Source organism: Cyrtonyx montezumae, unplaced genomic scaffold, assembly GCF_038088225.1.
Source record: "Cyrtonyx montezumae isolate F1298 unplaced genomic scaffold, pur_monq_1.0 scaffold_8, whole genome shotgun sequence".
Classification (NCBI taxonomy): domain Eukaryota; kingdom Metazoa; phylum Chordata; class Aves; order Galliformes; family Odontophoridae; genus Cyrtonyx; species Cyrtonyx montezumae.
Window position 1 is genome coordinate 39,523,116 of NW_027072089.1, and position 252,267 is coordinate 39,775,382.

Consider the following 252,267-nt stretch of genomic DNA (forward strand, 5'->3'; position numbering starts at 1 on the left):
GATGACTGAAAACCTCTTAATCCTTGTGCTAAAGAGGAAGGATGCACAAACACTGCTTACTTTAGTTTGTGTACTATGGAAGATTATCACAATACTACCAGCAAAGGGTCATGCAGAGTGGGGCAGACACCAAAATTAAAAGGCAGGATCATGATACCATGCTGTAACACAGGAAACTCCACTTATTTACACACACTGCAGAGAATTTTTTGTAGAGATTTCACCATTTTTGTCTCTTTCTTTGACACAGCTAAGGTGAGAGCAGTTCAAAATGTGGTTCTTGGAGCTCTTACTCAAGCAATGGACTAGAAATCTTCTTCATACTGTTTTGGTGCTAAAACTGTACAACTTGGAAAAGCAGAGTAATTAAACAGTGTATTCATGAAGATGTCAGTGGTTACTACCACAACAAGTATCTCAAAGTGGTGTTGTGGCTCTTTGTAATCATCCAGTCCAGCTCATTTCAAAAGCTTAAATGGAAGGTTCTGAAAAAGAAAACCTCTGTGATTTTTTCCTTTGTCCTCAGAGCAGCAGTGAAGGCAGACCTGCTCCCTTCTGCTCCTGCAGGTGTGAGTGGCAGGGGCCTCAGCTGTCACACGTGCCAACGAGTGCTGTGCACCCTATAAAACGCAAATTCATTGCTGCACTACAGCAGGCACTTGAGAGAAGAAACAAGCATACAAAGGGCTTTTTCACATGTGCACCTCTGCTCTTTTGTACTGGAGTTGTGCCACAAGTGACTCTGAGCCTGCACAAGTTGATGTTCTCATGGCAGTAGCCAGCTCCAGGAACATACAGGCTGGCTAAAGCTCCTCCCTAATTGCTCAGCCTTGATGCTCTTGTGAAGCTGTAATTTTTCCAGCTTCCAGACACCAGCATTTTCAAGGCTAGACAAGAGATAAATGTCTCAGGCAGAAAACAAAGACGCTCTTGAGGGAGAAACACTTCAAAGCCATCAAAGTCAAGGCCTTTGCTGCATCATATAAATATCAGAAAGCATGGGGAAAAACAATTCATCTTTTCTTTTTCGGAGACCATGTTGGTGAGCCTCACTGAGCTTCAGTGTTAAGCTAAATGCCACCTCTCTGGAAAGGATTTGTCCCACATGAGGGGGGAAATGAAAGAATCCCCTTCAAAAGTCAGATGGTGAGCTGGTAAGAAGATGCTTCCTCTCAAACCCTTGGGAAACACCCTGAAGCATTAGTCCTAGTTATAGCCCTTGGCACAAGCCAGTACAGTGGGATGGAGAAGGAAGGGGAAGCAGCCACATGGGGCTGGTTGCTGTCCCCCAGGGATGAGGAGACTGCTCCTGCCCATCTGTGTCCCACCGGTCATGGTGACCAGAACAAAATGCAGGATGTGTGCATTGACCATGGCCTGGAGAAGGGCACAGTGCAGCACTGCTGCTCAGAGATGCTGGAAAATAAACAACTAATAGATTAAGAGCATGAAGGAGGAGAGGGTACATACAGTCATGGCAAAAGGATACTTTTTAGCCATAAACAAGTTAGCAGCAGGGTTGTATGCCATATGACTGTATGCCCAAGAATGTTTTAAATATGCCTTATACATGAATTCACAGGTTACCCATGAAAACTCAGGGAAATGCTTCAAAATATATCCAAAGATATCTTTATTCCTTCATGATCTCATTCTCCACCACTCCTTAGCTCCCCTGTAGGAAGACAGAGCAAACCAGGGGACCAAGTTTTGCCCCCGGGTCTTATGGTATCTAGGACTGTGCAGTGGAAAGAGATGATGGCTGAAAAACTGTGCAGCTTGCCAGATCCTTTGGCTCACATCGCACTAGGATTATTGTCTGTACATGCAGTGAAAAGAGCTGTTCAAAATCCCAAGCCTCACATCATGCCAAAAATCTGTGCATGTCAGGTTTTTTGTTTGTTGTGAAGAATGTGGCACTACTCTTCCATTCCTACTATTCCATTCTATGGGATCTTATCTGCAATAGATAAACCCCAGCACTTTGCTTTATTGCGTACTTATTTTTTCTTGAACTCTACTTTACTATTTAATTTCTGATTTGCTAGCAGAAAAAGCCAGGAAACAGCAGTCGTTGTGTCATGGCTTTATGACTTTTGTTACTGGTATTCCACATCATAACATCATGTGAAGCAGTGGGAGTTAAAGAGTTAATGCTCCAGTTCTGTGGAGTGCCAAATTTCTGGGTACCTGGTTCTCAGAAGAGAACTTTGCCCCAGAGGACTTTGTGTTCCCATTTTCCACTCAGAGGGAAAGATAAAATTGCACACAAGTCCAGAGCTTCTTCCTCTTTTGCTCATCTGCAGTGTGTGCTCCCTAAAAAAGCTGAAACTTTCTATATTCTACCAACCAATGCAGTGTTATAGTGGCACTGATCCATGCTTCCAAGTTCTATTTTTCAGAGCAGTGGTAATCAGCAGATCAGCCCAGTTCTCTCCTGCGAGGACTGGATTTGTATTGATTCATTTTCTGCAAGTGTTACTATGCTACAAGTAAACAAGAAATAACAACCAACATATATAAACGATGTTAATTTCAACTCAAAGTTTGATGCCTGGAAATATGCATGCTTATTAATATAAAGAAAACTTACATCTTCAGTAGATCCATGCGTTGATTTCCAAACCAGAAGGTCCTTGCCCTGGTTTGCCCTTGTTTAGTTGGCATGGAGGCATTCAAAGCAGGGCTGGATGTGGCTCTGGGCAGCCTACTCTAGTGGTTGGTGACCCTGCCCCTGACAGGGGGGTTTAAACTTAATGATCTTTGGGGTCCTTTTCAGCCCTGGCCATTCTATGCTTAAAGGTATACCTGTTCTTGTAGCTGCAAGAGACTTGCAGACAAAGAAACAAAATTTGTAAGTATTGAGAGATTACTTCTTGTGTGATATATTGTATCACCCCTACCCAGCTACAGGTCCTCAGACCTTGTGCGGCTTCAGGCAGAAAATATAAAAGAAATGGGATTGGTGGGAGCTAGGTATCCCCAACATTCACAGTGTGACTTCACCTCTGAACAGTGCTGGTAAAAGCAAGCGCTTCCAGAACAGCAATGTTACAGCTTCACAGTGGAGAGGTATCATGCTTTCAGTTTTGGATTTTAAAGAATACTTGAGACCTCATTTAGAACTGCACTGTGTGAAGAAGTCTTCTATTCAAACACCTGTCCATTTCACCAAAAGTACTTCGTACACCTGCATTTTCTCTTACAATATGACCGGAAACAGAATACGGTTACTGTAAGGTAGAGTCCTTCTAAAGTGATGCTGTTCTCCAACATTGCTCTTGTTCATAATTTCCAAATGGAATTTGCATAACAATCTTTCTTTTCAAACTGCTGGTTCAAGAAACCAGGCCGCAACCTTTCCATTGAAGCTTTGTTCTGCAAGTATGCTGAAAGGGTAATTTAGTTGTCAGCTTTGGGCTGCATGAGCATAATCAGCTTTATGCAGCCAGAGATGCGTCCAAATGTCTCTGTGAGGAATCAGATGGGGGGAGTGCTGGTTTCCCCACAGTTTCAGCTACGGCATCACTGTATGGCAGTGAAATGCATCCACAGGCTGTAAAGAATGAATATTTTCATTATGCTGTGCCCTGTGGTCAAATGAGGCCAAGGGGTGAGCACATATGGCTGATTGCCGCTGTCTATTGAGATCTTAAAATTAAATTGGCCTGAAGCTCTCCATTAGTTATGCCATCTGACCATATATATATTTAATTTTCATTAATATTTCCTTGGCATTTTCCTCTTCATCCCACAGCGGCTGTGTGTGGTGGGGTTCTGACATCTCCCACAGCGGCTGCTCGCTCCAAAGATGCAAAGCCAAGGCGGGAGGGTTTGGTGGTTGCCACGCAGTAGAACCAGGTCCCTCACACCACGGGGATCTCACAAACGAGTCAGTGTCATCAAGTGCCATGAAAGCAGAGACAGCACCTTGCTGGAGCTGCGTGATTGCCCTGGGAGGTTGGTGCGAGGGCACGTACAGCACAACTCTTGCCTGCCCGGGGGGAAGTCCACTCGCGCACCTTCCCTTACAGTGGAAACGAGAGCAACCCAACCCATCCAAATGGGGCAGGAGAGCTGCTGTGACTCATGCTGTACACTCTGAAGTGCCGCTTCTTGTTCAGCATTGCAAGAACAGACACACAGCGCACACGTGCCAGCGATCACACAGAGCCAGGCGTGCAGCGCTGGATAAAGCGAGCCAGGGAAAGGCTGCTGCAGGGTAACTGCGCTCCTACGCCATCACCAGGCAATGAACGCCCACATCAGCACTACAAAGTCAACACAGCAAACCAAAGCCGAGCCCTCTTCCCTTTAAAACAACTTGGTTACTTCTGCAGCTCGCGACTCCTAGAAACAGCCTCTGAATGTTAAACACGGACACCTAGGCAACAGCAGCTGACAAAGATGCTCACTGAAATCCTAGCCTTCCCTTTCCCTCTATTTTTTTTAATTATTTTATTTAATGCATTGGCTTGATTTATGCCAACTGAGTTCTACATTCAGAGGTGAGAGAATAACTTTCACATTTGATCAATAAGACTTATATCTCATAACCCTTCCAACTGAAATGAATTGACGTTATTCTCAATACCATGGGTGGATAGAGAGAACACTGAGGACTGTCAGGATTGTGTACATGTTTTGGAACCACTGTGCTGTGCCTGCCACTCTTCCCATTTCACTCTTTTTATGCTGAAGGGTGGATCCCCAGCTGAAAAGAAGAGTTTGATTTTTCAGCCTCCAGCCTTGCAGGCCCAAGGCAGCCATTTTCCTGGGCTGACCCAACACAGCCAAAGGCGTGGAGGAGGTACAGGCAGAACACTGAGCAATGCAGGCCTTACATCTCCAGGCTGGGAACCACATATATGTTTTTTAGGACAATGATGCACCAAGAGGGCTCCGAGCCAAGCCACAGAGCGATAAGAAAGCTGCTCAGAACACACTCACAAGGCACCACTCTCCTTGCAGACCAGGCAGGTCTGGGATGCTAGAGGCAGGGGAGCAGGAGCAATAGCAGGAGGCCTTCCCAGCTGGCAATTAGCATAACGAGCAGCAGGTTTAGCACATCTGCCATCTGCCTGCTGCTAAGTGTCTTGTTAAAAAAGTCAATCATGAGGAAACCAATTTGCTGGTGGTAAACTGTGTTGTATGAAAACAGTATACCACACTCAATAAGGTCACATACCAATGGCAGAATGCACCATAGCCTCCTCTAGTTCCTTCCAAGGCACATAACAGCAGCTACTTTTCCACATAGAAAAATCTTCTTCTTTAAGACTTTAGCAGTAATTATCTCAAAGCCTGCACAATGGACCTGCAGAACCCCTTCAGCTTCCCTTCCCTTCAACATTAGCTCCATCCCTCAAAATTGGTTGGAAAAGATGTGAGATTTGTCATCCTTCCCTCACTGAATCCATTTCTGTGATATGCTCAACCTCATATTCCTGCGATGTTCTCTTACAGAACACCAAAGGCTTCACCTCACATGAAGGACGGCTTATAAGGCAACTGCTGAGCAACGACCCCTGAGGTGTGCTTTAGAAGAGCACCCATCAACCCCTGTGCTGCAGAATGAAACTCCCAGATGCTCTTAAGAGACTTCCAAATGCTTTCAGTCACCTAACAAGGGAACACCTTCTCAGATCTGAAGACAACTATTCTTATTCTTTTCTTATTCTACTCTGGTTCCATTCTACTCTTATTCTCTTATTCATTCATTTTAGCAAACAAAACCAATTTATTCCTTCCCATATTAGTCTATTTTGTCACTGGCTGGGTGGATGGGGGGAGGGCGGTGGAAGTAGTCTTCCCTGATTTCAGCAAGGCATTTGATACTGTTCCCCATGACATCCTTATAACAAAGCTAAGGATGTGTGGGATAGATGAGTGGACAGTGAAGTGGGTTGAGAACGGGTTGGCTGCCAGAGCGCAGAGGGTTGTCATTGGCAGTGCAGAGTCCGGTTGGAGGCCTGTAACCAGCAGTGTCCCCCAGAGGTCCATGCTGGGTCCAGTCCTGTTCAACATCTTCATCAATGACCTTGATGAGGGGATAGTGGCCACCCTCAGCAAGTTTGCCGATGATACGAAGCTGGGAGGATTGGCTGACATGCCAGGAGGCTGTGCTGCCATTCAGCAAGACCTGGACAAGCTGGAGAGCTGGGCAGTCAGAAACCGGATGAAATTTAACAAAAGCAAGTGTAGAGTCTTGCACCTAGGGAGGAATAATTGCATGCACCAGTACAGGCTGGGGGATGAGCTGCTGGAGAGGAGCTCTACAGAGAGGGACCTGGATGTCCTGGTGGACGACAGGTTGACCATGAGCCAGCAGTGTGCTCTCGTGGCCATGAATGCCAATGGCATTCTAGGGTGAATTAAAAAGAGTGTGGCCAGCAGGTGAAGGGAGGTGATCCTCCCCTACTCTGCCCTGGGGAGACTTCACCTAGAGTACTGTGTCCAGTTCTGGGCTCCCCAGTATCAAAAAGACAGGGATCTCTTGGAAAGAGTCCAGCGCAGGGCCACGAAGATGGTGAAGGGCCTGGAGGATCTCCCCTATGAAGAAAGGCTAAGTGAACTGGGTCTCTTTAGCCTTGGGAAAAGAAGACAGAGGGGACCTGATCCAGGTTTATAAATATCTGAGGTGTGGGGGACAAAGTGGCGAGGCCAGACTCTTTTCAGCAGTGTGTGGAGACAGGACAAGGGGGAACGGACAGAAACTGCAGCACAGGAGATTCTGCACAAATGTGCACAAGAACTTCTTTATGGTGAGGGTGATGGAGCAGTGGCACAGCTGCACAGGGGGGTTGTGGAATCTCCTTCTCTGGAGATATTCAAGACCCGCCTGGACGCCTACCTGTGCGACCTGGTGTAGGGAACCTGCTTTGGCAGGGGGGCTGGACTCAGTAGTCTCTTGAGGTCCTTTCCAACCCCTATGATTCTCTGAGTCTATATTTTCCTCAGGGGGGAACAGAAGGTAGAGTAACCAAGAGGCAACAGGAAAACAGCCCGTGCCAATAAATCAGTTTCCAGCGGCTCTTCTGTTCCCCACAGGCCATAGGCTGACTGTGGGCTAGGAAGAAATACAGCAAACTGAGATTAAGCATGGATAAAACAGAGTTTTCTTCATGAGCCAACAATACGTCATCATATATTAAAAAACCCAAGAATATGAATCTGGACTGGGATCGTTGAGGCAAAGTTCAGTGCATCTGGCGAACAGTTCACAATGTAAAATGATCACCTTTATTGAAGAACACCACGGTGTAGACAGGGGAATTAGGGCAAATAAACCTTGCTGATTTATAGGTTACCACAGCGGGCAGCTTGGAAGGAGGAGACTGGGTTTTATCTGCTTCTCAGATACCGGGATATTTCACTCCATGAGAAGCATTACAGGATATTTTTGATGCACTGATATTGCTTTCATTCGAAGCGAGCCCACCCTGGTGTAATTAACTAGGCAGTTAGCAAGGGCTGCTTGCAGCACCACAGGGGACCTGTAGAAAACACCTGTCCTTGGGCTCCAGGGGCTTTCAAAACCAAAACAAGCTACAGACACGATGCTCTGCACATTACTTTTAAAAATCTTTTTAATGAAGAAATAATTCCATTCCAAAATATAGACACACAATTAAATAGTTTAATCACTTCAAAATATAACATGTCCCCAGTAGGTTCCAACACACACACACACAAAACGATACTTAACAGCAATACAAAAAACCCATACAATAGCAGTTCTGTTACAATACCAATGAATATTGTGACATCTTTAGTGTCTCTGGATCTGTCTCAAGTGGTGTCAAGTACAGTAGTTTTAAAAACGTCTTGCAGTTAGTAGCCTCAAGATGTAACTCTTCGTATGTTTGGTTTTGGTTCAAAGGTAAAAATGCCCTCTGCCTTCAGGACACAGTGGAGTGCTTGTTGTTCACAGCTCCGTCTGCTGAATTGAACCAACACGATTACAGCAACCCGAGGTTGCAATATTTACAAAGTCTATCTACAGTAATTGCCGAGAACCAATAAAGATGGGAGAAGATGACCGAAAGAAAAGGCAGACACACATGATAAATTATGATGCAACAATTTGGCTCATGCATATAAGAAAATACATATTATATCACAACAAAGGCCACACACCTTTTTATGCAGTTTAGTTAACGTTACTACTTACAGACAACCCATTCACCACCTTCGCTTTGGACATTCGAGGACCCTATACATCTTCACATCCCTGTCTCCTGAATCCAAACCACTGGTTCCCTCCAGTGACGGTAAAACCACCCAGAGTTTCGACTGCTGTGGTGGGCCATTGGGAGCTAAGAAAAGGCCCTTTGCTGAGGACCTCTTCTGTAACTCTGTTTACTTTAATGACCACAAACCACAATCAAAATAATATTCAACAAGCAGACAAAGACCAGCTGGGTGAATATGTAGCCAGCTTGACAGTTGGGAAATGCTTAAAACAGATGTTTGGAGAACCGAGTGAGGGGTGCTTCATCTCGGAGCTCCAGGGTGGCAGGGACCTAGAGCTCTGCTGGGGACGGCCCCGCTGACACCAGGCTGACAGAAAGGCGCGTGATCCGCCAGCTTCCCTCATTGCTCCTGGTCCCAAAGCCCTTGCGATGGATTTATTCTATCGTGTCTATTTTAAGCATAGTGATAATGATCACACAGACATGAAGATGATGGGAGGGAGCTACTACTCTGGGTACAGTTAAACATGACATGGGTTGAATTAGTCAGCCATTGCACGTAGCTGTGTTCTAACCTGTCTAGTCTATCTCTGTTCAGGAAATGTTCAACCGGAATCCTGAGCTGACAGTAACATCTACAGTTTCACTGGAGTAGCTCTAAACATGGAGTGCTAGGCACTATTGGAGGCTCACCCATTCCTGAGAGGAGGCTGGAGGAGGGGCATCAGGATACAGGGCCGGCCCTGCCAGGCCAGCACAGATCCCAGGGAAAGGATCAGTGGCTGCAGAAGTGACAAGTTTACATGATGGTATCTGGATGACTCAGAATCCATTTGGATGTCAGAGACCAAGCCCAGATACGCAAGGAGATGTGGATAAGAGATCTGCATAAGCAATAATGCGATATGAAAGTGAAAAATGGCAGCAGCTCTTTCATACAGATACTCATCCCCTAACACATTGTGCCCAGGGAAACAGCCATATGTCTAGAGAGTGCATGCAAGCATCACGTGAACTTACAGGGTTGAGCTACGCAGCAATCTCACGTAAATACGGCAGCACACATCCACGTAACCACGAAGGAGAGGACAGACAAACCGTGTTCACCTGCTCCACGTCGATAACCTATCACTTGCTGTAGGCAAACTGTGCTGGTGTGAAATACCTGTATGAAACGTTACTGTTACCAGGGCTGCTAGGCAGCATCACTTTGGAAGCAGCAGTGTTGTATCAGGGCAGTAAGATTACATCTGCCCAGAGGTCGTCCCAAGATAACGCACTGTGCTTCTCCACTGGGCCGTGCACTCAACGTGCTGCCTTGTGCTGACACTGCTTCTGGCCCAGCTGTCCCCAGGCTGGCTCCAGGGACATGGCTGGTTCTCCGCGTGGCCTGTGACCTGCCATACAGGTGTAAGCTTCATTTCCAAGCAATATGCTGTGTGGGGGATATTCCAGCTATTTTGTGTCCATCCCTGCTCAGAACTGTCCCTGGGTTTGCAGGAACAGCCAGGCAAACACTTCTTAGCTAGCAGTCTCCCTTCCTAATCCCAAACAGCCAGGTAAATCCCCTTTCTCCTGAAATTCCTTTACTCATGAGTTACAAACATGGACAGAACTCCAGCTTTGTAACTGTATGCCCGTCGAGAAAACCCACCGCTTCTCTTGTGCTTTTCACTGACAGCTATAATTCTCCATCCAGCTCTGAAAGAGTCTCACTACACATTTCCAAGAGTGCATGCAGAACATCTGGTGGCTGGCTAAGGCAATACACATTCGGAACTCAAAAGAGAACAGTTGCAAGCGCACTTTAAGCCTGTACATTTAAAGCTGAAGGCCTCAAAAATAACGTCATGGAGTGGGTGAGTCGGAGGGGCAGAGGAATGGAAAGAGACGATTTGTTGAACACATGCTTACTAAAGCTAAAACATCAATGAAACAATACCGTGGAAGATTATACATAACATCAGTCAGTTCAGGGATCTTATGGCACCTGTGGTTTATAAACAGCTTTAGCAACGAGTATTTCAAAACATAGTTCACAGTTTTAAGAAGATCTGTGCTGATTTAAAAACTAGATTCTATATCATTTGAATGTCACCTTTTGTATATGATATCTATTTGGAAAAAAAATATTTACACTACCTTCTATGGCTGATTTGTTAGACTATTTTGAAAGAAACATTCCTAAGTTACGCATTAGCCCTAAAGTAAGATTTTTTTAAATTGTTATTATTAATTATATTATCATTGTTATTTTAGTACACTTTGTGTAAGTCTTAATTTAAAGACTTGCAAGCAAATCACAAATATAGTCTGGTACTTGGATTTTTGGGCTACTAGATATATACACTCAGGAGTATAATCGCTCGGTGTTAACGCATAATCGCAGCTTTTTATTTCTTCCTTGGAAAAAAAAAAAGTACAGTGTATAGTAAACCAATCTACTAAAATCTCAAAGTATTCAGAAATCAAATCTCTATCTATAAACAGTATTGTCATTGTAAACTGAACAGGTTCAATATCATGTGCAAAGGGTTTGTGTGAGTTATTAATACTGCCATCCTTTGTAACAGCAGTACGCACTTCAGTCAGTATTCTTCACTGGTAATGAGCCATGTTACAGAAGATGTAGCTAATACAAGTTAGCTTTAAATGAAAGTCTTTTGTCAAAACACACATCTACGAACTACAACTCTTAGAACAAAAGTACTGTGCTACAGTCCTCAGAACTTAGTTATGTGAGTTTTTTGTCAAGAGACGCTGCACCTCTTGGTTCCACTCTTCTGTGAAGTTTGCAGCTAAGCTTTCCTCATCGTCCGTCCGAAAGCAGCTCTCCTCATCGTCAGTTCTTACATAGCTCTCGTTGTCTGTCTGGCTGCAGCTTGCCTGGTGAGAAACATTGAGGGAAACCTTTTAAGAAAGAGCCAGTGGAAGAGACACTGCATGTGTGTACACACCCACACAAGCACACCTACATGCGGAGCGAGAGCAGGCAGCTGGAGAGAGAAAGGGAGGAGCTGGCCAACTCTTGTGGCTACGCCCGAAACAATCAAAAAGAAAAAGTAATTCTGCCCAGGTGAGTCATAGAATTGGCCACAGAGTCATTAAGATTGGGAAAGACCACCAAGATCTCTCAGTCCATCCATCAGCCCACCGTGCCCACTAACTGTCCCTCAATGCCACATCTCCACAGTTCTTGAACACCTCCAAGGACAGTGACTGCTCCACCCCCCTGGGCAGCCTGTGCCACTGCCTCACCGCCACTGGGAGAAGAATTCTTCCTAATACCCAACCTGAACTTCCAATGGGACAACTTAAATCCATTCCCTCTCGTCCTATCACTGTTAAGTGGGAGAATAGCAAAGAATTAAATGAAATCTCACAAACCAAGAAAGGTCAGGTAGTTTAGCTTACTCCTTCTTCCTGGCACCATTTGATTGTATTAATTATTCACCTGGTGGTGGTCAGCCCTTAAATGGGGTTTGGGAGAGGTGGAGCCAGGCTCCACCCCTTCTAATCACACAGGTATATCACTTTCACCTGTGCCCCTGTGGCTGACTCAGTGCTCACCTCAGGTGACCAATCAGTGGTTCAGGCCGTGATTCAACAGTTCCCATACAATAGTGCCGACAAGAAGCTAGTTCTTTTTCTAATTTTCTGGATAAATTACTTTTTGAGTAGGGAGATGGATATTCTACATTATTTCATGAGTTCTCTCTGTTTCATGTCCAGCACTGGGATAGAGAGGTTTCCATAAAAGAAAAAATGAGCACTGATGAACATCACAACTATAAATTTATGGTGGTATTTTGGAATTATTCCAGAATTAATTCCAATTTGTCGTGTTATAAAACTGTTTCTCAGTCTTTTTAATGGCTAAATCCACAAGTTCTGCTCTGCTACATATCATTCAGAGATTTTCAAAAACATCCCTGTCACTTGTGTCATTTTAAAACGAAATTTAAAAAAAAACCCTAAAGCTGCTTCTTCACAGTTAACCTGGTCACAGTTCTTTTTTACACCTACATGCCAAGAAGAGGAGGATTTAAGAAGAAAAAATAAAGAGGAAAAACAAAATATAGCTTACAAAGTAGCACACAGTTTTAGAAATGCTGTGCTGCCAGCCTCCTGTTATTTTCAAGTGGGATGACTCACATAATGCTGCTTTTTATGCACTTCTTCAGTAAGAAAAAAACACCGAAACAACAAAAAGAGACACTGAATCAAATGGTTTTGCTAGTGGATTATGCCTTATTGAAGTGATTAGTTCATCCAGGGTTTGCAATCTGCATCTCCATCACTGCATCAGTGACTTAGGAACAGGGTTGAAGTAACTGGGCTTGCTCATCCTTGGGCAGAGAAGCAAAGGAGGATTGATTAGCATCTGTCTGGAGGGTAGTTACATGATTACAAAGCCAAAAGCTGCTTGATAGTGACTGAGTATACAAAAAAGGCAAACCACATTTTTGGTGGTTCAGCTTGGAGTTTGGGGTAAAACAAATCATGAGGGGGGAGATGCTATGCTGGAACAGGATGTCCTGAGAGGTGGTGACATCTACATCCAGGGAGGTCTTCAAGTTTCTGATAGACAAAGACACACCTGACAAGATCTCATGCTGGAGATGGGCCTCCAGAGGGCCCAACCAAACTGAACACCTACACCTCTATAAGCTCCTGAGCTTCTGGCTTGATGCCCATGCTAGGAATGAGCCCTAGTGCATTAGCCTTAAATCACAGAACTATAGAATGATTTGAGTTGGAAGAGACCTTAAAGATCACCTAGTTTCAAATCCCCTGCCGTGGGCAGTGTTGCCAACCACTAGACGCAATCAGTCAGCTCTGACTGGCAGTGTTTGGTACGCTACAGCTTAAAACAGGCCAGGGCATGGCTGGGAAATGTGAGTTCAGGCAGTGGGCACAGCAAATGTGAAAAATAGACATTCATTAATTGTGGGCCAGTAACCTAGCTTGTTCCCTGCCATACAGGTCCTGAATTTCATCCCTCTTGAACAGCAAATGTTGTGGCGATAGGACAAGGGGAAATGGCCACAAGCTGAAGCATAGGAAGTTCCACACAAATGTATGTGGGAACTTCTTCACAGTGCAGTGACGGAGCAGTGGCACAGCTGCACAGAGAGGTGGTGGAGTCTCCTTCTCTGGAGACATTCAAGACCCACCTGGACACCTACCTGTGCAACCTGGGCTAGGGAGCTGCTTTGGCAGGGGGTTGGACTCCATGATCTCTAGAGGTCCCTTCCAACCCCTTCAGTACTGTGATTCTGTGATTGTATGATAAATGTCCAGATCTACATTGCAAAGGACTGAAAATGGCCTGTGAAATGCAGGCTAGCTCGCCAAGACCTGGTGTTCAGCAGTATTTATAATAACTGCAAGTAAACATGAGAACAGAGTTAAAAAAAAAAAGGTAAAATATGAGAAAAATTTAATAGTGCTACTCACAAAGATTTCTGTCCTGGAAAAACAGTGAAGTTGAATAAACAATTATTTGTTAGTGATGTCTTCTTAACAAAACGTTGAGGCAATTTGGGGGTTTTCACATTTGAGTAATTTCTGCCTGTTCCTATACAAACCATTCAGTCACCTCTACAATGGAAAACCCCCAGCCACCCAAACACCAAAATAATCTGTTTGATAAGGTTATGAATGAGTGAAAGGTTTTACGAGTGGAAATGGAACTAAGTCTTCAGCTTTAACTACATTTTTGTCAACAGAGAAATGCCATCAATGTCATCATAGTAAAACAAATTGACAACAAAACCTCTAAGACCCTTCCCTTTACTCTCCTTCACGGGGATGCTACATATCTGTTTGTACCAACTTTAGACATCTCCTTTCCTGTTATAATGATGCACACAAATGAATAAGATGATACCAACAAAAATGATGTTCTTTCATTAAGAAAGCATTAGAAAATCTAGGGAATTGCAGGTCTTGAGGGAGCACGTCCACTGCTGAAGTTGACAACTCTTAATCGAAAGTGACAACGTTGTAAGCACTTTCAGAGGTGGAGGCTTTCTGCTCCCATTGGCCATCCTTGGTGAAAAGTGCAACTCCATCCAGGAAGGTAAAGGCAAAATAATGTTGAAGCTGCATTTTGAGATTTGCCTAGTGCTGGCTGAGGATAAGCTAAAATTCATTCTGTTACTCTTTAAGAACAAACCAAGTGCTATTCAAGTGCATTTAACATACAAAATAAACTCAAAACATGATTACATTATATTTTATGTATTACTTGAGCCACTTGATCTCTTGGGATCTTGTTATACCAGATGCTTTTTCAAAATCAATTCTGGAGAACTGAACATTAGCATTTTTAAAAAAGTCAATGCATACAGAATACAAAAAGCCTTAATCAAGTGCCATCAACATAGCTTGTCCATGACTGATAAATAAGGAAATGAACAGAAGCTCGTGGCTGGCCATCAGCAGCAACGTCACTGATATGATGCTATAATACATTGATGTGCTCCCAGTTGGCTTTCTGTCTCATACATATAGGCAATACACTACTGCTGTATTTGTATGATTACTGATTGAACAATATTATCTTCGTCTTGATGCAATTTGTGAACTTCAAGCAAGAACCCAACATAAACAGCACAGGCATTTTAGATATCTTGTCTGGTATGAACAATTATCTTCCCAAGACTGTGAAATACTGGTACTGAATAAAATGTACACAGTAGAAAAGTCAGTTATTCATAATTGCAATTAAACCCAGCTACATATAACATTTCCACTACACATATAGTTTATATGTACATTAGTTTTGAAAGATCTATTTTCCTTTTCAAGCAACATGATCTGCAGCTGGCAAGTGCAACAAAATAATAGAAGAAAACTTGCTTTTCTGTCTGTCTATGTTCTGGAAACCCAGCTTATGTTTTTAACAAGACTTCTGAGAAAATGAATGTAACATGAGGGGCAATGTTAGGAGAAAATTTTGTGAACATTTATTTGGTGTTTATGGTACTCTGGGTATTGCTGTTTGCTTTTCACATCCATTTATTTTGCTTTAGCTGTTAGAGAAACTGAGACAGATGCTTTGGAAATACTTAACAGCTCTGAACACTCAAGACTGGCAGCTGCTTTACCAAGGCCCACACTTTCATGTTCAAATCATAATACCACCAGAACTTGTAAAACTCTTGAATTAGGGTCAAACTTTGTTATCTAAGAAAGGAGAGTTTCAGTCTTTCCTGAAATTACGGCACTTCCAGCATAAAACACAGCACCCGAAATCTAGCAAGTGGTTTTGCTGGTCTCAACATCTCCTTGCTCCCACCACTGACTTTATAGAGGACCTCTCACTGCAGAGGTCTGCACTTTCCCTCAGAAGTCAGAAAAGCAGAGACCACAGCTTCAGACGAGGCAAGAAATAAGCCTGTGGCCTCCTGTTTCCCAGGGAAATGTTCAGAATATCAGGCTACTTTGTAAAAACAGTCTTAGTCTGTGTTTCTGAGTGAAAACACAACTGCTGAATTTGGCATTAAACACAGTGAGGCTGACGTGTGAAGAACATGACCTGAAAATGGGCCAGCAGGAACTCATAAACTATCCTGCTTTATCTCTGAATTGCCAGGCTCAAGCTAGTGGATGGGTACCTTGCACTTTTGCATCGGGGCACTTTAAACCTCCACAACACATCTGAAGACACCTCTACAATTAAGCAGCTGGTGGATTGCTTTCTTTGATGTTTGCCTATCTGCTGTCTCCCACGCTACAGCACATGTTCTGGTCTCACCAGAAATTATTTATTTCAGTTATACTAGGAAGACTCAACCATTGCAAGAATTAAACTCAGGTTCCCTGAAATGTAATCTGATTTCTTATCTTCTGTATATACTTCCTCTACGCTGGCTAATATACTTGTCATCATTCCCAGAGATGAAAACTCTGCATTCTAACTCTTGTGGCCAACAAACAAAAAGGATGAAAAAGGTGGTGGTGTAACACGAGTCCTCGGTTCCACGACCATATTTCAAATGGATTATTAGAAATGATTTGGTGACATTCCTACACATTCTAGTACACGTTAAAAGAAGGAAGAAACAGTATCACCACACACACTTGGCAGCACAAGGTGCTTTGCAACTGAAATACATGGTGTGAGGATTCATTCCAAACATTCTTCTAAATTACAATGATACTTACTTGAGAGGAGAGAGAGAAGGATATTGCACTCAACTTTGCAAACTGACCTGCAGATAACAAAGGATAGAAAACAAGAACATGACAAATTAAGCCAGTGAGCAGCCAGGTAGTGTATTATTTTGAAGAAAGCCATGCACAAGCCTAGAAATAAAGACTGTAATTGTGGACCCAGAAAACAAACCCAATGAAAAGTGCCTTACACAACACATTAGGCAAAAGACTGTAACAAGAACACAACTGCTAACAGATGTGGGAGCATCAGTGCTGTTAGCACTTACACTTGTGCATTATATGTGATTTTTCTGGTACAAACAGTTGTTACTTACAACATGCTTCAGAAAAAGAGAGAAAGAATCCTCCTTTGAGGTTCCCTGCCCCAGATTCCCTTGTGCAACCTAAGTGTTCTGCTCACTTTACTAATTTAGAATTTGCTTGAAAATCTTGCTTGAAGACAAGGTGACACAAAATAACAAGAGTGGGTTTTGACCAACCGTTTTCCATGCTAGGCTACATCTACACATTTTTCTAAATGTGCTGCTTTTACAAAAGTGAGATATTTAATAATGTAAGAATGGTTACCACATTGTTACTGAGGTTACCATTCTGTAACCTTAGTAGGAGTTCTCCCTCGCAGATTACTTCAACTGACAATTGCATTATGACAGCTACTGCCACCAGTTATTTTTTTGCTATCCAGATGAATTCAGTGCACTTGTGAGTAGAAATAGTAAAATACCCTGTAATGAATTCCAATGGTTGGACGCATAAGGAGAATAGTTCACCTGGCCACTGTTCAGTAGGATACCCTAAACCAGTCATTTTCCTTCTTTCATCTTTTCAAGTGGAAAGCAAGCCATGGCTTCATCTTCAGGAAGTATCAGTGACAACAGTGGAAAAAGGAATAGTGTAACAAAACGCCACAAATTAACTGCAAAGCACAGAGAGCAAGCCAAAGCAAAAATGTATGTCCCAGGAGCAATACGTGGTACTATCCAACCACCTCCCAATCATCCTAGTGGCTCCTACTAACTTAATGCATAATTTTGCTTGTTTAAACATGTCCCCTAATCAAAAGGGCATCAGACATTGTAGGAAGGACTTCTCATGCACACTACATCCTTTGGGTCTGTAGTTAGCAACAAAAAATAGTTTCTACTTATAAGTTAGGGCTATCAAATAATTGCCTGATAGGAGCTGACAACATGATAGACAGTGAGGTACATTACAAAATTTCTTTTGGAAAAATTCTTAAATTGACTTGTCTAGAATAAGGATTTTCTATTGCCTCACTGAACACATTTCTGTTCACGCTGGTGTAGCCTTGTCTCACCCGTGCTTAAGAGGAGTTTTATTCTGATGTCATCAAGGAGATCTCCTCCCCTTCTGTGAATGTTGTTGGAAGACAGTAGAAAAGCTATTTTTGACTGAAGCAAGAGTAACATTCAGGTCTGTTTAGCAGCACTTGCAGCTTCTACTACACAAGGCATACCCTTATTTTGCATCACACTTGCATACTCAGTTTTGTTCATGTACAAAATCTCGTTGTAACTTGTGTGTCATGTAACAGTTACTGTATAATGTACTTCCATAGTGAAATCACAGTTCAGTCAAATTGGCCTATCAACCCTTCCAGAAAAATAATTTTTACCAGCAATAATAACATCTATTATTTGGAGCTTGATAGCTGTCACTGCTCACGTACTTCTTCTTAGCAACTGACAGTTGCTTTCTCTTACATCAGCAGTGGCAGCTCATCTTGTTCAGAAGTTTAAAGACTGTCATTTCCTAGCTTGGATTAAAAAAAAAAAAGTGACAAAAAAAACCCCCATGTCATCCACTCCTGCCTAAGTATATATATCCCATAACAATACTCCTGCTGCTGCTGTCATCATGTCCTTAGTGACCTTTGTAATTAAATGAGTTTTGACAGGTTACCACCAGCCTGTAGCAGACTGAGGTAAACAAGCCCCCAAAAGACACCCATCAACCTCAAAATTACCTGCAATTTTGATATGAGGCAATGAACTTTTTAAGACTAATTAATCCTAGCAGCTTTGCAGAAGAGGTAACTACAAGAACTGCCATTTTTTATTAGATCAAGAGCCTGTCAGTCCCAGAATCTTGTCTCTAAAGTGACCATCAGTGGACACCACAGAAAAACAAACCAGCAAATCTCCAGCCTGGAAAGTGCTTTTGAATCTGATTTCTGTACAGTTAGTCTCTCAGTATCAGCTAAATCATTTATTTTATTTTTGCACATTTATATATTTGGTCTCTGTTACAGTCTACAGTGGTGAGATCCAAATTTTAATCTGGATTTTTGTTTTAATTTTGATCACCGTGTGGGAAAATACTTATTCTTGCTTGCTATAAACCTGTTCCCTATTAACTGAATTGGGTATGCTCTACTATAAGTTCATAAGTTCATAAGGTTGGAAAGGACCTATAAGATCATCTAGTCCAACCATCCTCCTATCACTATCTCTACCCAACTACTAAATTAAGTCCTTTAGCACCTCATCTAAACGCTTCTTGAACAGCGCTAGGGACGGTGCCTCAACATAAACATTACAACTATCATTATTACAAGATGTGAGTTTTATATTAGTATGATCCAAGTCAGAATAACTTAAAAAATGGTGATAGTTTATTACAGCAGGCAGAAGTGGAGATCACTGCACGGGCAGGACAGGATATCTGCAGAATTCCAAGCCCCTTTGTCAAATTAGCTTTTCTTGGATTCTCAAACAAATACCCTTAGAAGACTTCCTCAGGGGGCATTTAATGACAAATCCCCAGGCTCCACTATACTTAGATATATAGATGCTTGTTGAATACTTGGTTCTCTAAAATATAATACATTCCAGACCCTCTCCTCCCTTCCAGACTCTGAAAATGACAATGACAATGACACACAGACTGCACTTAAGTTTCAGTTCACAGTGGAGAAACCATTATTAATGTTTTCCATTACTGGAGGAAAACAAAATCTAAATATAACAAGAGCCAGCCACTGTGGTATGGAGCACGGAGGTCTAAATGACGTAGCAGGAACTGGTAGAGAACAAGCTCAGAGGCAATTCTGGCCCACCTGAGGGCCTTGGTAAGGATAAGGGCTACTGTCGTGGTACTTCTGAGCATGCACAAAAGCTAGATGCACACATGCCTACAGAAAAGAAGAGCAGCAGTTTTCAGAATTTTGGAGTGTTGGGAAAGGCTGTGAGACCCGAGTCTGCTCAGCCTAGAGTACAGAAGACAGAAGGAATCTGATCAATGTTTATAATATCTGAAGTGTGGAAGGGAACTGGATGAGGACAGACTCTTTTCAGTGGTGTGCAGTGATATAACAAGGAGCAGAGGTCAAAAACTGGAATACAGGAAGTTCCACGCAAGTATGGGGAAGAACTTCTTTATAGTGAGGGTAACAGAGCACAGGAACAGGCTGCCCAGAGCGTTTGTGGAGTCTCCCTTGGAGATATTTGAGATCTGTCTGGATGCCTACGTGTGACCTATTGTAGGGAACCAGCATTAGCAGGGAGTTGGACACGATGATCTCCTGAGGTCCCTTCCAAGTCCTGTAGTTCTGTGATTCTGTGAATGTGGCTGATAGAGTAACTGAGATCACATCTTAGGGCCCAGGACAGGATAAGAAGGGCTCTGGGCAGCTCTGGCATGTAATTATTTCCAGTTTATGGAGACATACAGTCAGCTCCTTTTCCCACCTGGTATGCATCATCCTGCAGCTTCTGCTTCAGGTACTCCTCCATCTTCAGTTCATTCTCCAGCTGGCGGACAGAATCATTCTCATAATTTTCATCATCTGCTCTGACAAAAGGATCTCCGTCTTCTGTAACCCTAAAGACAATTATTCATAAACAGGCTCCTGAGATGAATGACATTCAGAATGAATTCAACCTCCATCTACAGCAGAGCTTGAGGACAGCAGGATACCTTTGCTCCAGCCACATGCACCACCAGATAACAATGTCCTGGAGGTAGAAAACATGGCTATTATTTGCCCTCTCCAGTGGTCTTGTATTGATGAAGTAGAACAAAGGGTATAATATAATCTGCTGAAGGTATTTTGGGTGTATGGAAATGTGTAACTGAAGTCCTCAATAACTGCTTTGATAGTAACACAAAGAGTAGGAGGTTGAACTAAAATATGCCGATTGGTAAGATTCTGGTTCTAAAAACAAATTAGCTTGTTGATAAATCAACTTGGTAAATAAAAAAGCATTCTATCTTTTCCAGAAAAACAAAAAAAATTCTTTTTTCACTGTGCTCTAGTAGTCTCTCAGGTCTGGATAAGAAGGGATTGGGACTGCAGAGCAAATTAAGGGGCACTGCTGTCCCACAGTCCACACTGCTCAAGTATCCTAGAGTTGATATGAGATAACTCACACCTGAAGGTATCCTATGCTCTGGTCTTTCAAGTATACTTACTTGAAAGCAGTAGCTTACTACTGTCTATTCATAAAGCTGTCCTCATTTGGATTTAGCCTTTTTTTGGTTATTCAAATAGTTGAGAGGGTGAGAAAATATTTCAAGCTGCGTAATGTCTTCAGCAGAAAAAGAGGTTACAGGGGTGAACTGAGCAGGTACGCACATGTCACTGCGCATGGATCCAGTGGCAGCAGCACTGTGGATGTACCCGGGCTTCCGGGCATGGATCTGCGCAAGGAAAGCCTTCTCAGATGTTGGGGATGGAACAAGGTCATCAAAATGAGTCCGTCCAAATTCAGAATCCACGTTGCTTTCTGTTTCACTGCCCACTTCTGTGAAGCCAAAGTTGACAGATGTTTCCATTTAACTTTCACAAGACTAAGCGTACCAGTTTATCTCTCTAAACCTTTCTCTGTCTTTCATCTTAGGGTGGTCATCTCATTGTACTGAATACAGGAGAGTACAGTAGAATACTATTCTACATGTCTCTGTAGATCTAATGGTCTTCTTCTTGTGGTGGGACAGAATAGTGAAGCTTTTGCATATTTGGTTTAATAGGCAGGATGTTTTTATGAGTATACTACATACTGCATTTTACAAAAGTTCCTACATATTCTACATTGGATGAAATTTCTAAAGACTGAAATCCCTCTTCTGTCCCACCCCAGCTATCTCTTCAAATGGAAACTTGCCATCAATTCACAGCCACTGACAAACTTTTCTCTCAGGCACAAAAATTCCATGAAAAGGCCATTTTCTTAAGAAACCAGGGGAAAACTTCTCAAGGAATTTTTGTTGCATTCAGCTGCATTTTTACAACCACGGCTTTCAAAACCCCTGAATTCTGAAGCTGTTATTTAGGACACCTTCTATAAGCATTAAAAGCTTTCCTTGTTAGTCCACATGTTCCTACCTCTCATTTTTCCTAGACATACATGAAGTATCAGTTTATTGACTATCCAACCTCTTCAGCCTCACTCACCAGAATTTAGTTCTTTCACCAAAGAAGACATCGTGTTGGTGATTGAATCTGCTGCCACCAGCAAATCATTTCTTAAGTTTCGTCTTGCACCTGAAGCAAGAGACAGACAAAACAGTGTTAATATTCTTCACAAGACATATGTTTTCCTATTCAAAGCAGTTTTAACCCTGCTGAAAGCTGCCATTGTGATGATTCAGGGTATCAAAGACCTTATGAGGGACACGTGCAGAAGAGTGCTCTGCAGAATGGCCTCATTTACTTATGCTGTATGCAAGAGCAGAAGCCTGCCCTCATGCTTCATTTAATCACAATGCCAGATATGTGGAGATTATTCACTGCCATCAAGCTTGCATTTGTGCACTGACACCAGCAGACCAGGCCTGGAAGATTAAATCCAGCGTGAACTCATTTAAAATGTCTGTGGGGGAGGAGGAAAGAAATGAAGTGTTTTCTATAAGTTCCCACAGTTCTGTTTAATGACACCATTATTGCTAGGTATTTGCCAGATAATTATGGCAAATGTTGAAGAAACACACTTGACCTCATCAAGACTGATATGGATTTTCCTTCTCTGCTTCCTCTCAGCCTTTGCTACAACTGAAGGATCTTTTTTTGGTGTATTTCATAATTTACTTTTTTTTTTTTTTAATAAAAGAAGCACTGTTGCCTCTCTTAACAGCCCCAGGCTGCTTTTAAACTCTTTTTAATAATGAATCTAGAAGTGCTTCCCTGCTGGACCTGGCAATATTCCCTTAATCATCAATCATGAAGGACTCTCGTGAGCTGCATGAAAAACTCCTTCCCTAGGAGCAGGCTGTTGGTAACGCATGCTTCACTCCCCCAGATCCCAAACATAGCTCCTATTGTGGCTGAATAATCAGTATATCCCACAGAATCTCTAATCTTCTGGACTCATTTATTCACAGAAACTTGCAGGATTCAATTGCTGTAGATTCTTCAGAATGGGGTGAATGTAAAACAATACATGTTAAAAACTCCAAACCCCAAGGTTTTCTCTTTCTCTCTCTCTCTCTCTTTTTCTCTTTTTAAATATACTGCTGTTAGCAGATGATTCCTGGAGTGTGAATCAAAGTAGTTAATCTCTCTCTTACACACAGGAACAATCACACAGCCACACCCTCTCTAAAGTTGTCTTGGATTTGTGTCTTTAAACTATGGCAAACTCTACAGAGAAAAAAAAAAGCAAGAGAAATGGTGCTTTTAACCATGGCTTGTCTGTGTTACGTATATGGAGACAGGTCTGTGCTGGTGCAGTGCAGAACAGAGTGCAGTATGTCAAGATGTGACAGAACAGCTGGTTTTGGGTTCTGTGGTTTTGACCTCCCCGCCCAGGGAATGTGGTAAATGACATCAAGCTAGATATTCATCACATGCTGCAGTTTTTAAATGTGATCACTTACCTTTTTATACTGCTTTCTTTCTTGAATAAAACACATTTATATACTTAAAAAGCATTTGCCTGGGGCAAATTAGTATTATTTATGGATACATTATTGTTGCCAATAGCTTATTTTTCATAGTCTTAGCTCTGGAAGAAATTTTTTAAGAACATCACATGAGTTAGTGGTCCACATTTTTGCCTCTATCAATTTTTTTCACAGCACAAGAAAGAAAAATACATCTTGACTGTTTCTTTTCTCACAGAAAATGAGGTATTCATCAGCCTGGTGTGTTGGGATTAGGAATTACACCTAAGCAAAACACATTCAATATATGAATTTATTAGGACTTTAGTAGGAAGTTCTTCATTGCATTATTCAATCCTTGGTGTAAGATACAGAGAGATAGTGCCCAGGGAAGTAAGGGTAGGGCTGCATGAAGGCTGCACTGGGTTCTTAGGAACAAACATACATTCACTCTAGCAGGGGAACTCCAGAGTTCCTCTTACATTTAAACAGGGCAAAAAATTGTTCAAATAAAATAACTGCAGTGAGGTAAATGTTTTAGAAGAAAGATTAGAAAAAGAAGGAATTATTTCTTTGTTCAGGTTACATGGACTATTTTCTTTCTTCAACGTTTCAACATAATCACTTAACCTGTGGCCTTAGAAATTCAAAACAGTTTAAAATTTATTGCAATTTGACGAGACAGTAGAAAGAGGAATGAGAAATATGGTGTAGCCTACGGCAGTTCTATGAAAAAGCAGAGGAAGAGCTCACCAAGACTTCCTGGCTTTGTCCCTGTTTAGTCTAGTCAGACCTTCTTAGAGGCACGAAGTAAAAGGGCAAGGGACAACAACCACAGGTTTCATCAAGGGACACTCAGATGTAACAACAAAATATTTACGTAAGAGACAAGGTCAAACATTGGAGCAGAGGCTGTGGAAGATGCATGATGGGAGCCATCCAGAGTTCAGCTGGTGAAAAGTCCTGAACAACTGCATCTTGCTTTGAAGCTGGCTTTCTTGGGGTAGGATGTGATGGTCTACAGAGCTCTTCCTACCTGAACTAATTCTATGGTTGCAACAAATATCCTTTAGGAGTCTTCGTGTAAAAAACCCACACTTACAATGTCCTGTTGAGATCAATAACAACTCTCCTTATTCTGGTTAACAGAATTCATTAAATAGCACAGCTGTCCAGTTTCTGCTTACCTGCCTGCCTGGAAAGCAAGGTGTGACAACTGACAAAGTTGATATCTGACAGTGAAACACAGTTGTGGATTCACAGAATCATAGTATTATTCATTAAGGTTGGAAAAGACCTCTAAGATCACCCAGTCCAACCACCAGCCATCCCCACCATGCCCGCTAATCACGTCACTCAGTGCTACATCTCCATGTTTCCTGAACACCTCCAGGGACAGTGACTCTACCAGCTCCCTGGGCAGCTTGTTCCAGTGCCTCACCACTCTTTCAGAGCAGAGACTTTTCCTAATATCCAACCTGAAATTCCACTGAGACAACTTAAATCTATTCCCTCTCGTCTTATCGCTGTTACTTGGGAGAGGAGGCTGACCCCCCCCTTGCCACAACCTCCCTTCATGGAGTTGCAGAGAGCGATAAGGTCTCCCCTGAGCCTCCTATTCTCCAGACTGAACAACCCCAGCTCCCTCAGCTGCTCCCCATGAGACTTATGTCCCAGACCCCTCACAGCTTTGCTGCCCTTCTCTGGACATGCTCCTGGGTCTTGATGTCTTTCTTGCAAGTGAGGGGCCCAAACAGAACACAGCACTTGAGGTGCGACCTCACCAGCACTGAGTATAGAGGGTAAAAACACTTGTTTTGTTTTGTTTCATTGCATGCAACTTACAAGTTCATGTTCAGTTAGTCATAAACCACACGGAACAACTATTTTTAAACCGTTTCCAAGTACCTCAGACAAATTCCTAACAAGACTTACTTTGTGCAAAGGCTTCCTGCACGTCTCCTCCCACCCCAGTCAGAGAGTCCTGAGGGGTGTGGGTGGGTGTGGAGCAGGCAGAGGCAGACCTGATGGGCATCGGGATGGGTCGGCTGATGGTGTGGCTGGGCGAGGAGCGGGGTGAGCCTGCCCCTTGGGTCTGCAAAACAACCAAGCAGATCAGTGGGTCCCTGTGAGAGCCCTCATCCTCAGCTCAAAGGCATCACGCTGTTTGTAGCTGGGTTGTGTAATGCTAAAAAGAAATGCACTGGAGTCAGTTGTTCGTTTGCAAACGGCAATGCTCCAGTGTAGAAATATAATAAGTAGGAAAATATGAGCGAAGATCTGACTTCCTCGAAGCATGGGGAAATGTCAGGCAGCTAAATTAAATATATAAATATATCCAAGTCAATAAACACCAAAGCATAAGCCTGCTTTCTGCTCTCTCTCATGCACGGGTGGTAGAACATAACTGATTCGGACTGTGAGATGGGGAGTGGTGGTGCACTGAGGCAGCTCCCCGGCTCTCATCGCCACATGAGCTGCTCACAGCCAGGCCCTCCACCTCCTCACAGAGTCCCACAGGGCCCAGGCAGCCTCTTGGACACATGGAGGCTGACAAGCTCAGTAAATAATACAGCCTCAGGCCTTTTATTCAGGTCTAGAGAACTATTTTAAGCCGCTCCTAAATCATACACCGTTAAATTGTTTGCTCTGCAGGACATACTCGGGCAGTCCCAAAACACTGTGGGGATGGGGCCATTTTAAATCCTGCTCCGGATTCAGCTTCTAGAAGCTAACATGTTTTCACACCAGCCATATAAAATGTCATGCTGTTAGCACTTTGTGGTTAGTATCACTTTGTTTGAAATTCAAGCAGACTTTCTGAAGTAATTTTTACCAGGGTGAGTGATACCAAGAGACACAGTGCCCTTTTCCCTGACTGCCTCTGAGCCCCTGGGAATGCACGTCCACATAAGAAAAAATGAATGCTCAAGCCCACGCTGAGCTGCACGCATCCTTAATGACTGAAATCCTGGGGGATGGAGGTGGCTGGAGAACTTCTACACAGCAACTATAACATGTGCCCCTGTTCTTTTGCAGAGAAAAGTAACATACGGGCTGTCTCTCCCTCACTCTGTGTTCATTTTGAGAATTTAGAAGGATCTTAACTCTTCCCATGCCACTTCTTTTGGCTCCTGCAGTGGCTGCCACAGTGGCCCAGATAAGGTTTGGCAAATACATACTAAAAAAAGACAGCGGCAGCCCATAATGGAAAGAAGACAGCATTGCCCTTGAGATTTTTATAAATTCCTACCCCTAACTATAAATAATGTATCAGAATACTAAGCCATTTGTTCATTTCTATCACTCCTTTCTAAGAGACATTTTCATCAGAGAGGCATCAAGGTTTATGAGGAATAAGCACATTACTGATGGAAGAATAAATGATTTAATATATAAAATTTCTCTAATGACCAGTTTTAGAACATTTAAATGATAGATGAAAGGGAAATCAAATATATAAAGGCCAGATGCTCTCCTGTTCCTGGAGACATCTGCCTCCTCATCAGCAGCAATACTGATCTCTGGTCCACCAGGGGCTGAGCAAAAAGCACCCTCGAGATGCTCCAAGGTTCTTGGAGGTCACACCCCCTGCACGTCAGGCAGGACACCTGGGAGCTACTACATCTTTCATGCCTCAACTCCTCTATCAAACAGATCTGCTGAAGAATTTCTTGTTCCCAGTTCCATCCCCTGCTTGCCCTTTTTCCTCAGCTCCCCTTTGCCTTCAGTCATACTTCTGGGAAACACTAACAGTGGGAACTTTCAGAGAATATGAGAAAAGAGGGATTAAATTTGTTTCCTGTAACCAAGTCACATTTAAGGAATGAACTTCATAATAGGCATTTTATTTACTAAAAATAACAGATGCCTGCCAGTACTTCTTCACTGGAATTTTCCCACAAGAGAAATGTACAAGCTGCACACCAATGCTTAGCGTTGCATTTGCTTTACAGCTCTGTCTGAGACCTTGTGTTTATGATAAACAGTGCTTTCTTATCTTAAGCTTTCAGTTTCTAAACAAAGTGTTTGTGAAGTATAAAGGAATGAAGCTCTTGGATCTCACTGTCCAGCTAAAAACTTTTTAATTTTTATATTATTTGGGCAACATCAGACAGAAACAATGAAAATGATGTTGAAATAGGTGGATCTTAGGGAATACCTGATGTAAGAGAAGCAAACACTTATTTTACTTAGATTCAGTTCAGCCCGAGTTCGTGGGACAGGTGTGTTCTTAGGACTGAATTCCTCCTTAGTGGCTATCAAGTGAAATGCGGTTTTCGTGGGGTGGAGCTCCTGAAACCTGCAGAGACCATCAGTAGTGACTTCTTGCTAATTTGAGTATAGAAATCTAGCACCTAATTGCTCCCAAAGTAACCAGCCCCACTGGCTGAGGACTAGAGCATGCTAAAAAAGAAGCTAGGGCAGTAACCACCAAAATGGAGACGAATTCAGGTTTTATGCCATAATTGGCTGCAGTTGTCAGTGCTCTGGTGCCTTTTGGGAAAACCTGTCTTTTATTTAATTCACCACTTCCAGTTAACATATTAAGGATTTGAAGTTAACCCTTTCTAGAGAGGAGAAGGTTTCCCATCGTTAAGCACGACTCATGCTTAAAGGCTCAGAGTGAAAGCAGGAGCTTCGGTGCACTGCTCCCTCTGCCGGGGCTGAGCAGGGATCACAGACGTGAAAGTGTGTCCCGCAGCCTCATCAGGTGATGAAGCTACATGGACATGAAGAACTCATTATCCTTTCCCAAGGAAGGGCAGCAGAGAAACAGAAAGCTCATAAGCCTTAGATTATTTGCCAGATGGCTCATTCCAATTGAATTCATCCAGAAATTAATTTAATCTTGTTTCTCTCAACAGATCATGAAATGGCACAGCGTAATGAGGATCACTGCACGGAAACTCAGAGTAATTCCTGAGCATCATTGTGATAAAAATGATATCCTCATATCCACCTCATATTCAGCATGGATATTACTCTGTGAAGAAAAATTCATATTCTGTAATAGCCCAAAAATGAGCTTTCACTTATACTGTCCAGTGAACATTTTATATGATAGAGAAACTCTTTTCATGTTGGGAGCTTCTCTTTTGCAAATGGAAGATCCTTTTAACACTGCTACACAGAACAACACTGATGGCTCTTACACAGAGGTGCTATTTCATAGAATGGCTTGGGATGGAGGGGTCTTTAATGATCATCTAGGACTCCTGAAGACCAACAGGACTGTTGCTATCGTTGCAGGCTTTAAAAGATGTATACATATTGCCTCAACTTTCCTGGATTTCAAATTAATTGTTCTAATTTAAACTCAGTTACGTTTTTCTCACAGTTCCAAAGTTCTCATTACATTTTCAAAACATTTTCTATGGTGGAAGCATTCTTTAATTCATATGCTAGGTTGGTTTCACTACATATGTTCTGTTTTTTTTTTTAATATATAATAAATGTCCTTATTTAGAAGAGTGAGAAAAAGATCAAGACTTCCTGTAGTCATGACTCACATTCTAAGGGGTTTGATTATGAAAATGCTCCAACATACTTGAAAATAATGTGTGAAAGAAGTGCAAGATATTAATTTTGGTCAAAAGAATATGCACACATTTCAAGCAGAATATGCACACATTTCAAGCAAAGGAAGGAAAAAAAATAATAGGAACACAATCACATTTAGGAGTTAGTGAGGTCTCCAATAAGTAGGCAACTTACTGCCTGTTTCAGTTCTTCTTCCTAAAGAAAAAGAGGATCAGCACATTAGATAAACCAGGATGTAAGTGAGGAATAGAAGAAAAAACTCTGGACTATAGATTTCAGCTAAAACTACAATGGCTCAGAATGTGTCCAGGTGATGGTCCTACCTCTGAGCAGTCTGAAACACCAAAATAGTGTAAAGTGTGCAGAAAGCTACTGCAGTCTCCTGCCCTATGTCCTCTTTGTTCAGGCAGTGCAATGACAGCAGGCTGACCCGATTGCTAGCTGTAGTTGTGCAACATTTCATGGTTGGAGGGAAAAGTATCTTGTCTACTCCTAGCTTGCAAAAAATCTGCTATGTGCTTGGTTGGCCCCACTGCTCAAGTGCCACCAAGTTCTGCACTGTGGCCCCAGAAGACCAACATCATTTGATGCAAATACATGCTGCTTAATGGATTTCCTTGAAATTCCCTCTGCTTTTATCAGAGCCACATTTGACCCAAGTGGCACTGAATTTCCATGTGCTCATTAAATCTGGCATAGCAAAAAACAAAACACTCTCACACCATTCCGAATTCTTCCTTTCAACATGAATTTCTGGCATTGTTTGTCCTGAGGCATAGCAGGAAAAATGGAGCGAGGCTCAAAGAAAGATGTATTTTCAGCCTTATCCTTGCCTCTCTTAAAAGTGCATGTGTTTTGATAGCTCAGCTTTTAAGTGAGATCCTTTCTTGAGGTATGTTTCATCTTGATAAAACAGGCTTGTTTTTTACCTCTGTGAAAATGATCAAGTGTTACTGGGGAAGCTGTTTCAGAGACTGACAGACTGACGTGCAGAGATGCTGTCAAATCCTTCTGCAAATGAGTAAACAGGTCTGCATAGCCTCATGCTACAATATAATTCAAATGACTGTAGTATTTGCCTGTCTCTACTGTTCCATCCGTTTAGCAGCAGATGACAACGATGATGTGTTACTGCAGGAACACCATCATGTGATCATCATTTAAAAGCCCTGAATTTGAAGACAAAAGCAAAAAACAAACAAACAAACAAAAAAAAAAAACAGAAAGAGAAGGTCACAGAGCCAAGTTTTATCGTGCAAATCACCAGTTCTGCAGAATCATCTTCTCTCTGTCAAAGGAAAGGGCTCTGCCCTTCCTCCTTGGAATACCAAGCACAGTTCCTTACCTTCAGCAGTTTCATGAGTCCTTCTAACTGAACCATAAGCTCTCTTCGGCTCTCCTGGAGAGCAGACATCCTCTGTTCCAGCTCGTCCTTCCGCTGTCTGAGAAACAAGCAGATACAATCAGACCTTAGCCCTCAGCAGCTCTTAACTGCATCCAGTGCCCAGAAAGCAGTGCTATGTGTAGGCTGTGGAGTTCCCTCATACTGAGAAAATTTATGAGACTTAGTACAGTGATTAGGAAAAAGACAGTGACACAGATCCTTCTCCAAAGAGCAAATGGGGCTCAAGATTGTACATTCTCCTTTGTGGGAATGCCTGGCAGTGATTTTGCTTTCCTATCTGTGAATCTCTCTAGTCAATAACCTTGTCAACTGTCAGGAGAAATTAAAGCCATACCCTGAAGAACAGGAAGTTAGAGCAGGGGCACTGCACAGGGCACAATATGAAAGAAGCTAAGAGAGTTGAGAAATTCAGCCAGAAAACCATAGCTTTTGTTCCTAACTTTTCAGAAAGCAGGCACAAGACTATCACACAGTGGAGCCATAATTGCTTGAAAATAGCTCCTTGGGCTCTAAGTCCAGTGCTGGTCCTGTGGCATTCTGAATACCAGGCCACCCCATGTGTGGCAGCCAGCCTGTGCCCCACACCCAGCAACAGCTTTGATCCTGTACAGTTCTAATGCACCACAGAGACGTACAGCACCATGTGTTCCATCAACATTATGTGAGAGGTCCCCACATGAATACAGCATGGAATTGCTGCCTGCTGGAAGCCATGATGTAATTAAAACTGTTACTGCTGAAAGATGTATATCTTGGGTATATCTTATAAATTACTACGTTGCAAATAGAATAAAAACACTATGCCATTATCCTTGAACTAGCTGTAAAACACGACTTTATCCTAAGGCCTCACCTAAAGTACTGTGCGCAGATCTGGGCTTCACAGCACAAAAAGTGTTAAGTGTTCAGAGAACAACAAAGCTGCTAACAGACTTGTAAAGCATGTCCTGTGATGAGAGACTGAGGACAATGGGTTGCACAGTCTGAAGAAGGGGAGCCCTAGAGGTGACCTCATTGCTCTGTGCAGCTCCCTGAGGAGAGGAAGCAGAGAGGTGCTGGGCTCTGCTCTTTGGGAATTGATGGCAAGATGGGAACAGCACAGAGCTGCACCAGGAGAGGGTCACACTGGGAAACGTTTATTTACCACTAGTGTGGCTGAACACTGGAATAGGCTTCCTAGAGAGGTGGTTGATGCCCTGTGCTTGTCAGTGTTCTGGACATATTTGGAAAATGCCTTTGTTAATATACCTTAGCTTTTGGTTTGCCCTGAAGCGGACAAGTAGATGATCTCTGTGACTCCTTTCCAACTGTACTAGTCTAGTCTAGTTTAAATCTATTCTACTCTATTAAGGAAGACAAGAATCAACAACACTAAATATGTTCCCTATAATTAAGGGAACACGAAATTCTGATTTTGAGCCTTCTATTCAAGTTGTATGAGCAGATACTGATATAAATATAATTGACTTCTATAGGTTAGCACCTGTGCTATCTCTCACCTGTAAGTTAAGGTCAGATAATAACACTGCCAAGTTGCATTTACTCTTCTGGAGGACTAATTGTCTTTGTTGGACTTTCTTTTCCAAGAACATCATGGTTGGAAATGCTATGAATTGTACAAAAGCAACTGAGTTTATGAAGCTGCCAATAAAGATCAAATATCCATGTAATCCAAAGTGGCACATCATAGCACATACCTGGGTTATCTTTTTTAGATTTATTTATTTATTTAATCTATGTAGAGAGAGGACCTAAGCAGTGTACAATGTACAGGCCATTCCTCTGACAGTAAGTACTGATGCAGGCCCTCAGACCTGTGGGGTAGCAGAAGTAAACCAGTCCTGCTGTTTTTCACATGAGCAGCCTTGTGACACTTTTAAGTGCATACAAATTTGAGGTTTTGCCAAAATTCCCCAGTAAATCAAAAGCCAGTCATTTACCTTTCAATTGCTGAACATTTTGGAAGGTAGGTAGAGCAGTACAGATGCAGAGATTTAGTTACTTGCTGCCTCTGACACTGCACGTTGAATCAGAAGAGATACTGTAGTGAAGGAACTCAGCACTACTGCCAAGGGACATCCCACGTCAGGAAATTTAAATAAGGCTATTATGGCTTTATTAAGTGTAGCAAAATTGAAAAGATGTAAAATTAAGAAGTCAATCTGCTAACACTGCACAATTGTTTGATTTTTATTGAAAGATAATTAATTTTATTTATATATTTATATTTATATATCAACTACATAGAAAACTGATCTCCTAAAACTGCTTAAAATAGATGTCAAGCTTGATGCACAGAAGGAGCTACATCATTAGTATGTTTTGTGCAGTGTATGCGTTTTCATCGTGCTCGGTTTTATGTCTTAAACTCTCACAGAACATCATTTGCCTGTGGATATCTAGGAGTAATTACATGCTAAAATCACTCAGAAATCAAGAAGCTGTTTGTTTTCAGATTGGAAAGGAAATGTAAGTATTGGTGAAACAGAAAAATATTTTTGTGTGGAAAACACAGTAATAAAACCATACAGTATTTGTAAAGAGAGAATTTAGCACAATTTTCTACAGTAATTTCTTGCAGTTACAAATTAGGCTACAAAAATATTTCTAGTGCAAGGAGGAAACAGTTACATGGCCAAAAATCTTCTTTAGTCTTCCCACGAGAGAACTGCTGTTTGGGCAAGAGGACTAAAATTTAATCTAGCATTGTTTCACCAGAAAGAAATGATTTACACTCTATTCTCTAAATGGATTAAGTGTTTAGAATACGTCTTACTGGATTCCCAGCCTGGCTCTCATTACATGAACTTCGGGACATACAGGGAGCCTGCAGATCTGCACCCATTGCTCTTCTTCAATGTGATATATATGGCAATTAGCATACTCATGTAGAATATCCTAATTAACATGCAGACACATCCATATCAATGTTTTTAGCTTAGTGGGATAACGCAAGAAATGATTCTCTAGGTCCTCAGCTGCAGCAGATGTTGTTATTCCTCTCTCCTCACGTGGCACTGAGCAAACCTCTGCAGCCTGGTTATGCACAATGAAGAGAACTGACCTCTCCTTCGAGTTCAAAGCATGAAGAATTTTCCAAAAATAAATGTCTAATTCTGGCTGTATTTTCATGTAACTCTATATTTACTTTAGCATAGATGGAAGTATTCGTAGAAGCATTTGTTCTGACAGAACAACATTTTTTCCCCATATGATTAATGACACTTGGACAAAGCTTTGGGGACCTATTCCAAATGACCTAAGGGCCTAACTCTGCAAACACTAATGCACAGGCTTAATTTAATGTAGATGAGTAATATGTGAGATTCTTCATGCATGCTGCTTAAAGCATAAGCTTAATTACTTTTAGGACTACAACCCGCACTGAAATGGGAGAAAAAAATGCAGTGCTATATTTACATTAAAAAGGCCCCAAAAGTTTATTGTACTTCTTCCCTTACTGCTACAAGCCTGTCAGAGGAGATGCTGGAGGTTTTACTGCTGTGCAGTTACCTGAGGAGCCGCAGCTCTGCCAGGAGGGTGGGATTTTGTTGTGCCTTCTCTGGTGTAGGCTGAGATGCTTGCTCGTGCTCAAGTCGCAGCCTCTGGATCTCCTGCAGGATTTCTCTTGGGAAGGGGAACAAGCAGAAGACTACAAGTCAGTCATTCTCTGCAAAACCAGCTCACTACACATCACTAAGGGAGAAGGAAGTGTAATTGTACACAGTTTTTGACCAACATGGATTTAGTGACTGAGCTCCAACCAACAGGAGAAGCCTGAGATATTTCTTAAAAAAAATTTTAGGACCTTGTCATAAAAGGGAAGCATTTCTTCAAGATCCCCAAAGCCAGAAGTAGACATGAAATAACAATATGCTTAATTAAACTGCTCCTTTCTATTTCTTCCCCAGGAATATTTCTAGTGCCACTTGGATTTAACAAAGAATAAAATAATATCTGGCCCATCTTGAGTACATACACACATTGTCAAGTAAGCACAGATCTGAGAATGGTCACTGATTCATGGAGAAGCACTTTAACAGGACTTGTAATGGCTGGCATGCCATCCCTGGAAGGCTGCCAGAGTGAGAACACAAAGCTTCACAGCAGAAGGTTGAAACCTTTGTGATTTTTTTTCTCTCCTGCACAATGTTTTGGGTACCAGACGGTCAGGAGGCGGACTCCAACTATGAAAGACAAATCAAGACTGGAGCTGGTGGCTCGTTACACCATGACAGAAGGCCATGCAGGGTTTGCAATAGGAAACCATCTGGTTTGGGTTGTCCTGTTTTACAGTCCAGCAGTAAAAGCAGAGCTCTGCTGTCATACATCTCATGACGCTGGGCAGTCAGATACTTAGGACCAGACTCTCTGCTGACAGCACATGGGTGACACTCCTGTTGAAGGTAGCTAGCCCGTTTCCCCTGGGCACTATCCCTCAGTCTCATCTATATCTGAACCAAGTGTCTCATTTCATCAGTGCCCTCACCTGCTGCTAACCTTTCTGCAGACCTTTCTAAGGCAGATAGTGTTCAGGGGAGCTTTAATCATCTTCTTCACAAATAGAAGCAGGGGAGCATATCGTTACCAGGATAACTACTCCTTTTATCATTTCATGTTATAGCTCTACAGAGGATCCAACTCAAAATTAATTTGGTTTTGAAATGGGACAGGCTTTTTTTTTTTTTTTTAAACTCTTAACAAACAGCAGCTGTGAAAAATAAATATCAATGATTGTATCATGTCATGTAACAGCACATTCATTAAAGAACAGGGTGGCTGGTGATCTTAAAGCCTTTGTCATGTTCTGTGGACCTTCTTGTCTCTTGTGCTTTTTGCTGGGGTGTGTGTTTAAGAACAAAGCTCAGAAGTGGCTGTAGAAAATAACACACAGCACACAGGGCTGAACAAAAGCAGGTACTCTGTGGGTGCTTACCGGTTTTTATTTTCGAGCTCTGCAATCAGCTGCCTCTGCTGCTTGTTTGCATCGATGGTGAAGGAGATGTCTGCTGCCCCTCTCTGCTGTGCCTGCTGCTGCTGTAAAAGAGAGGGCTGCTGAGCAAGGCATGGCCAGCAGGCACCCAACTGAGCTCAACACAAAGACCTGCTCAAAGAACACACAGTACCATGCCTGTCTACATAATAGAGACCATCCATGCTTTGGTTCATGGCTTTTCAGCACAGCTGCACTGGTAGCAAGCAGCACAGTTGCTACAGTAATGGAGTGTTTACCATCCTGTCTTTCCACCCTTCCTTTGGGAGCTTTCTTATCCCCACCCATCTAAGGGCTAAGGGAATGGCCCTGCAGCAAGCAGCTGCTCAAGTATGGACACTACAGACAAGAGGAAGGCACTAACAGAAAAAGCAAAAAGAGGATATGCTTCCACTTCAGCCATGCTTCCTTCCCTTGAAAGTTGGGCTTTTGCCTCAATTTGAAGGCTTTTGTGTCCAGGTTTCAGTCTGGCTGCACTGCCTACTCGGCCAAGTTTTCCCAAATGCTCTATGACACTCCTGAAAGTTCACTCTCCAAATCTTCAGATCTAAAGAGCCCTTTTTTCCCAATAAAATGAAATGAGAATTGAATTACTTCTTACTAACCGAGGTATTACTCACTTAAGTTTTATTAGACTATGTTCTTTTCTCATATTTTTCAGCAATTGCCAACTACTGGTTTGTTCACACATCAGTATCTCAGTATTGCATCAGTGACAGCCAAGGGCAAGAATTCACACAGACATCTAAAGTTTTCTAACTGTCAAAGACATCCATTTATGTCTAATGTCAGTGTGAAAGAATCAGACAGTGCAAGTTCCTCTGCTGAGCTGGTGCTGTGATCTGAGCATTTCTCACTGCCTGAGCCCTGTGAGGCCTGGACCAGCTTTGTGTGATGCCACACACCTCTTCATGCAGAAATGGGCCCTCAGAAAGGATGAAGACTTACCCCACTGGTCAGTGGGCTCTGTGCTACTTTTTTCTGCTGTGGGTACATTTTCCCATTGACACTGCAACCATAAGGAAGGACAGTGCATAAAGAACTGAGACAGGCTGGTGGGTGCTTGATACTGAGGGAGCCAGGGTCTTTGTCCTGAGTGCCCAGTGCTATAAATAATTTGGTTCCTTAAAAAGCAGAATGGCCACCAGCTTTATACATTCCTACCCTGCTCCTAACTTGGTTCTACTCTTGTGCTCTGCTGAAAGATTTTTGTATATGGAAACCTTCATTTTTTCTTTTGTTTGCCTCTTCAAAGAGCACAGAGAAACGGGCACCTGGCTGGCAAAGAGAAATAAATTAATTTTACTGCGATCATCTCTATTTAAAAGCTACTTAGGTACTGTTTCCTAAGATCTCCATTCTATCGAGGGACATGTTACATACACCTGATTTCTACCAGTTCCTCCTCAGGAAAATCACAAAACCATAACAGGAGTTATGTTGAATTACTGTCCTTCAATAATAGTCACCTGCAGGCTAACCAATAGCTGAGTGCTGCGTGTCATGCCATGGAAAGGAACTGCTGTGGGATGGGCTTGCAGACCACAACAGCCCTTGAACCCACTTCTCGAGAGAGAAACTGTACTGACAGACTGCTGCATGGGGCAGCCTCACACTGAGAGCACTGCCTGGCTTCACCCTTTCAATTGACCCCACTGTGTAAATCTCAGTGTGAAAGTACTCCTCCTGACATCCTGGACCAGCTGACTTTCATTTAACTATCATTTACGTTTCCTTGTTCTACCAAATGTGCTGAGATGGAAAAAATGTAACTAGGCTGACCTTATTTATGCCATTTAAGATTTTATATACTTCGATTAGGCTCCTGCTTCCCTCTCTAACAGAGTTAGTGAGGTTTCAGCCTGTCATCACCTTCTGTCTCAAGATACATAGAGCAGAATAATCACTGCTCTGAAATGAAAATGAGAGCTGGGGCTAATGCAGTGGGTCATTGTGGTCATCCTGCTGGAGATCACTCTTTACAATCCTCAGCACTTAGGGCCCTGGAGGTAGTGATATTTGAACTAAAGAGTAAAATGGATTCTTCACTTGTTTTTCCAATGCAGTAAATCGTTAACCTTTACCCAAAGCTTGTCCAGACAATATTTTCCAGTTTTGCCTGAGTTTAAGATGACAGATTCCTTTTGCTGTAATTATTTAAGTACCACTACATTACTATATAGATTATATGCATTAAAATGTGGGTTCTTTGACTTCAATAAAAGTGTTACTCATAAAATATAACAACATCTGATGAGAAGTATTGTGAAATGTAACCCATGAACCATGGAGATTGTCAGATGTAATTTCCCTGATCTTGCCAAGCCCCTGAGACATGACAGAAGGAAAGCACCTCCTTAAATTAAAACACTTACTGATGAAGAAGTTTCTGCTGCCAGCCTTGCTGCATACCTGGCGATCAGCTTGTGCTCTTCATCTAGGCGACTTGCACTGTCGAGCACACTGCTCGGGGTGGGAAAGGAGGGAGGGGAGACACGTTAGCACACAGTATGCATGGCAGCTGCTTTGCCACTTTGCCCACTCACACACCCTTGCCACAGAACTTAGAAACGAAACATCACCAATGTGTTTAAAACAGCAGATATTAATTGAGCAAAGGAGAGAGGCGGGAAAGTAAATTCCCAGGGATAGCTTTGCAGGGCACTTACCAAGGTCTCACAGACCACAGCTTTAGAACCACTGATCTAGGAACTCATAATGAGGCTTTCTCTTTTATTCTTTTTTTCTTGATATTTTAGGAAAAAGATTTCAGAGAATCACATAATGGTGCCCCACTGATTCCAGCCTTGGACTGGCTTTAACGTGGACCCAACTCGTGCTGCCAGGATGCAGGAGTTCAGGAGCACCAACTATGAGGACAGTCTGCTTTGTTCACATATGGAACTGCCATAACAATTGCTAAATGTAAAAACTTGCAGCAAATATGCTGAATTCCTTTAGAATGTTGCACTTTATTATGATTTGTTTTCTAACAATATCAAAAGCAAACACTCCTTACAGGTTAATTCTTTTCCAGCTGTCCTTATTTCAAATAGAGGTAATTACTAAGTTAGAAGAACACGAGAAACATAATACAGTAAAAATGTTTACTTCTTTTAAATATTTAGAAGTTTGCAGAGAACACTGAAACTAATAAAAAGAAAAAAAACCCAACAAACTAACAAAGAAAGTATGAGGAGGTCTTTGCTGCTCTTGGATAAGCCTACAGAATCCTATATTGCATTATGCCCATTACGTAGAGGAGAAAAAAAATGAAGATGAAGCTGCTAAGAGAAGGTGAGAAACATGTTTTCCTGTGTGGAATGTGACAATCCTGCAGATGATCCCAGACAGAGGCAAGCCTGTCCTCTCTTCTGATGCCTTGGAAACTGCGTGGTTTTGGCTGAAGGGAGACAGGCACATGCCTCTCTACCCATGTGCCAATTAGGGCACACAGCTTGTTGCTGGAGAGTGAGTTTCATATCTCAAAGGAGTGCACGAAACAAGGGCATGGGCATCCTATCCTGTTATTTTATTAGAAATTATACCTTGAACCTGAAAAGCCTGTCAGATGAAAATAGCACTGAGAGGTATTTCTGAACAAGAGGTTCTGCTTCTGAAGAATCAGCAGATATAAAACAAAACCGAAATATTACTCCAAAAATTCTCGGTGAGTTCATATCCCCAGGTACCTCAGATATATACAGATGTGCATCTTTTGGTTGACTTGATTAAGTCCACTGGGATCTAGAAGTTACGTTGGAAAGATGAGTAGCTGTTGATATTCATTGATCATTAAACTAAAGCTGGGAGTCATTTGGATTTGCTATGACTTGCTGAGGTAAGGGAAAAGAGATAAATATCTTTCTCTCATTCTGACCATAACCTGTGAAGCCACGAAGTTTAGAAGTTTAGAAAAACACTAAACAAGAGTGTCTGTTCAACCTAAGCTTGTGCTTTTTCAGTTTTGGTTATTCAGCATATTCTGTTGCATATATAGCTTAACTCCGTTCTTACTCACATTCTTGCAGGATGACAACATACCACAGTTGCTTTCTGAAAAGACTCAAGCCAAAGGTGTTTTCTGAACTTTCCAATTCCACAAATAGCTTTTCATACATACTCGTGCCTACTGTGCCAATATGTCATCCAGAGAAAGAAAAGGAGAAGCAACTCTTATAGACACAAACAATCATGTAAACCAGGTAATAAGGATTAATTTCATGGCAATAAAATTCATTTTTAATTTTTCCTTAATGACTAAAACATAACATTCTAACAGATGGCTGTGAAAACAGCAAGTGTTGAGCATCAATTCTCTTTTTTACAGCAGTGTGCAACTATATTATCCATCCTGGGAAAATAATAGATTATGGTTCCACTTGCTGGCACAACAAAATCTGGAGCATAGCTCTGGGATGTGAGCCCACCCCTGAAACAATGACTTTAACTGAAAGAATCAAGGCTCTGATGCTTTTTGATTTTTACTTGCTATTTATGTCTTTGATATACAGTTATTTGTAGGCAGATGTCATAAAACTGACGCAGCAGTGCATCAGATTTGGCCTATGAATCCCAGAAATCAGTGGCCTCAACAATTCAATTTGTAAATTAAATTTCAACATCTGAGATATATTTAATTCTGAAATATACCTATTTTATGTGATCATTAAGCACAGAGGTCTACACAGCAGCATTAGCTTCAGTTGTTAAGACTTTTATTCTTAGATTTCTGATTTGCCATAATTCACTTCTGCTTTTACTTCAGCAACTTTATGGAATATGATACACTGAAAACACAAAAGCTTGAAAATATTATGAATATGTGTATATAATGCGGGATCCTCAACAGAGTGTTACAGGCATCCTTTCAAAGGAAATTCATCATGTTAAAACAGCCTGATGATGAGTCTTATCTAACAGAAATTAAACAGTTGTTTTAACACCGCTTCCTCATTTGTGACCACTTCTCTAAAGACTTGATGATTATCAGCAGTAATTGATCTGACCAATATCCAATACTATTCCCTTTACAACAGAACATTTTGTTTAGACTTTTGCTCTTCTGTATAACACTTTACAGGTTGAGATCCTTGAGAAAGGATCTCAAAACTCCAGGCACAGAGAAGAAGAGAGATGACAAAATAAATGTTAGGTTTCTAAGTATTAGAGCAGTGTTCTAATTGGAACACGCCAATGCGCTCTGATGCTTCTTTACCTGTAACACTAAAAGGTCTAAAGGCATTTAAAGCTGAGATGCATCACCTGAGCTCTCTGCTATTGTTACTTCACAATTTACTTTAGAATCACCTAGATTTTACCACAGAAATGTCAGTATCACTAAGGTGTGCAGATCTAACCATAGAAATTAATTCCACTCGAGGGAGCCCCGCGTCTATACAATTTCCTCTGTCATCAGAGGGTCTCTGATTCTTTTCCTTCTTTCATGGGAGGAGTCAAGGCAGAAACCCAGCTCCAGTATTCTGAAGCTCATGAAGCTGAGCTGCCCCAGGGATATGCTTTACTTTCTTCCCAGCTAGCTCAAAGTGAACCCAGCAGTCCTAGCTAGTTAGTTCTTTTGCATACTTCTGTAATAAACATCTTCTAAAATAACATGGAATAACATGGCTCTTTTATAGTACAGAAATATGATTCACCACACTACTACACAGCATAACATAAAATCCATAAGCCAGCTTTCTATGGAACAAAAATACCCTCCTCCTCAAAACGTATCTTACTCTGCAACTAAAAAGAAAGACTGGAATATGTGAAATTGATATGCAAAACTAGGTAGGAACTCTAACTTATGAAAACAAAGAGGAGAAGCTAAAAGCTTTTCTTTCAGAATCAGACACTAAAAATGAGCACAAATATCATCTATTGGTTTCACACTCTAAAACACACTTTAAGAATAAAACAAGTAAAGAATCTAAGGCTAAGGGGTGCTATTTTTACCCATACAGCTACTATAAATAATGAATTAGTCTTTCTCTTGCTTCTTAATTTGCCCTGGAGAACTGGATTCTAAAAAAACCTGAAGTAGCTTATTAGCCTGTGAGAGATAGAAAGGAAACATGTACTTCTTGTTCTAGTATCAAGTAACTGCAGATGGAAGACAAAGATAAGCACTAAAAAACAGTTCAAAGATCAAATATAGCAGTTTTATAACAGTTAGCAGTGGTCCTACATTTCTGAGAGTAAAGCAAAATAGAAGGGATATGAATACTAGCCACACTTAGACAAAATATTAACTGGACTACACTGGATCATTAGCCTGAGTCATCTAAAAAGCTAACCTGTTCTGAAACACTACTTCATAGCTGTCAGGATACTTTTATGTACTGTGTTCACAAAGCATATTTGTATTTTTCTTCAAAATGGAGGTTCACTGCCAGTCATTCCTCTTTTCCTTGACAGATGTCAGTAGGACCTGAAAGCATGCTACGGCACACAGGGGTTTCCATACACAGTATGTTGTGGGGAGACCCAAAGGTTAAGCTGGCCAGTTGCAGAGCTACCTGATTACAGTTAGCTGTATGCTTTACTCAAGTGACCACCATTTGAGCTGCAGCATCAATGAGCTTGAACTCAACACCATCCTAACACAGCTGCGTGGGTTTTAAGCTAGCTGCATCTGGCCATGCTGGGACTGGGACAGGAGGAATTCCCATCTTGCTGAAGATGCTGCCCTGGATGATGCAGAGAACTCACCTACCACTCCCAGTAACAACATTTTGTTTGTTCTTCCCATCTCAACCAAAAATGTAACCATTCAGTTTATTATCAGTCTCACTGCAGCTAAGCAGAAATTGACAATGCAGCATGACTGAGACTGCTGTTCCTCTAGGTTATGTTTCTGTCAAAACCTAATTAGTATCTCATATAAATGACTGAGATTGTTTCTAGTTGAGGATGCTGTGACCACAGTGATTTAAAGTTGGCAATCAGATGCTACGTACTATACTTTGCATCAGTTATTCAAGTAATTAAGGCCATTATCAGTCACTGCCCATTTATCCCTTAAAACCATGACATGTGAAGGATGCTATGGCATATAAATTTTATGTGCATATTTGAATACAAATGTACTGTGACTTGGTGAGGTGGGTCCACAAGCTTGAAGGAACAGGTTGGAGTACAGTGGATAAAATTCAGAGGATGAAGATGGTAAAGATGAGGCTGGGCACTCACAAAGGGACCTCATCATGCCACAGGTATGGCATCAGTAGCACATCACCAAAAATGACACAAAACCACATCCAGTCTATGTTAGCCTCTTGAATCACCTTATTGAGTAAGTCACTCATGGCTGGCAGGGCAAAATTTTCTCCTTCCTCTGTCAAACTAGACCTAATGGTAATGTCCACATCTTCTCTTTAATCATATTTGGCCAAAGACTGCTCTAAACACATGCCCCAGCAGCTTGTTTTCATGGCCTCTCTGTAAATATTGTTAAATAGCTTTGCTTTCTGGAAGTGCTGCTCTGGGAATTAAATCCCCTTTCAAAATGTTTTTGTTTTGAGGTAGTGGTTTTCATTTTCTTCTCTAAAAATCAGTTTGCCTTTTCTTTTCTCCCCACTGTCAAATTCTGGTGGGATGCAGAGCAGATCCAGAACAACAAAGCAGGTTCTTGGCTCCACTGGGCATCTACATGGCAAGCTACCACCATTTTCAACTGGAGCTATACACAGAAGTGAATTTTCTGAGCTTGCAGAGAACCACTGCATTCACCTGCCCTGAAGAAGCTGCTTATTGTCTTCTCTACCTTTGAGGGTATACAGGGAGTTTCTAACCTGGGAAATCCTCTGCAGTAGCAGTAGGACCAGCTGTGAGGCCACGAGCCAACAACATTAGGACAGCCCATGGCTTTAGAAGTAGCATGAAGCACAGAGCTCCATACTCCCTCCCTCAGAAATAATGAACTACATTCACAGCACCCATTTAAAAACTTTTCACATCTGAATCTGAATGAAATATAATGAATGAATGAAATACAAGATACATATAAACAAAGGAGAAATCAGGTAGATATAAAAACAATGCCTGGCATAAATAAAAAATGACATCAACTCCCTCCTTCACCAGGCTAATAAGCAACTTCTTATTATTAGCATTATTTAGGTACTACTATCATTTTTACTATCAAGGTAAGCTGAAGCTATAAATTATGCATAATCTTAACAATTATTGCCTTGAAAATGCAAAATCAAAGTCATCTTTACCACTGACAAGTCCCGCACTGGCCAGTGCATGGCATCTCAAACCCATTTGTAAAGTCACTCTTTAATCTTAACTCTCTTTAAAGTACTTATCTGCAATGCCTCACTATTTAGTGCTGCTAGAGATAAAACAGCAATTGCCAGGATCCACCAGCTTTGGGAGGACACACCCCACAAGCACACGCGTTCCCTTTAGGATAGTGCTCATGAAAAGCTGCTTCATGGGTAGCCATGAGGAGAGCACGTGGCCGACCAGCTTCCCTTTCCTGGATCCCCCAAAAGTGCCAAACCTGCACTAACCGTGCGGGGTTGCTCTGCAGCATGTTGACATACAACCCAATGAGCACATGTTCATCGGCCAGCCTGTCTGCAACATCGAGGCTGTACTGTAACCTGGAACGGGGACAGGGAGAGAGGGTGCAGTCCAGACAGACAGAGGGAAATAAACAGAGAAAGCAGGAGCAAGTGAGATTGCGAAATGAGAATGTAGGAATGAATAAATAAGAGCTATTAGACAAAAAAAAAAGTGTGCAGAAATTATTTTGTTATTGTTGTAATTTACATATTAAGCATTTAACAGCTTAGGATGGCAGAACCCAACTCAAATACACAGCCAGCCATGGAAAACAGTGAGATGCCAGATCAGGCCAGGGGCTGTGACTATGCAGAACCATTTATTTTACAATACAGCAGACTGCAAGGTCAGCTCTATTTGTTTCAGTATATTCTGTAGAGCTTAAATACATCAAATATCTCTCTGTTCCACAGATTATTCACATACTGAAATCACAAGCTGGATTTGCTTGGAAGTGTCTGATCAAGACCTCGCACCCAGGTGTACATAAATACATTTAAGCATGCCCTATAGAGCTCACAGGGTTAATTGGTTACTGGAATCTTCTCAGGAAAGATATTTACTGAATATATTAATAACAGGGGGAAGTAAGGAGAAGTTTTTGTTTTAGCTGTGTTAGTGCAAGCTATGAACATACTCTCTCTTTAACTTACCCTTTGCCTTTCAAGAAAGCTGGAGCAGCCCTAGCCAGCAGTTTGCTCTGCTCTACTTCAGTGTTCTTGGAGGGAGAGCTAGTTAATAAGACAGGAAAACTAAGAAGAGGGTAATCACTGAAGCCTGACGTTTATTACAGAATAGTTTGGAGAAATTCATTCAAGAAGCCCATACTGAATAAAAAAACAAACACAGAGCTTTAAAGAAATGTTAGAAAACTTCAGAAATGTGAAGTTGGGAATTAGTTTTCCCTCCCGTTCTCCAAAAGCCAACTATAAAGCCTCCACTACAGAAGAGAAACAAAACGTACTTCTCTCACAGATGGACAGCTGAAGGTTAGTGAAGTTTGCAGGTATAGTCTGACGTAAACTTTACCTGAAATGCAGCCTCCAAGCTGGGAAAACTTCCCTGTAGAAGCTAAATTGTCTTTCTCCATGCCTGTCATGAGGCAGTTTCAATAATCTATGGGAATCTGTTCATTAATTTATAGTAATGGGATACACCAATTTTGTTTTCAAAAGTAATTTTTTTCTGTTGATTAAAAAACATAGTCCATCAAACTTCAATTGTCCAATTGCATAATGCCACTTTTTTTCTTAATTACTTTATTTAATGGATCCCAGTAACTGCATCTTTTCCAGTACAAAAATATCCATGTTAATAACTTCTTAAGATAACACTGGGCTAAAAGTAGAGAAATTTCAATGTTAGCTTTTTTTTCTTGCTGCAGCATTTCTGGTTATAAACGGATAAACAGAAATACATTTTATTTTCTTGCTTTTGAAATTTCTTTTGGGGTTTAGCTACTGATACTGTAAATATCTTTGATCAGAAGACCTGTGTGTTAACATGCGTGCACTTGTGCTTCCAGGTGTGTTTGTGTGTAGGCAGATTACTTTGCATAAATGTGATGCACGATGAATTCGAGCAGATGTGGCTCTGATGGACTGAAGAGCAAAACTTTAATATTAGGACAAATAAAGAATCCTCTAAGATAAAATGCATGCCATTCTCCCACTGCTATGGGAGATCAAGGCTGTCCACGTTTTGAAAAAGATGGCACTAAAAGGTGTCCCAAGAATCCAAGACCTAATGTTTTATACTAAAGCTGAAAGAGAGCTCAGTGAAATGCAATGTAACACAGAAAACAAACCAACAAAAAACAACAGAACAACTTGCTTCTAGTTTCTATGTCCATCAGCATGCTGTTTATGTGTGCTGTCCTTCTACAGAAGCAACGTGCATGCAGGAAAGCATGCTCCTTTTTGTCTAGAAGGATACATTTTCCAGTGTTTCATTCCCAGTGACAGAAGGAAAATGCTTTAAGGAAATAGAGAATGTGTCCTTCCAGCCAAAAAATGCAAAATTTGTTCCTAATTAAAGATAAATTTGTTGCCATAATTGGAAACTGAAGACTACAGGAATGATTTCAAGCTTTGCTTTCTAACAGTGCAGTGTGATGTCCCCTCTATCATGCATTAACTCTCCTATGCACCAGAAGCGACATACTTAGGGTGGAGTGGCCAGTGAACAAACTTGACAATTGGTTCCACCTCTCTTCCCCTCTTTTTAGCTAAACATATTAGCATCGAGCCTCTTCTTAGGAGCTACATTTTCCAAGCTTTTTTGATACTTTGGCATCTCCATTGGACCCTGTCATGCTCAGTAGCACATTTGTTCCAGTACTGTGCCCTACGTGGGGTGCAGCCTCCAGATGCTGCCTCCTCTAGGTAATGAGCTTTCATAGATTTCTACATGCTGCCCTAGTCAGACGCACTCTAAGAATCATACTGCTGACTCCAATTAGTTTGTGGTTCACTGCAACTGCTAGATCCTCTGTTAAAATATTTCTCTCCATTCAACCACGCTCCATTTTTCATTTGATTATTTGCTTCCTTGCTATAGCACTTACAATTACTGAATTTCCTCTAGCTCGTTTCAAATCATTTGGACATCAATTACCACCACTGCAATTGAGCTCCTTTTTTTAATTTAGAAATTGCTCTCCAAGCATTCCTCCCCGTAACTGCTTCCACCTTTGTACCATCTATAAATTGCATACACTCACTCTACTGCTCCAACTAGGTCATTACAAGAAATAGTGCATAGTGTCTGACTAAGGATAGACTTTAAGAATCCCAGCTGATATGTCCTCCTAGAATGATAGCAAACTTTTGAAAATTTAATTACTGCTTTTCAACCACTTGTGCACTGAATTTATACTAATTTCCCTAGGCTCTTATTCCCTTTGGATACTTTTGTGTCATATGGGGACTATGTCATAAGTCTTTTTAAGGTCAAGATGTATCATATCTGCTTTTTTTTTACCAGCTAGACTGGTTATCTTGTCGAAGAAATACATCAGTTTGGTTTGACATAATTTGTTCTTGACAAATCCATGCTGGCTATCTCTCATCACTTCATTACCCTCCAGGAGCTCACTAATTCTTTCAAAATTTCAGTATTGTTGGAGACCAAGGATAGGCTCTCACTTGTATAACCTCTTTGATTTTTGTCCATTTCCACCTTCAGTTTCCTTCTTTGGAACAGAAAACATTTGTCCTTCCTGGTCTTCCACAGCCTCCTACATCCTCCATAATTTCTCCTAAGTACATCTAATAATACAAAGATAGTTTTAGACAAAGTGAGTTTGTCTGGATCCAACAAACTGGACGATATTTTTCTCAGATATGTTCCTGTTACAATGAGCTGCTGAAGAATGTTTTCCTATCCAAACTAAGAGACATGATCTCCACCTCTGGACAGATATTTACAGAGATGTACATCTAACAAGATTTGTGAAAAAGTTATACTGTCTTTAGAGCCTACCTGACTACTGAAACAACTGGACATTAAGTCTGCCCTTAGCAGTTAGAACAGTGGCCAAGAAATCCAAGGGAGGATTCTCAGATTTTTCTGAAAAAAAAAAACCCAAACAAAAAAACCATGCAAAGGCAACTGACAGTATGAATTTACTACACTCCTCAGACATAAGAATGTGAACAACAAAGCAACCAGTATACTTTGCTCCAGATAGATTGTCCAGAAATCTCTCAGTGCTCTATGTCCAGGCTGAATAACCAATTTTTCTATAAGGTTTTATCTGGAATTAAAAAAAGGCACCATTTACACTGACTCAGAATTAAATAACACTCAATTTCTTGTTGGTTATGGGCATTTGATATCACAGTGTATTCTCTCTGTCCACCACGGAATTATTGACTAATTTCAACTTTACTAGAACGTACTGCATCACACTCCATTTATTCCAGTTGATTATACCCTTAGAAGAACAAAATATATGATCTGTGAGGGGACACAAAAAATGCAAGAAAAGCCATTCTGTTTCATCTTATCCCACCTCAAACTCTGTAATACAGTAGTTTAAAGGAGGCTGAAAGAGATTGTATCCATTATTATGGTAGTGATAGACTATAGCTGGGGAACAAAAGAATCCAAATAGAGAAGACACTGTTAATTCAGCTAGGGATAGAGTTATTCTTCTTGACTAGACAGAAGTTTCTACAATGCTCAGTCTACCTGTTTTGGTTTAACACACCCAGCTCATGGGGTTTCTAAGGGCAACGCCTACTCTGCAGCAATGTTCTGCTGCCCTCTAGTTAATCAGAGACCACAGAAATAAGAGTGAGGTTAAAAAAAAATAGTTACAGTAAAAACAAATCAGCTCTTGCAATGCTAATCACTTACTAGCTGTCATCACAACAAATGTCTGATTTGGTATTTGGGAGATTAGTGATTTTTTGTTCCTTTTTTACTAAGATAAGTGCTTTAAGTTTCTTTAGCTGTACAGAGAGGGGTAAAGGACTCAGCTGAGCACACTGTAAGGTTTATATCAATTTGCACACTGTACATATCTAAAAGAAAGGCAATTGTTATTCCAAACTTCTCATTAACACTCACTTAATGGACATGATGAATCAAACTAAGCAAACAGACTGTGATTCTGAGGTGGACTGAAGAAACTAAGAAGCATCTCAAAGAAAGCCTAAATATGACTTCCTTGGAGCTTTGGAATAATTGTGCATCCACCCAAAACTGCAAAAACCACGTTTTGTCTCCTTTCAGCTGTTCCCACAATTTACGATTGTATTTACCAGTTCCCAAAGATCTCTTAAATAAGATTCTTCTTCTTCCCAGTTCTTTTCCCTTGTCCACCCAAGATTTCAGAAACGAAGAGTGTTCTATCACATTTATGCTACCACACTCATTTCCAGCAGCAGAGTGATTGGTGTGGTACATTCAGCATTTCCTGCTACAGGGAAAAGCTGGCTGTGAATGGCAATGCTCTTATGTGAACACAGCTATCTGAAACAAATACCACGGGAATGCTGAGTGACTTTGTGCCCATTCTCTTTTGCATGAACTGACTAATTGCATAAAAACTTTGTTTGAAGCTATCTGAAATGGCTAAACTAGACCACAACACACATTAAAGTAACCATAAGTTGTCTGCAGTGAAAACAGCCAGCAGATTTACCCTTGATTATGTTCAGCTAGAAATTCTACCCCGAGTTTGTGCAATTTTTATTATAACATGAATCACTGAGCATTTAATATGAAATCAGCGGAACTGCAAACAGGGCTGTCAAAGTCTGTTTCTCTGATGTATGAGAGGATGAGCTTCCACTAATGAGGCCTGATTCTCCCAGGGCAATAATAACAGTAAAACCTACAAGAATGAACGAAGATACTGTTATTAGTCTAATACAGATTGAAGAAGTTGGCATTTAGGAAAAAAGTAACTTGGTCTCAGTACTTTCTCACTGAATTATAGCTAATACCATGCTCTAATCAAAGAAGAAAAAAAGAAAGGTTGTTACACTCCACATTAAAAAAAAATGGGAAATTGTTCTTATCCAGTTGGATACTTCTACGTAACATGAAGTTGGCTCTTCCTGCAGGTCACTGCAATGAGAGAGAATGCTGGGAGAAGAGCACAGCAGCCAGAGGCACTGGTCCACCTCTGAAGCTTCCTGAGTAAATGGCAGGTTCTCACTAACTGCAGGAGGATGTACACCTGCCTTTCTGTGGCCATTTTGAAAAGCAAAGCAAAGTGGTTCAGTGAGGGTTATTGGCAAGCAGACTGCCAACTCCCAGCAGAAAGAGCTGTGGACAAGGGAGGACAGGCTGACTGTGGGACTTGGAATCACTTCCAGACTCCTGTGCGAGCCTCCTTCATGCCTCTGTCAGGAATACACCTGGGAAGTCATGCACTGAAGATGCAAACACAGAGGTGCATTTTTTGGCTTTCAAAAACAACGTGTTCAACTCCCTCCAGATGCATAATATTAATCCCATGTGAAAAGGTGAAATGAAAGATTAGTGCTCTGCGAAAGCAAGGAAAGTTGGCAAAGCCCACAATCAGCAGGAAGCCTAATCAAAAGAATAATTAGAGGCACAAGAAATCCTCTAGCCCGCCACAGCCCTTCCTTAAAGACTATCTTTAGTAATTTAGCAGAACTGCTAATGATTTAGTGCACGAGGTACAGAACTACAGCAGTTAGTAGGTTAGTGCTCTCATACTGACCGTGAATTGTTGTGAAGCTGATTTACATACAGCTTTATAAGAGAATGCTCATCAGCCACAGGACTGGCTACATTTATACCCCCAAGTAACCTGAATGATTCAAACAACGAAACCTTGTTAATACTCCAAAAAGTAAGCACAGAGAGTAACGTGTACACAGTGAATTCTTTAAAATAAATGCAATTTAGAATCACTCAGAAAAAACACTGACTTGAAAGTTTCTAGGTGTTTGTTATTTTTTTTCTAAATAAATAGATGCAATTGAACCGTATAAGAGTTAAAAATAAAAAGCTGTGAAGCTCTTATAATGCAGTTAGGGCAATGAAACAAAGGTTACAATAGCACTTATTATACAGAACTGTTTTCTATATCAGGGCATTGTTAGCTCCAAACAAAGCCAGAACCAAACATTGCATCGTGGAAACTTTTGTGGACTAAGGATGTCATACTGTGTGCTTGGTCTGAGTACCTATGATGGCAGGTTTTGTCAGGGGATTCTCCGCCCATCAGTTCTTCCTCCAGGAGGAAAATAATTCTAATGGCCCAGAGATTACCTACATTTAATCCTGACAGTTGGGCAGTCAGTTGAATTACTAAAGAAGATGAAAGTAAAATTATCAAGAATTTTTCACGCATAAAAAAAATAAAAGTTGCACAGTAACTGTGCTGTAATTATTCCTGCAGGTTGCTGACATACATGGCAAAGCGTACCTCTTTCGAAAGGGACTTCAAGCATAAAGAGAAGCAATAGCTGTACTCTTTTTAAAGAGCATTGCTTTTAATGACTTGTCTTGCAGAGGCCACAGATAGAATATTCTGCCTTGTCCCAGCACAGAAAATCCCATATATTCCTACTGCAGAAACAAATTTGCATTTGCAGTCTCACTGTACAGGCAGCACACATAGGGGCTGCTTTGGGGCTGGCTTTCAAAAAGCATTTCAGATGTACCCAGCAGTCACTTGCACTAAGATAACAACAAGATTTTACAGTTTATAGTTCCCAGTACCAAAGTTCATAAATCAAAGCAGTAACCAAACATCTTTACCTTGACATTTCAGTGTTGTACACTGAAGATCTCCTTTCTGTGTTAAAAAAAGGTATCCATTTATATTCAGAGGTTGTGTTTGCTTATTATGGAACACTGAAGCACTGACAAATACAGCAAGGACCAAGCAATAAAATGCACCTGAGGAAGACATGTCACTCACCTTCCCCAGCATAACAAGACATTATTTTTCTGCCACTTTTTAACCTATGTACATTGGTAGGCTTACATAGAGATTAGGTGAAACAGTCAGCAAATGCCACACACGTATTTTGGACATATGAGCCAAAATACTGGGCCAAAACGTACATACTCAGCTGCAAGCACCTTTTCTTTGGGAATAACGTTTCTGATCACTCTTCTCTGTATTGTTTGCTGAAGACTCACCATATTCCAAGACAGCCCTTTATCTCTTGTAACCTTTAACAAAAATCTGAATGGCTTAACAGAACGAAGGACACCTTGCTGTCTTGTGAGAATGAACAGATTTTCCCTTTGTTCATCTCAAATCTTGCAGTATGATGCAGGCATACCCAGTAGGTAATGTTATGCCCCATTTTCTGTATACTCACAGTGCAGCAACATCCACAAAATGGCAACACAGGCCCATTATCAGCCTCTGTCAGTGGGTGACTGAGCTGCATTTGAGCACATTTAGTAGAATGCAAGGTTCCAAATAAGAACCAGAGCTCTGCACTCCTCTGGGAGGACTTTGGAGTGCCCCTTCTTCATCTCTCCACATGGATATCTGGGTATCAGCCCAAAATAACCAAGGCATTTTTCTGCTCCCATCTGCTAATTTTATTTTGCCTTTTTTAGGAGGGAAATTAGAAGTGGAAAACTCTACCACCTTCATATAGTGATTTAACATGCATTAAAGTAACAACTCACCTTCTGTTTGCAAAGGGACTTCCTGAGGGAACAGAGTGGGAGAAGAGTGTGTCGTTCATGCTGGTTACAGGTCGGGGGGGCCTAAAAGAAGGTAAAATATCCAGTTGCATTGATTTGGTACAAAAAAAAAATAATCAGCAGCAGTATTTACAAATAATTTTCTCGTGTAAGTTAACGTTACAGCTGGCAATTTGTTTTAACTAATAGTTCAAAATTAAAGATGCTGTGTTTTTAACCAAAAATTGATAGAAGCATACTGTCTCTTGGGTCTAGCAGGAAATAATAGTTTTATGTGTTTTGAGGTAAGTATTAAGCAACTCTCCAGATTTTGTTCCTGCTTTGGCAAATTCGTTCTTTCCAGAGCTTGTAGTTTGTGGTGCAGTCAGCGCATTCAGCTAGCCAGGCTGCCCACATTTAGCAGGTTAGCTGTGGCAGCATGGAGCTCTACATGAGGCAGTTGCCAGTAAATTACACAGCTTTTCTCAGATTTAGCCACAGCACTGTGCTCCATGCTACCGTATCCCCACGGTGACCACAGCATACCCATACCCCTCAGTGTCCCATAAAATACTTGTAGTACAAAACTGCCTTAAGTGCAAAGCTTTTCAACTGGTATATTAAATCCCTAAATCAAAATTTAAAATAAGGTTCTAGTTTAAAAGGACCTATTAATAATGATAGTTTTACTATTACATTTTTAAGTTCCCACTCTTAGAAAAATGAAATGAGAAGGAATATTTCCTCTGCTTTCTTTTATTGTCTCCTCTTAAAAACATTTTGTGCATAACCTTTTTTTTTTTTTGTGCCCATCAAAGCAAATTTTCCCCTTCTTAATGGACTTCTTATGCAATATTAGGCAAAAAATAAAGATGCTTTGGAAAAAACCAGAAAATTTGATACTAAAATCAGTTTTCAGGTATAAGCAGAGCCTGAAGTCATATACAGTCCAGGCTGTAAAGTTGGTCAAGATTCAAGTTGGTCATGATTCCCTTTAAGCTCTGTGGAAGATCTGTCTTGCTTTCTGAGTTTTGCAAAAGGGCAAATCAAAATAAAGTAGCCATCTGCAAAAAATTCACTGTGCTCTAATTGCACAAGGTCATCCAAACTCTTTGCAAGAAACAAAGAAAATCAGTTCTGCATTGTGGACTATTAATATAAAGTTTCATTCTTATTTTGTTACTGCTTTAAAACAGGCATAGTCATCTTCGTTGGTGAGTACAAACAGATTTCTCAGCATGAAACTACTACATCAATTTTGAAAAAATTTAAAACTGGGAATAAAAAAATGTAGGATTTTGTATACTCATGGGACAATATGCTTTTTAGCCCATGTCTTCAGACACACAGGCAAAATTGCAGATCTGGTCAGTCAGAAATCTATGTTAGAAACAATTTTGTGACTAATGTACTTATCTCTGGATGAAGGAATGTTATGCATGATTTTCTGTAAACAGCTTCATCAGAGCTAGGAAGAGCTTGGGTGAGGCCATGATGGATGACTCCATGATAATGGAAAGGCCATTTCTCAGAGATGGATGAGTTTGAGATACAGAGATCTGAAAACAAGCTTTGAGAGAATACTTGGAAACTAATGGGTAAGCAACTGGTGATTCATCGGTTGTGAATTGTAATTGTTCAGGAGCAACTACTGATTAGCTGCTTTCTCAGTTTTCACAAAGCAACCACTGTCCAGCAAATACATTCAAACTGCAACTGGGCAGAGGCCAGTCTTCGTGAAAGATGGGTCTAGCCCAGGGCTGCTCAGTCCTAGAAGAAAGGAGGACAGGCTGGCATCTAATGTTCCCCTAGAGAGGAGGCAGGAGGGGTTTGGCAGAGCTTGAGCTCCACTCTTCCTGGCACTTCATTCATTCCTGCTAACTGTGTGGAAGCGGGCACGCTGCATCCATGAAATTCAGCAGACCTTGACATATATGCTTCAGGTTCATGTCTTTTCTAAGTTTTGTCTTGAAGTCAGGGTGGAAGGGAAGCTTTCCAACTCCTAGAAAAGTTCTTTCCTTTTAATATGTCTTTGCATTCAAAACAATGATTGATTTGGTTGTGCACTCCAATAAAAAGTTAGTAATGATGTTATATATAATGTTTATAATAATAAAAAGTTGGTAATGATGAGGTCATGGAATTTTCTCAAGCTACTTTCCTCCAACAAGTGTACTAAATAAAAAAATACTCACCATGTATCTCTTTTGCAGCCAAAATGAAATGGAAAAGAGAAAATCAATTAAATTGTCAGATTAAAAATACATGACCAAAGTATAGACTGGACAACCTTCATTCCTATGAACCCAGTTCTGTAAAAACCAAGAGAGCCTTTATGCATAAAAGGTCACTGGTGCTGCTTGTATATGCAGTTACCATTGTGTACAGATGTCTCTAAACTCCAAGGCTTTGCTAAACTTTTGCAATCAGCTTTTGTTTGTCAATTCTTCTATCAAGAAAACTATGACTAAAATAAATCTGAGCTTTCCCAAGTCAAGTTTCCACAAGGTTGATACCCATTGTCACATTCCTCAGGCTCAGCTTAAATATCAAGTGGATGTTCCAACATACCTACAAAGACTTACAGAAGTGAGTGATGTGGTAAAACAAGAACAGTATCCTTTCTGGTAAAACAAAGGAAAAGTCTTAGCTATTGACTATAAATGCAAATCTTTCAGAGGTTATTTCCAAGCTTCTGAAAGTGAGTGAGTAGGTTTTTGATAAAAGTGAACCAACAATACTCAGTCAGCTCTCTCACAGAGGCAGAAAACACTTAAAACAACACTACCTAAAAATGCTGTGTAATAGTGCATGCTGTACTAAAACACATGCCCACAGTAAAAAAAAAACCACAAATTAAATAACTGGAATTTTACAAAATGCTCCTTGCTGGTCTAAACTATCCCTACTGATGTCAAAAACAACACTCCCACTGGTTTAGATGCAAATGATGTTAGGCCACTACAGAATGTATTTGAAAATCCCTCAGACCAAGCCACTTGTCTTTGCAACTTATGGTACCTTTTTTGTTGTCAGTCTCAGCTATAGAAAAGCAAAATGTCCCCTTAGTAATTCCTCTATCAGATTTACCACACATTGAAAACTATTCTAAATGAGCCTTAGATATATTACTTAATTGAAAATGTTGTGTGGCTCCAGTATAAGAGAAAAATCCTGCCACCTTTCTGCCTGCTACCACTCCCAAGTGAAAGAACAACAAAAAACAAAGGCAGTATAGTAACGTAGCTATCTGTCTTCATTTAAGGAAGAAACTACTGAAAAAAGGATAGTGTTTTGTTGCCAGAATTCGTCCATTAAATGCACGTATAACAACCTTTTTGCCTGGATTCTTGCCCAGAGCTGTTTCTCTCAACTTCCATTACGTTTAAAAATAAAAATCACATTGGCAAGAAGTTATTCTCAGTGAGGTACCATGGCATATTTCTCCCCTCAGTTAATTTATGTGAATTATGCTGTAGATCATGCTACCTCCACAACTTACAGGTTTTTCACTCACATCCCATTATAGCCAATATAGCTATATTGCCTTCAATCTAAGGATAAAGAGAAGTCCTATCATAAAACAAAATAGATGGCGGCTCATTCTCACATCCAATCACTCTAAATTATGCCCATATAGCTGGGAAGAAGGGAAGGTGTTAATTTCACAGCAAAGACTTGGAACAGATTCTACTCAATTACGGTACCTTCTCCTTCCCTTACCTAACTGCACTCAGCCCACTCACAGCAGCCCAGTTTTTACTAGCTGCCATCTTCCAACATGTCCTGAGGCACTCAGAGGCCCTCAGCCACCAGGGAACAGAGGCTTCTGTTTTGGTTCCAAGCTTCCTGGCTTTCTAAATCTCCCCTGCAACATGAATGGCCCAATTCTGCCCTGTGATATTACCACTGCCTCAACCAGCATGGCTAGGCTTTTACACCATGCAGGGCAGAGAGATAGCTCAGCAAATCCATCTCTGGCTGATGTGCTCTAAAGAACTCCTTCATAAGGAGCTGTGCTAAGTGACAGCTGAGCCTAACAGCAACTTGGCACTGCTTATCTGCCAAGGCACCTCAAATCTGAAGAGCAGAGTATGCTTTTAGGCCTTGGAAAACTTTTATAACCACATGAGGAAGGATACAAAAATGTAAAGATAATAGGCCCTTTCCGAGTGACTTGTCAATTAAAGACACAACTTATGCAGACTCATACAGCTGGTCTTCGAGGTCAGCTGAAATTGCATCTCCACTGAAGTCAGTGAGAACTCTGACACTGAATTCAACAAAACTGGTCAGTCCTTACTTTTCTCTAGTGCCTTGTGTCACTACATTTGATACACTGAAGTTAGGTGTCTATAAACTAATGTTATGAGCATGAACACATCCCAAAGTGATGAAAGTGTTTGAAACTGCATCTTCTCTACATCTGAGAACAGGGATGTACCATCATTGTGTCCCATACTTATTATGTATACATATTTCACCAACCGTCTAGTGAAGACACACCAGAAGCACATTTTTGTACTAGTTATTTCTATCAGCAAATTTGCACTTGTGATGCATTGAACTTGGTAGCGATACTGCTGCCTCCTGCTCTGTTCACAGCTATAGCATCTAGACTAGGTGTAAGCAAGTCCCACAGCAAAGCTTACTTTCTCTACAGCACACAGATACTTACACAATATGAGCCAGGTTTAGAGGTTTTTCAGGCTGGTCAGGGAACATTGGGTGCAAAGGTTCACGGCTGGAAGCACAGCTTAAAGACTTGCTAAGTGCATTAGTTAGCTTCTTAGCAGGTGATTTCTGGGAGGAACAAGGAAGGTAGAGGTAATGTGGACAAGTAAGGTGCAAACTGTTTCTACTATAGGATGCACAAAAAAACAAGAAGCTCTACTGCTTACATCAATATGACTGACATTCCCCTGTCCCATCCTGCCCCACTCTGGTAAGCCAAAGACCATTAAGATTGGAGAAAAGATTGCTCTTACCTTCAGCTGCCTTTAGAGGAGGCTCTGGGGGGCTATATCTATACAGCCAGGTGCAATTGCCGTGGGTCCCTTCAGTGCTGCACTCAGGTTAACACTGAAGGTAGGGCAGTACAAAGGGAGGTTTCCCAGGCTGAAACTGGCCATACCTCACCAGTTGGCAATGTGAGCTGAACCCACTTGTTTGTGCCTGTCTGTATTGTTTACTGTACAAGACATCATCCATTTTATAACTGAGGGCTGGGTATAGAGTTGCTACATTCTTTCTCCTTTTCCCTCCTCAGGTCAGCACCCTGTTGCTAAAAGCTCTTCTTCAGCTCCCTGTTATACTGGGGAATGAACCAGGATTTGGGAAATTTCACACAGATGCGTCCAGAACTGTACCAACATAGCAACAGCATGTGAGAAGAAGCTGACATACTGTCATTACCACCAAAAGACTGAGGCCCTGCACAGAAAGCATGAGTTTCAGCCTCAAATCCCACCAGTCTTCTTCCAAAAGCACTTGGCTAAAAAAATCAACATTCTCTGCTGAACAGCTTTGTCAGAGCACTCCTTGCAGTTGAAGCCTTTTCTAAGCGTGGGCTTGGAGACTGAGGACCACTTTTAGGCTTTGTGAGAGATTCTTGGGGAATCCAATTCACCTCTCTGTGACTCAGCCTCTCTGCGGGTTAAAACAGAGCTGATGATCCTTACACCTTCTCCTCCCCCACAAAAAACAGCACTGCAAGATGAAATTTAAATATGCTTTTAGAAGTTAGCAAGAGTGGTATTGTATATGCGCACATGCATCCCACATGGAGTTATTACTGTAATCATGGTAATAATGAAATATTTCTATTACACAATTCCAACCTAAATATGTAAAGTTCAGGCTTTATTTCTCATATTATAAATGCAATTTTACTCTGAATTCAGATCCATTGAACTCCACCATGTATATGAACACCTTTAACCTGCATGTGGAGCTTGATATAGATGCGTTATGGATAAAGCTAACCTATTTTGAATGAATGCTAATGAATGCTTTAGAAAGGCTACTTTATACTTGAAGGAAAATGTTTCTGACAATGAGGCATTTGAAACTATCAGGTATAGTTACATTTTGTCTTCTGTTGAACAGAAATCTTATATGTTAAAATGATTTCTTGCCTATAACTACAGTTCTCTTGCTACAGCCAAAAATGGTTTTATAGCACAGATTGCTATAAGAGGAGCCAGAGCTAGGTAGCTGGCACTCCCTTATTCAGAGACTAAGCTGAAGTCATTGTGTCAATGCAAAAAGCAGCAATTAAGACCCACAAAAACATTCACAGACCCGGATCTGCTCTGAGGCAGTGCAGGACCATGTGACTGGCATACAGAACAAATCAAATCAGACTTAACCCTTGCTTGCTTCATCAACAGTAAGACAGCTGTTTTATAGACGTTAAATTTCACAGTTTTGTTAAGAAGCACACAAAATGCATACTGTATGTATGCGAGTTGTTGCTTCACTTATCATTTTCTTCTATAACAATTACACTTTTGTCATATTTGAGATCAGTCAGGATTTGTCTGCAGGTCTCTGGCTGAGCACCCTGAAGAAACGGTAGGCTCAGGGACCAAGAGCTGTCTCCAGCCTTTCGGGGAGTGCAGCCCCCACATCTGATGCCATTCTGAGAATCATCCCAAACACTAGACATCTTCTGCAGCCACCTGAACGAAAATACTGACGAGCCAGCATTACGCCACTTCACCTGCATGGAGCCAGCAGTACCCAACAGGGACAGCTGGGGACAGTCCCATGGGAGCAGGAGGACTTACTGTGTGGCCGGTGCCCTGCTCCGGGCCCCTGGCACTGCAGGCCTGCAGCATGGCTGTCTCACACCCGGGCCCTGAATCCACGCTCCACAAAGTCTGTTCCCACCTCCGTTCTCTCCTACCAGCTTGCTGAGATGCAACTTCCCCGACAGGCTGCTGATCTCAACTGGCAGCCCCTGCCGGGAGCCCCCACCCCAGGGCAACGCGCCCGCGGCCAGGCACGAGCCGCCCCTTACCCATGACGTGTACTCTTTCATTTGGTGCTGGTTGCTGTGGGAACCGCTGGCATGGCCTCTCCAGAAGCAGTCCTGACAGAGCTGGTAATTGTGGCACTGCTGGCAGCGGTAGCGGAACCCCATCATGCTCTCGCTGTGGCAGTAGGAACACTCGACGGGATGGAAGACTGTGGGAGAGAGACGTCAAGCTTTAGCCCCAAGCAGAGGAACCCAAGGAAAAGCTGATGTGAAAAGCGCCAAATAGAAGGGTGAATTTTTCTTTTTAGGAATCTGCGACATCAGGTGCTGTTTGCAGTTCTCACCCATGGAGCTCTACGTACAAAAGCTCATGTGCCCCTCCATGAATCTGGCCTGAGCCATGGACAACAGTGGCCACACTGAGCCCTAAGCCCCCAACCTCTACAAGACACATACCTGTGCCTCTGCTCACAGCAGCAAGAAATATGTTCAAACTGTATCTAAGAGAATATAGCAGGAACACACAAGTGAGAAGTTTTTTTCTTCACTAAAATTCTGCAGCAGGAAGGGTTTGTGCTCAAGGCTGGGAAACTGCAAAGCCAGTGAGGGACAGGGATGGATGAGGAGAGCAGGAGGAAGCTGATGGATGACAAGACCTGGAGGAAAGCGGGGTAGACAGCTGGCTCTGTAGCCAATGAGGATTTAAGACTGTCACCTCATCCAGCTCCATGCCTTTAAGTGAAAAGGTGATTTAGTACAAGATGTACAAGGTTATCTGCCTCCTGTTATCACCAAAATGGCTGGACACCTCAACTTCCTCCAGACTCATTTACTTGTAAGAAATACACTATAAATATTTTCATTCCTCCAAAAGTGTGAGCACATATGATCTGTCCTGCTTTCTGAGCCTTGCTTCTTTACCCCTGTGCTGTCTCAAAGCTTCAGTTATGCTAGAGGCAAACCTTCTGAGAAGCAGGAACACACAGATATTCAACAAGACCCTTACACAGCAACCTCAGAGGCAAAACACTGGGCTGGAAAATTATTTACAAAAAATCTATTTATAGTGCAAAATTAGTATTTTAATGTGGGTTTATTTTAGTATAAACTTATTTTTCCTTTAGATTTCCCTCTTTCTACATTTAACAGTACTGGAATAATGTCTGTCAGCATGATTATTACCTCCTGATGACCATGAGCAAGAATGCCTCTTAGTTCTAAGAACAAATATACCTAAACAAGACAGGAATTACTTGTATTATCTTTCTTTGGTCTATTTAATATTGGCAGCACTGGTCATCCTCAACAGCAGTGGCAGGCTGGACTGGAGCTCAGAAACTCTTTCAGAAGTACCTGAGGTACTGTATAGAGTTTGTGGGTTATAATGCAGTGTCCACACTCTGAAATGAAACATGCAGACTTTCCAGTTTTGCACTTTCAGTATGGCAGCACTGTCTGCGTCCTAGAGAAATCATATATGAAGGGTTTGGTTGGAGGACTCCACATCTGTGAGCGTGGACTTTTGCCAATGTGCTCAAGGAGTTGTAAATCTGAAAGACATTTCTGTCCAGAGATAAGCAACGTGTTAAATGCAATAACCAAAGTAGCTAAACTTCACGGTCCTTTCCTGTCTTCATGTCTCTCATCTACTCATTTTGGGGAAGGACAATCCTTAAGGAAAAAGAGACACCTCACAGTTAAATGTTCATCTTCCACACAAGGATCAATCTGGAACGTCCTTACTCCTCTTCATAGTATATTGCCTGGCAGTGTAAGCTTAGGAGATACTTCCTAAGGACATCTTAGTTGGTACTTTGCACTGCACCGGCCTTCTCTTGCCAAGAATATCACACAAACAGAAACTGCCAAGCTGTTCATCCACTACTGCCATATGTCACAGCTAATAAAAGCTGCGGCCTTCAACTATGTGAATGGATCAAATCCTATCACTCTGCTTATCCAGAGAACAGGAGGAGTGCGAATGATCACGATAATATCCAGAGCACAGCAAAACTTAATCACAAAATCACAGGACTGCAGGGGTTGGAAGGAATGTCTGGAGATCACCTAGTCCAAACTCCTTGCTAAACTGGGTTCCCTAGAGTAGAGTAGCTGTGTTTCTGTCTGAAGGACCAACAGGATTGTTCAAATATTTTACCTGCAACTGTAAAAATAGCACATGGAATCCATGAACACCATACAGTAGCTCCCATAAAATCACCCATAGAGTGAGAAAATTTTCACACAGAAGTTTACCCTTGTAATGTATTTTTTTTTTGGCAACAGCTCTTACTTACCATTTTCAACATTTGCCAGCCGATGGAGAAGTGGTAACCACACCAGACACTGTGGCGGGGGATCAGACATGAGAGTATCCAAGAAAGTGTTTAAAGTGACTTTTTTCTGCTCAAATAAGAAAACAAACATGCACAAAGAATCAGTAATCAGATATATCAACATGATTTCATCTTGTACTTAGAGAAACACTTGGGAATAAGCTTCAGACACTCTACTTGTAGCCTTGGTTTACTGGAAAGAACAACTGATACTAGGAAACACAGACTATTCTTGGGAGTCAGAATTTGTATTACTAATGACTTTCATGAGGCTGAGTTGGCGATTCCTAGTTTCCACTCACTATAAGAGTCTTCTAAAGTCACTATCTGAAGATCCTATGCAAATAAAGTTCACGTTTACATTCTCTTATGTTTTGAGTACCCTCTAACAAGTATGAGTGAATGTAGGCTATCAATGTGCATAGCTAACAGTCAGCAAAGGATGGCTGATAGTCCAACAAAGAAGAAAACAACAATGACAAGCAAGTATAATCTCAGAAAACAATGTAAGGTATGGGCAGATCATCACAACAGATTGCACCATGGCCTTTGGGTCGTGGTGACTGGCTGTGGGAGGGCTCTGACTATGGGACCTTGAAAATACTAACTCTCTATACCTATAAGCACTACACTGCTCTATCTTTCAAAGAGATGTCAACTCTAAAATATCCTTGCTGATTTAAAAATCTAATAACAGGCCTTAAGTTTCTTAGGTGTCTGGAGCTTCAGATATCTCTGCCATAAGTCTTTCCTCTTTTGTACATAGTACAATGGCTACAGAAAGTGTACATAAGTACACTGGTTGGTCCAAGAGAGGGAGTCCTTGAAAAATCAGAAACTGAGCCTTCCTGTAAAGTAAGATTAGGATAAAAAAAAAACCAAACACTAAGTCCTCTTGAGAACATGTGCAGGTATAATTTATAGACATATATATTTAAGTGGCATCCCCACATCCAAAAGGATTGCTAAGTTTTCATATTTGATTGCATAAGTACTGCCTCAATTTGCTGAAGAAGGGTGGTTACCTTCATCAGAAAGGAAAACAGCAGCTATGCAGCGACATATATTATCTTCATGTGTAGTGGAGTGCTTTTAAGGAGTTGAAATTTCCAGATGGAACGCCTCAGCTGCATTTATATAAAATTGCTGCCAGATGTAAAGAAAATCAATATTTGTCTTATACACTAAGTGATCAATGGAAAACTTTGTACTCTGGAGCAATCTCAATATAACAAAATATTGGGGAATACATAAAGGTTTCTATCCCTAGGATAAAAGAAAATACTTCTGGCCATTTGTGAAAATGGTCTTGATTCTTTAAAGAGCATAAGTAACTGGAATACAAGATTTAAATCTTAATAAAATACTGCCTTTTCCTGCCGTACTTGTAGTATGGAGTCCAAACACACATACTAGTAAGGGTAATAATAGCTCTGCCAGTCCCCCTAGTCAGCTTGTGTCAATGCACTATCAGAATAGCTACCAACTGCTTTGCTGTATGGATGACCTTCCCAGAGTGGATAACCAAATCTGGGAAAAGATGGGTCCTTCATCTCTGAGCTGTAGGGCTCAGCAGAACCAGTCTCTTCTCTGCTCTCTCTGTAAGGTAAGCTGGCAGTGCTCCCACAAGTGATCTAAGCAAGCAAATAGATGGGGGGACAAGAACGGCTCTTCCACAACGGATCAAGCTTCTGCATGCAACTATAATTTAAAACAGAGGCAACTAAAGCAACTTAGCTTCACCAACAGCTTTGAGGCCTGAAGGAGCCATAGGGAGGAGTGAATTTTCCCTGGATGGTCACTGGTTTTAGGGATTAGAGAGAGCAGCATCCCTTGAAAGGGCACCAGCAGAACAATTTCCAAACATTTTAAAAGACATGCTCCCTTCTGAAGTTTTTATCAGCTGCTGGAAAAATAGAAACAGAAAGTTGTTTTCTAAATATACATCACATGCAGATGGAGTCTGGCTTTGTGGAATAACACTTAGCCAAGTGATAAGAAAATGAAATTCTGCCTATTTTTTTAGTATGGGATAAAAAGAGAAATTTAAAGTACAGCTTTTAGCATCATGGCACTTTTTAATATGAATACAATATAGTATCACATTAATCCTACCCATGGGGGGGAAAGTGGTGGCTATAAAACTCCTTTTTGAGCCACAGATCCATATTCTGAGACATTAAATTACTTGCTCAACCTGGTATTTCCATAAGTCTCATAAATTTGCTGATGAGGAAATGCTGTTTCTATTTTGATCAGCAGCGGTTCAAAGACAGCGGAATGCACATGGTTTAATCAAATGGATGAGTGCAATGGGGAAGAAACAAACATTTCTGCGACAGGTAAATTCCTTTCAAATGCAAACTGGAATGGATCTGGCACCACAAGCAGATGATCATTCCCAGAATCTGCTTATTATGGGGCTGAGCTGCTTCTGGGAGACCGAAGTGAGAGCAAATGGAAGTGGCTAACTGAGCACCCCAGGCCCCTGCCTTATCACTCTGGAGGCCTGGGGACAGTGCCTGGAAGTAAACAGGCATAAAATGCATTGAAGTGCTACAGAAAAAAGACGACTCGGGCTAATGTGTGAGAAGTCTCTCTTCTACAGCAGAATACGTGTATAATACGCCTGAATGTTCGGTCCTAGGGAAGGCAAGATCTAGGCTAAGATGCCAATGTGTGTTTCTATGGATAACCAAAGTACCAATTATTTTTTACACAGAAATGCTCACAGACAGCCATCCTACCATCAGCGTATCTTAGAAGTTGTGGATAAAAAGAAAACATTCATAATGCTTGGAAACTGCCATCTCAGTTTTTTTAGACAATAAGGAGATGATCGAGGACTGAATTTTTTTGCAGTGTTGTATATACTGCAATGATATCAAACTGTTTGGAAGGCACTTACAAACTGCTTTCAAATAACAGCCAAATTTATTATTATAATTTTTACCAGAAGCAGTAATCTTGAAGCCAGTCTCTGCTGAATGCTGAGCCTTAATTTCTTAACTACCACACAATGTTCCAGTAGCTGAAGCTTGAAGTTGGCCACTAGTTTCTGCATTGGTTGGCTCATGAAAAAAGTATAGTGTAGGAGGGTCATTTCTGCAATAACTTTAGAATTTTTTTTTTCAAATTAATAGTTTAACCTAATCATATTTTTTAGTGAAACGATCAGGTTTGCTCAGGAAAGTGATATTTTTAAACATACAACTAAAAAAAAAAAGAAATACAGCAAAACCATATTAGAATATCAGGATGAACGTGTTAATACACCGATCTCCTTGGTTGTACAACCTAGTGGGCACTGAATCAAACTCCCACACTTGAAACTTTAAAACAGTACTACAGAAATCACATGGATCACATGGTACAAATACACACAGACATCCATTGCTTGAAAATAAACGGTAATTTATTTTCAATAAAGCCAATTAACGGTAATTTATTTCAATAAAGCCAATTAACTCCAATAGAAGAAATATCTGAAGTTCAGGAATGCTTAGAAGGACAGAATGCTGAACTTAACCCAAGGAACACTATGTGTAACATGAGAAAGTGAAAGAATGATCTTCGGTGTGACAAAGACTGTGGTTACCATTTATCACAGTGTCATAGGGACACATTGCTTAGAGTCATATTTCAAAACTCATGCCCATTCCTAGTGATTGAAGTGACTGAATGAGAACTGCAGAGTGAACCTAAGTGAATTACTGGACTACATTTACAAGAAGACTTGGCTGCTAAGAGATGCAAACCAGCAGCTTCGTAAATCCACTGTGTACTGACATCACTCAGACCTAACTCAGTGGCTTTAAGTGGAGACTGTGAACAAAACCATTTAACACCTGTTTGGAGGCTCTATCTTTCTCAAGGTAGCTTAACATATCTGGTCTACTCTTATTTGGATGCAGTGTCAATGAAAGCACCATTTCTGATGACTGCTTGGATAGAAAATGAGGCCTGAACGATGTTGTAAGGAAAAAGAATTTTTGATCTTCATAGTATCATGTTCAGTGTTCAAAGCTTGAATGCTCTGTTGCCATACAAGAGCACTTTTTTAGTGTTTTAACACAAAACTACCAAAAGTCACTTTACTATGCAAATTCTTCACCACAATGTGAAGAGCTGTTTTAAATCTCCCACTGTGAAACAAGACTATTTTCACATAGTAGCAAGCATTATCATTTAAAATCATTTGGGAGATGATTCAATAAACGAATTTCAACAACGCCTTTCAGTTGACTGGAGAGCCTACTGATTAGTGATGAAACCGAAGGAAAATAAAAAATGAGACTGTTTTGCATGAAAATGACACTATACCCGCTCCATTTGTTCAATAGTATTCAGTTACATTTTGGTAATGGATGAAACGAGAAGGAAAACAACATTTTATTTCTAACATTTTCCCAGTTTCAGCATCTTCCCTTACTTTACATTTACAGCAATAGCCCGTGTGCTGCATAGGAACTGCCAGAGGATCTCCCCCTTCACTGTACTGGAGAAGTGGACACTCAGCCCCGACAATGGCAAATTTCTAAGTGTTTGATGTTAGATGCTGCCAAAGTGGTCTATTCAGTGCACCTACACAGCCTGGTGAGTTGTGGCAAATCTTGTACTCTCTTCAGGGTAACCTCATTGTTTTCCTGATGCTATCTCACTGATGGTATCCATATGGGACTAGGGATTTTCCAGTGCCTACTGATTTTCATTTTCAATAGATGTTGAAAATGAATTTTTCTACTCATAAACATTTTGTGTGTGTATGCCATCACTTGAAAAACAAGTAGATTGGTTTTTTTATGAGCTTGTATGATGAAGTTAAAGTTTCATACATGTTGCAGCTACAACTAACTGCAGTAGGAGACAGCATGTCTTGGGGTATTTACATTACTTAAGGAGCTTGCATTTAACTTCAGTGATTGGATTAGGAATTTAGTATCCACAGGGTCTCTAATTTAGAAACTAAGCTAGGAGCCTGCTCTCAATTACTTTTTGGCAAAGCTGCTCCCTCCTCAGTGACTCTGTAGGGAACCTATGGAGACTAGATTCCCACCACTACATGCAGCTAACCTACATGCCAGAAATTAACAAAGAGAATCTCCATCCAGCCACGCATTCCATGTGTGAACATGCACAATTGTGTAAGAAAGGAGAACAGCCTCAGCCTGCTCTGAGGTGTGACTGAAAGCCTGTGTCTAGGACACTCATTCTCCATTACCTGTTGTGAGAAACAAGATTTTGCTGATTGCTCAGTATAACCAAATGAAGGCCCTTCAAAAACAGCTGTGGGCAGCTTGAGAACCTCTCGCAGAAACATGTCGTATTTGCCATAAACCATCACTCCACTGGAGTCTGAAATCATTGAGAATATATCTGAGGGGGAAAAAAGACAAGAAAAGGACACAGCAATTTCAGTTTGAGCTTCAAATTTGCTCTTAATTCAGTATTATCTGATCTAAGCCAGAAGTGCTAAACAACATGTTCTGCTTATGAAAAAAGCCACTATTACTGCATTTTTAATTATAACCCTACACAGTAGAATACAAAGAGAATGATTTACATATAAAAAAGGAGCTGATTTTAATATGAAAATATTCCTGCTTTTTTTTCATTGTGTGTGGTCATTTTCTAACTGAATTCTGATGCATGACACGAGGCAGCAATATAATCAGATAAGAAGGATCTAATTTGACAAGATACGCAACATCAGCTTTTTGCCTACTGCCAGCTTACCCTGTCAAATTTAAATCTTCACAACAAGCTCATTATGTTAATTATCATTGTTTTGGACACACAGAACATGGAAGCTCTTTCAAATACATTACTTTATATTCTTCTCTTTGCCTAGCTTTTTTGTTCATTTATAAAAATATTACATAGCTTTATTGCTCCAGAGATGCAGGTTTCTCTTTTCTCAGTCACTACTTCTCCTCTTAGGACACTAAGCCTAGCACAGAATCACAGACCAAGGAATATCTATCATTTTTTAGGCTGTGATGTCAGCTGCTTCATTTCTAGGAAGCTGGAATGAAGATCCTGGTAACAGAACCCTGAGACTGCAAATGGAAAAATTAACATTGCTCCTCAGTCTTCCACTGGCTGTACTCTGCTCCTTATTCTTAAAGCGGCCCAGAAATCAGTCACTCTGTATTTGAATCTCTACATAACAATTGTATATTAAAAAATGGCACCAAATCCGGAAGACTAAATTTACATTTGGGATTTCTACTTGCCTGCTCTAATCAACAACAATTTGTAAATATCATTTTTCTTTGCCTGCGGTAGAAGGCTTGGAGGAAATGTTTGAAAAACATTGTTCTGGACCTGAGCTACAGACATCACAGCACTGAACATGAAGTCTTTCCTTGCTGCTGCATGTAAACTATGTCTCAGCTGATTGGGAACTGCGAATATGTCCTGTGAAATGAGAATCCATTCTGCAAAACAGATGGAATTGATATGTGCCCTATGGGAGGAAGTATAAATAGTGAGTAAATATACTGTGCTTCTAAGTGTGAAATGAGAGAGTTTAAAAATAAATAAATAAGTAAAAGGACAAAGAAATTGCTAAATGACGCTTCATGATGAACATTTGAGGCACTTGACTATACTCTGCGTTTAATCATCCCAAAGAAAAAAAAAACACAAATTTTCACATATCAGAGCCTGAATATATGCAACATAGTCTCAAGAGTGTGAAATGTGACGTGACATTCAGCCAAACTTTTAGTGGGATTTTTGTGCAGGTGCATACAGTGCAAATCCCAAACCCAGCAATGAAACTATAACCTATCCTAATTCCTCCTTCTCCCTGCCTGCATTGTCATATCGCCAAATACGATGATTAACAGGTGAAAAATACCACCCAAAAGACTTACATCTTAATTTGTCCATGATCTTTCCTCCACAAAGAGTTGCCAAGGCCATTTTGACTGCAAAAACAGAAATTTTACCATGTCCTTCCCTGTTCAAAAATAGAAAGTAGACATATTTCATAATGTGGATCTCCTTACATTTCAAATGTTTACCACTGACACAACATACTGTAATACATGCTATAAGGACACTCACACAAAAAGACCTTTGAAGTTTTGCAGAAGCAAACATCAGCACATTGCTCTGTAAAGACCTCAAAAAGTGATGTGCTATGTATGCAACTCATTATTAAGCTGTTTATCTCATTATGCATTAAGGTAACGATAATTACTGCTGTTTATGCAATAGTAGTACTGATGGCCTCCCTCTTATACTTGTTTTACGACACTAAAGCTACATGCTTTACAGCTACATTCATTTTTATGACTGATTTTATAAAGTCAATCAGTTTCCTAAGCTTGGCCAGATAATCATCTTTATAGTTAAGCAAATTAGACTTAGTTCTAGCTCAATGTAACACATCATTCTAAATATTAATTCTGAATACTCCTTACCCATTTAAAATTCTGCTTTTTGTCAGAAAATCAACAAGAGATGCAGGCAAAAAGAAATAAATTTACTACTTCAGTATTTAAGAAGGAAATCTTTACAGTGTTCTTCAGTGCTGGCTTTGGTGCACACAGCCTTTTTCATTACACTGTGTTTTCTTTGCGTGTCTTCTTGAGATTAAAATCCCAGTACAGGACTTTCAGAATCTGTTTCAGTTTTCTGCATTTCCACCCTTCACTTGTTAGACTCCAGTTTGTGCCAACAAATTGTGGCTGTGGATGAGAATTTGATCATTTTGCACTCCTTTTTTGCATGATACCCTTTATACCTTTGGGATTTTTTCTTCCTGTCGTGTTTTATCATGAGGTTTCTACCTGCCTTTGAAAGAGCTGTTATGCTAAAGAAAAATAAATGCTAAGTGGAAGCAATAGCGTTATTAAGAAGCAATGGAAAAATCTAAACAAAAAATGAAGCCCATGTGGAACTGCTTCAGATTTAGATATTTTTCCCAGTAGATATAGTTATGTTTACTAACAGGATTATACTCTTGAGTGGCAGACATATCAGCTTGCCTTCAGCACTCTATCCCAGAGCCACTGGCGTTTCCCACACTCAAATGGTATGAAACAGAGGAACAGAAAAGAATAAGATTTCATTTATCTCCTCAATCTCTGGCTTAGAGTTGATTACTTCTGACACTGTGTTTTGTATCAGTCATTTGTATTCATAAAAGCATCACTAGACCCAGTATAAATTCAATTAACCCTCCAAATATATACATGTGTGTGCGTGTGTGTGCATACATATACACACACGCATGCATAAATAAATATGACTGATGAACAGAGAGGATAATGGGGCCTAAGACTTTCCAGTATCACTCAGATACAGAAGTGCCCTAAGCTATTGCTAAGCACTCCAGATGCCCTTGACTGGCAGCAGTGCAGTGTTTGTGGCATAAAAGCCAAAGCTGGAGCAGCAGCTCACAGCAGCATGAAGCCCTCCTCCGAACAGAGCTTTAAGCTGGATAATGCTGGAAGATATAAATTTTGCTAGTGGAAACAGGAGAGGGCATAAAACGTTCTGGTTTTATAAAGCACCCCTCTTTGAAAAGTGCCTCTTCAGTTCCTTGCAGAAAAGTGCTGGAAGCATTAACAATGGCCAAAGCAACCCCTGAAGCTGACGTGCACTGAGCAGCACCATGGGAGAGAAAGGAATGATGGCCAGGGCACTACAATTATCTCCTGCTGCTGGGGGGGAAAGGCAAAAAATAATACATGGTTTTAGGTACGGAGCAGAGCAGAAGGTTTCTTCATTCAGTGTATGACTGCAGGGAAAGAAGGCTTCTCTCCAGAGCAAGGAAGTCCTCTAAAATCCAGATCAACTTTCCATCAACTCCTAGCAGCAAAACTTCTGTACTTGTGGACTTCCTATCACCCACCTCAATTAGGGCAATGGATGCGTTACTGTTGGGGGCTGTCATTACAAATCCCTAGGTCTCTTCCAGCCTTGGTGATTCTATGATTTTCACAAATGTGTTTCAGGGAAAAAATTATTGGAACCAAGCAACATTCTTTCATTTAGGAAAGGAAAATTTGTAACGACCAAATCTCTGACACACTCTTTTTTTGCAGGACATCCTTCATGAAATCCAGCCTGACTGGATCACTTTCAACGATTGGCAAAGATGGGCAAGAGGGCAATTTAACACTTCACAGCCCCAAATGGATGGCCAAGCAGGAAGTTGATATATCCAAACAGAAACGGAACGTTTTTACATGGCAAACTAAATATGGCTCTAATATACATTTGATTAAAAACAGGCATGGATATTTCCTCTCAACTCTGCATTAGTCTACCCTCTGCAATTAGATTTAGTTTATTCATCGCCCAGAGCTCTCAGCTCTGTTTGTGAGACAAACACGTCAAGGGATAGAAAAATCTGTGATGTTCTTGTCAGTTAAACTTTACAGGAAGAACAGTTGTATTGCAATACTGAGCAGGTGCTGAAGATGACCTAGAACAGATTAGCTTACAGTCTGCTTAATAAGAGTCTTTTTAGGAGCTGCTTTATTGAATGAGGCTGACATTCCACCTAGCTGGCTGTCTGGACTTTGACATGTCTTGGGATGATTTTTTCAGAGAGGTTTGAACTTGTCATGTTGTATAGCATCTGTGCACCAGTGAATGAGGTATGCTATTATTTCATAAAACCAGCTAATCACCTGAGCCCTTGAAGCAAAACTATTGCCCAATTTCCACGTGACACTGAATTGCAAACCAGGAATGGTTTTGTCCATATTTTTTAAAGTCTGCCCTTCACCATTTCTTCCCTATCATGGACTTCTACTACATGACAGTGATTTTCATATGCTACGGGCAAATTAAATTAAGCAGAATGACATTTCTGCCTGTGAATTTTGATTTTGTTGACTTGCAGTTTTTTGAGGTTGCACTTTGGTTTTGGCTGAGCGTGAAAGAGCACTACTGGAAGTGTAATGTGAAATCTCACACACTGTAACTCCTTCCCACTTTTTCCTACCTTCAAGATCACCCAGCAGGGGGACATAATTATCTCCAAATTTGTCAAAAAATATGGGATTCACAGAATTGGGATGAGAGCTCAGCTGGCATTGTACCATGATAACTCCGAGTTGTACTGGCCAGGTTCTAGCTCCCTAGAAGGCAACCACATTTACTGCAGACCTAGAGGAATGCCCCCTGCACAAGGGCAAAGAATCCTGCCAGATTTTAAGTGGGCTATAAATAAAAGAAGGAGCGCTGTATAAAGCTTGGATGATCTTCAACTCGTTGCTAACAGGTTGCCAGCAAAGTACATGTGGGGCAGTAAATATTGACCAGAGCTGAATAAATTATAGAGGTATATTGGATTTAAAATCACATATTGACTTGTCCCTTGTGGTCCCTTCTTATACACTAAATGATGGTACTCCAATTCTCCACTCCTCTCGTTTGCATTTCAAATAGGTCATGGGCATCTGAGCTTCTCTTTCTCTTCTGAAATTGCTTATAGAACAGCAGGAGCAGTCCTTGCTCTGCATAGCCACAGACACCAAAACACTCTGCTACTGATTCTCATTGATACTGAAGAGCTATGATGTTTTCTGGGCCTTAGAAAGCTCAGTTCTGGGTGTTGCTTTTTTAAATGGTTTGGGTTTGTTGTGAACACCAAATCAAATGTGATCTTATTCATTAATAAACACATCTCTCACGTTCTGGAAGTTTGGATGGCATTTTGGAAAGGCCAACCACTTCCCGAAAACATGGCTAAAAATCAGAGGAGTGAATTCAGGTCAAAGACAACAGGACTATTTTAGGAGTGACTATTTTGATAGCAGCATGACTCATGCACCTAATAAAATCCTTTTTTTCCATCGAAGAAAACTCCAAGCAATTTAGTTTAACTGTCCAGTTTCTTCTTAAGAGGGGAAGGAGGTGCAGAAAAAGAACTCATTCAGCCACACAGCTCCACGCCTTTCTCCTTATATGCAATGTATGGACACGTCAGTGACGTTAAGAACCCAGACAGCTCTTACACCACTCCTCTACTGAGCAGGAGCTATTCCCATCAGAATCAGGGAAATGTGCACCACAAGTGGTTGCTAAGCAAGCACCCGAAACAAATCATCAGTCACCAGAGTCATATTAAAGGATTTGACACCAGTTTTAAGAATCAGACATTTGACTTTCATGCCTATATTTGTGATAGCTGGGCAAACACCCATCATATTAAAGAGACATCTAGCTGACACATCCCCGTGAAACCTGAACTTAGGTATCACAGACTGAACTTCACGGTTAGGTGAACCACAACATATGATGTTTGGTGCATTTAACACAGGGTGATGTGCAGCCAGTCCTCACCTCAGGGCCCAAGGCAGAGTGCATTTTCCTCAGGGTGCTCTGGCTGTCTCTGCCCTAGGAAGTGCACTCTGCCTGAAGAGACACTTACATCCTCCTCAGGTCCTTTGGGAGCCCAAACCAGGTCACCACACACAGCATGTGGGAAGCTGTGCTCAGGGGAAGCTGAACTCTGCCCCTCACATGCCCTTGTTTCTGTACATGGGAATAAAACCCTATCCTCCATTTTGCTATGAGTGGCCTTGACATCCAGCTGACACCTTCCCCCTGACCATGTCAAGCTACAAAACAAGCACGTTATCACAGCTCCTGCTCCCATGGTCCTGGAGTTGCTGCTTGTCAGCCAGGGAGCAGTCTGCATGTAGCACGCACTGATGTGTGCGCCCAACCATTTTCCTTGTCCTTCAGAGCTCTTGTCACAGCCACAATGGCATACATTAAAATGCTTGTTCCCTGTTTTAGTGCCACTGAGAGGGGAAAAATATTCCTGAAGGCTACAGTTCCTCAACTGATTGACTTCTTGTTTTTCCCTCGGAGGGACCAGAGGGGAGGCTGGGTGCAGCCTTGTCATGTGGAACAAGTACTTTTTCTCCCCGTTGCCATGGCGACCGAGCTGCCTGGCTGGGCTGCCTCCAAAAGGTGCACAAACCCCAGCCCCAGTAGCCAGCACCGGGGCCACGGATTGAGAGGACAGAAAGAAGGAGGGGAGAGGGGCAGCACCCTGATTTCAGGCCATCATGGCTGATGTTTGCAGCTGGCAAGCTGCCATAAAGAGCTAATTTGCAGGCTGCACTGCTGTTCTGCAGTAATATGGGGCTGACGATTTTGAATACAGCAATGCAGGCTTGATGACTACACATTTAGTAACTGTAATACACATACAAGGTACACTCTTTCTGGCAAGCAGCTCGCTCTATCTTGAACTTGTCCTTTTTGCAATATGAGTCCCTTGCAGTAATAAACAACACAAATTTCAGTTTCACCTCCTGGTCTTTACTCTATTTCTGTCACGGGGATGAGCCAGAAAAAAAAATGCTTACAGCTGCAAGAACTTGCAGTAAATTGAGCTCTTTCCAAATAATGAGCTATTAACCCCTGTCACTGCCACAGAGGCATTGCAGTGGTGTCAGCCACTGGTACGTCAATAAATAACAACGTGAATTAGAAGTGGATATAAATTCATTTCTGTAGATAATTCCTCTTTCATGTACACTAGAACAAATCTGAGAAACAGGATGAAAACACACTTGTGCTGAATTTGGCTCAGCAGCAAGGAGAGGTCCTAAATTTTAGGTTCTTTCCCTTGCGAGCACTATTCACACACTCATTATTTGGGTCAGAAAATAGCTTGTGGGATTGTTTTCCAGAGATATTTTCAGAGCAAGTAAAACTCTTTCACCAGCCAAGGAAGCCCGTGGGGGTATGAAAGCAGACTTACGGATCAAAGGCTGCTAGCAAGAAGTTGAGCAGTAAGCTGATGGACTGCTCCACATTGATCTGGTGGGTTGTTGGCATCCGTTTGTTGAGCTGGTAGAAAATGGTGGAAATCACAGCCTCGAGGCGAGCCACATTCAGTTCGATGCTGGGATCCAGGTTGTTGAGGGCATTTTCCCGCAAGGCTTCTATCACGTTCCAAATGTCCACCAGGTGCACTAAGGGACAGCACACAGACAGTCAGGGGCATGCATTCCTGAATGATCATGCAGGATGTGCTTTAGGAAACATGAAACGAATGCATGCATTTTCCATCACTGAGAATTCAACTTTGTAGAGGGAAGAGCAAATAAAAATCAAATCCATTAATAAACAAACTGTACACTGATATCATTATTTGCAACGAGTACAACTTCAGCTCAGGAAATCACGCCTCACTGTATGAAGTGTTCAAGTCAAAATCTGTATTTCACCAAAACCACTGGAAGGTAAACACACGCTAATAGTTTTTCTGAACTGTGTCTCTATGGATACCCATTCAGAAATTACTCTTAGATATTAATTTGCATAGCATACGGGCTTTTTGGAAGAACCTATGAATACTAAGTGCTTAACACACACTGTCACTCTGAAAAATTCTTTTCAGCAATTTGTACTGAAAGCAAAATATTTCACAGAAACAGAATTGTAATAGAGTGAGAGGCAGACAAACTACATATAAATAAAGAGCACGTAATGAGTGATCCTGAAGTCCTATCTTGGTCTACTAAATATATATTTCAAATGATTTGTTAAATCTTTCCCTTTGATAGATAGAGTTCCTGGTCTAAGCTGAATTTCACAGGGGCTGGTTTTGCCTGCAGGAACAGCTTAAAGTCCTCATATTGTATCTAAACAGAGATCTTGTTTGCATAGCAGTGTTACTGTGACTATGACCAGCTTGCTGAAAACTGGCAATTCCTGAAGTGGTGGACCATGCCAAAAATTAAAAAAAAAATACCAAACCAACCCACAGTCATTCAAAAATTGGATTTAGTTCAAACGTGACCAAAAAAATTATCTTTTTCTTTAATCTTAAGTATTACCTTATTTCCTAAAAATTTAAATATGAAATAAATCATGAGGTTCAGGGTGCAAGTTCTTTCTTTTTATCAGAGAAACTACCACACAGTTCTCATTACTTAGCACAGCGACATGTCTACATATTGAGAGCTACCTGTATCTGGGTGGAGGTGCAGTTTATTGCAGATAGAAAAATGAATTATAATCCTCATCGCTATATTTTTAGTTGCTTGCTTTGCAAGCAGTGTCTCAGACTGCGATGTGCCATGATGGTCTGGTGGCAGAGAAATGTAAGCTGACATGAGTTAAGATAAATGAAACAACACTGACTGTCTGTTTTCTTAGTCTAGACTTTTCCCAGTGATTGGGTGTCTTTACTTCTGCATCAGGGGGAAAAAAAAATAAATCTCTATTACCCTGCTACTGCATATGTAAGCTGCAAGGCCCAGGGAGGAACACAAAGCATACAGGCAAGTGGCAACAGCAGCAGCAACTACTCAAGCATTATACAAGGCACTTTTCCACTTCTTGCTGCTCCTTAGCAAATAATTGGGAAAAAAAGTTAAAGATGTAGTTCCATTGTTACACTAACTGCTTATTTGGCCTTTATACTAAAAGGAAGCTTCTACAGCTGACCTTGTCTGCTTGACCTTGTCAGGAGACCTGCCTTCAGAGAGTCATCCTGAATGAAGGCAGGGAGGTGAACACACAGCCTCTCTGAACTCATTCCTTCTATCTTTCAGGAAGAGCACGTTCCCCAAAACAAAACCAGTGTAAGACTTAAATGAACCTTTTAATGCAGCCGTTCCCATTCAAGCAGTTTTCACTGTAGAGCTGCCACTGAGGTAACCACCGTAAACAGGAGATAAACAATCCCAAAGAAGATAGGCTGCACATAACAACTGCCCCTGGCTGGGAAGCTTCTCTACATGGCTCTGACGATATATTAACCAGAGGACAGAAGACTCCACCAGAAAGCAGGCCACTGTCTGGTCCAGGAGAGAAGTTAATGGATTTCCCACTCTGGGTCACCAGTATAAGGCAATGAAGGACAGAACAATACGCTGGACAATGCAGCAAGAGGCCTATGTGCACTTACCCTGTGATCTTATTACGAGAGGAAGAGCAGGCAGAAAGCATAAGGTTGAGTGTGAAGCTTACACCAGAATCCAGCTGCTGTATGCCATGAGATCGGCATCCAGTAACTGAGACAAAAGAGATGAAGTTTGTGTGCACACTTAAAACCTGGGCTGCAGCTACACTGCCAAGTGGCAGCATGAGCAATGACAAGGCATAATAAGCGGGAGAAAAGGAGAAATACCTATGCAGATGGATAACCTTGACTTGAGGCTACACTAGCAAGAGAGAAAACCCAGAAAAAGCATTAATAGGGTTACCAACTGAACAGCACTGCTGACCAAGGCAGAAATTACTAGAGCAACCCAGTCATAAATACAGAATAAGGATGTAAAATCAGCAATGCTGTGGCCAGTGGGAAAGGGACTAACAGGGAAAGACTGTTCATCTGAGAGTGGATGAACATGGTTAAGTGAAAAAAAAAAATCATGGCATTGGAACAAGGGAATATAAAGGGCAACAAGTCATGTCACTGGAGCTGCTTGTGGTAACCCTCAAGCAACCCTGCACCTGACAGGGTTGCTTGACAAACCTGTGCAGACAAATGAACACAGCAGCAAGCATGGTCCTGGTCATGTACATATCTGATTCCCTTCTGCCCCTGCAGCATTTCTTCTTTTCCCATTGATACTACATTTCTTATAACACAGTCACATCCAGAGTTAATTTTGATGATGGTTTTCAGAAGGGAAACATCCAGAGGCTAGCAGAGGTGAGACTAATAATATCATCACGCTAACACATTTGAGAGAAAAATATTGTTTTTAGCATTACCTCTATCCAGAAAGCCTCACAGGCTGCCCTGATGTTCATTGGTATGCCACAAAGGTAGGGCACACATCTAAGAAAATGATTTAGTGGAAACTGCATAGCAGCAACTGTCCCCCACCCACCAGGAAGTATTAGTCTCACAGAACTGCTGTGCATTTGATACTATAAATTATTTTTTTTTTTTTTCCAGAAACGCCTTGGTTCCACTTGAAGCCAAATAATCAACAATCCTACTGCACCATTTTATTTTTCATTTTACTCATGAATTTTATTTATTTATTTATTTTTACAGAGGCTAGAAAGCAACACTTCCTGTAGGAGGAAATGAAGGATGGATAAAATACAAACTTTTTAACATCTGCCAATTTTGAAAACATCTCTTTAAATGTCTAGCTCAAAATCACAAGCAGTTTATTAAATTGCTGTCAAGAGGACTGTTCCAGCTTCTACTCAAGTTAGTTCTTATGGGCAAAAATTTGGATCTCACCCACCTAAGCTTAATCCCTCCAAAACTGGTAAACCGAAAGGCATCCAAAATCAGCTACTGGAGGCGGATGAGGTGAATGATGCTTTGAAGGTGCTTTTCTATTTCTTTACTGACTACAAAGCACACGACAACAACTGTACCTTAGATGTGACCTCAGGGCTGGCAAGGTTAACTGAGATGAATCCCACACCTTGTTCTTTAAATAGTAAGGAAAGATGTCTGTTTTGTTCTGGCCACTATGTGATGTAGAATAATTAGGTTTTATAGAAAATACAAGCAAAAAATAATTTAATTGATTTAATTTAACTGATGCATAGGAAGCTCTGCACAAATGTGTGTGGGAAGTTCTTCACAGTGCAGTGACGGAGCAGTGGCACAGCTGCACAGAGAGGTGGTGGAGTCTCCTTCTCTGGGGACGTTCCAGACCCACGTGGACGCCTACCTGTGCAACCTGGGCTAGGGAGCTGCTTTGGCAGGGGGTTGGACTCGATGATCTCCAGAGGTCCCTTCCAACCCCTACAACTCTGTGATTCTGTAATCTGTATAACTAGCTATCAGAGCTTATCATAGCCACTGCCTCTGCATCTCCTGACCTAGCACTGACTGCATCTGAGTGGTACTGATCACTCAGATTCCTATTAAAAAAAAATAAATCTAATCTAATGCCCAACTACAATGGGAAAAAGCAGAGGAAAACAATTCTGTAATATCAGAAACTTATGTCAGTTTCAAACTGCAGCTAATATGGTATCTGTAGCATCACACCCTTTTTAATGCAAAAACAGAATGTTAACCCTTCAAACTTCTCACAAGCCTACTCCCCTCCCATTTCATTTTTCATCCTCTCCACCACTCCGCTATGCCCACGTATTTATTTGCCCATTCCTGAGATTTTCTTAATCTCACTGAAGAAGGCATTTCTCCTTTGTAAAACATGTAGTGCAATAAAACCTCGATCTGATTTCTAAGTAGGAAGTTTTCTGTATAACCAGCTTACAAATACTAGAAAACATTTTCTCTCCAAAAATCTGCCCTAATTCCTTCAACTGAATCAAACTCTGCAGGTTTATCTCAGTTTTCTCATGGCTATTCTGGCAGCTCTTGCTGCTTTGCCCACTTATATGCCACAAAAGGGGATTACCCCTCAACATGAGAAAAATGCCATTTCTCAGACAGATCTATGCTACAGAAATCTGGTGATTGTTTTTACAGTGTCACCATACTATCACTACATATTAGGAGCAAAAACTGCACATCTAATATCTGTGTAGTGTTAAGGTGACTCAAAGTTACACAGCCCAGCCAAATGCCAACTGCAAACTGCTGTGGTGGGTTCACTAGATGGGCAGCTGAACTCTCACTGCCTCTCTTCAAAGGAACAGAAGAAAATACAAAGAAAAAGTGCTGAAGGGCTGAGATAAGGACAGGGAGATTGTTCAACTATTACCATTATGAGCAAAACAGAGTCAGCACTTGGAGATTAATGCAATTTGTTGTCTATTGCTAACAGACTTCAGCAATGAGAACTAAAAGCAAACTAAAAGTGCCTTCCCCTCATTTACCCTCTTCTGCTTTCTTATCCTGAGCAGTGCAGGGAACAGGGAATGGGAGCTGCACTCAGTCTCTGCTACTCCTTCTTGGCCTCTCTCTTCCCCTGCCTCAGTGTGGGGTCCTTCTCATGGGATGCTGTCCTTCCCAAATGAATCCTGTTAGGCTTCCCACATGCTGCAGCCCTCTACCCAAAAAGCTTTTTGATGCTTCTGAAGATTTACATTCTGCCATTCCTCCTTCATCTGTGTTCAGATGACCCTTTCCTATTGCTTTTTACTAATTTGCTACAATGAAAAACAGGAATTAGAAGTCACAGTGCAGAATTCCACCATTCTACATCTCTGTCAGGAGGTTGATTTATGAAGAAGGTATACTCGATACATTTGGAGAGAAGTTTGGACAAAATTATTCTGCTTACCTCAAATTTATATGACAGTTTTACCAATTTTATTCTTCCCTTTCCTCCCAAGAGTTCTTTAGCTTCTTCATTAGAAAGAAATCAATGCAATTTTTATTTTAATGGTTACTTTCAGACAGCACTTTTCTGTTTGGTATGTTATAGTACAGGCAAAGTGTGAGAGAAGAGATCAACTATTCTTTTTTTCTCAACTTAAAGCAAAGAAATTAAAATTTATTTATAAGGTGAATAATGAAGTCTTCCTCCCATCATGCAGTTTATTTATAGTTACTATGAGATATAGAAGCTGCGAGATAATCTTGGATATATCATTAATCTCAAAGGAGGCAGATTACTTCAAACATTAATTGCTAAGAAATGCTGTTGCCTGAAGCAAGCACAAAAAAGGAAAGTGTAATGGAAGTTATCTTCTAAGCAGAAGAAACAACAACAACAAAAAAAATAAAAACAAAAAATAAAAAAACAGAATAAAACAGTTTGTGTACTTGAGCTTTCTCAAGATAAAACCGATTTACTTACACAAAAATTTCTTCTACTGTATTTTTTGTACTCCACCTGAACCATGAACTCTACAATGTTATCTTTCCATTTATTATTAAATGAATATGGAAGGGAAGACTGTGTCTAATCAAACAAGGGAAGCAACTAAATTATGGCTTTAATAATCAATTCAAATTTACTTAACGCACTGTAAGCTTAACTACATATAAGGTAAATGTTCCCAATTGATAGTTACCACAGAATTCCACCCTGATAGCATGAAGTTTCCCAGTGAATACAAGAAAAACTTTTAAAGAAGTTAATTTAAACTACTTCAAAATCGAAGGATACATTCCGTTACAATTTTAGTTCAGCAAAGCTCTTACAGATGTGCCTGAGTTGAAACATAACAGCCCTGTAATTTGAAATCGATGGCACTTGAATGTATGTCAGGTATTTAATGTGGATTTCTTAAGAAGTGGAAGACCTATGCTTCCTTGTCTAACAATTTCCCAAATATTATAAAATATATTAGATGATTCTTCACTTTTGGATTACAATCTGTGAACCCATCACCAATGAGGGTGCTGGAACCATCTGTCATCACCACTGTTGTGAAGCCCTGGGAAGTCAGTCACTCTTTCTGCTCCTCTCCTCTTTCCTGCTGCCAGGAGGGTAACGGAGCACTGAGCAAGGTGTGTTTTCCCACTAAAAAACACCTGTTTGTGGCCAAGCTGCCCCCACATAGGGATTTGATTTAGTAGTAGTTGGGTAGGGATAGTGATAGGAGGATGGTTGGACTAGATGATCTTGTAGGTCCTTTCCAACCTTATGAACCTATGAACCTATGAACATCAAGCAGCTGCAGCCTTAACAGTTTGTCCTACCACTATGCAGACCAAAGTGCCAGCTATGATGGCTTGCAGTGTTTTACATTTTCTGGTGCCAAATTACACGAAAAAGAAAATGTAACAGGGTGTTATGTCTGTTTGGCTAAAAATGAGGTACTCTTTGGCTGGGTATGTCTGGTGACAGATGCCACCATACATAGCCTGGCGTGCCCAGGCTATGCTTGCTGCCCAAATATCTGAACCTGCTCCTGGAAATGTCCTTTATGCTTCTCCTCTATGGCTCTCATCTACCTCTGCTGCCAGACAAGAGTTTATCCAGCACAGTGATTTCTAGCACAGCTGGGCACCCACTGGGCAGCTAATCCAAAAGGCATGGTGTGCCCTGGGCTAGTTCTGAATGCTCTGCAAGCTACTAACAGCTCTTGGGCTGATCACCACTACTTTTCAAGAAGTCAAGAGTGGTGGACATCTATGTTGGTTGCACACATATGAGTTTTTTTATAAAAAAAACCCCAACAAACAGAACACAAATACACATAACACAAATTATAATTGCATCTTCCTACTACTTTGCGTGATATCTAGGTTTTGTAGATGTGACTGCCAAGTAAATACTTCGAGCTCAAAGAAGTAATTAACAAAACATTCAGAATACTTACTGCCACACTTTTCTGAACCCTGAATGCTTTAATTTTTTAGAAAAATGTGTGTACTATCCCCATAGAATAGCACACTGAGGTACTGATAATCTAGAGGAACCAGAGACAACATTTCTGCCTTTCTTTGTGGAAAGCAAATTCTAATAAAAGACCGTCCATTTCAAATTCAAATTGGCAAGAGATGTGAAGGGGAACAAGAAAAGCTTCCATAAGTACAGTGGCAGCAAGACAGGTTTAGGAAAATGCCGCTCCACTGCCGAATGGATTGTGGGACCCAGTGACAAGAAGCATAGGGAAGGCTGAGGTACTTGAAGCCTTCCTACCTATTCTGACAAGTTTAGTCTTCAGGAAGATGCAGGTACCTGCGACAAGCATGACAGTCATGAAAAGGAAGACAGTTTTGGTTGAGGTGTTCTGGGTCTGATTAGAGGACAATTAAACAGACTGGACATACACAAGTCCATCGTATCATAGATGGGATGCACCCACAAGTGCTGAGGGAGCCAGGTGATGTCACAGCAAGGCCGCTCAATTATCTGATAGCTTGTGGCAACAGGGCAAGGTTCTCGAGAGCTGCAAGAAAGTTGGTGTTACTCTCCTTCAGAACAAGCGAAAGGATGCAGCAAACTAAATCTTCACCTCAGTCCACAGGAAGGGGATAGAGCAAATCCTCCTGAGTCATTTTCAAGCACACTAAGGACAAGAAAATGACTGGGAGCAGTCAGCATGGAGTTATGAAGGGGAAATCACCCTCAATCAACCTGTTTGCTTTGCACAATGAAATGACTATTTCACTAGACGAGGTAGAGCAACGGATGTTCTTTATTAAGACTTAAGCAAGGCTATTGACACAATTTCCTATAATCTCCTAACTGAAAAAAAAAGTAACTACAGACTAGACAAGTGGAAAGTGAGTTAGACTGAAAACTGTCTGAACTGCCAGGCTGAAAATCTTGTTATCAGTGGCACCAAGTCCAACTGGAGGTCCAGCTGGAGGACAGTCACTAATGGCATACCCTGAGGCATAATACTGGGGCCAAGGCTGTTGAACACCTTAATTAATGACCTGGATGATAGGACAGAATGCATGCTCAGGCAATATTCCTGAACTGTTGCCAAAGCTGGCTGCTGAATATCTGGAAATCTGTAGGGCACAATGCTTAGAGCTGAGGTACTGAATTTCAGGGGAAAAGTTTTAAAAGTTCTCCCGTCCAAATCCCAGGTTTGCATTCTTGTACCCTCACCTACTGTTCTGCTCAGAGTGAAAAGTGAGTTATTTTAAAGTCTTTTGAGATTCTGATCACTCAGCATATTAAACAAACGTAGCCTGTCGGATGTGTCTGTCAACTTGGCCAAGCACTATGAGTGAGGAAGAACTGCTAGGATAACAATATGCTGAAATGTGGTCTTTTTATCTTTAATATGGCAATGGACAAAGCTACTGATGTGTAAGATTATGTGGAGACCTCCAGTAAAATTATTATTGTCTGCATTAATTACATTTACAATAAAAAGCTTATTCTCCCTCTGCTGTCTCTTCCTGCCTATTTTGTCTCACCTGTACTGACTGAAGGGCTCTGTGTGGGTGCCTGAGGAGGCCACCCAGCAAGCTCCCCAGCAAGCACATTGTGCTGGGCTGGGGAAATGGCTGTCACTGCTTTTCAATCAGCTGCTGAAATCAGCTGGGAAAGGGGTTCTTTTTTTTTTTTTTTAAACACACCTGGAAATCATTCATTCAAAATGCTGAATAGTATGGCATACATAAATTAGAAAATGAAAAAGCCCTAACTCTAAGTTCCTTAACATTTTTATGACAAACAGGAGAGAACGCTCAGTTAAAACACTGCTCTATTACTAGAAGTCATGTAGCCTGAATCGACAGATTATATATCATTTACATGTTTTAAATTCTCGAGCACATCCGTAAGTCAAAGACCACATAGCAGACCTGTTGATACCTGTATTCCATATCCAGAAACTTTGTAAATTCTGCCCGAAACAGACAGTGGTATCCCTACATTACACATCTCCCTTATGATATCCCACCCTAACGCTATTCCAATAAGAAATGCCTCGTTTGAGGCACTGTGCAATCAAGCCTCAAAGTAACTAAATATTTCCTTCAAATGGGGATATGAGGTAACAAAACTTGGTCAGTTTGTAACAGATGATACACGACCGTTTCCTCATTTCTCTTCAAATAACACCAATTTGCATTATATCTGAGTTTGTATTTCATTAGTAAAACTACAGCTCAAAATTTTAATTAGATATATTTTTCTGTCGCAGTATATTACAGAATTATATTAGGAAATTGTTTCTGCACTCCCCAAAGGAGGCAAAACAAGCTCCATGCACGGGGTGATACTGCATCTGCAGCTGACTTTCAAAATACCATTTCTGTTATACCTAGCTGGTGACAGAAAATGAATTATGGAAACTTCCCAAAAGGCATTTCCAGGAAAAGGAAGAAGGCATGGTCCAGCATTTCTATTTATGAGATTAAACTAGAAGTTCAGAAAAGACTGACTGTCTGAGAATAAAGCTATAATTTTACAGCCTGGCACAACTCAGCTTCTGTGCAATAATCCAAGGCAACAAGGCTTTCAGAAAATAGGCAGAACACAGTGCACAAGCCTTCTGTTCATCACAGCCTTGACCACAGGATGGCACTACTGGGTGCATTTTAGTGAATGCAGCACACATCGGCCATTAAATTTTAACTCTGTATTGGCACAATGTCAACCAAACTTCACAAATCAAAGGTTGTATATTCCCACTGCTGTCTCCAGAAAGCTGTCTTGTCCATGAATTTAGCTGAATATGTGCTTGGAGATCTGACAATGTGAACAATCCTATAAAGGCTATCACATTTGATAGGCAAATAAAACCAAACCTCAGAGGTGGAAAGGGCAGAATAATCTTCATGTTGTGTGTCCTTTTTATGGTGATAAAATCTCCTCTGGAAATACGTTTCTTCAAGTGCCAATTCCAACTAATACCACATCTTTCTCTCCTAAAAACTCGACTTTTTTCTTCCTTTTCTTTGCTCCCAGCTGCCCCCTACCCCTCAGAGCCCCTCTGTACCACAAGAGATGAACTCCTGGCTCTAGCCGTGTTACCTGCAAAAAGCAAGTGTAAAGAGAATGCAAGTGCTGAAAAACGGAGTTACTTACACTTCCCACTAACCTTGAAGTAACATGCGTTACCAGCTCTAATGATCCAAAGTGTTAGCCCTGATCTCACAGTAACTGCTGCTGTCCTTAAAATCCCTGACACTGGAAGCTTGTGATGGCAAGAGGACGCACGGTTTAACAGGTCTTTCTTTATAACACTTTCTTCCCTCATGGCCATAGAAAAAAGATGAGTTTGTTGTCAACCTTAAATGTTCACAAAGGTCAGTGAAAAAGAATGAGCACTTATTATACATTAAAGACTGCTTGAAAACAAAGCTCTTCCTCAGCCCATCTTCTATATTTCAGAGTTTGACTCATGGGTATTTTTTGTTCTTAATTTTTTATAAATCACTTAGGATTGGCAAAATTGTAAACAACAACACAAGGTACTTATGAACGAGGAACTGCACATCTCCCTGAATATGAAAGTAGTACCTTTACATATAGGCATATTGGTAAGCTGATCCTTTTTATATTAATTTAAATAATTTCTTATGTAACATGACTGAATTTGGCCCAGAAATCAATTAAAAATAGCTAAACGAAGATTTAAATTGAACTTAATGCTTGAATAAACTTGCTGATAACGGATTTGTATTTTTCACCCCCCAGAACAGAAGTAATACACGGAAAAGAAATGACATATGTTTCTCTCTTCTGTTCTCAAAAGTTTGGCCCAATTCACAGAGTTGTGGGAGCCCTTAATTTATTTGGACAAAATTCCAGTATCAACCTCAGTTGCTGAAAGCAGAAGCCTTGATATGAAGTTGGATGTTCTCACAGCACACTGGACTTAGGTGAAAAAAACATCTTTGGGTGATATCAGAGGGACAGTTCAAACTCTAATCTGATCTAATCCTTTCCTGAGATGGGTAATGAAGGTATACTGCCACAGGTTCAAACTCTCACATTTGAACACCTATTACATTTGAAACCAAGAGGACTTATTTGCCTAAAAAGTCTTTTGCGACCTGAGTTATAATCAGCTCTGAGATGGATCCTGGTATCCTTTTATTTATATTGAACCCATTTGAAGAGACAAAGTCTAATTCCCTTAAACTATACAGAACATTTGACTAAATCCTGTCTTTGTGTTCACATAATCTTTGGAGGTTTGCTGTCCTGACGTTATTCATATTGCAACCAATGCCTTCTCCAAGAGCCAGTGTCCCTGTCTCTAGCTGAATCATCCAGCAACCAGAACTCCAGAACCAGCAGGCAATCACAGTGGTTCATATTTCAGTGATTTGTGGTATCATGCACTAAACCACCACATTTCTTAAGGAGAGAGGCCCAAGGATTAGGCCAGGAAAAGAGAAAAGCTCCAGTTGATATAAACACTCCTCAACAATCAGCAACAATGAGAAAGGAAACAAAAATGCAGAATGTAAAATGACAGATAAATAGGGTTTAGATGAAGTACCACACATCTATATCTCTTCTCCTCTGTGTGACAGAAACTCTAATGATATTGTCAGAGCCCCTAGATGGAGTAAGAGTCTCGATGTACATGGCCATTTAGCTGTCATCCTTTACACACACAATCCTTAAAGATATCCTACAAATCCAAGACAAAGAGTTTCAAGGTAAAATGGGCATGAATGAAACTTGGAAAACTAAACCTGGGGAAGATCAGGACCTTTACAAGAGATGTACTATGAAACTAGCATTTACTTCATTTATTGGAAACTGAGTTCAACCTCTTCACACAACATATACTAAGAGGCTGATTCACTCTTTTCCTTGTGCCACAGTAATGTCACTGAATTCAACAGACTTTTAATTCACTTTCTGTCAGGAAGAGACATGTCTGCAAGAACCAAAGGCTAAGTATCCCCAGAATGTCTACTGGAATTAGCCATACTTCACCCAGTGACAGGTCTGAGACCGCTGGCAGCTCCACTGCTACAAGTCTGTTGCAGCCAACAACAATATCACAGGTATAGCTCCACTTGAATTTGGCCTGGCAATGGCTTAATTCAGCACAAGCAAAACTGTCTCTGCAAAGCTATTGTACATCACAAACAAGTCAATGATGGGAAGCTGAATGTTCATTGTGTAGCATCCTGTAATCGTAGCGAGAGCAGCACACATTGAGGATATTACATTGAGCAGTATCTTCACACTTACAAAAGTGGGAATTTATTTTTATGGCCAGCATCTTCTGTTCTCACCATTTGTCCTGGCACACTGTATAGGTGCTGTATGAAATCTTCCACTAAAACTTACAGAAAATGATAATAGGTTCAGCTGGCATGTAAAAATAGGCAACAGTTAAACTCGGGCTTTACTTTGAATATTCTGGGCATTATGAGGTTGACCTATATCACTAGAGGTACACAAACTGTCTTTTGGTGAAACTCTGGAAACAAATGAACACGCTTATAGAAGGAAAAAAATACTTTTGGGAATTTCAGAAGCAGTGAACTACAGTAAAAAATAATATCAAGCCCTACATTCTGATTTTCCTTCTTTAGACTATTTGCTCTCTTTACCTTCAAAAAACCCATAGTTACTGAGAACTTTTGCCACACACAGCCAGCATGCCTGATGGCTCCACAGCAGTTTTATTTGTAAACATTATTGGAGGCAGAGGCTGAAAGGGAATGAAGCAGGGAATGGGGAAGGGCAGGAGAAAGACCAGACTGTCTAGGGAAGACTGCAAGAAGACAAGTGGTTAGGCAGGAATATGGTTTGGATTGTTTCACTACAGTGGAGGAAAGCTGCATAGTGCTTGGCTGTTATTCAGAGCTATGTGACAGCATCAAAACTAAAACACATCAACAAACAAACCAAGCAATCAACCACCAGCCCTCAACCAAAATCCCAACTCAGCACATGCTCTAGAAAAGGACACTCTGAATGCAATGCCATAGTATATGGATAGGCAAAATGTTGCAGCTTATCTTCCAGTTTTCTGCATGGGTTTCAAAACTGTTCTCTGCTCTAAGGTATGGAGTTCATGTATGACTCCTCAGGAACTTCTGCTCTGAATTCAGGTTTTGAAATGATGGGCTGCAGCTCCCTAGGAACAAAGTACTGCAATCACCCAACTTACTGATATCTGCTCCAAGGAAAACTTCTATTTTTTTTAATTTTTTTCCCCTTTCTTGGAGAAATATGATGTCAAATGGTAAAAACTGAGAGAATAACCTACATGTGACAGACATGAAGTCACACTGCTTAATGCACTCCTGCACCTTATGGGGGAGCTCACACGACTCTGGGAGAAACCAGCACAATACCCACATGGGTAGGACAGGCTCAAGTGTAAGAAGTGTAAGTGTAAAAATACAGCTACAGTTTGAAGGAAAAACACAAGCAGGCAAAAGAAGTAAAAGTGCTCATGAGCAGCAGAAGCAGCTCCAAGACAATGTGCTCATTCTATTCTCACCGAGATACCCATTTGTTTTCACAAGTTTGCATGTCTGTGTATTTTGCAATTTTTAGAATATCTAGAACAGTACTAAGTTGATTACTGTTTATTTTCTTCTGTTGTAAGTATTCCTTAGGAGGACCAATGTGCTTCTGGGTACACTTGATGCACTTTCTGGTTTTGGACAACTAAACCAAAGCATGCCGGGTCAAAAGCGACTAATGCCTGACACCAGAAACAGATGTTCAGGGACATCAGCTGGTGAACTGAACAGACTGTCCAGTCTGAAACCTGTATCAGAAAAACCATCAGAGATTGTGCAGTGAGTGACAGCTTCAGCAGAGTTCAGGAAGTCAGTCAGAAAAGATTTTCAGCTGCGATCCATTTCCAAGGCTGTCTGCATAGAACTGGGGCTGAGTCACTGGTGTCGTGGAGGGCAGCCTGCAGGTGTACTGGGGACATGGCCTATCTATGTGCCTGCCAGCTTCTGACTCAGATGGATGCCAATCCAGACATCTTCCTCTGCAAGGGAAGGAGTAATATTAGCTGACAATTTTCTGCCATGCAGCTCTTAATGGGAACTACTTGGAATCATGGGTGTGGCTGAAAAATCAATCTGTAAGCACGCCAAGACCTGGGAGTTTAAGATATACGGCCTTGTTTGGATCACTCTTTTTGACAATGAAATGAATTCCAGTGGTCCACTGACAGTTCTTATGTTAATCCCGTATGAGATGGAATTGTGATGGCAGCCTTTAAAAGCAAATAATCAGAGATCTGAGACACTGCAATCCCTCACGTAATAACAGTCCACTTTGTGCCAACCATGAAGGAAGGCTGAACTGCAATCAGTCCTATGAATGCATCAAATATACAGTTTATATGTCAGGTATTAGGATCTGTCAAGCATATTAACAAAATTTTACACTTAAAAGGAGAAGAAAATCTGAAACCATTTTCAAGATATTGTGCTGCGAGTGAACACTTATAGCCTAAAATCCTTATGAAGGATTTGTCTGCAGGGAATATGCTAAATCAAGCCCTTTTGAACTTTTGATTAAATAATTGATGCATAATGCAGGATGTATAATATATGCATCTTTTTCCCATAGTTGCCTGGAAACCCATATGGAATGGTACTAGCAGTTCCAAGAGCGTTTACTCTCCAAGTTGCTAGTAAAGACAAAAGAGCAAGGAAGTTTTCAAAATCATTAGCTCATCTTCCATTCCATTATTCAAATACTGCAGGATACCAGAATTAGTAGCTTACACGATGCTCTTATAATGCAATAATGTAATATAGAGTGCTGTTTGTTCTTCATTTTTTTTTAAAGCTCTATCTTTTGGAATTGCATGAATGCCTGTAAGTCTCAGTTTCCTTAAAAAAGAAAACAAAGAAAACTCAAGCCTCTAAATGAACTTAATAATACTAATAAGCAGATTGTAGAACATCCAAGAGGGTCAACAACAGCAAAAATAAGTTATAGGATTTATAAGCAAATCTCCTAGAAAACAGCTACTGGGGGTTTAGAAGAATATGAGGGTGCCATGATAAAAATTTGAAGAGGCAGATTGTTTTCCCCAGAAATAATGTTTCAAATTGCAGCCAAGCAGACCTTTTACACTTCTCAAGTAGGCAACATTACTTGTCATTCAGCTTGATTGCTCTGTGACCCAGCCAGAAACCATCTTGTGCTTTATCGCTTCCAGCATGGAATGAAAAACATGATAAAAACCTACAATGGGAACAGAACACTAACCACAGAACCCTACAGTGATGGGGGATTAAGTTATTTAACCTAACCAACTCTACAATTATGATAATTTGGAGGCTCCACTTATAATGGTCATCCAAAGAAAAAAAAAACGAATGAGGAGCAAGAACAAAACTGCACAGGCCATACAGTCCTCGAGAACTATAAGGCAGGATATTGCCACAACGAGAATCCTAATGGGATTCTTGCACTCTATCAAGCATTTCTTGCAAACTCAGTTTCACATTAGAGAAAATAAAGTCAAAGAAAGAACAGCTTTCTATTATGGTGGCGAGATTCTATGATTCTATGTATCATTGAAGTAAAGAGAAGTGATTTTCCGAATTGATTAAAATATAAAGGTGAAAGATTTGATGATGTTTATCAACAGGTCAGACCTGAACACTTCTGAGAAAACACCCTCTTGTTTTGTTCCCCCAAAGAGAACATTTTTGATATGTGAGACCAGAGCATATTTTCTCATGCAGAACAGAAATTTGAAGCTGTATCTACTAATGTCCTCCTAGACCACTGGGGTAGAACAAAGGTCACAGCATCATTTCCACTGTGGAATCAAGACTTGAATATCCTCATACCCTTTTTTTTTACCACAAGTACCAGATACTGTAACTCTTCATTTTGTGGTGAATGGCAAGTCAAATGGGGAAGGCTTAAACAAATACTTCTAAGTGTTAGACCAGTACAGGAAAATAAACAAAGAAACAACAACAGCACATCCCAGTAATTTTTCTTTGGTTTAATAAAACCCTTTTCTTAAAAGTGACTGCCATCCTACAAGGGCTAGTAGCTCATGAAGGCCAGCTACATCATTTTGTATCTGAACTGCCAGATTCTAAGGCAAGCCAGTTTCAGCAGCATTACAGAAGGTATAAGAGCACAGAAGGTAAAAAGCTTTAAGAAAAGTACCTAAAAATAGTGTGTTTACAATAACTGTCATTCATTTTCAGTGGGAAATTATTATATTTCAAGAGGGTGAGAAATGATTCTAACTTAAAACAAATGTAAAAAGGCAGATCAGATCAGAGAAGCACCCGGGAGCATGCACTGGAATTAAGCTGACGTGCCTCCATGCCCGGCTGTGACTGCTTAAGCCCAGAGGAGGTAGGAGGAAGAGCAGGGTGGAGGTGACTGCCCTGGACATTCACAAGGTCTCCATCACAGCCATGGCAGCTGCACTCCCCGTGTGGAAACAGCTGTATTATGACTCGGATAAGACAAACCAAACCAAAATCACTCACGCAGAAGAATATTGAAGGCAGAAACAAAGACGCCAAAACCCTAAGGTGCTGGGATTAAACTGCGAGAGAAAAAAAAGCTTCCTTTTTGTCTGAATTAATTAAGCGCCTTATTACAATCATTGGCATGGCTTCAGGTTCAAGCTTTCAACTGCCAATGATTTATTCTGATCTAGGGAAATCAACAAAACTTGCTTTTTGCAGCCAGAGCCATAGAATAACCTCACAACACATTCAGACAAGTTCACTGAGGACAGCAGCAGTTTTCCAGCTGTACAGTTCTGTACAAGTGAGTGATGTGTAATTGTATAATGGTTTTGATTACGATATGTTGCTATGTTCTACTCCTGCTGCCACCATAGCCCAGAGGGAATTTGCATGTTAACATGACATTTCATTTCAGATTGTTTCTCTGTATAAACAATTGGGTTTTAATAAACCAAGAGAACAAGGATGACTGGGGATTATGGTGAATCATAATTTTTGGTGTTTCCTGAATACTGGTGAATGTTAAAAGATAAATGCAACTGGACACTCATGTCTTCTTTTAGGAAGGCATTATTACTCTTGTGCGTCTGAATGCTATGGATAAACAGCTCTAAGTAAGCACTGCCAAGAGGGCACCTTCCTTATGTGGTGAGAATGTACACTGGATGTTTCAAAACCTGCTTCAACACACAGAAACTCAAGTGAAGTACAGTATCCTAATGCTCCACTTTGAGAAACATCAGTTTGTGGGGTTTTCGAGTTCTGTGACGCTACAGATCTCACAGTGCTCACCTGTAGCTTTCCCATCTCCTCCCTTGACAGAGGGCCTCCTTCGAAGCACACTAGAAAACGTGGGTGATAAAGTTAGCCAGCTGCATTTTGTACACTTCATATAGTTCAGACACACAGTACTTTTGATCAGGTTTCTGCACCCGCTTCCTGTGTGTTTTTATTATCCCAAATAATGACATTTAACCTCAGATGACTAGAGTGCTGCTACTCCTGAGACTATATCCAACATGAAGATCCATGAGAGCAGCCACAGTCAGCTGACACGCTCCTGCATTTCCTTCCTAAGATCTGAAGACGGTGCAGCTTCCAGGAGGGTATTCTCTGGGGTCTGTCTTTCCAAGACTCTTGTAATTCATTTGAAATTATTCATGCCCCCATCTCAATTTCTTCAGATTTTCAATTTCTTTTTTTTTTTCTTTTCTTTTTTACAGCAGAGATATCTACATCCTGTGCAGCTCTTTATGATTAAGAGAAGACTACTGATATTGCAAGGACACGTGCAAACTAATAAGCAAGTAGCATATAATCATCTCTTTCTATACTGAACATACCCTCAGAGGTATGTACATTATCTAGAATTTGTCTTTTCATTACTTCTATGCTTAGAAATTGTCACCAGAAACAGGGAAGCACAAAATGAATTTACATTCATGCTGCAGTCTCAAAGCTTCCCAGCTTTTAGAATGCAAACGTGCAGAATTTTGTGGGTCTCTTATTTTGGGATGTTATATGTTTGCATCTCACATTTAGGTTCACTAGCAGGTTCAGAGGTGTGCCCCAATAGTCTGTAAATGTTGCTGTTATTTATTGATAAAACATAGGAAAAGGAGAATACTTAAATCTGAAGGAAGCTCTCCTTACAAGATAGTGCTGCATTTTTTTTCATATTTATGCACATATTTTCTTACTTCTTATGGAGAATTTGTTGCTTTTCTGAAGAATGAAGCTGGACTGGATTCAATTCTGTTCTGTTTGACAAATAACGGCAATGACTGATATTGATTTTTTCTCACACTGCTGATTTTATTTCAAGTGGCTGTTGGTTTAAGTGATCAGAGAGACTTTTATGGAAGAAATACTTTTCACACGCACAGTTTTTCTGAAGTTTTATAGAATATGTGCATTTTTGAAGGATGTTTTTAAAGTACCTTTTAAAGGTACCTTCCTCTTGAGAATTTGAAATAATTCAGCGGTACAATTAATTTGATCAATAACTGTTACATTCAGAGCATAACATGCATAGTGGTATCCTGTAAACTGTGGTAAACTACCACCTTCCCTACAGCTTTGGGCCAGATCACTTCACTAGCTTAAGGAGAAATACTGCAGAGAACACCCCTTAGATTGCCAATGCATCTTAATGTGTAACACAGTACTTACATCACCAGTGAAACCCACCCTAATGATGAAGGTTTCAGCAAAATACTCTTTCATAGTGAGAAAAGACTTCATGATAGGTGGCAAAAAGATGACCCTCTGTGTCTGCAGAAACAAGCATTGCACTGTTTGTGATAAGCACAGCCACCTGATATCCTAGGACTGTCACACACTGTTCTATGCTAATGTGCACCTCAGGGTAAAAAAGCTGGTATTAATAAAACCTCTGCTCTGCTTTTCTTGGAAGAGCCACTTCTGGCACTCAGAACAGCTCTCTGCTTCCATCCTCATACATCTCCAGCCTGCAGCCAAGAACAGCTCCCTGCAATTTATTGAATTAGTTCTTTAAAAGAACCCCTCACATACACTTTTTGCCGAGCAATTTTTTTCCCCAGTAAGTATCGTGCTGCAGTGACTGAGTGAGAAGAAGGCAGGGCAGGAGAGCACAGCTGAAAGAAGATGAAGATGGCACGGGTGACAGGAGGTGATATGCACAGGAGTAAGCTGGGACTGCCTTAGAGCTTTCTCCTTATATTCTCTCATATGAAAGAACTCAGATGCAACAGAAAGTTTTCTCCCTGTGCCACTTTATTTTTTTTTTGTTTCCAGTCTTGAACTTAATGTTGAGTAGAGCGCAATGATAATTTCTGTAGGAAACAAAAAAGAGTCAAACATGAGCCAGAAGTCAGACCAGTGCTTGGTTCAGTGGCTCTACGTTTAGAAGCTCTGCATTGGACAGCCACTGCACAGTGAATGAATGACTTCTTACCAATGAGAGTAAGCCATGTGGGAAAGCAGCAGTCAGACAGAAACAAGAAGAAAACTGCGCTTTATGGTGAAAATAAGTATGCAATTCAGCCGGCCCCAGAGCAGCAGAAATTATTCCTTCAGTTGCACAGAACATAATTCTTACGACCAAATTTTTGTTTAAAATATTTAAGATATTTTTTTTTCTTTCCCCAGAGAGGGCTGATATAGTATAACTCTTGATGTAAGGCCATTAAACCACTTCTGGGTTATCAACGACAGCCAGAAGGCAAGTACTGCTCATGAAGGACTCAGCTCAAACTGATCAACTAAAGGGCATGTGCATTCTCTACACAAAGAACAAAAAGAATACTTCCACACAAGTAGTTCAAGCTTAGTAAAAGGAATAAAGTTGAGATTAACAACCAACATTTTTAGCCAGCCAGCCACTCCCTGGACAAGGCCATCTCATTCTTACGCTTTTTCATTTGCTTCACATACAGTTATCAAAGCGATTAGCACTACACCTTTACTGTGAGTGTCAACTTAATTAGGTATTTCTGTCACTTCAGATTACTGAACTGTTACCATGCAAACAAAGTGGAAATTTCATCCTTTTAAAGACAAAATCTAAAAAAAAAAAAAAAATAAATTAAAAATTAACAATTGAACACAGCATAATAGTGTCTTTCAACACATTTCCTTCTGACTGGGAGAAAACAGCTGCTGGGTAGGTACTAAGCCCCTCCTAAGTTTTGTGTCTGGTGGTCTGCTTGCAGTGTGGTATTTATCTGTCAACTCATACTTCAGCTAAATACAAATTAAAAATATGAGAAAAATGCTACAGAAGTGATTGAAAGACCAACTCTGTAGCTAATAATCTAATAAATACTCTCCAAAATCTCTTCTGTCACAGCTTGGTCCCTGTAGAACGTACGGACAGCATAAACAAAACACAGATAGGTACAACCTAAAAACCAGGAACTCACTCCCAAGGGGTTAGTCCCCATCTACAGAGAATTTCTTCATGCATTTACCACTGTGCATTGCACAAGCACAGCCGGGCTGTCATTCTAGTTTAGTGACAAAGACTAAAAAACCTGTTCTCTCTTCATTATTCCTCCTCCTCCTATTTCTGCTAATGGGAGCTTCCACAGCTAAGACGGCTTTTATCCAACTTAGTGTGGAAAGATCTAGTAAAACACATAAACCAAAACTCATCATTCTACATATTTGAACAGTATTTTAGATGGAGAATAAATGATACAATCCGTAACAGATTTTATATGCATTAAACTCCATTAAAGTTTATAGCTTTTCTCATGAATGCGCTAATAGAAATTGAAACTTATAAAGGAAGAGAGACCAGAACTCAGCAGAAACGCTAAAAAGATCACTGATCAAGCAGGTAACTTCTCAGGAATGAAGTTAGGAAGGTGGAAGAAATACAAGCAGAGATTAAAAGGAGGTTCATCTGCTTGAAGAGGTCTCTCCAGCTGGCCTTCTGGAGAAACCAGGGCTGATTAACACTGCACGTACTTTGCTGCACCCCAAACAGACAAGGAATAGAATCACCTTTACTCCATCACAGCTGTTATAGCGCTTAACTTACACGACTGCTGAAACACCCAAATATTATTTAAAAGAAAACTGGAGAACGTAGTTAGGATTCAAGTTAACTAAAGCTGCAGCCTGCATGAAGACCCATGCTTCTGTGACTGAACCACGGGCACGTGTGAGACAAGCTCCTTATACAAACAGTCCAGTATTTGAGATCTGCCCAGGTGCTCTGATTGGTGTCTTTTTCCATGCCAGATGCAACAACCCCTTTTGGGACAGTACAGTGCAATGGCAATCTAATACCAATAGTATAGTAAAGAAGTCTTAACATACTTACAGTTGCATTTCTTCTGAACAAATCTAAGTTTACATGCTGTTCGGTAGGTGGACAAACGAATGCGATCCAGATCTTGAGCCCCTAGTGGAAAAGAATAACAGCAACATTTGTATGGAGTATGACCTACGTGTATCTTTGGCAACAGGGAAACCAGAAAACAGAAGTTGACTCTGATTAATTATTTTCAAGGCTAACTCATTTGCAGGGAGGGTAGTGAGTGATGGGAAAGAAGAGGTAGGAGCTACAGTGTTAAAACATTCTTGTGAAGGGAGGCAAGAAGTAGTCAGCCCACTGTGTCTGTCACTTTGAAGAACAATCTGGTCAAGCTGCAGGCTAAATGAGAGTGGCCAGGCTCCAACAGGATGAAAACCTTCGTCTAATTTTAATATTTAACAAATAAGTTTGGCTGCCATGCCAGATCAGAATTAGGTATTGCCAGTAAACCAAATTAGAAACAATACCATGCCTGATAGCAAACTGCAGAAGGGAACAAAAATACTGCAAGGAGCATGAGGCATTTTCCAATTCGTAGAGCTGTGCTCCCTGCAATGGAGATCTCAAAGAATCAGCTCTCTGGCTCACACATAGCACGGTCCTGTCTGCTACAGCTTAAAGATCTGGCAAGATTTCCAGAGTAGCTGTCCAGGGGACACAGGTAGAAGCTGACTGGTAGCTATTCCATGCACAAGAACAGCATAAAGGGACCAGGATGGGGGCAGAATGTGACACAGTGCCTTTAAGCATCCTGCTGATGTGTATCACTCACAACATTTTCAAAGAATCTCAGAAAGTAGATGAGTAGGTTGTTAATTAAATGTTTCTCCTTCTTGGCTGGTATGTCTAACCCAAGAAGTACTGTTGCATAGCTACAATATGGTCTATTAAATACAAGGCTGTTTATTAATTGCACCACACATTTCAAGGAGATGTTCAATTGAATCTTTTTATTTCTTTTTCACCATGTTTGCCACTACAATAAAAGAGTAAAAACTGTCCTGTTCAGCTGAGCAGTCTCCTAGGCAGGAAAGGTACCAACTTACAGAAAACAAAGCTTCAAAACAGAGCTTCTTCAGGACTGTCCACACAAGATATACTTAGGCTATAAGAAAAATGGAGTAAGACATCACAGAATCTTAGAATGGCTTGGTTTGGAAGGGACCCCAAGGGTCAGCGAGTTCTAACCCCCCGTGCCACAGGCAGGGCCACCAACCAGATCTGGTACTAGACCAAGTTGCCCAGGGCCCCATCCAACGTGGTCCCAAACACATCCAGGGATGAAGCATCCACAGCCTCTCTTGGCAGCCTGTTCCAACACCTCACCACTCTCTGTGAAGAGCTTTCCCCTGACACACAATCTATCTAAACCTTCCCTCCTTGAGCTTAAAACCATTCCCCCTTGTCCTATCACTGTCTGCCCTTCTACAAAGCTGATTTACCTCCTGTTTATAACCCCCTTTTAAATACTGGAAGGCTGCAGTGTGGTATTCTCACAGCCTTCTCCAGGCTGAACAAGCCCAGCTCTCTCAGCCTGTCTCCACAGTGGTGCTCCAGCCCCCTGATCATCTTCATGGCCCTCCTCTGGATCCTCCCCCACAGCTCCACATCTTTCCTGTATTGGATCTGGATGCAGTACTCCAGATGTGGCCACATGAGGGCAAAGCAGAAGGGACAATCACCTCCCTGTCCCTACTGGACACCCCTCTTCTGATTAAGCCCGGGATAGCATTGGCAATTCGAGCTGCAAGAGCACACTGCTGGCTTACATTCAGTTTTTCATCTACCAGGACCCCCAGGTCCTTCTACACAAGGCTACTCTAAAGGAGTTTCTCTCCCAGTTTGTATCCATATTTAGGATTACTCTGATCCAAGTGCAAAACCTTTGCTATGTTGAACCTCATTATGTTCACATGGGCCCACCTTTCAAGTTCACTGAGGTCCCTCTGGATGTCATCCCTTCCTTCTAATGTGTCGGTCCCACCACTCAGCTTGGTGTCATCAGCAAACTCGCTGAGGGGTGCACTCAAGTCTGTCATCAATGAAGATGCTGAAGAGCACCGGTCCCAAGACAGACCCCTGGGGACACTACATATCACTGGCCTCCACCTGGACGTAGTGCCATTCAACAAAAAACTCTATCTATGGCCTTCCAACCAATTCCTTACCTACCAAGTAGTCCTCCCCCTCAAAGCCATCTCTCTCCAATGTAGAGATAAGCTCTATTTAGAGATGGCACTATTCTGTTTTTATGTTAACGCTTTCTTTAGGATTCACCTTGACATTATTTAGACTGGCCTCTCAGCTTCACTGCTGTGCCTCCAGCTATATCGGCACCATCCACCCAAACTATTTTAAACAATATAGCATCTTTTCAAAGCAAAGTGAGACTCTGCCTCATTGTACATCCTAGGTTGCAGTACTAACAATTAAACAATTTTGTAGGCAGTAACATTGCTTTTTTTCTACTATTTGTACACAATTACTTCAGGACTGCATATTTTTGTTGATAAATCTCTGGAACGTACTGTCTAATTCTGACACAATTCATATTTTACCATAGTCTGAAACCTATTTGTCAAACATCTTCTGAAAATATTGTTTCTTTTACATGAAGAGTGCTTAAAAATAAGCAGAAAGATGTGTGGCAAATGGACTGAATTTGTAACTTGCCTACCAGTATTGCCAATAGCTTCTCATTCTCTTTGACTACTGGCACTGTTTCATCACCTTTTTTAAATGTTCTCCTCTATGTAACACTGTTGACTGTTTGAAAAAAACAAAGAGTAAGCTCCTCCTTCTTAAGAACAAGTTTCCTACTTAAAACGGCATGAATAAGAGAATTTTGTTGCTGTTCTGTGTAGTCTTGAACACAGCCCACTGCAATTTTAATCACAGACTTGCCGATATTACCACTAGAAACTAAAACACTATTAGCATCCTCTACATCATGTATTTTCTTCTAAAATTGTGGAGTTTAACTTCTTACCAGAAACACATTCTTTTTCTTTTTTTTTTTTTTTTTTTGTTTACAATTTTAGGAGTCTAGGTGCAAGATCAAGGGGATGTAAGGCACGCTAAGTGCTTATTTACTGTTAAACAGGGACTTTGAGGGCTTGTACGCAGATAAGAAACTTAAATGCAATGACAGCGGGACCACCTCCTGCTGTACTGAAGCACACCCTTCATATTAAGGCAGGAATTGAAGGTACTCTCCACATGCAAAATTGAGCATTTTCTGAATGCAGACATTTCTTTGCCTATGACATATTCAGTTTATCACTAAAAATTAGAGTTACCCCCTCCATCTTTTGATCAAGTTGAAACCTGATTCTCCAGAAGTGCACGAAAAGGAGGAAGAGAGGCAGGTTGTAACAATATGAGGCAACACACATCATTGCCTTTAATCACTATAGTATCACCAAAGAAAGGTAGGGGTCAAAATTCAATAATAAAAGAAGAGCTTATCCCCCTTACCAAGGAACAGAGAACACAGGAAACTCCTAAAAGAGCTTTTCCTAAGGCCCTTATATTAGGTTAGAGAGGGGTGGACCCAGGGCCCACCCCTTCCAGTTCCACAGGTGAACTGCTTCCACCTGTGCTCCCAGGGCTGGCTACATCCTTTCACCAGGTGCTCAATCACTGGTTCAGGCCACAACCTAATGGTTCCTATAACAGACAAATGGGAAAAGGGAAGAATACCTGACACAACAAGTAGGCACAAATTAATATGTCAACATGCTAAAATGTGAGAGAAAAAAACAGTAGTCATCTGTGTACAATACGGGAAAATAATCTCTCCCTGTTCTCCCAGTGCTCACTGTATACTTTCAGAATATTGCCTTAATTCCCCCAAAACAGCAAAGTAGCCTTCAACATCATGGAAATAAACCATAAATTCTCACTGCAAATTTGTAAAGAACGATCTTCTGGTTTAGGAGTTCATGACCACATCAAACTGACTCAAGGTAATGAAAGTTTTGCCACTGACTTGAGCTGATACAAAGCTCAAGTCTCCCACATAGGCTGGAGCACCCCCCCTATGGGGTCAGGATGAGAGAACTGGGGCTATTCAGCCTGGAGAATGCTCCTGGGAGACCCTGTAGCAGCTTTCCAGTACATGAAGGGGGCCTAAAGGAAAGCTGCGGAGGAACTTTTTATAAGAGCGTGTAGCGACAGGATGAAAGGAAATGGCTACAAAATTGAAGAGGGTAGATTTAGGAAGAAATTCTTTAGCAAGGGTGTTGAGACTCTGGAACAGGTTGCCCAGGGAGGCTGTGGATGCCTCCTCCCAGGAAGTGTTCAAGATCAGGCTGCATGGGGCTTTGAGCATACCTGGCCTAAGTGGGAGGTGTCCTTGCCCGCAGCAGGGAGCAAAAAAGTACAGGGTTACAAAAAACACAGGCATTGCTACAGGCTTGGGGCAGAGTAGCTGAAAAGCTGCAGGGAGGAAAAGGATATGGGGGTGTCAGTTGATAGCTGGCTGAACATGAGCCACCAAGAAGGTCAATGGCATTCTGTCTCCTATCAGAAACAGGGAAGGCAGCAGGAGCAGGGAGGTGATTGTCCCTTTGTACCTGGCACTGGTGAAGCCACACCTCACTCAATTGTACTGTGCTCAGTTCTGGGCCTCCTACTACAATAAAGACACTGATGCCATAGAGTGTGTACAAAGGAGGACAACAAAGCTGGCGAAAGGTACGGAGCACAGGTCTCTCAGTGAGTAGCTGAGGGGAATGGGATTGTTCAATCTGGAGGAGGCTCAGGGAAAAGACATGAAAGGAGATTAAAAAATGACCTGAAAGGAGATTAGGGTGAGGTGGGGGTCAGCTTCTTCTCACATGTAACTATAACAGAATTAATGGCTTCAAGTTGTGTCAGGGGAGGTCCAGGTTAGATATTAGGAAAAGAAAGAAATGCAAGGTATTGGAACAGGCTACCTAGGGAGCTGGTGGAGTCACTATCCCTGGAAGAGTTCAGAAAAAGGGTGGATGTTGCACTGAGTGATGTGGTGTAGAGCGGTCACAGCCATAGGCTGATGGTTGGACTAGAAGATCTGATTGGTCTTTCCAACCTTAATGATTTTATAATGCTATGAACAAAGCTGGTGGACAGAGTGGAATGGGCCAACACTGTTCTCTACAGGCTAGCTGAATGAGAAGTCCTTATTTAGCAGAGCTCAGGCTTGCAAACACACACCATTCAGGGCCTCTGAGCTCATCCCTGGAGAACAGTACTGACCACATTTGATTCACCAGAATAGCCCTGGCAGTCCAGTGTGCGCAGTTGCTCTGGTCCCATTAAACCTTTTTTCTTTAAGGCCTTACCTTTAAATTCAGAGAACTAAAGTCTTGATATGCAAGGCAGAACAGGGCAACCAGCTCCTAGTGAGGATCTGAGGACAAACAAACAGGCGCTGGGGGTAAAACAGAGACTCAACTCTTGACTGTTGGTGAAGGACAAGGATTTTCCCCATTAGTGGTAGGCAGCAGGAGGGAAAACTATGGGAAGCAGCCCGCTCCTCAGTGGGGCAGCTGTAAGGACATGGAAGAGAAACATCATAGAAGAGGCAAAAACCACCTCGTCCCTAATACTAAAAAAGCTGTGGGACGTGCAAGATGATTATGGCCATGATCCAGGAGAGCAGCTGGTTGCTACAGTGCTGGGCCAGTGGTCTGGAACTGGAGGGCAGGGAAGCTCAGCAGCTGAGTCCCTCACTAGGGAACACCTAACTCACGAAGTGAACAGAAAAGGGCCAGCTGTCTGCAGCCTCTGGAGGCAGCTCATGTCGAGCATGAAGGTGATTACCATCAAAAACAATGTAAACTACCAAGGGCAGTGGACCACTGCTGAGGAAAGTATCTGAGGGAACTAGCAGTGGTGGACAGGTTCTATAGCCACTTGGACAACAAATAGGACACCAAAGGACACCAAAGATCCAGATGCTGTACAATGCACACAATCCGTGTGGTGGGCTGGTATGCCACACACGAGTTGTATGCCTAACAGTTTGGTGACAACTGCCTGCTCAGATAGACATCAAGGTATCAACCACACAAAGACTGTCCTTCCAGCTTCATGAATTCAAAGAGAATCTCCCTTCCTCACCCTATGGGCCTGCATCTTGGCTGGAAAAAGACTGTCCCAAGAGGTTCAGTGACTCTAATTGAGTAACGAGCATTTCTTCCTACTTATCCCTACATACTATGGAAGGAGATAAGGTCCCACAGTAGTCTCCACAGTGCATGGAGGGAACTGGCTGGGAAAGACAGCATGGATTGCTCTTCCCTCAGGAAAAGGCAAACACATTTGTGGGACTGCTTTCACCAGAGGACCCAGGCAAACTTGGTGGGTAATGTGTGAGGTTGGCACAACCCAGTGCGTAGCCTAAAGAGATTTAACCTTGGGGGGAAATAACCCATGATTTGAATTGTAAACATCATAATTATGCCCAAGTTGTATATCATTGTTGTATGCTATCCTTCTGTTTCAAAGTACTGCAGCAGAAATCACCCGAAACAACAGATGAGCCTTGTAAGGATCTGGGCATGTGCAGTAGTGATCCAATCTAAGCTAGTTTCAGCACACAACACAACATACCGCCTACCCTGTCCTGAGTGACCACCATAACAGATGGTGCTCAAGACATGGTACAAATTAACTCAACAGATTTCTACAAACATTTGAATGGGTATTTTATGGACAACGGATGGGAATGGCTTTTAGACTAAAGAAATTATATCTGCAGCAATGCTAAAGGACTGGGAGAATGGTGGATAGTATAAGACCTGAGTATGATGCAAGAGATATGGAATAAGGGGTACATATTATACTGGGTCTGGTTGGGATGGAGTTAGCTTTCACAGCAGCCTGCATAAAGCTGTATTTTTGATTTATGGCTAAAACAGTGTCAACAATACATCAGTGTTTTTTACTTATTGCTGAGCAGTGCATCAAAGTGCTCTTACTTTTCCACCGTGCCCCCACAGTGAGTAGGCTTGGGGTAAGCAAGAGCTGGGAGGGGATATGGTCAGGACAGCTGACCTGTAATGACCAGAGGCATAGTCTGTATCCTACAGCATCATGCTCAGCAGTAAAAACTATGGGTAGAAGAAGGGGATGAGGAATTCTGTCTTCCAAGGTGGGCACTGCTTAGAGACTGGCTACTAGTCTGCTTTTGGAGACATTTCCCCCTCTACCCCCCTTCGCTGCAACCTGTGTATTTCAGCATATTTGTCTCAAGAAGTCATTAATTTAAACAATATAATATAGTGTAGAAAAATAAAAAGCCAGTGTAGGAAATTAGTTTCTCCTGATATTTGGTCAAATCAACCCATTTTCCTGTAGTTTTGTTCTCACAGTATTAAACTGTCTGTGAAACAAAGGTATCAATTACTTGAGATGGAAAGCTTACATAAATTTTACTGACACTGCATTGTAAGTGGCTTGGTCTAATGCACTGAAATTTCTAGGAAGTACTTACGCATTTCTGCAAACAGCTGCCTTCTTTCTGCCATGGTATTTCCTCTTTTCCCGCAATCTTCAATCATTCTGGAAGACAAAATCATGTGAAAACACTAAGTATTACTCCCAGACAGAATATTCATATTTAAGTATCCATAATTGATCCCGGAGAACCTCTGTGGATGACTGGTGCTCCACGTGTATTCAGTGCCTTTTGCCAGCCTCTCTGTGGCATGGTCTGGGAGAAAGCTGGTCCCAAAATTGCCCTCCATTCCCTAGACTCTGCTTTCAAGCATTTGTTTTCCCCCTCTCTATCTCCCAAAGGCAATGTTCAGTTTTTCCGCTTGATGTAACTAACTGACTTACATAACACAAGCTCTGAAATTCAGTTTAGGTTTTCTCAAATAAGGAATCTTCAGTTTAAATTATATAAGGGAGAAGAAATCATAAAAGATTCAGAAATTAGTTTATAGCTTAGAAAATGCTCTTCTAGCCAGTTCTGGGTGGAAGAGACAGAAAAAAATCACGCCACAACAAAATCCTTGCTCCACAATGTAACACCTCTATTTACTCAAGCAAATACACTCCAAATATTCATTCAAACTCAAGACAGTATGGTTCTGATTAAACGAGTTCCAGAAAAAGGCTCAGAAGTAAGAATATTTTGTCCCCCAGCCTTCAGAATATTAGTAAGAACACTGCTGCTGGACAGAGAATAGAGAAAAACTATGGATTCCTTCACAGCTGGCATTCAAACTGTAAAAGACTAAAGCTTTCAGAATAAAGACAAACATCTTTAGAATCACTTAAAAAATGGAAACTGTGTCAGTTTCACCTCTTCCAATGGATAGCTACTCTAGCACACCAAGCCTGGTTCATGCTTCTGACCTGCATTTTAATCTACATCCTTATTTCAACTAGTCTGTGTCAAATAACACTGGGCCACGTGGGATGAAAAGGAGATATTCTGTAGAGGAACAGAATCCAAAATAATCTGCTGTCTTCGATAGCAAACCCACACATGTATTTAATAGGAAGGATGAAAGTATTTATTGCTGAAGTCTACTATCTGCCTACTAAATGACTCAGGACGGAAGACTAGTTTCCTTTTATTTCTCAGAGAAAGGAAGGCAATCACATAGGATATTTCTGATTATTTTTTTTTCCCCATAATGCACTCTTCACATGTAGTGCTGGTACATTATAGCTGCCTTTTCCCAATAGCCTATTCAATTCTCAGAATATTGATAAAGGTTCTGCTCAAGTGCTGTATATGGTGGACATTTTGTGATGTGAGCAGCGGTCTCATTATGAAGAGGACAAAGGGCATGGCTGTACCATGTTTACAGGTATACTGAAGCTCACTCACGCTCTAATTTGGCTAGGAGTGATACAGATCTGTGTACCATGGCATTAAGCTGGAGCTAAGATATCCTGCCATTCTCTAGAGATAAGAGCCTTCAATATGGTGCTTTGCTGAAGTGGCCACACAGCTTCTGATCTGGAGCTAGTTTGTGTCTTGCAGGCTGGGAGGTGTCAAGGAAGGCTCACAACAATCTGCAAAATGAGATAAGCCTTAAGATACCCATCCTACATTCTAAGTAGCAATACTGTTTGTTCCTGAGCCAGCTTTTAATCTTTTCCCATAAAAGGTGAAAAATCATGTAATCCCACTAATCCCACACCTTTCTCCTTTTAATTGAACTTATAGTAGTGAACACTTTTGCCATGGGAAATCACTAGATCTCCTAACGCAGGTGAGTTAATAAAGCCGTTTTATAAAGTAACATTTTTTTTTATCAGGAAGAACAGTTGAGCGAACACTAAAAAGCAAATACTTTAGCTTAACACTTCTTATTTGTGGAGTGGTTCACAGAGCATCATATCTTTCTTTGATTTGTAGCATATTCAGAGATGTCCTACAGTGTACACACTGTTCATATTAACTGACCAAGACTGAGTCATTTTCATTTTGGTACAACAATTTTATTGTCGTCTTTCAGTTTCCTGATACAATTTATCCTTATAAACAACAGAGATTCTTCTCCATTGATTAATTTGGCATTTCTTTCCAGAAATGTTCAATACTATCCATCAAATAATCACTGGATTCACAAACATTCAAACCACTGACTTGCTTCAATGTTTACTGAAAAGAAAAAGGGTACAACTTTATTTGCACTTCCCTTATAACGCCCTGTGGATAAAAATGTTTAGTTACAGCTTTTAAATACTGACACAGCAATCACTGAGCAAGGGTTACCTGTGACTGTATCCACCACGTGAAAGCATTTTCCCAATCAAAACCAATGAAAAGATGCATTTTTCAAATCATGCTAATTCTACAGCAAGATCTCCTGTTCCTTCAGGGAGCCCCTTGCTAAAGTATCCTTGCACAGTGGGGTAAAAATCATCAACTAGTCTTCTCTTTTGTGCAGTTCATCCTTTTCTTTGTTTCACTCTTTATAGGAAGGGCTCTGTGGACCTGGTCATCATTTTTCAGAACGTCTCGTACCTACTGAAACACCTATTCACAGCTGTGAAAACACGAGTGTGCAGAAGCTTGAGTTACACGTATATAAATACAAGTAACTGTAAGACTCACTGCAATATTTTTTTGCAGATCTCAGGATAGCCTTCATCCAAAACACTCCTAAAATCCTCTGCAGCTGCACATATATCATTAAGCTAACAAGAACATTAGCAGTGACAGCATTATCAGAAGTATCTCCTGTCCCTCCCTTGCATCATTTTCTGATAGAATCAAACACAGATGATGGTGATCAATACTGTTATTTTTGGGTTCCCTCCAATAGGAATTCCAGAATGTGCCCAAGCCAAGGCTCAACTAACGACACTGGTGGTAGGTGTTGTGCATCTCCTCTTTACCCTGCTCACCCCTGTTCCAGCTCAGATATGCAGCTCAGCTATTTATCTCAGGTTACAGAAACTTGTGTTTTGGGATGTTCTCAGCTCAGTCCTTGGAGTTGGCCATGAGCATAACTGAGTTTAGCCATGTTCCAATATTTCTTGTCCGGCTTAAAACAAATGTCAATTAGAAAAAAGAAGTACCTTACGTTCTACAGCGTGAAGGAGCAAATCACCAAGTGAAGTTTAACATACCTTACAAAACAGAATACATTACCAGAGACATTTTTTTTTTTAAATATTAAATCTTGTACACTCTTCTCTCAGTAGAAGAGATATATTTGTCTTCCCTTGGTCCCTTCCACTATCTTTTTCCCTTTTCTCTCAGGGAAAAAGCTCCACTGCACACAGGGAGAACACCTACTGTGCATCTAATTAAAATTCTTGTCATGGACTAATTAGTAAGGTACTGATTAGCAAGGTATTAAGGCTTCAATGCATTACAGGCATTCTAGAGCAGAAATCATTAAACATAAGGTTTCCAGTCACCGAAAAGGATACCATGAATGTTTCACTGGTGCTTTGAGCTAAATACTTCTATACTGTCAGTAGAGTTGGAGGGAAAACAATCAATAAACAAATGGCTTAGCCCAGTTTGAGTTGTTCCAGTGACAGTTTCATCTTCACGCCTGTCATGCACCAAAAGCTTAGCTGGTCCATGGTTTAGTGTATTTTCTTTGCTTATAAAAGCTGAGAGAAAACATCGTATATACGTAAGGTGAGAACTTCTTGCCTTATTTTCCTTTCCTTTGCGCTGCTTTGATTTATGAGTAATATAACAACCTCTGTCTCATGAAAGTGTTTTCCTGGCTTTAGTATTTCTAGGATAAATGGCTTCTTATTAAATTCTGTTCGAAGTCATCAATTTGCATATTACCAGCTTCTTGAGCCCAGCAAAAGCAACGCCTGCTACCACTACACCATTTGCTCCAAAAATCAAAGGGAGGTAATTGCCTGTTTACCTGGAAAAGGAGCTGTCTTCTTGAGAGTTCCATAAATTCAGGAGGAAATTGTAAGAAATTCCTAACGTGACACGCGCGTACGTGCACAGTTTGATGACTCTGAGAAAAGCCACCCCCATTAACACTGTGACAAATCCCTGTGCTGTTTAGCTGTGACAGATGAAGTGCCACAGGGAGTCAGGAAGTGTGCCAGTGAGGAAAACCATACACTGAAATTGATTAATTGTGGCATGGAAAACTTATAAACTCCAACGTGATGGCTGTGACGCAGCTGTGCGCTTTTACACCCTTGACACGAGAGGCTCCGAGTCCAGATCAGTGACATTTCTGCCCGCCTTGCAGACTGGATAAAAGTTGCTCTTTCCATTGCAGCAGGCACAGAAGAAAAAGAAAACATTTCTGTCTGCCTGAGTCTTGTCCACTCATGCTCACTGCAGTTCTGAAGCGCTTGGGAATACACTGGGATGTAACTTCTAGTTGGAAGTTTTGCTCCAGAAGGTTGGAAAAACTGACAGTGAGTATAATGAGATCGCTTCAGAAAAGAATAACTTCACCCGGTAGAGATTATCAACAGGGCTCAAGCATCCTTTATCTGAGCAGCCTATATTTCCCTGGTGTGGAAATCTTCAATCCCTGATCTCAAAAACGACTTAATCTAACATGAAGCATCAAAATACTCCAATCGAAAAAATTGCTAAGGTATTTTTGGGAGTTGTAGGCATTAGGATGCACAGAGAATTGCAGGTTTCTCCATGGCTTTTCTTCATGCTGCTGGCAAATCAGATGCTATTTCACAGAATCACAGAATTGTAGGGGTTGGAAGGGATCATTGAGTCCAACCTTCCTGCTCCTACACTGCTGGTCAAAATTTAAAGCCACAGCATACACAATAGTAATGCTTTTTAGTAGCACAGACTTCTTGTCTGCTACTGCTTGGGACAGTTTTATCGAAGTGCTGTTGCTCCTTTTCAGGCATTTTCATCTCCAGAAATTCCAATTTATGGAAGTGAAAGAGCCTGCTAGGGTCCAGCTTATAGTGATCTGATGAGGAACTGAAAAAACTCCAGACAATAGCTGGGTTTGAAGCACTATTCACTCTGGGTTCGTAGCAACCTGAAAGAGCAGATTTTAAACCTATAGCTCTTTTCTCCTGTCCCATCTTCTCCAGATTTAGTCCAGGAAGCTGGGGGTTGCCCATTTAACTAGAGCAGAGTAATGGCTGCATATTTCAAGGAGAATTTGGACCAGAGGACAGAGGGTTAAAAGGGACAGTGGGTGCCAGCTAAAAGTGTATTTACAGTCACAAACCTCAGCAATTTTAATGACTGAAATCATCAAAGGCCATTTCAGAGTCCTCTGTCCCTTAATGGATTTACTGGTGCCTGATGAATGTCTTGTTCTACATCTTTTAATGAAGCAGGTCTGTAATAGGACTCTCAGAATTTTACATTTCAGGATTAATCTTTGGCACTATAATAAAATTGTTCAATGCTCGTTCCTGAGGCTAGGTATAATTGCACTGCACTTTCAGTGCTTGTTTGTATTTTAGCTAGATGAGATTTTTTCAGCGAAGGAGACAAAATGAAAGCTGTTGCTAAGCTTACATCCAACGTGAGCCTCTGCAATTCTCCATCTACTTATTTTTTGTCATACTGTTGCAATTTTAATACTGTGTAAAAAAAAATCTATTTGTTCCTTCAGCAAAATGTGCTGCTCATTTTTAAGAAAGAATTTTCCACCAAATTTTTCATCAGTTCCCCCTTCAGGAGCTCCACAGTCTTAGAAGGAAACTGTAAAAAATGCCTAATAAGGCACCCACTGCAACCCATTTTTGTTATGCACAGTATCCAGGGAAGTCTGAGTGTTACACAGACCTTATTTGCAAGGTCTGAAAAGCAAACTCTGACAAATTTTGACAGTATAAAGAGAAAGGGACAATATGGAGGTAGAAAACTCTTACCACTCCAGACAGGAAAGAGTTAAGAAGGGCAGTACTCAAAACTGTCACGCACAAGTTGCTCAGATATATTTTTCCAGCCATGTGCTTTCAGAGTCAGCCTCCTTGGGACTTTAGAGACTACTCTGTTGGCTGAAACACTGACGAAAAACCAACTTCCAGTGCTTCAAATACCTTTTCACTCTCTGAGAGTATAAAATGATCCAACAGAATCATTTTGTTCAGCTCTGAAATCATTTTTTTTTCCAGTGCTTCACTGACATAACTTCTGATGAACACTTCTGATAAAGAGCAACAATTGATTTCAGCTAAATGGCGCAGATTTAAATACAGCTCTTCAATTCTATTCAAACACTGACTTCAAATTATATTTAGTCCAAGTTCATTTAATATTTTAAAACAAATTAAGCAGATATTGATTTTCTTTATATTTCACAATGTTTCAGAGCCTTTGTACAGCTGAGAGGTTGTTAAGAATAACTTCTGCTAACAGTCACTTCTTTTTTTATTACACTAAAAACACATTTCAGAAAAAGAACAAAGCCTCAAAACTCAAGAAACAAAAACTGACAACATGCAATGCCAAATCTGCTTGTTTGATGTGTTAATCTGTTAGTGAAGCTTTGCCATGCCTTCCTCAGGGACCTGGATTTCACCCAAAATGTAGTTTTTCATTCTACATTTGGGCTTTTAAAACTATTTTTCTGAAAAACAGGATCGATATTGTATTGATTACCTCTAAACACTCAAGTTTGCAATTCTACTTCTTTCATTCGGTTAGACAAAGAATAGCTTGTAGGGAAAACCATAATGAAACTCAGGGGATAAAAAGCTATAAGAACTTTTATCACAGGAAGTATGTAATTGATACTCCAATACTTTGGTATGATGCTCTTCTCACAGTTTCTTTCATTCACCATTGTAGTGGCACAAAGGAGGCCACAGGATGTCAGATATAATTAAACTCCTTCTTAGTCAAAGAGTTCTTTTCAGTTCTTCTTGTGCTAGCGTAATTAAAACCAAATTCATTTGAGTAAGCTGTCAGTGACTGTGTTGGGAAGCATTTCCTGGCATCTGCCAATTTTAATAAGACAAGTTGTCAGATTTTGTAAACAGGGATTTGATGATTATTTGCTGTAGGACAGTAGGTAGAATTATAAAACCATCTAAATAAACCAAATATTACCTATGGGTGAAGATACATTTCTAGGCAATTGAAGTTATTGAACTCCTTTGCGTGCACTGTGAAAATCTTTCACTGAATGTTTTGTCGAGTAGTCAAAGAAATTAGTTAACAGGGAAGCTGCTGGCTTTTGTCACCTTATCTGATCAATAGTTTCAGCATCCAAACTATTAATTGAATAGCCATTGATTTAGAGAAGATGAAACAACCTTAGTAGCTAAGATGAGTTTTCCGTTATTCAACTGAGATGCAAGAATTTAAGCTTTTTCATCTTTATGCATGAAGTAGGCCCCTCCAGACTTCTTCTACTTTTTATTTTTCCTAAATATTGTAACAAATACATTCATGAAGACGTATTCTCAATTCTATCTCAACAACATAGCTAAGAAAAAAGATTCCCATGGAAATCCAAGTTCCTAAGAAGATCTAATTCAGAGAAGCATGGAAAACAAATTACAAATGAAAGACTGATGAAGCACTCAGGAAAGTCTTCACATATACTCTTTCACAGTGGTAGCTGTTAATTTGTCTTAAGTTCAGTAATAGCAGGCGCTAGAAGAGGAGACTGGAAGTAGGATGGCAATTACTGAATTTATGAGTGTATTTGGAAAAAGTATCTTCTAAGAAAAATAAAAAAAAAATCTGATTACTGCATCTTTATGACTCATGCAGAGAAAAAACAGATTTTTAATGCAAGTATATTATTCTGTGAGCTGATCTGACTGATATCAGAAGAAGGCATTTTGGCAATCAGCTACTGTCAGAGAATAAGGAAATGGGAGATTTTCTCATTTTTACAAGAACATATCCCTTCTGTGAGTGGCCTGATGACTTGGTTAGAAGTGGTATAACCTTACCATTTTGGTAGCTCAAGACTCTTTTAAAGCAGACATCAACTTGTTGCTTCTAATTCTATTTTCAAATACCAGATCATATTTAAGAACACAAGTCTAAGTCTTATTATAAGTCTGTGGTGGGAATACCAGTGCCATATGAATTGTTTAAATTATTTCATTTGGCAGCATTAGCCACAACAGTTCAGTTCTCGAGATACTCAGCTAAAATACTAACTACAGAAAGTCAGTGACTGAAATCAGTGTCTGTACATTCTTGTTCTGTACCTGCCTGCATACCCGTGAATAATCACATAACCAGTACAGAGAGACAGTCGTTATATCCAAAAGAAACATAACGGGTAGCCTGGCAGTACCATGTGATAAGAGCATAATAGCAGAAAAAAAAAGAAAAAACAAGCATCAAGACATCTAAATTTGTAAAAAAAAGTAAATCATCAGAAATCACAGCCAGATACAAACATTTCTGTTGTCTCCTAGCAGCGAACACAAAGGAAAGGCAAACTCAGGCTCCAGTTCAACAAAAGCTGTCTTTATCATGTCCTTATTCAGCAAACCCTTCATACACACATTAAAATTAAGGATACGCTTGAACTTCATTGTGGTGACTAAGTATTAGGAGAAAAGGAATGGACTGCTGAAATGGACTCAAAGATTTTTCTATTTTGTCCTTAATAAACATCTAACAGAAAAAGATGTCTTTGGAAATGGCACTTTAAGGAGTCAGAATACCTTTCAATACATGACTATCCTTAGTCACATACAGAGAAGGATTTAACAAAAAAAAACCAAAACTCCACACACCACCTAGAAGTTTACAGAGTACTGAGGTCACTTAGAAAGCACATGGAATTAAAGAGAAGAGGATAAAACCCACAGGAATCTATCCTTCTTTCATCCTCTCTATTATCTGGGTGTATGTTGAGAGGCTATTCAGGACACTAATAAAAGTGAACTGTGGTAAGGACCTACATTTTATGTCAGTTTATACATCGCTGATTACTCCTCAAGTATCCCACCACAGAAGGCTAGCATAAGCTTTTCTGTTACAAAACTGCCTTTGACGCAAATATATTCTGTCTTTGCCTCCCAGCAAATTTAGGCCTCCTGTTGCTGAACTACTTTCATGCAGAATTACCGGATCCTTTCTCTTTAGGCTGGATAACTCATTTCAGTGATTAATAAGGTGCAGCTATTTATTCAAAGCAGAAATTTCTGCAAAACTAACCATTTAATAAGTAATAAATTTATTTAATATTATGGCAATCTCCATCCTCACAAATATTAGACACAAGGCGATGAGGGACCATAATAACTTACATAAAAAAGAAAGACAATAAAAACCTCTTATTTCAATGGGTTAAGGACAACAGGAAATCTAAACAAACACGAACTGAAAAATGGCTAGTCTGATATGCGCTACTAGCTAGTTTATTTTCTCAAATAAAAAACCTAGTACACCAAATTTTTTTTAACCTAATTAAAATCTGACGTTATTTTATTAGGGAATATCACCATTACAATAGCGTACAGAAGAAAATGAAATACAATATAATTATGTAGCAAATAGTCTTAGACATTAAGCCAGAACACAAATCTAATGTTTGAAATATGGGTTGCAAAGCTAATAGCTGGTGATGCCTGTAAATGGATAAGCAGAAATATCTTCCTTTGTATGATTCACTGATCTTGCTCTTACTTAGATACACCCAGTAACACTGTTTGGGCCATGCTAAACTTGAGTTACTGCTGTATATGCAAAATATGCTTGAAGAGGAACATTTTTAACAAAAGAATATTAATTATATTGTGAAGGAGTATTTAGGTTACACACATCCCTCCAATGCAGAGTAAGCTTTTCAGCTGGTAGAAATACACTTGTGAGCAGACGTTTATCTGGAGAAATTTCAGTGTCCTGATTTTACCTCTCAGATGGCAAGAAGAGAATGTGAAGAAAGCAAAGGGGAGAACAGCAGTGCAGAAGAAGGTAACAGCTCATTAGGCTGGCAGCTACATTTGTGGGGATTCCTTGTGTGTTTTGAAATCCCCCAACAGCTGTTAAAGAGACTTTTGTTCATGTAAACCTAGTAGATAGTTTCTTAAGGAGCACTAATGTAAGGGCAGTCAAAACAAAACACACTCCAATGCAAGCATAGCAATGGATACACAAAATGCACTGGCCTTTGTGAAAAACTTACTTCAGCAACACTAACAACAGGTTACAAGAGGTGTCAAAATTGCCAAGACACTGTCACATGGCAGTTTAGATCTGTACATGCTTCTGTCATGCTCCACAAAAGATTGAACTTCCTTGGACTAATATCTCAGTATATCTTCCAAGATCTAATTTTCCTTCTCTTCCTGCTCAGGTCTATTACCCTTTACATTTAGTACAAAAATAAATTTATATTTAAACGCACACCTAAAGCTACGAAGGAAAATAAATGCTTTACATACTGTATAAATATCTAAGGAGGGGGAGGCAAAGGGACGAGGCTGCACTCTTCTGTGCAGTGTGTGGTTATAGGACGAGGGGAAATGGCCACAAACTGAAGCATAGGAAGTTCTGCACAAATGTGTGTGGGAACTTTTTCCCAGTGCAGTGACGGAGCAGTGGCACAGCTGCACAGAGAGGTGGTGGAGTCTCCTTCTCTGGGGACGTTCCAGACCCACCTGGACGCCTACCTGTGCAACCTGGGCTAGGGAGCTGCTTTGGCAGGGGGTTGGACTCCATGATCTCTAGAGGTCCCTTCCAACCCCTACAGTTCTGTGATTACACTGCGTACATCTCCCATTGCCAGGAAGAACTAGCGGCCTGAAGTCAACATTTTCACTGGTGCCTGCAGAAAATCTAAGAGGTCATGGAAGCACTTTTGCAAGACAGGCATGCACACAGACCATGCTGGAGTGCACAGCTGGAGCAGTGGCCAAACAACGTGGCTGTGTCCCACCAGAGTTGGGGCTGATCTCTGTGCCGTGAGACTGTGGAAATCTGACAGACATCATCTTCTTCCTTCTCCCATGCTGTTGTCAGCTCTGAAGGTTTTGATCAAGCTGGCTGTGACAGACAGTAGCTATGCAGTAATCCAAGACAATCAATCAGTAAGGTTTTGGGGGTACCTGGCAAAATTAAATCAGTATGACTGCAAGTTACTCAACGGCTACACAGGACTTCCCTGTACCTGTCCTTAGGTCACAGTCACATTCAGAAGCAGGACTTAAAGCCCCAGCAACACTCTATAGCTGAATTGGCTCAAAGAACACCCAGTGGTGCAGTCTCAGGCACTGAGCTTCTAGCTACAAAAGTGTGATTTGCAAGATCCAGCACTCTTATGCAAGTATATTGCAGACTGGTGACCAAGAACAGGTGGCCATCATGTATCAGGTAGGCTCACAAACAATGAAGGAAGTTGAAGAGATGGTCAACACATAAAGAAGACAGCCTGTAGCAGTGAAGACGGTGCTAGGGTCTCCTGCAATTTGCAAGGGATGATGTATTTTGGAGAGAGATATACCAGTACTAAATGTTAGTAGATAAGATAATTTTTTATGTTAAATACTTTGGTTCTGAATAGGTGTAACACTACAGAAATACTATCGGTAACAGGTACTCACCATTTGTAACTGTATCCTCAGAGAGACCTGCTGGGGTATTTTGCCCACCACCAGGGATCCACAGATTACGCCCCAAGAGCATGAGCACTGCATGAACCCTCTGGAAAAGAGATTATCTACCTAGGCTTCAATGTTAACCAAAAAATATACTGGGATCAACTGTGACAAGCAAGAAGTACACTTGTCTGCACAGTTAGTACCAGCAAGTAGCTACAGAGCCCTTCCACTCCTTGAAGCACTGCTCATGATCTCCACTGAGCCAGCAGACAGCTCCTAGGTGCAATGCTCCAACCACACACCAAACAGCAACTTGTTTACTTCACAGAACAGAAATGAAGAGAGCTCCATGCTAGTCAGAAGTCTCCCATTGCCGTCTTGACAAAACCACGTACCAAGACAGCCAGCCGAAAGATGGAGCAGATACACTGATACAGAGGTATCTGACTTGAAGTAGCTTAAGCGGATTTAAACTAAGCTGCTTAATGATACTTGAAAACAAGAACAAGTGCACTTCGAGTGCCATTTGCTTAACTCTCAGACCACATCTAATATTCTTCTGAGCATTACAGCAAAAAAAGCACCAGTGGTTTGTATTATCAAATGCATCAAATCAGAGTAAGCAAGAGACGTTTTCCTTGTTTGGCTCTGGTTCAAGCTCATTCAACTATTACACTCTGGTTTAGGCACCTAGTTGTCTGAAAGCTATTGACAGTGGAAGGAGTGAGGAGACATGGGGAAGTAATCAGAGGACAGAGACAGGACGGTCTGATTTCTGGGAAGAGAGTAACATCAAACCTACACAGTTTTGCTGAATGCTGATGAACTGCAAATAAAATAGTTGTATACTGTTGATGTTGAGAGAGGTGAATTATTAGGTATGATACATAGGGTTTAACAGAGAATAAAAAGAGTGATACCTAAATACAGAAGTCGTACCTCACCAGGGAAACTCTGAAGTGATAGATATATTAGGCTTGGACAGTCTCTCAAGAAATGTGGAGAATGCCCTACAGTCTGGCTTTTAAAATTATCCCAGTAAATCTTTATCATATATATTGTAGGTTCAACTGCATTTTCAGTGAGGTGAAATGGAGACTCTAGAAGTGTTTCAAGGAAAGATTCTCAAATAGTATAAAAGAGCAGAGAATTTTCTGGAGCAAATTCTTCCACCTCACGGATCGCAAACCTCTATGAGGACAGGGGTATGCTGTCCCAGAACTCTGCAAGAGATTTCACCCCATCCTCCCACCATGGTCTCCAGTGAGAGCCTTGAAATCATGCAAAGGGGAAAGACAAACCTATGCGGTGGGCGGAGAAACACCAGTAAGCCTTGCTCTGCCATCACAAAGCATCATCATGACACATTTAGCTCGGAGGAACTAAGGACCAAACTGGAGACAGGTAGCCAAGTCAACCATTCCAGATCAGAGTTGGGGGTCTAGGCGACACAAGTCTAAGGGTAGACACAGGTAGAGATGGGGCCTCAGATCAGGAAACAAGGTGAGTCCTGTATATTAGGACCCCAGGCCAGGGCAAGATAAATCTGCAGCAAAGTCAGTAAATGAAGCAAAGGGGTTTTGGCAGAGGAATACCATGATGATGTAGAAAAGGTAGAAAAAGGAGAGGTGTGCTGAATGAACACAGTATAATACATTAAGCATTGAAGAAAAACAGGTGAGCCTATCTGCTACATGAAGCAAGCGGCCAACTTCTCGACCTGTGTCTCAGTTGTGGGGGCTCACTTTTGCCAAGGAGACTGAATACAATCCACTCCAGGACTTCAGGGCCTTGCAGAGAGACTGAGCTGACCAGGGCTTCTAATTGTCCCCCAACAAAAATAATTCCAAGAAGACAGTGTCCTCTTCAGGTCTCCCACTGCAAGGTGGTAGCACCTCCCCACAGCACCATTTTCTCTCCTGAGATCCAACCTGGGAAAGGCTGGAGGTGACCTGGAAGGCACAGGAAGCCTGACAACACGCAGCTCAAAATACCTCTCCAGCACCATCTAAAGGACCTAAAATATCCAAGTCCAACTCGGCTTTTCAGCTAAAAAATTTCCATTTCCAAACCCTAGAGAGACAAAAAATTATTCTGTTTTCTCAATCCACTACTTATTGACTCACTTTATCAGTTATTTCAATTCTATTTCAGCTCTTCTAATACCTGCTTTTCACTACAGATGCCCAGAGGCAAAGGTTATTTAGGAATTAGAAGTGTGAATTCATTTCCAGAGGCAATGAAATAGATTTAACAAAATCTATTGGGTAAATATTTAGCTGCGGGCCTGGTTCTAAGCAAGTCTGTGGAAGTGTGGTTTTACAACACAAACGAGTCAGAAAGGAAACTTCAAAAAGGCAGACAGGCCTTTTCTCCAGTTATTTACAGCTTTATTTTATTTTTGTATTTTATTTACAATTTTGCTACTCAATCTTACTCATATAGCAGCCAGAGAAGACAGATATCTAGGCTTTAACCAGGCTTAGATGTCGTAAAGTGTTGAAATATTTGGCAAAAAGAGGCCTTTTGATGGTGCTCTTTGCGTACACCTCATTTTTCTTCAACTGAGAAATACTGAAAAGATTTCCACTGGCAATCTCCAACACCAGGACCATTCATTTATATCAAGTGCCAGTCATTTTTCACTATATCAGCAGCAGGCTACTTATAGTACTAACATCAATTGCATTTTATTTTTTTTTTTGCACAACATCACAGAGATTTGAGTAAGGTAGAACAGCACTACAAAGCAACGCTTCTGAAGGTAAGCATTCATACGTCAAATGGTCCAATTGCCTGTGGGAGGTCATCTTACAGCCAAGGGCCCACAAGAGACCAGTGTGGAACAGATCCTCATCCAAAGTAGCAGTGATCCTGGAAGCCTTTCAAATATTCAGCTTCTGATAGAGTCAGTCCGCCCGCAAAGGTTTTAAACATAGCAGTCAGAGCTATAAATAACCCATGGCAGTAATAAGGTCAAAATAATAAGGGGAAAAAATGTCATACTATTCCTTCAAACTCTTTATTTTTCCATCTAACTTCCCATGTAACAAAGAAAAGGAATACAGCTACATTTTTTTTCTTTTGAATGATCTACTCAAATTGTATTGACCGAAAAGGCATCACTGTCTTGGGGGGAGACTAGAAATGTGTGAAAATGTTGCATTATTAATTTACAAATCCATTAAAACAATTCATTAATGTACTTCAAAAAAAGTAGGGAGAATCACCCTTTTCATATGCCCAGAAGTCGGTACAACTGCCATCAACGGTTAAATGACATCAGCCAAACTCTTTAGCAGTGTCAAAAGCCCAGATCCTGGAACAGTTTTGTGTAAGCTACACTGAAAAGGAAAAATACACAAAACCCAATGCTTCACATTCATCTGCTTTCCTTTCACCTTTAATACGCAAACATACTGAAAAAAAAGCAGCTCATCAAACTTGAATGTTTGCTAGGATCAAAAATACACACAGTCTTTGTCTTGCCTGTTTAATTTTGGTATAGCAAAGGATTAGAAAGGAACAAATATAGTACTCTCAAGTGTCCAAAACAGAGTGTGTTTGTTCCCCCTCTGACAGTCACAGATACTCCTCCTAGGTAAGGAGCAACCCTCCTGCCACTCATCTCTCATCAAAACAATAAAGCTATCCTACAAACTCTGTACTTCTTCAGTACAAACAATTTTTTGAAGAAAAAAAGAGAGCAACTCCTTTTTCCTTTGTTCTCATTCTCCTTAAGCATACCAAGCAGAGATTACATCTGTGCACATCTGATTATATCATGATAAAAGTCTGTTTGTTTTGTATTTATTTTCCCACTATTGCAAAAACTGGCTGCAAAATTGGCAACAACTGAATGTATACAGGATAGAAAAGCATTTAAAATTAAGACTCGTAAGCTTCCTGTGGGCAACAGCTACTCAAAACAATCTTTTCTGCTCTATCTTTACCCATGAAAAAGATTTCTATGCAGATATCCTGTTCTTCTAGGGAAGATGCAGCATTTGGAATGCCTCTGTCCTGTTACAAAGGTTTTTCTGCTTATTCTGGAAGTCGGGGATATATCTGCAACAAATGCAAACTTCAAAATTTATGTATCTGTTTATGCTGATACTTATGGGATAAAAACACAGATTTGGAAAAAGAGGAAATTTAATTTGCATTTCTCTTCCTTTTCAGAGGGTGAGTTTGAAAAAGAAAAATGTCTTTTATTTCATTTTTTTTCCTCAGTAAACAGTTCTCTTGTGTTCCAGTTAAGTAACTGTATGAGAAAGTAAATATCAGCTCCTTAAAATAAAGGTTTTAGTGTTGTTTTTTTTTTTTTTTGGGTGCTGGGTCAGAATTTTGCCTAGAACAATCAGCAGCAGACACTTGGGGAGACTTGTGCCCAAGGGCACCTGGCCAGTTACCACGAGCACTTAAGCAAAATACTGTGGCAAATTTATCTTGGCTGGAACAAACACTGCAAATTTTATTTTGACAAAATGGCATCCTAGTATGAACCCTGGTTCTTAAGGAAGCCCATTGTAAAATGCATCATTTCGTTTTTCATTGCTTCCAGACCCTTAGGCTATCCTTCTGAGGTTAAACACCTGGAACAAGCCAGACCTGGCAAAGCTCTTCGGATTACTGCCTCACAGAGAAAGGGCAGAGCCGACGTCTGTGTGTGCAAACAAACATGCTTAGAAGTGAAAAGCCTTTTATATTGAACACTGATATGGCTTAGCTAGCTGCAAAGTGGATATCCAATACATTGTTTTAAGCTGCTCCAGCAATATACTTTCACAAATACAGCCTGCATTACATTTTCTAGAAAATGTAATACACCGAATTTGAAAGCCTCAGTAAATATGCCTGAAACTTTGTTTGAATCTATCAAGTGAAGCCTGCTGAAATCTACACAAAGCTTTTGTGCTACAGCACAGTCATTGGAAATGCCCTCTCTTTTTGGAACAAAAAGAACTGACTGATGTACATAGCCATGCTTGTCCTTCACTCCTTAATGCTTCTCTGCTGCTGGCATGACATCTTTCAAAAAGGTTGTGAAATTTAAGTGGCTCTTTCTCAGTACAGTACATTTATACCAGCATAAGGGATAGAAAGTGTGCGTGTGTATGCATGAAAAAAAAGTGAGAGCTCTTCATCTTCTATATAAATATAGAGTTTAATCCTACTTCCATTTAAACCAATTGAAAGGCTTGCACTGACTTCAATGATAATGAAGTCAATTTTGTCAGGGTTTTACCCATGTTTAGTTTCAGCAATAATGGCTTATGTTTTCAAAAGTAACTTGTGATTTAGGACACCTCTATTTCTGAAAATACTGAAAGATATCCATTAGGTGTCTGCCCTTCACAAAAGGAAGAGTTCTCACTCTCCCTCTTGGATCAAGCTGGGCAATGAAAATAAACATAATCTGAAACCTGAGTCTAGCATGTTTGTATTTTCTGTAGTGTTGTGGTGTTAAAATTAGACTACTGCAAGGTTAAATTGTAATGTGAGCAGATTGCAATCAAGAGACAGTCAAGATAACAGAACAGCAACATCAAAAATAACAATTGATAAACAATGAATTATGGCAATGTGTGTACTGGCAGTGTAATTACTCTAAGATTTTCCACAAAAAAGGTGGCATTTATTATAAATGACAGATTCTTGTTCAACTTCAAGTGGCAGATGTGAAACACTCACTGATGGGAGATGCGCATCATCATACCAGATCATTTTCCCACACCTTTATCCACTTCAGATAATTTTGGATTTAAAATTATCAGCTGTTCAATGAAGAAAAGAAATTAACCAAGTGACCTTGATGGAACAATTTTGGTCATTGATTCCAATGAAAGTAATTTATCCCTTAGTTGTCCAGAATTTTGACTGTGAAGTGTTTCTACTGAAAAGTGAATATATACAGGAGAGAATGGAAAGGCATAAAGATTGAAAGGGATACTCCCAGAAGGGAGGCAGGCTTAAAATATTACCTATTTTTATGCAGCAAATCATGGTGTGGGGGGGAAAGAAGTTTCTTTAAAATGCAGGCATAATCTCTTAAAATGTTCTTCCTGGCCTGTAGGTATTTTCACATACCAACTTTTCATCTGACACAAAAGTAATTTAAAGGGCCAGGATTCTAGTTGGCAACAGTTTGCACAGTCCTGCCCTTTGAGGCCAGCTTCAAAGACAGATGAGTGATGCTCCAGATGACAGAGTCACACTGTGTCATGTCTCCAGCACACAGGTGGAACCAGCAGCAGTAGAAGGGAACACTGGTCACCATAATGTCAAGTATTTCCACGTACACATTCCTACTTCTCCAAGAGAACAGAGTTTCAGAAACTGGGGCTTCAAATTTTCATCTCCTCTTTCCAAGAGATATAACTGTGTAATATTTATGTCTGGGGCTGGGTTAACTCAGGATGAGAAATATCACTATGAAGACACCCTCAAATGTGATAGCACTCACTCCAAAATACACTGCACCATTTTATTCCTCTTAGAAATTACAACTTACACATAAAACCTTGGTTTGTTAGTATTATAAACAAAAATGGGACATTACAAATAAATACACTGATATGAAATTTTTGAAAATGAACTGCTGAGCTCATTGCAACATTGTCCCAACTCTCCTTACGACTTCATATTAGCCTGGAGTTTGGTCGGAACTCAAATACACAGATACAAGCACATCAAAAGCAAGTGAAAGCATTTTCTGCCCCTTGTCTCACAAATTTCAGATCTGTAGCTGTTCTCTACATCACTGAGTCACATCCTCAATTGAGGAGCATTTTCTGAGCTAATGCTAATTGTACCAGTGGATCTCTCATTGAGCTCATCTTTATTTCCTACATTCTAGAGAGAGTCACGGGAACAGGATGGCCTGGCTAAATTCTTCACTGTCTTTCTGGAATTATTTTTTGAACTTCACTCAAAATGTAAGAGCCTGAGATATTCAGCAATTCAAAACACTTCTGAACTGCAGGATCTACTCCTGCATCTATCTGATGCATTCTCTGTCTTACAAAAATAAAAAATGAAATAAAAAAGCTCCTGCAACATCGAGAGTTATAAAACTCGTATGAGTAAACGGAGGTGAACAGCCCAATTGCAAAATGTTTTCCTGACTGCCAGGCCTACACAGGTCCCAGGGCAGGTGGGATGGCGGTGCTATGGCTCACGGGACCAGGCCTCACTGCTTGGCCCAGTGGGTTTGAAGGCACAAGGATTCCTGCTGCAGCCAGCTCTGCTTTAAAAATCATGCTTTAGAACCTCTGCTTTAAAACCAAGGTCCCTTGTGCCAGAATAATCACACTCAGCCTCTTAAAAATCAAAACCTGACCCAAAATGAATAATTATTTCATTCTGCTTTTAGCCTTTTAGGTTATTTATGCCATTTACAGACTTTTACATTGCCAAATGGGAGAAGAACCCCCTGCTAATGGCTAGCTTAAAGCATCTTCCTTCTTCAGCTTCTAATCATAGCTTGGGATTATATTTTCCTGCATTTAGTATTTCACTGTAATAAAATCACCCTGAAAAGGAGGCTCAGCATTGAGGTGCAGCAAGAAGAAGAAAGCAGCATGGCAGGAGATAGCTTTATCTCCTTACACTTGGTGTAGTTGTCTCAGGTTTCTTCTTCAAGAAGCAGGCAGTCCATGTCCCAGTGACACTATCACCTCTGCTCATTCATCCATAGATCATCCTTTCCAAAGATCATTGTTCACTGTTAAAGGTGCAGAAAATAGACTTGCTTCCTCTTTCACCTCATAACATTCCCTAGCTAGGAAGAAGCTCCCAAACACACAGGGATAGTTCAGAAATAAGTGACTTTATAACTTAGGCATTTTTAGGGTATGCCTTGAGTACCCTTTGGAAGCCTCCTTGAGGCTTGCCCTCTAGACAAGTCTCTGTGCAAGCCCAGATCTGGCGCACAGCCCCTGTCACCTTCAAAGGTCTCCTTTCAGATTAGGATGGAAGGTGTGGTGATGCTGACCAGAGAATCATAGAATAACTCAGGTTGGAAAAGACCTTAAAGATTGTCAAGTCCAACCACTACCTATGCATACTACTCTAATTAACAACCCTCCACTAAATCATGTCCCTGAGCACCACATCCAAACAATTTTTAAACACGTCCACGGATGGAGACTCAACCACCTCCCATCAGTGACAACAAGCAACTGCTGGGCTCTGGTAACACCTGATTACAATAACATACGTAGGAAAACAAAGAGGAAGTTTTATTAGAAACAGAGCAAAGATGTGAAGGAGTGCAGGTTAAGTTCATAGTATCTCTGAATGCATCTGCAACTGACTGTACACAAAGTGCAAAAATAACTGCAGTGAGAATGCTGAAATTGATGAGCATTCACAGGGAACCATACACGTATCTTATGTGTTTTATGAGTGCAAGAAAAGCTTGCCACCAACGAAGACAAGAAGAAAGACATATGGAAATTATTAAAGGAAATGAAAAAGAGCATGGATTATTGGTGATGAGAGGTAGGAGAAGGGATTCCTTACATAAATGTTGAAAGGCATACGTGAAGAAAGAGCATCAGGCTATTAGACAATGTAAGTTTGCTGCAAGGAATAGTGTGATGGAGGTAAAAAAGTGCATATACGTGGTGAAGAAGGAGGAATGGGACAGATCAGTAAGAAAAAGAAGCAGCAAAGTTGGCATGAAAGGACAGTATAAATAAAGGAGGAGTAGCAAAAGACCACAAACATACAACCTGGACAATAGGGGTACCTTTTAGTGCCCTTCACGCTAAGGTACTGGAAGCTTTTTCAAAGCTCACTGAAGTTGGTGAATCATACCTTTGCACGTAAGAGTTCTCAGAGGTCAAGAGCTAAGTTTCCACCTTGGAATAAATTTACTAGACTCATGGAATATAAACCTGAATAACATGTATTTGAGGTCAGCCTACTTGTAGAAGACATCAGTTTGAAACAGTGCACCAGAGAGGCATTTAGGCACTTACTCTCGCTGCTGAGTGACTGCTAATGCAGGAGCTACGTGCACAAAGAAAGTCTTATAAAAGATGACTGAAGTCATCTATGATCACACTTTGGGCAAAACAGGATGCATTAAGACCTTTTTCTCCATCTACCTCCTGTCTCCTCTCTTGCAGTGGAGCCAGCAAGATAAATAAACTCATAAATACATGCTGGGGTTAAAACCACCCTTTTCCAGCTATCACTGACCAGTGGTTTCAGCGTGATACTCTCCCTTTATATCCGTAATTCAGGCATATGCTCTAATGGGAAAAATAATAAATTAAAAATGTAAAAATGGAAGAGAGCTTTATATGCTATAAAGCCAATGAAGTCTAACTGGTTACTTGCTAAAAATTACCACAGTGGTGTTGAATCAGGCACCCAGAAAAGTGAACACAAAAACTGATTTCTTTTGGGAAAGTGGGAATGAATTGTTTTTCCCACCCTTCTACCTGCAGAGACCCACCATCTCTCCAATTAGGAAGAAGAAAAAAAAAATAGTATGTTTTTCTAATAACTCTTCCTCATGAGGATCTTGTTGGTCCATGTCAAAAAAGCCCTCAAAATAAGAGAATTATATAGTTGCCTTTCGTCAGGCAGAAGACCTGAAGGATATCTGTGGGACCAATCATTGTTCAACACAATTTGTATTGTGCCAGCGCAATATTTCATCTTCAGTTAACCTTTTAATTTAATGTTCATCTGCTTGCTTTCAGTATGATTTAAAGCTGGTAAAAATCCAGGAAATCTTCAATATACGTGAAAGGCAGCCTGACTGGAATGATAATAAATTCTTAGGTGAGATGTTAGCAGTGATTTCCCGAGCAAATTGACAATAAGGAAGCGTGATGCATTTATGAAGCCTAGAGGTTATGAAAAGGAAAAAAAAATCCACTCTTCTTTTTCAGCTTTGCTCTGCTAACTTCAGCAGAATTAACAATCAAGATGTTCCTACTTTTCCAGTATTAGCATTCCTCAGAGCACCCACAGTTCACTGTTGCTGTCGAACGGTTCTTGAAAGTCTAATCTGCCACTCCAAATTCTGAGCAGCATTCCACACAAAAACATCCATAGCCAGAGAGAGTTAACAGGCATTTAACTTTCACCTCATTACATAAATGTATAAGAAATATATACTTAATTACCATTGGTGGGTAGGTGGCACTGTGCTTCTCAGCCCTGCAAATCCAGTTACTTTCAATCCAGTAGGTTGCAACTCACACCAAGACTAGAATGGTCACCCGCAGAGACAGTCAGAATCACTTCACCATCCTCAGTACACAATTTGGCAGAATTAGTAGGCTACATGCGCAGTAAAAGGAAGGGGAGACTTACAATTTGTGCCAGTTTCACTCTGCTTGACCCAATGTGATATTAGAAGTGGATGGCAAGGACATGTGGCCACGGAAGAATACATGGATCCAGTCCAGACATGCAGAGATGGCATCAGGAAAGTCAAGGTACAGATGGAAGTGAACTTGGTGAGGGATGTGAAAAATAACAAGAAGGGGTTCTACAGATATGCTGGTCAGAAGAAAAAGGCCAAGGAGTGTGTACGTACCTCTCTGACAAACGAGAAGGGAGAAGTGGCTTCAAGAGACATTAAGAAGGCTGAGGTACTCAACAAGGATGGGGCCCAGGGCAGCCTGATCAGGTGGGTAGCAACTCTGCCTATGGCAGATGATCTTTAAAGTCCCTAAGCCATTCTATGATTATACCACTTATCTTTAATAAAATAGCTTGCGGTACTCAACATTTTCTTCAGGTTTTATTTATTTATTTAGAACCAGGAAAACAGAAATAATTAATCCCAAATTCAATAATTTGTGTCTAATAATATATAGCAAGGCTACATCATTAATTTTATGTGTGGCTGTGTGTACACGTACACAAAAAAGCATGCATATGATAGTTACATTACATGAGGTAGGCAGGAAGAGAAGGAGTCTTGTAGATTAATTACAAACTTAGCATAGTCTGAAGCTGATGGAGGAGGTAGTAAAACCATGATGAGGAGCTTTTCCTTGGCAGAAGATCTGGGAGCTGTTTGACATTCAGAGCTAGAGGTTATCTCAGTGCAGGTTTTTTACTGCAGGACAAATCTGTAAGAAGAAACTATGCTGTTTCCAGTTCTCCAAGGTTCATGGCTTCATCTTCTTTTCTGTAAGAAGCCAGAAAGATTCAGAAAAACACTCCAAAATGCCACGACTGTCCTTGTAGCACTGACTCCTGATCTGTGAGCACTGGGATGTCAGCACTGAAGTCAAGTAAGTGCCTCAGAGGAAGAATTATAGAAAGCTTGACCATAAGCAAATACAGCTAGGTGATGGATCTAAAACTCTCCCTGAGATATTCATGTACAAGTGTACCTTATACATTCAGTGGCATGGAAGCCACAGAGCTGGAGTTTCATTTGGTGCAAGCTGGTGCGTGTGTTTTTTTGGTCTGTTCTAGTGCATGCTCAAAATGGAAATGGCCGCTGGAAACAGCTCTACAGACACCCAAGGTAAATATACCGATACCACAATCTCTTGTGCTCAATGAAGAACTGAATCACCTTCTGTGATGACTTCATAGTGAACATTTTTCCAGAGAATGGATTTCTGTAATTCTCCATTGCTTAATTCTTTTAACTAGTTGGACCTTTCGGAAATAACTGGCCCTAATTGCACAGGTCCTGCGTGGAAGGAAGACTGCCTGGACTGCTACAGTCCACCCACTTGCGATCTGAGATGAGGCCCAGGAGATGCTTGCTCTCCCTTTGGAGATGCTTCTGCCCATTTTGATTTGAGCAAGATGAACATTTGGATGTGGAGCTCAAGCTCTTAAACTCAGCATCTGCTGCTGTAACATATTTATCCCTGGAAAAATATCTCAGCCATCTGACAGTTGAATGAAGGACTGGCCTGCTCCTCCTGGTACACATATTCCGGCATCAATTAGTCACTGCAAGTTGTTCCTCACTGGAATTTTGCCTACGTTATTATTTGCACACAACACATATACACATCATATTAACCAGCCTTAAAATTTTGTGTCTGTTTTGAGTCTGGGTAATCAAGACTCCAGGTTTCTTTCTTCTCAGAGAATGAGGCAGGTACATTAATCCTATGGATCAATGTTTTTTTCTCAGTGGAATCCTTTTTTGGCATTTCCACTGTTTTCATGAATCCCAAACTAAAAAAGGTGATTATAGTAGTAAATCACATTATTTTAATTTATGGAAGTGGGCAGGTGAAATCTCTCTAATAATACTGCTGATATTATTAGCAAGTTATAAGTTTTGAAGCTGAGTAAAATCTGAATAGCAAAATCTTACAATGAATTAAATGTTGGTTGATGAAAGACTCAACAAGAGCCAGCAATGTTTGCTTGCAGCCCCGAAGGCCAACTGTATACTGGACTGCATAAAGAGAAGCATGACCAGTAGGACGATGGAAGTGATTCTGTCCCTCTACTCTGCTCTTATGAGACTCCACCTGGAGTACTGTGTCCAGTTCTAGGGCCCTCAGCACAAGAAGGACATCAAACTGTTGAAATGGGAGCAGAGGAGGGCCATGAAGATGATCAGAGGGCTGGAGCACCTTCCCTGAGAGGACAGGCTGAGAGAGCCAAGACTCTTCAGCCTGCAGAACAGACAGCACTGAGGAAACCTTATAATGGTCCTCCAGTACTTGAAAGGGGCCTATAGGAAAGCTGGGGTGGGACAGGTAAAGGCAGGATGAGGGCAAATGGTTTTAAAATGAAAGAGGGTAGATTTAGATTAGACATTAAGAACAAATTATTTACTGTGAGAGTGATGAGACACTGGAACAGGCTGCCCAGAGAGGCTGTGGATGCCCCCTCCCTGGAAACACTCAAGGCCAGGCTGGATGGGGCTTTGAGCAGCCTGGTTTAGAGGGAGGTGTCCCTGCCTATAGCAGGGGGTTGGAACTAGGTGATCTTAAAGGTCCCTTCCAACCTAAACCATTCTATTTAATTATTCTGATGGCACAGTGGTACATTTTAGCAGCCTTCTGAGTCTTTCTCAGCTAGCCCATGCATAAGAGGCACCTGAACGTTTTATAAAGAGTTCTGGTTTTACTCCTCAAAAATTTCAGTTAGCCATGGCTATTAAAACCTCGTGCAGTCTACAGGCCTAAAAGACACCATCCTTTATACCAGATTCGGAGGGATTAATGAGACAGTAGAAAGCAATTGGAACAGAAGTCCAAGGGTGGAAAGTTTGTACATACAGTTCTTAAAAATGGACAGAAAGTAACTATTAGAAAATAGTCGTCTTCATCAAAATATGACCACTTGTCCAAATCAACATGGTTATCTTTAAGATCACCTACACAGCCTAGCATGGAAAAATCACATAACAGAACACCTCATTAGGCATAGAAAGTTTTTCTGACAGTGCTTACATTCCTTTTGTTCACCAGAATTCACTGAGGATTTTCCACATCCATATTTCCATAATCTCTTACCTTTTTGCTAAGACGACTAGCTAAACACAAACATTATCTTGTTTGTTACCAAGGCTTAATAATGAAGGCCCTAACTAAGATTCTCACTTCCTTTTCTCCCTCTCTTGTTATAAGCTATCAAAGCTCAGACTTCAGAGATGAAGATCTCAGAGAAGGGAATACCTATAACATGGTTTATCTCCTTTCACCTGAATTCCTTAATTTTTGAATCCCCACATCTTGTGTATCCCTGTGACAGTCAGCAGAGTGTCAGCAATACTAGGCTATGAATCACTTACTCTCCTGATGCTTTACGCTTTGGGTCACAATGGACGTGCAGTATTAGTGATAATCAGCTCCTGTGTGTTTCAATTAGATTCCTCTAAATTGAACAAGGTTCTGAAATCTAGATAAATTAAACTTCTTTGATTGCTTGGATAAATTGATCTGATTTTTCCTTGCTCTGCTTGAACTGGTGGAATCAGAGCTAGATCACAGTCTGACTTTGCTTGACTTTTTCTTCATTTGGCTAATCTTCTCCTTCAAAGAATTCCACTGTTATAAAATCCTCATTTTTAAAAACCTCTATTCATCTCCTTGTAAATCTGTTGGATTCTGGGCTTATAAATGAACTCCTTAGCATTGCACCTCTTTATTTCACAAATTCTGTCTTGTAAGCTGTCAGGCAGGGCTGGCTGCTTTTCTTCACCTTTGATAAAATCACCTAATTACAGCTGAGTTGAAAACCTGACTTCTCAGTAGACTCAGTCCCTACAGCACGGCACAAAGTACACGTTGTCTTTGCTTGTGGCAAAGTTACCTGCCTCTCAGACTTGGTTTAGTTACACCATAACTCGAGCTGCCGCTGCTCGCCACCAGCAGAGGGACAGGCTGACCTTCACCAGCCCCACTGGAATGCTTCCAGTTTACCTACAGTGAGAACAAGGGCTTTTAAACAGCACGTCCCATTTAACCTAGTTATGTGTAAAAGCAAAAAAGAAACAAACAAACAAAAAAAAGGGGTGCATAGAGAAAATAGAGGGATAAACGCCGTTTGATATAGGTTGGAATACACAGATAAAACCAACACTGATGGTAATTACTTCCGTTATTATCAGTTAACCCATTAGATAAATAGTTTATGGGGTATGAAACAGAATATCCTGTGGCACTGCTTCCACGTTCATGTCCTCATAGGAGCACTGAAGTTTGGTTTTATGCTGCCAAACCCAAGGAGGCTGCGTAAAACCTGGAAGAGGAAATGATACAGAAACTCATTTCCTCCATCATCAGAGACACTGACACCGCTAATCAGGAAAGAGAAAGGGAGACACGTTAATAAATACTAAAGGCAGCAGACTCTTAAGAAGTTATTAATAATAAAAGAGCCTAAGGAGGTAAAACACTGGTTTATTACTGACAACAGACGTTTCCAACCATTGTGCAACAATGACAAACACAAAACTAGTTCCACACCTCGAGGCGAAGCTGACAGAATAGCAGAAATCTTCATACACTTTTCATTGGCTTGAAAGCAACCACTTCCTAAATGACAAGATTTTCTTTTCAGCACTCACAGAGTCCCTCACACAGTTAAACACCTGATGAGGTATTCACATCGCTACACGAGCACACTGACTTTACAGAACTTGGAAAAACAAAGAGAAAATGCTCTTGGAAGTTCTGCTGCCCCAGAGAGGAAGGCAAGGCTTCAGCTTAATCGATGCTTACCTGCTTCTGCAGTTTCATGCAGCCACACACTTTTACTGCTGTCTCTGAGCACAACATGTGCTGGGAACCAGAGCACTTGACCTTACCCCACTCTGCAACAGGAGCTCTAGAGCAGTTTCTACCTTCAGCAAGGAGCTGAGCTCATTTCCCCTCACACCCAGCACAGAGCAACCTAATACACCTCATCATGTGGTGTGTTGCCATAGCAGCGATGAATCCAGCTGCTGCAACACAAAAGACTGATAAAAAGTTTTTTTTCTTCTTTTTTTTTTCTTGTCCACCCACCCAGGAAAAGTCAGGGTTATTTTCTGGTGCAGCAAATCTAATCCAGATGGACTCATGCCACCTATGAGAGCTATACTGCAATGAAGACTAAAAAGAAAGACAATTAAACTATACTTTTTACTTCAGGGGATTTGGGTTTTATTTATAAGGGAGCTAATGAGTTAATAATGTGAAATCACCACTGATCCCTCAAACAGCTGATCGATATCTTTCTGCTCCTGCCATTCACTGGTTTCAAAATTCAGGTCACTACGTCCATGGGAAATGAAAACACATGATCATACTTAACAGAAATGCAACAGTGCAGCTGCACCATCAGCACAGGTGGCAAATGCCAGATCAGCACCTTCAGAAAGGCAATGGGCCCTTCCACCCTTGGAAATTTTTACAAGATAGTTTATCTATGGAATGTAACTGTATGTATCTGGAAAATGCTAACTAATCATCATTAGCACTTCTGTAATGCATTCTACATGAGTATTAATCACAGCAGAGGTTTGGGAGGTAAACACTGATGCTTTCTAGCTTTGGAATGTATTGCACTGCTGAGATAGATACTATAATAATATAACTCAAAGTCTGCTTTGGAAAGCATACTGGAATACACGAACAAGCACCTCACAACTGTACCTTTGAGAACAAAAGTTTGACTGGGGAGCAGGGCAGTTTCTTCTTCACAGGTAGCGATGGAGCTGACAGAACCTGATCCATGGTACCAGATATGCACTAGTATTTTCAGAAGTGGTTTTTATGGGGTTTACCCAGAGCCAGCCTTCCCCAAACCTGCTAGGCACTTTTATTCAGAATGACCTCTCTCATTGCCAAGACAAAATTTTAGTCTGTGTGAAAGAGACCACTGCTCCAAAAATAACTTAAGTAGTAATGCATTTCTGCAACTGTGTCACCAAAAAGTCAGCATTTCTATTTGTCTGAATATGATGAAAAAAATCAGAGAAATTAGCTATTGCTATCATGGATCTAAATACAAAATAAAAATAAAATCATACCTACTAATTAATTAATTTGTGCTGCTTATGAGTAGAGTCAAACTCTGTTAAAGTTCATGCATAATATTTTTGTCGTGTTGTCATAACCAAAGCTGTTTGCTGGCTGTAACTGCCAGAGGCTGGAAGTAGCAGACCCCCAGTTCTGTAGAGCCACAGCTGTAAGAGACCTCTGAAGACAGAAAAAGCAATGCAGGCTCCTGGCAGAGTTGCCTCACTTTGCCTTGAAGTAGGCATTTATTATTCATTTCTAAAATTCTGTCTGGTGTTCCCAAGAGAGGGACAAAACACATGATGCAAGAGAATGTTCCTCAGAATAATTTCTGCAATCACTATATTGTATATATCATTGACAATCATATATATTGTATAAACATATTGCATATTTGTAATTCTACAACTTGCATCTTCTTAATTGTTACCTTGCTGTGAATGTTCTCCCCCCAGATTCTCACTGTCAGGAGCAGAGACAAACCATAAAATGCTTCCTAAAGCTGTATAATGTGATGCAGTCTTGGTTGCTGCATTTGCAAACACTATGTTAAGCACTTTACAAACAGAAAAATGCAAAAAATAACAAAACAAGCAGAGCAGCAAACAAACATTCTGTGCACATCTACTAACGTTACTGTTTTTTCTGTATGCATTTAATGCTTGAGTGTAGAGTGAAATGTATATTAAAAAAAGAAAGAAGAAAAGAAATCCTATCAATGGAGCCTCATGGACTACTTAAGGAAGTCACCTGCTCTAAAAGAAATGAATGCAAGCTTTTGAAGAGGGATGTCCTCTCTGTCTGAACCAGCAGCCAGCATAGCTTGGATGTCCTCTCTGTCTGAACCAGCAGCCAGCATAGCTTGCACTGCTGAGGTTGCAGGCTGGAAGCCCAGCACTAGCCTCCCCATCCCTGACCAGCATGCCCCCAGTCATTGAGACGTGGGACGGGCAACACCTGCTCACTGTTTATGGCAGGGCTGAAAACTCGCCCATTATCGGAGCCACAATTTCAATAATTCATGTCTGCTCGGGTGCCCCAAGGCTAAAGGCAGCCTCCCGTGTCGCTCACAATTTAACGCTTTAACAGGCTTTCTCTCTTCTGCTGTGCTGCCCCCTAAGCCCAGTTCTCCTATGCTCTTGGGGGTCTGCAGTGAACTTAGGGCACCTGCAGTGCAAGCAAGCTTGGTAGTAACAGGAAATAGCCCTGAATTCCTCTGTATTTTAACAGCAGCAGGCACCCTGCTCCTGAGGACGGTGCCAGGTGGCATGTACTTTGGTGTAGAAAGGGCCAGACATGAGCATGCTTTTTCTTCTGGAACAGTTAATGCACACCTGGAAATCACGAGAGAGACTGCCAATGTCAAACATATGCACACGGAGGTCACTCTGTCTGGCTTTATGTGCCCTATGGCCAGGGACTGCCTTACACAGGAGCCATTTGCTCTTTTAAGATGAATGGCCACTTTGCCACAAAAATATCTTCTCATCAGAAATGCTGCTGATCTATGTAAAGCTTTTACAGGCCTCTTCTTTCACTATCATGGGATAATTGATTCTCCTATGCAAAGCACAAGCCATGCAAAATGAAAGTCTGGCCCCTACATGAACTAGCTCTTTTTGGAGGAGTCCGGCGGCAGCAGCAGCAGCCAAGGCTCATATGTCCCTGTAAAATGTGGCCCAGGCAGCAGCGATGGAGCCACGGCACTGCTCCAGCCCTTCCAGCACCAAGCACGAGCTGATGGAAGGAATCACATTTTTTTCTCTGTGTCCTCGCTTGTCTGAAAGACGGGTGTGACTTCCTTCACACTGACATCACGGCACCCCTGCCTGGCACATCCTTTAGATAGAGACCAGTGCTTATGCTTCTGTTTTTCCCCTTGCCTGCCTTTTCTCTCTTCAGTGAGAACAGAGTACTGCTTCAGACTCATGGCTCCCAAAATTTTGCCCTAGTAGTGCCTAGCAGGAGCCAGCAGCTGTGGGGTGGGTACGTGGGAAGACCTTATAGTGGGGCAGCATGTCACACAGCTCACAACTGTGGCCCTAATCTTCCAATATCTGAAAAGGGGCTGAAGCATCCAAAACCTCCACAGCCCCTCCTTCTCTCCTCTGATTAGGGAGAACTCACAGGCTGCCACAAAGCACTACCAGGGTTATGGTACCTCTGCCATACCTGTCAAACTGCCTCTGTGGCACACTGTGGCCTGATCCCGCAGCCCTAGGGTAGCAGCCCAGCCATTACTCCAGCACCAGCAGCACTGTGGTACCTGGGAGAGCAAGTGTTTGCAGGCCTGGGCCATGACAACATGGAGAACTGATAGCTCTAGTGCTCCCTACTCAGGGAAACCGATGTGCAAACACAACAGGCAGGGCAAAAGTCTTTATGCATTGTTTCTCAAAGGGATACATTTAAAAAACATGTATAACAGCAATAAGGTTCCCCACCACTGCAGTCTCTTCTATGCTCAAAGCAGAGACTGTTATACACAGAACACATTTCTTCATTTATATTTGAACATGTTTATACAGAACGCATAGCTTGAACTGCCTCAAAACCCATGTGGGCCAAGTCAGCCCCACCATCAGCCTCTCATCACCCATTCAAAAGCCCCATGGGTGCTTCTGGGTCCCGAGCTCCCTTCAGCAGAGAGATGACCAATCACACTCAAGACACAAATAGATATAAGCAATGGACTAGATGAAGAGAGCAGACGAACTGCATTTGCATATCTGCTATTTTAAGAATCCAACTCGAATGACCTGAATTGCCCACAAAGAGACACCTGCCTCTCTGCAGTGAAGTTGCAGGGAATTTCTTCTAACACCGTCCTCTGAATTGCATCCAAGTTGGATGTATAAAGCAGATGGTATCAGTGCATCTCCTAAGGCTCTGCTTTGAGTAGACAAAAAAATCAGTTTCAGGAACGCAGATCACTATCCACGTGAGCTGGGGGCTAGAGAAGCACTGCAGAATCCCTGATTCCAGAGGCTCTGATAAGGGGCTCCTGTCAAAAGCTCTAGCACCACTTCACCCATTTGTTTTCCCTCACCTCAAGTACCCACCATAAACTGAAGGTGCTACAGAAAGGCAGCCCTGGGGGGAAAGTAAGGCCAACCAAGGAGAAGGGTGGGGATCGGGAGGTGCTTCCCTCTGAGCTCGTGCCAGAGGCGGATGGAGATCGCAGCCAATGCTCTCCAACATAGGGCTCTGAGACATGAGGCCAAGCAACACTTCTGATCTCCTGTCATGACAGATCTGGCAGTTTTTCTTGATCATGTCCTGGCCTGAGGCACCGGCCAGATGACGCTATCAGTAAGTAATTCTGATGGCTCCAATTTTCCCTGCAGTTGCAATGGGACACAGCAGCCTTTCTTGCTTTCTGACCCTCAAAACAGGTTTCTCTGAGAAGATTCCCATAAATACATACATTTTATGCAGTTTTCTGGAATGCTTATCCCTGTGATTATTAGGGATACATTTACATATCATCGTTATCAAATCTTGTGTTGTTCTGTTATCTCATTTGGGCTTCTTAAGGCTACAGCTGCCACAAAATGTAAAAATTCTGCCTTATAAGAGATCTGAGCATTTTCTGAGGATTTTCTTAGCATAAACTATATATGGTGATGTTTTTCTCTGTAGATAAAAGCAGGAATCCTGTTAGCATTCATATATGCCTCCCTAGATACTTACTCCATGCTTTAATCAACCCTTGGATTTGAGTCTTTCATGAGACATATAACAAGTAGGGCCACTGCAGTGCCATTTAACCACTCGACCAGAGGGGCACAGGGATATCATATTTTCAAAATGATTAAGGGTATACCAACAACCTTTTAACAACAGTAGTTTGCTGGCAGAAAGCCCACCATAACAGAACTGAAGTTACTGCAAGCAGTACTGTAACATCACTAGCTGAAAAGCTGAAACTCATATGTCAGCCTGCCACTGGTTAGTTGCAGGATGCCAGGGAAGCCCATGTGCATCAGGCAGAAGGAAGCCATTGACGGCAGCATCCACTGGTAGTGGCCAGGATGGAGCCAGGAGCAGCATCCACCTTAAGTGAAGTAAACTGTGTCCAAATACCACGGCAACAAGAACAAATTCCTACCTATCTGCTCTTCCGCATGTCCTCTCAAGCTTGCTGCAGTGTTACCCTGCTAGCAGGCACCATGAGCATTCTGCTGAGGGGAGCAACAGCATGCCTCTGCAAATGCTATGGAAGTTATTTTGCCTTCAGGCAACAATAATCTGTACAGGGCTTCGCATGACTGTATTTTGTATTTCTTACTATAAAGAATAGCAGTCTGTGCGGGCAGTCTTTAACTAAAAATATTTTAAACTCTTACTTGAATATTTGATTATACTTTGAAGAGAGAAAATGCGAAAGGTCCTGCTGCAATTTTCAATTTTGCCTTACTGTTGCACCACAGATACTTTCAGAGCTTTGTTAATGGCTTCTGTGTTTGTTGCCAGCTCTCCTTAAGACGTCTGGAAAATCAGTAGGAGGCAATGAGGAGTCTGAGATACCTCAGTGCATGTATATCCCTCTGCAGCAGCCTTAATCTTTTGTCATTTGACCCCTCATATATTGCAAGACACCACCTGGCTGACTTCAGGCAGAAGCACTGAATGTACACCCCAACTGACCTGAATCATATCTAACAAAGAAGGCACCCCTGAACAGATGTTGCCTGATGTTGCACTACCCTCGCACAGGCAAATCCAGAGGAGCCAAAACTCTTCCACTTCCCGGGCTCTCACTCCACAGAGTGCAAGGAACACTGCTTTTGAATCCAGCGAGGCCAATTAAGCACATTCTTAAGCAGGAGGACTGGAAACCAATAGATCTTGTATTGACAGGCGTAACTATCAAAAGAAACAACACTTGATTTTCATTTATGGGCCTATTTGCATTTTTTTTATATTAATGCACTGGGATGTAGTGGTTTCCCTCTAACCCTGTCTCTTTGAAAACATGTTAATGTGCTTCTTTTTACTTAAGAAAAGTAAAAATGGATGGATTTGGCAAATCTAACACTTCTCAGAGAGAAATGACATTAAATAGGGCAGCATCAGCACCAATTACAATAATGTCTTAGTATTGCTGTTTCTGCTATTAGCATGAATGATAAGTATGAGAAACAGTACTGTGATAAATGTAAAAGCCTTTCTAGAGAGCCCTTTGAGGAAAATGTGATCATACAGTGTGTAAACAACATCAGTGGATTTTACATGACTTTATCCAAAGCAAACCTCACTTTCCTGTTAGGACTACTGTGCAATACAGAGCAATACAGGGAATAAAATGAAGATGGAAGAAGACAGAATGAGACAGGTTATCTGAAATTGTTAGCTGCTGTGAGGTAACTCCTTTGTTTTAGTGAATTCTGTGCAATAGATGAAGCACTCTCCCATTTGCAAACGTGGGCAGTGCACTAGGACATCTAACACTCTCCATCAGGCCTGCCCTCTCCTGACATGTATCCCACTGATTCCCCCAAAAGCATCCCACAGAGTTTAAGCACAAGGGGCTCTGACAGGAAAGGCTGTAAAGAGTTAATTCATTCTGTTCCCAGCTCTGGCAGGCTGGATTCATTTCCTACTTGTATCGAAAATAAAAATAAACTCAATCTTCACCCAGTGCTTTTCCATAAAAAAAAAAAAAAAGAAACAAGTTCCCACCCCATCTGAGAAGAGAAGCAGCCTTCTGCAGGAAACCAAAGGAGCAATGCTGATTACAGAAGTGGCAGAACAGTACCTGCCCTCCTAAGGAGACCCACACAAGCATTGCAATAAGCACACCACAGCCGCATGGTCCTTCGGATACGAGATGTGATTCTCAGGTGATACTCCTCCAGATCCAGTTCCTGATCATTTAAAAATACAGCATCACCCCAAGCTGCACATGTTCCAAGCAGAACTTTTCCCTCAACAAGGACATTTCTTCATTAATTGTTTAAAAGATGTGCTCAAATGAGTTTTAGCAATTTCACTGTGCTTAATTTAACTTCTACTTTATTACCAGCTGGAAAGTTGAAAAGTATCCTCTTAAAATTAGTTTATCATCTTTGATTTGGCAATGTTTTCTTCCTTTCTTTTTTGACCTAGAACAAACTGCTGCTTTTGTTTCAGTAGGAACGTTTGTTTTTTACACCAGACGATCACCGTAGGCATGATGCATCTTTTACTCTGAACCCAACAGAGCTGTTAAGAAAATAGTTTCAGAGACAATGTTAGACAGTTTATAAAATGCCATGTATAGCAATACTTAGGCCCCTACTTTTCCCTGAAAACAAAAAGAATTGAAAACTAATTTCTGGCTTAAGTTACAGATGAGGTTCAAAACCTAATTGATCAAACCCTCTCTCCTCTTCCCCCAAAACTTCTCTGCCCAAGGTAAAACAGACCAGCTTTCATATTTTGAGCCATGAATGACATAGAGGATGGGCATACATTGCAAAAAAAAAAAAAAAAAGTGAAACGGAACAGAAGTGATAAAATAGGTTTTTGACTCAACTGTTATGCAGATGTCTGGGAATCCAGATCTGCTTGCGCCATACCATGTCTTACCTACAGCTGTCTTAGAACACAGCAGGATGCTGCCATCTTCGTTCAATGTCTGTCAATGTTCCTGTATGTGAACTATGTCTAATCATGAATCAGTTCATCTGCATCCACAGATTTCCCTCTCTGATTCCACCAAAAGGTGCACACCAGTAAGTAACCTGTCAAAAACCCAAGAACTCTGCACTTGCAATATTGCATGCACTACAAAAACCCATGCAGCTTCTTTCCCCCTGATTCTTCCCTCATAAATCATCCTGTATTTCATGTGTGCCTTGCAAGTGGGAAGAGAGGACTGCACCCTGCTACTCACTGCCTCACATTTGAGACAAGAGGCCAAAGTCCTGACTTTGAATGGGAGCTGGAGAACATCTGACCTGCTCCCTTCCATATGCAGTCTTTTGGGAAGAGTGAGGAGCTCCCAGGAGCCCTGGAACTCAGCAATGTGACTTCTGCATACCTTGCACAAAAATGTAAGAGGTGCTGTGGAATCTCTGCCCAAGGGGCATTGCCACACTCTGGAATTCCTCCTCCCATTCCTGCCAAGAACCTCTAATCTCTCCTTTCTTCTGGATGTAAACTAACAAAACATCAAGCATGACAGGACGGATTTCTTTCTACTACCATTCACTGCAATGAAAGTCTTAAAGTGCCCCTGTAATACCCTCAAATCCCATACTTACGCCAAGCTCTGAGGGATCTATTTCTCCTTAGCCAGCTTTGAACATCTTAAAAGCAGCATTGGTCCTCATCCCACTGTTGAGCAGCACTTCATTCATTGCCCTAAAGCACCTCTTCAGCAATTCTGAACAAAAGAAACCCTGCGTCACTGGGCATTTGCACCAGAGAGAGAGGATGGTTATGATGTGTAAGAATCCCTGCTGCATTTCAAATTGCAAGCTGAAAGGACAGAGCCTTTCAGGTCACCACCAGTGGGCCAAACTCAGCACAAAACCTCTGTGTCCTGACAAGGTAAAAGAACTGCATGGCCCAGGGGACAGAGGTGACTGAACTCTTTGGATTTGAGCAAGTTAGAACTGACTGACCAACTACACCACTGACCTCCAAATGAGACACCTGATGAATGTGGTTAAAGCAGATATTGCACTTAACTATCCTTACAGTTATTATTACTATACCTATAGATAAATGTTGGGGGAAGACAGCTAGGAAATCGTATTCAAAGTAATCAAGTTGAAGACAGCTGCATCTGATTAAAAAGAGTTTTAATTTAACTAGTACTGAGAGAGTCAGCCAGCACATGGGAGGAGGAATGCAAATGAGGTGTTTGCTCATCAATCTGACAGACAGCTGGGACTGCTAGCCATCCTGCCCAGGCACACAGGGCAGCAGGCTCTGCAGCACTTCCAAAATCCGGGCAGGTCATGGAGCACCTACAGTTAGCAGGAATACGACAGATCACTCAACTGTGGTAAAAATAGGCATAATGAAATGGATCAAGACTCCTTCCTGCACTTTAAAATTGAAGCGTTCTGGGCTGGAGGAAGTGATATCCAAAATGCAGAGTGCATAGAGCAATAAATTTATCTCATTACATTGTCTGAAGAGGGACAAATCTGAAGGGCATCAAGTTATTCTTACCCCATGGTGTATAAAATGTCATCTGCATTTTATACCTGACCGCCCTCAGGCAGCATCGGCCCACCAGAGACATGTTTACTCTGCCCACGATGGATTCTGATAAACTTTCAGGGATATTTGTAACAATCTAAAATTAGTTTCCAAAGGACCTGTGTTAGAGCAGAGTGCACGTCTACCTGAAATATGCTGCACTTGCCTGGTTTATTTAGTTCAAAAAAACAAACTCAGTAAAGTTGTGTGGCGCAGTCAACACACTGAAGGGTTGTGATCCAGAGGGACCTTGACAGGGCAATCCCAAACACAGGCTGAGTGGATAATGGAATGAGAGTAGCCCTCGGGAGAAGGACTCGGGAGTGTCCATTGACAGAAGTCTCTACATGAGCCAGCAATCACATGTCAGCTTGCAGCCCAGAAAGCCAACAGTACACTGGGCTTCATCAAAAGAAGTGCGACCAGAAGGGTGAAAGAGGTGACTTTTGAGGCCCCACCTGCAGTACTGTATTCAGCTCTGGTGCCCCCAGCACAAAAAAGATGCAAAGCTGTTGGAGTAGGTCCAGAGGAGGCCACGAAATTCATCACAGGGCTGGAGCACCTCTCTTTTTAAGGAAGGCTGAGGGAGCTGGGCTTGCTTAACAGGGAAGAAAGGAGGTTCTGGAGAAACCTCACTGAGGCCTCCCAGTGCTATTAGGTACCTTAGGATGGGGAGGGACTTTTTACAAGGCCGTGTAGTAATAGGACAAGAGGGAATGACTTTAAACTAAAAGAGAGGAGATTTAGATGAGAAATTAGGAGGAAATTCTTTACTCAGCAGGTGGTGAGGCAGTGGTGCAGGCTGCTCAGTGAAGTTGTGACGTCCCATCCCTGGCGGCATCCAAGGTCAGGCTGATGGGGCCCTGAGCAGCTGCATCTAGTGAGAGGTGCCATGGCTCCATGAGTTGGAGCTGGATAATCTTTAAGGTCCCTTCCAACCCAAATCATTCTGTGGAGCCACGTGCAGGAAAAACAGTGGATTTCTCCATTATTACATTATCTTTCAAACATTCCGATCAGATCCGATCTGACACCGAAACCATCGTTCAACTTCAGCAATGAGGTTGGTCAGTATGGAAACTATTTTAATTGCAAAATGCATTGAATCCTTTGCATGAATACTTCAGAACAAAATGTGATTTTGACATTAAAGCCAGTTATTATTTATATTTTAATATCACTGACAACATTTTATTTTGAAAACTGCTCCAGTAAGCAATGGGAGGCATGCAGTAAAGTCTGAAGGAATGCAATAAAAGCAACATCATTCATATCTGGGTATGTTACTTTTGGCTTACAGAAGGAAATTGGTTTAAAAAAAACAACACCAAACAAATGCATAGTAAGAGCAAGTTTCAAAGAATATGCTAAGCATCTGGGCATCTTATGTAATGTAGAGATTAAATGTCTCATAAATCTTGCATCAGAAAGGCTATGTAGGTCTGATTTCCCATATAGGAAACTCTACTAGGACCTCTTCATCTGAGACTGTTTATTCCCAGACGTAGATGAGAGGAAGAAGAAGGAATCAAACAAGAGAAAGGGAATCAGGATTATTCTCCATTGGGCAGTCAGCCCACTCCTAGCACCCAACTCAGTACTGCAACCTCTGCATTCTTGACAGCATCTGAAAATCTACATTTAACCCCTGATTTATTCCCCTGGGAGGTTGGAGTTGGAGCTCAATTCTCCCCAGCAGTGATTAACTTCACTTATTTCCTTCTTGCTACAGCTAAACCCAAGTATCCTACATCTTTATTTTTCCAAATGGCACTAAGCTGAAAACAAATAGAAAACAATCAAATGGAAGATAATTGAAATCAGCTTATCTGCTCAGACTCTCAGCAAGCATGGTTAACAGAGCTCAAAACTTGCACACGAAAGATGAGAGTATTTCTTACAGTACCATGTGGAAAGCCAAGCTGGCTTTTCCAACAGGGATCTGTAATCAGCAAATGCTGATTTATCAAACACAGCATCTACTACTGGCATTCTCTACTTCTGGTAAGTTTTGTAGGAAAGGTTTCTCAGGTCTACGGTGGAATTTCTCTTCAAAGGCCAAAAGAAGTACCTGCACAACGAGAAGTCAGGACTTCCACTGACGACTGAGAAGTCAGATATTTGGATCCCTTACTCCATCACTACAGCTTAGGAGCCTTGAAACTGGAATGCCACAAGGAAAAACAGCTGTCCTTACCTCTGGGCTCTCATGACTCCCATAGAGAAGGGCATGGCAAGTCAGAAGAAGGAGGGACAGGGAGAAGAAAGAGGAGGGCAGAGTAACAGAGTAACAGGTAAATAAATAAAGAGATGGGATACACTGGAGGCAAAACGATGGTGAAATTAGAGAGAGAAAAGGAGTAAGCTGCTATAATAGAAACTTTCTTGCTCAAAGCATGTGTGCCTTACTTATGAATCACAACAGTATCGAATGCCATTAATTGATGTTCCTATGAGCCTTTCTGTCATTTCCGGAGCTGCTTAGAAAACCCAGCAGGAGTCAGTTCAGGTTTTAATGCAGGTTTTCTCTGAAGTTTCAGTTCATGTATTCCTTGTGTCATAACAACATCTGCAGTGTCTGCTCCCAGCAGCCTGAGTGCTTCACATTTCTCACACCAGGCAAACCCGCAAATTGACAATTAACTTATCTCAAATAACACACAAAATATGTCTCCCTGCAGGGTCGCTCCATAGTGTCAAATACCATTCCTTCTTAACCGAAGCCATCACTCCCTCCACCAGGACTAACATGAATATCAGCTGTGAAGAGTGGGAGAAGCCAACCTATGTTTGCCTTTCCCCTATCACTCACAATACACAAAAGCGACTGCACCACTCAACCCTTAATCCTTCACCAGCTGTGTGCCTGTAAGCTTCTCTCTAAAATGCCTCATAAATAGGGAGATAAGAAAATAGCAACCAGTATTACAGCATGCCTTCACTGCTCATTGGGAAAGTCCAAATGACTGGACATAAAGGCCGAGCTGGAGATGAGGGCACCTTCTTTCTCTCTCTAATTCACTCTACAGTATAAAAGCTTTCAAATGTTCCTTCCCCAAACACAAAAAGGCAAAAGCAGCTGCTAACACATGCTGTTATTCTGGAGGCTGCTAATACAAATCAGGAAGAAATGTATAGCTCTCACTATTCACACACAATTGTTGGGATGCAGTCAAATAATTGAGCAATAAATCAAGTGAGCCAAAAGTCTAAACATCCCTCCGGCTCCCTAAGGCAACTGCACCAGTCTTCATCCTCGTGGTTAATAGTGCTTAACCCTCACCCAAATGACAGGAAGGCACAGTTTCCTGATGGATGGCAAGGATTTCCCAAGCAATTCTTGCAGGTATATGCAAGACCACTACTTATAAACAGAAGGCTGGGGGAAGAAGGGACTCTTCCTCACTTATTTTGACAAGTCAGAAATTTTTTTACTAGAAGAAAAAATAGAGCTCTGCAATTGTTGGATTGAACCTTGTACATCACTATGTGGTGTTATGATATGGAATGCTGACAGCAAAAATCATAGAACCGTGACAAACCTTGAAATAATCAGGATTTCATAGTGATTTCCAGTATCTAATGCTGTTTCCAGTCCACCCACCTCAATAACAAAATGGTAAGATGTGAATCAACAGCCCGAGCCTGTATTACCCATCACAGCCTTACAGATTACACTTATAAACTGAGCAGCTGCAAAAGCCTTTGGGAAAATCTTTGTTTACTGTCAATATCTGTAGTTGATTCTTCTCAGATGCTCTGTTTTTCACTGGCTACTGAGTACCTCAGTACTTAAAGCAAGTAGCACTTGTGATGTTTCCAAAGGCTTCCCCCTTTCCCCAGCCCCTTGAGTTTCACAGAAATACCACTCAGAGAACTGCTATTATGTTCTTGTTCCTTCCTCCAAGAGTGTAGAATTATACTAATCTTTCACCATTTTACAATGAAACTAAAACTTTCATTTTTCTCCAAAGAAAAAAACCCTGTGCTTTCCTGTAGTACGTGCTGAGTCAATGTGCATCGAGGAACAAGCAGAGCCTGCTTCTGAATGCAGTGACTTCATTGATGTGGCTGCTGAATGTTTCTGGACCAGAAGGATTAAAGCCAGGTTTTCTAAAGACAAAGTGAGTCAGATTACAAATGCCTAGGTTTATCAGAATGACCATTCACTTTCTTAGGGTAAGCCCCATATAAACAAGGGGTGGATAAAGAAAAAGAGATACTGTAAATTGGTGCATCACAGGAACAGCAGTTCTGAAACACGCTGACTTCTGTGTGATGCTGAAGAACAGAATTACAGAATCGTATGGAATCACAGAAGGATTAGGCATGTAAGCACTAGCATGCTAATATCAGGGTAAAAAGTCTTCAAACTAAAAGGAAGGTGACATGTTTTGGCGCTGGGTCTGATGGGCATAAACCTCACCAGCAACCCAGACTGCCACACAGCCATGTTTCAGACAAAGTAGCCCAGCACACAAAGCAGGGTTTGTGTTGCCTTTACACCAAGCAGAGGAGGCTCCCTGCCTGTACTCTCTGAGCAGCCCTGAGCCCATGGTGGTAGGTGCCAGAGCCCCAGGGTTGGCCCAGGAGCCCACATGACAGTGATGTCCAACAGCAGCCAGGGGATGGTGGCCAGCATTTGCAGAAGGATCAGCCAACGCTGCATGCTTTCTTTGGCTGTGGCTTTTTGCTTTTTACTCATCATCCAATATGCATTACCTAAACTCTCTATGGCCAGTAATCAGAGGAGGCTTTTCTGTTACGTTTCCTTATCACTGGGAATGGCAGACAAGACTTTGTGATGGAGATGTTCCCTCTATGTCAACATCTATATGGCTGCAGCTGCTTAGCTGCTTTGGTGCTCTCCTCCTCCTCAGTTCAAAGAAGACAGGGATCTCCCAGGAGCCCATTGGAGGGCCACAAAAATGACAAAGGTCCTGGAGCATCTCTTGTATGAGAAAAGGCTGAGTAACCCAGGTCTGTTCAGCCTGGGGAAAAGAAGACTGAAGGGGATCTGATAAAAGTTTACAAATACCTAAAGGGAGGTGGGAGGCAAATAAATGGGGCCAGGCTGTTCTTGGTGGTGCAACACAGATAGCACAGCAAGTAATGGACTAAAACTTGAATACAGGAAGTTTAGAATACTAACATGTGGAAAAACTTTCTCACAGTAAGAGTGACAACACTAGAACAGGATGCCCAGAGAGGTTGTGGAGTCTCCTTCTACGGAGATATTCAAGACTTGTCTGTACGCCTACCTGAGCAACCTATTGTAGGATACCTGCTTTAGCAGGGGGTTGGATTTGATGATCTCTTAAATTCCCTTCCAGGCCCTGTGATTCTGTGCAATTCTGTCTACTCTCTATCTGTCAGCCGTGCAATGTTAGAGGTGCACTTATGTCAAATTAAGGTCCAACTTTGTCCAGCCAAATGTAAGCAGTCATGTTTGCATCATAACCAGGAGGCAGATACCAACACCAGATGTAAGTTCCAGTTTCCAGACCTTCCTCCCTGTGATGCTGACGTACTTCACACTGACCTGGTGCACTGCCTTTATTTCCTTGCTGCCAGTTTTTCCTGTTAAGCACAGATCCACATTCATGAACAGCTAGGGCTGAAAAGACCAGCTGCGTGTGCTGAGGAGCTTGGATGCCACTTGTTCCACCATCACACAGGTTTCTGGTTCTTCTCTCTCCTACCCTCACCACTCAGATGGGTGCAGAAAATCTGCCTTCTTCACCGTGGCTTTTAGCAACCTCCAGTGTAGACAAGGTGGACTGTGGAAACACCTAGTGCAGATAAGAGTTTTCCTTGTAAATAAAATATTTTCTCTCCCATAAAATCAAAGCAAGGCCCTCTCTCAGCCAGCCTGTTTATCCTGGTCAATAATTTAAACATTCAAAACTCGTTGAGTTTCTTTTTATTTTTCTGGAGGGAGAAAATGGAGAGGAAAAGTGCCACTCACAACCCAGATCAATGGGCCTGACTAAGGGGAGAAAGCTTGGGGACGTTTGTAACACCATCTGATCATATAGTATTGCTGCTAAATGCAGAGACCTCACTGCTGGCTCAGGAAGTCCTCAAGCCATGGATACCTCTGTGCTGGGAAAACATTCTGAATTAGTGTCAGCTCATTACCCACCTCTGGTACCTCTGCTGGATCCACATGCGGCATCCCACAGCTTTGTGCAAGCTCTTAAGCTCACACAGAGCATTGCTGTACTCAGATCTCCTCTGGCAGCAGAGAACTGGCCTAGGGGCGTCCTGGCAGCCAAGCACATAAATTGCTGTAACCCCTGGCATTAGCTGGGATAAAGGGACTGCTCTGAGAAGGGATCTGCCACAGCGCTGGGCAGCTTTTCTCCCCACTCTCACTCTGAGAGCACAGCTCCTGTCTTGGGATGCTCCCTCAGCTGTCTGCGGCCGTCACGCAGCACAAGCAGGTTCAGGCTGTTCGGCCTGACAGATTTCCCCACGGACTAGAAAAGCAAATCCTTTCTTTCCCCTTGCCAAGTGACTTCTTGTTCTCTTTGTTTTAAAGAGAAGAGGAACTCTTGTTTTTCCACTGAATAAGATACCTGGTATTCGGCAGCTACATGTTTGTTCTGGGAGAGGCAGAAAGGGCTCAGTGTAAGCTTACTACGCTTCAGCACAAATGAAAATACAAAGGATGCCTCTTCAAAAAGCTGTGCACAAAGCAGCCAATGCTTGTTCATATTAGTGTGTGTTTTCCAAGGAGGCAGTGTCTACTGTGGCTGCTAGGAGGCCCATCAGTTAAGGTATGAAATCAGAATTATTTTTAGAAAAAATACAGGCTGGTGGAGGAGGCAGCATACAATCAGAGATGCAAAAGATGTTCCTGGCTATGGATCCGGTCTCCCTGGGGCTTAAAGGATATGGCTGTAACAAGACCTTTTTGTGCACAAAAACAGGAAGAAATCTGGCTCAGCCTACAGCCTTATTTTTCACAGCACTCTCCTCTTCTCCATCTATGGTCCAGTTCGATAGTCTGTTCAGTGAGCAGCTGATGCACTGTTCCCTTTAATTTAGAAGAGACTCAAGCAATATTAATTTTTAAAACTAATTTGCATTTTTTAGGCACCAGCTGGTGGATGTCCTAGCAGGTCTGCCTCCCAGTCTCAAACCTTTCTCCAAGGAAAATTTTCTCATCTGTCTTTTGATAGGGAAACCTTCCTCACTTAATTTTTAAGATATGCACACTGACAGTCTCTACTGTGTGGTCCCACTTACACAAACAGGAAAAACTAGTAAGGATAGGATAAGCTAGTAAGTCAAGCAATTATACACTGTCACTAACAGCTAGCTCACAGTCCCCAAATCTGTTCTGTACATCCCTGAAAACCCTTCTTGCTGTCCAACCAGGAGATGCCAAGACTGTAAGAAGCAGGCTTCTGCATTACAGAGTGTTGACATCTAACTTGAAGATGATGCACCAGAACCTAGTCCCTGCTCCTAAATTAAAGCTACATGGCTTGGGAACTAATTTCAGACACTGAAAGACTGAGTTTTCTCACTATCAGAGTAACTACCTATTTTCATTGCAGGGAGAGAAGTGATCTTTCAGGATTATCTCAGAAGGATAATCTGCACCAGATTTCTGTTGTAAAGTTGGCTCAAGCAGTTTAGACAGCCCGACTAACTCCTGAGCCTTCCCACATCTGAATGTGTATAGTGGCCACATTTAAAAAGATCTGGTCACTGTCTGTCCACCATAGCTTGGAGCCCATACAAATTTCCATCCCTCACTATGCCATTGGTTAAGCCAACAAAAACTCTCTTTTTCAGGCTCAAGTGCTCCTTTCAAAGCTAAACTTGGACATCTCGTTTAGACTGCAAACAACAGGCCCAGCAAATTCAAGCAACCCCTTAGTGGTCTGAGACACTACACCATCTAGATGTCCTGAAGAGGTACAGGCTCGGCCTTCCTCACAGCTGCAAAGTGACTACAGGTCTGGAAATACATCCCATAGCAAGTTATCTTCACTTTGAAAGTACTATTTTCAGTCTCATGCTGTTTATTGGTCTGGCTCAATTCAATTGCTAGCAATGCCTAGAGAAAGGCAAACCCTAAGGAAAATGCAGCCCAAGCAGAAATTTGAAAGTTAAAACCCAGTACCAAACTGCAAAAAGTAACCAACTAAACCAGAACAAAGACAAATATACTGTACTCGCTGTTTCTCTCATATACTTTTTTTTTTTTTCTGGAGTAGCTCAAGTTTTACTGGCTATATATAAGCTACAAAGGCAGAATAATTCACTGGTATGTGCAAGACAAATCCTGTTTATCCTTAAAGATCCTCCAAGTGCCAGATTATGCTGAAGTCAGACAGCTGTACTTATTGGATGGCTTTTACATAGGTAAGTTACAAATAATAACAAGGGACAATAAATTTTATCCTTTACTATGCAAAATCAAGAATAACTTCAACTTCTACATGCAGAAGTGGAACTTCAGGTATACATACCTGACTGTAACAAATCTAGGAGACTGAACCTTAAGATGGATTCAGGGGAAATATCTTGGTGTAAATTACATCTTCATCTTTCTGGCAACACCTGAAAATAGATCTCTGAGGGGGAGTGAAAACTGGGGTGTCTCATAAAGATGGTGCCTCCAGACTTTTGTTAGTTCCATCTTTCATTCTGATCTTAACCTACACAGTTCTATGTTTAATCTAACTGCATTTTCCAATCCTTTAAAATTAAAACTACTGTTACTTAACAGTACATTTGGCTTTTGGAGCACTGCATGGCAAGAAATCCTGTCACACATCCACAGTAAAGTGTCTGATCTCACAGCAGCTTTCTGGGAAATGTCATTTGGTATTCCAGCAGTTGTTATACTCATTTTGTTTAGCAAGAGTAGCGGGAACTTAAAAAGTCATAACAGCAATTCTCAATCTCTTGTCCCTGTGATCAAAGCAGAAGCAAGTGTGGGGCAAGTCCCCTATCTGGGTTGCTTTGCTTCCTTTGCAAGACAGGTCCTGCAGAATATACTGGGCAAACAGAAGGCTCGCAAAGTTTGGTGGGCAGTGTGCCCATGGGCAGTTGCATTATCAACTGCAGTAGCCCCCACCTGGGTAATGCCTGCATGTGTCAAGTCAGCCTGCACGGAGAAGGCTAAACCTAGGGCCAAGAAGAGGATTTCTGTATTCAGGTACTGTCTTAAGCCCATCTGCTAAGCTACATCTCTATCATTTCTCCATTATAAATGTCTAGATGGAAACTCTCAGTAAGTTATTTTAGATGGGGATTTTTTTCTGTCCACATGAAGATGTACAAGAGTACACAATAAACATTAAATCGAGAAGCTTTCTTGCTTTTTAGACCCTGTTTGTTCCCTGCTCTGTTCACTTATCCTTGCTTTGTTTGTGACCTTTATAAACAATTCAGTTTACAACAGAATGGCACAAGAAGTCACAATTTTACCATTAACTTCTGATTTCACGAAGATTACTTTTCATTCCCATTGCTTCTGCACGCAGAGATCCTCTTGCATTATCTGAAGCACTGCATCCTCCCTGCATGCCTCTTTGCTTTGCCCTTTGGCAGGCGAGACGCCCTAAAATAATCTGATGGACGGAAACACAATTGCTTTTACAAGCACAATACTTCATTATGTATTTGTTTTGAAAACAGCTTCCAGAGCCTACAGTATGTCAGCAAAAGCCAAAGAAAGAATGTTGATGCTGTTACAAGGTCAGCCTGTCAGAGACTGTAGGCAGCACTGCTGGCATGCCATCAAGTTATCACCATGGCAAACATGGCAGCTCGCAGGCAATGATTCAGCTGCTCTGACAATACCGAGGCTCCAGCTAAATGTGAAGATGAGTTACTCATACTGCCTCACACACACACGCACGCACACTACCTTGGGAGTTTCCTGATGTCTGTTTGTGTTCTTGTAAATGGGTACAGGGTTTAAGAAGGAATAAAAGCAGCATGCTTGGGGCTGACAAACCACAGACAGAGCACCTTCTCCTCATACACGTATGCCGTGTGTGTATATGCTCAGATATATTACAGATATGCGCATGCATACATATACCTCCTGCTGACTTCATGTTACTATAAACAAGTTTTTCCTGAAGCAACAGGAATAGTGAAACCTGATTCCTGAAATACTTCCTTCCGTTGGATACAATTTCCAACTTTCTCCCTCTGTGGCACAACTTCTGCACCTTCAGTGGAGGCAGCCCTGATGACCTTCCCTGCAGTACCAACATGTGCAGGGCAGGTCAGGGCATGGGTGGCTTGGCTCCCACAGCCAACAGGCTGTAACTGCTGAGCCCTGCTCTCCTGTTGCTCCAGGGGGACTTCATTTGGCTTCTTCCCTCTGTTCAGTTGTCAAGATTTTAATAATAGGAGCTTAGTAGTTCTTGAAATCTCTGCCTTTTTCACTTACATTGTTATCCTGCTACTATACAGTGAATGTTAACATCGGCAATGTTCACAATTCCATTTAATACACTTGGAAAACATCCCTTATTGGGATATATATGCTTATAGGCTACTTATAAAGCACAACTCCTCTTAAAACTCTGGCATTTGGCAGGGTGCAGAGCTGCTCTGTTAAATGTACAACTTTCACTTGAGTTTCTTTATTGGGATGTTGCATTATGAATACACTGTTAATTTTGAGGGGTCTAGGAGGACAATTCAAAACAATCAGGAATGAAAAGATGGCTTGAGATAAACTACCTCCAACAACCACTTCAGGGTTGTCAGGAGACAATGCCAGCAGTTTGCTTTGAAAAGTCTTTTTCCAAGCTGAAGCAAGCTATAAAGTCTGTTTTGCTACACGAGGTGTTTTGATCCAAGTTTTAATATATTAAAAAATAAAAGAGCTTTTGTATCCGGGTGTGCCCTACAGCCATGTCCTCACTCCATGTTAGGGCAAGAACTGTGCGTACATCAGCTCTCTCATCTGCCTGCCTTGGCCTGCACCCAGCACCCAGCAGCCTGCAGCTTTTCTAGAGGAAGGGAAACCAGGCACAGGGAGCCTTACTGGAGCCCTGTGGGGAAGAAAGAAAGAAGCTTCCGTTTACCACCCAGCACATCCTCCGACAAAAATGCACCAGTCTTTCTGCATGAGCAGATTCTTCCCCAGGAAAGGCCCGAGGTGGCTGCTCACCTGGTAGGGTGATGCATGAGGAAGGGCCAGGACCAGGGCTTGCAGGGTGATGAGCAAGCCCACACAAGAGAGTCACATAGGCTGCAGTGGGGACTGCACTGCCACTTTGCCCAGAGGAACCTCTCCGAGAAAGGAATCTTTGATTTGTAGGAGAATCATGGACTGAGCAGCCCCTCTAAATGTTGTCCCCCCTGCTCTCACCCCATCATGGATGGAAACATGCAGTGGAAACACAGGCTGCAGCAAGAAGATGCAAAAACCTGGCTGCTTAGAAAACAGTAACATTAATGGGTATTTCCTAGCAGTCTCTGAAGGGCAGTTCAGGAAGTCTACTAATTTTTCTAAGACGGGCTGTTAATAGGGGAACATAAAAAAATACATTATTTTGAAACACGAGGGTTTCTTTCTGGAAACACTTGGGCCCTTGGATGCTTCAGAGCTCTCAAGAGATCAGACCAAATCACTGATGACAATAAGCATCTAAATGTATTTACTCAACTGACCTTAGTACCATAGAATATCCTGAGCTGGAAGGAACTCTCAAGGGTCATGGAGTCCAACCCCTAGTTACACACAGGAAAACCCAAACCCTATGTTTGAGAGTACTGTCCAATGCTCCTTGAACTCCGGCACTTGGGGTTGTGCCCAGTGACCTGGCAGTGTGTTTCATGCCCTCCACTCTCTGCTGCAGAACCTTTCCCTAATCCTCCCCTGACACAGCTCCATGCCATCCCCTCGGGCCCTATTGCTGTCACACAGAGCAGAGCTCAGCCCTGCCCCTCCGCTCCCTGTGAGGAGCTGCAGCTGCCCTGGGCCTCCCCTCTGCTTCTCTGCCCTGGCCTGAGCAAACCAAGAGACCTCATCTGCTCCTCACACACCTTGCCCTCCAGACCCTTTACCATCGTCATCCACAACTCTTTGGGAACCTTCAACATTAGACCTGCACCTCCAAACAGTTCATAGGGAGATCTCCATTCGGTCACACATTAAAACCCCCAGGGAGTTCCACATTCAGCTGCTTTTCCCAAGGAGAAACTATCACCTTCTTCCCTTACAAAAAAACAACAACACTCGCCCAGAGAATATTAGTGGAAAATAAAAGACAGAAGCCACATTCCAGTGCTGTGTGATTACAGAGAAGAAAGATAAATTTACTTTCACTGTGTACAAGGGATGCTGTCAGAGCTGGAGGAAATGGGGAATCGTTAGCCCATTAGGGGACTACATGAAAAGCATGAGAGAAGAGAGGTGAGGCAGTCAGTGTTTTCAAAACGAGAACGCACATATGGATGCAAGAGTCTTATTTTAATCATCGATGTATGAAATCCTTGGCCCAGCTCCCAATCTCCTTGGAGCAGGAGCAGTTGTTCAGGATTCCCTTTCTTGGCAGGTGTGCAACCAGCTCCGGCTCCTCCTCTGCAAAGGCTGAGCACACACTAACTCCTGCAGGGCACAGCCCAGAGCAGGGGCTCACCGTGTGGCACAGCAGTGACAGTCTCTTTCTGATATCTGACATCAAAAAGAGGCATAGATCAGCTGCCTGTGTGGGTTTGCTTCCTGCCACCACCTGGCAGTCAGGTCTGGGTTCCCAATCAGCCCACTCAGCATGAGTATGCAAGTTTCTTTAAGAGGGCAGTAAGTAATCGCAGACTTTGTAATCTAGGGAAGAGCCTGAGAGGTATAGTTTCTTCCTTGCCAGTGTTGCCATGTACTGACTTTACTGAAGCAAACTAAGCGCACAAAAATGGCTGCTTCTTCTTCTGTACCCCTCATCTATTTATCCCAGCCATGCTGCTCAACATGAGCAGCAATGCCAGGCCACTGTTATTATTCTTAGAGGTCTTAGGCCTTAAAATAAAAACAGCCCATGCCATAGCTAGGGGAAAAGACACTATAGATAACTCAGAATTATGCTTCCCAGATGCAGAGCTTCTCCTTTTGCTAGCATTAGGAATCAGATTGGAGACCGGTAGAAATGCATTTTCTAAAAATTAATAATCGCCGACTTCCCTCTTTATTTTTACCACATGCTTAGCAGGCTGTCTTACCCACTCAGGATGATCACAGCTCTCATTTCGTTGCTGCCGGCACTGCTCTGCTACTTCACAGAAGAGAAAAGAGGGAAATAAAAGCAGTCTCACAGGAAGGTTAAAGATGCATCAGAAGCGCTCGTTGACCCCAGAGTGCGACTATTGACCAGCAACATCTTGCAAGCCCATTCATTACCCAACTGCTGGAAAACCAAGTACAATAAATAATTCATTGATTTTCAGTAACCTAAAGCATGAGCGATGGTACTGAAGTTCAAAGAACAGGGAGAAGGGGGGAGGAAAGAAGAAATCTTTTTCAGAGCTAACCGTACTGGGTAGTTGATCCCATCTCCGTGCAGAGATTTAAGGCCCAGTCCAGCAATACTATTAAAATCCCAGACAAAGATATTCCTTAATTTAAGTAAACACACTATATATAACTATATACAACTTAATGGGAGCCAAAATCAAAGCAAATGGCACCACAAGCAACTTCACAATAAAAATGTAAAAATACATATGACATCCTGCGAGCAAAATGCAGCCAGTTATACACTGCAAACTGCAAACCACTGCCAGCAGCAAAGTGTTTTAACACTCTGGAGTTTGGAATCAGTTCTACGTACAATTTTATAGTGAAAACCAATTTCAATGATATCCTTTTGTGGGAATACATTTTCAGAGGCAGGAAAGTCTTGGGCTAACCAGCCCCAATACTGCAGATCCTGCTTTAATGAGAACACTTTTACAAAAGAGACAGAAAGGAACATTAAATACCTCTTCTCTTGCACGCTAAAAATAAAGCACGTGAATGCCTACTTCCTTTCAAGATGCCATAACAAGCCCACAAACAATTACTTGAGACAGGGTTTCACTGGCTTGTGCTACAACCTATCCTTCCCTCTCATTTAATTTCTGTCCTTGACAATTGTTACAGAAAGCTCAAAAGAAACCCGACCTAGACTTTGGTCCCTCGTGGAAAAACATGACGCCTCTCAGCTCTACAAATAACTAGCCATGCTATTGCTCAACCCTGATAGCCCCTAGGGGACAGATCCAGCTCCCAGGCTGCTTGGGACACCAGTGGAGTGGGCAGCAGGTACAGGAGGCAGAGGTGGTACAGTGCTCTGGGGAGACAGTGTCTGCCCTTCATGATGCACAGCAGCAGACCTTCTGTGGCCAAATGCCAGTCACAGATGATTTTGCTAAATCACCTATTTTGGCTTTTTAAAGAGCACTGCCAATAGGAAAGGCTCAATTATAAGAAACTCTTATCTGTGGTTTTTGAGGATGTCATATTTTTACCAGTTAATTTAGCTTCTCACTCTGAATATGCAACTAACCTGGACCACTGCAGCTCCAAGACAAAGTACTTACACACATAAAGAGCTGTGCCTGAACCCCAAACTCAACAGCTTTTGTATTGGTCCATAAATAACCTTTAAAATTGATGTTAAAAACAAGGAAAGATACAATTTTCATTTCCAATTGGATAAGACTTTAAGAAGATATTTTGTTAGGCCTTGATGTTTTACTACTTACCAGTAATAACAAGAAATAGTAGTAATAGTAATAACGCAATAATTCTTGAAGTTTACTTGCAATAACTTGACAACTATGTGCAAATGAGAATATAAGATAATCACCTCCTCGACCTTTTCAGTTCCTTGTGCAACATCAAAACTAAGAATTTCAACACCTACCAAAGGAGCCTTCTGAGAGGAATTTCCTCACTGATAACTTCAGTTATAGAACCTAAGTGTTTACAGGACTGTTCTGGAGAACAAGAGATAAATGAAATAACCTACAGTGCCATGGTACCCTCACAGTTACCACTACACAGACAAACAAAATTGCACTCATTTCTTTAAATAAGCCATTTTTTTCCCTTACTAGTTATCCAAATAGTCTCGTGCTCTTTAAAGGAGTCCAGATATATCTCCAAATTACATAATTGCTAGTCATTAGTATCTCCAGTGCTGTCTTGTCTGAGCCTAAATGAGGAGACAAAGCATCTAAGAATGAATTGTGCTTTACAAAAATCCTACATGCAGCCCCTTGCCCCAAATTATTTACTCCTCAAGGGTTAATTAACTACTTTCTTAAAGAAGATGAAAAATCTATATGAAAAATCATATTCCCACATCTCCAAAATAATTAACGTGGATAATTCTGCTGGGGATAGCAGCAGAAATAACACATTTTCTATCACAGTGAGCATCTCAATCAGAAGAACACCCATACATTTTTCCAGTCTGAGCTCTTATTCTTGAGTGGGGACTTTGGTTCCCACACATTTCCCCTTATAACAGTTAGTCAAATTAAGTAACAATCCCAATGCTGTTATGAAGAAAATGCTAAGGCTGCCAACAGGTGTGTGGTCAGTAACTTCATGACATAAGGCAGCAGCAAAAAGCAAGTACAACATTTAAATACTATTATTTAATATTATTTAGGTATTAATAATGGTCACAGAGGTCACCCACATTAAATTATAGAAGTTTCTTACTGTCTAGGAAAGCCTGGTGATTACATGTCAGGAAGCCACCCTTCCAGAAAATAACCCGTGTAATTCTGCAGTGACTCTTGGGTTCAATACAATGGAGCAGAAGAGGTGAGACGTGGTGAGTTGGTTACTAGCTGTGGTCATCAGAGATAAAACTTAGCAAGATAATCCCTCCTACCCAAGGGCATAGAGTACAGCACAGAAACCAGTCTCTTCCTCTAGACTTTCTATTGAAAACAAACAATCACATTCCAGAGGAAATGTCTTTTTTTTCTTCCTGAGCTACATTCTAAAGTAAGCAGAAAGCACTGCTTCATTTCCTAGGACCCAAAAAGCCTATTGAGACAAGTTCACCATGCATGTCTGCAGTGGGATCAAAGAGACTTAAGATTTAATCAAGCTTCTCCATAAATATGAACAATAGAAAAGTTGAGCAACCTAGCCCAGTAGTTAAGAGTTTAGGCGGCATCTATTACTGGAGCAGTCTCATGGAGGCAGCAACTGGATCACAGACTGGTTTGTGGTTGGAAGGGACTACTGGAGGCCATTGGGTCCAACGCCTGCTCAAGCAGGGACACCTAGAGCTGTTTGGCCAGGATTATGAGTGATCTAACAAGGAACAGCTCAGCTCTTTCTAGCATCATAGTTAAAACTATACCTAAAATAGCATTTTCAGGATAAACTTTTTTTTAAAAAAGGAATTTGTAGATGCTAAGACATAAAAAATAAAAGAAGAGTAAAACTGATCTCAAAGTTTAAGCTTTTTAGTAAAACAACTGTGTCATAGTGCTACATAGTGTTCTGCTATGTGGACATGCATGGATGCAACAAAAATCTGAAATATGAATTTTGCTTTGACAAAAATGTTGTTACTGAAGTTAAAGAAACAGTTGAACCACAAAGAATCCAGGAAACAGAGCAGTCTATTTAGAGCATTAACCACATTTTGTTTACTGCTTAGGATGAATTCATCATGCAAACAGTCCAAAGTGAGATGCTGGCAGGCTCTGAGCATGCTCTGAAATGCAGAGGCCAGATACATTCTACATCCATATTAGGCTGTCCCGAGTCCTGAGCTGGATTCAGCCCTTCTGCTTTGCCTGTGACTTGAAAATTCCAGTGATGGCATTTGACATGCGGCATCACCACAATCAAAACATCTTAAAAAGGTGTTTGAACACAGCAGGCTGGGACTAGCTATAGAAGCACGAAACTAGGAACACAAAACTGGAACCAAAAGCTCCCTCATTAAAAGACAGAGGGAGGATGCCGGGAAGGACTCCTGTCTCTAATAAAAACACAAATGTTTATGAATTAAACAAGAAACTTTAGCCTAAAGCTAAGTCTAACGTATACATCAAATGAAATTTATGTTTTATACTAAGGAAACTACAGAACCAGCTCACTTACTCAGCACATAAGAAAAGAAAAGAAATGAATCCACCTCCCTAAAAATGTCACCACGTTAACTGTTATTAGACTACAGCGTTAATCAGTTTCATCTGGCCTGCGCAGGTGAAGTGGTCTGCCTCTGGATGCTGTGATTAACTGCAGCAAATCGGGTAGAAATAGCAAGACAGGTGGCTGTACCATATTTAAGCTTTCTCATCATGGTATTATTATTATGGCATTTAAATGCAGCTAGATAAGCAAGCTGGTCAGTCAATCAACAAATGCTTAGATCCTTAAGCAACAGATAGAAAGGGTTAGATACAACTTTTATGTGCTTAATTTCAAGAGTTTCTTTGGAATGAATTATCTGCTTAGTATTATGCACAGATACAAGTGTTTTCTATAAAGCTGGGAGTCACAAAAACTCTCCCCTGAAAAGGGATCAGAGGTGTGCAGTATCAGTCCTTCAGTTCACCTCCTGACCATGATCCCTCTCATATCTACCTACAAGAACATTCTGACACAACTTGGATCAATGTGGGGTGAAACTGACACTCCCCGAAAGCTGAAACCAAATTTTCCCATCCAAACTGTTTGCACATGTGGACCAGTGACTCTGACATGTATGGGACAGGAAAACAACATGCTGTTATCTACAGCACAGTAACATCACCATGTGGTGCACTCTGAGGTACCGACACAAATACCTCTTTGTTAACAGAAGAAAACAAAATCAGAAATATAGAAAAAATATATATATAAGGCCAGAAACCACTGCAGGGTTGAATCCCCTATCCAAAAAGCATGTGTAAAAGCAAAGAATCAGCACTAATATGCCCACTGGTTTTCCACCAAGAAATAATGCCCTGAGAACAGAACGCACAGGGCTGTCTGAAAAATGTTTTGGGCAGGCTAAAATCAAACACAGCATCAGAGATGTGCAGCAGCACACTGACTGCACACAAGGCCCAGCAGACACGCTTTTCTGTAGCCAATGCCGACACTTTCCCACAAATATTTTCACTGATTTTGAAAGCAGATTTTCAACATGTCTTGAACATCCCTGCTGCTAGCAAGATCCTGCCCAGCAAAAGACAAGCAGTGGAACTGGGCTCTGGCAGTTCCTGGGAAGATTTGGTCCAGCTGAACTGGGGAGCTGCTAGGGAGGCAGCTTGCCCAGAGTTATTGAATAATCTGCTACAGCCTGCAACAGGACCCACAACAGATGTGTCAAACATGCCAGCGAGTGACAGGAACCAAGTCTCTGCTTTTCCTTTATTTGCTCCTATCTCCTGATAAGACTGTATCTACATCAGTGAGAGAAATCAGAGAAGGGAGCACTCCAGGTACCAGAACCATCGCCTACGCCACTGAAGCATTACAGCAGTCCCTGGAGCAGTTTTTGGTCCTAAACAACCTTTTCTTCCAAAGAGCTTTTGGGCACAGTCTGGGAATTGCACAGGTCCGAGACATCTCCAGCAGGCTGCCTGCTTGTGGCCACCCTGTTCTGGAGACCAAGACTAAGAGGATGAGCAGGGGCCAGAAGCATCTGGACCACAAAGATGATAAAGGGGCTGCAGCGTTTCCCTTATGAGGAAAGGCTGAGTAACGCAGGTCTGTTCAGCCTGGGGAAAAGAAGTCTGAGAGGAGATCTGACTCATTTTTATAAATATCTAAAGGGAGGTGAAAGGCAAATAGATGAGACCAAGTTCTTCTTGGTGGTGTGTAAATGACAAGACAAGGAGCAACGTCCTGAAACTTGAACATAGGAAGTTCCATACAGACATGCAGGAGGAACTTCTTTTCGGTAAGGATGAGAGAGCATTGGAAGTGGGTACCCAGAGAGGTTGTGGAGACTTCTTCTATGGAGATATTCAAGACCCATCTGCCTAGCTGTGCAACTTATTGTAGGCTACCTGCTTTAGCGGGGGAGTTAGACTCAATGTTCTCTTGAGGTCTCTTCCAACCCCTGTGATTCTGTGTGGTTCTGTGATCTCTGCAGCACATGCACTACTGGAAGAATGCAGCCCCAGGGCCTCCATCAGTGAGCTGTTAAATGCAGCAAGATCTTTACCTCTTCAGCTAGATGTATTAATCTGCATGCTTGAGCTCCTTCCAAATAATGTAAATCCAACACACTGCAGAGAAAAGCTCATGTTTAAAATCAGCCTTTTCCCTTTCAAATTACAATAATAACAGTAATAATGATAAACCCCAGGCCATCTGATTTATCTGAAAGATCTGCCATTTCCCTTGAATTCCTGAAAGAATGCCCTCCACAACCGTAAGTGAAAAGCCTGACAGAGCAGACCTAAGATTATACTGATAAAGATCACACTCTTTAAACTCACCATTTCTGTGCCAATTCTTTAAAACTGAAATGCACAACAATGTGTTCTCAACAGCCAGAATCTGACCCCATCAGTGCAAACTTTTCCAGCAGTGACCCTATGCTATGAGCAAGAAACAAAGATAAGGTGGATACCTGCCCAAGGAACTGTCATCCTTTGGAATACGCACAAATAAAACAGAACTCTCTGGCAAGCATAGGCAGTGGGTAAACAGAACTGGTAAAAAGCTGTTGAACACCATAAAAGCTGCTTCAGCTCTAATGGTCTCTCTAAGAATCAGTATTTTAAGTTCAACTATTCCTAGCTCCAAATCGAAGTTATTAAATGAATAGAGGCAGAAAAAAAAAAACCATACAGGGAGAGCATGAAAGTAAAGACACTCTTGAAAAGCCTAGCTTGTGCTCCTGTGCGCAGGAGGACTAACAGCAGCATACTCCTCTAGTCAGAAAGAAAAACCTCCAACAAGATCTCATTTCTCAAAGCAGTACTCTTGGTTTACGCTGTGCTGAGTATTAACTGGTGACATTAGTGATGGCCCGTATTGTGAATGAGTTGTATCCACTCTGCTGTTCAGTGCCTACAAGGGAGCGGTTTTTCTGCTCTGCTGCATAAGGTGAGAATCCATGGGATGAGAGGTATATCTTGTGGTATCACATATCCTCTGAACTACAAATGTCATCTGAGAAGCAGGAGTTTCACTACTTCAGCACTCAGCCAGAGGCAAAGTTTCAACTCCAAAGCTATGTTTCATGTTAGTAGAGTGAGACCACTTGAGCTGACATCCTAAATCAATTTCCCAGCTGACCTAGCTGAATGATTTTGTTTAAATCAGAGAGTAACTGTCACAGATGTTACTAGTGATTACACAGCCAAGATTTTAAACCTTTTCAGAATATAGGCATGTTTTTTTCTCTTTTAGCCTTTCTTTCTACCCCATTCTTACACAGAAACGTGAATTTTGCCACAAATATCACTGAGGTAGCTTTCCATGCTACTCAGAAGGCCAAACAAGGCATCTCCGGTCTCCAAAGTGGCACTGGGCCTCTCAGGAGCACTGGCCTGCATGGAGCTGGCAGGCCTTCACCCACCCACTCCCTCCAGTCATGGGCATGAAGAGACTTGATTCCCTGATGCTCCTTCTGTAACCCCCATTCCCTTGTCTGACGTTGATACATGGGGCTGTATTTCAGGCAGCAAAGCGACTGTGAAGAGCCCAGGCTTGTCCCACAGGCAACATCAGGTTTGGGGTGAGCTCTGGTAGCCCCAGCAGCAGAAAAGACCACTGGCACACTGCCTGATTCCCATACATGAAGAACACTTGCAACAGCAACACAAGCTCACATCTCTTTGCACATCCGCTGTGACTCCCCTTCAGTTCTGTACCTTTCAGTTTTGCAATGTGAAGTTCACAATTTTTCTGTGCTACCTAAAAATTGAGAATTACATTTGTCCTTCCTAACCAATCCTTACCAGATACTCTCCTGTCTTAATTAGAATATTTGCATCTGAGCAGCTGGTTATGCATTTACTCAAGAAGGAAAGCCCAGAGCATGTTTAAATGATGACTGAGTTCTGAATAGCTTTTCTACCCCTTAATACGTTGTTATACCAAGGGCTGTGGTTTAATACACAAATTACAGCATACAGAAATATTGACTGTTGCTCCGAAGAAGTCAGGAAGGCAACTACTGTCTGGAGCAAATTGTTGGCATGTGAATTATCTTCTTTGTATTTGTTTCCCAACATGCATTTGCCCATAGCAGGAAAGTCTGCCTTGCGATGATGAAAGACCATACCTTTAGCAGACTACCTAACCACGGACTTCTGTAGAGGTTTTCTTTCCATGAGGTATTTATTAATTTTGGAAAGTGTTTGTTGAGGTAGGATCACTGAGACGTATCTGTACCCCCTCCACATTCCTCACACTTGGGATACAATATTTCACATTGAGCAGTCAAGAAGTACAAGGCCCAGGGGTGTGAAGGGCAGGAGAGGTGAGCAGTGAAAATCTGGTGACAGAGATCAGAAAAATTCCCAGGACTGCTTACTGCTTCTCTGCAAGACAACACCATTCCCATCTGCCAGAAATTTGCTCATCTTTTCAAGATGGACAGGTTGGTTTTGTAAAAAACACTACCTCTTGCAAACTTTGACTCTTACCTATCCTTACAGCACTGCCACGAAAAGGGAAACTGAAGCACTTGCAGTGAGTCTGAATACAAGAAAGGACTGTAAACAGGATCTACTGAAGGGAAAAAAAATCTCTCAGCATTATAAACTGTGAAGTTATTTTCCACAACAGATAATTTATTTAGGCAGACCTAAGAGGACTGAGGGAATCATTAGAGAAATGTATCCCAAAGTACTTTGTAGTCCTGAAAAAAATTTAACTCTTTGCTCCCTTCCTCATGCAACTTTCACACTGTTCTCATGCAAACCTATTCACGTGGATAAAATACAGTAAAAGTGGGGCATATAATAAACAAACTGGAAATAACCTTCACCTGACTAGAGTGAACATACAGAAATTCAATGGAAAGTTTTTTCCTGAAGGAAGATTGCTAAAGAAGTACAAAAAAATAAATAAACACAGAGCAGAGACGTGCTCCTAATATGGGGCACAATGATGACAGAAGGATTATTTTCTTCTCAATACTGGCCAATATTCGGTAACCAAGGTTTCAAATTGCTCATGCGTTTGTTTTCATCATGTTTTGCTTCTTTCCCTGTGAGACCTGTTCAACCAGTGCTTGGCAATATGGTAGAAACCTAGATGTTTTGAAAATCAGTTCTTCATAAACCAACACTGAAATTAACTTAGAATGTAAGACCCTTTCTGTCTCCTGAAACTGCCCAGGAATAGGAATGATCCTTTGCCCTCCTCCATCTGTTGCACAACATAACACATCCTGCCCTACAACTGCTTGCTGACAGGCTGTGTTGTCCTCAGTGTGCTACACCTACCTCATGGGGTAATACATGAAGCTTGAAAGCACTCTGAGATATTGGGTCAGAGCTGTTTTGAATAGCAAGTTATAGAGTATATTATTCCAGAGGAATTAGGTAACAAGAGTGTTACATGTCTGCTTGGTTCAGTAGTCTCCACCTTTAAGAGTTGTGAGATGCCAAAGTTCAGGTTGCACACTGCATCATCCTCTCTGTGTGTAAGATCTATAGAGGCAATCTTCAACTCCTAATCTTCTGGTTGAGCAGCTCTGTGTCTATCTAAGACATGTGAAGACAAATGCAGCAGGAAGTCTGCCAGGTGCTCAAGGACTCACAAGTGCTTTGGGTGCCAGACGAAGGCACAGAGACTCTCCTGCATGTGCAGAGGAGCTGGATCTGTCAAAGATCTTCACCTGGAAACAACAGACAACATTACCAACTGCCCTCCAGTGAGCTGATAATACGCAGAAAAGTAAAGAGAAGAAGGGAAGTTAAAGGTGGCAGAGCTGCCAGCTGAACTCAGACGGGTCCAGAAGAAGTGTCTTGTGGCCAATCCCGGCAGTGAGACAAAGAAGTATAGTTTGTCTATCTGTCCTGCCCTTCCAAAGTTACACGAAACACATGCCCACACAAATCATACCCACACAGAGGGCTTTTGCAGCATGAATAGCCTTCGTCTCTCCCAAGGTCATGTGTCTGAAGGCCACGGCGAGCCCAATGGGCCGTCTAAATGTGACTGGAGACACACAGGCTGTTACGGTAACATTATCACAGTCATATTTCTGCAGATGAAAAAGGAATCTGAGATATGTGCTAGCATTAGACGCAAGAAAGAAGATACCCAGATAAGTAGCATGCAATTCTATTTGTGTGCCAAAAGGAAATCTGGAACAGGTTTTACACAAACAGACCTTCAGAGAAAGAGCAAAACAGAACCTTCTTGAGAGGCAGCAAAGAAGCATATCCAGAGCCAAGCAGCGACAGCATGGTCAGTACTGTGCCTCAGCTCTGCCTGTTGACTACCATGGAACACCTAGAATTTTCAAGCACTCGTGTAATATTGTATCTTCAGTTTAGGCATGGAAAAACTAGATTCAGAACTGCAATAACGCATTTAACTTCTGGGGGTCAAAAAGCTTAGCCATGAAGATCTCACATCAGGCCAAAAGAACTGCAACACCAGGAACTCTCTACTTCACGATGAATCACAGGCAGAGCTGACATTTGGAAGATGACAATGCAAACGTCTTGCTTGATAATCATTCTCATATAGGATTCTGCTTTAAAGTGGGGTTTTGCACCTCTTACCTTTAGCAATGTAAGATCCTATCTTAGGACTGTCATAGTAATATGCAGTGACACTTCTACCAAGGTTCAATGTTTAGTTGACCTACCATTCTGCCCCAGACAGGTCACTGAACAGGACTATCAATTCTGTAATAACCAGTTGAATTGTACTTGTGATAAGATTTCCAGTAGAGATTACTTTCCGAGCAGTTCTACTCATCAATTTTCTACAGGGTCAGGAGAACCACTGCTGTTCCAGATCGTGAATTGCACGACAGCATAAAATGAGAGCAAATTACAACATTTAATAAATAGATAAGGAATCTGTTTTTAGTAACCAAGTGAGCTGCTAGTGCCAGAAAGTAGACACTGAAAGCAATACAGGACTGACTCGGTGAAGGTAGCTACGCTGTAACAACGTGATTCCCATGTAGGGTTCCCGTGGATTTCATTCAGATACAGCTGCACAGCATCTCCAAAAATTAGACACAAATGGTAACACTACATTCAAAGCTCTGAAAGCTTTATGTGTGCTATGCAGCCTCCACTACTGTTCTATTTCTAGACCGTGAAATGGGGTTATTTTATGAATGAAGTTCTGAATGAATGGGCATCCTTTCCCAAAAACCCATCAGGACAGCAGACAACAGGGTACAGGAAGGTGCAAGTTTCTTTCCTTAACCCTTCAGACAGGAGTGCTGCCCACTGCTTGAGGAGGGGAAACATGCTTCTTCTTGCATCTCCCATCAATCACAGAGGCTGAGGGGCACTCAAGTGCAGCACCTTGCTCTATGGAGAGGTCATAGAGAAGGGAGAAGCAGAGGGATGGATCTGGAAGTGCAGAGCACAAACCAGCTGGCGTTCTGGCCCAGATAACCACCAGAGCCAAAGAACACCTGGCTTACACTGTAAAATTCTCGTAGCACTGCACTTGCTAGTGGTGGGATGGTTCTAGCAAAGTTTCACTATGCAAATCTCAGTAGTGTAACAGATTTAAATATACCAATTTAAAGTGATCCAGACTGTAACCTACATTCTACCAATGCAGAGCAAAGATGCTTTAAAATAACCACGGTCCCTTGCACAGTCACCACCCCAAAGCTAGGAGCCTAGGCGGACAAGACCAGGGAAGCAGCAGGGTGATCTGCACCACTGCCCAGTGGTGAGAAGTCTTTAAAAATAATAATTGTAAATACCTTGCTCCAAACAAGTTCTCTTGTCCCAGTACCTGCACTGAGTGCAAGTGCCATGCAAGGAATGAGACAATCATGGGTCACATGGGTATATCAAACTTCTCTGCTTTCTGAGTTGCTTCCTGGAGGCAGCTCCAACTTGCTCTCAACTCCAGCAGCTGCTGGGACTCCATGTGGTGCTGACAGAGCTCCTCAGCTTGGCATTGCTATTGGAGTACATCCTGCCAGCCTAGGGAAGGGATTGCATATAGAATTGCCTTCATATGGGCAATCCAAAGCAAGGTTGCTTGAAGCTTTCTACATTCTTTCCTCCTTTTTTTTTTATCAGTGACATTTAGAAATATGAAAGCCCGAAGCCAACTCAAGGGATAACGCCCTCTTAAGGAATGATAGCTCACTTGATTTACTGGAGTTGAATTCATTTGAGAAATGCCCTTTCAGTGACCACAGATGTGCACTGTGAATGGGTCCCGCAGGAAAACCCCTTGCCCATGAGGAGTCCTGCTGAAACAAAGCAGCACCAAATGCACTGTGGGCTTCCCTTAAAGAGAAAAGCTTGTAGAAATGGGTCCAAAGCATTCTATCCCACGTGTATCCAGATATATAAACATACATAAGTATGTATATACACATATACACATGCATCAAAACACTCCTGAGGTAATGTAAAATGGAGTCACCCAAACTAGCATATTTGAGCTTCTCCTATGCAAATTTGTAACAGGATTGTGCTGATGGAAAGTTAAAAAAATGAAAGAAAGAGAAGGAAGGAAGGAAGGAAAAGGGAGGAAGGACGGAAGGAAGGAAGGAAGGAAGGAAGGAAGGAAGGAAGGAAGGAAGGAAGGAAGGAAGGAAGGAAGGAAGGAAGGAAGGAAGGAAGGAAGGAAGGAAGGAAGGAAGGAAGGAAGGAAGGAAGGAAGGAAGGAAGGAAGGAAGGAAGGAAGGAAGGAAGGAAGGAAGGAAGGAAGGAAGGAAGGAAGGAAGGAAGGAGGGAAGGAAGGAGGGAAGGAGGGAAGGAGGGAAGGAGGGAAGGAGGGAAGGAAATAGGGAAGGAGGGAAGGAAATAGGGAAGGAAATAGGGAAGGAGGGAAGGAGGGAAGGAAATAGGGAAGGAGGGAAGGAGGGAAGGAGGGAAGGAAGGAAGGAGGGAAGGAAGGAAAGGGAAGGAAAGGGAAGGAAAGGGAAGGAAAGGGAAAGAAGGAAAGGGAAAGAAGGAAAGGGAAAGAAGGAAAGGGAAAGAAGGGAAACAAGGAAAGGGAAACAAGGAAAGGGAAACAAGGAAAGGGAAAGAAGGAAAGCAAGCAAGCAAGAAAGAAAATTATGAAAGCCCATAAACATTTTCCCTGAGAAGGTTTTTTGCATAATCTTGGTACTGAATGTACTGCATTAAAAGAATTCAGTTAATAGCTGAATCCTTATACATGATTAATGTATTGTATTGCACGTAAGTGCTCTCCTGTTTCTAGGAACATCCAGTTGGGTAATATTCTCATTTGTGATTTATATGCATGTTCTTTTATAATTACAGTGAAATAACAGTTTGTGGGGAAGTGGTTTCTAAAAGCATGCTGGGCACTACAGAAGATCAAAGTAAAACAAAACTTATATGGAAGCAAAAATCATACATGAATAATAGCATCAGCTTTAACAATGGTCTGAATAAACATGTATACTCTGAACAGGATGGACTGGACTTTTCATCCTAGCAATTGATCACGGAAATCTACATCCAAATGAAAAGGCTGAGTAGAGAAGCATGCACATGGGTTCCCACAGGCAGAGATAGCTCGCTACAAGAAGTCAGCATTGATTTGTACACATTGTGTTTGGGATACAGTAAGCTCAACAGTAGAACCAACCTCAGCAAATCCTAATACCCAAAGCAGGCAGACTTTATTTCAGGGCACAGAAGAGCAGCCTGAGCAGCTGAACAACCTCTATTCCATATCTCTGCATCAAGAAGCAGAAAACAACTGCAAAATGTGCCAGATGTGGCACATCAGGTCCCAGCCACCTGCTGCTCGAGGGAGGGAGGACACTGATGCAGTGGCTGGGAAGGACATTTAGCACGGCTGTTTGAAATAAAAGGAAGCATTCTGTGGGCGTGAGGTCAGCAGAGCTCCGAGAAACTTCCAGCAGAACAGCTGCTCTTGCTGCCCTGCAGCCTGGTGGGGATTCCAGGTCACGCCGACAGCGCTGCAAGCTACAAAACAAGCGGGCTGCCAGCTCAGCCACCTGCATTTTGAACCAAATTGTTTAGTGGCAGGGCTTTGGCTTTTATCTTAGCAAAAGTAAGTTGCAAGTGCAGTGACTGACAAGTGAGCAGCAGACTTAGAGGAATTACCATGTGGACCCCTCGCATACTCCAGCTCTCTGCTTTCCAGGTATCAGGTAAAAATAATAACGGAAGGGGACAGCCTAAGCCTGACTCTAACAATTGAGGAAATAAGCAAAGAGCAAAGTATGTCAGAAGAAAAGGTATTTTTCAGAACATTAGGCAGCTGGAATAAAAATGATTGTTGTTCAGAATAAAAGAAACACAGGTAAAAAGCAAACCTATGCAAAGTTGATTTCTGAATGATTTTATTGAAATACAGTGCTTTGAAGGCAATATCCAAACATAACAATGCTCCTTTAATCCTGAGCTGTAAGGATCTTATTCTGCTAAAACAAACTAGAGAAAAAAGAAATCTCTGTGGCTTAAAACACACTGAGAATTCCATATATCCTCTTTGCAGGAATACTAACCTGCAATGTAATGGGAGAAAAGAGACAAAAATAACAACAAGAGAGATGGAGGCTGAGCACCCTTCTTCATTCGCAGGTGAACAAGGCTCTGTGTGTTGTCTCCAACTATTTCAGAAGTGTCAGTGCAGGGGAGTGACAGGTACTAAAGCCAATCCCTGCCCTCCTCAATAACATGACCCATCAGGCTGAAGTAAGAAAATATATTTTTTTCCTGCTATTTATTTTCTTTTCCTTTAGCAGTAATCTACTCTTCTGTGAGATGGAGTGGCACATTAAAACTTGAAGTGTGAAGGTCATAAACTGAATGAACTCAAAGGCTGAAAACAGAAAAATTACGACTGATCTTAATATGCCAGTTTGGAAAGAATGACTGTGAATTCTGTGCAACTGTGTGTAGACAAAGGTATTCAAGGGAATGAAAATATGAAAGGTTTTCTCTGATGCCAACTGTAGTAAAGTCTGCATCATCTGATGGGCTCAAATGTCTACAAGACTCTGTGGGCCCAGCTCCCAAAGCAGGACTGGGATTGCTGGCAGCACTGCAACGAGTACCTGCAGTTCTGTTCACAGGAAGGCTGAGGGATGGCAGGTAAGGCACAGCACATTGCCATGCTACTGCCTGACCCCTCGGATCTCTGGGATCACCATCCCCAATGGGGGGAGCAGGACCACGCTCTGCACGCTGTGTGACTCCAGGGCTGCCTGGGCTTTCTGGCTCTACTGCTACACAGCAAAAACAGTGAAACTCCTGATGAGATAACAGCCAGTACAAAGCATGACCAGAAAACCCCAGAGCAAAAGCCACCCCCAACAACAACAGAGAACTCAGGGTGCACAGAACAGGTCTGCACTGTTAATAACTTTGTGTGAATGACTTCAGAGCTCTTTTCTACCTCTACCCTGTCTGCAGTAACAAAGTTTTAAGTACTCCAAGTGTCTGAGTCTGACCCTAAGAAGCTAAAAACATGAACAGAATTGCACAAGGAATTTTGTTTCTTTTATAAGCTTCAGAAAAACATTCTTTGAAATCCCCAGCGTTCTTCCATCAAACAACACGGAGCAGAATAAATACAGCAAAGAGTGAAGGTATTATGGGGGCAGGCCTTTCATTGCATCATACAGCCTTTCACACCTCTATCTTGCCACTGTCTGACAATGACTTGCACTTGCTTTGTACAAAAGATACACATTCTCAGGTTTTTTTCCCCTCTCCAAGAAGAAAGTTTTCAAATGCAGGTCAGATTTCTCCAAGCCACTGCCAGAACCAATAGCTCCCATGATGGCATTAACTGCACCCTACCTGTGGAAATGATGCTGCTCCAGTCGCTCACTCTGTTCCCTGCTTCTTCCACCTAAGAATGCTCAGATCAGATCCTGTTCCAGAGGAAAAGCAGAGTCAAAGGCCTGGCATACTCAGCCCTGAGCCCTGGGCCAGGCTGTGGGATGACTGAGGAGCACTGGGCTGAAGCAACATGGAAGGCAGGCATATCAAAGTGTGATATCACTCACCCATCAAGCACAGGTAATTGAGAGTCTTAATTTGAAACTGCTGGTCACCATCTGGTGATAATATAAGGAACTCCCAAGTGAGTTAATGCAAGCTTGTGCATTCCTGAGTACTTTCCCTAACCTACACAATGAAAACCATCATCATCTGCATTCATACTGTAGTGCCTTGTCCTGGTTAGAGGTTTAACACAATTTGTACTGGCTTTGTTTCTCCTTCTTGTGATTGCAAGCTGATTTCATCTTTCCCAGAGACTATCACTCCTGAGCATGCACGTGATCTTCTACTTCAGAATGCTTCTAACATGAAAGAAAGTTAAGCACAGACAAGTGAAGCTGAGCTGTACGTGGTGCTGCTCCTACAGACAGATGCAGCCAACAACCACTGGGATGAGTATGTTAAGCAGGACAGAATTAAAGGGTAAAAAGGGGAAGGATTTGCTCTCTCCCAGCTTCAGAGCTACACTGCGTGCTTTTATAAATCCTGAGATGGCAGCAAAAGTAGGCCTCACTGGCCATTGTGGATGTATGAAGTGCTCTGTTTCTGATTATTTTTGCTACACGTGAAATATTTGAGGAAAACGTCTAGGATATCTTTGTTAATTACCAGTTGGCTCCTTATTGACTTATTAAGCCACTACTGCAGTGACAAATGCTTCTGACAATACCAAGTTAGCAAAAACACCTTGTGGAGGGATGTGGCCTGGCTAGCCTGAAAATGGATAGCTGCAGCTATTTATTTGCAAATTGAGATGGGTTATTCACCCACATGTAAGACAACCAACACCAGTACCGTGTGCTGAGGGCCACAGCCAGCATAGCCCCACACCACCAGGCCTAAGCCAGCCTTCTCTTCATTTCACTGCCTCACGAAACGCTATGAAGGACCAAGAGCATTTGGGATTTCCCTTGTGTGCTGTCATGCCTGCTGCAGGGTAAACATGTGAAAGGAAGGCAGGTCCAACATCTCTCACTCAGCTTGCTGCTGAAGGGCTGCCCAGTGACAAGGGGAAGAAGATGGAGGGGCCTCAAGGAGGGCAGGGGCTCTGCATCTGGGAAAAGGAAAGTGATGGAAATGTGGTTGTCAGTAAAAGGCTTCTCTGCACACTTCCAGGCACATCCTTTTTCCTCTCGCTTCTGAATATAGGTCTTTTCTTTTTTCTTAGTCAAAGCACTTTCTGCTGAATTGATTGGGTTAATAATATTATAGCTTGGACAGGAACTTACACTTCTTAGCACTAAGTATGTGAAATGATGTTACACATGCTGCCAAATCCTCCTGGCGTGGCTAGAAAAGCCAGTCTGCTCCTATGCCTTTGCATTATAAAATTGCTGAACAAACCTATTCTGCTGTAATGGGAAGGGACACGTTTCCTTCCCTGCTGTAAGTAGGTCAATGAAAACATGATGTTGTGAGGATGAAACAGTTTTCCTCTGTCCTCTTCCCACTAATGGCAGTTTCAAATCATTCTGATTTAATTACGTTTCCAGCGTTAGCAGTAATAGCATAATAAGGTTATTAATGACTGATATATTGGTGGTCCTAAAGCCCAGGTGTTGAGGTTCCTTGCAGGCTGTTCTAGCCTCAGGTACATGTGTACCATCCATACGCAGGGCACATCACTACACAGCTGAGAAAAGCCTGCAAAGGAATTTGGATGTGGAAATGCAACCATATATAAGGAACATGCGAAACTGTAACTCCCAGCTCAGAGATTAGCTTTTACGTCAGTATGATCTCTGTTTGAGGATGAACTTCCAGTTATCTCCTCCAGATCTAAAGTAGCCACACTGTGAACAATGAACTTGCCCTGAATTAGTAATGCCATAAACAAAGCCAGAGTACTTTCAGTGGAGCTATTCCAGCTGGAGACATCTCTGCGCAAATTTCATCAGAGGGCATTAACCAGTAGCTAGTGAAACATTTTACTTACAGGTATGCCTATCTATTAAAAGCAAATTATAGGTTATTGGAAATTTAAAAAAAAAATAGACTGGGAGAGAACGCACCCGAAAAGCAAAAAAAAGGAAAAAAGTTAATGCTGAAGAGAATACAGAATGCCTGAATTCTTAGCAAACAAAATTTGAAAAACTGAAACAGGTTCTGCTTTTTCACTGCCTGCCTCTCCTCTCTTACATGCCAGATGGTGTAAATTGGATTTGTTGCCATTAACTGGAAAAAAAAAAATAAGAGTAATTGATTCCCCCAATGTAACGCGTGTTGTGAAGCCGCCCTCACCCCCACAGGCACCTCAAAGGCCGCTCTGCACACAGAGGCAGGCCACGCTGGGTGACACGCTCTCACAGCCCCCCACGCACCCATCCCGCACGCAGCAGCCTGCCTGGGACAGCAAAGCCCAGCGTGTACAAGTGGATGCCACTCGGGCCTCAGCATGAAATTTGTACCCTATAAAAATCCATGACTTCAAAGGGGACTCGGATTTCATCCTAAGAATCCAATTACGTGTCGCAAATTTAGGACGGCTTGTCAAATGCCAGCTGACAAAGTGATGTCTCCAAGTATTTCAGGATGATGGTATTTGAGTTGAAATGCAAAGCCAGCTGTTTGTGTCTTAACTACTCACCTAAGGAACAATTCAAAATGAGGAAAGTACACAATGATGAAGTGCCTCCGCACTTCAGCAAAAAGTGTCCTCCTCTGCACATAGACCGCTCCTAATAGGATTAAGGAAGCATGTATTGCAATAAGAAAACAATTCCAGGCACAGGATTATCACCAGTATCAGCAAATCACAGGATAGCCAGAAAAGATCAGTATTCTGCCTCCTGCTGAGAGATACAGCCAGATATACTCATGTTTATTAAAGCCATTCCTAGCACCTCCAGAGATGGATACTCCACAGCCTCCACCGGCAGTATTTTCAGAGGCAACATTTTCCTAGGGCTTACATCATCTTCCTTGCTTCAAGCTACAGCCATTTCCCTTTGTCTGTGGGCACAGGGAAGAGCTGACTGGTCTCCTTTTGGCAACAGCCTGTTTTGTGCTTTCTGTGCCGGCAGAACTGCCTGCCTCCTGCCCTTCGTGCCAGGTACAGAATCACTGAATCAACGCTGGAAAAGACCACTACAATCCAGCCATCAACACACCACCACCATGCTGCCACAAGGGCACAAAGCCTATCTGTTTTATGCCCTCTTCAGAGGGAATATGCTGTTTCCAAGCGGGTGCACATCAAACAGCACAAGGATAAGCCCAAGTCACCGCCAACTTTTGCTTTTTTTCCAGTTGCTTCGCTAAACTCTGCTGCACATGAAATTATACACACCAGATATTGCAGTCAAACTGAACGCTTCATGCAGATGCATTCAGTAATTTTTGAAACCAGAGCTAAAGAAAGGAGACAGCCCCACCTGTGCTAAATAAATAATAATAACAAATATATATTTTGTAATTCTTCTGCTAAGAATCAGTTATTCCACCTTACTTTCAAACAAAAAACAGAGTTGTTAAAAGGTGTATTTTGAAAATGCATTGGGAAAAACTAAGATTAATTCTATCTGCAGCTGTTAGTTATTTGGTAGTGAGTTCCCAAGCACAGTGTTGCTCCAAATGTACTTTTCTGTGGTTCAGCTGTGCTTACTTTAATTGCACTTAAAAAAACTAGGCACTAGTTGTCAATAAATTGTTTTTAATGCCTACTTGCTCACAGTGTCTCAGTGCATTCTCACTTTCTTCTTTTTGGGTTCCACTGAGTGCAAACGTTCTTAGAAATTTACAGGGAGGTATTTTATGGAGCATCTTATCCGTATAAAGATATAAAAGAAAATAAGAACTTAGATACCACTTGATCTCAGAGCAGCCGCAAACAAGGCGATGCCCAGCCCTCACGTGGCTTATCAGAGATGATGGGCAGATACTTGCTGTCCTCCACTCCCTTCTGTGCCCCAGGGAACCTTAAGTTCAGCAGACACCACAAATGAATTAATAAACAGATTCATCGTGCCCGGCGCTTTCTCACCCCCTCTTCCTTACTCAGAGCGCACATCTCAGTTTGGGTTTGGTAGCCAAATGTAAGCAGAGGCCGTACGATGGGTTCAGAAATCTGGCTTTGTGTAACAGCCCCCTGGTAGGGAGGGTAGCTTTCTCCAGACTGCTAGGTATCAAACGCTCTCAACTGCTGCAATTAGATGCATTTTTAAGCATCCCATTATGGGGAAGTCTCACTGTATTTCCAGGTAGAGTCACTTCATACAGAAATAATTACAGTAATAATTAGCTCAAGAAGTGCTCTGTTGCTGGATACTCAGGGAGGCAGGATCAATAGCAAGTGCAGGACTTGCATGGATTCCCAGTAAATGCAGCTGAGAGAGCTCCTGGACTCTGAGGTTATACATGGCTACACAGGACACCATAATTTCATTAGGTTTGGTTGGTTTTGTGTGTTTTCTTTCTTTATGACAGAGTTACAAAATGACAGACTCGTGGCTTTCTGCAGTGTGGTGCCTTGTATAACGCACTGCCTGTCATATTCTGCCAAAACAAATTAGCTGCTGGCACTGGGAGTAGATTCATTAGGACCCAAAGGAAATTATATCACTGAGAGCTGCTCCCAGGTGCTTGTGAGCTCAGAAACATGCCAGCATCTTCTCAGGAAACCTTGGGGAAAAGCCCTTAAACGTTTTACCAAGCACTTCCAGACAACACTCCTGTTTCCTAATTTTCAGCAGTGATCACTGAAAAAACTTTGAAGATGAGGCTAGAAATAAAGATGAACAATAGAAAAAAAAAAAGATCACAACAGAAAGAAAATGGGAACCATATGCAATAACTGTAGAGTCTATTAAGGAAGGATTATAACGTCGTTAAGTGCATTCTTGACACTGCTTTTAGCAGGGTTCACAATGGAAGAATCGTGTAATTTATTAAAGGAAAAAAATGTTGCAAACCAAACCCGTTTGCACCCTGCATGATTTTCCTGAATTCCTATTACAAAGAACTTTTACAGTTTGATAGTAACAGACAAGAGGCTGAGGCCTGCCTGCTCCAAGAGCAAGCATGCTACTGGCCATGGTAAAGCAGGGCTTGTTCCCAAGAGACACCAAGCAGGCAGCTCCTTGGAGCAGCAATGTGTGGCACACATTATTTAAGACAACAAATCAGCATTAGGGCAGCACTACCCCACAGATGCAGTACCCCAGTGCATAAGGCCCCAATGCTGCAGCAATTGAGTTGGCAGGTGATATGCTCACAGCCTCATCTACACTACGTCACTTTCATGGTGCCGGGTCACCAAACACAGGTGACATCGTACTTACCCTAATACTGCAATCAAACCTGGCCAGGGACTCTCCATCTCAGAAGAACATGCCAACACTACAGCATATAAACTGTACACTACACCAAATGTATCAACATTTTCTATGGGAAAACATCAGTTTATTAAACATTTTTCATTTTACTCCTAACCCAAATTAAAGTTGTTTTCTTTTTCAGACAGGTTCCACACCAGAACACATTTTTTAAGTCAACCCAACACTGCAATGCAGCTCCTTATTCTGGGAATGTCTCTTCCTGGTTCAGATGCCCTTCTCTTCCAGGAACTGTTTGTTTCTGTTGGCTTTACTTCCCACAATACAAAGCGGATTTTCCTCTGACAAAGCTCTCCAGCACCTCTTGGACATTTAATTACGAGAGAGGGCCTCAGATAATGAAAAGGGAACATCACGCTCCTGAAACAATGCTTCTGAAAAGTAATAAACTGTGATAGGGAAATGCAATTTAATTTTGAACTGACTCAGGAATTTCCCATGGAACATTAATTCTATTTTCTGCTCACCTCTGAGTGTCAGTCTATTTTTCTTATGCAGTTTAGGAAGGTTGTGAAAGGTGCAGTTTACCCCAGATTTGTGAATTCCTCCCTGCCCCCTTTTTCCACAGCCATGGGGAGGGGGATGCCTTCTGAAAACAGAAGTCCGTTGTACCAAGCCTTATCAGAAGCAACGCCTACTCTCTATAGGACCTGCTATCTAAATACAAGCTCAGAAAAGAAAGATATCTCCACTCCCTTCCATTTTGCAGTGGCTAGGAAACTCAGCTTGCCTAAAGCTGCACAGGAATCCAGTGCAAGAGACAGAAAAAAACACTGCTCTGCTAAGACCCACTGTAATTTTTCACTCATCCCAACATATATATTTTTTCTCAAACTTCTTCCACTTCAATACCAAACAAAAATTACACTGATACACTTTAACGTAAGAACTACCTGGCCTGGATATTTTGCATGGGACTGAAGTGTTTAACTAATCACAGAATGGCCTGGGTTCAAAAGGTTCTCAAAAATCATCAAGTTTCAACCCCACTGCCGTCGGCAAGGTCACCAACCACTAGAGCAGGCTGCCCAGAGCTACATCCAGCCTTGCTTTGAATGCCTCCAGGGATGAGGCATCCACAATTTCTCTGGGCAGCCTGTTCAAGTGCATCACCACCCTCTGAGTGAAAAACTTCCTCTTAACACCTATCTAAATCTCCTCTGTCCTTAAAACCATTCCCCCTTGACCTATCAACGCATGTAAACTACCGCTCCCCCTCCTGTTGATATGCTCCCTTCAAGTTTTGGAAGGCCACAATGAGGTGTCCCCTGAGCCTTCTCTTCTCCAAGCTAAACAAGCCCAGTTCCCTCAGCCTTTCCTCACAGGAGAGCCGCTCCAGCCCTCCGATCATTTTAGTGGCCCTCCTCTGGACCCGTTCCAAGAGCTCTGAGTCCTTGTGCTGGGGACACGGTACTCCAGATGAGGCCTCACAAGAGCTGAGTAGAGGGGAACAGTCACCTCCCTCTCCCTGCTGGCCACCCCTTTTTTAATACAGCCCAGGATACAGTTGTTCCTTCCGGGCTGCAGGCGCACACTGCTGGCGTCCAGCTTCTCATCCACCAGGACCCCCAAGTCCTTTTCCACAGGGCTGCTCTCCAGGAGATCTTCCCCCAGTCTGTATAAATACCTGGGATTGCCTCAGTCCAAGTGCAGCACCTTGTACTTGGCCTTGTTGAACCTCATTAGGTTCACATGGGCCCGCCTCTCCAGCCTTTCCCAGTCCCTCTGGATGGCTTCCCTGCTCTCCAGTGCATCAACTGCACCTTTCAGCTTAGTGCTGTTTGCAAAACTGCTAAGGGTGCACCCAATTCCATTATCCAAGATGTTGATGAAGATGTTGAAGAGCACCAGTTCCAAGACCAACCCTTGGGGGCCACCACTTGTGACTGGCCTCCACTCAGACATAGAACCACTAATCACAACCCCTTGGCTGCAAACAGCCAACCAGTTCTTAATCCATCGAACAGCCCATCCTTCAAATCCATGCCTGTCCAATTTAGAAAGAAGGATGTGGTGAGGAACCGTGTCAAAGGCTTTGCAGAAGTCCAGGTAGATTACATCTGTCATCTTTCCCCAACTAGTTAAGAAAACATCCAACTATTGTCAGCAATCAGAGAACTGGCTTAAATGGCATTTGTGAGTCCTGTAATTCTTCTCTCCAAAATTTCACAAAAGGTTTTCTATTTCCCTCTCTTTCATCCCCTACATTTAACCACACAGAAGACAATTCACAGCACGTCACAGAAGTGCAGAATCACCAAGGTTAGAAAACACCTCCAAGATCATCCAGTCCAACTGCCCACCTACCACCAATATTTCCCCACTAAACCATGTTCCTTAGTACAACAGATCTGCTCACTCAGGTGTTTCACAAAATTCTAGAAAGCCGATCATCAGGTTGATCAACTCAATCAAGCGGAAGAAAGACAATAAAACATATCAGATCCATAACCTTTCCTTCAAACATTTCTATTTTAGTTCATTTGCTTGCACATATTTTGCAAGGCACAGAAGGACATTGCATGAGTCTTTTTGTGCTTGTATCTATTACTGAAAATGCTCAGTGTTTCAGGAACCTGCAGGCAGTACCCACTTCCTACAGTCCTTGTGGGCAGCACTGACACATCAGGAATGCTGAACATATTTGGGTAAATGGGCACCGATGCCAGGGCTAGGAGCACCCCTGCTGCAAATGTGCAAAGCTTGTGCCCAGAATACATGATAAAAATGATGCTGCCACTTAGGCAATTCTCATAACACAGACCTTGAGGAAACTCTCACAATATGAGCTCTTGCTAGGCAACAAATTTCACATCCAACTTCCCACTGAGTTGCCGATATTTACTGATCCTTTTGGGCACAGGAAGAGCACAACTTCACCAAAAATGTTTGGGAAGTACACAGAAAATGTCATCAATCAATGCAGTGATGAATCCACTAGATACTGAAATTACTTTTGATAAATTTTGGTGATGACAGTTTGATTCTTCTTACTCACAAACCCACATCTCCAGTAAAGACTGTCAGGGGAATGCATACATTTTTAAATTACTGATAGAACTGAACACTGAACATAAAAACTAAAGTGTAAAAAAGTATAAATATCAAAAGCCAACGAAGAGCATTATTAGAGAGCAAACAAATGAGAAGTTTAAAGGTAATGAATACTGTGTTGTAATCAAACTCACACAAAGGAAATAGCAGGTAAGCGAATCCATGGTGAAACAAGCAAACAAATACTGATTACATTCTCTGCATTGTGGAAAACAGTTTGCTTTTCAACTTCATAACAGAAAGCAGCATTTCAGGCAGCACATCTCCCTGACGAAGAGCAAAGGTTTATATCAAAATCCAGCTGATAGGAAAACAGCACTCAAAATTGTAATGGAAAGATTATTAAAGACAAAGGTTCCCTAAGTACATCAAGGCAAGAAACCTTGTGAGTTAACCCTTCATCAGATAATAAAGTTCAAACAATCCGTAGAGGGAAAATAGGGGAAATCACAAGGGAAAGCACTACTTGAATACCTACCTCAAAAGAACTCCTGAGCTCCGAAAACTGAGCTCCGAAAGCAGAAGCAAAGCACAGAGACACCACCGCAGCAAATGGCAAAAGGCAAGCTTTCTACTTACCCTATACTATGCACCATGATCCCTTTTGCCACCTTGGTAATTCCACAGAATCCAGAATTATGGTACTTTTAAAGGAAATATTAGAGTCTTGAGAGGAGGTAGAGGAAAGCTGACAGGCAAAGCTTTGCGAGGAGCCAGGCGGACAGGGATGAATTTAAGCCCTGGCTCAAGATGCCGTGTATTCTGCGTCTATCTTTAACTTGTAAATGATTTGGTTTCACATTCCTCTGAAGTCCTGCTGGCAGATGCCTTTGTGGAGCTCTTACCAATCACAGGCACCCAGACTCCCTCCCTCCTCTCCCTCTCCCCAAGCCGACATTCCATCCCCACCTCGCCCCCCATACACAAGCACATACCTCCCACAACACAACACACACAGCACACACACACTCTTCACCCCAACAGAAATAACTCCCTCTGCAAGCGGCTCGCACACCCTGCCACCAAACACACTGGATTACATTTTGGAGGCTCACTCAGCCTGTGTGAATGCGCTAAAATAATCCAGTCCTTCCCTGGAAGCCGTTGCAAAACATGGTGTTGTAGCACTTGGGAATAAAAACGGTTTAAGCGGCACTGCTTACACTCAGTGTGCAGGGACCTGGGATCATTGCCTGTGCCAAATCTACTATCAGTCAAAGTCTGCGAGTTCGAATCCTGCAGTCACTGGTTTAATCGCAGTAAGAAACAGGATCACAACAAAGCATTTTCCATAGATGACTGCAAATGTGAAAGAAGGGTGCAGAGCAGCATTCTGTCATACCAAGCTCCTGCAGAAATTCATGTTTGGGATGCTGAGAGCACTTTTGCCCATACAGAGATCTGTAGAGAGAAACTGAGTATAAAATCAAAAAAGACCTACTTGATTTCAAATATGAAGACTCTGAAGTTTCACTGTTCGTAAATTTGTGTCTCTTTACAATACCAATGCATTGCAATTTTGTTCAGAAGTCAGGCTCCGAAACAATTCAACTAGTGATTCTTGTCAGCTTTCAAGGCAATCAAGCGAACAAAAAAAACTCCTTCCACAAAGCGCAGAAAGTCAGAATTACTATCAGTGACTTCAGGAGTCGATACTGTTGACGCAAACTCCTGGCTCTTAATATCAGCCTTAGGAAGCAGCTGGTTTTTAATCTGTAAATGAGCATTCAGTTGAATACTGCTTGCCATCAGGATTTCCTTATCTCAAAGACTGGCGCGAATGGAACAAGACTGTATGTAAAACATATGAATTATTGAACCCTTTGGTTAAGACTGGAAAACATCAATTTACTGTCACAGCAGTTCAAGCAGAAAAATGCAGTAAATATCTCTGTTTTACAGTCCTCAGCCTCATCCTGCTGCAAACACAGATCAGGGCAGAGGGTGTGAGGCCAAGCTGTGTCCAGCTTCACTTAGCTAAAAGCACACTTTATAATGTTCCACCAGTGGCCTATTTGATGAGTCTTTACACTTTTCAGAGCACCCGTGTTGAGAGGCTAGGCTGATCTATAATAAAAGTAAGTAAGCATTTACTCCAGGCTAACAAAGAGAACAGCTCAAACTTGGAAAGGCTGAAAGGGCTGCAAAAGGATACTCTGAAGAGCTGTACGTTAGTGAAAAAGAAATCTGCACTTCATCTCTGATGAGCTACTGTTCACAATGCTGCTGAAGGAGACAAAGCCGGATAAAAACACAAAGTGCACAGCCCCTGCTGTGCTTGGTCCCACAGGCAGGAAGGCAACAGCTCCTAACTTGGAGTCAGCACCTGGAAAAGCTGCCCATAACGTATAAATATTAAGGAATAACTAGTTGACAAGATGACTCCTGAAGAATCAAAAGATTTATTTTGAGTCGCTAACCTTTTTTACTACTAGCAAATACAGACCTCAGTCCATTTAATGCCTTCTTTGCAGAGAGATTCAAAAACTCCAGCAAGCAAAAAACAGGCCACTGACTTCCTGTCATATTGAGGCAGTCACTCAACTTCTTCTCTGCACTGGGTCCCAAAACTGTGGCTTGCTGATAGCAGGCTTTGGGGAACGTGTCTATTATTCAGTTTTAGGAGTCGCTGTGAATTGCAGGAGCGATGCCTGCACTGATTTCCAATAGAGCCACATCTACTCTCTCACACCCGACGAAGTCCTTACACCACAGTGACTCTCATTCACATAGAGCAACTCCATGATGTGTAATGACAACACTGCACCTCAAATCTTTGTTCTCATACTGTTTTGTAAGGATGGGAGATGCAAAGGGCAGATAAGCACCAGAAGCAAAGTTAGCATTAGCCCGTAAGAAGCACAGTGCTTTAGATGCTCAGAGAGACAACTTTCGTGGCTGAGGGCTCCTTTTCATTAATACAACCAGCAAGGAGGAAAGCAGTTGTCCACGGAAGAAAGTGTGATGCACCAATGTGATAGATCAGAAGTGAGGTGAGGAATTAACACTGAGCTGTTTCTTCAACTCCAATCTACTTCTAGAGAATGCTCAATTGTGAGGGAAACAATGGAGGGAAATCAAAAAAAGTTGTATCTGATCACTTGTATTTCCTTTACTATATACGGGGGAAGGGAGAGATTAGGTTTTGAATCCTTCAAAAGAACGCTAAGTGTTTTGCTTCTCATGTCTTGTAAAATGCTAATAATAAACATAAGAGCATGTAGAGGTGGAACTTTTTCGATCCTGGAAAAGCTGGATGCTTCAGATTTCTGGGAAAACTTGGATGTTGATGTGGACAGCAAGATCCCATTTCCATGAATGGGACAGAGAGGTCACACGTCCACAAATTGCATCACGTAACCCAAAGGAAAAGACAGGTGTCTAGTTTCCTCAGATGAAGAGGCACACAGCAATACCACTGCCTAATGTGGCCAGAGCTGAACATGGCAGCCAGCACAGCACATGGCTGGAAGAGATTTACCAAAGCTGGGAGGACTACTGCTCCTCCTCTCTTAGCAGGGCCTGCTGCTTAAAAACATCACCAAATATAACAGACTGGGGAGAACTGGTATCATTAGATTTGAGACATACAAATGCAAACTAATAATGAGTTGCTGTGGAGGCAGGAGCTGGAGCAGAGATAGATGAAGAGGTGAGAGTAATTTGGTACCAGTCACAAGTACAAATATGTAACACATCTGAAATCATGTGACTTCCTACCCATTTCCAATTTAGCCCGGTGCCTAAGAGGCACGCTCTGTCCCTTTGTATTCAGCTATTTTTAATGTGCACAGAATTTGCTCTTGATCTTCCCTTGTCTGTCAGCATCCCGAATTCATTTCTCTTGACAGTCTTAAGATTTGGGCTTACTGGGACATGCAACATTTTTCACCCTACGGGCTCTGTCCTTCTGAGTCTAACTCAGAGTAATTCTTGCTCGTGGCTACAGTCTCTTTAACCTCTACAGCTGATTTCACTATGGGCTTGTTCAGGAGTAAGAGCTTTGAGTGGATGACTGCCATTACATTGACAGGAATGCAGTTCCATGCGTCGTGGTGGATAAAACACATAGGCTTTTTTCAGCGATACTTAAATTGCCTCCACTACCCCCAGTCTATCTCCAGACTTAGTGACTCAGCTGCTTGGTTACACCAGGAGTCCTCTCCAGTGAGGACTCCAACAGGCAAGGTTTGGCTAACAGTTGCCTTACACGCTGATCTTCTCTCACCTATCACCTTTGTACTAAATTATAGTAGAATATCCTAAGTTAGAACCTCAATAATCATCTAGTTCTACTCCTGGCTCCACACAAGACAATTCAAACTGAAACCCTATGTTCGAGTGTGCTGTCCAAATGCTCCTTGAACTCTGGGACTTGGGGCTGTGCCCATTGCCCTCCGGTAAACAGTAATCTCCTATCCTCTACCCCAAGGGTTCACTCCCCCAACACAGCTCCATGCTGTTCCCTTGGGCCCTGTCACTGTCACAGAGAGCAGAGCTCAGCATCGTCCCTCCACTCCCTGTGAGGAGCTGCAGCTGCCATGAGGCCTCCTCTCAGCTTTCTCACATTTTGTTACCCAGACACTCCTTTGAACACTAATAGCTTTATGCCCTTCTCATAGTGCAGCACCCAAACCCTCACCTGGTGCTGGAGGCAAAGCCGCACAGCGCAGAGCAGAGCGGCATAGCCCCTCACCAACTGACAGTGGTGGGCCTGATGCACCCCAGAGTACAGGTGGCCCTTTGGGCACACTGCTCTCATTTAGCTTGTCAACTAAAACATCCAAGTCCCTTTATGCAGGGCAGCTCTCAAGCTTGTCATACCCACTCTGTGCGTATATCTGGAGTTATATTATCCCAGGTACAGATTCCAGCTTTTTCTGATGTTAAACTTCATGCATTTGGTGATTGCCCAGCCCAAGAGAACAGAAGAAGACTGAAAGAGATAGGGAACAGCTAGTCAGTGAGGGTGGGAACTCTTGGTGTCATCCCACAGCACCCACCCCCCTGCTGCTCCCATGACACAGCACTGGGAGGCAGCACAGGGGACATACGTGGTCTCACTCAGGCACAACACATCCCCAGTCTCAAAAAGGAGACTGGCTGCTCCAAGGAGATCTGTTCTGGCACCAGGGCACTGAGTCCTACTGCTCCCACAAGGCTCACCACTCAGCAGCAGGCAGTTCTGGCAGACACATTCAGACACCAGCAACACTCAGATGAGTTAGCTCCTCTGTAAAACATATTCACGTTGCTTGCACTCTGGAAAAACATTAGGAAAGTAAATGGGGAACACATTCAGTTCATACTTTGTTAACAGTTTGGTAGCAACAGATGATTTCCTATGCACTGGCATTCCTGGTCCTAATGTCTGCATTTCTCTGACTGAAGTTATGCTGAATACGGAAAGTGTCCATTGTGACGTGCCTGAGCTTCAATAACAGATTACATTTTCAGTTAATCAGTTTTACCAAATTAAAAAATGTTTTACTTTTGAATATTTCTCCTCATTTTGCTGTATTTTGTATTTACAGTTTGTGAGGCTTTTTTGGACAAACCTGGGATTTAAGCTCCCCATTGTTTATAAGCATCTCACCTACAAGAGTCAGGTTATAAATGCTTTAGCTCTCTTTTTCTATACAAATCATGAGCATTAACTAAGAAGAATTAAGCAACTTCTGAAAAACTCTGTGCACTAGTCTTGTGCTCTGAAAAATAAAAGCAGTATTTACTTGAAAAGTACCTAAGAGGACAACCAGAATAATTCTGCTTCCATTTACCATTAATCCAAACACTAAATAAATGAAAAAGACAACTCATCCTGGTAGCCATCTAAATTGATCAGTAAAACAAAGATCTCTGAGATTTAATAAAATCAAAATAATTTTAATCAGTGAGTCATTATAAGTCAATAATCTTACTTAACTGAAAAATATGTATTTTTAAAAAAAGAAACAGCCCCCCCAAAAAAACAAAAACAAAAGGCAGGTGAACCTAATTCCACCCAGTGCTGAGTCATAGAAAAGTCCTTCCTGGCCTGATAGTGCTCACAGATAAATCAAAAGGCTGTATCATCCATTATTTGTTCCCTTGTCTGAAAATGCAGAACTTGAAAGGTTTGAAGTGACAGCTGTATTTCATTAAAGCTGCTTGGTGAGCAGTGCATCTAATGAAGATTGTTTTCCTAAGGATTTAAGGACCTTGTCAATTAATGCTCCCAGTGACAGCAACCCGTTTCCTCCGAACTCCCATCTCCATCCCTGTTCCTCAGGAACTGAGTGCTGCCCATGCCTTCCTTCAGCTCCTCACCTACCGCACAATCATGCTCTAATACAACCTCCACAATGACCCTTTGAATTTCCCCTTCCTCCACAACTGCTCCTCCTAATCTGGATTTAAAATCATGTCTGCTCTAACCCTGCATGCAAAAGAACTGTTGAGTGTTAAATAAGAGACCTCACGGCACCCAGTGCCTGAATTCAGAACAGCTAAAACATTTGTCAGAGTGAAGATCACTGCACCAAAATTCATCTTGTCACAACCTTCCCCAGATATTTGTGTCCTTATTCCTGAAATTTGGAAGCAAACGGAATATTTTTTATTAAGAAAATGGTTATCCTTTCTCATTCCAGTACGTTGGTTTCATTGCAATGCTATGTCCTGACGTGAAAGAAGACATCCAGTAAGTTCTTTCATTTAGGTGCCACAAAAGTTAGGTATTTACATTTGCCTGGACAGACAACCACAGACCTTTCGTGGAAAGTTGGCCAATGTCTGAAGTATGCGTGCAGGCAGACGTGTGTGGATGAAGCGACATATGCTTCTTTCAGGACTGGCAGAATCTATGAAATGTCCATCAAATAGTCCATGAAATACATTCTCTATTCAGTTTGGCCCAACACAGGAACAGCCTTCTTTCATCCATCCCACATCCCACCAAAAGATCCCTCCTGCTGTAAAATGAAATTCTGAGGCTCACTTTATTCAACTCTCCAGACAAAATCTTTGGGGAAAGGGGAAAAGAGATTTTTTTTTTTAAAGAAAAATATACATATCAAGAATACAGGAAGCAGCCTAAAAATCTCAGAAGTGGTGATGATCGTTTGAGCGTTAATATATAGGTCAGTGACAGGAATCCCATCAGATCAGTTATATAAATGTCAGCAGTGTCTGCCTCGCACTCTGAGGTGCACGGGGCTCTGCAGATGCTGTGGTAGGTGTCATGGCCACGCAGCCATCTCCTGCCATCTGTGTCCCATCCCAGTGGCACCCACTCACCCCTCGGGCTGGGGCTGGGTCCTGCTGGGAGAGCAGGGACAGAAGGGGATGCTGCTGAGCCCGGGGGTGCAAGCTGGGAGGGAGCATGCGGGGCGAGACAGCCTGGGAGAAGCTTGTCCTACTGCTCCCTCTGCTGTACCCATCCTGCAGAGAAATCCCAAATGTCAGCCGGAGAAGCCGGGATGACAGACAGCAGCTTTTAGCAAGAAACCTGCATGGACCCAGGTGGACTCGAGAAAGGGGTGAAAGCACACTGATGAGGAAAGAAAGACCACCACATGCGGGAGATAGCGCGATGCGCATCTTCCTGTGCTCAACACATTAAATCTCTTTTGCTCTGTACCTGCTAGGAGAGATGTTATCCTTCAGCTTCCAGCACGGCGCAGGGAACACAGGGAAACAACGCCTCTCCTTGAGCGTGGTCTTCCCGCTTCATAAGCTATATTTAGCTGATGATCTCATCCTACGAGGATGGGTATCACGATCAGCTGCACGGCTCAGCCTGCAGAGAGGCGCATGAAGCTCCCCAGGCACGGTTGCTTACAGCAGCCAAGTGACAAGTTATGCAATGCCGGCAGCAAACGCTCCTCGCAGACATCCAGCGGGAAAAAGCACCCAAACTGGGAGTCACGTTAATGCCACACTGAATTTAACAAGATGAAGCATAGGCAAATGAGGTGAAAGGGGAAAGCGGGCTTACAGAAAGGCAAATAATTTGAGAATTATCAATTCAACTGTAGGAGAAAGAGCAACATTTTAAGCTACCACTGCCTGAACATTACTCCGGTCAGAAATCCCTCTGCGCTCACTATTTCTGAGGGTCGAGAAATCAGCAGCGCTGAATACCACCCACTAAAGACATCTGCAGCTGCCATGAAGATCTTTCTTTGAATACAGTGAAAACTGGTACCCCAGGAAAAATACATACTGTCAAATGCTCAGACAATACAGTGTGCTTCTTGTGATCTTCAGAGCAATATTTCAGCTACCGCCAACTTCCCTTTCAGCACTGATTTATGGAAATTCAAACCAGAGTACAGACTACCTCAGAGGAAGAAACCTCTCTCAAGCGCTTTTCTCTCAGAAGGTGCAAACTCATCAGAACGGGAAGGGATGATTAGAAGAATCAGCACCTTCAGGAGCAGCACACGTTTTCCATATGAAAAGAGGCGATTAAAGGCTGCAAGTCCAAAAGGCTGGAATGCAGCATTTAGGACTTGGTGACTTTGAACGTCCAATCATGAGCTCATCTTAAACCGTATGGAGAATTTTGGGAACTTTACACAACTTTTACTGCAAATAAAACCCCACATTTTCCTAATACCAGTCTGAGATTTAAAAAAAATTAATTAGCAAACTTTAGAAATTAACAGATTAACCGCATTCCTTTTTCCACTATGACCTAAGTATGATTTCCTTTTATATTACAGAACATCTACCAGTTAATGAAAATATCAGAAACTGGATTTTATGATATAACATGGTGATAAAAGTAAATTACATTTAAATGTCAATGGGATCTATGGAACAGAGCAAATCTGAAGAAACTCATTCAATAATTTTAAAGTTGTGAATAATTAGCATTCACATTCAAATGCACTCAGTCGTGACCTATTTCTTCTTTCAATGCTTTAATTTTAGCTTCTGCAAAGCTATACAAGTGAAGCAGTACCACAGTAGGAGCAGAACCGATGGAACAGTAACATTGAAAATGGCTGGAGGGCCAGGCCCAGATACTGGTGGTGAATGGGGTTAAATCCAGCTGGCAACTGGTCATGAGTGGTGTTCCTCAGGGGTCAGTACTGGGGCCTATCCTCTCTTCAGTGTCTTTACTAATGACCTGGACGAGGGCACTGAGTGCACATTCAGTAAGTTTGTGGCTGACACACAAAGTTGGCTGAAATCATCCATCTGCCTGGGGGTAGCGAAACACTACAGAGGGATCTGGACAGGCCGGTGAGCTGGGCTGAAGCCAATGGAATGAGGTTCAACATACCAAGTGCCAAATCCTACACTCTGACCACAACAACCCCAGGCAATGGTACAGCTTGGGGCAGAGTAGATGGAGGACTGTATAGAAGAAATGGACCTGGGGGTATTGGCCAGTGCTCAGCTAAACATGAGCTGGCAGTGTGCCCAGGTGGCCAAGAAGGTCAGTGGTATCAGAAACAGTGCTGCCAGCAGGAGCACGGAAGCAATTGTCCCCCTGTACTCAGCACTGGTGAGGCTGTACCTCAAGTACTGTGTTCAGTTTTGGGCCCCTAGTTACAAGAAAAGACATTGAGGCCCTGGAGTATGTTCAAAGAAGGGCAACAAAACTGGTGAGGGGACAGGGGCAGTATCTACTCCATTCTACATCCACTGTCTGACTGAAAATTTACATAAATGCAAACAAGTGCAGTTTAGTATCAAGACAGACATAATTACTCACCTAACTCACACTTCCTCAGTTTCCATTATCTTGACTACATTTATGGCCGGAATGGAATGGAACACATAAACTAAACTAACAAATTCCAGAGGAAAAGGAATATACAGAAAAATATTTTACATGTAATAATCCAACAATAATTACAAATTATTTTAACACTGCTCCATGAAGCATCATAACAACCTGCAAAGGTACAATGTGTATGCACATTGTGCACACAAGCTGAGCATAGGTCTGGACATAATTTACTTGCTGTCAGATGCCGTAACACTGCTTTGAATAAACATGTTTCTTATTACAGCACCTCCTCCCCTCTCTCTGAATTCATCTTGTCTATCCCCAAATAAAAGGAATTCTTTTGCTTTGTTTGAAATAGTGTATGCTTTATCTAGGAACTTCAGACATTACAGCGTAAATTATCTGTACTCCTTGCTACACCGAGTCTTGCTCCAGGACTTTGTGACTGAACATTGAATACCTGGGGGAAATCAAATTAACAGCAGCTGAGACAAGACTATTAAAGGCATGTTTTCCCCTATGTACAGTAGTTTGCTAATGGCATCAAGACCATCCACCAAGGATAAAGCAAGGACATTTCCCTGAGCCCTCGCAATATTTCTAATTGCTGTCTATTCTTCTGAAGAAGCTGTGGACGCAGTGATACTGGTGGGCACTGGGGCTACTCAAGCCTCAGTGTGAGCATGCAGATCTACCAAGCATGTGTACTACGAATCATGGAATGGCTTGGGCTGGAATGGACCTTAAAGATCATCCCAAAACAAATCAAGTGAGCCTTTGCTGTTTCTGACTTGAAGTGCAGCGAGGCAAGGAAATGGAGCCCATCCTCCTCAGCTACGTTCAGTAATTTTTACATACTAGTCTAACCCAGAGCTTCTAATTTTTGCTGGTTGTCCTCAGAGAAATTTGTAGCACTTGGAAACAATTTCCCAACCCCCTCCTTATATGAATTTACTTTTTTTGTTTACTCAAAAGAGCTGAGGCAGGCAGGACCCTCTGGGTCCATCGGACCCAACCCCCGCTGCAGCAGGGACACCAGAGCAGGGGCCCAGGCCCACGTCCAGGCGGCTGCTGAAGGTCTGTGAGGAGCAGACCCCACACATGGCCTCTGGGCAGCCTGTGCCAGTGCTTAATTGCCTGCTCAGCACAGAAATGCTCCCAGTGCTCTAAGAGAGCCTCCTGTGCTCTAGTATGTGCACTCTGTCTCTTGTCCTGCCTCTGGTCAACACTGAAAGATGCCTGACTCCATCCTTTTTTCACCCTCCCTGCAAGTATGTACAGACACTGATGAGATGCTCCTGAGCCTCCCCTTCTCCATGCTGAACAGCCTCAGCTCTCTCAGCCTCTCCTCGCAGGAGAGGTGCTCCAGGCCCCTTGTCATCTTCATGATCACTTGGTGTATTAATAGTGTAATGAACAAGAAGACATCTCCACTGCTTTCAGAAGAGGGCAAAGACAGTATAAAAATGTTTAGCAATGATAAGGATTACTTTGCAATTGGAAAAACCACTCTGAAATGCAGTCATTGGGTGTCTGTGTCCCAGAAATGGCCACATGCTGTTCCGTGCTGCTCAGGTAGTACCTAAGGTCTGAATGCGAAATGGGCAGCATGAGTCAAGCGCAGGTACCAGCAGTGGGAGAAAAGCACTCTTCAGCTCTGGGTACTTACAGCAACTAAAACTTCGAGCTAGTACCTCCCAGCACTGCTGCAGCTAACAAACTGGGAATGGCTAAAGGAGTACTTTCATTTCATTTAAAAAATGGGAAAAAATACCAGGTAAAAGAAGAAAAAATGCAGCTCCCTTCAAAGCCTCTTTAATCAACCCTAGAATCAGAATCAACATTAAGCACAAAGACTTATTTAAATATGGCTTAATGAAAACTGAGTAGACTGAAAAACAGCAAAAGAAGTTCTTTAAAAAAGATTCAGACTCTACCTCACCAGTAAATAATTAAAGCTCCTCTCTGTTCCCTTCCGCTTTCTATTTTAGGGCTTTTCATTACGTGGGATCAAAGTCAGCTCAAGTTGGAAAGAGTTAGAGAAATCCATCACAGAGGCAGGCCGGCTGGGTGATCTCAGCTCTGGTGACAGCAGCCCAGCAGTGCCACCTCCTTGTGCTCCTGAAGACACTAGCAATGTCAGGCACACAGCCTGAAACCCAAAGCAGGGTGTGGAAACCCTCTTCGCTCAAGCAATCTGAATAAGCGACTGTAAAGCTGGCATCAGGATATAGCACAGCCTGTAGCCAGTTCAGTAGGGAGGTTAAAACTGAGAGGCAAAGCTAAAAGAGATTAATGAAAAGTCTGTTCTACCTTTTTAAACCTGAAATGCAGTTTACCCTGTGGAGCTGGCTGCATTATATTATAATTGGGACCAAAAAGGACTATTAAAAATATTCATTAGATTGTTAATGAATTCCTGCATGTTCCCATTAGAAACTCATTTGTTTTAGAAAGAAAGGATATAATCCTTAATGAACCTTGCTTTCTTTAAGCAACAGAACACAAATATTTATATTTCCTGACACTAGCAATGATTAAATGTCAGGGATTAAGAAGAAAATTCTCCTTTTGTCACACTGTTTCATAGCTATCCACTGGCCCGTTCCTGCATACTGTCAGGAACAATGCACTGGCTCAAATCCAATACAATGTTTGCTTAACACTAAACTTTAGTCAAGAGATTTCTGCATAAAACTTCTATTTAAAGAAAAGAAAAGAAAAAAAAAAAAGATTATGGCCTTAGGAGTGCACAATAAACCTTTGCTTTCTAAAGCACTTTTCTACTCTGCCAGTAGGTAGCGCCACTTGAATATGAAGGCAGCAAGCATACATCAGCTCTATTTGCCTTAATGTGTAAAAACACCTTACCCAAGGTTTGGGCCAAGATACATTATTTCACTTCTTGGAACTGCTTGACATGTTCCACACAGAGGTGACTTCTGGTCTGCCACCATGGTTATCAGCATTTGCAATTGGAGCTTCAGGGGTCTGCCAGTGGATGAAGACTGCCACTACGCCGGGATACAAAAGAAAACTGCAAAATCATTACAGATTAAAAAGATATCTAACTGCTGTGAAAATTATGCAAGCCATTTCTCAGAGTCTACCAAGATGAAAACAAAGGAACACTTCAGCACATCATTTAGCTAGAAGAGATACTTCAAACCCTGCTCTAGGTTAGGACTACAGAGCAGGACCTTTTCCCCATGGAGAAATGCTCCCCAGGGATGTGCAGAGACTCCAGACAGCAACGTGGGAACAGCTCCTTTAAGTGTGTGTGATTCTCTGGTTTACTTTGAGGCAGTTCTTTAATCAAATTCATGAAATTACTTTCAGCTGGTAGCAGACAGATAAATAAACCCACATTATTCAGGCCCAAGTATTCCTCAAGTGAAAAAAAATTACAATAAAAAAAAAAAAAACCTGATTGGAAAGGTTTTGATGCTTTATGTGGGAGTTAGCTGCATGCAGAATTGAACTGTATTTCTTGGTTCAGCTGAAGTAAGCTGTACTGACAAGAGCATGCTGAATTAGATCCGGTTGTAACCTGAGGTGAACCTGCAGGATAAACCTTACGTCATTGTATTGCTGCAGTTCTTTCTCTCTTTTTTCTTTTTTTCCCCACAAGCAAATATGGCTTGCTTCCCTCAGTCTCTGAAATGCCACACTGGCAGTGCTGTTCAGGGGTATAAGCTGAAATACAGCATGTTTGGATTTATTTGTTTCAGGCCTCTGGGAATGGTACAGAAGAGCTACAGAAAGACTAAAGTAAGACTGCCGAAGCACAAGAGAGGCAGAAGATCTCTTACATATAATAGAAATTATAAAAACCTTGTGTTGAAAGGCATTCACCTATTCCTGCTTTGCACTGAAGACTACCCAGGGTCAACCAACCCTGTGCTCCCTCCTCACATATGCTTGTAAAGACATTCTGCAAGGCAACTGAAATGGAGCCCTTCCTGGCTTCAGTGTGTTAAAAAATACCTAATTTCCACAGCATCCTACACATGAGCTTGCAGGATAAGATGCTGCTCTCCTCAACAGCCAAATAATTCTTTGCGCCTGCTTTCCAGTAGCATGAAGGACAACAAGGACACGAGGTACTTGGCACAGCAATTGCTTCTGCCAAATTTCCATCACTGCTTCAGAGACATAGCTGTGCAGAAAATACTGCCACTACATTTGGCCTTATGGCTGTGCTCCGTGTTCCTCCTTAAGACACATTTCTGAGCACAGATCAGCTTTATCTTTGTCAGTCAGCTGGAAATCTGGGTGGCATAAGGTGAACAGACACTGCATCATCTCTGTATCTGAAGGCTCCCTTCTGTGTTAGGATGATCGCTGACTTCCTGCAGTATGGCTGACTGTACAGGAGCCCTCCTCAGATTAACCTGCATAACCATGAGAAAAATGACTCTCTTTGTAGTTGTGCTAGCTAAGACCTCTGCTCCATCACACAGCTCTTTGCCCACAGAGGCCTGGAAGGAATCCTGACCATGCACAGTGAGAATGGTAGGACACCATTAAATTGATTCAATACACAGGTTTGGAAATGGAAGGCAATTACTCAGTGCACACCACTGCTGACTGCAAAACATTGAATTGTAATCCACCGGCTGAAACATGTCCTGCCTTCACCATAGAAGAAGTCAGCAGGAGTGCAGGGCTGTGACGCGTGGACAGGGCGGACAGCTGGCCTAGGCCTGCACCCACCATCACAGTTAGAGGTAACAACCACGCTGCAGAGCAAGCATTTCCCTAGTTCCAAATTCTTAAGGAAGACAGCCCAACCATTTTCCTTGTTTTAAAAGTATCCTTTCTTTCCCTTTGTGCGGGCAGCTGTGAACGCCTAGCCTGCTTTGATGACCTTCCATGAAGTCAGGAGTTACCCTTCGCTCTCCTAAGGGCTATGGCGCTAGCTGTTATTTTCCAACCTTGTATAACCATTTCTTTAAAAGAAATTCAAGTAGATCACCTTGGTAATGATTTTCTCATGTATATTCAAGCTCATATGCAATGGAAATGTTCTGGAGACACTGCGATTTTGCTTCATGAAAATATAAATCTCTATACAATTTCATCACCTTAGGCCTTGAATAACTGGAAATCTTCCTCCTACATAATTTGTCATGATTTCCTCTGCATGAGCCTAATCTAAGAAGTGTATAGCTAAATTATGCAGGACTATAAACTTGCTTAACTGTTATAAGAAAGGGAAACATAAAAAATAAAGATGGTTTAATATTCAGGAATATAGAAAGGCCCAACATTAAGCCGAGGAAAAGACGATTCATAATTTGTCCTTTAAGTGGACAGGTTTACTAGTATTTAATTAGTATAAATAGAAGTAAATCTGAGAATATACTGTCATTGCTTAAGACATATGGAAACCAAGAGCTGGCAGAACTAATTACCAGGCAGTTATACAAACAAACATAAACATAATATGTAGAAAGGTCAAACTATACTGAGAGATCACATATCTCTTGCCTTAGTTTACCATCTCAGAACTGCAGCAGATGCATGCATGTGGTTCACTGATATCATCTGCACAGAATCTGGAGCACTAGGCATCCATTGCAAACGTATACTTCCTTTCATTGCCTATCAGGAGGTTCATCACCAGTACCCCCCTTTAGGCCTTTGTTAGTTTGCATTACCCTTCTTCTCTTGGAGTAGTCTCACCTTATGTTACATTATGCATGCTTTTTCCTCCTCTTGCTATCAGCGTGAAAATCAGAATGGAAATAAAATAGAATGGAATAAAATTCATTAGTCCTCTACTTGCCACCCTCTCACACTGTCCATCATTCTCCCTGCTCTTAGCTCACTATCTGCAGGGCTCTTCAATCCTTTAGACTTCTATCTGGATGCTGTGGACAGATCCCTACCACAACTTACCCAAATTGCCATTTCTTTTTCTAGAACCCAATAAGGATCTTTGCTCTGACTTTCAGTCTCTTCTACTTCTGCTGGAACAGTAGAAAGTATTTTTACAAGGTGAAATATACATCCTTACCCAAGTGTTCTTTGACTCACAATGAAAATCCTAGGAAAGTATAAAAGAAACCTAAGGTTCATAATATAATTTATAACAGCAGTAAGTATGTAAGTAGGTATGACCAGAAATTAGGATGGAAGTGGGTTCCCTAGCAAACGTTATAATTTCAGAGTAATACAGGTACATGCATTTGGAAATTCTTGTGGCTGTGTCCCATGCAAATTGCAGTTGAAACTCACGTGCACTGTTTTCCCTTTAGGTGTGTGAATGAAGCACTGAAACAATCTGCTTTATCATCTCAATTCTCACAAAAGATTAAAAGATTAAAAATAACAATACAGCATCACATTTAATGGGGTGGTCCACCAGAACTGTAATGACATTAGGCTGGCTCCTCCCCTTCCACAGTATATCCTGCAGAGGGAGGGTGGCTGTAGCTGTGCTTGGGATCCTTTCTACAATTTTCTGCCTTGGGAAAAGGCTTACTGTGAGGAAGGTCACTGTGGGACAAATGCCGCAACGCCAGGACCCACCTGTCCTCTCAGCCTCAGTGCCACATGGCTGGATCTCCTTTGGTCTCTAGGAGACTTTTTCATGGTCCTGCTCTTCTGACGTGCTTGCTGCCAGTCACTGTGGGGAGCCATCTTCTATGAAAGGCTCCTCAGTGTACATCAGCTTCACGTAAATCTTAAATTCTAACTGTGCCATGGGTGGAGAGCAGTACCTATATCCACAATTTCCCCCTCTCCTTCCCTCCCACACAAGATGTGGTGAAGCCTGTACCTCAGGCCACCGAGGGACCAGTGAAAGAGCACATGGAAACTTCTACTGCTGAAGTCTACTTGCTACAACTAAAGGCTTTCAGAAACAGTGGGTATAAATCATATCCCTCCAAAACTAGAAGTATTAGTCCGACCTTAAAGAAATATAGACTAAAGGTGCCATACTCACATTTCTGAGCCGTGATTCTGTTTTAAGCAAATCTTTCTGTGATGCCAGAAGAAGGAAAAAATTGTCTGCAGTATACAGGTCCTACTCAGCTAAGAAGAATCCTTTAGTTGGTTTTCTTTAAGATGCATGAAACTGCTGTATTTCCAATATGCACAAAAGTATACTCACCCACTTATCTTAGATCGAAGGTGCAGGCAAATAGGGATAAGAAAATAGGGGTGGGGACAACGTAGATAGGATTTTTTCTTTTTTTCTTTTTTTTTTTTTGCTTAACATGAAGGTTTTATACTTAAGAATATATTTGCCTGCTGGTATTTAAGGGATTTCTCGATGGAGCACTCATGTAACACTGGCAGTAAATCCTATAATAAATGCACATGTGCCATTTCCACAAGTTCTAGCAGATTTATCGGTGAAGTGAGATTCACCTTGGTTCACAAATTCAGCACAAAAGCCCTCTGCTCCACTGAAAACCATGAATGCGCAAAGGAGCTACCCAAGGGCACTTGGCTGCAGCCTTTCACACACCGCTCAGCAGAGACCTCTACCAGCTGCAAGGAGGCTGTCACACAAAGTCCTAGGAGCAGGCTGAAGGAGAGGACTGTGGGGCCTGGCAGTCCTCAAGTCCTCAGCACAAAGCACTGGCAGCAGTGGCCAACTTCAGCTGAGAACTCTTTGGTCTCTCCTAGCCCTCGGTGATCTGCCCAGTCATGCTGCCCACACATTTGTCACACAGCAGCGGTGGCCCTCACTGAAAAACGTCAGGCTAAGGGTAGGAAAACCAGTTACTTTACTTCCTGAAGTTTTATGCACGAATGCCTAGAGCTTCTCCATCTCATGCGCATGTAAATTAAACTGCAGCTACCGTGAATTGTGTTACTGGCAAGAAAAACATGGAACAATACAAGTTTTCCTGATGCTTCTGTCACATGCAGAGCAAGCACTGTTGTGGGAGCTGTGCACTCAGGATGTGTTAATTGCCAGGTCCCAGGAGCATTCCCTTCAGCCTGCTGCACTGCACATCTTCCCCTCCAGCAGCCTTTACTACAGTGATGACAGTCACTGACCCGTATTTTAAAGGCAGATTATTATAGTTCACTTTTATAAGACAGACATTAGGTATAAAGTCATTTATCAATAAAATTCTGCTGTGGTTTGCTATGATTCTGCACCACTAATAAATATTTACTTGCCCTTAAGTTACTCTGGAAAATCACTTTTTATGTGATTAAATTCAATTCCCTTTCACAAGAACACATGTACCATTCAATCAAAAAATAAAGAAGACAACAAGTGCAATTGTATTTCTATCCTATATCCCAAAGCCTTCTTAGCTGCCATTCATAAAAATTATATTTTGAACGAGCCAAAGAACACTGCAAATCCACCCCTTCAGTGCTCTGTTTTATGTCTCTGTTGGACCAGCAGCATCAGGACAAGAAAGCCATTAACCTCTTTTGTTGGGGGTCACTGCATTTATGACATGTCAGAAGTACTAGCAGAAGGAGTCACACACACTTAATTGTATGGACTATTTGAACACAAAAAAAACACAAATGGTCAAATGAAAATAGTTTGCCAGGCTCTGTATCTTTGGTCTCTCTGTTGCCACAGAACTATCAAGGACTTGGATGACCTCACTTGCAAGAATTTAGAAAACTATTCTGAACTCATAGAAGCTTAGAAAGGTGAGCAGATAAATTGTTTTTTTTCCGTCCAAGAATATGACACATGATTAGTATGTGACAGAATATATTTCTCCCTTTGCCCAAAGGGGCTTGCTTTTCTGACCACACTCAGCTTGGCAGTTGGTGTTACTGTTCCACTGAGCTGTTTGTTCTGCAATCATATAAGATTTGGGGCAAACTATAAGGAATTTTTCCTTGAACTATTTTCTACTTCAGATTGCAGAAAAGCATGTCTTTACAACTGCTGTTCTCAACTGGAGCTTTTCCCTTACGTGTCCAGTGCTATCACTGTCCCATACTTTCCTTCTTACTGCTGGAAGGTCACAAATCTGAATTCACTGCAGGACCTGCCCAAGGGTAAAGAAATGACATCAGAACATGGCAGCTACACACCACAGCTAAAAACCTCAGCCCTGTACTCTCTTACAGACATTTATTGACTTTCTGCTGTTTTCTCTGAGTTACTAAATGGGACCCCACAAAAATCTTTCCTCTGCCAACACAATGTTGCAAGGTCACTGCTTATAGACCACGCAATCAAAGAAAAATTCACATCAAAGTTCTGCATTCCTAGGTAAATCTACATTAGAAAACACCAACACACTGAAAAGGTGACAGTGTACAAGAGGATTTATGTTGAATGGCAAGCATTAGCTCTAGCTGTTCCCTGCAAGGTTACTTGTTAGTGCTAGGCTTCCATTTTGATTTGCAAAGCCAGTTCCTGCTTCTTCCTTCAGCTGACACAATTCCAAAAGCGAGGGTCAACTCAACAAGCATCACTATTACAATGCCTTAGAAAGTCTATTTGCTCTGTACTAATATTTGCTTCCCGTGCACAGTATCCGCTTCCTATCTAGTATTTTCAAAAGCACTTAATTGGGATCCATCCCTTGCCAAGGGGTCTCATTTGTTTGAGTTTAATTTATTACGTAGTTTTATGCATGGTCAGTTATAGTATATAAATCAATGCTAATGCCATTCTATGCGTTTTGCACAGACAACGTTATCAGACCAAGTCTTAAGATTTTATTAAAATTTTAAAAGAGCAATTACCTTTAAAAACCAGTTCTAGTTATCAAAAGGGACAGTACGATCATCCAGTGACAATAAGATCATATCCCAGGTAAAGAGCCTGAGCAGCTAAGCTACGGAAAAGCCTCTTCAAACGCAGAACCTTTGATTGCAGTTTCTGTAATATATGCACTGTCACCTTAGCAATGCCAATTACAGGAAACGCTGGGACAAAACCCAAAAGACTGATTCACTTTTCACTTTCATTTTAGTCCATTGTGCAGAATAAAATTGCACACTGGCTCCTGAAGAGGAGCTAAGAACATGCATTAAGATTTGTTATCTCAGAAGACAGCATCTCTCCCCTTCATTACCCAATTTTTGCAAGTAACCTGGCAAAGACCAAACGAGTCAGGATGCCCACTTTTGCTAAACTGCACAACATGTATGATCTTTTGTTGTGTTGCTTCCTTTACATGGGTTTCCTGGGTATTTAGAAAGGAACATGGAACACACAGAAACCACAGGAGATGTCACGTGGAGCACTCTCATTAATGTCAATGGACTGACAATTCATCTACCTAAGATTCAAATGTTTCCAGGAAAAGCAGGAGATACTGAGCAAAGGGCACAGGCATGTTCTCAACTTCATTCCCTGCACTGCAGGTATTTATTTTGTCCTCCACAAAGCAGATGTCTTTGTCTGCAGAATGCATTCTATGAAATCAAATTCTATTTATGTTCTTGCCTACATTTAACCTCAGTTAAAAACATTCCATTTTCAAAATCACTGACTGCTACTGGGAGTGTTTTCCATGGAAATGTCGTCACTTACTGGGAAAAGAACTACAGATCCAGAATAAAACTGACAAACTAAAAACGTTAGAACAGTGCTTGCTTCCAGGGCCAAGACATCATAGCTGAGTCTTTGTCCAAAGCAGAATAGAGTCTGCAACCTGGAATTGCAGAGGAATTTCAGCAGGAAGGGTGCTAGCAGCTGGGTCAAGGTCAGCACAAAGCAGACTTGTCCAAGACCAGGATGGAGGAAAAGCAGACAGATGTAAGAAGCATGCAAGCCACCTGGAAGCTGTTCGTAGGATCTGAGGTTTGAAAGGAAATTTTTAATGGCAAATTTCAAAGCAGAAGAAGGGAAATGAGACTTGCTCAGTGGTCTGTGGAGTAGGGCCAATTAAGTACATATTTAAGGACTAGGGGAGCTCACATGAGCACACCAGTTAGGAAACAGTGAGTTCTTCATCTGTCTGATGTACTGTACAAACGCTCTAAATAAACATGGAAATTCAAGGCAAAATCAACAATCACAAAGGTTTTACATACTCTGTATGCTTCCAGTCACATAGAGCAGCCACTCTTTGCAAAAAGTAGCCTAAGAAATTAACTTTCAGCTCACATGAAACTTTAAGCCATTGTTTGTAATCTGTCACTTCTGACCATGCTGCAAAGGAGTATTGCTTCAAAATGAACCAACTAACATTCACAATTTTAATGGCTTTACTCCTCCTAAATATCAAACAAATTTACAAGCCTGGAAGGGTTAATTTGTACCCTTTTATATGCACGTATAGGAGACGAAAAGAAAGAGGGTTCAAAGCTCATGATTTTAAGTGACATCATGGGAAAATGCAGAGAAGATAGAAGTTGGTGCAATGAAAAAGTTAATAAAGGAAAAATGAATATCAGGAAATGAGTGTATTTTTGACAGTAGATCTATTATACTTTGGAACACTTTCCCTAGGGAAGCAGTGAGAGCCCCATTTCTTCAATAATTTAAAATTAGACTGGCATAAAAGCAGTAAACGTACAGCACAATATAGAATAATTCTATATAGGAAAGGCAATGAAGTAGATGACTAATAAGTCTTTCTTTCTAACAGCTATGATTCATGCAAGCGTGGCTGTGGCCTGACACTGAAGCTCCTATGCATGGATGATAATGTGGACAGGCTCTCACATGGAAGTGGTTGGAGGAATCAACTTTCCATATGCAATAAAACATAAATATGCAAGTGATTAAAGAGTCTGCCTAACCTCTACAGAAACATCGTGTAAGGACGCTTTCCTCACAATCCCCTCTCCCCAAAACAGTAACAGCAGTATCTTCATTACAGTACGTACACTGGTTTTGCTGGGACAGAATGTCCTTAGCTAAGAGAATGTACTGGAACTAATTTATGAGCTAAGTGCTTTTATGTAACCAGAGATACGAATTTCTGGTCCCAGGTTCCACTGTGTTTTACTCGTGTTCAATTCATCCTCTGTGCAAAAGCATATTTAAGAAAAACATTGGACTTTTTGAGCACGAGTTCAAGTATTTCTGGAGAGTAATTGAGGGAAAGAATTCAGCTAGATAGGGGAATCACTGTTGATGCAGGATAGGGTAAATCATAAATATTCATTTTCCCTTCTCATGGCCAAACACCTACCAGAATCTAGTAATTAAATAATAGTCTTCTCCTTCTCGAGCTCTCACAACAGAAGAAAACTGAAACAACAGGAAAACCACTACCACGCCAAGGATGTTTACCCTCTTAAGACTTGGATGGAAATCCACCTCAATGCCAACAGAGGTAGTAGTTTAGCCAGGTAGGTCTGAAATAATAACTTAACTTCACCCAAATCCCACCTAGCTCTCTTATTTTACACATGAATCCATACTATCACTGAAAGAGCAAAAAGAAAATAAAATGCTATGGATTTATTTGGTGCTTACAGAGAAGAAAATGATCACTAAAATTAGGAGACGACTGCTGTGAAAATGTGTATTTCAAAAAATGTAATTTATTAACATTTAGAAATAAAATCCATTAAAGGATCTTCAAAGCATTTTGGCCAGTGGACACCAATTTATCCTTCAAACTCTCCCAAGTCTCAGTACACAGTGATTTCTGATTTAGGGAAACTGGCCAGAATGAACCTAGCTCTTTCATGTGAGTAAAACAAAAATTCCCAGCATAGGGAATTAAGGTTTGCTGTAACTACCTACACCTTGGGAGATGAACACTCAGAGGACACTTCTAAATGCTGCATGTAGCACAGCTGACAAAACTCTAAGCATTACAACTGTCAGAAAATACTTTTTAATGAAAACTATATGAACTGTTTAAACTTTTTCAGTTTTTATAAATGTCTGCCTTTAAAACACACTTTCTGCTGCATTGGTGGTGACCAAATGCAAAGCATGATCCTGGGGTGCAGCAGGATGGGGAAAAGGAGGTGAGGATACAGAGGTGGGATTATCAGAGGCTCTGCCATCAGCTGTGGAAGTCCTTGAAGGTCCACCTTCAGCTGAGATTATCAGGGCAAACTTACCCCTGCCTCCTGTGACATCTAAATGCCCCATTGCTTCTTTTGCCAGAGCAGGATCTGATGATGTCTCAGCTTTTCCTACTAGCGTGCCTGATGTGGTCATGTTAAAGAAGATAAGGAAATGTCGTAACTACCAGAAATGTTGCTTAAAAAAAAATCATGCCCACACAAAGCAAAGAAAAGGCAAAGAATGGGTGAAAAAGTGAAATCTCAGCTGGACCTAAGAGGTGCCATGCACTGACTGCAGCCAGTCACACGAGCTGGTCACAAAAGTGGAAGACACTTCTGAGACATTAACTCCATCTATTACTTCTGTGTTAATAATGTTGCATGTCTTGCTCAAGTGAGCTGGAAAGCACAGGAAAACTCTTAGAGTTACGAGCACAAGTACCCTTCTTGTTCCTGCACTTCCCATTACGATTACCTGATCGCAGCTATTTTGGTACTCATTCCAAGATCACCAGAGCTTCATTTTATCAATATGAGCCATCCCACAGCACTCTGTGCAGTTACTGATGTTAGCTCAGGCACACAACTCTTAAGCAATTGTATAATGAAAGCCTTTAGGCTGCGAACAGTTAAGTGGCTTCTCTGCCATTAGCAGGTCATTGATAAACTGTGGATTCCTTCACATCTGACAGAAGACTAGACATATATCGTTGCCATTTTCCTGTTGTAACTTTTAAAACGTGGCACCAGATTTAAAAGGCAATCCATAGCAATTCAGTTGCAAGCATCTCTAATGCAGCAAGGCAGAAATGATTTGGTATTAGACTTTCACCAGAAGAAGCTTAGGAAAAGCTTTTCTCAAAGCCACTTTATTTGTCCCAGAAGAGGGTAGAGGTGTTTATCCCAGGCTCCGAGTCAGGCAGGATGACACGCACTCAATGAGCCTCAGCACAGCAAAATTTCCACTGGGCTTCCCAGCACAATTCTTTGCATGAAGTTAGCACTGCCATAGATTGCTGGTCCTGCTTACATCTATTCCTCACAAGCACATTTCTACTATTCTTATTACTATAGTTAAGTACAGTTGAAAGGATAATCATAACTATACATTCTTAAAAACATAGTCGAGGAAAAAGTAGTTCAAAGGGAACTTAAAAAATTGTTCTAGAATGTGTCTGTCAGGATATCCTTTCAGCGTTATCTCTTGTGTTTTCAGCTGCTAAGAATTTTAATAGCAAAGGCCAGCACACAGGATAGAACGCAGCCTTCAAATCTGTCTTACCCCACTTGATCACACTTACAAATCCCATGCATTTTTCAGTTTTGTTGCTGTACTCATGATGCAAGTTCATTTCAGAGGAGCACAGGTAAATGCTGCCCTCATGGCGGGGTCTGAAAGGCAAAACCCTCTCTGCCAAGAATGAAGCAGTCTTGGAGGCAAGGGAGGAAATACAGAAATAAGCAACCTACGCTAGGGAGCTGCTTTGGCGGGGGGGGTGGACTTTATGATCTCTGGTGGTCCCTTCCAACCTCTACAATTCTGTGATTAGTCTCTCCATTAAGCTAGCCCTCAGTGTTTCCTGGAGCACCACTGGGTGCAGGGCCAGCCACGTGATGTCTCTCGTGTTTGTGAATAATGACAGATTGGCAGCACTGATACGGTTCAAGTTTAGTGCAAGCTCTTCCACACTGCTCTGCCCATGCACAGCAGCTCTTCCTGTTCCCTAACTCCTAATCCAGCCTCAGCAAAGCGTGCAAGTCACAGGAGCTTCCCTTTTTTGTCAAATACTGAAGAATGTCATTAATCAGACAGACTTTTTGTCTTGGTGCACAAGCTAAGGTTAAAGGCAGAATGAAACCTAGCACATCAGTTCACTAAGTCTGTTTTCAACTCTTTCCTTAAATACTTTTTCCAAACATACTTCTGTAATAATTCTCTGCAATTCAAACTATCCTATTCACAACACAACTCACAGGAAGAGTTAGCAGTGATTTTCACTTGCCTTCTAAAATATGATTATCACTTTTTGCTTTTAGATGCTCCATGAGTATCCAATGATCCTTGAAAACTGAAGTGACTTCCATTTTCAGATATACAAGCTAGAAGAAAAGGAAGGAATAAATTTATGCTACAGTATCTTCAGCAAAAGTATGAAAATATCAGAAAGCATTCATTGATGTAAAATCGTCTTTATCTGTTACACCCCAACTCAAAATCCATTCTTTTTGCTCATAAAACTGGCCCATTCGCTTGGCCACGCTTGTGTTGGAACCAGGAGCACTGCTCTTCTTACAGCTTGGGGCAGGCAACAGCACCTGATACCACAGGAACTCCAGCATGGCAAGAATGATCATAAGAAAGCCCACAAACACAAGTGAGTTTGGTCAAAAAAAAAAAAAAATTGCAATTACACAATAACAGACTCAGCAGTGCTGAGAAGCACCTCTCACATCAACTATTCATAAGAACCAACTTTCAAAAAGAGTCATGCACTTCCAGTTCAGAAGGATGATCACCTCGTAGCGGGGGGAGAGCAGTGACAGCATGGCAAACGCTTACCCTGGTTCTACTGGAAGAGAACTCATGGCTTAAAAAGACAGCACTACACAGGAATAGGTCTGCAAACAGAAAGTACCACGATTCTTAGGAAAAAAGGTGAATTTTAATATATGGGCAACAGCAAAAAAAACAGAAAAGGGAAGTCCACAGAAGAAAAAAGAATGACAGACCTTAATTCAAAAAAAGAAATCCATGACTTTATCTAGATTTAACAAAAACACCAAGAAAGCTTACACACGCAGAGCAAATCAGAAGAATGACATTCCCCAAAACGTTCTTCAGAATGAAAACAAAAACTCAGTAGTAGTAAACTGACAGCTAAAAGCAAAAGCTGAAATGAAATGAGCTGCCCTTCTATACGTTTTCCAGCCATCCAAAGCTCTCAGTATATTGGTATCACAGAATCACAGAATTGTAGGGGTTGGAAGGGACCTCTAGAGATCACTGAGTCCAACCCCCTGCCAAAGCAGCTCCCTAGCCCAGGCTGCACAGGTAAATGTCCAGGTGGCTCTTGAATGTCTCCAAAGAAGGATTCTCCACAACTTCTCTGTGCAGCTGTGCCACTGCTCCATCACATTCACTGCGAAGAAGTTCCCACGCACATTTGTGTAGAACTTCCTAATCAGACTTTCTTTTTCTTCAGCTGGAAGTTTGCTTTTCTGTTCACTTTAATCCTGGCTTTCTATATGCCCTTTTTTGGATCTAAATTCCTCTCATCCCAATTCCACCTCATACTGCGTTGCCCTAGAAGAAACATTCCTTGCTTAACAAGAAGAGTGGCAAAACAATTTTTAGCCCATTCCAGAAACAACATCGCACTGATTCCACTTTTTTTTTTTCCACAAATTGCTTTTACAAAGCTCATTAAAAAAAAAAAAATACGATGTCCGACATCAAAAGAAAGTTATTCCATCAAAGAAAATGCTAATAGGCCTATAACCACACTATGAAGATGGCAGAATTCACCACACTCTCTGTGCTTTACATTTATTTGCATGCATTCACTCATTTAGCAAGACTCCTTGCTGCAGCTTCCCGACTTTAAGGTGGAAGCTGTGGCACCGGGGGATTTCAAGGCGCAGGAGACAAAGTCAGAGTAAGCAAACAGACCTTTCTGGGGCAACCCCACACAGGCTGCTCAGCTGGAAGCTGGGGGCAGCTCTGAAAGCCTGTCCAAGATCATCAGCTCTGCAGGGTATTGATGAGATGTGCTTGGCATCTGGGGGAGGTCTGTAGCTGATTCTGCCTTGCAGGAAGCTTCAGCAGCTGTGGTGTGGGTAGGGTCATTAGTAATGCTGCATGCATGACTCATCCTGTGGGTTATTCCCTTACCTACACACACACACAGATAGTGCTTTTTGTTTCTCTGGGCTCCAAGTCAGTCTGGACCTGAAACCTAATTTTCTTGCATCTGTCTGCAAGAAAAGTTATCAGCTCACAGTGATGCCCTTCTTCCACTTTGAGACAACTGTAACTGATGCCACGGTTCCGTGTGTAACAACAGGGAGCACGTGTCAGAAGAGAATCTGTCAAAGATATTCCCAGGTAAAAGTCATGCAAACAGGGGATAGGAGAGCCTCAGGAGAGAGCTGGTAGGCAGAACCAAGCAGAACAGACAGAGCTTTTCCAAAGAAGCACTAAGTCGAACACCTAAAACAGAAATCTTACGTCATCAAAACCCAAATACAGTACTGCACTAAAAGCCAGGTTTGATTCACACAGGGATATACACCACATTCAGAGCAGATGGTGCTTCGTATTGGGATAAGCTGTGGATCTGAAGCACCACTCTGGACTTCTAGTTTTGGTGCCTTGTCGAGTGAGCCACGGGGCTGCTTTGGAGCAGTGCATCTTCTCAGCATTAACACAAGCTCCCCACCGGGTACAGAGGCTGCACGCTCTGACACATTGAGACAGATGTCTCTCTGGGCTGAGCAGGCTTACTGGGAGATATGAGGGGGAGGAAGAGCTCTTCTCTTTCAGGGAGAAAAAAATTTAAGTTCAGAGTGAGGTAAAAGAAAACAATGAATTTGGAGATGATGTTTCATTTCTATTATGAATTCCCATTAACAAATTTTAAGAAATTCCTGAATGGTAAGCTTCGGTTTCAGCTTTAGTTTTTTGCTGGTCAGTCATTTTCACACAAAAATTAACTAATTCTTGCAAAACATCATACAGCACTGAAAATGTATTCTTAACCTTTTTCAGTCATACCAGTTTTATGCCATTTTGAATAAATTCCTGTATAAACTGTGCTACAATAAAAGGAAGCACACACAAAAAAATCAATCTGCATATTCAGTGAAACAACAGCAAAATCTGGACTGGTCAGTGAAGATGCTGCCTTCACTTAAAAAGCAATGTGTTTATTTTGATGCCAGTATGAAATACTTCAAATTCACTAGCACTGAAAATAATAGCATATCTTTCTAAAACAGGGAAAAATTCCTTAACCTATTCTCTATGAAACCCACAAAAGTAAGAAAAGCCAGGCAAAACCCAAATCCATATGTTCTTAAGACTCACAAGTGTTTCTGTTAATTGTCTAGCTCTATTTCTGATCTTTTTCAAAGATAAGACACGGCAAATTGTTTTTTTTTTCCTATCCTAATAATGTGGGCTTGATTCTTTAAAGCTCTGTGTTTTCTATGTGGAGTTTTTTTTCCTCTCTTTTCATAACAGCTGCTTTTTTCTTTGCTTTGCTTTTGAGAACAGGCTATGCAATTTTTAGAAAATAAGCACTGCAAATGAATCATCAAATGATAGTAGTTAAGCTCCAGCCATTGTTGATGCTCCCACTGAGGGGAACACAAGGGCTTACTTAGGCACTCATACCGTAGGGGTGGGTGACCTTCAGTACAGGCTGTACAAGCTGATGAGTGCTTCTGCTGCAATTACTGGAGGTTGCTAGCAGGGGCTCAATGATGACGTGGCATCTTGTGGAAGTGTGCTCGCTGACTTCAGGCACGTTTGGTCACCATAAGCTCCAATGGTGATGAACACCAAAGGACCTGGAGGGAAAGGACAGGCTCCTGGAGGAGGAACAGAATTACTACCGGGATCCCTGGGAGCTGCACAGGATGCAGACAGGACAGCCACCAGCACTCCAGATGGAATTGCGTTCCCTGCTCCCAACCCCACAAGTATCCTCTCATAGAAAGGGAAATAAAGAGACTTTCTACATCCACAAACCTCTTGCATGTTCTACAACCAAATCCCAAATCTGGATTTAGCTCAAAAGTAAGCTAACGTAATCTTGAAGTCCTGCAGCAAAGCAAAAAAAAAAAAAATCTTATTATGCCAGGCTGAGGTAAATATATTCAACACTTGTACTTTCAGACACTTGTAACCTACTGACAAATGTTGCCCTTTGGTCCAAGGATTTCATGTCCTGTCACTTCAAAAGAGTTCTTAAAAACAAACATGCAAAAAAGGTTTGCCAACTATTTTTCATCATCTGAAGTGCTGAGAAAAGAGGGAATAAGTGGATGAAACATAGGTCTAAATATGCAAAGTCACAAATTATTATTTTTCTGCCAGAGAAGCCTCCTCCCTATAACCAGGAGCTAATCTGGCATTTGACTCATGCTAAAGCAGTTAGGACTGTCTACAGAGATTGCCATTGGAAGTCAGCTCTCATATCTGCCTCCAAAGCCTTCAAGATGTCATTTGTTACTACTTATGTTGAAAAAGTTATAAAGAAAGGGAATTGACAGAAACATTTGTTATTTGACACTGTTATTATTTGGATCTAAATCTGACAAAAACAAATCATCACATGCAATGGTGGCCAACGTGCCCAGATCTGCAGCAGGGAAATACCAAAGGAGACAATTCTACTTGGTTGGTAAATAAAACAATGAAATCACACTTCTTTAGGATTTGAAGTCCAGCAGTGAGAAAAAGGATGCTTGAATATTACTTACATTACAAGTGGGAAAAAAGTTCATCCTCAGTCAGATCACTGAGATGAACAGAACAACTCCCAACACTGTAAAGATTCCTTCTTCTTGAAACAAGGATTCTCATCACCTCAGTGCATGTTCTCAGTACTTTCACCTTCTCGTTATTTTTTGTGGTACAGACTAATTTCATAAATTTCCTGGAAATTGATTACTGATGTGTTTTGTTTATGCATTATCATCATCTCCTTCCACCTCACTTTCTAAAATGCTAAGAAATCCAGTCATCCTGCCTTTGCACGCATGTACGTATGTGTATATTCGGGCATTTACTTCCCTTCTCTGATTCATGTGCAGTTTGATCCTGCCCCGGCCGTTTGTGCTCTGGGTGCTTCACAGTGAACAGCTCCACAGGGAACACGTTCAGAGTCACAGCAGATCCTCTAAGAAGTTCAGTGGAATGACATGAAATCATGAAGCTACACCTCTGCTGTTTAGGCTGTGTGTTACACAGTTCTTTTGCATGAGGAGACACACATAGCACTTTGATTTCTGTTGTAAGGCTCCTGGACTGTGGTAGCTCTCTGCTGTACCTCTTGGTAGGTGTTCCATGCATTTTCTTTTTAAAATGGAGACTTAAAAATAGAGTTTGAACACAGAATAAATACAGAATAAACAAACGGTAACAGTACAAGTTACCAATTACAAATGCTGCATTTTTAGAAGCAGCTGCTGTAGGTGCTTCTGCTGAGAATTTGCCAAGTAGAAAAACACAGTAATTAAGAAAACAGTTAATACAGATGCACAGATAGCATGGACCAGGGTTTAATATACCAAAAATCACCTAACCACCTCACTGTCTAACAACACTGATGATTTGTGCATAGAATGCAAGAAGATGCTGCCGTTTTCCAAAGCAAGGACTCATCAAACACACAGCTCTTTCAAAACGAGGGAGGATTTTCTCATTAAAAAGCAATAAAGGTCCTCTGAATGCTCTAAGATTTCAGTCTGTTTGTGTGCTGACAAATGTTTTATACTAGAGGACGTGCTAACAAATGGTTTATACTGGAAGATGGCATACGAGCACACACTGGAGCTTCCATTTAAACAACATTTAATAACATTTCACAAATTGCCCTAGTGACTGGTAAGGAACTGTATGACGTTCTAGCCAAACACAGGCAGAAGTATGTAATAAAGCATAAAAAATATATATTCTCAATGAATCCTTGACCCCTGGTTAAAGGATTTTATAAGTTTAGCAGATAGCAAGAGGGAGCTTCATTCTTGTGCGAACGCCAAAGTGACAAAATGAACACCTCTCCTTCTGGTTTGGGGCTTTGTGAACAAAGCAACACATTCTTCTTGACTACCACATTCCAAGACCACTAGAAAAAATGTAAATTGACTCAGTACCTTGTAGTCAGACCTTCAATGAAGACAGATCCACGAAGAGCTAACTACAACAAGCAACACTTGCTATCAATTCAGTGAGAGAAGCTGATAGCAAATGAAACTAAACACACTTTTCCCCATCTCCCAGAGTCCCATGAGAATCATCCCAATGGATGTTGACAGTTTTGGATCAGATCAGCTTGGATCTGATTAATCAAGTTTATCTGTTTCTAGCTTAGCAAAGATAAATGTGTTGATATCAACTAATTGGGGTGCAAATCAAAGGTTTCAAATTCAATTGCCCTGAACTTGGATGTCATATAACCAGGTGCTACTACCTGCACTCTCCCTCCTTGAATGTTGAGAGGGTCGTTGTAGCACAAGACCCACTGCACCAGTATATACAGCTTCCTTTCAAGAATCTCAGCCTGAAAAGAAAAAAAAAAAAAAAAGCAAAGCCTTCTGGGCAAACAAAAGGTGACAAAAGTGACAGCCCCCTTGCCAGTGCTGAAGGAACGTCAGCCCTGCACCCTGCTGCGTTGTGGGTAAGTCTGCCTTCCCCAGCAGCCGGGGCAGCAGTGCCACCGTTCTCAGGCTCTCAGGAGGGCTGTGTGCTTCTGGTCAGCTCCAGACAAGCAGGCCCAGCTGGCACGTTTGGCAGCAGCTTTCATCTCTCCCTCTATTGCATAATCTCAAGGTCTTGCTAAACACATGTCAGTGAAGCATGGGGAATTTGGGTTTCAAGGACAAACCTCGGCAGCTGAGTAGTACTCACAGCTATAGTCTGCTGTAAGAGGCAACTTGGGTTTTTAAACATTTTTGCTCAGTTTTGAGCTGCAAAGAGCATAGGGAGCAAAGAGCAAAGAGACTACTAAGGGCTTCTGCCAGTGAGATTTTACTTCTGCTCCTTTTTTTCCCCTAAACTTTCATATTTTCCAAAGCTACATCCTTAACTGGCTGTTTAGACTAATGTGAGAGGTGTATTAAAAATACATAAACAGGGTATATGCAAAATGGCAGACTTTAGAAAACTTCGCTGCTAAAATCTCAGCTGTTAAACGTGTTTTGGTAGGCAAGAAACACTCAGCAGCTTTTCTAGGCATGAGGAAATCCAAAGGATTACATCAAATCACGTTACAGGCACTGACAGATACAGGCTCTCAAGCAAAACAGCTGTCACTAAAGCTCCCACAACCGCTTAGAATACGTGGCTCCAGCCTCCTTAAAAACAAAACCATGGGGAAAAAAGAGAGTACCTTTAATCTATGCTCTAGCTTCAAAACTGAGACAGGGCTCTAAAAGATATGAGAGCCATTTCTATGCCTATGGTAGCCAACAAAGGCCCAAAGGCCACAGCACGGCCTCCAACAAGCCTGCATTCCTTAGCAGTGACCACAGTCACACGTTTTCAAAGAGAACAACAGCAGCCTGCCACAGTCACCAAGGTTTTGCTATTCTGTGGGACAACTAGTGCAAATTATTTACAGAGATCATTTTCATATGTAGCTGATGTGCAGCAATGGCTGAGACAAGAGGGCTGTTTCAATCCAAGCTCCATGAGCAGGTAGGGAGAGCTTGAGGTTGTACAGGAGAGTGCATCTCTGTGCTGTGGGGGGAAAAAGGACGCCAGCATCAGGAGCAGCTGGGCTGAGTCTATGAAATGTGTCTCTGCAGAGCTGGGAGGGCATGGGATGGCAAGAAATAAAAGCACTTGGGTCCAAGATATGTACAGAGATGACAGAAGGAAGTGTCACCTCTAAACCAGACTTTCTGCTGGACTTTGGACTGGCCTCATGGCCTGAAGCTGATCAACTTCAATCCAGTGCTCACGTCATTATATGGCACAGAGAGAAGTATCCTCACATCTAATGAGACTTAGTGAGTCTCAGTCCTCAAAGGTATCTTTCAGACCTGGTGTAATTTATCCCTATATTATAATAACAGTGCTGCCAACTCACATAGTTTCCACTTTCATTTCTGGTGTAATATTTGCACAGTAATAATGACAAATTCATATTAATGCCTTTAAAAGCCATTTTCACAGTAAATGCAAGACAGAAGACAGACCTAGTTGTACTCACCTTAAATCTTCCCTATTCATATAATGCCCAGAGAAACTACATCATTTACTGGCAAAAGTGTGCCCTCTCTCCCCGCCCCTTCGAGGTCAGAGTCCTCCAAGTCTTTCTTCTGGTCGTTCCATTTGGCTACTTGGTGAACTCCAGAAGCATTTGCATTGATGGTGCAGGACTCAGCACTGGATGTGTCACTTACGGTTAAGCTGCTGCTGGGCAAAAGCTCCCTCTTTTTTTTTTTTTTTTTTTTTAAATCCCAAGTGGTATTTTCTCTTTGAACTTCAGGAATTTATACAGCGATTTATCCTTTCAAGTATCTCTAAAAATTCTTCATAGGATCTACAGCACAGGCAGGGCCTTTTTATGAGAGAAAGACACGGTAGGTTTCCATGCTTTTGCAGTCACTATAACGTAGCCCACTGCTTCACTAAGTCCACTAACCTTATATTAATTATATGGAATAGAACTTACAGTTAAGAAGCTGTGGTCATTTGTTCTGATAGTCAAGCACACCATCAAAAAATCTAACTGCTCACAATAAATCAAAAGTGTTATTATGCCCCACCACATGCTTTCATGCATTGAAAGAAAAAGGAAAAAAAAATCACAAATTGCAAAGGAATAATTATCTTTCTGCTAGCTTACTTTTAAAATTAAGTTATGAAACATTTTAATGTAAATGCAAACACTAATTGTAATATGGTGTTTCCAGAACATAAGAAACACAGCATTCCTTCTGTAAATGGAGAAGAGCACTACAAGGGGACAAATATTCCATGAAATGTAATATACTCTTCATCAAAATGCATTTTCTCCATAAGGAGGACTGCCTAGCCCACAGTGCAGAAAAATGAACTAATGAGCTGCATTTAAGTTATCAAACTTGTACAACATTTATCTTTTACAGTGCAAACAACTTCCTGCAGTCATCCGTAATAACGTCAGTCTCATATGACGAGTTTAAACAGGGGTTAAGCAAAAATTAGTGAAGTGTCTTCTAGAGTAGATGGATGACACCTTCATGAACACTGATTGCTTTTAAATCTTCTGTCGCTGTCTGGAGGAACGGGAACCACAGAAATAATAACTCAAATATTATGGTATTTGACAGTACGTATCACCTTTCATTGCAGAAGGTTATAGAGAGCAGGGTGTGATGCAGTTCAACTTTCAGTGTGCCTGTCTGCAGACCTGAAACATACAGCTACTCACTGGCCTCTTCCCAGCACCAGCACTTAACAGAGGACAAACACATTCCTACCTCAGCAGACTGGGTGATGAAAAGGAAATCAGAGTCCTATCTGCTGGCATAAACAGATACAGCTTGATCCTGCTACTCTTACTGTGAGAGTGATGAGACACTGGAACAGGCTGCCCAGAGGGGCTGTGGATGCCCCCTCTCTCTGGAAGCACTTAAGGCCAGGTTGGATGGGGCTTTGAGCAGCCTGGTTTAGAGGGAAGTGTCCCTGCCTATAGCAGGGGGCTGGAACTAGGTGATCTTAAAGGTCCCTTCCAACCTAAAGCATTCTGTGATTCTATGATTATGCACTAGGTATACCACAGCACTCCTACCACAGGAAGCTTTGTCTTCTGAAATCTAGATCCTGAAAAATTACCCCATTATGGCCCTTCTTCAAAACACTCCCATTGGCACAGTCTTGCAAGGCAGGTCAGCCCCTAACAAAAGCCTGGTATCCTCTTTTGGGCCAGAAGGCCCTACCTGTCCCTGCAAACCTACCTGCACTGCTGGCTCACAAACCACAAACTGCCCCATAGCCAGATGCAGACACCAGCTACTGCACTGCTTTATCTGGGAGACACACAAGCAGTTCCTGTGCCTCCAGGCTAAAAGTACCCCTAGAACTTCCTCTCATCTCTCTAATGGAAGGGCCCTCAAAACATAAAGCTGAATCTCTACTTTTATACTGAGCAAAAAAAAAAAATTCCAACAAATCTCTAACCATATGGATGATAAAGACAGCTTTGAGGAAGTAAATTCCTTCCAGAGCTTACTATGGATTTTGCCAAAAAAATCACAGATCCTTGGTTTGCTCTGTGGAACTGAAAACTATGCCCACATACCATTCAGAGTTTTAAGAGGAGCTTCCAGTTGAGGATGTGATGCTATTCATCTTGCAATCCAATAGTGCTCCTTCCTAACGTGAGCTGGACTTTCAAGCAAGTACCTGCGTGACCTGAAACTGCAAGGCTAGGCAGATCTCCAGCATGATAAAATTAGGCTGATGTCTCAAGAGACACAGGCTTCTGCAATCCAATCCCTTTACACACAAGTTCAAGTCACTTTGCCGTAGAGATGCAACTAACATTGAGTTCTTCGAAGGACTGATGTGGGCCAGTGATTACTCAGCCTGCATACCTGTGGCAGCTGACTGCCATCCACAGAAGGGGCATGGCATTTACTCACTGGCTGAGCATGCCCAGATTTTGGAAGCATTCAGACCAGGAGCTACAGAGGTTTGTTGCACTCTGTACTGTAACCAATTTCTGTGCAACTCTCGCTCTGCAAAGTATTTCATTCCGTAATTAATTCAAAATGAAAAGCATGAAATGCACAGATTTGCACTGATCTCAAGCTGTAGTGAGCATCTTGGTAGAATGTGAGCTGAAATGAGCTTCAAGCACATTTATAAAGGGATTCGCCACAGTAAAGCGTCGTTTTTCACATTCTTGGGAAAAATAACAAGGGTGCCTGGATTCAAAAGACTAAATAGCCTCCTTTGTTTATTATATAATCTTCCAAACAGCAAGCAGAGAGCAGTGAGGAAAGCACAGTTCCTCCTCTGAGCACTCTAGCACATCCCTTCCCCAAAAGAAGCCTCTTTCAGAGCTCTTGGTTTCAGAGCTCAGCCTTTCACTTGGACATCTTTCTCCAAATTGAAAAAAAAATCCCAATTTATTATGCCTGTACTTACAATATCTATATCTACGCGTACATATCTGCTTTGCTGGCTGCCCACATTCAGGTTCATCTGTTAGGCTGGCACACTGCCTGCTGAGAAGTTGGTCGGTCCATTTCATTAAGGCGTAGCTGTCAAGCCATGATGGGCTTTGGTGGGCCGCCAAGAGCTCTGCTTTCTTCAGGGAGGCAAGCCTCGACTGAGTTTGTGTTGAACGCCACATGGCCACGCTCATTGACACGCATGCCAAAGCAAAGAGCGTTTCAAAGAGGAAAGAAAAGAGAAGAGCTGACTGCTGCTTCGGGCTGTGATCAAGACCTACTCTGTGGCAGCGATTACCGGGGACAATGATCCTGCGGCTGAGCACAGGCCAACCATCATTTAACTTTCACTCTGGCACCAATTGAGTACAACAGTGCAATTGTGAGAAAACTCAATGCAAATTGCTGCTATACAGGACAATTTTGCGAGGCATGAGGATACAAACAAATGGCTCACAAAGACAGTTCCTGCGGGTACCAACGCCCATGAGCAGCTATAGCTACTCAAGAACCAGGGGTCAAGATCAGAACAACATGCATCAGAGATCCTAAACTCAGCTCATATCTTTCCAGACAGGTCATACTACCAACTTGTTCCCTCTTACATTTCTGATAGAAGCTGAGCTTTCCTTCCTTGCAGTTTCTTTCCTTTTCTTTCCTTGTGTCACTTGAAAACAGAAGTGAGTTGTGTTTTACTTTTGTTTTTATCTTTTAATAATTACACTCCAGAAGATGCTGCATTATCTTCTACTTTTTTCTTCCTCCAGTGACCATTTTCTCACAACTGAGATGCCTGAACTATTCAACATGGCTTTTCCTTCTGGACACAGTCAAAGCTCTGGAAGCTCACCCACCCTGTGAGATGTCAAGGTGAGGCATAAATTAGTTCCACTCTTCCGCATAAACCAAGATGAACTGTTCAGCGTGGTCTCATTGGATCCATTCACCCATACATATAATTAGCAAACTTTGGGACAAAAGCAGGAGCTGCTCTGTTCCTTGGGAAGGCCCAAGGGCTTTTACTCAATCCAACACAGCCTAATTTCTCTATAGAAATTAGATCCACCAGTTCGATGGGCCTTAAGTCCCACACTCCCCTGCAAGTAGAGCTGACCAGCAGGAAGAAGTTCCGGCTGAGCTTTTAGAAAGCTGTGGCTAACACTGAAAGATTTCCCTTCCCCTGTTAATTTCCATCATGTCAGAAAAATCTTACGTTACAATTCTTACATCAAAAAACAGTTTATAGAAGTCACTGTCACATCACATTTTAATTGCTGTTACCTCTTCAGACAACAAAGCCGAGGCAGAGTTTGTCAGCGTCACAAAAGAAGAAAATCAAGCGTGCTTCTGAAGTCTGAATTTCATTTTAAATAAAATAAGCAGAGACATCCAGACCGCTACATGAAGAAATTCCACACAATTCTTCTACTTAATTTTTGTGGCTCTCCACCCCTAGCTCTTCTAACATCTCTTCTAGCTAAGAAGATTTAAAAAACACCATCACCAACAGAAAATCATTTGATTGCTTTGCTTCTTGGCACCAGCCTGACGGAGGATTTAACTGAAAAGAGCCTTTATTTTTGTACTTTGTACATTATAGGGTGAAATTCTGTTAAGTTGTAATCTCTGTTAAGTTGTTATTCCCCTTTATAAGCTGTACTAGCTACACAGAGCATTGATATACAAAAGCAGCCTGTGTTCAATAAGAGATGCAGGTGAGGATTTCCCTGCAGGTCCTTGCAGCATGTGCACTGTCAGTGGTACTTCCCATAGAGTCAGCACACACAGAATGGATGCAGAAGATGACATCATACAATTTATAGTAATGATTTTGAACAGCACAATGGAACGAGCATACTCTCCAGCAGGAACAGTGCATATGCTGCAGATAGGTAGTGGAGTAGCTGGGATCTCTTTTTCTTCACGTGAGGAGGAAAATACATCAGGGCTGGATTTGTGTCATCATAAATAAAAAAAGGATCTGGCCTCATGCATTTCAGCCATGATTATTCTAAGCAGTAGGGAAAACCCTGCTTCTGTTGATTTCAGGAGGACACGGTATCAGCTTGAAACCTCATGATGTTCCAGTTCTAAGGTAACTGAACCCACACAAGGTGTATTTCAAAGTTTTTCTTAGATCTCCGCAGCTCTATAATTTGAGATGCTCTTTTTCTCTGGAGCTTTTTTCTAGTTTTGGTATCACTTTCTTCACCAGTGCAACCAATCTTAGGCTTGTTGATCTCCCCTCCCAGACAAAGTCCATCAACATTTCCACGTTCCTGCAATTGGCTTTGCATTTCATCTCAACTGCTGAGACCGCTAAACACTGCGTGCTGGTATCAGGTTGTAATTCTCCACATGAGACATTCTAGAATGTATACATTTAGAGAATACAATAAGTGTACCTGCTATCTTAAAAACAAATAAAGAGTTCATGCTCAATCGGAATTTTGAGGGATTCAAATCTGAACTGCCACACCTTTCCTCCATGTTTTCCATGTATCAGCTTCCCAATTTAAGGCAATGTGAGAACACTTTATTTTTTCAAGACCATTAACACCCTCTTCCACAAGAGTGCAAACATCTGCGGCGGTCACAAAATGGTGACTGGCTACATTCAAGAGAGATAAAAATATTCAGATCAGTACAGTTCTGCTACGCTTTTTCAGACAAAAGCCTCCTGTGTTTTTTCCATCATACTCTCTCCAATGGCTTTTGCAATGAAATAGGAGAGAGAGTCAGTACTCTTAGACCACTATGGTTACCCCATGCCATTGCCACCTGCTTGCCCCCCCCCGCCAGTTTTCAGTAAAGCACAGTTCTCGTGCTGTTTGTGTCAGTGGACAGAATTTCAAGCATGCTCCTAAATGATTATAAATGAAGGAATTTTCACGCTCTGTTAGCTTGAGAAGATGATGTTATTAACGATTACCATTCAAGTAAGCTCAGAGTAAGTGCCTAACTGAAGACACCTTTGACATAAGGCTTTGTTTTGTTCCTGAGAACAGCTGAGTGAGCAGTCTTAGCTCTCACTGTGTAACATATTTGTGGCTGCTGCCTATAAGAAACTTCATTTTCCCTAATTTAGCAATAACATTGTTCTCCTCTGGAAACAGAAACAAAGATGTCAGTCCTCAGCAACGCCAACAGAAATGATTATGCACAGGCAGATACTGGAACCTATGAAGATGCGACATTGTTCTTATTCGTCTACTCCTGATCCACTTTCAGAACTCCAAAACTGCTGACGCAAATCTACAATGCAGAAAGTGAAAATAGAAGTATGAGGTCATACTACTGTTGGATTGGAGACAATGCAGGAAATGAACCTGCGTTGCCTGGCAGACCTGATTTCCTCGGCAATACACCGCAGCTCCCCCTGCAAACACAACTAACAGATCTGCATTTCAGTAAGGAGCAAGATAAGCTCTGTAAAGAAAAGGCATCCCACCATCTATGGGTTTTTCACTTGCTAGGTGCTCAATGAATGCAGCATGCCTAGAACACGAATACAACACAACATCCAAGCCACAGTCAGGGGTCCCACTCATCCCTCCATCACACCAGCTTTGTGCCCTCAGGGCTCCACATTCCCAAGAATCCCCTCTCTCTGGGGAAAACACAAGTCCTACAGTCCATGCAGGATCTCCCATCAAATACAATCCCTATTTGCACAGCAGAACAAATTGGAAGGTAACACTGCCTACCGTTTACACTTGGTTGTTATGCCTAGAGAGAGGAACGCCTACAACTAATGTAAAGGATGTCAGTTTAAAACACGGTCATTAGAAACAACTTTGTGACACCTGATGACATCTGCAAGCACCCCAATTAAGAAAACAGCCCTTGCCCACCACTAATAGAGTGTATATGTGCAAGCTAAGATTAAGAGCACAGAATGAAGGAGGAGACTAGTCACTGGAACAAGAAGTTTCCCCAGAATAGTTCTCATTCCAAGATTGCTACTTTTGTTTCCCTCACCAAAAGCTACTGAAACTGGAGAAAGAAACTTTCTGGGCAACTCTAGGAGAGGCATCGACTGCTTTGTCTGGAAGGACACACTGTGTTCAGGGCAGCTACTTCTGACTTTTCAGCTTATACAAATATGAAACACCACAAAAGTGTTTTTCCTCTCAGTTTCGTGTCAGTATATATTCATTGATTTCAGTGCAATTATAACTGATCATTTGCCTGCCACGGGAGTTAGATCAGTGCTGGCCATTAAAGGCTGCTCTGAACAGACTTACGCTGAGTAAAATGGATAGGAGGAGATCAGCTATTCTCTGCTCTGTGACAGCATACAACTGCAGAAATCAGGGAAATCATTAAGGAAGCACTGTCTTCAAAAGCCAAACAAAAAAAACCAACAATCACCCTTCACCTTCCTCTAAACCTTAACGGACTGCTATTCACCACCTTCCCATGATGTTCTTTGTGAGTTTTTTTTCTCCCGCTTTTCCATTGTAGAACCAGCAGGTTACCCCACCACGCAGCAATCACAGCCACACGTTCTGCTTTCATGATCAAGGTCTGAGGGGCTTCCAAGAGAGCGCCGAGTCCACCACGGTTGAGCTGGCATAGTTGAAGCATTGGCACACATTCACAATAGCACGCTGAATGCTGTCTGTGGAAACGATTACGCTGGTGGGAGGCACTTAGCCCATGTATGACACACGTAAGTCACCCACCTGCTCTACACACAGTGCACAGGTGCCCAGTTTTGTGCATTAAATACAAACTTCAGATTGATAAGGGAGCACGGGTGCACCAACAGTAGGGCAAAACCCAAACACGTGTCAGCAGGACTGCTCTGCTTTGAGAAGCAATACATAGACAAGCAGACATGGCACTGGCTTTTGTCTCACGCTCACTTACTCTTGGGCAGCCAGACGCCAGCACAGCCCAACTACCCAGCACCCACTGCTCTCCAGTGGCCGTCGTTTCATCATCAATTAGGTGCCCAGCGGTGAGCACGCTCATCGGCAGCGGATACGTAAGAGAGGCTACACCGCACGGCGATAAAAGTTAAGGAAACAGCTCTGAGGCCGCGGCAGGGTTAAAATACAGCCTCTCCGAGCCTCTGTCCCCGCACTGCCGTACCGCTGCTCCGCTACACCAACGGGAACGGGGAGCGTTTAGAAGTGAACACAAAGTTACAAAACTTCCAACGCGAGCCTGGATTGAAAGCCTAGAGATGCTGCACCGCTTCAACACTTCCCGAGCTCTCCTTCGCACAGCTGCGGGGCCACAAACCCAACGCTTTAAACCTTCTATCCAAACACCCCCCACCGCCGGGGAACGGACATAGCGGGTACGCGCGGGGCTCAGCCGTCCCCGCAGCCACCAGCTCCGCAATGCCCGGCGGCGGAGCGCTGCCTGCGGTGCCGCTCTCCCAACTCCGCGTTGTGCGGCTCGGGGCGCTCCCTCCGCCCTTGGGGCCGCACGGCGGGCCGGGGCATGGGGACAGCCGCCCGCACCGCGCGCACGCACACGTCGATGGAACGCGCTCCCGCACACGCACCTGCGGCCGCGCGGCCCCACAGCCCCGAGGGCGAGCGGAGCTCCGCGGCTCAGCACACCCCCACCCACAGCCGTCGCCGCCGCCCCGCGCCCAGACCCCGGCGGTCCCGTGGCGTGGAGCCGGGCGCGCCTCAGCCCGCGGCCGCGCGCAGGTGAGCGGCAACAGGCGCCGCCCCGCTGCCCAGCTCGGCCGGCCCGGCGGGGCGAGCCGCTCCGTACCTGCGAGGTAGCGCCGCTCGGTAAGGTCACGGCACGCGGCGCCGGGCGGGAGGGACGCCGGGAGCGGGAGCTCCGCCGCCGCCGCCGCGCACGGCGCCGGAGCGGGGCGGCCGCGCCGCGCAGAGGCAGAGGCGGCCGCTGCCGCTGCAGCTCCTGGCACATGCTGCAGGTGTCAGCGCAGGAGCTGCCCCGCCGCCCGCCCGCCGCGCCCGCCCCCCCCGCTGCGCATGCGCGCCCGCGCTACCGCGCCGGCGCGGACCCTCTGCGCCGGCGCCTTGTCGAGGACGAAGCCGCCGCAACGACGCTGCCCGGCCGCGGAGCCCCCCTTCGGGGCCGCGCGCCCGCCGGCACCGGGGGGCGGGGGGATGACGTCGTGGGTGTGGGGCGGGGGCGCGGCAGCGGCCGGAGGTCGGGGGAAGGGAGCCCCGCGCCCCGCGTTCGGGGCCGGGTGGGTGACGGGGGTCGGGTGAAGCCCCCCGACGATCCCGAGGCGGCGGCCAGGCCGGGGGAGCGGCGGAGGAGCCGGGCGGGAAGGATGACGTCACCCCTTCTCCCGGCGAGGGGCGGGGCGGGCGGGGCCGGGCGGAGCGCTCCCTCCGCGGGAGCTGAGGGCGGGGTGATGCCGCGGTCCTGCTGCAGGATGAGCACGGGGCTCGCGCCTCTCTGTACACGTCCGAACCCGGAGTCAAAGCGTTCCCGCTGCGATGATGCCTGTCTGTTCTAGGAGTGCAACGGACAGTACTTTTGTTCTCGGAAAAACGTTTGTTCTCGTTGAGAGCAGCCCTGTGGAAAAGGGCTTGGGGGTGCTGGTGCATGGAAAGCCAGGCATGAGGCAGCAGCGTGCTCTTGCAGCCTGGAAGGCCAAGTGTGTCCTGGGCTGCATCAAAAGAGGGGTGGCAGGAGAGGTACGGGATTGTCCCCCTCTACTCTGCCCTTCTGAGGCCCCATCCAGGGCTGGGGCTCCCAGTACAGGAGAGGTGTGGAGTTGCTGGAGCATGTCTAGAGGAGGGCTATAGAAATGATTCAAGATTTGGGAGCTGGGTCTTTTCAGTCTGGAGAAGAGAAATCACTGAGGAGACCTCACTGAAGCCTTCAGGAATTTGAAGGGAGCTTATAAGCTGGAGGGGAGCTGACTTCTACATAGCCTGATAGTTGTAGGACAAAGGGGAATGGCTTTAAACTAAATGATGGGAGATTTAGGTTAGATTTCAGGCAGAAATTAGATTAGTTAGATTAGGCAGAAATCTCCACTCAAGAGTGTGGTGAGGTGCTGGCATGGGTTGCCAGAGGAGCAGTGGGTGTCCCTGCATGCCCTGTCCCCTAGGCCATGTTGGATGGAGCCCTGAGCAGCCTGGGCTTGTGGGTGGCAGCCCTGCTCATGGCAGAGGGTGGAGACTGGGTGAGCTTGAAGCACCCATCCTACCTAAACCATTCTGCGATTCTACAAACATAAGGTTATTTTTTTTTTCTATTCAGCTTTCACGGATATTCCCAAGTGCTTATGAAAACAGTGAAGAGTTTGTGTAGCTACAGCACTTATCTTGAGTGTGCACTAAGGTGTGTGCCATCTTGCCCACCACAAGGGTTCAGGAGGGCTGCAGGATTTCAGAGTGCATTACATTGGTACTGTGTCAGGATTGCTGCTTGGCCAATTTGAAAACAATAGGAAGAGATGCCAGTTCTGACAGAGAAAAGCAGGAAAGTGAAAAGAGGGGAAAATGTCGTTCTGGAGGCTGAAATGTGTGGTGTTAGATAGTTAGGGTATGAAACTATCCACATACATGTAAATATTTAAGAATCTGGTAATCCACATCTGAGATTGAACTCAGGAGAGTGGTGTTGCCCAGACCAGGTTGGATTCTTACTCCGGGATGCCCTGTTCCACCAGTTTGCAGTTACTGGCCTCCTCTTGCTGCTGGAACAATGGGAAAGAAAAGTGATAATGGGATGAGAATGTGATGCAGGCAGATTGGGTACTGCAGACTGTGGTCTGCTGGTGCCCTCTGGCTTGGTAAAATGCAGAGGGAATGTGGGAGGGTTGGAGCTCATAACAAGTGACAAAACAACTGAGTACAGCGCAGCGTTGTGGAGGACACAGAGGTTGAAATGGGAGCTTGGAATCAGGTTTGGTAGGGGATGGAGGGGCAGAAGGGAGCTCTCTGTGTCTGGAGACCATACCAGCTACAGAAGTTGATTATTGCTGCCAAAGTACAGAAACAAAATGCAGAGGAAAGGCAATGAGTGTCACAGGTGAACCTGCCGCAAGGGTTGCTGTCACTGTAATGCCAAGGTGAGCAAAGATTGCGTGTAAGCAGGAAGGTTTAAATGACAGTAGCCTTACTGAAAGGGAAGAGTGATGTGTAAAGGATATGGGACTGCAGAAGAAACTCTCTTTAGAATCTCTAATTCCAGCTCACAAGGTGACAAGGCTTGATGCTCACCGGGGATCCAGTGAAGAGGTTAGCAGGGCTGAGGGTGTTCTTAGCCCTCCAGGCTGCTCTCCAGAGAGCTATAATTTATGTTTTCCAAGGCTTTGTTGGGGTGTATTGCTCCATTTCTTGAAATTATGGGCTAAATTCAATGCCAACACAACACAAAACTACTTGAACTTCAATTAGAGGCAGTTTTACCATGAAAAACCGTGATCTTTCATTCTCCAGAGCAAGACTTCTGAGGCTAAGTGGTTAAAGGGCTGTCCACTGCATGGGCAAAAGATCTGGCTGTAATGGTCTTTGCACAGAGTCTTTCCAGAGGGGACTGAGACTAGTGTTAGCAGAAACTGTTCAATAATCTCTCATCAAATTCCCCAAGAAAACGACTTTAGTGTCTGGCAGAGTGCCTTAGGAACGGTATGTATGGCCTCCACGCTGCTCTAGGTCCCTTTAGTAGTCACAGGAAGGGCTAAGCATGCCCACCTAACTGAGCAGCTGCTGCAGCAAGGAGATTATTTTGTGTGGGGAACTTTGAACATCAGTGGAGTTTTCCTCAGGTATCTGTTTTGCAGTATGTTGTGCTTTTTGCTGTGCAGCTAAGCACCAAGTAGTTGTTCAGTCACTCTCCCAATGGGATGAGGGGAGAAAATTGAGATACTACCTAAGACAGAAAAAAGAAAAAAAAAAAAAGGTAATGATAATAATGGATATATACATATATACAAAATGAAAATGAGAGATGCACAATGTAATTGCTCTCCACCCACTGACTGATGCCCAGCCAGTCTCCAAGCAGGATCTGCCCTTCCAGCCAGCTCCCTACTGTTGTTTCAGGTTGGTTTTTTTGTTTTGTTTTGTTTTTTGTTTTTTCACATGATGGTATGGAATATTCCTTTAGCCACTTTATGTTAGCTGTCCTGGTTCTATCCCCTCCCAGCTCCTTGTGCCCACCCCCAGCCCCTCACTGGAAGGACAGCAGGAGGAGCTGAAAAACTGAAACGTCCTTGGCTCTGTGCAGCACTGCTCAGCAGCAACTGTAACTTCAGTGTGTTGTCAGCATTGCTTTTCTCCAAAAGCCACAGCATGACATCATACCAGACATGATGAAGAAAGAGTCAACTTTGTCCCAAATGAAACCAAGACACAGAAATACTGTTTTTACTGTGCTTGCTTGAATTAGATGAAAACTAAATACCAACAGTAGAAACTACTGGTAGGGGAAAATCTTGCTTTTGGGCACCCACGCTGAGAGCTGCCTGTGATTGTAAGATAACTTTAGATAACTTTCAGGCACCCTTCCCTTGCAGGAGAAGCACTGGCTCTTTCTGCAATCAAACACCTGAAAACTCTTGTCCTCTCATTAATTCACACACCTACAAAGGAACATATTCTGTTTGTTGATGCTCTATATATGCCCTGGGGAGCAGTTCCTCTAGAAGCTGCCTCTTCATGCCCCTTTCCTTGGAAGTGTTTGGATTTTCTCAGAAGATGGGAATACAAGGAGGTTTGTTAGCTTCACCTAGGCTTGTTATTAATGCTAGTCAAGTGCAAACATTAACCAAATTAAAGGTTTCCTTCAGCCAGGCATAAGGGCAAGCTCCTAATTACAAGGCTGGAAAATGAAAATGACCAGGAGTCATTTCAACTTGAAATGTAATTCCAGGGCAAACTTAAAAACAGGTTCTTCCTTTGCTGCCCATTACCCTTCACTTTGAGTTCTTAAGATGTGTTTCATCCATAAAAAACATCAGTCTAATTTGTATGTGTGCTTTGTGGCTCGTCTAGTTCCTTCCAGCAGGAAGCGCTTCAGATGTGGCCAACTGGGGTTTTGTCTGCAGCTCAGAGTACTGCTTCCTGACCCTGCTTTCTTTCGTGCCCTCCAAACAAGCTGTCCTGGGACACATAGAATCACTGAGGTTGGGAATGACCTTAAAGATCATCGAGTCCAACCACGACCTAACCATATTACCCTAACTCCAACAACCCTAACTAACAAACCTCCCCTAAATCCACATCCAAACTGTTTTTAAACACATCCAGGGATGGTGACTCAACCATCTCCCTGGGGAGCCTATTCCAGTGCTTAACAACCCTTTCTGTAAAGAAGCAGTTCCTGATATCCAACCTAAACTTACCCTGGCACAACTTAAGGCCATTTCCCCTCATCCTGTCACTGTCACCAGTGAGAAGAGACCAACTCACTCTCGATGTAAGCACCTTTCAGATACTGGAAGAGAGCAATAAGATCTCCCCTCAGCCTCCTTTTCCCCAGACTGAACAGCCCCAGTTCCTTGAGTCTGTCCTCACAGGGCATATTCTCCAGGCCCTTCATAAGCCTTGTTGCGCTTCTTTGGACCTGCTCCAGCACCTCAATGTTCTTTCTGTACTGAGGTTGACCAGCTCCTCCTCCCGGGCACCAATTCATGAAGCAGTTCAGAAACCCTTTACTGGCTTGCCTTTATAACATGGAAAGCTATGAGCTCTAGCAGTTCTCTCAAGTTTTCCATGCATAGCTGATGTCCTCTGGGGTAATATAAACAGTGCTTCAGCAATGAAGATGACAGACTTGATAGCAGCGCTACTTGACCAAGCAGCCGTCCCACCATTTGGTATCAGCTTATGGGGTTCCCAGTTTGACATCACCTCGTTGCAGAAGAATGAGAGGAGATCACACCTCTCACATCTAAGAAAGCCTGAGGAGGGAGGGAATCATGCTAGGCTGTGCTGATCTTAATGTTACAGTTGACAAATCTAATCTTTCCCTTGTTCATTTACCACTGTGCCAGCCAGGCATCGTTTTGTATGATTAAGTGCCTGTGAAATCAAATAACGAACTGAATTTGTTCCATTTGGATACATTATCCAAACTGGACTTTTGGGTACATCATCATTACTGTGATCTCTAACTTGTCAGAGATGCCACAACACAGATAATAATAGGAAAAATACTGACACCACATACTGATGGTTTGCTTGACTCATTACAGAGAATAAAGAATATCACTGAAATAAATGTAGTGCTTAGCACAGAGATGCCATAGAAATAAATAGAATTTGTGCTACATAGAAAGAAAAAAAATAGTGGATCATGTGCTTGCAGGGAAACAATTTGAATGCTGTGTTTTTGTATTTTTTTCCCCACTAAATACTTTATTTATTCTCTCCTTAGAAGAAGGAAATTATGTTGGCTTGCAACACTCTTGCACTGGTAGTACCATATCGGGCTTCCTTAATGATGTGAAAGTTAGAATCATGATTAAGTCTGTTACTGAATCAGTAGCTTTGTGGTAGCTGCATGAGTTCCATTCAGAACACGATGGCAGTCCCTGAGAAGTCATGCTGTACTGGAAATGCATTGTAACAGGCATTTATTTGCTTGCAAAGTGGGGGGACTATCCGTATCTAACGCTTATAAAACGCCTTCTGGGAGTGCTGCTTATTCTGTTCCAGAAGGAGTTTGAAGCCTTTTTGGTGGTGGGTGCTAGCAGATGGTCCCAGTAACTGGTGGGACGTCTGCTCAGCCAAGCTCCTGCAGGCTCCCAGCCTGGCGGTGCGGCCTGGCCACGCTGCCAGAGGAGGTAACAGGCTGAAGGAAACCCGGGGGAAACACTGCTGAGAGAGGGAGGGAGGCAGACAAATGCCATTGCGGGGGCTGTGAGGAAGCAGAGGGATTTTCACTAAACTGTGTTCCTTTAAGCAACCACAATTCAATTTGTCTGAGAGGATGATGTTGTAAAGGTCGTCAGTTACAATAGTAGAAAATTTAATTCTCTTTTAGTTTTTGTCTTCAGTAAACAGCACAGCAGTGTCAGTCATCTTTCAAGGAGTGAAAACATTTACAATTATCATCAGCCTATATATGCAATTTTATGATTGTTATTTGCACTTACGTACTGCACTGTTGTATTCTACATCTTGAGAAAGCAAAGGCTTGGAAGAGTTTGGAAGCTGGGCACTGTGATGACACTTGCTAACAATGCAGGGCTTTACAGATACTTTAATTTCATTAGTGCATTGCCGTTGTCTGTGCCAAGCAGATGAGTGGTATGCCTCTTAAAATGGAAAGCAAAGTTAGGTGTATATCAAGACCTCCATACATATTGAAGGAAGTCAGCAGCTTATTCTTGAAGACAAACTGAGGCTGTGATGAGGATGCTGGATTGCGATTCGGCAGCCAGGATTCCCATCCTAACTCACCACACCAAGTGTTGCTGTGGAAGTAGTTCTCACCTTTCTGTATCTTTCTGCCAGTGTTTTAAAATCTGACAAGGAAAAATGGTAGATATCTTTATTGGGATTAGGTGTACCATTTAAATTAATTGCATGGAAAGTTCGTTATAAGAACACACACTAGTGGCAAACGCTTCCAACATGGACATGTGCAGGATGTGGATATGAAGCTACACTGCCTCGGGAGGGTGGCATACCCATGAACTAACCCAATACTGCAGAACCACTTTGCCAGCTGTGCACATGCAGGGCTGTGTGACAGAGAGCTGCTGTGTGACTGCGTTCCCTTCTTTGTGTCCTTGTGACTGCAGTGAGCACCACGGAAATGCCCTGCTGCATCTCCAGGTTCACCTTGCAAAATAAATGACAGGAACCACACAAAAGCAACTGCACAGAAAGGGATAGAGGGACAAAGGGCGCCTGATAGGAAGGGCTCAGAAAGGCTAAGGCACAAAATGAGTCACAAGGGACAAACTATAATGACGGCTTTGAAAGGATGTTAGAAGCAGGGGGAGGCAGAAGGAAGGTCTATGGCTGAGGGAGGGATGAGAAGAAAAGCAGATGACACCAAGATTGAAGTACTTACTTGTGTCTTTTAGTCACAAACAAGATGCTGGTACCCAGCAAGCTTCATTTTAAGAGGGGTATAGACAAGCTGAAAATCATGTAGAAGAACACATTTTAAAATGCCAGATGTAGATACACTGAAATCAGCCAGGCCTGCAGAGCTTTGCTAGCAAATTGAGAGTGCTAGAGCAGTCTTTGAAGCGCTAACTATAATCTTTGACAGCTGCTAGCAGAAAAGTCCCAGTGGATAAGCACAGTACCTGTCATTAAAAGAGAGAAAATGAAGAAAGTAGGGACTTAATTCTATGGAGATATTCAAGACCCATCTGGACGCCTATCTGTGCAACCCATTGGAAGGAACCTACTTTGTCAAGGGGGTTGGACTTGATGATCCCTTGAGGTCTCTTCCAAGCCCTGTAGTGCTATGATTCTGTGACTTTCAGAGGAGCCAGACTGAGGGGGTTGCTGAGAAGCATTTTAAAACAAACAGATACGGTTTGTCCGGGAACACACAAAATACAAAGACTTCTGAAGAACATTGTGTCAAACTGATCTAACCACTTCATTACAACAAACTTTCTGGCACCTATTGCTGCTTGTGATGTGACCTCTCTGGGGAGAACACAGGAGTTACTTTGCTTTCTCATGTGTTATGGAAATGTCCTGCCCAGAAAAAAAAAAAAAACCTTAAAGCCTGCAAAACTCTGTTCTTCCTGTTGCTTCTGGATTTGCAGGGCAAGCATTACAAAACACATATGGCTGAGACTTGCAGATGAACATCATTTGCTGTGGACACAGGTACAGCTGATGCCCGGCAGCTGACTGTAAGCTACATGAGCTAACTTGGAGGATGTAGTCCATGAGATGTGTACATTGGACAACCCTCAACTATATGGGATGTGGTAAGCATGAATTCTAAGCAAGAGCTTTTAAAACCTTTTGATGTGGTCCCATGTAATGTTCTTCTGTTCTGAGGTGAGCTGAAAAAAAATCACTCTGCAGTCAGGCAGGTGCACAAGTGGCTGAAATACCACTTGTCCAGAGTAATTACCAATGATTCACTGTCAGACCAGGAGAACGCTGTAAGTGAGGTCCCACAAGGGTCTGTCTGGGGTCAGCGTTACTCAGTGCTTTCAATAATGACTTGGATGAGTGTAATGGTTTGAATAGAGAGTAAAATTTGTGGATGACATCAAGACAGAAGGGTTTGCGAGCACTTTGGTGAACAAGATTAGAATTTTAAATAATCTTGCCACACTGGTAAAATGCCCAGAAATCAATAAGATCAAGTTCAATAAAAAAAGCAAAGAACTCCTCCTGAGGGGGGAGGAGGGGGAAGTCAAATGAAAATTGGAGAATAGCTGGTGAGGCAGCAGTCCTGCAGGCAAGGCTCTGGGTCTTACAGTCAGTGATGACTGTGAGTCAACAGTATAATACTGCTGAAAATAAACATTCCTCTCACAGTGACTCTACTGCCCCACAAGCCAAACAAATGTAATTCTGGTGATTAGAAAAGTGATTTTTCTGATCTACTCAGTACTAATAGCTAGGGTTGTATGTCCAGGATGGAACACCATAAAAAACAAACAAGCAAAGAAACAATAAAACAAACAAATAAACAAAAAACAAGAAAACTTGACAGTAGCAACAGGAGTGACAAGATCTAGTAAATCTCAGGAGGGTGGGGAAGAGAGTTTATTTAATTTAGACAAAAGGAAATTGAATGATGATCAGTGTAAAAGACTTGCCAAGAAAATCAAGTCTTCTCCATGCTGACAACGAATTAGATGAGAAGTGACTTGCAGCAAGAGATATGTATTAGAAAATCCATTTCTCAGCATTTAAAGAGGTTTGTTAAAGAATTCCCATTGTCAAAGTTTTAGAACAGGGTGGACAGACAAACTTCTTTCAGGAGTACGCTAGACAGACTTGATTGTTTCTCAAAGGATATCTGAGCCATGTGTTTCTTCTAACCTTATGTCTCTGTGATTTTGTCTAACATCTTGAATCACAGGGGATAACATAATTCTTAGCAATCCAATTCTGCAAGTCAGTGTTAATGTGTGTAGTCAATACTAGCCAATTAATTCAGAGCTCTGACAAGATAGTGGTGTACAGAGCTGAAAAGCTGATGTGTCATAATATTTTACTTTGGTGCAATTTCTTCTGCCGGAGTCCAGTCCTAAGTAACCTCACAAATGTCTTTGTAAAGTTATATTAATTTTTCTCAGGACAAAAAAAAAAAATCAATTCCAATCTATGTAAAACTGAAGGACTGGGATTCTTTACATATTATCAGTTTACAGAGTGCATAAGTATCATATTTGTAGTATATGTCATTGGCATGGTATTTCTGCTGGCTGTGGGATGCTGGCAGGTTGTAGCAGCGAGGAAATGGCCTGCTGTATCTCTAGAGCACTATTCCGCAGCTCTGATAACAGCAGCATGAAAATACTGGCACAGGCTGCCCAGGGGGGTTGTGGGGTCTCCTTCTCTGGAGATATTCAAGACCCGCCTGGACGCCTACCTGTGCGACCTGGTGTAGGGAACTGCTTTGGCAGGGGGGTTGGACTCGATGATCTCTGGAGGTCCCTTCCAACCACTATGATTCTGTGATTCTGTGATTTACTCCTTGTATAAGTGTTTTTCCTCCTTCCCAGGATCTTTGGTTTTAGAATAGAACTGCTGGAAGATCAACGTGCAGCAAAGTGCTCTGTTCATTCACTGGTTTGGTTGTTTTCTTGTTCTTTTCCTTTCCCAGCTGTTTGTGTTTGAAGACCAAGTCAGTTGTACCAAGAGAATAGATATGCACAGATTTGAGATTTCCGGTTGGTTATGCAGGGTATTAGATAAGGAGTAGTGTGAGGGATATTGAACATGGAAAAGCATATGGTAGGTATTGAGGAATGCACAGATTTAGGACGAAGGAAGTGCCAATGGTTGATAGTTTATTTAACCTGGTTTGATTCCTTAGTACTATAGAAAATAAGGTTAGGTCGGGATTAGGTAAAAAAAATAACAAGTGGAAGAGCCCAATTTGTGAATATTAGGTGGTCCACAGGGTTAGGCTGAAGACTGAGGACAAAAGGAGACAGAGCTTTGTGCTACATTTTAGGCATATTTTCCTGAACAATCTTTCCAAAATATGGGTTTAGGAAGCCAGTTGTGGGAACAGTAGGAGACAAGTGAAAGGCTCCAGGTTATGAGTGAAACACATAATCCAGTCTGAAGCTAAAAGAAACAAATGGCCATTTGTCTATTTCACTCCCAGTTTTGTAAACTGCTTCTTAAAGAAAGGAAGGCTGAAAATGAAACTTAGAATAGGAACAAGGGGATAAGCAGATCCTAGCCTTCTGCTGAGGATATGAACTGTCTGGGGCTGTGGTTCTACTCTTTCTCTCTGTTATGATCCTAACCCTACATTTGTTTTTTTTTTCGTGGCAGGTCCTAAAGTACAGTCAGCAAATAATGCCAATGGAAAATCCTTAGGAAGTAGCAGTAGTAGGGAGTGAAGCATATACACATGAAAAAATTTCCACTAGTCTGTTCATATTTCTGAGATGATTAAAAAATGCATTTAATTTCAGCCCTCAGGTGCTCACAGAATATTAAATTAGAACCATAATTATTCTGTGTGTTGCTTACAGTGGAGACAAGAGAAAAGAGAACCTCATTTAGGGGTAAGGAAGCTAATAGTTAAGAGCAAACCGTGTTGGCAGCCTTTCAGCTGGATAAAGATTCGTTTTCCTGAACAGTTTGGGGACAGAGTTTGGATAAAATAGGTGAAGCTGTGATCTACGGGGAATACTGCTGCTTGTGTGGAAAAGTCTCTGTGGACACAACACTGTGAGTTAAATCTTCAAACAGTGAAATAATTATATGTTCCCAACTTCGAGACAGATTGGGCTCCCAAACCATCAGTTGCAACAAGACTGATGATGAGGTCATAATATCTGGTATGTCAGGCAGAAAACAATGTTACTGAAGAGATACCTGCTGTTACCAGTCTCACTGATGATATGAAAGCAGGAGCCAGTTTTCTAGGTAATACTTAAATCTGGGGGCTAGAGCTATAAAACAACCCCTGACATTTTCACACTGAGTCGTTCTTTGGCTCCAGGATCTCACATAGGCACAGCACTTGACATGCTGAAGCTGTGGCACTCAGTTTTGGTTCTACTGAGAGAGCATTATCACACTCAGCAGTGACCTTGTGTCAGTTAGCTTACCTGTGCACTCCTGTATTATTCACACACCCTTGTTGGGTCCAGTGTCAGAGTGAGGGAGCACACACACATTGCATTTCACAGCAGAAGTGAGAGCAGCGCTGATGTTGGGAAGCCTCTGAAGAGTCGTCTGAACTGCTCTGAAGGGGAGACATCACATGCAAGAGGGTAAGACTTTGCAGTTTATCAGCTTAATAATAAAGATCAAATAATAAGATTTAAAATGGGTTTTAAATCTGAGAACTAAATAGTCTTAAGTTGTTGTTTCAAGAGAAATCACATGAAGCTTTAGACACTTAGCAGTGGGGAATGAAAATGCTGCAGCTTGTTGATGGCAGGCACTGAAGTGGAACACCTCACATGACTGCTTCAGATTTGTTCTAGACATGCTGAAGGGTTAACTTTGTGCAGACTGCATGCCAGATCAGATATTTACTGTCCTTATAGTGCTGGTATTGGATAAGGAACAACTTAGAGGGGCAGCATATGCCTTCAATGTGAATCATGTTCTGGATGTTGCAGCTAACTGGACAGAAATGTAACTTCCTCCCTGATCCTGATCAGTTTTCTTTTCCCAAGTGTTGTAGAAGTCCAATATTAATGACATGGAACCAGAGTCCTGAAGACAGTGAACAGATTGAGTAAATATAACAAATGAATATATAACAACCTACCAGAAATCACAACGGAACTTGGCCTCAGCAGTTATCAATACTCTGATGTAGTAAAATAAGGCTGCAACTGTTTGTGTCAGCTTATCAGTTAACACAATTGATATAAACGATTTCGGCTTAGTTTAACCTTTTCTCAGTTACCACTTCTAGAACCCCAGGGATAATTGCATTTCAAGAAAACAAATAAACTCTCAAACCTTTGACAAAGCAAAATCTCTTTTTCAAAGGAAAACATAGCTGTAAACATGAGGTGGTGGTGGCTCATAACTTTCTTACAAAAAGCCTTTTAAAATTGACTGACAGATTCAGCTCCACCCCAATCAATTATCAGGAAGCAAATGGGCTGCAAAGAAAATCTACTTTAAAAAGTCACCCAGCAGGGATTTTGGTTACTACCCAGTGTGACTTTCAAATTGAGTAATAGGAAAAGTAAAGAAATAACAGGCTTTAGTAATGTTAGGCCTAAGCTAGTATTAGTCTGCTTCTTGTTAGAATCATATAAACACCAAGACAAAACCTTAGCACTGTTTGAATACGTTCAGCTATGTGGGAACATTAAGACACGTTGGTCTGTGATCTCTCTATAAAAAGTATAACTGTTGGAGACTTTAGCAAACTAATAGAAATCAGGTACTTTTCAAAGTGTCATACTCAAATAGAGTAACAAAACTGATTTCAAGACTGGCCTGATTGAAATGAACGTTGACTCTTGCGTACAGGCATATTTCATTTAGCATGCATACAAAGCATAACCTTCCTCACCCCCTCCAGCACTTTTTAAATTGAATAAATACTACAGCGTTAAATCATGAATAACCAAGAGCAACTAATTTGGCAGGAAAGGCAGACCTCACAGAAAGCTGTGAGAATCTTCTCGCACACACAGATTTCCAGAGGTTTGTTCAGTTAATGTCATTTTGGTCATGTTTTCTTGTTCCTAAATACCTTCACACTGAAATGAAGGAAGTACCTTACTGTCAGAGGCCACAAAATCTGCAGGCAGGGCTGTACCACATTATTTGCACGTCTCCTCACCAAGATAGCACTGCTGTGCTGGTAGCTTCCACTTGGCAGCAATGCTGCAGAGGAACTTCCCAGACCCACCGGGTGCAAAGGAATCTGCCTGTGGCACTCTTGGCACTCAGCTGTGCTAACAACGGGGATTTCACATTAAAGAGCATGGAGAAGTGCTCCTGCCTTCAGCAGTGCCTGGTGCCAGGAGTTGGTTCTATGTAGGAAGACAAAAAAGTTCTTCAGGTGGAAAAGATGGGGCCAGATTGAGTGCAGCTCCTGTGCTCTCAGACTACAGAGGCTGACACCATGTCTACTCTGCCAATATACGCTCTTAAATTACCCTTGTTTTCTTATTCTTCAGCTCTCTCAGTCTTCCTGTCACCTACAACTTTAAACTGTAAGTGCAGCAAACAGCTGGCAAAAATTGTTTGTGTTTGTACCGCAGTCCTCTGACTGATTGAACACTTCTTAGCTTTTTCACATGCAGTAAAGCAGCTTTTTTACTGCTCTGTGGAACTTTGGCAGCAAAATCATGCCCATGGTTAAACGTGGGGCTTCAGCATTTTCAGTTACAGACAGCAATAGCTGTTGGTTTGCTGAGTCAACTCTATTGGCATGAATATATATGACTGTGTAACCTGAGGGACATGAACACAATGCTAGGTAGGTAAATAACTTCAGCCAAATCCTTGGGCTTATAACATAGTTCAAATTGTGTCAGCAGGGACATGAATTACTGCTTAGATTCCACAGATTCTTCCCCACTGTGTCCTGCTTTCCCATCCCAAAACAGCCTCCTAAGGCAGTACTGGAGATGCTTTTGAATACCCTGGAGTGGCTAATCCCTCTACACGTCAACTATCCTAGCAAAGATTTTAGCAAAGGTGTGCCATTTTGATCAATAACAAAATGTAATTATCAACCATGAGTCCTACTGAGATATGAGGAGAAACAGCGAGACCATTAATCACTTTAACCCTCACAGAAGAGTATTTGGAAAAACCCTTGAAGTACTTTGATGATTGTTTAGGAGCTTGTCCCTTTTTATTCCACGATGTGGTCTCTCTGTCTTTGAAGATTGCTCTACCTTTGCCACCCTCGTAAAAATCTCTGCCTCGTGACTTCCCAACATCCAGGTTTAGTACAGGAACAGACCTTGTCTTTGTATAGTTCTGGCAAGTGTGTGGGGGATATCATTTCTAGGGGGATCTCTAGTAGCAACTTGCAGTATTATATTAACTGCAGAATGATAATGAAAGCAATTAGATAACTTTAAGCTTCATGGGAAACTATATATCAAGAGAAGTTTTATGAAAAACACAGATGCTTCATTTCACACTCAGAATTTCTCTACGTGAGAGAATATCCACAGAAATGATAGTTTTCTATTTGCTTGCTTCACGATATCTGCTCTGGCATAGGTAGAGATAATGAAGCAATTGGCTTTTATCTTGCTATAAGTCATTATTTCATCATGGTGGTGATTTCTTTCAGAGTATTCCCTCAGTGCTGCAAACTAAAATTTCATGCTCGCTGGGGGTTAATGTGGGACCCAGTGCATCTTGGGATTGCTCCACTGGAACTAGAAGCATATCTTGTTGATAGCCACTGTAAATCTGCATTTTCTGAATCCTCTCACATAAGTGTAAAAATGCCATCATTTGTCTTCTGTCACAAGAGTTCATTGCCATCTGACTGTGAATTTGTGGCTCAGGATGCATTAGTGACACATGTGGATAGAAACAGGATGTATTCCTGCTAGGCACCTTGTTCCTGAACTGTCAGAAGGAATTAACTTTAAAATCCCTTTTTAAAACTTACTTTTCTTCTGACCTTCACAGTACCCTTTACCTGAGGAACACTGACCTGTCATCCTCACCTCTGTGCCTGGGAAGATCACGAAACAGATCTTCCTGGAAGAGATGTTAAGGATCATGAGGGACAAGCAGGTGATCAGAGACAACCAGCATGGCTTCACCAAGGGCAGATCATGCCTGACCAATATAGTGGCCTGATATGACAGACTGACAGCATAAATGGACAAGTGAAGAGCAAATGTTGTCTTCTTTGCACGTATAGTTTATATTAGTTTTCCCACGTGTGTTATATTTTATGGATTGACACTGAATTTCCTCTGCTATTTTGTCACCAGTTAATAAAAGACATTAAGAGTCCTTTCTGCAAGTCTTCATAGTCAGCTTTACTCTCTGAGCAGCTGTGTCACCTGTAAATGTTGCAACCTCACACTCTACCCTTTCGATTCAAATATCTGGTACAGTACAAGCCTAGCATTTATCTATGTGGTAATATGTGGCAACCAGCCTCTGCTATAAAACATTGCCATGTATTCCTGTCTTTTCTACCTTTTAACTGGGGGTCAGTTTATTAGGACACCTTCGCTCTTCTCAAGAGCTTTTAAGAATCTGTAAGCATCTCATTGCAACTTTGGCAATCAAAGTACACTGTATCAAATAAATCACTTTTGCTCACATCCTCGTGGACTTTTTAAAAGAACCCTAATAAACTGGTATCTTATAAATTCACTTTACAAGAATCACCTCAGCCTTTTCCAGTGCATCATACTGTCTCTTAAGTATTCTCATTATCCTGGTTTCTCCTGGTTTGCTTTGTACAAACAGATGCGGGGATTGGTTGGAGTAGATTTTGCAGCAGAATTGGAATGATTGGTGATGGCTGAATGACTTCAAGCTGTTATAGTCCTGGAAATAAGCACTTGGGAAACTCATAAGTGACCAGTCTCCTTTCTGATTAATTATGAGGAGATTGACTCTGAATGAACTACTGTGGCTGTGTAGCATGGTGCTGTGAAGAGGTATCCTCTCTACCAACCATAATGGTTGCCATTCACAGTAGGTTGAAAACAGCTACAAAAATGGAGTTCCCTGCTTCCAGCATGCACTGTTTGTCTCCATACCAACCCAGCGAGTTTAGAAAAGACCTTTCTTTACTATTTCTCTGCTGAATCTGATGGCCTGCTATGTTGTTTAATAATAACACGAGTCTGCTTGGGAAAGGCTGTGAGTAAACTGTTCATAAACTGTTCATAAACTCATAAATTTATAAACTGTTATCCATTTTCCCTAGTGAAAAAACAAACAAACAAAAAACAAACACAAAACAAAAAAAAAGTAGTTACCCAATGTGGTTAGTAGTATGAACATAAATGCTGTTATCATTTCTCTTCTTATCCTCCTACAGTCACGGCTAAGGAAGCCTTTCACTGGGCAGAAGAAAAACCACCCCTATGCCACCATTATTTAAGCATTTGCAGTGTGACAGTGGGTTCTCCCTTTAGGAGGTGGAACAGTAGGCAGAGAGGCTGAGCTATCCAAGCAGTGTATGCTTTGAATTATAATAGAGCACTGAGCCCAGCATAAGGCTTACACTAAAGGTTAGAGCTTAGGGTCTCTGGACAGATGTTCATAGATTTCAGGACAGGTCAAACAGCCCTAGAGACGTCCTCCTGAGCACCAGCTGCTAGCAGCACATAATCTGAGATGCCTGGAGCACATGCTCTGAGGAGCAAACACACTGCTTTTCAAACACTACCTGTTTTTTTTTTTGTTTTTTTTTTTTCTGAAATGGAGAAGTGCATGTCAGTCCTAATGTGTGGGAGGGCTCAGCGTGGTACATCAGAAGGACCGTTTTGCAGTCTGAGCGTGCCTCCATGGATGTTGATCCTTGTTTGCCTCTAGCACAGAAAGGGTGATCTACCTGAGAGTCTTTGCCTGTAGGTCAAAAAAGGTTTATTGTGCAGTGCTTGGATTCTTTTTCCTCAGTAAAATTTTACTCTTGTCTTTCTGAGTGCATTCTCAGTGTAAATGTTTCAGAATTAGCAGCTTCACTGTATAGATTTGTCATGATTTTTAAAATCAGCTGATGAGAAAAAAAAAAAAGATGCTTAATCAGTAAAGTGCCTTTACTAAGTAAATAAGATAAGCCTCTGTTGTCCTTAATGTGCATCAAAACAAATATCACCAGAGGTGCATGCACAAATAGAGATCATTCTGAACAATGTGAAGAGGAGATGAAGAAGAAAAGAGAAAAGAATATATTTTTGTAATTAAGGATGAATTAAACATAATATTAGAGCTTTTTGTGTGAAGGCTAGCAGTCCTGGAGAACGATCTTTCTTTTTGGGGATCACCCATATACTGAGGGTCTCCATCAGACTCCTAGTGTCTGTGTTCTGTGTCAGAGCAAGCTGTGCTGTGGCTGGGGAGCCAACTGCTGAGTGCTTTTTCCTGGTAGGACAGACGCTAGGGACTGGCAGAGCTGTGTGACACTGGAGATGCCAGAAGTAGGGGGAGGCAAAGAGCTGGCAGCCTTGGCAGATGGTTCTTTACAATACTAATAATGACCTATTGTGAATGCCCCTGAGCTGCCACATTGTCTCCGTACCCATATCAGTTGCCCTCTCTGTTACAGCCAGACTGTTCTTTGTTATCTTGAGGCTGCTCTCTGGCAGCTACCAGCTCACACTGAAACCCTCTTTCTACCAATAATACTTCTATAAAGCCTTTCCTTGCTCTTACCGATTTACTTCCACTTGTCCTTCACTTTCTTCTGTCTGAAAAACTCCACATGACAGAAAGCTGGAGACTTTATTTTAACTTTTCAGTTCACCTACACCTGGCTGATGGTTAAGTGATACCTCTGAGGGATGTTACAGGTGCTGTGTTTGAAAAACCTTTAGAGGCTGTTACCGTTCCTGGTTTTTGTTTCTGTTTTCATCCTACAGTTTTCAGTGATTTATAGTGCTGCTTGAAACCTTGGGAAATTTCAAAGCTATGCCTTTCTCCAGATCCCCTCTGAGGTTCCTTAACTTGGAGCTCTTGTCTAGCTCATAGAACTACTGAGGTTCATACTGGGTAGCTGGTATGATTCCTCAAAGTGCTGAGCAGCAAAGAGCCAGTCCTGCTGCTGCAGACTGGCATATTTCCACTGAAGCTCACGTTGTTTCATTAAGCATCAATCTAGACAAAAGAAAAAAAAGTCATGATTCAATAAAAGACTTCTTAGGGCTTGATTTCTTTGTGTTGGTAGCCTCTATGCGAACACAATTGGTATATGTTTGAAGATTGCCTCATCCACTAGGATGCATGCATTACCTTGAAACATATGCTTAATATGCAGAATGTCAATACCTGCAGCATCTGTAGTCAGTGGCAGCAGTTCACTGGATTAAGAGGCCAAATGTTTCAGCCAACGCACAACCGCAATTGCTCACACAGCTCTATGATGTTCACAGTGTTTTAAGTCTGCCTTCCTCTGACCCAGCTATCACCGGGACTTTACAGATGTGCAAAGGGTAGCACAGTAGGTTCTCCACAGTTAGTATCATTCATTTCACGTGGTAAATGGAAGCTCGTGATACTGATGAGAAAGTGTTGAGGCCTCCAGCACCAATATTAACCATCGTGTCTTTTACTGACAGCTCCTTTCTTCATTTTCAGAGAAGCATTTCCAAGACACACGATTTGTATCTCACCGCTACATGCTTTCTACACACAGTACTTAAGGGATAATCCCAAATGCACTGTAGTATACAGAGCAATAAATGGCTGCTGAGATTAATAGACTGAGCAAAGCTGAAACATTTAATCAATCTCCAAAAAAATATTCATTGCCAGGATATTACAGGCGAGATAATATACTCCTCATATGCAACAAACCCTAACAGGGAATACCAACATTTCTATTTGCCGTGAGGACTTAAACTCATGAGCTGCTCTCCTTCTTAACACAGCACTCCTGTATGAGGTGGAGACAAGGGGACCAACTGCAGTCATAACTAAGCAAGGAACAGATATAGGCTTGCATGAGACCGCATGAATGTGCTGTGGGTAAAGGCTTCCTTGCTTTATGTGGGAAGGGTAATGATGCCCTATTTCTCTGCACCACGATATCTTTACTTAAGACAAAAGAATAACAACAAGCATATTTCTCGGTGAAAGAAAGAGCAGAATATAAGGAGACTTTGAATCCTATTGATCCAGCCCAAATAAGATACAGTTTACAGCAGCTGCCAGACTGCAGCAATTTGCAGCACTGGTCTAAAGTTCCCAACCTCGCATCAGCAGGGATTACAGAAATGAAGTTTGATCTGATAGACTTTGATGGACACCTTGTATCATTGAGGTGCTGGAATGCTAACAAGAGTAAGGAGCTCCTGTCCAACAAGGAGCTCTCACACAAAGACATGATCTGCATATGCCTGACCAGGATAGAGGTTAGCATCAAGGCTTCTGGCTTCAAGAGCTGTCTTTAAGTTCTCATTTTCTTATAGGAACACATTCAGTGACCTGCTTCAGAGAATATCACACTCCTCTTTGTGTTCTGAGCTACCAAAACAAAAATGTCAGTGTCTCCATAAGAAATTTATATTTTGTGGTAACGATTAAGGTAAAGATGTGAGCTCTGATGGAGCAGGAAGAGGATGAGAATACCTTTTATTACATCTCCTTTGACTCGGACACTTTTTCCTGTATCCTTATATATTTTTTGTGCCTTATCAAAATCCAATCAAATTGAAAGTTAGGATTCTCACTGTGAAAACATTTACTTGTTATTGAACTTTTTCAGAGAAATGCTGGTGCATGGGTTGGATGCTCTGAGAAGCACTGGCACTATATACCACCTTACACTGGACTCTAATTCATCTCTGCTTGCATTACTTCCCTAGCTGCCATATACATGCCCTCTCCTCTCCACTGCTCCAGACCGCCCCAGTTCTATGTGCTCTCTACCAAATTTTCTTCCAGCTTTTGTTTCTTATGATTTTATAATTTTGAGAAAATTAGTGCTAATACTTCCCCAAAAGTCATACACTATCAAGGAAACGGATAATCAGTGACCACTTTTGAAAACCTTGCCCATGCGACCAGCTGATGCTTGTTAGAAGTTGTGTAAGAACACAGATGAAGAAGCTTCCCTGCTTCAAACTCAGGCATTTAAAAAACCAGAACAATAGACTAGACCAGACCTGCATCAGCTTTTTAAAACAAACCTGCCATTTTTAACTTCTCGGAGAGGAGAAAACTATAAAAGCTGAACAAAGAAGATAATGGATGTTCATTTGTAAGGACTTTGAATATAAACAAACAGACAAATAAACAAAACCAGCTTTACCTTGCCATAAATCCGAGGTAATCTGCTTTTCTCTAGTATCTTTGTAATGAATTCTCATTAGTTTACAGATGGAGTAGTGGCACTTAAGTGGATAATGTAACATGCCATCTTTTATCTTTCCTCACTCATCTGATGGATGCCCAGAGCACCCCTAAGATGTTCTTATTGTTGAACTCCAAACAATATGAATGTCTTCCATATCACATTGTAAAGTTATGATGATTTTTAATGAGTATAATTCAGAAATATGTTATTCAAACAGCACAGACTAATCTGAACTGAATGTTAATAGAGAACTGCCCTGGTAATTGAGATGAGAGGAAGGACTTTCATAAGGCTTGATTCCAGATTTCATTTAGGCAGAGTCCTCGCTGAGGTGATTCTCTTGGATTTTATTTACATTAGCATAAATATGGACCAAGTGCAGTAACAAGTTCTTTGTTTCCATTAGAGACATATCTGTCTTCCAGGAATATAACACACTGGGAGTAACTGTGAATGTTCTGTATATTTTGTGTAAGAAAGATGTGAAAGCCTTCGGGAATTGTCTAAAGCCAATTAAGTTAATCAGTCCTTACCACTGCTAGTAGTTTGAGCAATTGGCATTACTTACTTCAAGACAATGGCCTAGTGTTATACTTTTTATTTTCTATTTCTAAAAAATGGTGTGAGACCATATCCATATCCCAGACTATCTCAGATGTGTATTTTTCAGATTTTCTGACAAATTCTGTCATCAAAATCCACATACACTCCCTTGAGAATTTAGGGAATGAAAAATGTCATGCTAATGTCAAGAAACAGATTTTGACTGTGACAATCCATAGCTAATTTGAAGGAATATCACCAATTAATAGGAACTGAAAGCTTGACCTGTCTTATAATTACTTTGCTACAGTAAGAAATTTGTTTCTCATTTTAAAGTCGCAGTTTTACTTTATTTATTAGTTTATTTTTAAAAAGAGCATCCACGGGTTTTTCTCTGAGAAATGGAATAATCTCCAACAGAGTATCCATTTAAATATATAAAACTTGAAATGCTGTTGGAAAGACAAGAGCTACCCATGTGGGGAAGACAAATTAAATTGGTATCCAGGCCAACTCTTCGTTCAGCTGATAGGTACAGATATTTAGATGAGACTATGAATCTTATTTCTTGAGAACTGTTGATTTCACTGACTGCGGATACTCATAGGAGATAAAAGAAAAAAGTAAACCACATCATATGTTTTTGGTTTGTGATCCATACTGACTTCACTGAGAAGAGAAATTCAGATCTTGAAAGACTAGATAACAGTGTCAGAACTCAGGCCAGTTAATTCTGTCCCACTTATTTAAGAGGATATTCTTGCCTTCTGACAAAGACATTATTCTGACTGGCTTATTTAAATCGTAATTGCGGACCTACAGCAAGAGAAGCTGATTTGTCATTGCCATGTGCAGAAATTTACAGGGTAGTAACATAAATGTGAAGCATACTACAGCCATAATTACAGCATTTTACTCTGTGTATTAGCCTTTTACACCTCCTTTGGTAAAGATCTAATAAAGCAGGTAAAGAGAGATGCAGAAACCAGAGATACTTCCCAACTAGTTGACTTTAATAATAAATGAACCATGAGCAAGTCCCATTCTATGATATCTCAGCTGCTCTTCAGCACAGATTTGCTATGACAATGTTACTGTAATGGGAACTTCTTAAAAATTGAGACATACCTTCACCAACTTTTTTTTTTTTTAAATCTATGTATACGATCATCTAAGTGCTCCATGGACAACTTTTTGTAATCTAAGATTTCCCATTCTTAGCTTGAGGATCTTTGTCCTAGAGTTGCTATTTTCTGAAATAAAATAATTCCCCTTTCATTTATAATGTTGACTTGATAGTATTTATACATTTTGTTTATCCTTTGACTTTTTACTGTTAGACAAAACAAATTTGCTTCTTGTATTCCACATGTAGCAGAACTCAATTTCCATGTCTAATACAGTTTTGTTGCCCTGAATTACGTCTATCTACATTTACATACACAATATGTATATATACTTTATATTTAATGAATGCACAGGCTTTTACAGTGCATGATTTGGAAATGCTTATAATTCCAGGTGTGGCTGCTACCTGAGCTGTGCATAATCATCTTAACTAGAGATTTACATATAATCCTACTTTGACATATCATTGTGAATACCTTTGAACTCTGTGGTAATGGATATACATATATATTTTTGTACTGCTCAGGAGAGTCCTAACACAGTGCCAAGGAAAACTTGATATCAGAGCTACTTAGCCAACTGGGGGGAAACGGAACTGAACAACATTGTACACAAAATAGCGTAGAACAGCCAAAATAGAAGGGAAACAAAAGGCAGGGAAAGAATGTAGAAGGAAAGCTGCAGGACTTCCAATGGATTCCATAGGTGTCACTAGGTGAACGGGAGTTTTCCCTTCAGATCAGACTCAAGGTCTCCCAGCAGATTGGGCCTGGCCACCTCAAGGCCGGGAGGCCAAGCCTACCTAGGCCAATAGGCCTGTCAGTGGAACAGGGGAGGGCTGCAGCTGAGATGGGGTATGTAGGTAAGAAAAGGAGAGGGCAGGGCTCATCCTCTCCACGTCTTTTACTCCTCAAGCCAAAGCTGCTGCTTCAGGTATCCTCATACCTCCGTGGGCAGCACCCACACTAGGTCCACAGCCCATGATCTACAGAGCTTTTGCCATCTCCACTTTTGTAGAGAGGCAGCAGTTTTGCTTAGAGCTGACTATGCTTCTTCATGCATGGGAGCTCAGAACAGTGATACAGACTTGTTCATGTCTGACCTTTCAGAGACATGTATACTGGGGAGATTTTTCAGGTTGTTCTTTATCTTCCTTATTCCTTTACCCAAACTTGAAAATTGGTTTGAGAAAACTGTACCCTACCAGTGAACCTCCAGCCAAATTCACATCCTGCCCAACATGCAGGGCTTTTCTTGGGTTTCTTTCTTCATTCTTTACGGGTTTCTTCCACAACATTAATCAGGAAAATAAAATCTGAAGTAATAGGAAGTTATTTTAGCACTTTCTGTAAGTCAATGAATTTTCATATGCAGAAGTTACAATGAGGTTTCATGAAAGCAGAAAGTCATTCTGTTATTGCATTCTGTAAAAAAAAAAACCCAACAAACCAACAAAACCCAGAAGACATACTTGACTTACATATGTGCAACTATGCGCTTTTTCTCAGTTTATTTTGTTATTTCTTGCAAATCGTGCACTGAAAATCAGGCCTTACCTGGGATGGAAGGCAGTAACTTTCTTCACTGCCGCACTGGCAAACAGCAGCAGACCTCAACTGAGGACAAAGCTGGCACTCCTGAATAAACTATTGCTAATGAACACGACTGGAAATCACACGAAGTATATCCCAATATTTGCAAATTGCAACAAATGATGTAATTAAGTCATCAATGGAAAAAGGATCTGAATGGGCTTTTTAAAATAGATACACATTTCATACACCACAGGGAGATTTGTCCCCCAGAATTAATGAGAAAAAAATGCTCCAAGTATTGTTACAGAGAAACTATTATGAAGTTCCCTACACTGTATATTGCTCTGAGTAATTATTATTGTCTTAAGGCATTATAGCTTCTTGCATATTTTTAAAACCTGGAAACATAGAGCAACATGACATCTTTCACCTCTGCCTTGTCAGGAGATCTATCTGTTCCCCTCAGCCACTGAGCAAGGTTTCTATAACAGCCTCTGTGTTCCATACACTCACATTTCTTTCCACTTAACCCTTTTGGAAGTCTTCTGTTGAAACTGCTGCTTGCCAGGCAGGTATAGGACACTCCACGCATCAACAGACCCCCAGTGGCTACTCAGTGGCCCTTTGGGCCCTCAGAATACAGGAATTTAGCTGTTTCTGGGCAGATTCCTGAAATTGCCTCCTTTACATTTATTATTGTGCTTTAAGGTCCAATGCTCTTTCACAGGCCAGACAGGGATTTCTGTAACTTGTAGCAGTGCCCTCTGTAAGGCAGAGGTGCGAGAAAGGAAACATCATAGAATCCTTAGAGTTGGAAGGGGTCTTTAAAGGTCATCTAGTCCCATCTCCCCTGCAACGAACAGGGACATCCACAGCTACAACAGGTTGCTCAGAGTCTGATCCAGCCTCTCGTTGAGAATCTTCAGGGATGCAGGATGAAGCATCCACCACATCTCTGGCGCTTGGTCACTCTTTTCATAAACTACTTTCTCCCTATTATTTATCCTAAATCTCTCCCCTCTTGAAGCTTGAAACCATTTCCTCTTTTCCCATCACAACAGACCCCACTAAAGAGTCTGTCCCCTTCCTTCTTATAGTCCCCATTTAGGTACTTAAAATCTGCTCTCAGGTCTCCTCAGAGCCTTCTCTCCTCCAGGCTGAACAGCCCTAGCTCTCAGCCTGTCCTTGTACGAGAGGTGTTACATCCCTTGAATCATTTGTGTGTCCCTCCTCACACACACTCCAACAGGTCTACATTCCTCCTGTACTGAGTACTCCACATCTGGATGCAGAACTCCAGGTGAGGCCTCACCAGCTCAGAGTGGCAGGATCACCTCCCTCACCCTGCTGGACACGCTTCTTTTGATGCAGACTAGGATACAGTTGACTTTCTGGGCTGTGAGGTGACTCACCTCCAGCTTCCCATCCACCAGGACCTCCAGGTCCTTCCTGGCAGACAAATTACTCAAATTTATTATTTGGTACTGGTTTTACATGGCTACTGTAAAAACATACTCCTGTATCTCCCACCTGGAAGAATACATGGTCCCACCTAATATCCTGTCCAGTTCACAGAGCATAGTGGTAAGTATCACAGAATCACAGAACTGTAGGTGTTGGAAGGGACCTCTAGAGATCATTGAGTCCAACCCCCTGCCAAAGCAGCTCCCTAGCCCAGGTTGCACAGGTAGGTGTCCAGGTGGGTCTTGAATGTCTCCAGAGAAGTAGACTCTACCACCTCTCTGTGCAGCTGTGCCACTGCTCAGTCACTGCACTGGGAAGTTCCCACACACATTTCTGCAGAACTTCCTATGCTTCAGTTTGTGGCCATTTACCCTTGTCCTATTGCCACATACTGCTGAGAAGAGCACAACCTCATCCCTTTGCCTCCCACTCCTTCAACATTCATAGATGTGGATCAGATCCCCCTTGAGTCTTCTTTTTTCAAGGCTGAACAGAGCCAGGTCTCTCAACCTTAAGTATTACATTATTCTCTACCCAGAGATAAATTCACTGTGCCTTGCAGCAAACGCTTCAGCCCCTCCAAAAGAAAAAGAAAGAAAAATTCTTCCAAATAAGTCAGAACAATGTACGTTATTTCATTATTGTTAATTAGGATACTCAAGAAAGCCCTTATTGGAGGAAGCAACAGTCTGGTGAGGGATGGAGTTTCATTTCACACTGATGAAGCAATAGATGGGAGCTGAACCAGGAGCCTCATGTGAGCTGTATTGCAGCTGAATGCCTTACAGATTTGTGTGAAGTCCTATGGCCACAGGACAGACAGATCTATAGCTATTTTCCAAGGTACAACAGCATGAATGACTCTGAAAGGAGAAGGCTGTCCCATCAGATCACACCAAACAGTTGTTAATTTATCTTAAAGTCTTACTACACCTGACATAAAATAAGACTTTTCTGTGGGAAAATTGGTGCTAGAACATTCCCTGTACATGCACTGACAGGTGTTAAGTGCCTTCTTCAGCATGGAAAGGATGGAAGGCCCCTCAGTGCGCTTCAGAGAAAAACCTGATGATTCTTTGCTCTGATATCATAGCAGCTGAGATGAAAGCACGCTTTTTTTCTTGCTGACAGTGATCCCCAAAACCAACAGAGCATCCCAAGCCACCACAGCTCTTCACCTCAAGGAATACAAGCCAGGGTGCTGGCTTGTATTAATTGCCTCCTCTGCTCTGCAGAGACAGATGTGGATATGTCGTTTAGACTTTATCCACAGATTTAAAAAAAAAAAAAAAAGAAAAAAAAGCACAATATAGGTTATAGCAAGAGTTGCCTAAAAACTCATTAGACTTAATTCCCCCATGTTGTAACAGGACATGAAAATGAAATGATGGTAGATGGGAACTACTCATATTAAAAAACCCTCCCTTGAAAATTCCCTTAGCCTGGAAGTCAGGCCTTAAGTCTGACATTAATGTTGTTGCCTTCAGTAAGTAGAGCTTGTCCAAAGGGTTTGAGCTCTGACTCAAAACATAGAAATAACTCCTAACTAACACTTCATAAATGTGTCCTGCTTTGTTTTCCTACAACGGACATACAGGAATGTAGGTGCTCTTCTGGTAAAGAAAATTTGAAATGACTATAGGAGAGGTTTCCTGAGCAAACAGATCACGGTCTTTATCTGTGGTTGGTGAATTTTTTTCTCACATATAATGATACAATTGAGAACAGTTTCCTGAATGCTTTGTATTTCAGATAACATATGATCTTGGGCAGTAGCAGTGGGGACTTTCATTGTGCACTGCAAAAGCAAACAGTGATGTAGAAATTTAGTCAGTACCTGATTTGTTGGTTGTCATATTAATGGGTTACATTGGCCTTACAGTATCCAAGCAAAATTCTCCTTGAGCAGAACCAAATCTATTCACACTGTAACCCTATAATGCAATAGATAGCAAGGTAGCAAAGTCTTCAGCTGCAACAGATAAGAACAAGCCCAAACATAACAGCAGAAACAAACAAAAAAATTCACTTACCTTTGGAAGACCTCAGATAGGCAGGGACCTCCAACAAAATACATCTTGTCTCCACTGCCACCCCTTAAATGAGGTCTGCGAAGGGGTGATTCCTGGTTTCACCCCTTCCAGTCACCCAGGTGCATTACATGCACCTGAGCTCCCCTGGGTTGGCCCCACATTGCCAACAGATGCCCAATCACTGCTTTAAGCTGTGACTTAGCATTTCTGCTACATGCACATATAACACTGCAAACCTGGGCTGAATCTAACACTTCAATAAAGAGACTCTTGTGAGTTGTTAAGAGGCTTTTGATGAAAACAAGCACTGGAAACAACTTTTTAATGCCCTAAGATGCCTTATACAAACTTTAAAAGCTCTTTTTCACTAAAACATAGCATAGTCACTGCCTATTGCAGTGCTGTGCAGGAGTAGAACGTTTCCCTGAAAAAGCAGATATCCTGGCCTGAGCAGAGACTGTCCACTGCACTTCTCCAGCATTTTGGGGATTTTGCCTGAGAGTAACCTAAGGCCTATTTACCTTAATTTCCTGTAGGCTGAGACTGAAACAATACCAAGAGCAGACTGCTCTGGCCTTTAGGAAACTCACAACGCTGCCTTGAACACAGCCTGCCAAAGCCCGTGATGGTCCAACTCACCCTGATGGGGAGACAAAGGAAGGAGGGGGAGATGCGCTGGCAGATGGCAGCCCACAGGGAGGCGAGAGCTACACGCGTCACTTTGGCAGCCAGTGACAAGGACAACTTACAGTAACCTAGTTTGCTTACAAAGGGATGGAGCTTGTTTGCCACTCCCCCCCCCCCACCATCTTTATTCACATAACTGTTAGAAAAACATCACAATTATAGTTAATTGACTTAGCTCTGGGAAGGTGTACTTCTAATGCTGACAAAATATAATAGACCTGTTTTAAGATAGTTAATTTTTTCAGCCTTTGATGCACTTGTGTAGATGAGCTGGATGACTTTCTTCACTCTACAAGGCACTGATAAATAGTTCAGTCATCACTGTTACGTGGCCTAAGTGCTCCAGCTAAAGACAGAAACCCAAAGAAAGTCACCAGAGGCTTCACTATGCTTTATGCATGTTTTCGCCTTCAAACAAAATGCATTTGCTTGAGGTAGGCAACGGCCAAGGGGGTAAAAACTTGATTTCTCATAGTTGTTTTGAAAAATCATACTCCTGTCTCTGCTTCTATCCATTAAAATTAGCTTGCTATCTAAATGGATCTCATCTAAATTAATTGTACTGTCTCTATGTAGTGATTCCCCAAGGAATGCCTGTTCTTGGCTGATTGAGATATTAATTAGTTATAAGAAAATAGCCCAGGAAAACAGAAGTAGGCTTCTGTCTTTAATTCAGGTGAATAACAAGGTCCAACTCCACACACTTGGAGCCTGCCATGGTCACTTTGCTGCCACCTCCACTGTTCCCTCACCTGAACACCATGCTCTCCTGGTTATCATCTCTGCCTCTGGCTTACTTACAGCCTTATATGTTTGCACACACAAATAAATAAATAAATATTTGATTGGAATGAGAAATGATTTCTTAGTACCATTTAAGAATACTGAACTTCCAAACTTAATAGGTGCAACGGCAACTGCTATTTATGTTGCTCAGCAGAGAATATTTCATGCTCCTGAAATATGCCTATTTCCAGTGTGCCTACTACAAATAAAAGCATTTAAGTGTTTGAGAAAAGCAGATCTTCCTTTATAATTTATCTCTGACCAGTAACATTTACATTTCAAAGCTCAGACTTGATTTGAAAATAACCATATTCCAAGAGAGCAGGTGTTAAAATTGTTCCTGTGTTTGTTCCAAAACTTTCTGTATGCTTTGCTAGTTCGTAATTCAGATGAATGCACTGAAAAGGGTTCAGGTGTTTCCTTTCCCCATGAGGAATTATTTCCAACACGGATGGGATTTTGAAGCCTCTGGGTTTGTCATGGCAGAGTTGGTAGATCCGAGAGTCTGGGGAGCTGTACTATCTGTAGCACATGCAGGGTTTGAAAATGAATGTGCCAGTTCCTCTGAATTAAAAGCAAAGCAACTCTTCGACTTGGGTGCTGGTGCCTTGCATTGCCTCTCTGACCAAAATCACAATGTGGCTCGGTGTAACTTGGGCTATTTTGATGCAATCATTTTGCTGGAAATGACCATAGGATCATTAAGGTTGGAAAAGACCACCAGGATCACCTAGTCCTACCACCAGCCCATCTCTACAATGCCCACTAACCTGAGTCCCTCAGTGCCACATCTCCACATTTCCTGAACACTTCAGTGACGGTGACTCCAGCACCTCCCTGGACAACCTGTGCCACTGCCTCATTGCTCTTTCTGAGAAGAAATTTTTCCTTATATCCAACCTGAACATCTGCTGGCACAACTTGAGGCTGTTACCTCTGGTCCTATGATGAAGTAGTGTAAATTCCTCAAGGTCCATAGCAGAGGCTCTGCTAGCAATATTACAGCATCTGGGAAGTTCTTTTGTTTCTGTAACTAACATTTCAAGAACTTTGAAACTTGATTGCAAAGGAGTGTGATTTAAGATGCATTTGCCAGAAGACAGATAGATAGCACTGGAGGCTTCTCAGACTATTTATGATAAAGACTGCAGAGTCTCAAAATGAACAGGAAGGATATTCTCTTGTCTGTAGCCTAATTCATAAGAGAAAAACAGATTTGCCTCAGTATTAGCATATAACATTCATTTTTCATATGCCATCTATCGATTGTGGCAGGGAGATCTTAACTTTAAACTGAATATCTACATTCTGTAAGCAGTTCCGATTTTTGTGAAGAGCAAAACCCAGATCCAGTCCTGACCACCCCAAAACTTCATTTGATAGTGCTGTGATGAGAGATTGTGAATCTTTCCACAGAGACTCAAGTCTGCCTTAGCAAACCTGGAAGCTTGGAAATTAAATCAGTTTTCCCTTTAAGATGCTGTGTTAGTTGCACCCCAGATTTGTCAAAGGAATCTAAACAACTCAGATAGGAAGTCAGAAACAAGAAGAAAAAAAATTGGCCAAATTCCTATATCCAAATATTTTTACAGCATGAGAAATTGAACTAATAATGCTCTGTCTGGTTAACAGCTGTCAAAGGATGAAAAATAAGCTACTGCAAAGGCAGCCGATCACTCCCTCCTTTTAATGTGGTGTGAAATCCATAAAGGCATTTATACTGCATCTTAATGTGTTTTATGGAAAAATAACTGGTAGCTCTGTTGAACAGATGCCAATTTTTAACAAGCAGCGTCTGGTGCTTGCAGAGGCTTTCTACGCATGTGTATTCTGCAGGAAAAGATGAGTTTGCATTCTGTTTGTGCCTGTGAATTCATGTTTAGTAACATTTCCTCCGCTCCCCCTCTGCTTGGGGTGGGTCATAGTGACATAAGCTTTCATTCACAAAAACACATTGGAGCTTCATCCAACCCCTCCCTTGCTGCATCCATAGCCTTGCACCTGCACAGCGTGGGCCACAGCCCCACAAATGCAGCACTCTTAGGGGCAGAACCACACCGAGTCCTATTGGTTTCTGAAGCTGTTCTTCTAACACCATTTGCAGGTGGCCCTAATCGCATGCTGGGTCCTTAAACCAGTAGGTAATGATGCCACTTACCCATGTGACACAGTGAGATGTTAAGGCGGGCAAAGAGCCGAGTGTTGAGCAGCCTATATATAACCATAGATAGCAGCTTCTGAAATCAGGAAGACAATTTTTATGATGAATAGCTCTGGGAAGTGAAGCACTCAGTGACTGTGCAGAGCAAATGTGTAGCTCTAGTTACTGAAGAGTTTGCTTTTCCGCATGGCCCTGCTGTCCAGTGGTGTTCCTGGATGGAAACGGATAGAGCTGCAATGATCATAGTCTGCAGCATACTCCTTGCCCTGCCCCAGAGGAGATATATTGCACGAGGAAGTGCTAATGCACGGCCTCAGCCCCTTGGGGCGCCCTCCTCCTCCTTGCAGACCCATAGCAGCTTTTAAGTCAGTGAGTTTGGAGTGATTGCAAGGAAGCATGTCCTGCCTGAAGTGCTCAGTCAAGGAGAGGAGCCAGTCCAAGGCTTTCTGTCACTGTTCAAGGTAAAAGAATGAAGGGCTCACAGCACCCTTTTATGTATTGAATCCAAATCCCTGCTAAAGCAGGCTCCCTACAGTATGTTACGCAGGAGAGTGTCCAGGTGGATCTTGACTATCTCCAGAGAAGGAGACTCCACAGCCTCTCTGGGCAGCCTGTGCCTGTGCTCTGTCACACTCAAAATTTTTTTCCTCATACTTGCATGGAATTTCCTGTGTTCCAGTTTGCGCCCACTGTCTCTTGTCCTGTCACTGGGCACCACTGAAAAGATCATGGCCCTATCCACTTGGCTTCCACTCATTAGATTATAAGCACTGATAAGAATCCTCTGTCAGTCTTCTCCAGGCTGAACAGTCCCAGGTCGCTCAACTTTTACCTAGTAATCTACAGAAGTGAATAGTTAGTATTCCTCAAATCGAGCATTTCCTCAATTTCATAATGCATCTCTCACATACGAGTTAAGGCTGCGGCCCACCCTTTCACATAGGTCCGTGGTACAAATGTTACAAACCCATGCAATAAAAATGCTCAGCAGAGCGATTACACTAAGTGCAATTACACTGAAACATTAGTCTTAATGATAAGTTCTCATATTGAGTTCTCCTTTCCAGGCCAGGAAGGGCACAGACATAGCCATAATGTGTTCCAAAATAGTAAATGCCTGAGGATGGCTGTAGGGCTAACACTGGTGTCATGGTCTATGTCCAGCCTGATGCCATCAGTATAATGAAAGCTGTGGTTTCAGCTGAGTTCCTTGCAGACCTTAGTTCAGATTAGAAAAATTATCCCACTCTCTCTAAGGAAGACATGACCAGGGCTGAACAAGCATGATGATGAACCTCATTCAAAAAAAGGCCATCTGTAAGGCCTGTTCACATTACACAGCTGTATATAGCTTGCCAAGCCCATGAACAAATAGAACTGTTGGACTTCCAGTCCCTCAGCTCTCAGAACATAACTGTTTCTGAGTTGGTTTTGAATTTATGTAGTGCACAACATACAACCGTTGCTAAATATATTATATGAAACCACAATATGTGCTTCCTTTTCTCTGTATATTCATTTTCTTCTTTTAATTTAGATCAGCCACCAGCCTCCAGAATCTGCATCTTACAGAAATATTGTATATTAGTGATATAAAAATTTGGAGGCTTTCCTGATATAACTCCTGTGTTCCACTGTGGACCACTTTTATTCAAGTAAATGCATTATGGCCAGATGCTTTTCAATTTCACTTGAGTCAGGAAGATATATATTTGTTCGATGAAGATCAAACCTCATAAAAGACTATTTTTTCCTACTGGATGACATTTTTAAACAGACATTTAAGTTACTTAGTATACAGGATGTGAAGAAATACCAAGTAAGTTTGCAGATGATATTAAATTAGGATGAACTGTTGATCCCTGCAAGAGCAGAGAGGCCTTACAGAGTGATCTTGACAAATTAAAGGGCTGGGCAATCACCAAGCATGCAAAATTCAACAAGAGCAAGTACTGGAATCTGCACCCTAGATGGGGCAGCCCAGGGCATTCGTATTGACTGGGAGATGAAAGGCTGGAAAGTAGCTCTGAGAAGGATCTGTGCGTTCTGGCTGGCAGCAAGGTGAATGTGAGAGAGCACTGTGCTGTAGCAGCCCTAAGGCCAACTCCATCAGCCTCCATCAGGCCCAGCACTGCCAGAGGGCGATGGGAGGCTCTGTGCTGTGCGGCCTCACCTCCAGCACTGGGTGCGGCTTTGGGTGCCATGCTATGAGAAGGGTGTAAAACTATCAGAGTGTTCAAGGGAGAGCTATGAAGAAGTTGAAGGGTCTGGAGGACAAAAAGTATGAGGAGCAGCTGAGGTCCCTCGGTTTGCTCAGCCCAGAGCAGAGAAACTGAGGGGAAGCTCATGGCAGCTGCAGCTCCTCCTGTGTGTGACAGCGACAGGGCCCGAAGGAATGGCATGGAGCTGTGTCAGGGGAGGGGCAGCTGGGGGTTAGGGACAGTGCTGCACCAGAGAGCAGTGGGCATGGCCCCAAGTGCTGGAGTTCAAGGAGAGTTTGGACAGCACTCTTAGATATTGGGTTTGGATTTGGGTGGTCTTGTGTGGAGCCAGGAGTTGTACTTGATGATCCTTGAAGGTCCCTTCCAGCTCAGGAGATATTTTCTGGTTGTATGATTGTGTTTTACCAAATGCATATAAGCTGCTGAACCTAGGTCTTGGGTTATCTCCATGACAATATATTTTGAGACACTACAGCCAAGAGAGAAAGTCAGCCTGTGGCAATGAAATTCATGAATGAGAGTATTTTCTCTGAAAATCACCAATACCCCCCTTTGTTGTTTTTGTTTGTTTGTTTTTTTGTTTTATAGAAAGTGCAATATCTCTGTTTTCTGAGTTCTCCCACTTGTTTTTTGTCAAAGGAAGCTCAAACCAGGTGTTCAGGTGGCCAGTGAAGACAGGGCACAGACACTTCAGACATATGCTTCTCTTTGCCCATGCACAGAGAAGGCAATACAACTTGAAAGAGGTCCATGAAGCAAAATGCTGGGTGCCCAAGAGCATAAGCATGCCTCGGGAACACAGGAGCCTTCTATAGTGCCACCGTAAGCACTTGTGACTCAAGATCTCCTGAAGACCTCTGGGTCATAGAACAGAAGTTTTGCACTGCCAAGTGTATCTGCCTTCAAACACATCCTTTCAATGTTTGCTTTTAATTACTATTTTTTTCATGCACGGTTTTTCTTTCTGTTAAGTCGTACTCATTACAGTACTGAGCATTCCTTTTTTCTCACACTTAACTTCTGTCTTCCCAGCTTCGAATAATTTTGGAACTTATCTAAATTATTCCTTAGAAGCTTTAGTGGTTATTAAGTGATCAGCTATTTACTTTTTTTTCCCCCTCAACTTCAGACACAAAAGCAGTGGCAGGGTGGAGGTGGGGGTTGTGTAGAAGTGCTGGTAGAGGGAACCAGGATCCATGTGGCCTTGGCAGCCTAAGCCAGACCAGGGAAGTGCCA

General features: G+C 42.0%; 1 protein-coding gene across 9 annotated transcripts; it reads right to left on the bottom strand.

Annotated features, from left to right (window-relative positions):
- Positions 1-10,418: 10,418 nt before the first annotated feature.
- On the bottom strand, positions 10,419-177,706 carry DTNA (dystrobrevin alpha). 9 transcript variants are annotated; one of them, XM_065751940.1, is made up of 23 exons: positions 177,422-177,706; positions 103,199-103,266; positions 95,722-95,802; positions 73,947-74,160; positions 68,080-68,165; positions 66,420-66,574; positions 61,160-61,265; positions 58,905-59,071; positions 56,559-56,683; positions 51,884-51,964; positions 49,947-50,036; positions 44,398-44,475; positions 43,690-43,782; positions 37,543-37,630; positions 35,111-35,211; positions 33,688-33,801; positions 30,115-30,211; positions 28,944-28,964; positions 25,161-25,320; positions 21,799-21,888; positions 20,980-21,148; positions 20,093-20,225; positions 10,419-11,081 (listed from the first exon to the last, which is right to left on the bottom strand). In XM_065751940.1, exons 1-23 carry the CDS (start codon positions 177,436-177,438, stop codon positions 10,926-10,928), a joined length of 2,490 nt encoding a protein of 829 aa, XP_065608012.1. In that variant the 5' UTR covers positions 177,439-177,706; the 3' UTR covers positions 10,419-10,925. The 9 variants fall into 9 exon arrangements, with proteins under 9 accessions (XP_065608012.1, XP_065608014.1, XP_065608013.1 ...); XM_065751942.1 differs by lacking the exons at positions 28,944-28,964; positions 177,422-177,706 and having other exon boundaries at positions 35,111-35,208; positions 103,199-103,283; XM_065751941.1 differs by lacking the exons at positions 28,944-28,964; positions 177,422-177,706 and having other exon boundaries at positions 103,199-103,283.
- Between the last annotated feature and the right edge of the window lie 74,561 nt (positions 177,707-252,267).

Bases quoted from the DNA above. Each gene is read 5' to 3' on its own strand.
- DTNA (XM_065751940.1), bottom strand. The intron at 61,266-66,419 runs GTAATGGAGAAT...TTATTTGAGCAG, and splicing joins AATCTTGTTTCTCACAACAG to AAAAAAGTCACTTTAAACAC. The intron at 21,889-25,160 runs GTAAGTCTTGTT...CTCTTGCTTCAG, and splicing joins GCAGGAAGCCTTTGCACAAA to GTGCAAGACGAAACTTAAGA.